The sequence below is a fragment of the Rattus norvegicus genome, chromosome 6 (genome assembly GCF_021556685.1).
Source record: "Rattus norvegicus strain SHRSP/BbbUtx chromosome 6, alternate assembly SHRSP_T2T, whole genome shotgun sequence".
Lineage (NCBI taxonomy): Eukaryota > Metazoa > Chordata > Mammalia > Rodentia > Muridae > Rattus > Rattus norvegicus.
In genome coordinates, this window is record NC_141539.1 from 129672636 (window position 1) to 129930349 (window position 257714).

Sequence of the window (257714 nt, forward strand, 5' to 3'; positions counted from 1 at the left end):
GTACAGAGAGACAGAGAGGCAGGACATTCTTGGTCGCAGACACATATGAGTAAGTTGTGTGTTATCAGTGGTTTGTAGCTTACAGAGTTCCCAGAAGGAACAACCACGTGACCCTTGCAGAAGTTAAACCAATAGATGCAGGGATTTGGACCCCTGGCTTCTGAAGCTGTAGCAGCTGGGTGGAGAACTGAGTTCATAGACACAGCCCAGGGCAAGATGACCGCAGTAATTTGGGCCCCTTCCTGGTTCCCCACAGCTCTGCCTGGCTATGGAGGCCAACTAGGGTACTAATTGGTACCCTAGGCTTAAGCACTTTCCCAGAGACCTGCTCTGCACCTGCCCCATGGCCCCTCACACCCCTAAACACCAGGCTAGCAGGTTGCGCCAAGAGCACATTTGTGCACAGAAACTGATTGGTTTCTGACAAATCCAGCTTGGCCTCTTTTTAGCACCTACTCATCCCCAGGAGGGTGGAAATCTGATACACAGCGATTTGCTGCAGACCCACTGCGGGCAGAGTAAGGGTTTGTGGAAGGAATTCCTCCTGGGGAAGCCTGAAATTGTGATTAGCACCTGAGGATTCCAGGGGCCAGGAAGTCAGGTGCTGTCAGCACCAGAAAGGCCGAGCTGGTGACCCACTTGCAGCCAGGAGACCAGGCAGGGCCCCCAGCAGGAGATGGGATGGGCTTCCTGTCTAGGAGAGGCCTCTTGTGACTTGGAATTAGAAAACCCTCTTCTCTCTACCCAGTGTTTCCTGCATCTTCCTGGTCCCTTTTAGACTCTAGAGGATGGAGGTGCGGGCTTTTTACAGCCTCATCTACTAAATGAAAAAACTGGAATTCAGTGGCTAGGATGGGCTTTCCCGAAGGCCACAGTGAGCCAGCATAACCATTGCCACCACCTCAATTTTCATCTCTAGGCCTCCATCACTACAGCCAACACCACCACCTCCACCGTTACTACCAGTCGGCGCTACCGATGTAATCACCACCATTATAGTTACTTCACTATTTTAATCACCACCACCTTCATTATTGCCACCAACATCATCAACATCACCACCACCGCCGCCGCCACCACCACCACCAGCAGCAGCAGCAGTAGCAGTAGCAGCACCATCATTCCTTCTCTTTACTGTCATCCAACATTATTCCAAAAAGATGTTGGCTATCTTGGTCTCAGGCACCACAAGCCATCAGGTCCCCAGACTCACAGAGCCTTCCTTCTATGTCCTGCCCTCCTCTGTACATCTCTCACTCTCATGCTACCTCTCCTCCCATCATCCCACAGTCTTTACTATACACACACACACACACACACACACACACACACACACACACAGAGCTTCCCCAAGTTCCCTGTGTCGACTCCATCTTGCATAAAGCGTGGTTTTTTGTTTGTTTGTTTTTGTTTTTTCTTTTTGTCCAGAGCTGAGGACCAAACCCAGGGCCTTGCGCTCTACCACTGAGCTAAATCCCCAACCCCTATAAAGCGTGGCTTTAACCGAAAGATCCGCAAAAGAAGTTTCAAAACACAGAGGACCGGGGCCGGCGCTGCTTGTGTGTGGAACGACCACGAGGCAACGATGCTCTCTCTGTCTCTGATGCACAGGGCAGCTACTTTACTTCCTGGCTCCCTGTTCTTGTCAGCTGGAGGTCATAGGTCACACTGGGGATGATCCTCAAGTCCTCGATGGTCCTTTCATCCTGACCCTGCGGTGGCTTCCTGAGTCAGGTGAGAGATTCTTTCCAGCCTCCTACTAATGTGCTGGCTTTGAGCAATAAGCTGTGTCCCATTGAGCGAAGAGGACTCCAGGCCCTCGACAGGTAGTCCTTCTGATTGTCTTCCCTAGTGTCTTGCCAGGGAGGTCAGGCTGGCTCCTACACGGGAGGCAACAGTTCCAGTATCCTCAGGGACAGACGTCGCACAAGGGCACAGGAAAGCCCAGGTCCTCTTTTGGCTCTTCTCGCCCAGATCTCCCGCTGTGCACCTCCCCCACACTGACCTTGGACACTGGGATCCAACTTCAAGGATGGGGTTAGGAACACACGGGAAAACTCCATCCGTGCATAACCTTGGGAGAAGTTTAAAAGCCCACCCCCGTCCTCCGCAAGTTTCCTCCCTGGGGTCAAGAGAGGAGGGATAGAGATGACTTCAAGCCACCCAAGGGCCCCAGGGAGTCTAGAGTGAATGCCTCAGCCAAAGGCTGAATTATGCCCCGCAGAGCAAATCTGACAGCCTGGCCCGACTGCCTTCCCCACAGCTGCCTAATGAGACCCTCTGAGTGACTGCGGCTTCAAGGAGAGCAGCCAAGGTGACGATGATGTTCAGGGGACAATGTGGTCACGGAATGACTGACCCAGCCATCGTGTGTGCCTCATGGAGCAGTCATTCCCCAGCCTGCCTGGCGGCTTGGGTCAGCTTTGGGGCTCACAGTTCCCCAGGGCAGGCCCTTTAGAAAGAACGACTCCAAAGTTGCTCTAGAATAAAAGGAGGCCCCCACTCTGGGGCAGGGGCAGCTGGCCACGATGTCCAGCTGCCTACAGGACATGGTGTAGTAGTCTGTAACAGACCTGGTCATTTCACATCGGCCCTGCACAGGACCCTGGGCATCGTTGTTGCTGGGGCCACCTCTGTAATGAGGAGTGTGAAACTCAGACGAGGTTCCAAAGTCACCTCGTGACCTGGACGACCAAATTCACACCAGCCTGCTTGCTTCCCAAAACCTGTGTTTCACCCTTATGCTGTGTGTACCCCACCTCAAGTCCTCCACCCATTCCGCAGGGGAACAGGAGTCAGAGGTCAAAGCCAGTAGGTAGAGCCCAGCCCTGAATGGGGAAGGCAGATAGAGGGGACAGGGGGGTAAGGAGAAAGGATGTGGCATTGGGACAGCCATTGTAATCGCAATGGTCCGCTGAGGTCCAGAGTGAGGAGAAGGCCCGGCTTGCAATGTAGAGTGGGCGTGGCCTGCATTGTACAGTGGGGGTGGCCCACATTGTACAGTGGGCGTGGCTTGCATTGTAGAGTGAGTGGGTGGGGCTTACATTGTAGAGTGAGGAGTAAGACCCACAGAGCTTTGGCAGGGAAACTCTGGTAGGTACCCACACTAGGACTGGCAGCCCTCCCCCCAAAAAAAGTCTGACAGTGTGTGGCAGGGGCCAGTCAGGTAGAAGGGGCTATTCCCAGAGCAGATGGCAAAGGTGTGGGTTTGCTCCAGTTTGGGTCTGAAGGCATCTTCCAACCTACTTGAAGCCTCGGAAAGAGCAGATGCAGAAAATAAGGCTGACCAGCCGCATCACCCAGTGGACCCACCATCCCGAGGTTGCAGGCCTTGGAGGCATTCCTGCCCCCCTTCCCCAATTGGACTTTCTGAGTCTGGGCTCCAAACCAGACAATCTACCCCGGCCACAGCCCAAGGGCCAGCTACCCAGCCTCAAGGTCAAGCTTCCTTTTAGGGTGACCCCAATTCTGCCTCTCTACTTTCCTCCGCTAGAACTCATCACTCATTTCTCTCAAATTCTTGAGGATTAAGGGACCTCCATGGGGGGGTGTAAACTGTGTTTGTGTGGACACCTAAGTACTGCTTCACCCCTTTGGGGTAGCAGCGATAAAAGTATAGTCTTTGGAGTTACACCGCCTGAAAGAAAATCAAGGAAAGGACACTTCCTGGAAGAGGTGACCAAACTGGGTCTTGAAGGATGAATAGGAGTTTGTAAGATGCAGGAAATAGAAGGAATTGAGAAGGAAAAAGGGAAAGCATTAGGGGTGTGAGAAGACCTGTGTGTCTGGGTGACGGGGCAAGACTTGGAGAACGGAGGATGAGTGACCAGTGTATCGGGAGTCCCCAGGTCTGAGGTCAAGGAGGAAGGAGGGTACAGTTCCTCCGATGCTCTAAGAGGTTCCCAGCAGATGTCAGCTGCCCACCACCTGGATGACGCCATGTGTGTGTGCACCCTGCAAGGTCCTCCAAAGACAAGGGCCTAGGCTAGAGTTCTCTAATAGACCTTGAGAGGGAGGTGTTCCCTGGCTAGCCCGGCTTAGCCCTCCTCCATCCCAGGGCTCCAGCCTGTGGTCCTATCGGCCCTCATCTCTTTCTCCTTCCTTTGCTCACTGATCGTTATCCTCAGACCCTTCCAATGCTTCAGACAGGCCGTCCATTTAATTTCGTAAAACCAAACAGCACGCCGGCTCTCTCAGGATGCACGGTGAGCGTGATACGGTCTGTGGAATGTTTCTCAGAGCAGTGAAAAATTTAATTTTTCCCCCCAGCATCAAGATGTGTCAAACATAATTTATGCCTGGACATAATTCATCCCCAAAGATAAATATTGAAACCCAAGAGAGGAGAAGCAGCTGCAGAATTTGCTGGGGCAGGGGGGCTGCAGAGCAGGTCCCCTTCCCATCCTGCCACTGGCGGGGAGAGGGGGAGGGGAGGACGGGGTAGGGGGGAAGCATGGGGAAAACCAAAGTAAAATATAGCTAACCTGAGGTCTGGCCTTAGTCTCCTGCAAATGCTGCGGGCCTTTCTTTTTTCTTATTTTTTTTTTTTACAAGCCTCTTTTGTGTCTGTCGGACTGTTGCTCTGTCTTGCATAAAATCGCTTGCAATAGAAGTCTTCAATTAAAGTCACCTGCTGGTCTTTGTCAGTTGAACTTGATGCTGTCAAATCAGGCAGAGTCCCTTAAGCCAATACAAGTCATTACAGAGGGACTGAATAAAAGCCCTGGCAGGCAGGAGCTCTCTGTGATCAATTGATATCTTCCTTCGCTTGGGCCGGGGGGTGGGGGTCTCAGAGTCCTGCTCCCCACCACCTCATCCCCTCCACAGGGGCCTGCGCCCCTGGATCCAATTAGACCGCAGCTCGGCGGGTCTGAGGGTGCGCTGAAAGGCCATCGGTAGGCGAGCCCATTAATAACTCGCCGGTGCCCTGCGTATTGTAATTGTCAGTCTGCAATTTACAGTAATCCTCCCATGCAAAAACCCAAGTCGCTGCAGCTGATTGGAAATTCATACGCCTGTTTGAAAGAGAAAAACACAGGCCGCATGGGTTAAAAGGCCACAGCACGCAAGCGCGCGTGTTGAGTGACAGACATTTTAGTACTAGCCTGGGACCGTATTTTAAAAGGTCACTGAAAACTCTTGGCTTGGGCTCTCTGACAAACAATGAACGTCCTGGGTATTTATTCGCCATCTCTTTGTTTTTACAGCATGCAGAATAAATGACTTAAATGACGTTGCGCGGGCCTGCATATTGTCATCACGGGTTACAAGTCACTATTAAACTCCGTCAAATCAAACCAAACCCGGTCAAGGCAACAAGGCTGAGAGTTATTTGCATTCCTTCTGTCATAAAAAATCATATCCCCTTACTCAAGACTTTCAATTCGTTATTAAACGCAGCCACAAGAGTATTTCAGGTCTGGCAATATAAGCCCAGGGAAACCTTCTCCGTATAACTCAGTGTAACGACTCAGACCCGATCCCACTAAAAAGTCCCAGTTGAGCGTATCTGGGCGTTCAATCAAGACATACATATTACTTTTAAATAAGATTAGCCTCTATATTTTGCTGCTTAAGTTAAAACTTTTCATGTCTTTTTCTGCTTTTATATAAACTCCAGCATAATTCCGTTTTAGCAAAAAATACTTCAAACAAATTAAAAACCTCAAGTCAAATGTGTCCTTAACGAAAACACTCTTAATGGCATGGCAACGTGTTTGCTGACGTTAAAAACACTTTCCCATAAGATGGATTTTTCGGCCGTCCCCTCCCCCACCCCTTTGCCTTTGTAATTGCAGCAGTGCTGCGTCCCCCTTAGCTGCATAGGCCTTGACTGGTCCCTCTCCACTCGGTCACAGCATCCATTAAAAAAAAAAAAAAGTCCTGTCCTATCTGCCTGCAAGTGGGCTCTAGGTCAATTGTGAATGGAAAGTGATGAGTAAGGTATTTGGGAAAATATAAGGGGAGATTCAGAGTAGAAGGGGACGGGGGTTGCTGTCCCTACAAAGGACACAGGATGGGACACGTGTCTTACTTTAGTTTCTGTTGATGTGCTAAAATACCATGGCAAAAGCAAGGTAGGGGAAAGGGTTTCTTTTAGCGTATAGTTCCAGGCTGCTGTCCATCACTGAGGGAAAGTCACAGCGGAGGGAACATGAAGCAGCCAGTCTGCTGCATCTGTAGGCAAGAAGCAGAGAACGATGACTTAATTAATGCATGCACGCCAGGGCTCAGCTGACTCACTCCAGTCTTAAAGGTCGGAATTCCATGCCTAGGGAATGGTGCCACCCAGAGTGGGCGAGTGTTCCCTCATTGATTAATGTACTTAAGACAATTCCTTTAAAAAAAAATTCTTAGAAGTCCTTCTCCTGAGTGATTCTAAATTGTGTGAAACTTACAAAACTAATGATCACACATAGGGACCATGGGCTATAGTAGTTCCCTGATCTTAGAAGCGTGGAGTGTGAGGGCTCTGTCTATTCCTAATCCAAAAGGGATGGCGATGTCTGCTGTGAGGCGTGAAGATCAGGACAGATGACAGCCGCTGTGAACTGTGAGCCCCCAGTGATCTCATCCTGGCCGGCGGGCACTTAGATCCAAAGAAAGAAAGCTGGGCACTGGCTGTACCACCTGTGCTGGTTCACTGCATTCAGTCATTTGAGGTAACACAGAACTTCCACATTGCACGCTCTCATCTGGTATCTCCTACTTGCCCAGGGTATGCATTGGAATGCTAAAATTTCTCTGGGAGTGGTCTCCTGAAACAGTTAGCAATCAGGGTCCCTTCAGAAGTGAAGCTCAGAGATCAGCTTCACCCTATGGTACGGCAGGTAGATGGCCGACTTTACCTGAGTAAAGTCTACTGTGAGTGCAGGTGAGGCCTGTGAGTGTGGGTGGGGCCTGCGGGTGGGTGGGGCCTTGTGTGGTGGGACCTGCGAGTGTGGGTGGGGCCTATGAGTGAGGGTGGGGCCTGTGGGTGGGTGGGACCTGTGGGTGAGGGTGGGGCCTGTGGGTGAGGGTGGGGCCTGTGGGTGGGTGGGACCTGTGGGTGAGGGTGGGGCCTGTGGGTGAGGGTGGGGCCTGTGAGTGAGGGTGGGGCCTATTGGTAAGTGGGTATGGGGCCCAGGAAGGTGATGGCTGCCAATGCTACAGCAGGGCTACACTCTAGGGCAAAGATGCAAAGGTTTGCGCCAATAATGAGGGTTTCCCCCTCAATGAACTAGTTCATGGGCATAGAAAGGTCCGAGGTAGGCTGATGGGGCAGACCCTTTCAAAGCCAATCTAGACCTTCCTGAGAGGAAAGCTATGGAGTTTGGGGGCAGCAAGCAGCCAGGTACCTGCATCTAGAAGAGGGTGAAAGCTGCTAGCAGCTATGGAGCACGAGAGAAACCAGAGGCCAGGTGAGCCCTTCTCTACAGGAGAGCCTTGACTACAGCTTTGGAGACTCCAGAAAGACCCTTCCTAGGCTGTACTGGGATGCCAGGTCAGGAAGAATGTAAGCTAATAAACGCGTATTCTCAGCCACTAAGCATGGGGGGCTCATTACGTGGTAACAGAAAGGAAACACTCATGGAGTAATGGAGCCCCTGACCAGCAAGCATCTGAAAGCTGTTCCTCAGCCCTACACAGACTCCCTCATACGGCAATCTGAACATCGCATACTTTAAGGCCTCTTGTTCTTAGAGACATTTATATAAATAATCTACTTCTTTCTTAATTTGGCTGTCACTGTGCTCTCTAAGACAAATATCTTTTCCTTTTTAAAAGCCCCAAACAGGCAGCACCCCTGACATCAGTATAAAATTCTCTTGTTAAGCCCACAAAAATTAACACCTTATGAGAAAAGCTGTACCTTTAAAAAAAAAAAAAAAAAACACCTGACCAAATATTTCACAAAAGCAACACACAGCAAATTCCTAGGGTGGATTCTCTGGATTTACAACCATCAAACTATATTAAACTTAACAATATCAAGATTTATTCCCTATTAAGTAGAGTCTCGTTTGGGTAATAGCTCACATTTGGTCCCAGAGGGTCTCAAATGCCTTCTGCCCTTCACCGTACTTTGTCATAATTCATAGCAAGGTGTTTCAGAGCCTCGTTATGAGGCCGTGCTGCTACATTGGGGCATGGCATACTTACCTGAGAAAAGCGGTGCATACTGCATTTGGAGACACAACACAGAAATGGCCCCTGAGCCATGGAGGAGACACGGAGCACCAAGGGGTAGCCCTCACTGGCTGTGTCCCCTGGGCACCAATAGCCCTCACAAGTTCATGCTCCAGTCATATCAAATGTTAGTGTCTGGCTGGCCTCTGTCTCTAAGCTGTACCATTAAAAAAGCTAAAGGTGACGAACAGACAGAATTGGGGCACCATGGAGACAGGACAGCAAAACACATCTTGTCTCATGTTTGTATCTGCTCATAGCTGTCCCCCCTGTGGGGTCCCCAGGGACATGTCTTCTCAAGGCCGACGCTGAGGCTAACTCAGAGATTCCAATTGTGCTGTGAAACACTGGCCTGGTGACACCCACCTTACATCCTGGGAACCCAGAATTGCAAGAGGGGGAGAATTTCCCATGGCCGTGGAGCTGCTCACACTGAAAATTACAACCTTGGGTCGAAATGTGGAAATCAATTTTGAAGATTTTTTAGTGATCAAGGACTTTTAAGTTATTCTTTTAGAAAGAAAAAGATTTATTTATTCCATGTAGATGAGTACACTGTAGCTGTCTTCAGACACACCAGAAGAGGCCGTTGGATCCCATTACAGATGGTTGTGAGCTACACATGGTAGCTGGGATTTGAACTTAGGACCTCGGAAAAAGCAGTTAATGCTCTTAACCGCCGAGCCATCTCTAAAACACATAGGGTTTGGGGCTGGTGTAGCTGCTCAGTGGCAGAGCTCTTACCTAGCCTACATAAGACCTGAGACTTAGCCCCCTGTCCTGCCTGGAAGAAAAGGAAGTTCTGGTCTTTCATCAGAGCTGGCGACTTCAGAATGCACACAGCCTCTCATCCAAAGAATGAGTGTCTTCATCTCTGTGCTTTCTGCTGTGATAAAATACTCAGAGAAAAGAAGCTCAGGGGCAGAGTCCCTCCTGGTTCACAGTCCAACGGTAATGGTCCGCCATGGCGGGGAGGAGCTTGAAGCAGCTGGGCACATGGCGCTGTAGTCAGCATGAGCTAGTGCTCAACCCATTTCTCCCTTTTTTATTCAGTTGAACCCTATGAGGGAGGAACGGTCCCACCTCCCAGGAGAGTCTACAATCTGTCAAGATGACAGCTAACACTGAGCATAGTGAACAGCCTGTGAGGAGATGCTCATCGCTGCGCCATAACTACAAGCGCGAGGTCCTCTGGAGAACTACTTATCCCTCAAAGGGTAGCATGCCTCACTCCTTATGTGGCGGGTTGAATAGGAATGACCCCCATAGGCTCGCGGATTTGAATGCTCTCATTAGTGAGTGGAGACACTTGACAGGGATTAGGAGGTGTGGCCTTGTTGGAGGAAGTGTGTCATTGAGGGTGGGCTTCAGGGTGGTTTTCATGCTCAAGCCAAGCCCACTGTCTCTCTCTCCATACTGCCTTTGGATCCAGACTCAGGACTCTGAGCTTCTCTCTAGCATGTGTGCCTGCATGCCACCATGCTTCCCGCCATGATGGTAACCTCTGAACTGCAAGCCAGTCTGTTAAATGTTTTCCTTTATGAGAGTTGCTGTGGTCCTGGTGTCTCTGCACAGTAATGGAACATTGACTAAGATGCCTTGCGCCCTTAGGCTCCCGTCTTCTGGTACTGTATTCTTACCGACTTTAAGTGTGCCTCCCAGGCCAACCCTACTGTACAGAGAAGGAGACAGAACCACAAGAGGTCAGGACCTGGCTGAAGAGTGAGGGAGCCCGGTTCACTCAGGCATGACCCTCCATGCTCCCCACTGACTAGCTATATGACTAGGAATATGTGTGGGCCTCAGATAGTCTAGATACCCAGAGATTCTGGCTGGTTATACGCACCTTCCCTTTGTCAACAACAGTTGAGCTAAGTTCTAAGAGCTTCAGTTCTGAAAAGACTCCATCATCTATTTATAAACGAGACCACATTGGCGCATTGGACAGCCTGACTCAGCCCTTCATACGAGAATAGGTGAATATAATTTAAAAACTAAAGGCTATGGAGAAGCCTATCACTGATGTAATAGGCTTCAGATCCCAGGGAGGTGGAGGCAACGGCCTGCTGACCAGACTTCACTACTTAGCGAACTCCAGCCTGTGAGAGAACTTGTCTCAAAATAGGTAGATGGTACCTGAGGAACGACACACCTCAGCTTTCCCTCTGGCCTCCACGCACATGCTCATGCACACACGAGCAAACTGCCACACTCCCACGCAAACCCACCACACATACACAAAAAGTCCAAAGTGACCTTACAGCTTTCAAACAAAACAAAGACAGGAAAAAAAAAAACTAACAGGAACAACGAACCCCAGAAAGTTCAAACTTATCTCCATTAATGCCACTTGTCAACTGCTTGAGGCGGAAGGCAAAGCTGAGAGCACACCTTTGAAGCATAGAGAGCCAGGCCTGCTGTCACACGCTGCACAGAGCAGCGCAGGCTTGAGCTGTACCTGCATCACACAGGCCCCGGCAGGGACAGGCCAGCAGTAGCTGGTTCGAAGCAGAGCTGGAGGATTGCAGCCTGCCCGAGGACTGCTCTACTCACCAGGCAAGCCAGGTCCTGCCCAGCTCAGTAGCTGCTTCGAAACATTGGAGACCAACAGAGGCCTCGGTGCTTGTCTGCCGCCCATACCCACTCCCCAGAGAACTCATAGCAACAGCACAACAGCCCCAATGCAGCTCCAGGACAGGGTGGAAGCAGGAACGGGGACAACGGGAAAACGAGAAGCCGCTACCCATAGAAATGCTTCGTTACCAGATGGCAGTATCTATTTTTGGGGTGTAGCTTGTTTTCCCCGCAGGATGTAACTGCTTATGACCAGGTCAGGAGCCTACGTTCCTTTCTGCTGTGTCTCCAGAGCTCTGAAACAGTGAACTAAGCTGTTTAGCAGCCAGAGTTTAAAGAAGAAACATCGACCACAAGATGCAGTGTTCATCCAGACCAAAGCTTTAAGAGTCAAGATTTTTGAGACAGTTTTCTACGGGCTCCACTCAATACCTATACATCTTGTGTCCCAAGGCCCTGCTTTCTCCGTAAGCCAGCAATGTACTGATACTCAGAAGGGCCCAGCTCCCTCCCACTTCCCTTGGCAAAAATATTGTTTTAAGAGAAAACACAAAACAAACCAACCTAGCAAACAGGAGATTGCCCTGCCCTTTATTCTGCTGCCCATCCTGGTCCTCCTATGACTCATCTTCCCAGTAACTATTCTCACAGAGGCAATGGAGACCGTAAGAATCGAGGACAGCACCGCACTTCAGCTGCACACAGCTTGAAGCAGCAGTGGCCCCAGCTGAGGGGTTGAGCACAGGAGGTGGCATCTAGAGCTACAGCTGGAGGCTAGGGTGGATGGCAGGGGTGGGAAGTTTCAGTTACGCCTGGCAATACAGAGATGGGGTTCTTAGATGCTGCAGAGTGGGCCCTGGGGGGGGAGACACGACCCCTCATTCTGAGCTGGGTCAGGTGCAGTTAGTTCCTCTGAGGGAGACAACCTTCATGGATCATGGCTCCACCCTTCCAGGATTATTAGAGGCTGATATGTAGAAGCAGAGAGACTGGTTTTTATATAAAACATACTCCATAAACCTTCTGCTTCATGCTGGCTCACTGCGCCAGAAATGGGTCCCCTTCTAGCCCAATGGCAGGGCAGCTGGGCACTTACTGGTGTGACAGATCAGGTTGGAGTCCCAAATGCCGTCCGAGCTGTTTGATCGTGCCCACACATATCCTGAAGACATTGCTTGGGGATGTCACTAAGTGCAACCTTGAAGGTGTCTATGGCCAAAGAAGTTGAGAGAAATGCAGTCCTCCCTGAGTTGCACTGCACTCAGGCATACAAAACACGACAAGCCCCGAAAAGGGCACTCGAATTTCACCCACGACTGCCCAACCATCTTTAACAGCACATTTTAAATGTGTTGCCGTATTACATCTCTGGATATCTCCAGAATCCACCCGTCTCCATTCCACAGGGCAGATTTATTTCCACAGGAAGGGAGTGAGGATGAAGGCAAACCCATCCTGAGTGTAAGCAGCTCATGGAAATTAGTTTCTCAGAAATGCCAGAGAATATTCGGAGATGTAAACAACCCTCCCTCACTTCTAGCTAGTGACTTTCTAGTGACTCTGCTCATACGCCAACCACCACCCCCACAACCTCTGCCCAGGGAAGCCGAGTTACCAGACCAGAAACATGCTGACACTCTACAGGGTGAGAGAGCACCTCGGGCTTTGGCTGGGAGGTGCATACATCCCAGTGTAGCTCACTCTGATGGAAAGAACCACTCCTCTCCCAGCTGCCACCAGCCCGGGGCCCTTCTGCTCGCCTTAGTTCTCAGAAGCTTTACTTTGCTCAGATGCAGTCGACAGCGCAATCTCAAGCTCACTGCTCCCTCCCCGTGCTTCATCAGTCTATCCACGGTGTGTGTGTGTGTGTGTGTGTGTGTGTGTGTGTGTGTGTGTGTGTGTGTGTGTACATGTGTACTAATAACTGGCATCTGGCAGGGACTTGAGACTCACCTGGCAAGCTCAATCCAGTCTTTCACAGGACCCCGGTCCTTTCCCCTAAAGTCAGCTAAGCTAGCAGGCCACCCAGCACAGCGGCCAGGCCACCAGAACTACCCTAGCCTGCTCACACCATCTTCTTGGTGCGGCTCTTCTCACGACTGTCAGGAACAGAGCATAAGTGTGAACTTTAGCATAGGCCCTGCCTAGTCCACCCTTCTACCTCTTACTCACCACAGGCCCACAAGCCGTTAGCTGAAGTCCTTGGGGCCAAGGCAGGCTCCGCTGCAGGGCTGACTCAGGCCATTTCCCATCACAGGCCCCTCTGCAGGGAAAGAGGTTTATGGACGCACGTGCCAGTGGGGCGGAGGCTACTCAGTTTGTCAGGCTCTGTACCAACTCTACAAGTTGGCTCTCAGTGCTTTCTAAACTTGAGTATTCAGAACTGGGGAGGTGGGGGGTGGAGGAAGAGGGAGAGGGAAAGGGAGAGGCTGGGGCAGGGAATGTTGGTGCACACATTAGTGATTACTGGTTGTTAACTTTAGGAATTACCGGAAAACAAAACCAAGCAGGCAACCCCGACAGAATTTCTACCAATCTGCTAGTTTTATTAAGAAGTACCATGTGAGTGTGTACTCAGAGTGCTGCCTTGTCAAAGTGAGAAGGGAATGCTCATGGGTGCTAAAATGTACAGAAAAGAAACTACATTCTACCCACTTACCATCTCCTCACAGCCTGGTGACCCTCTCATGTTCCTGACTTTTGGAAATGTTAAAAGTTTAAACTAATAAAATCTTCACTTAAGCAACAATGGTGGAAATGTGTTCCGAGGATCTGGAAGTGAACATTCTGTCCGCTTTGTTTCAAACTAACCTAATTCAATAAGGAACGCATCAAGTAAGTCAGAGACAATCCAAGAGTTGGCACACACCAACCAGCACGGTGGGATTTCAGCAAAGCACAGTGCTATTACAGAGGCCGTCAGAGGACAACTGTTACTGTGTCATCTCTCAGGAACGCAAGCTTACTAAAATATGCAACTCGTGAGCTTTTCTATGGGATGAAAACCTTTGGAGACCACCCTGCTACAACTGAACTGTTTACACTGCACTAAGTAAAAACATTAAAACAAAAACAAAAAAGGAAGATAAAAAGACACAGAGTGAACAGACAATAACTTTATTGGCTACAATTATTAAAAAGAAAAACAAACGGAACGGAAAGCTAAAGGTGACTGTGGTCCGGAGGTGCTGTTGCAGCTCTACAGTGACCGCTGTATGCACAAATACGTTTCTTTAAAAGGCTGCAGCATGTGACGGACGTAGTTCATTGTCAGCGGAACGCTCAGCCTGACTTCGCTAGTGACTCCCCTTTATTTACAGCAGAGAAGGCAGATGCGTTCTTCCGCTATGGAACCAGCAGCCGAGGCAAACTCTGGGGCCATCTATGACACTGAAACTGTCTGTGGTTGTTTAGCAAAGAAAAACAGACAAGAAAATAATGAATAAAGTACTATCTGCAAGTTAGAGGTGATCATTTTCCCTGCCAGTGGACAACACACGGTCTCCATGGCAGACACACCACCTTTACAGTCATTTCAACTATCTTTAAAATGTCTCATATACAGTATAAACTACAGAATTTATTGAAAAATAATTAAATTCCAGAGAAGCGATCAGCAGGTGGGAAGCTATGGGTTCTCGGACGTTGTTAAGCACAGAGGAGACACAGAGCCCGCTGCAGACACAGTTGGCTAAGGATGCGGCTGGCGGCTCAGCTCAGGGGCTGTGAAATAAAGGTGCAAGGCCTCCGTTTGCCAGCGTTACGTTTGTGCAGGAGGACTAGGTGCCTTCACCGAGCAAGGAGTAGTTTTAAATCAATAGGCCCTACAAGCAAACCGGGAGGTTGTGGATTTTTGACTGTTCTCCACGCTCGCAGCCACTGTCTGGTGGCTGCTGGTGAGCGACTGTACACAGGAACTGAACGGCAGAACCAAAACAGCCTCAAGTCCCTGCTAATCACACAGTGTGTCTGCACTGTTCTGAGGACGGACTACTGTCGAGACAATAAAAACATCAGTATTTTAAATGATAATTATAGGAGTGTTAGAGGTTATTCTAAATTTAATCATTTCATATAATATAAATGAAAAAAGAAACGTAACCAAAACATTTAAAAAGCATAATTAAGTGTTCAGTCAACACATTTCTGCCGTGCTTTCACTTTACAGACAGAAGAAAATGCCACAGACAAAGTAATAATAATAGCTAAAGTGTGCAAGTGTGTGACAAGCTGTAGGCATCCCCGTATGTTGTCAAGTCAGAACCACAGGCCTCCCCTCTGGAACACTGGCCAGCCCATGCTTCATGGACACAACCCAACAGAAGACAGGGCCTCCCTCCCTCCCTCTGTACGGCTGGGATTGCCAAGGGGCCACAGGGGGTGTCCCAGTACTGCAGCACCCCAGGAGCTCACGCACAGCCACAGCATCTGTGCAGCGGCCCACCTCGTCCTCACAGCCGCTGGCTGGCTTCTCCTCCTCCTGCTACACTGGCAGGGGAGGCACACGAAGTCATCACGGGAGGGAACAGAACAACTTTTCTCTAAAATGCAGTCTTTCAACCAGTGAGAGCCTGGGGACAACTCCCCAACACAAATGCATTCCTGATCTTCGCGTGTGTCTAACTCGTCATCGTACTTCTGATTCCCCAACTTGGTCTCTGGGTAAATCACAGTATGATTCAAACTGTGGGTCAAATTAATTTTCAGGTACTTTTATCAAACAACAACCAAAAAGAGGCGGGTACGGGGGGATAAAAGGAAAAACAGCCCAAGTTTGCTACTGATACAACATTCTGAATAGTGGCATAAAATTTGAGCCCTGAGAATGGATGATCTAAGCATATCCAATTCTGATCTTTTTAATATTAACAAAAAAATACTCTCCTTATGGTTACAAAATATATTGAGGCATTTTCTTCCACCAGGAATGGAACTGTAAAACAGTCTGATTTTGGTGCCAGGATGCCAGAGCACCCCAGGACATAAATGCACAAATCACAATGCAGAGAATCAGGTAGTTTATAAATTACCAAGAGACGGTAATAGGACAACAAATTCCACCTCCCACAATCCCACCCTACCTTACTATCTCACTGTACAAATTATAGCTACAACATTCAAAAGATCACCTGGTTTGCACATGCTATGATGTCTTGCATTAAGGTTTGTGTGTGTGTGTGGGGGGGTGTGTGTTTGTATGTAGGGGTGTGTGTGTGTGTGTGTGTGTGTGTATGTGTGTGTGTGTGTGTGCATGGGGGAGAGGGATGTTCTAAATCAAATAGACAACTACAATTTCAAGTTAGAATTAAATATTTAAGATGAGTCAGCCAAATTGATTTCACCAAACACTAATTCAGATCCCGATTTTCAGATGGGCAATTACGTAATCCTTGGAGAAGCTCACTCTCCCCCCCTTCACGTGGGGTACCTGACAGCCCGAGTGCTCAGCGCACACGGCGTCTCTCTCGAGCGGATGGTGCAGTGAAGCCAAAGGTGACTGGAACCTAAGTGCAGCATTGCATGAAGCATCAGCCTCAGAAGACGTGTGGGAAGCACGAGCCACCCTGGCTCAGCGTGCTGAAACTTCAAGCGTAATAGGGCTAAATGCAGCAAAACTCTCCTGTATGTCGGTGGGAGGGCATGAGCAACCCATATAGCATTTTAAAATGTAAATTAAGAGGTATTATAGTCACAGTGCAAAAAATTAAACTTCAAGCATGATACATAAACATAGCACCAACGGGAAAATGCACGCAAAGGGAGGGGACTGAGGTGTGTAAGTGAAGAGGGCCCACAAGCCCGGTCCAGGCGCTTCAGCAAATGCCTAAACAGCTTTAGTTTCTCTGATTCTGAGATGAACTAAGGACCTAGTTTATCTAAACTCACGACTTCCACCCCAGACGAGTCAGTCCTGGCAGTCTGCCTCAATGCTGACCCCATGAGACTGACGGCCCAGCATGGGTGACTCTGGCAACACTGCCAGGACGTGCTCCAGTACAAACCTGCGGCATGTCTATCTAGGCGGACTGCATCTCAGGCTCATTTTGTCAATGAACAATGGTCGACTGGGCAAGCACTTCCACCACTGGGACCCCTGGCAGAAAGTTCTGAGGAAAACTGGGCATCTAGCCACATATCCTGTCTATAATGGTGCTTTAAAACTCCATCTACTCACGCCGGGTTTTCGAATGTTTTCAGGACACGCAACAGAAATCCTACTGCAGTAATTCTGGTGCAGGTGCTCTGGTGAGCTGCCACCCATCTCATCCAATGCATAACCCGGGAAGGCAAGATAAGAAAGCAAACTATCAGGCCCGTACTTTTAAGGCAAGAGCCCTCTGCAGCACTACGTGACCTCTGAAAACCTGGCCTCGACTCATCGATGGCCAACACTGACTCCAAGTCTGTCCCTTACTACTATGTGCCACAGCGACAGGGGGCTGCCCCGCCCCTTCCTCCACTGCCCTCCACAACACCAGAGCTTCCTTTGCAAACTGTTCTGCTTTGCTGGGCTTGACAACTGCAGCAAACAGGCACTGGTGTGGAGGAACCGCAGGGTCAGGACCCCCGAGCTCTAGGGACTGTCAGAGGGTTAAGCTCCATGATCTCTAACACCAAGCCAAGTCAAGTCAACAGAAATGAAATGTGAAAACAAAAACAAACAAATAAAAACCCAGAAACCTGTCAAAGTGATTTAAAAACTCGCCAATAAACACCAGCATCAAAGCGCTCCTGTGACTAAACAAAGCAGGGTGGATAAAGAAGACAAGATTGTGTCTGCGCAAAAACTAAAGCTACAATTAGTTCCAAAGAGTTTATACACATATTAAAGGTTTTATTCTGTTATCTATCTCATTATCAAACTTTAAGTTCTGCCGTCAATCTTTCTGCTCTGTGTCGGCTTGAGTCATCCTTTGTGGTGTGCTGCTATGGTTCTGGTCACTGCCTTGCCGCCTGTGAGTCTGGAAGCTTCAGCTGTTAGGAACCAGAGGCTGGTTAGCTTTGAGGCTGCGGAGGGCTCTTCGTGCTGCAGCAGACTTTGCGATCCTGTAGCTCCGGCCGACACCTTTAAACTTCCCCTTTCCCACCACTTCCACGGTGACTCTGACCTTCCCATCGTAAGTTCTCTCCGCTGGGCTGCAAAACCCCAGACAGTTGAGTTAGAAATCACAAGTATTTGTTATTACTGTCAGTCAGCACCTCTAGCCCTCCTGGGCCAAGTCTGGCCTCTGAGCTGACCGTGTACTAGGCCTCATCACACACAGGCCGCTCTCCCCTCCCGCACTCCCATGACTTCACTTTATGAAAACAAAAAGGAAAAGAGCAGTGGTCAGACCAACATGGAGGCTGGGAGGAAGCAGGCCCAGACGCTCTCAGTCAGTAGTTATGGTTTCTTGAGAAGCCTTGTGTAAGGTTCTACAGGCACGCGCCCTGCTTACCTAAACTTGGCAGTTTCTGGTTCCATCTCAAGCAATTCTCTTACCGGAGAACGAGGCACATTTGCAGAAAACTTTTCTATAATCAAAATAAAAGATTATATAAGGTGACTAAAGGCCCCAAAAGCATTTTAAACAGTGGTCTTGTATACACCGGGGGGAAAGAGCCCACACTGTACCTATTAGAGGCCGCATCATCGGATAGTACACCTGCCAGACCACCTCCAGGGACATCCCACTGTCCATATAAATGGCACCAGCAAGAGACTCAAAAATGTCTCCCATGGCCTTGGGGACTTCAATATCCTCTTCTTTCTCCTCATCCTCCTCGGATCTCCTAAGCTATTGAAGAAAAGTGACTTGTCAAATAGGCACCTTCAAAGGCTATCTATCCCCAGACTGGGTTCTCTTAGCTGCCGTTAACAAGAGTAACCAACACCACGTGCGCCTGCTTCACAGCAGTGAGTATTCCAAAACCACATTCCCAAGAACCAAAGTGACAAGTACCTGTGCCCAGCAAAGGGAAAACACTTGTAAATTAGAACAGAACTTAAGTGTAATCCAGAATTACAAGTTAAACACTGTCACAGTCACCTGCAACCAAATAACTGCCTTTCTCAGAAAAGGCCCTCCTTAGCACCTAGCAAGAGCAACAACAGTGTGGGGATGAGGTTAGAGACCACCACTTTCTGGGCAGAGAAATCCTTTCTGAAGCCCTTTCCCTCCAGGCTCCCAATCACTGAAACATGAACTACACTCACTATGACAGCATAGCTGACACAGTGCGTACTCAGACCCACGGGATAAAACAGTAGCTGTGTAGAGCCCACAGTTCTTTAGTGCGCCCGTCCTATCTCTGGCAATAGCTAACTGCATGCGCAAGCCTCTGTATCACACTCACGCTCACTAAGCGTCCTAACTAAAGCTATTGAACCCCTGAGAAGACTCATTGGAGGAAATGAGCCCTCTCAAGATGATCATGGTGGCGGTCAGCCCTCAGCTGCGAGTGCGAGCACAGCATGTGAGGGAGCAGCTGCAGTGGGGAGCTCCAGTCTCTGTATACATGAGGTCTGGACTCATCAGCGACAGTGTATCGCCAAAAGCTAATGCTGACAGCCTGAGGACTGCATAACTAGATAGCTCCAATTCTCTTTTTTTGTTTACTTATATTTTCTAATAACAACAAAGCACAAATTATAGTGAAGGAAAGGGGAAATTTTAACTTGTACACAAATTAGTCAATATATTACAATCTTGATATTCATGACCCATACCCCATGGCTCGAGGATAAACAGGAAATGTCAAACCTGGCAGGTTAGTTCCCTCTTCTTACAGCTAAGGAAGCTGAGACCCAGACAGACAGACTTCTTGAGACAAACTAGCTCAGTTAGAAGAGCCAAGTACTGGCCGCTCGTACGTGATAAAGGGCAGCGAAGACTGGAGAAAACTGACAGAGCTGATAAGCCCTTCGTCGGCACCAAGAGGGCTTGAATTTAGTTTTAGTGAACTCCACAAACTTAGAGCTTAAATATCTGTAAAGAATGAGATAGCAATCGACACAGGACACCCCTCACCGTCGATTGTGGCTGTGACTGCTAACAGACGCAAGGAGGAGCAGGAGCCCTGCTGTTTTACTGCCAGGGCTTCAGCCCCAGACTTACTATTCCAACAGTTTGCAGTGATCGTAGGAGAGATGGCAAAAGTTAAAATAAGGACAGTGACCCGAGAACAAAGCCCTCCACTGAAATGGAAGCTCCTTGGGTCAGGTGCAGGAAGCTGAGCACCATCACTGCCTACAGCCAGCGCCCTGTGCTGCACGCACGCATCCGAGCCAAGCAGCTCGGCCCAGTGGCAGATGCCTCCCAGCACCCAAAGCTTACAAACTTCAGTCTGCTTTTCAATAAGAGTTCCCACTTCAACAATGCAAGTGTACATTTGTGAGGCTTACCTGACCCACTTAGAAAAGACAGGAACAGATTATCCTGTGGTGTCAGGCAAAGGACACTTTGGGGAATGAGACGAGTTGTACTTCTCTAACTGTCTATGCCTGCTGTAGGAGCCTCTCTGGGGTAACTGAAAACCCAGGCTCCTTGCCCCAATGACCACTTGGTCCACGGAGTGGGCAGTCAAGTTTCAAAGGCTTACCCAAGTGAGGCAAGTCATTCCCGGTTGTGCTGGAGATCAGGCAGCATGCGGGCAACCTGGTCTGGCCTGCAACGACCCCTCTGGACAGCCACGAGTCAGCACTCAAACTGCCCAAACTCACAGTCAGCTGCTTCCCTCTGCTCCTCGTTCACGGTTTAAACAGCACTAACCTCAGAGTCCATTCCTTGCATCTCGTTCTTCTCCAGCTGAAACTGCACGAAGTCATCAATGACGTGGAAGAGCTCAGGAGAGACGGCTTTAAAGTACTTGTGGTAGTCATACTTCACAGCCAGCGACGCAAAGATGGTGTTATTGACCAGGGCAGAGCGCAGGTCAGTCAGGACCCCTGGAGAATGCTGCCGTGGGTCTTCATAAAGGTGCTTGGTTATGAGGTAGTCCAAAATCGCATCTCCCAGGAATTCTAAGCGCTGGTAACAATCTGCACAGAGACCCAAAGTGCAATGATGAGCCTGCATGAGCACATGCATTTCTGCACACTGCGTCTGCATGGGGGCTGATGGGAAAGCTGCAGCCCAGGCTCCTTGAGATTTCTCCTGAGGAGCATTTCCATTTCCCTCCTCAGTGAAATTACTGGGCATAGACTCCCTAATGCACTGGACGTGTTAATGGTAATTGAAAGCATATTTATTATACATAAATTGGGCCATATGATCTTCCAGTGGCCAAATGATATGCTTACTTTGGAGGGGAAAAGCCACTTTCCAGATGCAATCCAGGTCCTAGCTCCTCTTTCCTTGGACACTACACTGGCCAGAGAAGCACTAAGCATCACTCCTGAGTCTCTATTACCATGCTGGCCTCTCAGGAAAGCCATACATGGCACACATGCCTTCTGTCCATTGCCATCAAGGCAGTGTGTCACCCATACTCTGCAAGTGTGTTAAGTGAAATAATTCCTTAATACTTTCACATTGTAGGTTACATGGGATAGCAGCAGGGAAAACATGACTCTTCAACTCAAACTAGACATACTGGACTGGACAAACCACGGGACTAAGAAAGAACTGTGTGCTAGGTACAAAGAGGACTGCTTGTCAGAATGAAAAAAGATACCAGTGCTGACCAGCACCTTCAATTCCTCAGAGCCATTAAAAGAATCCACTGAGCCGAGAAAATGAAGCTGGGACAGAAGTGACCTGTTCCAGAGTATCCAGTGGGTGAAGAGGTGAAAAGAAGACAACCCAGGCTAGCACCCAGGTCTCACCATCTCTAGCAATGGGTGGACCACAGGCTAGCACCCAGGCTAGCACCCAGGTCTCACCATCTCTAGCAATGGGTGGACCACAGGCTAGCACCCAGGCTAGCACCCAGGCTAGCACCCAGGTCTCACCATCTCTAGCAATGGGTGACCACAGCATTTCCTCTCTATAAAGAAAAGCAGGCTTTACCCTGGGCTGTCACTGTCAGGGTTAACATTTTGTAAACAGTGTTAACCTACACGGCTTTTACATCCAAACTACAAGCTTTTCATTCTGCTTTGACACCCTGATATTCTCGCACAGAAAGCAAACCATAAGCTTTCTCTGGGCTCACAAGCTGGACTGACTAGTTCTAAAGCCTCTTGGATAGTGAGACACTGTTAATCAGGAGGAAAGGCAAGCACTGTGCAGCAGGCATAATGACCCCTCCTGCAGAGGGTTTGTTTAATTTTCTCATCTTCAGATTTAAAAAGACAGGAAGAGAGGTGCCTTTGTTTAGGAACAACAAAAAGACGTAGAAATGCATCCAGAAAACAGGAGTGAAACCAGAAGCTAAAGCAGTGATGAGCGGTGAGCCTAAGAAAGGCACCAGGCTCCCTTTCTCCACAAGCAGCATGTGAAATGCCTCCTGGAGGATGCAGGAGCCACACCCTGGCAGCCACCTCACCAAGCATTCTGACTCCCCAGCAGATAGGGACGTTACGAGTTCTGCTCTCTTTTACTTCCTCCCACAGCCATGCGTACTGAGCACTAACACTGTGCATGCATAGACCTTATTTGTGTAAGGCCAAAACAATACACAAAGTCTCCTGCTTTGGGACAGGAGTGTGGCCCTGGGGATCCTTACCAGTAATAGTGTTGTAGTGGTAGGAGGCATGTGTAAAAGCCTGCAGAAGGTAAGCCTTATTCTTGAATATGTAGTTGATTTTCTTTTCAAAATTTTCAAACCCAGATATGAGGTGGTTCAGGGTTTTCTCTGCATCTGGATGGTCAAACATACACCTTGGCGGGATCTTCAAGCAGCCATACTCCAAGTCTTTCCCTGCAGAGGAGCGGGGACTGACTGCAGCAGCACAGCTCCCTGAAGGGCTCTTCTGTTGGCTGCTTGAGTTCTCCTGAGCAGGGTACGAGGCCTTGTCCCGGCTGGTCCTTTTGATGACTGGGAGCACCTTCAGCCCCAGCGAGCAGAGGAAGAGCTGAGCAGCCCTCTCACCACAGCTGGTTAAGTAACAGCCCAGCAGGGCCTCCACGCAGTCCGCTATGCTCTTGTCCGCGATGCACTGCTCAGTGTGCAAGTCGTAAGAAATGGACTGCTTCCCTGTGTCCACGCCACAGTTTTCTTCTGATGGATTCCAGAAACCTACCACAAAGTCATCCTCTTCAACGGCTTTGCTAGGATCCAGATAGCACATTGCATCCCAAGAGCTGTAATCAAAATCCTCAAGGTCTGAGGAAAACGGCACACTGCCCAGGGAGGCCTTTTTGGGCATTTTCCATTCATATGCAGAATCAGAGGTGGAAAAGGGGGAAAGAGGGATTTTCTTCACAAAGGCCCCTGAGCCCATTAGCATGCTGTCTATAAACTGAATGTGCTCCTGGTCATACTCCAGGAGGTCGTCTTCATACTCAGCCTCCTCCTTGGGAGCCCTCCACGCCAGCTCCTCCTCCTCCTCCTCCTCACAGTCCTCACCCAGTTTGCCATTAGCCAGCAAGCAGTCTTTTGTCTGAAATGGGGACGGGAAGGAGGAGAGACAGAGCTGCTGTTTTAAAGGGTTTGAAACTCAATAAAAGCAAGGGTCATGGATAATTTCAAATGACAACCACAAATACTAAAAGGCAACTTTAAAAATCATGGCCATTTGTTTTCAATTAACATAAAATAAGTTATTTAATCATATAAACAGAGTCAAACATGCTCTTTGAATGTTCATTTTCTATGTTATAAAATGACCTTTATCCAGTATAAATCTGTAGAGAAGAATTCGGAACAAGGATAAAGTTAAACTTGATGTCCGCCATGCAGAACGTCTGTGAGCAGCCTGACTCTGAGGACAGAAGAGCCCTCTGGTGCCCTCACAGGCCTGCCTTCCACTTGGCTATCGGCATGTGAAAATGTGGTTGCCTGACTTTCAAAGCAACAAAATGAAATCCCAGATGTAGAAAAAGCATTATCTTTTCAATTAAGAACATAATATAAAAGCAGACAAAATTATTTCTAAAAATCTTTACCACTAAAAACTGTAGGAGGGTTTTACAATAGTTTTTCTTTCTACTTCCACACTTCAAACCAAAAAAACATTGGCTACAATGTAAAATTAAACTGCTTTGCTTTAAAAATTAAAAATAAACATGATCACTGAAAGAAGGTACAAATTTGGGAAATTCTTCTTCCACCCTCTGTTCTGAGCCCTGGTACTCAGGATCCTAGCAGGCTGACAGAACAGAAGAAAATTTAGACTAACATGAAACACAATAATCTCAGTTCTGTCAAAAATCTTTGCTAATTCCAACTTTCCTGGCAAAAGCTTGTTTGTGACTGGCAACTTTAATAATGGGCTGTGATTCGCCAGTGAGGTCATCTTCTGCAATGCTAAGAAGTGCAATGTCTGCAGTGCCACCAAGACGACACATGAACGCACAGCACCACCACTCTACTCGGGCAGGCGCAGGACAGCAAGCTTCAACTTTGATTGAAACAACTTTCCAGAATATTGTGACAAAACCCTTTCAAACTATTTTCCATTTGATTGTAAAACAAGGCATACGTTTCATTTTAAACCAGACTCAAAAAAGATAGAAATTGGGTGTTTGTTTGAAAAAAGAATATCTGAGTCTAGCCTTGTAATCATATGCAATCAATAAAAAACAAACAAACAAACAAACAAAAAACCACCAAAAATCCATTTGAAAAATACAAAATACCAAACCATCAACTGGGGTCCAAAGGGTGGCTCAGATATTAATAATACCGACTGCTCTCGCCAGACCATCTGGGTTCAGTTCTCAGCACCAACATAGCAGTTTATAACCACCTCTAATGCCAGATCCAATGCCCTCTTCTGGCCTCTGCAGGTACCAGCATCTACAAGGTGCACAGACATGCAGGCAAAGCACCCAGCTAGTGGCAAATCTCAGAAAACTATATCCTGTCAAAACTTTTCAGTTTTTCCAAGATAACATGAGTGGCCTGGAACTCACTGTGTAAACCAGGCTGGCCTTGAACTCAGAGATCCACCTGCCTCTATATCCCAGGTGATGGGAAAAAAGCACGTGCCACCATATCAGCTTTATTATTTAGGCCTTAAGACAAAATGGCCAAATTTGAATTATTTAGCCTGAGGTTTTAAACTGCAAAGCTTCTGCATAAGTCATGTTTCTGTAACATGGTGCTGCCACCCAGTGATCCTGGGCATTTTATGTCCCTGGCACTGTGCAGACTCTTCATTTTCACAAGGAGGAGTTATACTTCAAAAATGCTGTCCAAAGCACAAGCATTTGAACAGAGTGCGCACGTGTATGTTGTATGTGTGCACGTGCGCTCTGTGTGCCTGTGTGTGTCTCAACAGTACTGTCTACCTGAGCTGCCCTCACTCTCTCTTCTAGGAGGCATTCAGAGACCCAGGTATGACCTAGGGGCAGACACTGGAACTGGAAGGACACAATCCACAACCACTCTGTGACTTGGCAGTAATTGAGTGTGTGGAAGGCAACGGATGAAAGCCTGCACCGTCTGGTAGTGCGTGCTAGGGACCGAAGTGCTGAGTCAGCAGAGAAGGACAGAAAGCAGAAGTGAACGCTGTAACCTGTAAGTCAGGAAAGCCCTGGTGCCCAGGTGTGTCACTGCTACCTAAAGGATCAAATATACAAACAGAAGATGAGGCCTGCTGGACTGTTTTTTGTAGAAAGTACAGACTTTTTCTAAGGTAAAGTCTACACTTTTCTAAGGTATGTGTGTGAATGTGTGTATAGACATATGCAAATGTGTGTATTATAAATTAATAACAGGGCTGGAGAGATGATTCAGTGGTTAAGAGCACTGACTGCTCTTCCAGAGGTCCTGAGTTCAAATCCCAGCAACTATGTGGTGGCTCACAACCATCTGCAAAGAGATCTGATGTCCTCTTCTGGTGTGTCTGAAGACAGCTACAGTGTACTTATATATAATACATAAATCTTTAAACAATAAAAAACTAAAGAATAAAAATAAATTAATTATCAAATATCATCCTCAGACTTAATTTGCATTAAAATATTCTTAATGATCTCCAACTAAACTGAATTTCTGTGGTAAGTCAAATCCTACTTGAGTTACAAATATACTCAGCACACAGGCCTACATCAGTGCGGCCTCAGAGACCACATCACCTACAGACACTCACTGAGACAGAAACATCAGAAACTAAAAGAAATGGTGTTACCATTATCAGCCGGAAGTAAAAATGAAATGATGCAAGCCCATTTATCATCAATACAAAATAAATCTGGCAGGCGGCGATGCCTGAACAGATGGGTACTTCAAAGTACAAGACAACTCTCCCAGCTGCCCCCTGGTGGCTTCAGGACAAGACAAAGGAAGCTGTGGCTACTGAAGAGAAATCTCCAGTCTTTCCGGTACACTGCAGCCTTCCCACATGGCGACTGCTGTCTAGTTGGCAAGTGGACACAGTCCCAGGCTAGCACTGCCCAAGCTAGTCCGTGCTGAACTGAATTCTTCCAGACACAGCCTGGAGATCACAGGTCACTGCAAAGTCACTTCAACAGATGGCTAAGGACACACTGTAACGTGAGAGTGACGGAACCTGAGAGGGCTCTGACTTTATTTTTAAGTGGAAACATAACAGAAGTTTATGCCTCTGGAATGGGGGTGGGGGGGAGCAGAAATCACACTGCACGAAACCAACGCTGTTTCTGAAGCCGTAGATGGCCTGCCAACACACGAAATATCTACTACATGGTAAACACACAGCACAGAGAAAACAAGGACAAAATTCTTCAGTCAACAAAAACAAAAAAGCTGCATGCTGAGAGCTTACCATTTCATCCTTTTCCCATTTCTCTGAGTTACTTTTGTCTTGGTTTACCACATAACCAGGAGGAAGCCAATTCACAGGAGGATCAAATATCGACACCACCATGCGGCTGGGCAGTCCCTGCTTCTTGCCAAGGCGGTACAGGTTACAGTTGCTGACCTGGGCAGAAGAGGCATAAACGCTTACCCATAGACAGCCACGGCGGGAAATACAGCACGCCATACATTTTTGCCAGTGTTCTTTGTATTGCACAAATAAATGGAAACCAATTATAAGGACTACATAGTTAAAACAACAACTCTAAATGTCTAAGTATTGGATATCCTTTGGTGTCAAATAATTATTTAATCCAAAATGGAATTCACAAAACCCCAATGTATATAAACTCCTCTTATGAGTCAAAGAAAGAGTTCAATTTCAAAGTTTAAAATCACGGACTGATGTGATGAAATTCAAGATGGCCAGTGGAACAGGGAGCAGAAGACGTCAAGACCCTGGAACTCAAGACGCCGTGATATTCCTAAGGAGTAAAGGGCAAATGTGCTTCAGGTGAGAACTGTCACTATAGAAAACCATGTTGTGTGTCTGGAGTCTAAGCGCCAACAGGACGCCAGTCCTGAGGCTCTCGAATCCGGCTCTTTTGTTGTAGGTGGACTCAGAGCACTGGGGTAAAAGGTGCTGAAGAGCACCTGTTGTACATACACCACTGAGGTGGCTTCACTATCCTCTCTGTCCTTTTGCTTTTCCTAATGGCTCTACCATGTCCCTAATTTACTCAAAACATGACCTTTCTGTCTAGCTCTGACTTGGAGACTAGGATCTACCACCACCATCAATCCCATTTCCAGTTTCTAAAACTTGCTGGGATACTTCAGGAGCCTCTCCATGAGCTCCAATGCTTGGCTATCGTCTGGCTCCCACACTCAGCACTGGCTCCAGTCTGCTAGGAACCACGCAGGAGCAGAAACGAATGGTGCTCGCAATGTGGCAGCAGCTCTGCTTGGGGCCAGCAGGAGCCAACACACTTCTCAGCTGTTTACCATGGAGCCGACATACATAAATGTACATAAATGCTGGTTTCCTTCCCCATGCTATGTAAGAGCATCCCAAGAGGAAGACAGCAATGGGGGGGAGGGGGAGGAACATTCCAAATTAAGAGAAATGCTCAGTGGAACGGAAAAGATACACTAAGGACTTGTTATGAGGCAAAATTCAAGTAGTAGGTGGCGATGAGGATGATCACATGCAGGGGCTAGCCTGAGCAAAGACACAGGCTGTACAGTGGGCATGAAGCTTGTGTTAAGACTGGCAAGCTGGAGTCTGGGTCAGGGTCTGTCTGGAAGAGGATGCTGAACCTACCTTGATACCAGGCAGAGGACACGATAATTATTTCTACAGACGAATGGATGACGTTTTGAAATAAAGTCGTACCCTTCTTGCTTAATAGGGTCTGCTATTCTTACTTCATCCGTCTTCACTGACTGACCTTCCTCTTGTAAGGAGCCCCAAGAGCTCCCTCCATGTCTTCCTCCTGACACCTGCCACTGTCACTGCCCATCATGGCCACACTGTCACAGTTGTCAGGGCCTCACCAGTGGACTGTCTGAAGAACACTGAGAAGGCAGCCAGCAGGTGTGGCCTCTAGTCTCAGACATACTCAACTAAAGACCTGGGACTAGGAATGACCCAACACAAGCTAACCCACTGTCTGGGGAGCAGTCTGTTCATTTACAAAATGGTGGCATATCTAACTACGAGGAGCTGGCAGAGAAGAACAGTGTTGTTTGTAAAATGTTCACAAGTCTGGTATTCAAAAGCAAGCTGCCATGACGGTGATAGGTAAGAGGCCCACAGCTACACTGTCTGCCACCTACTGCATGTGTTAGCCTCTCCTGCCTCACTGTCCTGGCCTATTAAGTGGGGATATACAAACACACACCTCTCTAGGGTATAAGAAAAGTTTTAAATTAGCCTATGTATTTCTCTCTATACCGTGACATACATGTTCTATATAAAGGGATTAGAAGAGAGTCCAGTAGAACAAGCAGTTAAAGGATCACTTCTTTTTTTGTTCTTTTTTTTTTTCGGAGCTGGGGACCGAACCCAGGGCCTTGCGCTTCCTAGGTAAGCGCTCTACCACTGAGCTAAATCCCCAGCCCCAAAGGATCACCTCTTATGAAATCTCTACTCACTTCAGTCCCCTTCTGCTCTCCTTTTGGCTTGGCTGTGCTCTTCAGCCTACACTACAGCCAGTGGCACGTCAGTCTCTTTAATGATCACTCTATTAACAGTGTTATCTCCTTGCTCAAACTTCAGGTTATAGCATGCATAGCACGCACAACCTCCCCTGCGTACAGCTTGGCCTCATCTCTCCCAGCCTCCCTCAGCTGGTTCCTCAGTCCTCATTGTCACTGCCTTTCTTTACTGAATGCTACCACACTCTTCACATCATTAGCTTTCTTTTGCACTGTAAGGTTTCCCATGAGCACCTTCTTTGAATCACAAGTGACACCCCATCCTTCCAATGCTAGGTCATTAGCAGCTTTGTAAATTGTCAGGGTCCTGCTTTATATTTTCCGACCATTTAAATATCTTACCTTATTGCTATTCTTCTACACTAAGCTTATGAACTGAGGCTCTGCAAACATCAACACCTAAGTCTGGATCTCTGGAACCAAAATAAAAAGCCAGGCACAGCAGTGCTACCTGTAACCCCAGTGCTGGGGGCAGCCACACAGGACAGGCAGGATCCCAGGGGCTTGAGACTAGTCTAGCTCAATCAGTGAACTCCAAGCTCTGAGAGGTCCTGCCTCAAAAAATAAGGTAGAAACTGATAGATGATACCTCAGATAGACCTGCAGCTTGAACACACAGGCGAGCATACTTACATGTGCATGCACATATACACATACATTATGTACATGTAGGAAAATAAAAACAACCTACTCTTCCGTGGGGCTGCAGAGCAACTGCTCAGAACTAAGGGAGCAATACTGGGTATACTGGGTAAAGCCTAATATCCTTCCATTGCCTGGCTCTCTGAAATATGGACGAAGTGCAACTCTTGGAATGACTGCATCTTACTCAAGTGCAAACCCTTGTTCACAGCAATTTCTACCCTCTTAGGGTCTGAAAGTTCCCCCATTTGCACAAAGAGTTTAGTTTAAACTGAACTTTTACCAGTAGAGAAGATCAACCCCACAGCCTGGCTGTACCATTGGTATACCCTCATGTCACCTACTGGGCAATGCCTCCATGGGCATTGCTGGCCCTAACGGACTAGATTGAGAAGCGGCTGTACTGACTCATGAATGAGAACTCCCCATGGGTAACCTGCCCCGTTTTCAGGCACACTGAAGAAGCAACAGCTCAGAATAAGAATTGTGCCTTACCTTTTTGCTTCTCATATATGAAAGGCGGCCCTCATGAGCATCAGGGTATGTGCAAAACAGATACGTGGTGATAGCGTGCTTTAAGAAGGAGTCGCCAAGCATCTCAAGCCGCTCTAGGTTAAACCCATCGCTAGCGTTCGACAGTGTCAAAGCCTGAAGAATCAGTCCTGGGTTGGGGCCGAGAGTCCTTGAGGAGTGCCCCACAGAAGGGCTCTGCTCAGAGTCTGTCCTGCCCTCCAGTGCTTCAACAGCAGTCATCATGGCAGGCCTTGGGGACCCTGCGGGGCTTCCGTCTGAGGTAGATGTGTTAGCGTTCCCATCAAGGTACTTATTACTCAGTAGAGGACATTCATTGCTGGGCGTGGGCTGGTTCTCATAATTGTATAAATTCTGAATGGGATATGAGGTAGTTGGTTGTACAGGTATTTCCTGCTTGAAGTAAGTCAGCTGATTTCCTTGGCAAAAGTCTCTGTTAACTAAATCATAACTGCCATTGGCAAGGCTTTTATTGTAAGAAAGACCATTGATTGCTGTAAGATCCACTGAAACCTCACTTTGGAGCTTAGCAGGTGACTCGGCGGGCAACCTTTTGCAGTTCACAGACATTTGGTCATGGTTTTCTAAGGAGGGTCTAGTAGCACCTTGATGTGCAGCATTTTCAGGGACTACAGTTGTGCTGTGCTTACAGTAATTATCACTCTCAGCCAACGAGGAGTTACAGGTTGAGATGAAAGACTTGCTATCAATAGACTTTTTCCACCCGAAGTCTAAGTTAGGGTATCTGCAAAGACATTTTAATAACTTTCTATCAATCCTCCAAAGGGTAAGCTCAGAAAAGCAACATTTTGAGTTAAAAACAAACAAAGCAAGCAACTCTAAAGGTTATCCTAAGAAGACAATCACACTTCCAGGCTGAACTGACTGCGACGGGACTCTGCAGTCAGTTCCACTGCACGGCACCTTACTGCCTTGACCTCTGCAGAGCTGACTGAGAAGACCCAAGGTGGAGGTCCTGCAGGACCCAGAGCCACTGACTTAGTGGCTCCCCTCCAGATTTCTGCTGAACCAAGAGAGCAGATTCAAGCAACTTACAAACTTTCTCTGTGCCTTAACTTCTGCTCTTGGAAATGAAGTCAGTACATCCTATCTCAGAGTATGTTGTTTAAACTTGTGCTGCAGACTGTATCAAGTACTCAGGTAACGTAACTGTGATTGCTGTTCACAGTACTAGGTTAAGATGCTTTCAACCCCTACAACTACCTATATAACCAAACTCAATGTCAGTGATTACAACGACAATGCCTTTGGTATACAGAACCTCACTAGGGGAAAAAGTGACCTGGATAAGAACGAGCAAAGGCTGCTGCTTAAGAGCATGAGGTTAGTTCTGAGAAGAACGATAGCTGTTCTCACCCTCATCTCAGCATCACCACTAAAAACAATGATTCTGTCTCAGGACTCTCTAACTTGTCAAGAACAAAGGGCTCAATGGTCTAGCCTGCTACTAAAGGGATAAGCAGTGTGGTTTCTTTTCATGTGTTAAATGTCCACATTTTCTTTTTCATCTTTTAGAAACTATAAGAAAAATACAATTTTAACTTAATTCCATTTTGTTGCAAATCAAATTTCTGGCCAGCAACACAGGCATACCTAAAATCGGCCGGAAGTGATCTGACTCCTACGCCAGCATCGCTGGCTGTCTGAGCTCTGAGCTCCTCCGCAGTCAGAAGGCAGTGAAGGCGATACAGTATGCTGGGGAGACAAACTGCTTTTCTCCACAGTGATGCTGGGATTGGATGTATAGCACAGAGTTCCGGAACCAGTATCTTTGAGTAAGAAAAGCACAGGCTGATAAATATAGAGCAAATCAAATAATAAAAAGACCAACTTCACTAAGGAATATTGATGAAAACCATAAATGCTAGTAATATTTAACTTTTAAAACTAATCCTAAATGGGATTTATAAGGGCGATTCCATGATGATCAGTGGCCAGCAAAACTCAATTTTTACCAACAAGGATGTTCAAAATAAATCCAATCACTACCCATGGTGACCTCTCAAAGCTCACCAGTCATTGTTATACTGATAATGTTCTGAGACTTAGGCCATGCTTGACAGGCTGTACTTAAGTACGTACACGTATGGGAGATGGGGGCATGAATGAAAGGGTAAGGAGGGTGCATGGGAGTGCGTGAGGGAGGAAAGAGAAGAGAGGAATGATGTCATTATAACCTCAAAAGTAAGAGAACCAATTCAAAAAATACGAGGTCCTGTTAGCAGCTCTCTCATTACCTGTTTGTTCTGCAGACTTTCCCATTTGGCTTTCCTCTTTTCAGCACTGCTTAGAGGAAGTGCTTTCCCCTTCTGATTCAAATGCCGAGGGGTTAGAAGGTTCAGTCTATAAAAAGTTCAGAACAACGTAATCAAAACTACAAACTAAAGCGCACCCCACATGGCTGGATCTCCACCATTGGCAGGCTACAGACTGCCAAAGGAGCCCATTCAGTACAGCCCTCCACAACACCGACAAGTCTGTGCACAAGGGGACAGTGACCTTCACCACATGCGGCCTGACCCTTAGAAAGCAAGCCTCCTGTGCAACCTAAATGTCACTTCTACAGCTCTTACCTGGAAGATGTGTGGTCAACATCCAGCAGTGGCTGGTTGAGATTGGTCAGGTCAAGGTTATACTTTGTTTTATAATATTCTGCAAAAGTTTCATATTCAGGGGAAGGAAATTTACTGAGTGGGGTAAGATCAGTATACACATCAGCTACATAAAATCGATGAGGCTGATCAAAATTGCGGTATCTAAAAATAAAGAAAATCAATCAAGTTGCCTTTTGTGTAAATCAACTATCTTCAGAGTACAACTATTTTAATATGGAAACACAAATCATTAAGATTTCAAATAATTAAATGTAAATAACATTAATGAAAATTTAAATTCCAAAAAAAATATTTCAGGAGTTTGAGACTAAAAACCATCTTTCTATTAAGTAGAACACGTCCCCCCTTTCCCCTTATTCTTCTTCTCAATGTCTTTCCTTTGACAATATTAAGAGCTAAACAGTTCAAGTGTCTGTTTCATCAATACGATCAAAACAGAAAACAAAACATCCAACAGAGTAAATCCTCTGCAAAGTACTGGTGTGGAATATGAGGTGTCTGATACAACAGATGTGTCTATCTCATTGCCTGTGACAGCGATAGTCTGGTGAAACCTTTAAATTGTGACTCTTGGATAGGGGGTAGAAAGTGAACACAGAGGGCAGGAACATGAATGAATATAAATCAGTCGCTCAACCAGCATTCTAATTCTCTATAAAGTAGTCTGACTTAATTTACTGCCTCAAGATTCCACTCCCCACCTTTCTATAAAGTGGTCCTTTTCCCACCCTCCACAGGCTGAGTGACAAGAATTGTCTTGGAGAGCTTAAGGCACAAACGATATTCTTCCCAATGGAAGTCCCCAGTAAGACTGAATTAAGGCAGTGGAGACATTTTGAATAGGCTGTCAACAGTACTTATGTGAGAAATACTACTTTTCACAAAGTACCTCCTTCCGCCTGCAGAGCTCTGGGACCTGGCCGCACTCTGCACGCTGGTGATGGTGCACCACAGCGCACCACTACAATCACAAGCCTGAAGCAAGCACCACTGAAACACCTACCTTGGAATGATAACTGCATCTTGGTAATCTTCTAACTTAAAAACAAACGGTGTTTCCTTTGAATACTTAGTGCTGGGAATGCCTATACGAGCTTCAGACTTCTCAATATCCTCCATGAATTTAAAGTCAATGTCCAAAGTGCTGGAGTCATTAACTTCAGGAAGAAAAAAACTTTAGCATGTTAAATATAACATAGGTAAGATTTCTATTTGAGGTACACTAATGTGAGTCTACAGCTACCAAAGTTAAGAGGATTCACAGGACACACGAGGGAATCACCAGCAAATCGCTGTGTCCAGCTAGAGCACCCCCGGCGAGCAGGCCCTTCTTACCGACGTTAAGAGGTAGAACACAGTACGCTGACTCAGCGCCCGCGGGTTGAAACTCCAGGGCAGGCTTCTCGAGCCGGAGAATGTGTGAGAATATGTACTGGTGCAGTCTCGTAACCAGCTCAAGCATTTGTTGAGACAGTGTGAAACCAGACTTCTTCAGCTCGATGGATATGGTGACCTCTCCAGAGCGAGTATACACAGGAAAGTGAGGGATCTTAGAAAAGAAAGAACGGGCACCTTCAGTCAACAACCACATTAGTTTACTCAATCTCTGTCCCAACAGGAACTTCCTGCAGTCACGGTGAAGGTTTACCTGAGGTATGGGTTTGGCTGTCAGGATCCCAAAGCATCTGGTGGTGTCCTCAGGAGGGTAGAGCTTCCGCCGCCTGAAGTTGAGCTCATCAGGAAGGGGGGTGGTTAAGACCATTCCTATCACATACAGGTAACAGGGTTGATCGGGTTTGGGGTAACTCTCCCTCAAGCACTCTGGAATCTAGAGTTGGAAAGAAGAATGAAGCATCATGCTCAAACACAATCAGCCTTTGTTCTGGATGCTGGCAACAAAGACCTTATCTCTGGATGTGGATTGAACAAAGCAGCGGCGGCTGGGGAGACACTCGGTGGGGAGAGTTCACAGCGGCCCAAGGTTACTATGCTTCTAGACACTGCTTAGTACAGGTTTATGGAATGTCAAAAGTATTTAAAATGCTCTTCTCAAAAACTTAAACCATTTGATCTATTTCTTTTGATTGAAAGACTTTTATTCCATGGGTTTTCAAACTGTTTACTCAGCACAGAGTATCAGAAAATAAAGGGAGACCTGTTTTTAATATTGTGTTTAATCTTATCACCCGAGATAGCATTCAGATATGCTGTATTTTCCCTAAAACTATTTTATTAAAAAAAAAAATCTTTTTCACTATACAAATCACATGGTGTTTCTTCACCAGTGAGAAGAAAAATTTATACTTTCAGTACAAATGGAATCATATAACATAGACTTACTTGAGGTAAATGTGCAAGAGGGGAAGGAAGGGGGAGAGAGGCCAGGGAGAGGGAGGAAGGGATGGAAAGACAAGCAATCGGTTTTGCCTCAGTTACCACTTTTTGCAAATCAATATCAGTTTTAACACTTATGACAGAGAAAGCATGTATGACGGCACATGTGTTCTGTCGGAGCCAGTGTTCTCCTACCATGTAGGTCCCGAGGACTGAACTCCACCAATCAAGCCTGCTGAACCAGCTCTCTGGCTCTAATGCAGTTCTTAGCAGCTCTCATTACGAGAGTGAGTCAGTGCTGTGATCATTACTTCAGGTTGTCTGAGCTTTCAATTTTAGCAGACCTATAGGTTGGGGTCTGCACTGGTAGTTCAGTTACACTGTTACCCATGGGCTAAGAGGCAGGCAGTACAGAAGACAAGATGGGTTAGTCAAGGAGGCAGCAAGGCAGACCACGTATCTCAGGAGACACCGTTGATGGCATTTATTAGAACTCAAGTGAGTATAAAGGTGAAAGCTTTATATAAAAGTAGGTAAGATTCGGGATTAGGAAAAAAAAAGTATGATATTTAGATCTTGAAAATGCTTAGCTGGGATACAGATATGTAAAGTAAAAACTGTAAAAAACCAAATAACCATGTATTTAGATAAAGACAAAACACAAAGAAAGCTTGCTTCTGTCTGGGCACCTTATGAGTTAAAAATATCAGTGTTTTTAAGATCAACCTCGGTCAAGCTTGAGATGCTGATACTGAGCTCTGCTGGGGCATCAGAGGTCTGGCAGAGGCTGCTCTGAAATGGCCTCTGCCTACTCCCAGCACAGCCTCATTAGACCTGGCCACTGGCTACAGAGCAGCCTTTTCAGGCTAGAGTCACACCACCAAAATAAGTAAGTAAAAGGATGTGTCTTCTTAAATGAAGGAAGCTGCTTTGGTAATTTGGGTAATTTGATAAATGATAGAATCCCCTGAAAAGGCGTGACAAAACCGAACAATAGATCCCAGAAACAGTTACACTCAAATAAAAAGATGGCTCTGGAGACACTGGGATTCAGAGGAAGAAGCACAGAGCCACAGCTGGGTCAGTTACAAGGATCTGAGCAGAGGAATTTAGGATTTGATGCAGCAGGAAATAAAATCAATAAGACTGTTTTCACTCAGTTCTAACCAATACTAACTGCTTTGGGGTAGCACTGCCTTCGTTTTGTGGATCCTGGTCTCCCTGGAACGCTGGTCTCCTCTTCATCATGTAAGTCAAGTTCTTCTTCATACTTAACAGTCTCTTTCCCAACTGGCATCAAATGTTCATCCAGTTCACCTAAGACATTCAAAAGAGCTTATGTCAGCAAACTAAATTTTTCCTAAAGAGTAAATGATCTAAGACAGCACCATCCCGAGGGAACAACTCAAAAGAGTACAGACTGCAGTTAAAGCCCCCCTTGCCTTTCAAACATAAAAGAGATGGCTCAGCAGTTAAGAGCACTGGCTGCTGGTGGAGAGGACCCAGGTTCAGTTCCTAGCACCCACATGTGACTCATAACCATCTGTAATTACAGCTCCAGGTGTCTGATCCCTCCACCTCCTCCAGACAGCAGACAAGCACACTGTGCACATACACAAGTGCAGGCAAACGTGCACACATACATCTTAGAACCGTGTACAGTAACAGCAGGCGAGACTTCAGGAGTGCCATCTTGACTCCTATGTTCAGCCTGAGCAAACCTACAAACCCTAAACCCAAAGGTAAATATCACCAGGCCGGGCCCACACACCCCTTTTAAACACAACCTTTTCATTTTCTAAATGATTAGCTTCTTCACCAACATAGACTAACACATTAAACACACATGTGGCTGGCTCAGAATCCAATAGTTAGAGCTTTCTGGTGTATTTAAAAAGGGTCATTAACGGAAGCAAAAGGTGGGCACTGTTTACAGTGAAGCTATAAAAGCCAACGGTCCTGCCCAGCTCGGTAGGGTCTCTGAGGTACAGAAAATGCATATTGAACCTATGGAGGGGTAGTAAAAGTAGCACGTCTAGGCCCTGACAAGCTCCAGAAACCTGCAGAGGCCTCCATGTGCTTCTGATGTACAGTTTTGCCATCTTTTGTCACTCATACATGTTTTCCAAGCATGTTTACATACCAATTTTGTGCAGTTTTTCACAGCAGATGAGAGCTACCACTCTCTCAGCCAGCCGTACACAGCCCATCGGTGGACCCTGAAAACAACAACAGAGCATTTCCTAGCTAGCTTACCAACCCCACGGGGTAGACGCAGAAGGAACCTCCACCCTAGGACCCTTGACACCCAAGCTGCTTTAGTTTGAAAACACCAACAAGCTTTCAAACCTTCTAGTTGTTTTGTTTTAAACTTTGAAAATGCTGGGATAGACTCCTGGGTCTCAACATGTGAGGCAAGGGTTCTAACACTAAGCTACATCCCAGTCCTGAAATACCCATTGTTTAAAATGAATTTATAACTAATATGTTACAATCTCAAGTAAACATGCATTTTAATAAAATTTCAAAGTATTATTTTCGTTAGCCAACAAATACACAACAAAAAGGTAAAGACATTAGAACTACCTATAATATAAACCACTATGGAACAGCTTTTCTGTGGACTCCAAATTACTCATTTTGGGAAATCTGCAAATCAGTACTGGGAACAAGGAAAGGGCCACAGTTACAGAAGGCAGACCAGCCAGAGCAGCTCACCCTTGTGTGTCTGTGTGCAAAGCTACAGCCAACCGATTTCTCAAAAAGACTCAAATTAGTAAGTCTGAAGGGAACTCCCAGAGGTCATCTGGTCAAGTTCCAACAGTTTATAGGGTATAGTCTATAAAAAACCTGAGCATAGAGCTGAACATGCAACTTAACAAATGATTTTTCAGAGTGCAGATTTAAAACCAAATGTATAACTTAGATGTCTTAGAGAAGCTAGACAATGGCATATAAACTTCAATGCAAGTCACGTCTTTTTTTAACTTACAACAATGGAGGCTCGAAGAGGTGAGTTAATCGGAAGATAAAGAGTTGAATAAAATGTACCATCAGGCAATTCTCGGGTTCTACATTTGGGAGCTAGATGCGTAAACGGATCACTTGGTAATCGAGCACAATATCTGTGAAGACAAGAATTCTGAAGTTGGACCTATAAGAGAAAGATTGCCAGAAAACTGTCTCCACATTCACAAGGGTTCCTGTAGGCTGCCACTTACATGAGAAATGGTCTTTGTTGCTCCTAACTGTGGATACAACACAACTGGGCACTAGAAATGATGTGTGTAACTAGGAAACTACATCATTTAATCTTACTTTGGCTAAAACTGAAGCTTGCATTTCAAAGTTCATCCTGCAGGAGTGCATTAGTTAGCAGTGCTGGTATCTTAAGTTCATCCTGCAGGAGTGCATTAGTTAGCAGTGCTGGTATCTTAAGTATCTTACACTTGACCAGACACGGCACATGTAAGGAAGGTATCAGGACAGCCGAGGGTTGAACCAAGAAGGCACCAGGACCAGAAACTCCATCAGTGTATCACAGTATGGTGACAGAGTAGGAAGCAGGCCCAAGGAAGGAGGATGGTGAGAGAGCAGCAGACCCCCACGGATACACCTGTGCAGCTAGGGTGCTCCCAAGACAAGAGGGGCCAGCAGACTGGCAGGCTGAGCACACGTCACACCCGAGCACAGTAGATCAGACTTCTCATCACATGAAGAGGGAAATGCAAGGAAAACAGAAAATCTAGAATGAGCCATAGTAAAAATGGGGGCAGCAGAGGCAGGGAATGGACAGCAATGCAGATGTGAATGTGTGCATGTGATGTACCTACGTGAACAGATACTTGGCTCTGCCTACTAAGAGGCCTGGGCGGTAGGACAGCCCAGTGGCTGCCCACCAAAGGTATATAACTCATGCCCACAAGTCCAAATTCGAACACCATTATCATTCATTCTCCACCAACTGCAAACAGGACACTACAGTAGACAGTCACAAGTGAAACAGGCACAGAACATATTCCACTATAAATTTTTATATTGTATGGTACTGAATTTTTCCACTAGCAATTAAGTATTATTATTATGAGTTAATTTGGACTTAGGCATAATTAATTTTTTCCTGAGCTCATTACAAAAAACTAAGAAAAACAGTTACAGGCCTAGCTTACATATCAGGATAAATCTCATTTAAGGGTAAAACAATGAAGCAAATGTTTCATGAAAAATAGTCTTTGTAGTCAAAGCATACAGTGCAGGATCAGAGGTCACACCCCACTGTCATATCTTCCTATCTTTGATCTTTCCTTGACCTCAGACCTTGTTCTGCAACCCTTGAAAACCACAGACCTTTTCCTTCAAGCCTGCCTCTCAACTTGAGTTTCCACGAGATTTTTCTCATGGCTAAACCCAGCGTATACATTTTTTGTCTACTATATACTGAAGAGGTTGATACCATGGTCAAGCTATCTCATTGTGGTTCTTGTCCCTTCTTGAGGTAGCCCTCATCACTGGGAACAGTCTTCAGCCTGCAACACTGACAAGCTGCGTCCTCCCTCACCTGTTGATGTGTCCAATGGCAGTGTTGATTGTGACTCGAGGACCCCCATCATCAGGCCTCAGTACATATGGCGGGAAAACATCATCATCATCTACAACAGCATGGACGTCAGCCTCAGCACCATCCACTGACTTTGAACACTTGTTTCTTAAGATCTGAGCATTCACAAACAGGACATAGGGTGAGAACAAGAAATATTCTTTGTCAGATGTCAGTACAGAGAAAACTCTCTACCCAGGCATGACAGCACATGCCTATAACCCCAGCACTCAGGAGGCTGAAGCACAATGATCATGCGTTCTAGACCAGCCTGGGCTACAGGATAACATAGTCTCAAAAATAAATAAACCAACCAACAAGCTTACTAACTGCCTTTTGATGTATGTTGTGTGACGTAACCATTTCTTCATACTTCAAAACTCCAAAGCTATTTGCTGTAGTGCAGCTCTCCAGAGTCCTCCCAGCTCCCACCATATGGAAACACACAAGGACTATCTGACACTGTGCATGCACACACAAAGAACGTTATTGGTCTCTTGTTGGTAAACAGATGTCTCATCACTCTCCTGCCACAACTCAGACCAATCATTGGCCACTACTCTGTCCACACTTGCAGTGCCCTTCCTCAGACACCTCCTCAAATGGCCCCCCAGAACCTTTCCTCCATAGTTTTACTTTATAAAATACTCCCAGCTCTCTGTGCTCACTCTCAATTTCCTTATATGTACGCACCACTAACACTGCACTCTGTAGATCAAACTTTTGCACACAGATAAAAGTGATGATGGTTACCTTTCTGATCTCACCTTTTCTATAGCTTTGTAGGTCTTGAGGTCTTCTTCAAAGCTCTTTATTTTGTCTGTGTCTGCTAACATTACATAATTAGAGATCGGTGCTCGTGCCCGTCCTTTAGACTGAACGTAAGAACGATACTCTGTGGGCAAATCAAAACGAACCACCAAATTGCACTTGGGAATGTCCACACCCTCTTCTACAACACTTGTTGCAATGAGCAGGTTGGTCTCATGTGCTCGAAATTTCCTAAGTACCTGAAAGAAATTCACCAAGAAAAGCAATTCTAAGAAATTTCCCAAAGAAAACATTACAAAATCATTAACAATGGTCATCTATGATCTATTTCCTAGGCACACTACATTTCTAAGGTCAACCTAGGGAAGATGACAGTGTTACAGAACCAACGAGGGCACAGTCACATGCCTATAGAATTAATTGAATGCCTTCAGATGGGCTTCTCTTTGCTGACCATAAATGTATAAGCAGGTGACCCAGGAAGCCCTCCTGGGACCTGTGCTACTGTGGCCTCCACAGTGGCAACCACTGTCCATGAGAACATGCTGTACAGGCCTCTGCCAAGGAACCAAGACTCTCACTGAACTCTCCAGTGCACCTGGAATTAAACCAAAAGGAGAGCTTTGCTTAGTTTTCACACCAGAGAAACTTTCAATGTAAAGAAAATAGGACTGGGCTGGAGAGATGGCTCAGCATTAAGAGCACTGGCTGCTCTTCCAGAGGTCCTGAGTTCAATTCCCAGCAACCACACAGTGGCTCATAATCATCTGTAATGGGATCTGATGCTCTACTCTGGTGTGTCTGAAGACATCTACAGTGTACTCACATACATAAAATAAAAATCTTTTAGAATCTTTAAAAAAATATGAAAACAGAACTGATTAAAACAAAGGACAAGTGTTTTCACACAAACTTTAAAATCACACTATCTCCTATGATGGTTAATCCTGATTGGTCAACTAATGAGATTTAGATCAGATCCTAGGAGACAAACCTTGGGACCTCTTTGTAAAAACATTTCTCAAGAAGTTTACGTGAGGTAGGAAGAGCCGCCTTAAACACAGGCACTATTCCATGTGTTGGAGTACAGGTTGAAACAGAAGGAGACTGTAAGCTAGGCACAGGGATTCAACTCTTTGCTTTCTGACTGTATGTGCAACATGGCCAGGTGCCTCACAATGCAGACACAATAGAGTATATTCTCAAATCGAGAGGCAAAACCAACCATCCCTTCCTTAAGGTGCCTCTGTGAGGGACGTGGTCATAGTTACAAGAAGTAACTAATCTATCCTGCACAGCTAAGTTAAATAGCACATGCTGTTCTTGAACTTCCCAGACCTGGAATCCTCTCAAAATGCTGAAAACCGAATGCCTGTAACGGAAATCACTGCTAACTTTAAGGAACAGAGGGTCCTGTGTGCCAGCCGCAGCACCTAGATGCCAGGCTCTTTATAACGCTCTTCTTATATGAGATTTTCAAGAGCATGGACAATTTTAAGCTACATTTACAAAGAACAGTGGTTTTATGTGTATCACAAAGGCAGGCCTTTAAAAGCATAAAAGGCGTCCTGAAGACTCTAGCTTGTTGCTCGGCAGGCCTGTGGAGACCACAGTAGTTACTGCCTCCAGGTTCATTCTCCTATGAGGTGTAGACATCCCATAGTAATTCCATAAAGGAAATGAACTGTTTAGTGACAATAAATGAAATTAGTTCACCAGAAGCTACTCCAGTTCTGAGTGTATCAGCTACCCTTAGTCACCTCATGAGAACAGCAATATCTTTATAAACAAGTAATCTATTATTAAAAAGCAAGGAGAGGAAGAGGAGGGGAGAGGGAGGAGGAAGAAGAAGAAGAGGAGGAGGAAGAAGAAGAGGAGGAAGAAGAAGAAGAGGAAGTTAATTGCTGGGAACTATGAAGAAAGTTTGTAGCCGAGGTTCTCAGTGTGTGCTATAAAATCCCTGCTGTCACTATTACCTCCTCTTGCTTTCTGAACTCCGCCTCCATCTGCTTGCTGCGAGGCTGGTTCTTTCCAATGCCATGCCCAGTTATAAAGTTGCTGCTGATATAAGCCAGCTCTGGATCTTGTTTGCCAGCTTCCTTTATCAATCTAAGGATGTAAGACACACAATGAGTTAAACACTTCTAAGGGAAACATATTTTAACATTTGGGTTATCTTACTTTTCATTTTTCTACTTTGCACATGCGTGCACGTGCACACGTGCACACGTGCGTGTATAGAGTGCCCAGAGGGCCAGGAGAAAGCATTAGAACTCCTGGAACTGGAGTCACAGACTATTGTTAGCCACCCAATATAGGAGAAAAACACTGGTCCTCTAAATAGTAGTATGTACACTTTTAGCATACTGAGCCATCTCTCCAGATGGTTTAAAATCTAGTCTCCAGTCTCATTTAAGATAGGAATGCACATCCAGCGTTCACACTTCTTGAGTTAGACCAACATTCCTAAAAGCTCTAGTCTCACTTTTGTTGCTTTGATAAAAGACTGAGCAGAAGCAGTGTTGTGGAGGGGTGGGGCTAGTTCAGCTCACAATCCCAGGTCACAGTCCACCTTTCAGGGAGGCTGAGCCAGTGCTCTCTCCCTCCCACAGAAACCTGACAGTAGCTCAGCTTGCTATTCCACCCAGCATTAGCTCTGAGCACACCGCGTATTTCACAACCAACAGAGTACAGCAGGGTCCACAGAGGACAATGCTTGAGGGAGCTCACACATCACCTTACAGTCCAGTTTCCCCTGCCTAGGAGGGCATTGCCCACACTGCACTGGGCCTTCCTACTGGGTCTTCAATTAACAGGGCAATCCCTCCATCGCCAGACCAAATTGATCTGGGCAATTCCTCCTCTTAGATGGCTCTAGGCTGTGTCTAGTTGACAGATAAGGATTAACCAGGACAATATAGTCCTGTCTTTCTACCAAACTTTAGAGAAACCAGTACCATGTTTGACTGCACAGATATGTGGGCTGAACACCTGCTACAACAAATACAGGCTGGTTCACACTGACAAGTAAAAGGGTCACTTTCCTTCCAAGTTTCAATTTCGTGATGCTAATTTAACAGGATGATGTCTGGGATGGCATGGAGCTAGTCAGACCAACACACTGCTGGCATGCCTGGCTTCAACAGCTGCCACACAAAGCTCTCCTGTCTGGAGGCTCTCACACAGCAGTGAGTGCAGAGTCTAGTCAGTCAAGCTCCTCCACAGGTGTGACAGGGCCACTGCTGCTCATCTTAGCCAATACCATGATCTCCAGAAGCAGAATTCCAGGGAAAGAAGGGCCTGCTACCTCCATTCAAATCCTCTTTTGGCCCCCCAGGCCAAGAATGCTAAAGGCATTCCACTGCACTGTCCTGAGAGAACCCCGAGCTGCGGCCCTTCCCCACCTGCTCCTTGGCATTAACCTATACTCCCAGAAACCCAGAGAGGCCTTTGACTAAAACATGGAAAAAGCTACAGCACAGATCGTCTTACACAGAACGAAGGTTAACAGTCGGTGCTGCCATCACAGCTATTTGAAAATACCCACATTTAAAGACTCAGCACAGGATAAACGGTTCCACACCTGACCTAAGTGACTCCACATGGTCCCTCTGAAATCACGCTACATAGTATAAATTCCTAATGGAAAATTGCATTTTTAAGTAAAACCATTCTTTTTTAATAGACACATGAAACAGGCTAATATCAAAGACCTGGCAAAACTAAATGGGCATGTAGAGTATCTTGTGCTCCCAGAACCTGTCCTGGCCAGGTTACCCAGCTTGTTCTAGGGTTCAATGACTCAAACGTTCAGAATCAGAAGCTTCCTGATCTTCCGTTCCAAGGTCTGTTTCATTATTGTGATGAATACACTATGTCAGCGACAAAGAACAGAGCCAAGTGAAAACAAAGAGTGCACCCCAAAGCTGAAACAAATTACCCGAGAAATACCTTGTACTGTTAGTTTGGGTTTACATAAATAAGTATCAACTTGAATGTAATGGGAGGTTTTAAAATGCAATTCAAGTTACTCCTAATTAAGAATATACTTTGCCCAAACTGTCAAGCTGGAGGGTTTCAAGTAGCTGAGAAGTGGAAATACTAACAGGAATTTGTTTCTCCTTAATGATGCTGACATCAAATTGCAGAGCTGAAGAGACAACATGCACAGTAATAAAATTTATCTTGTAAACAATAATTAAATGTTACAAATGTGTGTTAACGGAAAACAGAAAATTATTCCTTAACCAGACTAATGTATAGAATGCCTAACCACATCCCAAACCTAAGCCATAGGCTTGAAGGAAAATAAATGTCCCACTGTCCTCAGGGACTGACAAGTGATTGGCACAAACTGCTATGACTTCTTGCACAACTGAAGAGGTGAGCTGGCCTCGATCCTGTGGACACTGCAAGGGAGCTGGCGCTGTATGCTGCGTTCTCCCTGGGTCTACATCACGAGAGTCAAGAGCCAGGTTTTTCAAAAACCTACTCAATTCCTCAACAACCTGCATTTTTGCAAAATTCCATAAAACAAAAAACAAAACAACAACAACAAAAACTACTAAGAAAATGAAACTTTAAAGGGCATTACAATTCAATTGTACTATATTCAGGAAGCATAAACTTCCTGTCTGTCAAGTTGCTTCTCCGAGCGTCCACACACGTACTTTCAATCTCTTTACGCGCCTCAGAGAAGAGGGAAGACTACAGCATGTGCCACAGGCTGCTTCCCAGCTAGACTGGAAGGGCGTGACCAAACACGACGATACACAGAACTAGATTACTAACTGTTTTATGAATACACATACACTACACTATACAGACAGAGCCAAACGAACATGCTTACACACAAGCATCTGAAATGGCTGTCATGTACCTGAAGTACATTACACTTTCCTAACAGCGCCCTTACTCTTCACGCTAGCTTGACAATGTAAGCAAAGCAAGCACTACTGTTTCATGACAGTCAGAGTTGAGGACAACTGAACACAACAGCACATACACAACCTCCTCCCCAAGTAGGCGTTAACCATTCCCTCCTCCTTAGACCACCTAGACGTGGGAATTTGCTTCCAAAGCATTTATTAAGAAAGAGGAAACGCTTTACAGTAGGGAAGGTTGGGAGACACTAAACAGAAGTTGAACATCACCAAGGATGGTTTTGTTATACCAGCCCCTAATATGATGTGACTAGAAAGAAGTACCAACTCTCCAGTACTCTTTGGAATCCCTAACCCTAGCTTAACCCTGAGAACAACATCTGCCAGCCCAAATGGAGGGGCAATCTACGAAATGCCTGACCAATATTCCTGACCCTCACGGTCATCAGAAACAAGGAAACTAGCAGAGAAGACTGAGAGGACGGTGGTAATGCCCTGGAATGGGAAGCGGCAGTGGGCACACATCTGTAGTTCACCCGTTAGGAGAGAAGCGAGGGCTACAGAGTGAGCTTGAGGCCAACCTGCATTAAGTGAGACCGAGCCCCCTAAAACAAAGAAAAGGAAGGAACAGAGACAAGCGTGCAACCCTAGCAACGGCTAAGGCTGAAGGAAGACTAGTCTGAGGGAATAGAAAACTGGCAAAACTGAGACAAAGCCAGGAGGGCAGGCCTAGTACTGCACTAATGTTGGTTCCCTGGTTGAGACAGACCTTATTCATGGGGAAACTGAGCAGAGAATACAGGGCTCTACTTATCCAACTGCTCTGTAAATCTAAAATTAGTTCATAATAAAAGGTACTAGGCAGGGAGAAGCTGGAGAGAAACAGGATGCGATCTCAGGTCTGCCCAATGCCTGTGCCTCACAATCCTAGTGGCAGAGTGAGAACACTGCACGTAAGCACCAGGGCAGCTCTCGGATCTGTGACACGGTGCACACGTATACCTTTCTCCCACACAGTGCTGTGCGCACGGCTGAGAGGGAGCACAGGGAAGACTGTAAACTCAAGAATAAGCTATGCTTACAGCACACAGCAGCAGCAGCGTGGCTGGAGAGCAGCCTGTGTGAGGAGCTTCCACTCCCTCAGCAAGGAGGGCTTCCTGTTAAATAGATGAGAGGAAAGACTCCAGATTGCAAGTTTTTCTAAGCTTACTTAAAAGCTTATTAGAACAAAACTTCTACTGTACACTTAATTAGACGCCATGAAGTCACCTCAGACTGCTCTTCATTCATCCTAGAACACCAACTCCAGTCACATTTCATGAAAGCTGATCACAGTGAACTTGATCCTTAAGTCAACAGAAAGTGACTGATTTTAGATCAACTTTTTCTGGCTAATAATTCTGGAATGGAAACTGACACATCTCTGCATAGCACACAAGCAGTTCCCAGCATGCATTCTTTATAAGGGAAAGAAAAAGATAAACTCCCCAAGCCACTGCACCCAGGGCAAGCAGCTATCCACAGCAAGACATTGGACTGCACCAGTGCTCAACTTTTTGACCCCTGAAAAGCCTTTTCCCCAGTCTAAGAAATGATACTGCATCTCACCGCACCCCGCCTCTGTCATATGCTTCCTGGTCCTCTGGCTTGATTCCTGCTGTAAGCACTGGGTTCTGCTGCTCAAGGACATGCAGGAGTGTTATGATGGTAGAAAGGAACAGATGCCTACAGCCAGTATATTAGGATTCTAGACCTGTCTCTGCCACTGACTACCAGTGTCACTTGGAGCAGATCACTTTCCCTGCCGCAGCATTTCTTGTGCAACTGAGTGCTTGAATTGGATGTTCAGTGAGGTTCCTTCCAGCCTCAATGTCCTGTTTAATTCAGTACCTCATGTTATTTCACTCCACATCCATCAGGACGCCCAGGCTCAATGACCAGAAAATCACAGGCTGAAAACTGCCAGATGACTGCTCTCCAGTCCAATTTCCCGTTACTCAAAAAAATTTAAAACTCCTAAACATTCAAGACGTAGTTAAGGGAGAAAAAAAAAACCCAATTACCTCAGGAAATAAAGCTTAATTTCTCCGCAGAGAGAACTACTTTCAGAAAAGGCTCTCAGGGATCGAACTTTGGCCAATTAATGGATCTCCCAGAAAAGTACAGCCTTAAGTACAAAAAAATAAGGACCCTCTTTATAATGATAAAGCACCTACCAAGAATAAAAACCAAAGCCAGCATACATTAACTGAACACCTGTCACACAGTTCCTTGTCCAGGAAAACCCAATAATTACTAAGGACTATAAAGAGGGACTAACCATTATCTTTGCTAATAGCCTCGGAACGTTGTAATGCTCTCTTCCAACCCAGAAGACTTTAATATGCAGTCTAATCATCAACTTAAACTGCAAATCTACCTCTAAATTTCCCCTTCGCGGCCTTGACTTTCAACCTGGAGATGGGATCAGATGCCAAAGCCTGAATGGTTCGTTGCCAAGAAAAGCTCCTGCTTTTCAGGCGCCAGTCACAAGCCCCAAGCAGAGTCCTCTTCAGAGCAGCCAAAGGGCCCAGGACACTGTTTACTGGTTTATCATACACATTAATAGAAAGGATACAGATGAATGGATGCTCAAGGCAAGACATGCAAAAAGGAGCACATGACTTCCACCCCTTCTAGGTCCACACCATCCAGGCCATCCAGCGAGCTCCAGCAACCTGGAAGCTCCCTTCCCTCGTGTTCTGGGCTTTATGAAAAGTGCTCTTTTATGGTATGACTGGTTAAACCAGTAGCCACTGGTCATCAGCTCTGCCTTCAGCCCTTCCTTCCCTCCCAAGCACTGGGGAAGGGCTGCCTATCTTCCCAGACCAACCTCAAGCTTCCAAGCGATTCTTCAAGCATATAAATGACAATTTTCACTCCGAAGGTTAGGACCTGCGTACTTCGGAACCAGAATACTTCACACTATCATAATTAAGGGGAAAAATTCTAATATTTAAAAAAAAAATCACCCTCAGTACTCAGATAAAATGTCTCGTAGGAGCATGTGAAGATACAGCTGTGTGAGAGACTCATCACTCACGCCCAAGTCAGTTAAGGGCTGCCTGACACCTGAACCGACTGCAGCAACTACACCCAAAACACGGATGCTCAACCTCAGCTCCTTTTGGTTTGTTTTTGTTTTGTTTTGCATGTTCTCTATTTTGCTATTTTGGATTAATTAGAATGGATTAGCTTCCTTTTAGATGAAAACCTCAGTTGTGTCAAAATTAGCCTTTAGACAAAGTAACTATTTATAGGCCTCCTGTGTTAGTTCAGGATGGCAGGCCACTCGGGCACTGGATGGGACTTTATGAGGGCTCGTCACACTCTTCCCAGCACTGCTTCCCTATAGGGAACAGACACTGACTCCGACAGTTACCTGTTTAGGACAACTGCTGTGTATCTTCTTTCCACAAAAATAATTCCACATAAAATATTGGTAAATGGAGAAGGAAAATTTGTCTCTGGCTTTTCTTTTTCTTCAATTTCTTCATCATCGTCATCGTCCTCAGAATCACTCCAGGACACATAATTATCCTGATTCCTGTTATTGTACCACTCAACACTTTCGAACTGCTGTCGCTCATAGGGCTTGTATTTGCGCAGGATCTCGAGCAGTTTCATGACTTTGGGAGTTACATACTTCAGGTCAAGTGAGGCAGGGGAGAAGTACTCTTCACACAGTGCATGTATTTTCCTTAGCAGAGTGTCTGTAAACAATAAGAACTTCCTGTGTAGCTCCTCTTGCTCATGTTTGATGTACTTCTGAAGTTCTCTTACCATCATCCCCGCTACTTTATCTGCACACCAGGGTCCCAGGACGACCAGCACTGCACGGCAGTCTGAGAGGATCTATGGGAGGAGAGAAGGGACACAAAACTGAGGAGCATCCCACACTTTCCAACACCCGAACTGGAGCTTCAGCATCCTAAAGGGCTTTACCCCAGCAAGAGTGTGGAGATTAATACCCCAACATTAGAGGGCAGCTGGGCGGTCTCCCCAGCCTCTGCTTCACACATCTAGGAGCCATCCCCTTTTTCCTGGCAAACATAACAGATAGCAGCTAAAATATGCATTGTATGAGAGCTTAAAATTGCAGGATTCATCAGCATTGCCATCACACCATCTGGCTGGTCCCTGCCAATCTGTGGAGAGCTACACCATACAGCAGCTCAGGCCAGCCTTCCTCCTCAGCAAAGACCAAAGCCACCTCCTTCACCTGTACTCATGCTAAACAGTCCCATCACTCATATACATATTTTTCTATTATAATGAGTATTAAAATGAAATGGTAAGCCGCATGCGTGAATTCGTCCAGGCCAGCACTTCTGGCTGGACGATTTACACCACTGAGCTGGCTCTCATCTTAGAGCTGACTTACAGAATAATGTGGGGGAATTACCAGTTTCATATGCAGCAAATACAGTGGGTTGAATATGGACTTAGCAAGAATCATAAGGTTAAAAAAACCCAAACAAGGTAAACATGGTGACATACCTTTAGTCCTGGTAACTTAGCAGACAGAGGCAGATGGACCTCTGTGAGTTAAGAGGCCAGACTAGTCTACATTGTGAGTTCCAGGACAACCAGAGATACATAATGAGACTCTCTCAAAAACAAAACAAAAAACAACCTAGACATTGCGGTTAAAAAAATTAAATCACCACAAGATAAATTCTGTGCCCCATTTAAGAGGGTTTTGATATTAAAACCGGCTGCAAGGCCCTAGAGTGGTTATTGGTTGTCCAGTAACAATGCCATCATGATCACTGGAGGGTCTTGTCAGACTCAAGTCTGTTCTGTGGAGGGAGCCCTCCTCACTGACTCGGCAGGCCAGAATGGGTCCCATAATTTCCCTTCCTATAAGCCGAGGCCGCAGAGTACAGTGCTGCTGTGGCACCTGTGGAGCCGACTTCAGATTGTTGTTCTAAAGGCTCTAGCCCTGTTACAAACACTGTAACAGTGTTTCCATCAGGAACGAACTCATCTGACCAAAAGCAACACAAAACAAATCAAACTGGACTCACTTCTTAAACAGGCAAGATCGGAACCCTTAGTCCTGCAAGGAGGGCTATGGCTCACAAATACAAGTGCCTGTCATGAAAACCCAACCTTGACTCTGATGTGGTCAAATGTTCAATGAAAAATGTCCAGTAAAATACGACTTTAAACTAAAATGTGTAGAAAAGAGCCTCCATGGAAGATACCCTTATTCCAAGGCTCACAATGGAGAAAAGCACTCTATCACTTACAAGGCTCTGCACATACTCACTTGTTTGGAAATCAAAGTAGAATCTCTTTCCTTTGAATGTACAGATACATTACAGTCATTGATAAAGTCAAGTGCTTCTTCTAACTCCATCAGCAGTCTTTCATAAAGCCCACTTCTGTCAGTAAATGGTCCGCAATCCACCACAATCTCACAAGGCTGAGAAGTGTATCTTTAAAAATCAGAAACAAGTTGTCAGTATCATCAGAGAAAATTTAAAGCTGCTCTCTAAAGACAAGGAAAAGAAGACACTAAGACATCACCCCCAAATGCTAGCAGTGTGGTAGGAGTTCTGGTTCTTAGCTTATACTTCCTCATATTTCTGAATTTCCCCAGGGCAAATATGCAATCTTTTTTGTTTCTAATAATTTATTTTTATTTTATGTGCTTGGTGTTTGCCTGCATGTATGTCTGTGTAAGGGTGTCCGATCTCCTGGAACTGGAGTTAAGACAGCTGTGAATTGCCATGTGGGTGCTGGGAGTTGAACCCAGATCCTCTAGAAGAGCCGACATTGCTCCAGCCCCCCTTTTTGTTTTTAATAATATATTATTTACAAGAGTTCTTTTTCCTAAAAGAAAAAAAAAAAAAAAGAATGCAAGTTGGATGTTTACTACATCTCGGGCATGCTGGGAACTCTACTCCAACTCAATCTGAATGTCTGGAGGACTGCAAAAGAGACAAGTGTGGATGATATTGGGGAACTCCACAAGAACAAGGTCATGCCTCTGCCTTTGTAGAAGGCTCAGCTACAGTTCTTCGCCTTCCCCAAATGCCCTCTGCTTCATCTTTTAAAAATTCATTTACCTTCTCTATTTAGGTTAGGTCTCTACTAAAGCAACAAGGCGGACTCACGGCTCGCTTCCCAGTGACACTTGGCTTCAGTTAGCGGGAGGCCAGAAGTTCAGAAAACTTTTATGAAAAGATTTCATTGGAGTCCCCAAATTGGGTTTTGTTTGGTAGGTAGACTGGTATCTTTTATTCACTTAGGCAGAATGGAGGGAAAAAAATATTCAAAGTAGCCAGTAATTGTTTTTTGGAAACAGAACTGATCAGTAGAGGTTACCAGGGAATGTTTGATCACTAAATAGGCAGCTTAACGTACTATCTGAAAATTTCTACTTTTAGTTACTTTTAGTTATGTATAGATGTGTGTGTGTGTGTGTGTGCGCGCGCGTGTATGTGTAGATCCTTTAGAACGGCAGCAAGCACTCTTCTTTTTTTTTTTTTTTAATGTAGAGAATACTTTATTAGTTTTTGTAATCAAACCCACGTATATAAGACCTTACATATTTAATACAGTGTGTTACCCCTGTACAAATGGAAAAAACTTAAGTTCAACATTTCTAGACCAATATGGCTGTTAATTTCTGTAGAGTGCCAACTCAACACAGTAAACGGGGATACTTTTTTCGAAAGTTGACAGCACAGGTAAAGTTTCAAAAAATTCAAATTATATATCTGTATATATATATTTATATTTATATAAAAAGACCAATAATAGCAGTGTGTTATGCATCAACAGCAGCAACAGCTTTTCCAGGTTCTGCAATCATCTGAACAAAACTGTAGAGACATCCAGCACACTCCATTAAAAAAAAAAAAAAAGTAAAAAAACAAAACCCGAGAAAACAGCACAGTTCTGTTACTCTTGTGGTACCTGGCACCATTTTTTTTTTAAATTAGCTTCTCAATCATCATCTGGAAAGAAAACATTCTGAGCAACATCATTAAAAACAGCTCTGATAAAGCACGGTCACTACTACGTATCATAAAGCAGGTACAAGCTATTTTACATCCACAGAGGTATGATACAGTACTGTCCTACATCTATAATACTAGAGGATACAATTTAAAAGGCATTATTTGAGACTTGATTCTACTTTTCCAGCAGAGGGCCCAAAGGATGGTGTGACACAGCTTTGTAAAGAAACATACTCTAGACAGGATTTCCTTTCACTAGTGGCACAGTTCTAAGGATTCATTCTCTCCATGAATGTCAGCTAAAACCGTTATTAAAAAAATGAAATATCCCTAGAACAAAACCGTATAACCACCGGATTCACATGAAGATGACCTAGTGGAGACAAGCTGGACCTCACCTTACCAACAAGCTATCAAATCTGTTATGTTTAAACAGTGAGACCTCCAAGGAAGGAGATGCCAAGTAGTGCTTCAAAGCTTCGGACCACAATCAAACACAGCATCCTTTTCAACAGAAGCAGAAGCTCATCTGAATATGCTCATGGATGCTGACATCAACATTTAATCATCTCCTCACTCATCCAGGAAGAGGGGGAGATCAGTTACTACTGTACTTTATTGTGTTCAACCAAATCACCATGTTACAAAAATAGCAAGCTGCCATAATAAAAAATAAGGCTCCTCTATCCAGCACCAGATAGCATCATTTTACTTTCAAGCCTAGAAATTGCACACTTGTATATAAACCAATCGAAGATGAGGATTGAGAGTTCATCTTGGTGGATTTTTCCTTTGATGAATATGAAGTGTCCTTCCTTATCTTTTTTGATGACTTTTAATTGAAAATTGATTTTATTTGATATTAGAATGGCTACTCCAGCAGCAAGCACTCTTCTTAACTGCAGATCCACCTCTCCAACCCCTAATGTGAACTCTTTTAACTTCTACAAATCTCAAACGTTTTGATTTATTTATTCGTCGTGGGGTCTGTATGACGGGGCAGGAATTCTCATACCACAGTGCATGAACAGGAGAGCAACGTTGAAGTCAGTTCCCTCTTTCTACCCTGAAAGAGGGACCCATGTATTTAACTTGGGTCAGGCTTTAACTGCTGAGCCACTCCACTGGCCCTGTTAAGTATTAATCTATGTTTTGTAAGGTAAAGTGGCCACTGCCCACTTTTATTCATTTTTTTATGTCACTCCTTGGGCCCACTGTGCCTTTCACAAATCACAACAACCAGAAAAGTACACACTACCCCAAAAGCACACCAGTGATTTTAGTGAGTGAAAAACAGTAAAAACACTCAATACATAGTTTTCATTTTTCTTAACCCAAATGTCTTATGCTTCTTTTCTCTCTGTGAGAGAAAATGCCTTCACAGGAGAATTTGAGCTCACAGGTCAAAGAGCATCCCTTCTATTGGATCTCATCAAGGCATCAGGAGCTTAAAGCAGCCATGCACTTTACCACAGCAACAGGAAAAGAAACAAAGACAACAGCCTGGAACTTAACACACTCAGAGAGCTGTTTGGAGAACCAGAGAACATACGAGCTAAAAGATTACAGTGTTATTACTACAAAGTTTTATGGTGTTGGACTTCTCCCCAAAGCCTCCCTTAATACAAGCCAAGCAAATAAACTCAACCCAGTTGATGATGGAATGTGATGTGACTTTAAAAGCATATGTTGTGTGCGCACGGACATCACAGCTGTGTTGGCCGAGGGACATAAAGAACAGCCTGTCCCAAAGGTGGGCAGAGTCACTAGTGGTCTGCTAGTAAGGATATTAGACTATTCTGATGGGAACTTACAAACACACTTCCACACTCACACTATGTGTTCCCAGTGGTAGCTCGTCTCCCTACCAATCAGTGTGAGGCTTCCTGACTGAGAGTCAGTGAACCTGTTGTTCTAAATAAATCACCCAGCAAAAGGAACTTCAGGGGGACAGTTATTCTGGCTCATGGTTAGGGACACTGTTCATAGTGAACAGCAGGAAACTGAAGCAACTCCACATCACATCCAGTCAGAGAGCAATGGATGCCTGTCTTAACTTTTTGCTTTTCATTCAGTCTGAACCCAGGGAATGGTGCCACCTGCTTTTAGGCTAGGTCTTCCCACCTTAATTAACTGGATTAAGATAATCTACCAGAGGCTTGTCTCTCTCCCAGGTAATTCTAGATTCTGCCAAAATGGCAATTTTCATTAACCACCACAGCTCCTCTCTAACAGATCAGTCAGGCTGTGTGAATGTGCCTGTTTCCATGTCAATTAAATTACAGAAGCTCAAAATGCTAACTCCTCAAATGAGACAACCCATAAATCACAAACAGCACTTTTCTCAGAAACCTGCAACCAATTTTCAAAATAAGTGTTTCACAAGTATTTTAAAGTATGTTACTGAATTCTCTTGAGAATCCTTCAATGTCTAGGTCAGAATAACAAAGCACAGGCCGGAAATATTCTGATTAAGTCCCCAGTCTAGCAACACCAGGGAACAAAAAGGGCTGTCTTAGGGTGACCATCCTGTGATGAAACTCCGTGACCAAAAGCGACAGGGGGAAGGGTTTATTCTGCTTACACTTCTGTATCACAGCTCATTGTCAAAGGAAGTCAGAACCTGAAGGCAGAGCTGACACGGAGGTCATGGACGAATGCTGCTTATTGGCTTGCTCCTCATGGCTTGCTCAGTCTGCTTTCTTATAGAACTCAGGACATCAGCCCAGGGATGGCCACACCCACAATGGGTTGGGCCCTCCCTCACTGATTACTAACAAAATGCCCTACAGGCGTGTCTATTTATAGGTCAGTCCTCTTTTTGGAAGCATTTTCTCAGTTGAGGTTCCTTTCCCTCAGATGACAACAGCTGTGTCAAGCTGGCATAAGAGGAGAGGGGACAGTGAACCCGAGCGTCACCGTCACAGAAGGTGGGAGTGCCCCACTCAGGCTATCTACAGAAACAAGGGGAGTTGAGATGCCTTTGTACTGGCCGGTCATTCTACTTACAAAGACTTCTCAGTCTCCCTCACTCCTTTCAGCAGCCATATGTCACTGAAATAGGTACCAAATGAGAGATGCTAAAAGGATACCAAAGACTCTCCACAGGTCATAGCTGGAGCTGGTCTTTGCTACTTTGTGGGCTGTTCTTTTCCCCACCCCACCCCACCCCACCCCACCCCAGGTTTCACCCCTAACCCCAGATAGGACAGAAACAAAAATAGAGGGAAAGAGATCCCTGAATCCATTTCTTTCCTTTTGTTTCTTCTTCGACCACTAACAAACTGCAAACAGTGTCCCTTCAAGTCCAACAACCCCACTGCCATCCACCTCTCGGGGCCCTCACATTTATGCACCCTGTGAAAAGTTCCTGGAATTCCAAAGTCACACAATCGCAGAAACTATCTGCAGCTGGCAAACCATTCTTCTGCTAGAGCACGAGGGCAATCATGGTCAGCTGCTCTGACAGCCTGAAGCAGCCCTACATCCCCACACCTGGGATTAAAACAAAGCACATGCTTATAACATTTCTGTAGTTTTTAAAGAAAGAAACTTCCGGCATTCTCAGAGATGCAGGTGCACACGAGCAGCACCCTTAAGCTAAGGGGGCTGTCTCGGGAGCCTACCTGTCCAGGACCACCAGGTCAGTTGCGGTCTCAGCGCCACTCTTGAGAATCTTTTCCAGTTTCTGAATCTTTTCTTCCAATTCGTCTGGGTCACATTTCCCATTTAAAATGGAAGCAGTTAGTCCCAAAATTCGAGGGCATGATGGACAACTGTCACAGAGCTAACATAATAGAAGATACAGGCAGTAAGGACTTCATCATGCAGTACCACAGCGAGGACACTGCCACATCCAAACACAGGAAACCACTAAGACCCATTTCTCTGGAAACAGTAGCACAATACCATAAATTACAGTAGTTTCCACTTAAAGATTTCTCAAAAGGGCATATTTGGATACTTTAAAAATATGTCAGTTGACATCATGATGTTAGAAACATAAGAGATTATATAGATTAAATGAACAATAAGATTCACTCACTTGTAGACTAGAATCAAGTTCCCAATACTGGTAACTATCACCATTACTCTTCGAATCTTTTTTTAATTAATTTTTGTTGTTGTTGTTTTAAATATTGTATGTAAAAGCTGGCTCAGCAATTAAGAGCATTGGCCGCTCTTCTAAAGGACCCATGTTTGATCCCCAGTGCTCATACATTGGCTCACAACCATCTGTAATTCCAGTTCCAGAAGGACCTGACACCCTCTTCTGGCCTCTGGCACAGACATACATGGGTCAAACTCCTATACATGTAAAAATTAGAAAATTTAAAACTGTATGTACTCAATAACTTAATTATATGATCATGAATTATTGAAGTGATAAAGTCTAAAACGTACCTTCATAATTTCACGATAGGGGTGGTCTAGAATTGCAAGATGACACTCATCAAACACCAAAAGGTTAATGTCTGACAGTGATAAGTAACCATTTTTCAAAACATTCAAGGCGACATAGCAAGTCATAATGAGAACCTAAAATAAAACTGACATCAGTACACAAATGCCATTAACCTGCCTGGTTACGCCTCTATGAGAGACCACAAGAGTCAGTGCATGGAAGCGAGGCTTATGAAATTCATGGATAAAAATTAAAGCAAAAGAATTCACATATGTACATCATACATACAAACATTGGGACCAAGATATGAATGATGAAAGCATGGGAAAAGCTGAAAGTCCTTAGACAACAGACCCTGTCCCTATAAGTTCTAAATCATCTTGAGGTTTCCTCAGCCATCCTTGTCAGATGAGCCCTGTCAACCTTGTCAAATCACAAAGAATTCACATTTTTAATTTTTCTCCATTGAGCTGACAGGGTTTTCTGAAAGATTAATACTTTGTATAGTTTGTGGACATGCTCTATTATACAGATTCATTCCAATCCACAGGCTACCGAAGGTCAGGCACAATGCAGCCCTCAGCCACTCTGGACCTCCTAGCACCACACACAAGAAGTCCTTTGCTACATGGAAACATGAAGGCAGAGGGAGCCTCCTTCAAAGACCAGAGGCTTCAACCAGGAAACTTTCCCAACTTGCAACATTATGTAACTCAAAAGTACATTTTCTTCAGGTTCAAAATAAGTCACAGACATTTGTACTTTTTTTTATTTACATTTTAAATGTTATCCCTTTTCCCAGTTTCCACTCCAACTTTTCTAGCAGGTAAATAATGGCAGCTCTCTCTTTTCAACCCACTGAACAACACATTTTAGTAATTTACCTGATCTCAGATGAACCTTCAGAAACAGAGAGTGCAAAGGGATGGGAAGGAGAGGGTCTTAAAGCTCCTTGGCTAGCTAAGGCTGAGGTTAGAGGCAAGTCAGGGGCTTGCAGAACGTGCACAGGGAAGCATCTCTGCAGGTCTCACCTGGTGCTTAGTAAACTCTTGGCTCCATCTCTCTTTTGTCCAAGATGCATTCACTTCGAGGTTTGAGTACTCCCCAACCTTGAGATCTGAGTGAGTTCTGACAGCTGACACTTGTTGAGCAACCTGGTTTGCTAATCACAAAGATAATATGTGACTATGAACATTGTGACATTGGCTTCTGAGCAGTTAAAGATATTATCAGTTGTTCTTATACACAGCCACCAGTTTTTTTTAAATAGCTAACTTAAAAATCACAGTTCCAAAATTACCTTTTAAAAGTCATTGCTAAGCCTAGCCCCTTCCTCTCCCATCACTTCCAGGGCAACCTCATACCCTTCACAGCTGACTTCCAACCTAAGATCTAAGTCCTTGGCAGGCTGGACGGGCAGCAGCTCTACACTCGTCCCTCCTGCCCTCCTCAAGGAAAGGAAGTCAGTCCACCAAGAAGTACTATTCAACTTTCACTCTACGCTAGACTCTACGCTGTCTTTGTAGACAGAGGGGTCAGCTGGCCTCACAGGCTCTGCTTTCACTCTGCCGTCCTAAACTAAACCCAACAGCCTCAAAGGAGCATGGAACGTCTCAAACCGCCTCATCAACAATCACCCACCTAGTCAGCCTCAGCCTGCCTGCTTTATGAAGCTAAAACATCAAGAATGGAAGTGATTTTAACAACTCAGTCATCTCCCCAGAGAAGTCCTCATCTAAGAGAAACAGAGTCTGAACAACTGAAAGGAATTCTACATAGAAATGAAACAGTATTTTGGATAGCAGGGCTTCAGTAAGCACACTCTATGTCAAACTTGTTTTACTTTCAATAATTAATACCCACAGAGATAATCTGTTTAAATATGAAGCCTCATCCAATTTTCTCATCCCATGTGGGAAGTGATGTTTGATTACCAGAGTTGACGAGGAACACAGTCCTTTTTGCATGCGGACTGAGGTCGCCCCTGATCTGGTGGGCCAGCTCTTTGGTGAGCAGGACGGCGATGAACGTCTTCCCTGAGCCAGTGTTCAAGCACACAATGGTGTTGTGGTCCAGAGCTGCTTCTAGCAGCTCAACCTGAAACATGGGAGATCACAGAGTCTTAGCCAGGCACCGCGCTGAAGAACTGGCCTGCTTTAAACAGAACAGTGTCCCTGTTTTCTAAAATCTTCTACAGACAACTCTGCAAAAGGAAAACCACTATCTTCCCATTATTCAAGAGAAACAGGGGAGTAAATGAATGCCACACACAGCTGTGCTGCTGTAAACATACATTAAAACAGCATCAGCAATGTCACTTAAGAATAATTTCTGCGTAGGCCACTTCTCTAGAATGACATGCGTGACTGAACCCTACCCTAGGTATGCTTCTCCCTGACCAGGACTGAACATCTAACCAATCTCCACCCCAACCCAGCTTATTAGGACTGGTATACCCAATGGATATTATTAGGACTGGTGTACCCAATGGATATTATTAGGACTGGAGTACCCAGTGGATATAAAGGGACTAAGAAACAGAACCAACATGACACATCAGTTACCCAGCAGATGTTAGAACAGAGAAGAACAATTAAGAATAAAAGTGTTTTGAACAAGAAAATTAATCAGAAGAGGCAGGCTTGAAAGGGTAAATGAGTTTTATAAGTTGTGTCAACTCTATACTAATGTATTCCATTTTAGTGACAAATGCTCCAGTATTAGTGGTCTCATTAGTACCTGGTATTTTCTTGGCGTATAAATGTTATCATGAATTGCTTCTTGTTGCCATGGCAGTCCAAAGAAAGGACCCATTGGTGAGGAAGCAGGGGTCATGAGCTGCAGGCCTGCCATGCTGAGGGGCTGCAAAGCAGGGCTTTTCATTCATCCAGTGTTTCTTTCATTGCATTTTGTTCTAGCACAGCTTACTATAAAAGGGAAAAAGAATACCATTACACAACCATGCGGGGTTAAAACAAAGGAAAGCACAGGAACAAGGGAGACGCCACACTACCACTCCCTCAAGCCTTTTCAGATTCTTCCCATGGTCGGTTTGGTTTCTCTTGAGATCTAAGAGGATGGTTTTAAAAGTCAAGCAGTCCATACCCAAACTGGCAATCGTATAGCTAGAAGCTTGTCTAAAAAAATGAACCAGACAACTGCACAAATACATATACATTAATTTGTATTGTTACATCAAAGTGTGTGTGTGTATAATTGACAACTATAACTGCACATTAAAACTATCCTTAGACATGCATATTTACACATATACCTACTCCCAATAAATTACGCCCATGACTCTCCTTGTATGGAAAACTGTCCATGTCATCTAAGCACCCTCCCGTTTTCATATACTCTTTCCAGAAGTAAATTTCACTATTAAGTTGGCAAAATAAAAATTGACCTTTTAAGAAAAATTTATGTGTGTGTACATATATGTGTAGGCCACTGTGTTCAAGTGTGGAGGTCAGAGGACAACACTGGATGTCACCATCCAGTTCACTCATTTTTTGAGACAAGAACTCTCACTGAAACTGGAGCTCAGCATCAGTAACACCAGGGGCTGCACAGCACAGCCCTCTAAGCATAGCAGTCACATTCTCACAAGAAAGGCTGGAACTACTTGTAGGGCACCCTGAAGCAAGTCTTGCTCACAGAAGGAGCATGTGAGGAGGGTCAGTGGAACTTACTTACCTGAAGTTTCAGCTGTTACCTGCTCTATACCTCCCACCCTCTGCAGGAGTCCTGCTCCAACTACACAGGGCCTCAAGGCCTCAGGGGCTCTGGAGTAGAAGGCTAACATAGCAGGGATTCCATCTCTGGAGCTATAGGAAGCTGCCATCCATTCAGGGACAAGAATTTCCAATGGTATGTCTGCCATCCAATTGTATGGATGCTTTGTGGTCACCCACTCTCCTGTGAGTGGCCTCTCACTGTTGCTCTGTAAGTGAGCTCAATAAACTCACTGGTTTCCCCCAAGTTGGACTTTAGTGGAGTCAAAGGAACAGGAATCTCAAAACATTTAACAGTCTGCAAGCTCATAATAACTGGCCAGCCACCAAGACCTCAGGATCTGTCCATCTCTACCAGCAAGCATGACATATATACAACACATCAGGTCCCCAGTGTTGGGAATACAGATAATCACCACAGTGCCTAGCTTTTACACAGATGCTTGGGACCAAGAAACCAGTCCCCATGGTCCCACTGCACGCACTACATGGCTATTCATCCCAGCCCAATCTTTATAAAATCTCAACCAGAAAAGAAGGCTAGGATGGATGTCAAGACTCTACGTGAAAGCCTATCAGTAGCTCCCCTGGATGAGCAGAACTCACCAATCCTGCATTTGGAATTGTCACCTTCCTCTGCTTTGTGCTGTTCTCTGCTATTACTCTAGGACACTGGAAGAGAAGTCGCTCCAGTTTCCTGAAAATCAAACAATTACTTTCCAGTCTTTTTCTTATGAAGATATAACACTGCACTTATGTTTGAGAAATCAAGATGGCATAATTGATTGTTCTGTATGTCTTGCATGCCTCCTTCCTTTGAAAAAGGCAGTAAGAATGATAATAAAGGATTAATTCACAGTTCATTCAAGGTACTGTTGTAAGGAAGCAGCACAGGGCATCAAGGACCTCAGCACCACCAAACAACATTATCATTAGGCATGTGTGGGGTGATAGCATTTTTGGAGAAGCTTTCAGGCATTTTTGCTGCTGCTGCTGCTGCTACTACTACTACTACTGGCTAGCTTTTACACAGGTGCTTGGGATCAAAGAAACCATATTCGTCATGGGAAATAATCAACTCACTTTCTGTTGGAAAATCTAAAAGTTGTATCCTTCAGTTGTATGGGAATACCTGACACCCATGGTTCCAAATTCCACAGCACACAGGACTCAAGCATTTTACACAGGAGTGTCAAATGTCAAGTTCATCTAACTTCTAAAGACCAAGAGGCCACCCTGAAGGTCCACCATCTAAGGCAGCAGTTTCCTGAGCTTCCTGGCTTGTCAACACTCTCTGCTGTCTACTTGACAACCATGGATGTTCTGTCTAGGAACCTCATTTTCACATAGCACACATGCTCATCTAGAGTTACCAGGACATTGTGGGAGGTTTCAACAAGACTAAGTCCTAGGGATGGGAATCTAAAAGGGAGGAAAAAAGACAGCAAAAATGCAAACAGCCAATGTTTCGTCTTCCACTTCCAAACACTATGCACATGAGAGCAGCCGCTGCCTCCTGTCTATAAGCCTCCTGCTTTTCTTCTCAGACAACCTTAATAATAATGATCAATCTAGAAAAATGATCTACAAAGGAAATTAAGTTTGCTCCAACTTTTTAAAGAGAAGGAAATTATTCTCCAAAACTCATATAAAATACAAAAGAAACTATGATAATATACTACACCAAAAAAAGGCCTGACAACAAAACACAGCATGTGATTTCAGGACAGACCTCAGACGGACATTTTTTCACAATAAAACCAGCTCTCCTAAGGAGTGTGATGTGAAGCATACACGATGACTGGCTGTTACAGCTCATCCACTGGTACACAGCTCCCAAGTTCAGGTGTGGTGGGAATGTTAACAAGCCACACTTAGCAGATTCAGTTACAACCTAGCCAGTATTACCTATCAACTGTAGCTCACTGGCTATTCCATCTCTAGGCTGGATCCCCATAACTGAAATCTCGGACCAGCCAGTCAACTTCCCTCAGACATCCCACACTCTCACACCTGTCACTCATTGCGCTCTCGTGCTGTCAGAAGAGCTCCGTTTCCTAGGTCCCACATATAGCAGAGACTACGCAGTATTTGTTGTTTTAAGCCTGCCTTGTTGCATTTAGCATAATGGCTTCTGTGGATAGTTAGGTCATCACAATGTCAGCATGTCCTTCTTAATTATAATATGTGTGTGTGTGTGTGTGTGTGTGTGTGTGTGTGTGTGTGTGTGTGTGTGTGCACGCGCGCATTCCCCCATCTGCTGTCAGGCACAGATACAGCTTTAGTGCTGTGACTGTTATGAACAATGATGTAATCCAAGTAAAGTTAAAGTTTTATCATTCAGAGATCTAATTTCATTCACAAAGGATAGTACTGGGTCCTTTTTAAAATTTATATTGTAGTATAATATAAATAAGTACTTGGTTTCCTTTAGGAACAACAGGTAACTGTGACTGTCACTCAGTATCCACTCTGCACTCTCTCCCAAATAAGAGCACTTTGTGTATCTGCAGCAGAGTACATCTGCTTGCCAAAACTGCCAAGGCTGGGTTTCAGACTTTCTACTACCTGCCAGTCACCTAGCCCTCAATCCATGCCACACGCCTCTCCTTGGACTAGGAACTGATTCATGCATGCAATGACAAAAGACCAAGTCACTGGCTGAAAAGCAATTCTTCCCTATGAACATGCTTCAAGCAATGCCAGCCACATCTGCTGCTGAAATCATTTGACAGCCATGAAAGAGATGTACTTCCAACAGTAACAATAAAGAAACTTGGTCCCTGGTAACAATGAGAAGCTCAATCAATCAACCTCAAAGCTCAGTCCTAATATCCTCGCCAAAGTCATGAGCCAACAAATTCCCTTACCATCCAAGTCAGCGTGAGTCGACTTTTTATGCAACTCTGAACAACTGACGACACTGTAAATCACTGTAAATGACACTGTAAATCACTGTCACTGCTTTTATAAAAGATCTGGGGGTCGGGGAGAGAATAGAAATCAAGGAAGGGAGGGAAAAAAGAAAAAGGGAAACTCAGGGACAGAGCTGAAAGAAAAAGCCATCAGACTAGAAGCTTGAGGTCGTCCCAGGGATGCCCTCCGGCTGCCAGAGGACAAGCTAAAACTTTGTTTCCAGCACAACATTCAGGAGTCCAACATGGCTCGCGCAAGAGACAGGAACAAACCCCATCTAGAAGCTTAGAATTCTGAAGTTTAGACATTCTCTCCTTATTTGTCCTTATGAATTTTTTTTAAATTTTTAGCAAATCTTCTTGAGATTACTAATAACCATAAACTATTCTTCTAGAACTTTAAAAAATTCTTAGCTTTGAAATAGCTCCTCTTGCTTTAAAATGGTCAATTAGATTGTGTGACCTTGAGTGCAGGACTGTATGTTTCTCTTCATTCTACCAGCCACTGCCCCAAACCACAGCTGGGACACAACAAACAAACATGCAAGTGTGCAGAAAGCCAAGTCAGCTGAGTGGCACAAGCAGCTTCCCTCTGGCTCCTATAACATAGCCACTTTACACTTAGGCACAGACACACACTCTCCTCCTTTCTCTGTTCTTCCTAGAACATAGGCTCCCTCAGAACAAGATACGGGCTTCATTTTCTGTATATCAAATCTGTTGCTCCCATGTTTGTGTGTGGTGTGTGTGTGTGTGTGTGTGTGTGTGTGTGTGTGTGTGTGTGTGTGTGTGTAAAACTGAGTCAGGAATTCATGCATAGCCAGCCACACAAGAATGTCATCAGGGGCAAGGCAATAGATTTTTTATTTGGTTTGGAAATGAATGTTGCCATCTCTAATGGTAGAAAATAAGATTTTACGAGGTGGAAGACAGCAATTGAACCCTTCCAATTATATTTTCCATAAGAGCATAATATTAATATTCATTTTTATTCATTTTATATATGATGGCTGGCCCCAGTAAAATACTTTCTATTTAAGGAAAGCAAGCCCAATATTAAAACATCACTAGGTAACCTAGTCATGTAATAACAGGAAAATCTATAAAAATTCTGCCAATTTTTGCTTTCTTTGGCATGTGTCAGTTGATTTCATTTTAAACTTAGCCATAAGTGAAAGGCACAGAACCCCTGATGATATATAAGTGTTTGAGCCTTCTAGATGAACCATTATTAACTTCTCTGACAGAGCCAAAGGATTAACCCCAAGTGACTATTTTCAATGGGGTTTTAATTTTTATCAAATAATCGACGCTGGTGGAGCTGTTGGGCACCTTCTGGGGTCTCCTCACTTAGCAATGTTTACGGAGACTGCGGTGCTGTGCAGAGCACTTACCCAGTGCAAAGCAGACCCTGACTCAGTGTCCAACACCACAAAAACAGCAGCAAACAGACAAAAAGAATAAGGTAATAAAACACAAAATGAGCCCTCATCCTCTCCACCGATGCCAACCCAGATTTACCGTTTTAATGTCTGCGAGCGCTGTGTTGCTGCTGTCTGAACTGCATTCTGACATTGTGATAGCTTATTGGAAAATCACAGCATGCCCAAGCTTCAGCTCTAAAATAAATGCACAAACAGTCGAGTGTAAGATTCCTGTAAAGGGAACGCACACGCCAGAGTCCTTCTCAGATGAGGAGCTGGTAACAAGCTGTTATTTTGTATCAACTTTTAAACAGACATTTTAGGATTTGGGGACATGTTAGGATGCCAAGTCTTCTTCTAAAACAAGGAACAGAGAATGCAAGGCAGCACAGGCAAGCCTGACTCCAGAAAGAGAAAGCTGCAGCCAAGCTCAAGGAAAGACTTCTAAAGAATACATACATGCAGCTCAGACATTAAAGATCATGATTACAGAGGACAGAGAAGGAAAGAAGGAATGACATATTACTTCCTAGGTTCACATGTAAAGCAAATGAAAATCATCAGAAGAAGCTCTTGCCAAGAAACCCAAATAAACCTAGAGCTAAGCCTTTAGTGTATGCGCGAAATCCAACAGTAATTCCAAAACCAAATGAAATTAAATAAATACAAGAACTGGTTTTTTTGTTTTTTTTTTTTCGGAGCTAGGGACCGAGCCCAGGGCCTTGTGCTTGCTAGGCAAGCGCTCTACCACTGAGCTAAATCCCCAACCCCAATACAAGAACTGTTAAACCTGTTCGATCCACTTTCACCAAACTGGGTTATAAGTTCAAGACAGATTAACAATGCTAGTGTTGGGGGAAAATTAAATATGGGATGCCTTTCCTAAATGATTATTATGATTTAAAACAAAAGAAAGAAAGAAAGAAAGAAAGAAAGAAAGAAAGGAAGGAAGGAAGGAAGGAAGGAAGGAAGGAAGGAAAGCATAAGGAGTTGATAGGAAAAGCTTGGCGTGCTCAACCCTGACCTTAGCTTTAGCGCCGGCCAGGAGGACTTAGGGTCAGCTCACTGCACCTACACTGTTATCACACAGCAAGGACAGGGCAGTGAGTGGCTGGCTCTTGGCACTCATTTATGCCCAAGCCTTTCACACACCCATGGGCTGGTAAATTCATTTTGTACACGTTAGCTGGCTGTTAATAAATCAGACTGGGACAACTTAACACTACTTTAATAGACACATATTTACCTCGAAATGCTGACTCTAAGTTCTTTCAGTTTCCAAGTCTGTATTTATGCATACCCTAGGTAACCTAAAAGCAATCAGAGAGAGTATTTTAGAAGACACAACTCATTTTTCCAAAAGGAAGTTAAGAAATTGACTTCACAAATTAGCTACTTAATAATCTTTTTATATTTAACATCAAAATAAAATCCTTCATAACAGGATTTTCTACTAAAGACAAGAAAACAGTCCATGACTGAAAGAGCTACCTGTTAAAATTAGTATTCCACTCTAAAACAACGGTGAAAAAGGAGCAAGTTCAGTCAGATAGCACAACAAATTCCCTCCTTACCTGCCTGTAAGTGTACTGAGCACGATGACACTCTACAGCACCACACGCTTCTGACCTCCCAGCCCGCCTGTCCATCTGTCCATCTGACTCCTAGGACAACCTCATCCTTCACTAGACTTTTTTTCCCCAAAACAGGGTTTCTCTGTATAGCCCTAGCTGTCCTGTAACTCGATATGTACACTAGGCTGGTCTCTGCCTCCTGAGCGCTGGAATTAAAGGCATGCACTACCACAGCCTGGCTGTTCACTACATTTTTAATCACACTGTACATGCCACCCAGTAAGATGCAAAGGCCATGCACACCAACATGAGTTGTAGGAACACATACCATGAACAAAGCTGTGTGGAGAAACTTCTGACACCTTATGAGAAAACTCCACGTAAACAAGACAAGCCCATCTCTGTTACTGCCTAACATGGCTGTTCTCAGACTGTTTCATGCCCCTCCCTCCCAGGTGTAGCGGATAGACTGTTTATCACCACAACTGGTTATGGCTATGTGTTTACATGCTTCTATGGGAAAACCATGTCTTTGCCATGTGTGGCTTATCCTTGTGACTGAACACCTTACTCATATGACTGACTCTTCTTAACCCTCAGAGTATAAACTGTCTGATGCTCTGAATAAAGTGCATGAGACTTGGTCCACCTCAGTTACTGGCTTCATCCTCCCAGGTACTACTCTAGAGCAGTAAACAATGGGTGATAGGTCAGCTCCACTCTGTTTATGCCTGCCTGTTTCTAGCAATGTTCTAACCAAAAGTCAACCAGTATAGGATTATCTAGTTTTCTAGTTACACGACTAGACAATCTGTACACAGGTAGAAAGTCCATTTGGCAAGTATAGGATAGTGACTTACGTTGGTAATAAAAAGTTAATAAATCATTATCTAATTTTAATTGATAAAACATTACAAATATATAAAATTCTGACTCGTAGGTCCCTTTAAGATAAGATGCAGGCTGGAGACTGCTTTTCCAGAGGTCCTGAGTTCAATTCCCAGCAACCACATGGTGGCTCATAACCATCTGTAATGAGATCTGATGTCCTCTTCTGGCCTGCAGGCAGAACACTGTATACATAAGAAAGCTTTAAAAAAAAAAAAAAAAGATACAAGTAATACTAGGTTTTAATACAAACAAGAAGCTCCCATCAGCACCCAACTACAGCAGAAAGGCTCTATCGTGTTGGGTGCAAAGAGGGACGGACAGACAGCCCTTGCAGTCCAAAGCTTGCAGCACCTACAAGTTCCTGGTATGAACTTTCAAAGCACACAAACAGACTCTCAGAGGCTCTGCTACTAACTTCAGATTTACTTCCCACTCACTTACTCCTGACTCCTAAGGAACAACTTCCATACAGCCCTAGTAAGCAAGAGAGAAGGTTCAGTATGAACACTATAGCATTAACAGGCAATCAAACTCGTTAACATAACAAGTTCCCGGGCTGGAGAGATGGCTCAGTGGTTAAGAGCACTGTTTGCTCTTCCAGAGGTCCTGAGTTCAAATCCCAGCAACCACATGGTGGCTCACAACCATCTGTAATGAGATCCAATGTCCTCTTCTGGTGTTGTCTGAAGACAGCTACAGTGTACTTATATATAATAAATAAATCTTTAAAAAAAAAAAAAACATAACAAGTTCCCGTAACAGAGGTGCTATGGGAGATCCGAACACTGACAGCAAGCAAGCCTAGATGACCTAGCACCAGCCAGGGCGTCCAAGTGACACCTGGCACAGGGCACAAACAACTACAGATTTTGTAAACTGACCTGTTGAAATCAGAAGAAATCCCTTTTCCTTTGTGTTTCAGAATTCCCTTCTCCTGCTGCAGTGTGTGGAACCTTGAGCCTCCAGTGCACTAACTACAGAAGGTTTCCTCCAGAGCTCCAAGCACGATCTCTGAAATATTACAAAGAAGGGAAGAACTAGCTTCCAGGAGGAGATTCCCATCACCTGATTCCCATTTATAAAACTGTCCTGTAGTCATCCAATCAGAACACTAGAGAGTTTACTTTGAGGGCATAGATGGAATGGACTACAAACCACTATGAAAAGTAAAGAAAAAGAAAGTGCTTTCAACATAAAGCTGACGAGTGCTGAGGAAAGCCTGAACACCACGGGAACTTAATTGGGTTCTCTTGACTGCAGGCCTAGAACAGACAATCATCTACCGTGTGCCAGACATACGATGTACAGCAAGAGGCCAGAGTCGTGTTTATGGATCATTATATACATTCTTTTCTTCCTTTCTATTGGTCACATAGTTCCTGTTGACTAGCACCAGCTTTTAGCTCCAACACAAGTTTCCCTACAAAAGGATTGTAGTGTCCCAGCTGCCTCGCTGTAAATGGTTCGCTCCATACAGTTACCGTTCAGAGCCATCTCACATCAATTCCTAGGACCTTCTTGCTTCCACTTTCTGGGTTTGGATTCACAGACGCCACTTAAGTGTGTAAGGAAAATCATATTCCTGCTGTCTTCAGAGCGGTCCTTGATGCACATCAGCCTAGTTTAATGTCATTCAAAATGAACCTGTTTCCTTTTTCCTCTACCTCTATGCAGAGAATTTCTGTGTTGGAAGACTTAAGTTATATTTCTCCAACATGGCTTTAATATGTTTTAAACACAGTCCACTCCTCAAGCAATACTGACACCAAATAGCAAATCGCATTTCTTGGAACTTACGTACTCATGAAACCCTAAAACATGTTCCCCATCTGCAGAAGGAGGACATTTACAAATAAAGATGGAGCAAAGTAGGCCGATTCCTGGACGTGAGAAAGGGGCCCACACCTCCAATGGTCGGCACTGGTTAACCCTCTCAAACCCCTTCCTCTCTAGTTAGCTGGCCTTAAGAATGCCAAGCCAAGCTGAGGTGCTGACCTCTTCATAGCAGGCACTATGAATGTGAACGATGCAGAAATCAATCTTTCCTTACTTATGATATCTTTATCATGCGAGGGACATATCAGGTAGGTCAAGGTGTGTGCTTATCAAGCATCCACTCCCCCTCTAAAACAGTTTCCTTGCCCGAAAGCAAGAACCTGTGTTAGGATGAAAGATTTTTTTTTTTAAAGATTTATCTATTTATTTTATTATATGAGTACATTGTAACTGTCTTCAGACACACCAGAAGAGGGCATCAGATGCCATTACAGATGGCTGTGAGCCACCATGTGGTTGCTGGGAATTAAACTCAGGACCTCTGGAAGAGCAGCAGTCAGTGTTCTTAACCACTGAGCCATCTCTCTCCAGACCAAAAATGAGCTTGGTAAAGCACACACAGAAACTATATTTCTTAACTTAAATGTTAAAGAATTCTTAAAGGAAAATCTAAAACACAATTTAAGATTCAACACAGAAGGGCTAGAGGGATGGCTCAGTGGTTAAGAACACTGACTGCTCTTCCACAGGTCCTGAGTTCAAATCCCAACAATTACATGATGACTTATAACCATCTGTAATGAGATCTGATGCCCTCTTCTGGTGTGTCTGAAGACAGCTACAGCGTACTCATATATAATAAAAAAATCTTTAAAAAAAATGATTCAACACAGAAAATACAACCTTGTATGTAACATAAAGCATACAAGATTTTACATAGTATTTTCAGTCAGATTAACACGCACATGCGCGCGCACACACACACACACACACACACACACATCAATTCATAAAGGAGAGCAAAACACACATAGCACCTTTAAACATGCCACCGTGGCCCAGTGATTATTTTGAGTTCAAGGCATTAAGGATCAACAGATTCAAGAAAAGGTCTCCACCTTTTCCTCTACCAAAAACTAAAGAATAAATCTCCCCAGCCTGCTCCAGAGGGAAGAGATCCGGCCCTATACTAGCAGGCGAAAATGGCCACATGATTAGTCTGGACGAGCAAACTTTATAAAGCAGCCCTTGGCTCCCACTAGCTCCTTCTCCATACCTCTAGCTACATCCTACAGTCTCCCAGGCCTAAAAGCCCAAGTCTTCTTTCCTGTTATTTCACACTCTGTCACACTTCGCTATGACTGTAATAAACACCCATATACATGAAATGAAAATAAGGGAGAAAAAAAACTTAAGTAATAAATAAAAACCTCAGTGAGGTTGGAGAGATAGCTCCTGGGTAAGAACACTTGATGAGCCTGCATGAGGACCCGAGTTCTGGTCCCCAGCAACCATGTAAAGGCTGGGTTTGGCTGAGCCTGTATGTAACCTCCAGGCTAAAAGGGGCAGAGACAGAACCTCACTAGTGCTCACTGGTCAGCCAGCAGGTCAAGAAAAGGTGTGCTCCCAGCTCCTGGTTCACAAAGGGACAAGGCAGAGAGTGACCAAGCAGGAGACTGGACATCATCTTTTGGCTTCTGCACTTGCACGTCCATGCCCACACTCACAGATAGACAGACAGACAGACAGACAGACAGGCAGGCACACACACACACACACACACACACACACACACAAAGAAATAATCTCCATCAAATGGTAAGTTTTGAAAATTTAAAATATAAAAGATAGGGCATACCCCAAATAACTTCGGAATATAAGATAATTGTACATAAAGGATGGATGACCTATCAACTATTTTTAGTGACTATATTATAGTAAGACTAACCTCAAACTAAAAACCAAAAGATTAAAGAAAGAGGAAAGAAATGGACTAATGAATGCCAGGATCCAAACACTACTCTCTTCTGATTGCTAAAAAGAACACAAGAGCTGTTGACATCTCTACTTGACGTAGCTGCATTATTAAAACCTTGGCGCCTTCTCCAGCCTAGTGTTTCATAAAACTCAGAGCAGAGTAGCTGCTACGCCACAACTATCCCTAACTGCCCAGGATATCCCATAGGCACATGTGTAAGCACAAGACTGAGTGAGGGAACAGTTTAGTAAACTAGGGTCTGGTTTCAAGAGGCAACTCAGTACAACCATTGAGAAGGATAGCAGATTATAACAGACATGTGTATGCTGTGACGGCAAATAAAAAAGCAATCTTTATTAGATGATTATCAAGATCTGCCTAGGTGTTAATTAAAACCTAGAGAAAGGAAAGGGGTAGAGAAGGAAACAGCCTTTTCTTTTCCATTTGTCTACAATTCAAATTCTACAATTTGAGCCGTATTATTTCAGATATAAAGAATAAACTTTCAAGTCAGGAATGATCTATAACAATATAATAGTTAAAGATCTGCAGGATCTATTTCCAAACGACCTTAAACAATCTGAATTATTTAAACAGATTAAATCTTCATCCTTGGCCCTCCAAGGCCCAAAGAACTGCCAGAATTACAGAGGTGTTGTTCTGCACAGCAGTTAGTGTGATATCATCCAATTGCAGCCATTTGAGGCTGTCTCATGGAACTGCTAGCCACTCAAAATTCTATGTCAATAAAAGGTGATCTGGGTCTATCCTTGAAGACAGTGGGTCACTGACATGTATCTCATGAATTTTCCCTGTCCAAAGTGCAAGGCCTGAATCTAGCCATCCAGAAACAAAACCAAATCTTATATTCATTTTGCAAGGCAAGTGGCCTGTAGTCTTCAAGAGTGAGCATCAGAAAAAAAGCTGAGAATTTTCCAGAATAAGAGGAGGAAAAAACAGCCAAGTGAGATCCTGAAATGGATGTATACAAAACCTTACTTCTCTAGTTAAATAAAAAGTGGTGTTTTAACAGAAAGTATTAGCATAAGCTAAGTACACGTACCCTAGAAACCACAAGCCCAAGTCTGAACTCTTCACGTGATGTAGTCAATGCAGGTAAACATCTTATGGGTGCATAAGATGGTACCAAGACTACCACATGTGTCCATATAAGTATAGATTTCTCTTTATATTTATATAATGTATACTTTTTATGTCTCTACATTTATAATACAGTCTTAAAAAAACCAGTATGTCTACAATACACCAGTTGAAAATTCTATTATAAACACCCCAAAGAACAAGTTTAGCAAAGCTTCCAGGTACCTAGCTAGAGAAGAAGGTGGACGCTAAAGTCTATCTTAACAAAAAATTATCCTACAGATCCAAAGAGTTGGGAGATGGCTCCCATAGATTGGAGTATTTGAATGCTTGTGCATAGGGAGTGGCACTATGACTAAACCTCTGAACTGTAAGCCAGCCTCAATTAAATGTTGTCTTTCATAAGAGTTTCCTTGGTCAGGGTGTCACGGCAATGAAACCTTAAGATATATGATATGTTAGTTTTTGCTTTATCTTATTATATTTTATTATTATCTCTTAGAAACCTATTTGTTTTCTAATGAGACAGAAAGGAGGTGGATCTGGATGGGAGGAGGGGTGAGGAAGAGATGGGAGTAGAGGGAGGAAAAATCATAATCAGAATATATTATAAGAGACCAAAAGCAAACAATATTTTCAATAAAAGGGGAAAAAAGAAAATATCCAAAAAATGATGCATCATGTGCCATTCCCTGTCTCCCTCCAGACCCACCCCATGCCCCACTCCTTCTCAGACTGACGACCTCTTTTTCTTTCAAGATTGTTCTTATATATGTAATAAATACATAAATACCAAAAACAGACAACTCATCTACGAAAATGTGCACCAGCCCTGTTTGGAACCATCTTCCATTATGAAACTGGATGTGTAGTTCACTGTTAGTAACATGGACAGTCATGACGTAGCCGAGGTACAAGACCATAACAAATATTCTCTAAAGTACATATCTGAAGAAAATCAGTATCTTCTAAATTTTATCAAAAACAAGAAATAGGCCAGAACAGGCAGCAAACTGTCTTCCTCATAACTTCAAGGAACCAAAAGCCATTAGGGGAGGAAGCAGACACAGAGGCCAGCAGCTACCCAGTGTGCCTCACTGACCAGCCTGAAGAGTCAGTTTTAAGTGGAGGGGTAATGGTGTCACTACGATGCCACAGGCAGAGAGGGCTGTGAGCGAGATGTGGGAAGAAAGGCGGTCACAGGCTTGCCCTGTTCCCAAGCAGAAGACAGAAGTTCTGGCTTCAAAGTTATGTCCAAGTGTTAGCTAAGTCTACTGTCTTCCTTTTTAACCGATAGGTGCACACCTCCTTTAACCCCAGCCCTTAGAAGTCTAAAGCAGGGCATCTCTGCAAGGTAAAGCCAGCCTGGTCTACACCATCAAGGCTGTCTCAAAACAAATGAATGACAGATAGCTACAGATTTAGCTCTTAAGCAAATAACCTTCTTCTACATCTCAAAGGTCAATGTTCAATCATGCTGGGAACTGAAGCCAGGGCCTCATGTATACCAGGCAAACACTCCACCACTGAGCTCCAGCCTCAACCCAAAGATCCCATCCTCCCCCCCCCACCCCACCCCCCCGAGCTGGGGACCGAACCAAGGGCCTTGCGCTTGCTAGGCAAGCGCTCTACCACTGAGCCAAATCCCCAACCCCCAAAGATACAATTTTCAAACTAGCGTTCTGCTCTCATTATTTCGATTAGTGTATTCTGGACCGATTATCCTGTTTTATAATCCCCAAGAGAATTTTTCAAATGTTTTTAAAATCTTTACCACATATACTGATCTGTCACTTAAAAAAATAAGTTGAGGTTAGTCACATCAACAATAAAAATATCTCCAGTACCAATAAAACCCTAGTACTACAGACACTTGGTCATGATTCCAGACTCTCAGTCTGCAATGCTTCCATACAGAGTCATGCATAGATCATAAGCAGAGAAGTAGCCAAAGGCATGATCTGTCCATTATGGAGGAGTCAAGGTCTTTTTCAAAGCCTTAAGATACTAACAGTCCCCACAAGTTAGTTTCTAAAACCTTCAGCAAGTTTTATAAAGATAAAGTAATTTACTCACTTAGCAAAATCAAGTCCCCCTTTACACAAGAGCTGTGTGTAGCAGTGACATCATATGCAGTGCTTGATCCTTGTAATTCTATGAACCTGAGCACAGATAAGAACATTCCATGTCACTATGTGGCTTCCACGTCTCAGAAACAGGACTCAGCAAGCAGTCAGAAGCCCCACGCCTAAAGCTACATGGGCATCCTTCATGACCCACCTGTCATCCTAGTCATTGACTGGTAGCATATAACTGATTATCAGATCAGGAGTACCAACAATTAAACAACCGTTTTAAAGAAATAGGAAAATCACTGTGGCTCTGCAACTCCACAAAGGCTTTCTCACATGGCCACAACTCCCTGTTTCCTAGCTACGCCTCAGACACACACTTTTCTCTGTGTTCCTTTATTTATCAGATACACACTGACCACACAAGCACTCACAATACACACCCCAGAAGGCCAGCATAAACACCACTGTTTGCAAAGACCTGACTGCCTCTACTCCTCAATCAACTGTTATCTGCCCTCAGCCAAGGCCTGCACACTACAAGGGACACTTCAACTCCAGTGGCGATGACATGCCCTGAACCACACATGCCTGGCTTGCTTTCCCTCTCTGCCTGTGCCTCGTGCTTTTGACACACTTTCTTCATAAAGGAAAGGGAGAAATGGTCATCGTCTGTAAGTGTCGACACTGTCTCCATTCAGGAACATCATAATTTTGTTGAAGAATCCAAACAATTTAAGCCCTGTTGATGAATGAAAAATGTCTGCTTCTCCTGGCTGACAGGTACACCTCCCTCATTAATCAATGGTACTATAATTACCCCGTGTTCCTCTTGCACTTTGGCAAGTTAAAACAAAGCAGACAAGTGAACGCTCCACAAGTGCATCTGGGCTGTGAGTTATCTTTGTTGAAGCTCTGCCTACTCCTCCATTCATGGAGCGTCCTACACAGGCACCGCTACACTCAGACCTTAAAAACACCTTCTTATTGTAAGAATGCTCTACATCCCTTCCCAAAGAACACGGAATAAACACACAAATGCTCATCTATGAGTAGATAAAAACCAAAGTCTCTTTAGAAGAAATACTGGTAAGCATCAAAGAATCAGGAAACGGCTAAAAAGACCAAGAGGCACAAACTAGAGAGGTAGAACACTACCAAAGTCATGTTGCCTCCAAAGAAGACAGCCTACTTGGAAGATACTCCAAAGAAAACACACACACACACACACACACACACACACACACACACACACACACACGTTGGCCTTCAGGATGAGCTAAACTCTTGAGTGCTCACACACAAAGCCTAAGGTAAACAAAATAATCACCTGGCTTTGACTTTCTATTTGCACAAAGTACACAGAAACCTTAGTAGCCCCTTCCTCTGGCTCCATTAGGGTATAACAGCCTGCTGATCCATTGAACAAATTCAATGATAAGAATCCCTGTTTGCCATACGGTGATAAGAACCAGAATTCTAAAAATCAGTAACTCCCAGACTTGGAGAAGACTCTAGTCTTTTATTGACCCAGAGGGACTATTCGTAGGAAATTAAGAATCTGGAAGGAACCTAAGCCTAGTGTTTTGATGGTCAACATGCAATGTGACCACTTTGGGGTATATGCCAAGAGAAGGGATGACAGTGGGGTCTGAATGGTGCTATGCATATCTATCCTCACAGCAACTACTCAAAAGTAAAGGATGGCAGCCACAGCCACCATCCACAGATGGCTGGAAAAGCAGAACAAGGCATACAAGGTGCTCCTCCAACTTTAGAGGCCCTAGAAACCCCTTCTAAGTTGAAAATGCAGAACTGAGGAACGGACGTGTGTACTTGGCATGTCAAACTTTCTGGCTGAACAACAAAGCATGATGTAAGGTATCACTGGCTACACCTCATGATCACATGGCTGACTGGGACAGGAAAGAGTCAAAACTTCACAATTAAAGAAGTGTCTGCTGTAAATGGTCTTCTCACAAAGCTTAAGGCTAAAAACTGTCATCAAACCATGATAAGCTAAGGACCATCTGTACATACGAGAGTTTCAGCCTTTCAAAGTGAGGAGAAAGATGCACACTCACATGAAGCCCAAAGGCATATGCTAGGTGTCAGTACACCAGCACCAAAGGACAAATCCTCAATGGCTACCCTTACATGAGGCTCCTAGCACAGCCAAACTCAAAGACAAGGAAAAGAGCAAACAATGGTCGCTTAGTCGTGAAGGGTGGAATGTGGATCAGTGTCCCAATGAGGGAAATCTGGAGGAGGACCGTGTGACACCTGCAAACCCGAATGTGCTGCACTGTACACTTAATGGCTAAAACTGCAATGAGTATCCTGTCACATTTTAAAGCAACTGCAAACGTTTAGACAAGCAGAGGACACCTGACTCTCTCAGTGGGCCAGAGCTTCCCTCACGCCACCTGTACTGAGGACAGATCCCACTTAGTGCAGTCTGCCTAAAATCCACTTGGACAGCACATTTTGAGGAGCAGGCATGCAGGCATTCTGAAACCAAATCATGATTCAAACAGTCAAGACTCAGGTAGACTCACAGTCTGAAGCAATCATCAGAGTCTCACTTCCCTCGTGTGTAAAACCAGGAAGAAGGACGCTGCATGAAGGCACTGAGAATTCAATGAGACTCTGTGAAAAGAGCCTGACACATCTTGGCACAGACTGATGAGTGTTCCCAAATGTCCTCCTTCTCTCCACAGATCAGCCTATGTAGGCTGCAGGGAGGAAATCCTTAAGGAGCACACCCACCCTCTCAACTGACATCTCCAGCTCACAGCATCAGACAGTGGCAAAGAGGAAGATATGGCAATAGTGTGACACAATGCTATAAAGGTTATCCCCCCTGGAAAGCAGAGTTACACCTAGACATACATGCCACCACAAAACCACTCTCCAATCAGAACCAAGAGTGTCAGGCCTGTAATCCCAGTACCCCAGAGGCTGAGGCAGAAACTTCCTGGAGTCAAGAAAGACAAAAATGAACGACACCAAAATACTTCTAAAACCAAAACAAGATAGGTCAACAACAGACAAAACAGCCCAGCTATACAACTCCTACCCAGAAACGCTGCCAAAATGCAGTGCCCAGCGAGGGCCATAAAGACAACCACATTACTAATGTAGTTGCAAGGTCTTTTATCACCCAGTTAAAGCCAACCGAGACATCTTTTGGAACCACGAGTAAATTCACAGACTTAAGCTACCACACTGATCATTAAAAGCTGCCCTTGGTGCTGACAGTTCAGTACACTCCAACCGTAAGCATGTGTGCACTTCTTACACTGCACATTTCACAGGTAGCCTAAAAAGAGAAACAGATTATCCACAACTCAGTCTCCCAAGATATCAAAAAGATTATTTCCAAAAGTGTCCAAACTACCATTTGCTACAAGCCTTACCCAGAATTCCCCTTTTAGTAAAACTTTGGTTACAATGAAAATTTTTACCTAGAAAACAATGTTTATACCAATGAATTTCCAACTCAGTGATCCTATTTTACAGCAGGTTTGAAAAAACATTTCCCAAGTTTCTTAACTCTTGAATTGCATTCTTTTCTACTGGCACACTGTGAGGCTCCTCAGAAAACTGACAACCAAGACTGCAAAGATTCGGAAACTCAGGAAGTCCCAAGTAAGTCTCTTTCAGCAGATGATGTCTTTCAACACTTGAGCATCATAATACTTAGGTCATCATATATCGGTAATTAACCCTTTAGCCACAACTCTACTCATAAAGGCAAGGTCCATATAGATCACAGACTCCCAATCATTCATCCATCCATTTGGGCAAGTCTTCAGAACACTGGCGCTGTCCTGCAGGCAAAGTCATAAGGGCAGCTCAGTTCTGCTAGGCAATCCACACCAATTTGGTTTGTTAACTTGAAATGTACACTGATTTGGCCAAACGAAAGCCCCTTAAAGGCACAGCGACCAGAAAGGGGAGGGGCACGAAACACAGCCTGAGCCACCCACCCCCTAGGGCCAGCTTTGGTCACCTGCCAATAAACACACAACAATCCTTCCCAGGGCTCCAGCCCGCACCTCGCGGAGGCCTTGTCCCCCTCCTGATCCTCTGAGACATCCAGGGGTCCAGCGCCATTTGGCAGGCCCGGGTCGCTCCCGGGACGCCGGCCCGCGTGGATACCTCCTGTCTTCTCCCGGGCTTCGAACGCGGAACGGGACCTGTCAAAGCCCGCTCCTCCCAGGGCTGGGACGTGGAGAGGCCCGCGTGGACCTTCATCTACCCGGGCTCGGCGTCGCGGCCTGCTCCAGGCGCCCGCGCGGGCCTGGCGCAAGAGGCGGGCCGTGCATTGCTGTTCCCCGGGCCCGGACACAAAGCGGCCCAGCGGGAGCCCGCCTCACCTGCAGCACTGGGCGCCGCGGGCCTTCCAGAACCATCGGACCCCGCTCCGGCGCGCGCGTCACAGCCCAGGCCTCCCGGTGCCGCCCGGCGCCGCCGCCGCCGCCGCCATTTCCTGCCGCTCGCCGTCGCCTCGTTCCCGCTGTCAGGTTACTCCATTCACCTGGGCCCGGAGCCGCCCGCACCGCACCGCGCCGCGTCCCGACCCCTCCCGCCCGCGCCTGCGGAGACTGCGCAGCGCCCTGCTCGCCCGCAGCCCGCGCTCGGCCCGCGGCGACGGCGCACAGCGGCTTGGAGAATCCCACCGGCGTCGCGCCGCCGCTCCGCGCCCCCTCGGTTGCTCGCCCTGCGGCCGCATGAAAGCCGTCCTGTGATTGGTCGGGGCGCGGAGGTGAAAGGTTAATCCCGACCCTCCAGCCACTCAGGAGCTGGGAGACAGCGGACTCAGTCCGAGGCGGTGAATGAGGCCCAATGCGAAGACCGAGCTCTGTAACGCAGTCAGCCAGCCGGCGGGCTGGAGTCCTGTACCAAGTCCGGTCCGGGCTTGGTCTAGAGTAGCCTCCCGGCTCTGGCGACTCTCTCTCCTGGATGATGGCACCCTCGCAGACCCATCGCCCCCAGCCGCAAACCCCATCGCAACGTTCTTTGAGTCCTCAGAACTGGGCCCTTTGGCCATTCCTCAAAACCAATTTAAAATGCCCTCGGCGTGCAGATTTGCTAAGGCTGAGCTTGCTGAGTTCAAAGGAATAAAGAGACCGACTTAAAGAAAACCATCTTAGTGTAGCCTCCCCGACCTCCATGCATCTTGGAAAGGACTTCCGGATAGACTGTTGTATTCCAGGTGAAGAATGGACAGTTCTAGCCCTGGGCTTCTCTCCGCCCCTGGAAGCACTTCGCTGTCCATCTGAAGTGTATCCAACTGGATGGCCACCAGTTCCACATAGTGCTTGTTACCTCTCCGAATTAAGGTTAATCTTTAACAAATTGTAGTGGTTTGTTTATTAGAATAAATACTAGTGTCGTTTGTTTCATTTTCTTATTACTATTATTTTGAAAGCTGGTCTCGCTATGTAGACCAGGCTGGCCTCAAACTCAGAGATCCAATTGCCTCCGCCTCTCAGTTGGTGTGTGCCATCATACCCGGCTTTTTATAAAAATTAAGATACGTTCATCTATTTATTTGTGTGTCTGTGATTGTGTGTGAGATGCGCGGCACGGATCCTCATGATTTCACGACAGGAGGCTCCTAACCTCTGAGCCAGCTCCCCAGCCCCGTCTATTCCTGTAAATGCAATGGTTCTCAACATTCCCAATAACGCAATTCCTCAAGTTTTGATGACCGCCCCCAAGTCATAAAATTATTTTCGTTCTACTTCATAACTGCAATTTTGCTACTATAATGAATTGTAATATGTCTTCCAGTGGTCTTAGGTGACCCCGAGGAAAGGGTCGTTTGAACCCTCCCTCAAAAGATCGAGACCAACAGGTTTGAGAACCACTGTGTGAGCACTCGAAATTTTTAAGCTCCGTGGACTAGCGTTGAATTTAAAGCTCATAGGCCTGTACACCTTATATGACTCCCATTTTAAAGAAAAAAATGGTTTAAACTCCACTTACTCTGCAGCTAGGATGTGAACATCTGAGACTTGAATCTTATGCTGTCTCCCAAGCAGGTGTGCTCATTCAGTCCTGTGCTCAAATTCTGGTCATGTATTGATCATGAGTTAGCTTGACCTTCAGCCATGGGTAAATGAGGAAATAAATGTTTTTGGCTGTTCATGTTCACAAGCATCTTTGTGATGTGTTAAAGTACTATGGGCAATAGCTCTTCCTAGTGAAGACATACAGGGTTTTCGAAGTTAGTCCTTGGGCTGGAGAGATGGCTCAGCAGTTAAGAGCACTGACTGATCTTCCCGAGGTCCTGAGTTCAATTCCCAGCAACCACATGGTGGCTCACAACCATCTGTAATGGGATCTGATGCCCTCTCCTGGTGTGTCTGAAGACAGGTACAGTGTACTTACATATAATAAATAAATAAATCTTTTTAAAAATTGAAGAAAGAAATTTAAAACAAAATATACTCACATACATAATATAAATAAATAAATTTTAAAAAGGAGAAATTGGTCCTTTATAAATAAAGCAGCATGGAATCTGGTGAAGGTATAGGGTAATGATGACGGATACTGGCAGCAGAATTATGGGTGGATAAAATTGATGTTCCTTCCTGTTGTCCTTCCATAGTCCCTCAGGACCAGCTCAAAGCCAGCAAGATGGTTCGGTGGGTAAAAGAACTTGCACTGCAAGCCTAAAAACCTAAGATCAAATCCCAGAACCCCACAAAGGTGGAACCAGAACTGGCTCTTCAAAGTTATCCTCTTATCCCCCACCCCCAACCCCCAACACATACACATCACAAAAATAAAGATAGTTTTTAAAAGACCAACCAGGCTTGTCCATTAGCAGATGTTTCTGATTTATTTATCTTTCTCTTTAACTTGAGGGCAATATGGTCCATCTGTTTTGAGCTGTCCTGGAACTTGCTCTGTACACCAACCAGGCTGGCCTTGAACTCATAAAGATCCGACTGCCTCTGCCTCCCAAGTGCTGGAGTTAAAGACGTGCACCACCACCACTCGGCTCTGTCTTTAAAAAAAAAAAAAATGGGCTTGGACTGTCCCGTGTGAGGAGAAGGTTAAGAAGGCAAAATCACAGACCAAGGCCAGCCCCAAGGACGGCTGCCCAGTCACATACTCAGGACTCACGTGATTTCACCAGAACCTTCTCCCCATTTAATTCATAAAATACAGGTGAAGGCCGGTACAGGATAGAACGAGGCCTGTCATTGGGCGAGAAGGAAGGATGGGCGGGAGAAAAGTTTGAGGGAGGGGGAAGAGACAGGAGGAGACTAGGAGAGAAGCCGTGACAGAGAGAACATGGAGGCTGACGTTAAGATTCCACTCTGTATTTACAGGTTGTTATGAATGTTCTTAAGGGATGGATGGTACTGGGCCTTGTATGCTTAGGTGGGCAATTATATCTTATCAATTGGATCAGAGGTTATTGTGTTGTGTGTTCTTTCATGTGGTGATTCGACTTTAGGAGAGTGGGTGGTGGCTAGAGACACTAGATTCCACATTTTATTTATATCTCCAGGAATCTCAGAGCTGGTATCCCAAGCCACATTAAGCAACGGTACGACACCCTGTGCGGTGCATTTTCTGTGAGCTAACTTTGATTTTCCCCTCGTGTCTCCACACTGATCCAAAAAGAGGAGAGAAAGCTCTTCCTTACCACAGAATAAGTTTAGGAGGAGCTGTGTCAGGGCAATGATCTGACATTGAACTAGACACGAGAGATCTTAAAGCGGATTCTCTATGAATTCTTTGGAAAGTAATAACTTTACAAGAGAGCAATCCAGCAGATGCTATCTCACCCAGATGAAGTCAGCTGTCACGGGAGGAGATCACAGGATGCACCCCACTAGAGTCAGCCTCCGTCTTGTCAACGTAATTTTCAAGTTGAAAGTATAGGTATAGCAGGAAATGTTCCTAAGGAAATGTCCCTTCAGAGAGTGGCATGCAGACCCCAGTCTTCATTATTATGCAGTATGGACAGAGCACAGACGGGTGTGCCTCATGGCCAAAGTCCTGGCTGGACAGTGTCTGCTTTGGCCAGCAGCTGGACATGCAGTAAATAGCCACAGCCCAGTGGGGGTGGGATGGGTACCACACAGGGTTCCATGCATGCATTAGCCTGAATGGTTTCCTAGTGTCTCTTAATATAATCTGTCAAATAAAACCCTGTACTGTTTTAGGGACTATGCGGGTCATGTGATCAAACCAGCTCAGTCAGTCAACATGTTCTCAAGGGAGGGTTCGAGGATTAAAAAGGAAAAACACAATTAGACCAACACTGTAGCATGCCCCGGCCAGCTCTGAGGCTGAGACGGGTTTGCTTTTTTTCCAGTCTGCTTTTATACCATTTTAATTACATGCAAATAAAGTCAGTTCTGGGTTAAGGAATGAGCAAGACAATAAACACGAATAGTCAAGGAGCAAGCAAGCAATAAACAAAGTCCGCTGATCACTGTTTCTAGGGGCTGATCAGGATGACCAAGATACCTGAGCCTACTTCCCTGTCCTGGCCCAATGTGGATGCAAAAATCAATCTGTTTTGTCTAAAGCAATCAGAGCTTTAAAAAAAAAGGGGGGGGGTTGGGGATTTAGCTCAGTGGTAGAGTGCTTGTCTAGCAAGCGCAAGGCCCTGGGTTCGGTCCCCAGCTCTGAAAAAAAGAAAAGGAAAAAAAAAAGCACTTCAAAATAAATCTAAAAACTATGCCAGAGCTCTGCAAAATTAAAAAGCATTGATGAGGGCTGGAGAGGTGGCTCAGCAGTTAAGAGCACTGGACTGCTCTTCCAGAGGTCCTGAGTTCAAATCCCAGCAAGCCCATGGTGGCTCAACCGTCTGTAATGAAATCTGAAGCCCTTTTCTGACGTGCCTGAAGACAGCTGCAGTGTACTTCTATATAGTAAATAAATAAATCTTTTTTTAAAAAAAAAGAGGAAACATTGAGGAAAGAAATTTAAGACAAACTGAACAGAGAGGTGTACCATGTTCATGGAGCAGAGACCAATGTTGCAAAACTCTCAGTTCTCCCCAAACTACTGTTAGAATTGTAAGACCCCTGACCCTCGGTCAATGGTACTCACTTCAAGACACCCCCCAGTGAGACACTGAGGTACAGATCAATGCAAAAGCAAGAGATTTATTTTCTGGCCCATTAGGGTTGACCTTCAATTAGTCCCTCAAGGTGAGTGACCAGAAGGTGACCCTGAATGGCTATTACAGGCAGTTTTTTATACTTTTCAGGGGTACAGGTTACCTCAGCAAGGTTACAGTTCAAACTTATTGTCTAAGCATATTGACCTTTAAATCTATTGGCTAGCAAGCATCAGTCAGTACATTCTGAGAATTTTCTACTCAAGAATGTTCTTGTGGGTGGAGAATGGAACTTGGCCTAGCCTCGACCCAGGGTGGGAAGCTGGAAGCTGGCCTAGCCTTGCTCCACGGCCGGTGGGTATAAGGCTGGTGAAAGCCCCTAAGGTCCTTCAGAATCTAAGCCATTCCAACCTCACAACAGCCTGTATGTGCCACCTTTTGCTGACACCAGCTCCTTTAGCCTCCTAAGATAGTCTGACGACCTGCGGCTCCTCAGAAATATTCCTAGACTTCAGAACCAAATCAGGACTTTTGCGGCATCCGGACTCATGGACTGAGCAACTCCTGGGCTCTTAGCCCCTCTGTGTGCAGACAACCATTGCTGGACTACCAACCCTGTATCATTTAAGCCAATCTGATAAAGCCCCTTCTAGTAGATATTCATTTGTACAAGTTTGGTCCTGCTTCTTCTTTCCAGCCCTGTGCTCCCAGAAATAAGAATCAGACCCAAAATATATTTACAAATACCTTGGCCAATAGCTAGGCTCTTCTCTGACTAGACCATAATTTAAAAAACCCGTTTATTCTAATCTACATTCTGCCACACAGCCGGTTATGTTCCTCTGTCTTGTCACATCACTCATACCTGGATCTATCCCAGAATTCTTACTGCTTCCAGGATGTCCTGCCTTATATTCTAGCCTTTCCTAAAGGCCATAGTCTTTTTTAATTGACAGGTGATGCATCCATACAATATATAAGATATTCTCTCGACATTCATTCTATCAGTTCTGTCCTCTGCAGGACTCTAAGACTGGTCTGGCCCCGGTTGTTGAAATCCCTTTGACATCGTTAACAAAAACAACGACCGAGCATTTGAATGGATGTTCCATACCCTTCCAGCCTTCCATATGTTTGTCCTTTATCCAAACCATTCCTGGTCCGTGACTTAATGACGGCAGCAGTTCCACTGCAGGGTAGAGGCCCTCACCAGCAAGGAACAGAGGCTAACTGGTCTACCACTGCCGACTAGGGAAGGGTCATTACCACTTGTCTGTCCTACCAGGCAATACCATCAAAGACCTGCCCAGAGGTTAGTTAATTCTAGAACCAAGTGACAGGATTAACCACCACAGTACCTAATATGCAATTAACCAATCAATCAATAAAATATTTTAAAAGCCTATATACAAAAACCAACTGAATGCATTACAGACAAAAATACAAAAATATAAAACCATCTCTAACTAAGACGGGAAGGCAAAATAGTTACAGACTTGGATTAGACAAATACTTCTTGGATAGGAAAAAAAAAGTATAAGCCAAAAAAAAATTTAATAGATCCCATATCTCCCAATGTAAAACTTCCATTATCTGTAAAAGACACTGCTAAGAAAGTCAAAAGAGAAGCCACAAACTTGGAAAGGATGTTTTCCAAATGCCCATCTGAGAACGACGAGTGTCTGTAAATTATATTTTTTTATGGTTTAAAAGGCTTCCCAATATAAACAGCCCGTGTGACAGAATGTGAGCAGGTGAACAGTGAGTGAGTATAGGCAGCAAATAAGCGTAAAGTTGCTCAAATGGCCGGAGAGGTGGCTCAGCGGGTAAAGCATTGACTGCTCGCGTAGAGGACCTGGGTTTGATTCCCAGCACCACATGGTGGCTCAGAACCATATGTAACTACCATCCCAGGGACTTGACAACTTTTTTTTTGCCTCTGAGGAAACCAGGCATGCATATGGTACACACAGACTTGCACACAGGCCAAACACTCACATACTTAGAAATATTAATAACTGGATCAAAATTGCTCAATTGACAGGAGGCGGGGCTGGAGAGATAGCTCAGTGGTTAAGAGTACTGACTGCTCTTCCAGAGGTCCTGAGTTCAAATCCCAGCGACAACATGGTGGCTCACAACCATCTGTAATGAGATCTGATGCCCTCTTCTGGTGTGTCTGAAGACAGCTATAGTGTTCTTATAAATAAATAAATCTTTTTTTTTTAATTGGCAGGAGGCTTTTGAAACCATAAAGCTCATCAGGAGAAACTACAAACCCGGGCTTCCCAGTCTACGTGGTGTTGAGGGGCTTGATGAAAAAGGGTACGTCCGTTTGTCATAGCAGCAAAACCCCATTTTAGGAGACATTTTCTGGACCAATATACACTTGCCACCTTCCAAAGGGAAAGGCAACCAGAGTGATTATTAATTAGACTCAATATGATGGCCAAGTGACTTCTCCAAGTCCATGCCCCAGCTGCCCGTTTCATGGTTTCATGGAGTCATCTTTAGTTTGCTCTCAGTGGGGGCAAGATACTTGCAGGCAGCCTGGTTTGTTTGACACATGGCCCTGTAGGGTTCAGAGAGCTGGGCTGTCTCTTCTCTGACTGACGGAGCAGCTGTTTAACAGTCATTTGCTACTCCTGCTGCTGCTGCTCCTGGGCCCAGTGAAGGAGCAGGAGAGGAGGCAGCACACATCTGCCACAGCACATACTCGAGGAGGAGGCAGAAGGCCAGACAGGCCTGTGCCCACCTTGCTGGGCCTCACCGTTTCTTTAGGAAATTGTAGTCAGAAAGTCTGTAGGAGACCAGACCAGGACAATGCGAGCCCTCGTCTGGCCACAGCCCTAGACAGTAGGTTTACTCAATCCTTGAAGAATCCTTTCTGCCAGGGAGAGATGCTTGTGCCAAGGCTTCCAAGCACGTGGAGATTTTTGTCTAGCTGTCACACTGGGTAGGGTGAACATATCACTTCAGTAGGATGGCCTCTCCCGCCATCATCAGGGTACCAGACGGGGCTGAGACAAATACCTCAAACACTGCAGGAGCCCTGAATACATTGTCCTGCATGTGTGGTGTAAGACCCTGACCCTTGGTACTTACTTCAAGATGCCCCCAAGTGAGACACCGGGATGCAGATCAATGCAAAAGCAGGAGGTTTATTTTTCCAGTCTTGGGGTCAACTTTCAATTAGTCCTTCAAGGAGAGTGACGAGAAGGTGACCCTGAATGGCTATTACAGTCAGTTTTTATACTTTTTAGGGGCCCACGTTACCTCAGCAAGGTGACAGTTCAAATTTATTGGCTAAGCATATTGACCTTTAAGTCTGTTGGTTAGCAAGCATCAGTCAGTACATTCTGAAAATTTTCTACTCAAGAATGTTCCTGTGGGTGGAGAATGGAACCTGGCCTAGCCTTGGCCCGAGGTGGGTGGGTATAAGGCTGTTGAAAGCCCCTAGGGTCCTTCAGTGACCGGGAATGGGAACGGCATGGCATTGAAGGACCAATATGTCAAGTGCTTTGTGGCTGGTCACAATATGGTTTGAATGAAAATGGTTCCATAGGCTCCTATCCATTGGGAGATTTTTTCCTCCAGATCCAGCCCAGGCTCCCAGCTACGCTCTCTCCTCAGATGGTGATGGTCATCTCCTCACACGCATATCCGGAATCTTCCCTCAGTCTCCAGGAACAGAGTAGACAGTTTAAGCAAACAACTATGAACAACACAGCACCTACAATGACACTATTTCCCCACGTGCGCGCGCGCACACACAACACACACACACACACACACACACACACACACACACAGAGGTGCATGCACACCCCCACACCCTACATAGAAGGTCCATTCTTCAGCCCAGCAAGCCTGGACGACCTGAAGCAAGGGCTCTTAAACTGCTGGCCTGTGGCTTCCTGGCTGTCTTTTTGCAGCCTTTTGTGCTATGCCATGGTAGAGACTAGGGGTTGGCACAGGAGAAAAGCTACTGTCAGTCTAGGAAACCCGAGGCATGTTTCCCTGGTCTGCGGTGGGAGCGGCATAGTAAAGTCCAGGAAGGAAGACTCGTGGGTGGGGGAAGGATTGAGCTCCAGGGGAAAAGGAGCTTTAATGTGGACAGACAGAATGGTGCCATTTTACTGGCTTTTCAGTCACGCTCATGCTGCTCATCCTCACTCACACAGTGGGGCTGTGGCAAGGCTGACAGGAACTGGGCTTGCTTGGGAAAGCTGAAGTCGGTCGGTTGGAGGCCTCTGAAATTCAGAGCTGACCGCTGAGCTGGGACGCCGGAGGCTCCTGTGGTCTCCTTCTCTCGGGAGAACAGAAATTCAGATCTGCACCTCATAGCCAGATTTCTTCATGGGACCATCTACGAGGCCTTCCCGGGATCGGCCTCAACCCCTTGGGTTGTTTTGGGACCACCTGAAGGAGCTCCAGGAGCCCATGAACAGGCCAGGAAATTCTTGGAGTCTCAGTGTCCCTCCAGTTCAACTCCTTCATCTCCACTCCTTGGTTTCTTCAATCCTTGCCCCTTGTGGGAGGACACGGTGTGTGCCATTCCTAGTGTCAGGTTTACGCACTGCATACACTGGCACCTGGGAGAATACCCAACACACGGCAGGTATACCCTCATGTTTCTGTCCCCTGCCCAGACCCTTGGTGTGCCCCATCTGAGGGAGCGGGCTCTTGGCGTGCTTCCTTCTGACTTCTGTCACCAAAACCCAACCAGAAGGCCTTGAGTGCTGTGGGAGCCAGCTGCCACAGCTGGCACAACCCCTGACCATTAGAACCTAGGCAAAAGCCACTCACTTGCTTGCTGCTGTTGCAAACTGAACTAGTTACTATGGTTGAAGTATCCGTTCTCCCAAGAGTTCACATACGGAAGGCACGGTCCCCTGACAAATAGTGATCACAGAGGTAGCTTTTGGAACGCGATGGGATCCTGAGGGCTCTGACTCCATCAATAGACTATTGATGGTGCTACTAACCTATTGATTGGTGATATTTCTAGGAGGGATGGAAATGTGAGGAGGCGGGGCCTCACTGGAGGAAGTAGGTCACTGGGGCTGTGCCTCTGAGGAACGTCTGTGCCCTGCCCCTCCTCCCATCTCTCTGCCACTTATTCGCCATGAACTGAACCGCTGTGCCCTATCACATGGTCTCTCCCACAATGCCGTTCAGGTCACGGCAATGGAGGAGCCCACCAGCTAGAGACAGAACAGAGGCTGACACTTCTGAGAGTATGAGTGAAAATAAATGCCCCAACCTTGTGATGGTTTGAATGACAACAGCCCCATAGGCTCATGTGTTTGAACTCTTGGTCTTCAGATGGTGGAAGTGTTTGGCGAGGATCAAGAGGCGTGGCCCTGTTGGAGGAACTGTATCACTGGGAGTGGCGGGCTTTGAGCTCTCCCTATCCGGTGCTTGTGGATCAAGTCAGGATGTAAATTCTCAGCTACTGCTTCAGCGCCTTCGCTACCTGAGGCCATGCTTCCCACCGTGATGGTCATGGACTCACCCTCTGAACTGTAGGCACCAAATGTACTTTTCCTCCAAGTTGCCTTGACCATGGTGTGAAGCGGAAACTTCCAGTTCGTTTGGAAAGTCCATTACGTCAAATGATGTTTTGCTGGGGCACACAGGTGAAAGGATGTTTTGATATAGCAGACACTCGAAAGGACTCTTGGTGACGGAGTATAAGTATGAGCCCACAGACAGTGGGAGACAAGCACTGAGCCTTGGTTTGCTCCACCTCGCCGTTCTTCATTTATAATCACGTGTGTATTGGTTCGCCTTACGTAGTCTCGTTGAGCTCACTAGTGCCATTGATAGAAACTCGCCAAAGAACTGCTTGTGAGGTTCCTGCGGCAACTTACTGCTTCAGTGGTGTTACCTCAAGTCTTTCGGTTTCCTCAGGATTGAATGGCAACTGCTGGTTCATGCCTAGTGTCTGCCTGCCTCCAAAGAGCACTGGTCTGTAGCTGCCAGTTCATGTGTGGTGTCTGGCTGCCTAGAGGACGGATCTAAAGTTACTGAGTTGTATTTGATGTTTGCCATGGGACTGAGCCACTGCCAAAGAAGATTGAGCTCGCCCCCAAAGAACTATTGCTGAACAGGTCCACTTCCCTCACATCCTAATAACTTTTCTCTTCCACGACCTCTGCTGGGTGGTGGGCTAGAGGAGAGGTTGACCCCATATTAAAAGGAGGTTGCAAAAATATCTATGCCTACAATGGTGACTTCACAGCAATGGAAAGGTAGTTAAGGCCCACCTTTAGGTTGATCCCACAGGCATTTGTAAAGCAAGGAGAAGCTGACTAACACACCCATCTTCCATGCGATTCACTCAACCTCCATGAGCGGCCAGAGCACAGTTGCTTTACCCATGGTAGCTGTGGCCATTGGCAAGATATGCTGTGTGGTCCTACTGAGACACCTGCACTCCCAGCACTCTGCAGCATGGGACAGGGGTGAGTGTCTAATACACAGCTTCCATTCTGTACCATGGGGATGGGAACCACATTAGAGGGATGACACAGCCACAAGATATCAGCTACTAGATGACTCAAGCCTGAAGGCCTCTCCAGACGGAGGTGAGAATAAACTTTTCCTATTTTTTTTCTCTCTATCTGTCTGTGCAGTGCATGTACATGTGCACATGTGTGTGCCTGCACTGTGGAGGCCAGAAGTTGACCTCGGGTATCTTCTGCTATTTCCCTTCATCTTATCTTTTGAGGTAAGTCTCTCAGCTGAACCCAGAGCTCACTGATCCACTGCAGTGGCTGGGCTATTGAACTCCAAGGACACAGAAATCTCTGCCCATGCCTGCAACCCACAGTGCTAGGATTACAAACGCGTGGGTCGTCCTGCAAACCTAGCTGGGAGCCATCATCCCAGCTCCTCTTTTCTTTTCTTTTTTCTTTTTCTTTTTTTTTTTTTGGAGCTGAGGACCAAACCCAGGGCCTTGCGCTTCCTAGGCAAGCGCTCTACCACTGAGCTAAATCCCCAACCCCCAGTTCCTCTTTTCTTATTCTAAGAGAAAGTCTCATGTAGCCCAGGCTGGCCTTGAACATCTGATCTTCCTGTCTGTACCTCTCAAGGGCTGGAATAATAGGCACGACCACTGTGCTTGTTTACGCAGTGCTGGGGATCGAACCCAGGGCCTTGTGTGTAAGCACTGTCAACAGAGCTGTATCTCCAGCCCTTTTCTGAATTTTCCAACAGTTGAGCCATTGATATTCGAGTTGCCAGTCACATGCGGCTGAAATCAATCCTAAAGACAACCGCAGTTACTAGAGAGAAAAAAAATGTCACCCTATCTTTACATTCGCAGCTTCCTGAGGCATGACCTTCTTGTCCACAGCAAGACTAACTGCCATGTAGAAGGATCCTGGCTCTGGTGCCCTGCATGCAGGATTGTCTAAGGTGTTTCCCACCCATCCCTTGCCTTCACATAGCCCCATGGGTTGTGGTTTCTCCCTTTCTCCAGTTAAACAGGGAGCAGGCTCTGTGCAACATTAAGGAGGCTGGTGAAGGGCTTTGGCATGTGGGGCTGATGAGAAGCTTCAGCAGCTAAAGTGCTTGTTGCTGAGTCTAAGGCCCCGAGTTCGATTCCCAGCACCCATGTGGTGGGAAGAGAGAATTGCCTCCGTAAATTGACCTCTGACCTCCTGTCTCTGTGTCTCTGCCTCTGTTTCTCTTTCACTCCCTGTGCATATATGTGTGTACGTGTCTGTGTGTGTCTATGCATGCACGCACGCACACACACACACACACACACACACACACACGCATGCATGCACATCACCCCCTACAATAATAAATGTAAACAAAAAGCCTTAAAAAACAAAGATTAAAAATGCAAAGAGGACAGGACGGTGGGAGGAGAGATGGACCGCCTTGAGTGTGCACCTTGAGTATACGGAGATCAGCAGGTGTGCACACACATTGTTCACACTTTCCATCTGCTTCCCTCCTCCCCTCCCTGTTGCCTCCCGCCACCCTTTGCCTGAAGATGGAGCCTTATCACACAGGCTTGGACTCAGGCTCTGTGTCCTGGAAAACCAGGCTAGTCTTTGCTCTTGTTCTAGAGACAGATCTTCAACTTACTAAGTTAGACCGGGTTGGCCTTGAACTCACAGAGATCTCCCTGCCTCTGCCTCCTGAGTGCTGAGAATAAAGGCTACACTACCGGACTGGCAAACTAGCTTATCGCAGCTTACTATAGATCATAAAGCTGGTTTAAGGGGTTGGGGATTTAGCTCAGTGGTAGAGTGCTTGCCTAGGAAGCGCAAGGCCCTGGGTTCGGTCCCCAGCTCCGAAAAAAAGAACCAAAAAAAAAAAAAAAGCTGGTTTAAAATGAGGTCGGGAGGAAGGAATGAAGGCCCAGCAGTCTACTCCTGAGCCATAGGGCTTATCACTGTGCCAGTCCCCTTGGGTCAAGGGTTCCAAATCTGAGGGGTTTACCGATGGGATTGCGTGCGCGCGCGCACACACACACACACACACACACACACACACACACACACATAGCACGGGCAGACTATCTCCCTGACATTATTCCCCAAACCACATGACAACTGTTGACATAAGCACACTCGTTGCAACAAGGATCGTGAGTAATTCTGATGTGATTTAAGTATAAGGAGGACCTGTATAGTTGACATGCAAATATCACACCACTTATTTTCAACCTGTGCATCCAAGGACTATGGTGTTTCCCAGAAGTCCGAGAACCAGCCTTCTGCAGACACTCGGGGGTGACATAACTGTTATCATTCCGTCTTGGAACTTTGCTCAAAAAGACTCAAGACAAGTTGGACATAGCCCAGGAAGAGCTTGTGCACACGCATGCACATGCACATATGTGCGTGCACACACATACACACATTCACACTCTCACACATGCGCACACACACATGCGCAGGCACACACGCACACATGAAGAAGTTAGCAGAGAGGTAGCCAGTTCAAGAAATTTATATTGAAATTTTTTCTTAAGAATACACGTGATTTTACAAGGTCATTCATCATAGCACCAGGCCCAATGTTCCATGATAGAAAACAGTCAAGTAACAAACGCTCCAGGGAGTTTCCTATAGATATAAATTATGCAAATATCCATTTATATCTTCATTTACAATAATCAATAAATAAGAGCGCACATTCGTACATTTTTTTTACAAAGATCCCTTTGTTTTTTTTTATAAAGCTATAACTATGCACAGCTAAATAGACAAAATAAGCCTTGTACCACAAAATAACATTTTGCTTTTGTCTCCAATCGTTCTGCAACTTTCAGGCACAAGCCACGAGGTCCTCCCACTGTGCCATTAAGAAAACATCAAGTCTGTCAACTATATCCCAGGCCAAAAGACAATGAGACACCGGTCAGTCTTCCAGGGGTGTACTCTGAACAGCGTCCTGTATCCAGGCCTAACAACCTGCCTCAACAGGGCGTGGGAGAGAGGAACGTTTTCCTGTTTATCTTTGGCTCACGTTATCGGCACAAGTCAATAATACAGGTAGGTCTTGGGATCCAGTTTCAAGGGCAGAAGGCAGGTGCACCCTTCATTGCAGACCCTACCTTCCTACTGCACCTCCCCCAGGGATGCTCAATACAGCTCTCTTTGCTAAGGGCAAGAGGAAAAGTCTGGAAGGGAGGGAAAGATATAGGCCATTGCCTATGGCTAACTAGTCCTATAGCTGAATTCTTGAATTAAAAAACAAAAACCACAAAACTTCACCTGGGAATCTGTCTGGGGTACAGGTGTAGAGCCCCCAGGTCCTACTCCAAACCCTGTAACAATCAGGCTACCCTGGGCTGACTAAACTTCTCCCCAAGTCCCCCCTCCCCAAAATCAAACCAGACAAAGGTTTGGCAATTTGGCAGTCCATTCATTTACACAAGTGCATGTGTGATGCAGACACTCACTGAGGTAAAAAGACAGATGCCTGGCTGAGCCTGGAGGACTTTCGTCTGTGGCCCTTCAGCTTCCAGCCAGAGGGCTGAGTGCATTCTCCAGGTGCCTCAGCACCAGGGTACGATTCCTAGGTCAGAGACTGTCTTAAACTTGGGAACTCCCCACATTTCCTTTAAATAAAACACACCTCAACCCCCACATGGCACTTAAGAACACAGGCATTTTATGGCTACCCTTCCCACACAGCCTTGCAGTCTTAGTTCCTATTGACTTTTGAGGTCACTGAAACAAGTAAGGTTTTTCCTTCCTTCCTTCCTTCCTTCCTTCTTTCCTCCCTCCCTTCCTTCTCTTTAAATGATAATGCATAATTCTTGACTTTTAAACTTAAAGAAAAAATGGACCCCCATGATTATAACTCCATCCAAGGGGTTCATGGTCTTCTACCGTCTTAATGCTTTAGAAGGTTTATTTGCGGGGCTTGAAAATGACTCCGTAACTAAGAGCATTCGCTGGCTTCTCTCGAAGACAACCTGGGTTTGGCTCTCAGCACCTGCAGGGTGGCTCAAAACCACCTGTAACTCCAGTCTCAGGGGTTCCAACACCCTATTCTAGAATCCCAGGGCACCACACACACAATATACATACACATGCAGGCCAAGTACTCACACACATGAAAAACAAAGCCTTTCTTAAGGTTTATTTTTGTGGGTTTTCTTTTTCTCTGTTTTCTTTTTCTCTGGTTTCTGGCTTTTGTTTTGTTTTGAAATAGGATTTCACTTTTTTTTTTGGAGCTGGGGACCAAACCCAGGGCCTTGCGCTCGCTAGACAAGCGCTCTACCACTGAGCTAAATCCCCAACCCCAGGATTTCACTTCTTTTTTTTTTTTTTTTTTTTTTTTTGGTTCTTTTTTTTTTTGGAGCTGGGGACCGAACCCAGGGCCTTGCGCTTCCTAGGTAATCGCTCTACCACTGAGCTAAATCCCCAGCCCCCAGGATTTCACTTCTTAATCCTGGCTGGCAACCTTCCTGCCCCAGCCTCCTTAGTGCAAGGATTTTAGGTGTGCATCACCGGTGGCTGGCTTTCAAACCTTGTTTTTCCTGTGTGTTTTTTTAAACCCACGCTTTCTCTAGGTTTGTGTTCAAAGGAGAGAGCCTGAATTCTTTCTCTGATGGAGGTGGAGGGGGGGGGAGCAGCTGGGGACAGGACCCCTGTATTGACTAAAGCTACCAAGGGGGCATGTGTTCGATTTTGGATACAGATTTTTCTGCTACAAGCTGGAGGCTAAGATTTTGTTGTTGTTTGTTGTGCATTTACATTTGCAAGTTAAACCATGGACTCCATGTGCTCCTGAGGGATTTAAGCGGTTATGACACAGGTTGGATGAAAGCACATAGAAACTTGGTGGGAAGACAGAGGGGTGGGGACAGGGTAGGAGGGTAAGAAAGGGCTGGCTCAGAGAATCCCACCCACACTTCCCAAATGGACAGGTACCCCAGAATCGGAGTCTCCTCCCCATATTGCCTTGTCTTTCTAGGCAGTAAAGCCCGTCATGAAAGTCAGAGTTAGTTGGCTCTGGGCCATGACCCCCCTTATCTTTCTGTCCAGTTTTTTCAATCCTTCCTGAAGGAAACACTTCCCTGGACTGTTGGCAGGGCCAAGTGAGTTTACAAGTAGACAATGGCTTAACACTTCCTCTTGTAAAAGTTGCCAGATTGAAGACAGGGCAGCTGACTCTAAGTCTGGGAGTGTGGGACTAGAGAGAAGCTGGCAGAAGCCATGGCCGAGTGAATGTGTCAGGGAATGGCTGTTCCTTCTCAATCTGGGCTAATGGGTAAGGGGAAACCCTGCAATTTTCAGCCAATGAGAAAAAGACACCAGCAGCAACTCTCCAGCTACTTGACCTAGATCCCAGATGTGCTCATGGGAACAGCTGCCTCACTGTGGGGAAAGGCTAGAAGACTTGGCTGCTTCTGAGCTGCAGACCCTGGATGCTGCATCTGTTTCACTGTGAGTCTAGACAGGAAAGCCAGTGGCGATCCCCAGGGGCAGTGTCTCTATGCAAGAAGACGGAGAGGGAGGCTCGGCCTCAGACGACTCTTAGCCCTCTGGAGTCTGAGAAAAAAGATGAACTCACTGAAAGGGGTTGACACCAGCAAGCCAATGACATCCACAGAAGGCAACAGTTCTCACCATGGAAGCCAGGTTCGTTACGTTCTTCCAGGGATCCCTCCCACTCACCGGCTGACTCCTGGGGAAATGTGCTCCAGTGGTGTTCAGAGGCCTGACTGAGGGTGGCTGGAGTTTCATACTCCCTGAATTGTCTGGACTGGCACTGCAGCTGAAGACTCACTCGCTCCTCCACACTTTCATCTTTCTAAAGACGGTGCTGGACCTCCACATGGCCCCCAGTGCCAACAGACAGACTGTGACTTAGAGGATTCTTGCCTTCTCAGTGCTTACAGTGCAGGCGAGTTCTCCTGGATCTGGGCTGCGCCCAGCAGTGGAAAAACATGGTCTGGATTCTGAGAGTGTGTTGGAGCGCCTTTCTCCTCCAAAGTTACACCTTACCAGTAGCCCTAGGGGCTGTCATCAACAGCTAGGGAAAGTCAAAAGCCTTTAGGGGGAAATTCTGCCCAAACTCCAGACATCGACTGATAGAGAACCTTATCTGCTGTCTGGCAAGTGCTAGTGTGGACGAGCTGTTCCTTACATGAGAGTCTCAGCTGGGGTGGACAGTACGGCATGATGGCTGAAACCATGTGACCACAGAGACTGCATCTTGGGAGGATTTTGGAGCTCCAAGTGTTCCATGGGAGCAGCTGGCAAAACTTTAAAGGAAGGAGAAAGTGGAATGCCCTGAGGCATGACTTGCAAAACGCAGCATCCTTGTGCTCCAGCGGATTCCCTCAAGACAAGTTCGCATGAGGTTATCAGGGTAACAAGCCACCTAACCCACCAACCAAAGAACCCAAAGGCATTTACGGATCAAGATGGCACACAGGAGCAGAGCATGGCGGTGCATGCCTGTAACCTAGCACTTGGGAGAATGGGGAAGGAGGATCAAGAGTTCGAGGCCAGCCTGGACACAAAAAAACAAAACTGAAAATCAACGGAGCCAAACAAAAGATGGGGAACAGAACATCTGTGCTTAGTCATTTCGCCTGTCAGAAGAAGTGCAAAGGAAGAGAAAGTTCCAAAGTTAGGAAAAGATAGGCCAAAGGTCACGGGCACCACCCGTTCAAAACCGAAAGATGCCACTGAGAAAGAAGCGGGGAAGGGTCCTCCCACCATGTGCCTGCAGAGGGCAGCACTGAGGAGCCTCCCACTTTGGCACCCAAGAAGAGCTTGTGGGTTGGGATGGTGACTGTAAGGTGAGATACAGGGCTGATTCCTGGGTCTCCTGCCCTCCCATGCAGCCAGAATGACTGTCTTGCCTCCTATTCATAGAGAACTAGCAGTCCGGAGACAGAAGACCAAGCAAGGCAGGAGCAGCTTCAGGTGGTTACACGGTGATTCCCGAGACTGCCAGCTTTAAGGCTAGAAAACAGTACTGGGTCCCATCCAATGGCTTGTGCTCGACGCTAAGGCGCCTAGCCAAGGGAGCACATGGGGTTAAAACCCAAGCTCTGTCTTATCTGTGGACTGTGTCTGCTCAGAGAGAGAGAGAGAAAACAGCTGTCCTTCACCAACTAAACCCAATATGGATGGTGCGGTGGCTTCTGCTCAGAGCGGGTACCATTACTGGTACTGCACAAGTCTACTGCGTGGGCTAACAGCAGCCCTGTGTGTCCCTCTTTTCCAGGCAGAGGAGTGGCGGGAAGCTCTGTAAGGAAATGGAGTAAATCCCAGAAGAAACATTTTACTACTGACATGGCAGTCTCTCAGAGCTAAGCCAGCCCGCTGGGCGACACTGGACAGAACCTTACCAGATGGTTGTCAGAACATCCTGCCGGTTTCTGGGTGCATCACTCTGAAACATGAGTAGATGCAGGTATCTATGCACAATGTGAGAGACGGACACCCAGCCCAACCGAGAAAAGGGAACCTAGAGGACCCAAAGGCACCTCTGGGGGCAGACGACGCCCCTCACCCCCCAACACCTGCATCAGACACAAAGAAGACTCCTGAAGCAAGGGCAGGAGGCTACACAACGAAACTCAGAGAACAGGGAGGAAGCTTTAGAAGCTAAAGATAAAGTGTTCATGTTGGAAAGAGAAGATGGGATAAATCCCCTCGGAAGCAGATAAAGACAGAGGTGAGGGGTTTAAGAGACAAAAATATTAGAAGACTAAGTCAGGGAGGCCCCACACTGGGGCAGCCAGGGGCTCAGAAAGAGAAAGAAATTGCAAGAGAATTTAAGGAATTTCCTGTGAGGACTCAGCACAGATGCCACAGCAAGGACAGAACACCCTCAGCCAAAGAGAGGAGAGTGGGGATGTCACCAGGGATGGGGAGAGTCCTTGTCTCGCATGAAGGCTTGGGGGCAGGAATGGCATCAGTATCTTAAGTGTGTCATTGGAAAGCAGCAGCAAGAACTCCATTTCCACTGGTAGCTCTAGGACCCGCCACAGAGGAAGGACAGGAGACAGACGTTTTAAGTCAGGAGAAAAAAAAAAACTAAGGTATTTGCATCTATTCCTCAGGTTCCATTTCTCGAGAAGTTAGTGAAGCATGGACAGAAGGGGAACGGAGGGGACACAGAAGGAAGAGGAAGAAAGGAGGGGAGGAGATACTGACAGGCAGAAATGCCTGACCACAGCTGCTTCTTAGCTCAGAAGTACGGTCTCCACATGCTAAGGAGCGATGCATTGGTCACGTGATCTAAGTACAAACCCTGTATGGTACTTGTGGAAGAGGAACTCCCATCTGAGGTATTAGCAAAAAATAAAAAATAAAACACACACACACACATTCACACATGCACACATGCGCGCACACAGGCACACACACATACACACATTCACATACAGCACACACACAAATGCACACACACACATACACGCATACACATACAGCACACACACATGCATGCACATAAGCACACACACACACTTTAAAAATTAATTTTTTAAAGATGTCAAGTGACCGACAGCTTGCCTAGCGGCTTTCATACGGGTCTCTCCTATGTATCCTTACACTCAAGTGAGATTATTTTTCCCTTTAAACTAGCTAACTTCCTGCCAGCTTGAACTGAATGGTTCTTGGGCATCTTGCCTACATTAGTTTTAAAGGCTGTTCTAAGCTGTAGGAGGTGAGAGAAGCAGCATACGCAGACTTCGGACCAGGGTCTAGACCCATAAAATAAACGATTCACATCTGGGTCACCTCCTCTTTGGTACCTCATCTGGGCAAGGACTGTGCCGAGTGCAAGGTCATAAAACATCACACATAAAACCTTTATCATCTGTACTTTTGAACTTCCAATGAGACCAGGGAGCCCATTAAGTCGTTCGTTCACTTTGGAGCTTCGGGCCTTCAACCTGGAACTGTTCCAAGCTTCCAACCGCTCTCTCTTTAGAAAGCCTCGATTCTTTTTGGGGAGGGGGAGTCAGACACCAATCAAAATGGTTGAGAAGCCAGGATTTTGACTGTCACGACTCAGTGTGCTATGTAAATTGTCTGAGTTGTGTTTGAAAACTAGTGAGTCCTTGGCTCGATTAAGGAGAATGACTCCTGGACTAAGAAACAGTGCCCATTGTCAAACACAGGATGTGATGCTCCTCTCCATGGTCAATTTGACTACATTTGGTATCCATAGAAACGCCTCTGGGAGTGACTCTGAGAGTCTTTCCAGAAGGAGTCAAGGCTTGCCCTGAATATGGGCAGCACCAACCCCTGGACTGGGGGTCCCAACCTGAACTAACTCTCTCTCTCTCTCTCTCTCTCTCTCTCTCTCTCTCTCTCTCCCCCCCCCACCTCCCCACACAACATGACTAACCGCCTCACGTTCCTGCTGCCATGACCCCCCCCCTTTATGATGGATCATATCTAGGAGCTGTGAGCCCCCGAACCCACTCCCTTTATTAAGTTGTTTTCTCAGTCACTTTGTCACAGCAACAAGAGTGGTAACCAACACATAAGCCTTCACAGCCACCATCAAGAACATTCCAGAAGGAGCCCAGGCTAAGCTTAGAGGTTAATATAGGTCTAAAAAGGATGGCTTTGTTTGAGTGAGGCCATTTATGTACCTGGCTGTAAGTTTTCTAGAAAGAAAAAATCAATCGTTCCAGGCTGGGGGAGATGGGAAGGGGGCAAGTGGCCTCGGGGCTTGTGGCCAATCTGTTGCTGGTGGGCTGTGTGACCTTGGCCAGCCTGTTCTGCCTCTCTGAGTTCAGCTGAACGAGATGCTCCCTGAGGCCTACTCTGGACTCTGTGGTTTTATAAGGGCCACCTAGTGTGTGCTTTTTGAGAGGGATAACAAGGGGAAGGAGAACCCAGAGCTTTCCTAGAGTTAAGACTTTTTCAGAGAGGGGGAAGACAGGAGGGTGAGGAAAGAAACCTTTCTCCTTTCTGCAAGCTGCCTGCCCCAACCTACACCCTGGCCCTTTCCAGAAAGCCTTTTCAAGATCTGTCATGGCTGAGCGCAAAGGATGCTGGTGCCAAGGTATGCATGCATTTTGAGCCCAGAAACCTGCAGAAACCCTCCCAGCTGCACCATTTGTGGGAGCTTATTCTGACCTGGCCACTTCCAGGCCCCTGGGTTACCCCATGCGGCCCTGTAGGGAGTTCAGGTTCCCTACAGAAAACTCAGCAGAGGAAGGGAGAGCCCGGGCTAGGCCAGTCAGCCAGGGCCTAGTTTTTCATGCAAATCTAGACTGGCCCCCCTCTGGCTTTCATCTGATAGAAGACCCTACTGATGGGAAGGGTTGAAACTACAGCTGTATTTCAATTCAATCAATAAAAAAGTGAATTAAAAACCCAACCCTCCAAGAACACCAAGGTGAAAGACATAACGGGCTGTAGCTCACAAGGAACCTGGCAGAGCACCCTCTTCGGAGTCTGCCAATGCCCAGGTGTCCTTTCTGGTGAACAGGCAGAATGTGCTGTTTAACTACCCCAGCGACAGATGATCAGGCCCGGGCAGATATGGGGAGTAGGCTCTTCACTCGAACACTCACACTTGGAGGCAAACAGGCTACCTTTCTTCCTACCGTGGACTCCGTCCTTTCTCGGAGTCAGGCAGACCCTCCCCTGAGATAAAAGTAAATAACTCAAGCTCCTCCAGGACCTTAGGAACTTGCATGTGGACATGCTAAGACCCAGCTTCAGGGTGCACATTAATAAGGACTCGCATCTGACCAAACAAGGCACATAAGGAGGAATCCCGTCCACAGATCCAGCCTCAAACCTGAGCTGGGAGCACACAGTCTGGGAAGAAAGCACACTCTCGGGTCTGAGAGAATCAGAGGAAATGTGAGCAAAGACTGAACCAGACAGCAACAGGGGGTGGGGCCTGCGCTCCTTCTGAGGGCTCCCGTCTCTGCACAGGAGGCTCAACCCTGAACAGACAGTAAGATGCGGTAGAAAGACTCCGCCCTGGCCAGGGTCCTGTCTTTTTATTCTCCAGACGAGTGTTTCAGAGCCGGCTGACATCGAGCTGGGGGAAGAGTAGTAAGCAGTAAACCAGGAGCCAGAGGAAGAGAATGAAATATATCACGTCGGGCTGCTGTACAAACTGCGTCAGAGAGTCGTTGGGCGGGCTCTGGCTCCCCAGGGGCACGGCTTCTCCAGAGGAGTTGGTGCCAGTCCTGCAGAGGGAAAGAAAGGGACAGGATGGTTACTGGTGGGGTGCCTACGATAGAGGAAGGAGTGAAGCGTCTCAAACCTCCACCCTGCCGCCACCCACCAGCAGTTAAAGGTTTCCATGATACATCAGGGAGGTCCCCATCTGTGTGTGCCCTCCAGGAGGAGGGGACAGCACTTGGAGCACCCATACAGACCCCAGCCATCTCCTTCACCCCTCCCTAACTGAAGGAGCCTTGCAGGCCATTCTCAGATGGCCACGGTGACAGTCCTGGGGCAGCCATTGTCACAGGCCACACAATTACTTTATGACAGAGATGGGCTGGGTCTCCTGGGACAGCCCAGGAGGAGGTAGGACTGCCAGTTCTCACCTATGCCTCTGTTACTAAAGCAACTTTGGGTGATAATTTCAAAGCAGCTACCAGAAACAAACAAGTCACCCCAAGTTTTGCCTTTGACGGGCTGCCTTCAGAAGAACTGCCAGCTCCTATATGAGTTAGAGTTACCTTTCTTTTATGCAGTGGGAGGGAGTGTTTAACAAGCCATGTTGCTCTTGCCTGGCAGGTAATGGGCAGGGTATGGGTGGTGGTAAAAAACCAAACGTCCCGAGGAAAGGTAGGAAGGGGTGTGGGAGGGACTGATACACAGAAGCCTAAAGTATGAGATGCCATTTTCATGTCATAGCCCATGGGCGGTATGGGTGGGCTGTGACATCCTCAATAGAGTGGTTTATGGCTGAATATCAGACACGGGGCATAATTTCCCTAGCTTGCATAGAAAAAAATATAAACTCTATTTGTCGCTGGAGGTAGGAAAGACTCTGGCATATGTCAAGTTCTCACTGCTAAAACTCTATAGGATTAAAGCTAAAAGCATTTTCTCCCTAGCTGTGGACTCCCTTTGGCAGAAAACTGAAATTAGCATTTTCGTTTTAGGCCCAGGAAGGAAGCAGGGCACCCTGCTCGTATTTGTTTTGAGGACACCAAAGAGTGGAAGTCTAAAGAGCCTGCTCCTGAGGCACTGGGCAGAGACCACCACCGCCATCTTCCAAGCCCTTGCAACCCCTCAGGGGTGAGACAGTAAGATCGAGTACTTCTGTGACTTTAACAGGGGTTGGGCGGGGTCAGAACTAGAGAGATTCCGTTCTGCTCTGGACTCTCGGGTTTTAGGTGGACCAGCTTACTACCGTAACTCGAGAACTATCGACTAGACAACTGAGCTCTCCACCAGTAACGAATACTTTCATAGACAGCCTGGTGTGTTTGTACTCTCGCTTCATGTCTGCTCTGATGCCGTAAAACTGTAAAATCAGCTCAGTGAGCTTCTGAGAATTGTACCTGCGGTGGGACAGAAAGGGACACAGAGTCAGGTGCTACAGGATGGGATGCAATGCGTACAACTCCACCTCCGACCACTGCCTTCTGCCCCTAAGGTTTTCAGCCACAGACTCAAAACCCAGACCCATCTTGTCTCGCACGCATTCTGAGCTGTGCTCTGCGCCTCTCTGCCCGGACTCAAGAATCGCTAACTTGTCCCTTATCTGTTTACATCCACTTCATTTGCAATAGCTATTCTCTGGAATTTTCCCAAATTATTTACAGCATGATCGATAAGCCATAGCTGAAAAATAGTGGCCCTTGTGAGTTAGGACACACACACACACACACACACACACACACACACACACACACACGAATATGTATTAAAATAAACATATTTTTATAATATATTTAAACATATAAAATATATTTATAATATATTTATATATAATACTTGTAAAGAGAAATGTAAACACATAATAATGAAATAGGAATATATAAAATATTTATAAATATAAATATATATATATAAATATATTTAAATCCCACAAACTGATGGAATGAAGCCACCAACCTGTTTAACAGTCTGTTTCTCCTGTCATCCACATCGGCTGCGTTCCTCAATTGAACATAGCTAAAATGGTCCTACAGTGAAATTTATAAACAAAACCCCGCAACCCAATTAGTAAAGATGAAATCTCTGAAACAAAAAAACAAGGTGATTTTAAGCTCACAAGGGTGACCACGCAACGCTTTCTCCATACTGCAGACATCTAGTTTCAAAAATCAAATCGCTAAACAGTAGATACCCAAGGGTGACCGGGAGGAGGCCCACCCACCACCTAGCCTGAGTCTAGAGGGCCTCTGCAGGTCTCAGCCCTGGCAGATGTCACAGGGAATCCTCTAGTGATCGGGTACCCTGGCTCTGACTTTGATCTTTCCAGACGTGGGTGCAGGGTTAGGGAGGTGTCTTGGATTTGTCTGTTGTTTGTTTGTTTTGACAAAGAGGCCTTCCGGGCTTTGAAACCAATGCTTTATTTACACTCTTTCTTGCTCCAACTGGACATCCAATTGGACTGTGCTTAACAAGATTTCAAGTGTGTCTGTCTTCTATCCCAGAGTTAGGGTTGGTGCAGGTCAGTAATCTCAGAGCTCAGGGCTGGGAGGGGGAGGAGGAAGGAGGAAGGGTACTGATTAGCAGGGGCCATAGGGAAGAAGAAATTCACATACTAACCAATTCCAAAGACCTATTAGTGTGTCGCCGAATGTAAATGCTGGAGTCACTGTGACTATTCCTGAAAAGCAAAGACAGGTCGTGAATGGGCACCACCCAGGGGACAAATGGCCCAATCACACAGTCACCCAAGTCACTCGGCCTGGGGCCTTCCACAGCTAGGTTAAGCACAGTCGTGGCTTCAGACCAGGGGACACTTCCTTCCTATGAGTCCATCTTGTTGAAACACACAGCTAGGTGTGGCCACAGACTCTGGGCCCTCATCTATACTAAAATTCAAATCAAGGTTTTTAATAGAAAGCAGGCCACCTATTTCTAGACCTCTGACGGTTTAGAAACCGTTTAGAGACTGCAGGAATGGGGCCTTTAGGGGTTGGGGATTTAGCTCAGTGGTAGCTCGCTTGCCTAGCAAGCACAAGGCCCCGGGTTCGGTCCTCAGCTCCGGAAAAAAAAAAAAAAAAAGAAAGAAAGAAAGGAAGGAAGAAAGAAAGGAATGGGACCTTTATATCCAAGCGTCCTGAGGTTTTAGGGTTCACCTGCAGTCCCCTGCATGTTAAGGACAGGGCTGGGCCCAAGGCCTGGAGGCTGGCCTTCCTCTCTCATGCTCCTTGCTCTGCCATTACATTCTGCCAATCTAGCCCTAGGGGATACCACTATCTTTCCTTTCATACATAAGGAGGCTGATTTTATGCCCAAATCTTTGAGGTTGACCTGGAATGTCCTTCTGACTTTTGACACCCCCAAGGTGGAGGCAGAAGAATCCTGAGCCTTCAACTGCGGCTCCTGTCTGGGAGCTGCCAATGCTACTTGGAAACCAACATTTCTATTCAGTTGTCTTCCCCTGGTCACCTCGCTTGCTTCAGAAGTCCTGGGGCCTAGCAGAGCTAGGTATCTAGTGGGTGCCACGCACCCCAACACAGTATCATCTCAGTTTCCTTTAAGCCAGCTCACTCCATGGCCTCCAGGAGCCTGGCACTTGGCCTGAGTGCATAGTCTCAGAAAGTCCCTGTAAGGCAACTTCAGTGTCTCTCAAACTAGGTTTTAGTACCCTACATTGCCAACGCAGCAGAGGAATGAAGCAAAATGGAACCTCAGAGTCAAAAGGGACCCTGGGGCCTCCAGCTCAGGAGCATCCAGAGTGACTTGATCCTCCATGGTGCAGTGCTGGGAGCTGAGGAGCCCCCCTTTCTTGCCCTTCTGTGTAAGTAATACTTCCTAATTTAAAAGGGCATTCCTGGTGGGAGGGAATAATCTCTCTGTACCCTTCCCTGTAGCAAACTTCCTCTTCTGTGGGTTTATGTTACATTGTATCAACATGAACCTTCTAACGAGTGTGAACCCTGACGCCCGCTCTCTCAGTTACCAAGTGTGGAGTGAGGATCCACCTCCTGACACCCAGAACACAGGGGGTGGGGAACACTGTCAACCATACATTCATACCCAAAGAATTGAGTGCTCCGGCCAAGACAGGACCGTGCTAAATGATCAACTCCATGCCCTGCCTTTGCTTGGCTATGGAGTGAGTTCAAAGCCAGCCTCCACTTAGTGAGACACATCCTCAAAATAAAAAGTTAAAAGGGAGCTGGATAAGTATCTCTGGCTGGTAGTCTAGCTAGCTCACCTGCCTAGCATCATGAGGCTGTGAGTTCAAGCCCCAGGACTACCAAACACTTTAAAGGAAAAAAAAATGACAGTTCTGTGAAGAAAAAAAAATCATGATAAAGTACAAGAATGTATCAAAAATAACCCCTGGGAGGGCTGGAGAGATGCCTCAGCAGTTAAGAGCACTGACTGCTCTTCTCCAGGTCCTAAGTTCAATTCCCAGAGAGTGACTGTGTACGCTTATATATTAAATAAATCTTCAAAAAAAAAAAAAAAGGAAATCCAAGACACCTCCTTGGAGGAGGTATAATGGAGTCTTCCCTTCTTCCCTCTCTACTGGAAGTCCTCTCAGGTGTCAACCTCGTGGATGCTTGGTTTACCAGAGGCCAGCAGGCTCCAGGACTCACCTCACATAAATGACCTCATCTTGGTGCTGCCTGCTTATAGCAGGGCTGAAGACTCCCATTGTGCTAACTAGGTCTACCTGTACCACAGCATCCTTAAGTCGCACTGTGCCTGAGCAAGACAGGAAGCAGGAGCTGGGAGGTGACCACTTCCTGTTCTGTGACTAGTGACCAGACATGGCGAACGACACCTCATGCCCACGGACACAGACATTACCTCGCCTGTCCTCAGATGATCTCCATGGCTGGGTTTTGCTTGCCCCTCCACTGATGCTATCTTTCTAAGATGTTTACTCATCCCTAGAGATCAAGCCCCGCCTCTGTCTCTAAAGTGAAAAGAGACCTTAGGAACATACCTGGAAGGGACCTTGTGTTCGCAGGGGTTTTCTTCAAGGTCATCTGAGGAGCGGACCGTCCCAGGAGCTATAAATAATGAACTTTCTACGTGGTCCATGTGTTTCCTTTTTTCCTTCTTTTTACTGCTAGTTGGGACTTCCGTTAACTTTTCTTCTAATGGCTTTGTGGACAGTTCTGGGGTTGGGGGTTCTTGGGACTAGAACACAAAATAACCAAAATATAGATCATTGTCTGGGCCCTACGCCAATCCGGCCAGTGTCCCTTCCAATTCTGCTCATCTTATGAATTCCTTCCAGGCTGGGTGGCCCAGGGAAGAAGCTCGCTTCCACTTCCCACTCTCATGTGCAGAAATCAAAAAAGTGAATCGATGGAGGAAAGGCAGCCAGAGTTTCGGAGTCAGGAAGCTCTGACACATAATCCTGCCTGAGCCACCTACTTGACCTCGAGCTACACACTCTCCATGTTTGAGCCTTGCTTTCCCAGAAGTCAGTTGGGTGCAACCGCCATCAACCTCTTCCCTGTGTGTCACAGGGTTCCTCTGAGGGGGGCCCTCACAACAGGCAGTGGCTGAACTTTCAGTACACTCGGCTACCTCAACAGAGGGACGTATCCTGAGAGCCAGGTGGCTAGGTACAGAGGTGGTCATGGGTCTGGAGAGGGACACACACAGGCCAATGCAGTCTATGGGAGGATGCTGACTGGCGCTGTGCCTTTGCTGGAAGGGGTCACATCTCTAGTATTTACTGGAAAGGAAAAAAGCTAGCCGCTATGGCACGTAGCACCCTATAGCTGTCAGCAATGCCCCCACTGAAATCTCAAGTGTGGAACCAGCAGGGAGAACCTGCTCAACAGGGGCCAGTCAAGGGATTTGGAGACCAGGCCAGCTACCCCTGAACAAAGCTCTAAGTGCTCTTAGTCACGTGGTACCATTGTTCTTGATGGCTGAGCAAAGAGACCTTTCCTAAAGGGGAAATGAGGAGGGGATTTTATTTTAATGGTCAGAACAATACAAACTTGCCATTTTCTAGTCTTTGCTTGCTCAGCCTTTCCTTTTTGAAAGGAGGAGCCGGTAGAAGACAGACCCAGGGTTCTCCACACCACCAGCTCTCCTTAGCCTCAGGGTGAAGCAGGGAGTACACTTGGGGACCAAGAACAAGGTCGGGTTGGGAGAAGCAGACAAGGGGGGCCAAAGGGTCAGAGCCATAATGCAAGCTGTGCCCATATTACATCCCCCGGATGATAGGGAGGATGTGCTCAGAGCTGGGGAAGGAAGCTTGATCTGCCCCTACCCCAGTAAGACTTGGGGTAGGATGGGATTCCAAAGCTAACTGACCACATGATTCCGACCCAGGGCTGCCCCAACCACCCCTAGCTATCCACCTAACACTCTCGGCAAAGCGGGTGCTCAGTCTGATCTTGGCAATTCCTGGCATTCGGGATCCGGCACTGAGCGTGTGGCTCTGTTAACAGAGGGCTTGCCTGGCATGAAAGCAGCCCTGGGTTCGAATCCCCAGCCCTGCACAAGTCTGACATAGTGCTACTTAGAAGAGGATCAGACATTGAGGGTCATTCTTGGCTTCTTAGCAAGCTTGAGACTAGCCTGGGGTACACAAGAGCCGACCACAGCCAATCAAACAAGAGAATGAAGGGTCAGACTGTATCTCCACAGGCTGCCCACCCAAGGACAGGAGCCTGGACCCTCTCATCCACCTACTGCTCCCACATAGCTTTTTGCCTCCTTGTAATCTGGGGAACCATTCCAATTGTCCTCCACGTCTTCAGCTAAAACATTAGATCTGATCTCCCTGACGTCTATGCCCACCAAGCTGGCTTCTGCCAGTTCCCTACAGGAGGTACCGCAGGGGAGAACTGGTAGCCCACATTGGGTGTGAAGAAGTGTGTGGGTAGAGTGGCTCTCAGTAACAGGGCAAGGAGCCAGGCGTGTCTCTGGCATCTCTGGAGCCACCAGCCCCCTTCTCCAATGTGGCCCACGACTGTTGAACCCATGCCTGCCCTGCCCCCAAATAATCACTCAGGGCTGAGCACTGAGAATTCTCCCCATTGACCTGGATTGGCCAACAGAACCAGAGTGAGCGCTGATGAAGGCAGCGTGCTATCTCAGATCCTAAGCATGGCTGCAGGCTTCTTTGCCTTCAGTCCTCCGAGTGTAAAGGCTTTCTTTGCCCTTCCGGTTCCACTCATGAGCCCACCCGTGTCACTCCCCATTTATCTTCTTGTTTTAAGCTCAGAGAAATATGCACTTGACCCCTGAATTTGGAAGACCCTGCCAGGCACCACACTGGTCTCTAGGGTCCAAGGATGAATACACGGATGCCCACGTACTACTCTTGGGAAGGAAAAGCAAACCCCATGGACCTGGTGAAGAACTGCCAGGGTGTGGTGGGTCCCCACTAAGGCAGCAAGAATTCTGGTAGGGCAGGAACCAGGAGGAGCTTTGAACACAGAGCTTTGAAAGGTGAATGTCCACTTGCCACATTCTGGGTGGGGAAGGACTACCCAAGAGGATGAGTATCTAGAAACCAAGAGAAGCCAGTTTTGCTGGAGGGAGGCCGGGAGGGATGGACAGTCAGTGGGGAGAGGAAAGAGTGTCAGAGGCCATGTTAATGAGGTAAGAGTGTGGGATGGGGGGCTGTGAAGTGAGACTTGGGCTTTAGGGTCACCCTTCTGTGGGCTGCTCAGGACTGAACTAGGAGGGATGAGAGGTGTAACACCCAGGATGAGGCGGGAAACAGCGACAGAGCCAATCTGGAATAAGCTGGCTCCATTCCTAGCCTCCTTCTGGCACTTGGGAGCATTCTCCACTGGGTAGCTCTCTCATACCCTGTGGCCCGAGTCTGAGGAATCTCTCTTTGCAGGGCCATCTCCATGCCTAACACCACACCCTCGTGTCCACTGTATAAGAAGTTGGCACACTTCCCTTCTCCTAGATTTGCTATGATGTTGTAATAATGCTTCTTCCAAAGGGCTGAACTGGTGGTTCTCAACCTTCCTAATGCTGTGGCCCTTTAATACAGTTCTTTATGTTGTGGTGACCCCTGCCCCCAACCATAAAATCATCTCGTTGTTACTTTATAACTGTAATTTTGCTACTGCTACGAATAGTAATAAAGATATCTGACATGTGACCCTAAGGGGGTCGCAACCCAACGCTGCTGAGTTGACAGGCAAGTGACCTGCTGGAGTTGAGCCCAGGCCCCACCCCTCTCACCTGTCTCTGTACCAGCAGGGCTTTGATACCCTCTCCAGGATTCCCAGGGCTGCAAGGTAGTTCTTTCTTGAAAGATCTTGCCTGCTCCCCAGGGCATTGGGGCGGGGCTCTGTGTACCTGCCCCTGATATACACGAAGCCACTGGCTAGACACAGTGGAAACATAACTGGCTGACAAGTGTGTGCTCAGCTGCTTGACTGTTCCCCTCCCTGTCTACACAATCCATAGCCAATCACAGGAACTGCAGAACAGGGTTGAGGATTTAGCTCAGTGGTAGAGCGCTTGCCTAGCAAGCTCAAGGCCCTGGGTTTGGTCCCCAGCTCAAAAAAAAAAAAAAAAGAAAGAAAGAAAAGGAACCGAAGAACAGGGCCTGACCCAGCCAAGGCCTCCAAGAATCAAGCTGGAGTCCAATTTGAGTTTGCCCTGTTCCCCAGGTGGCCATAGGAGATGACCTGGTAGTTCACTGTTAATGGCTGCTTTTAAATGAGCATTCCTTACCCTGCTGGCCCCTCATACACAATCTCATTTGTTCTCTTAGAAGCCCTCTGAGTAGGACCTGGACTGATCAGCGGGGTGGGTGTCTGGGTGCAAAATTTTAGGAGGAACTCCCTTCTAGGTATCAAGCCGGAATTTGCTGGAGCCTCCTGTAAGGACCTTAAATTCTATGCCTTAGCAGTTTCTTAAGGGAAGCTTCACAGAGGGAAAAGCTCTGGGTTCCCAAACCTCGAGTACCTGCTGGCTTTCCACAGGGCCATTCTCTTTGGTTTCCATTGGCTGGTGGTCCTCATGGGAGGGCGGAGAACCAGGTTCCGAGGCTGATGTGGGTCCCTCAGAACTCCCGTCAACATGGGACACATGGTCATTGACCCTGGGGTAGCTGTTGTCAACAGGCAAGGAGAAATTGCAGCTGCTGTGGGAGCTGTGGGCCTCCTCCTCCTCCTCCTCGTCCTCCTCCTCCTCCTCCTCCCTGGAGTCCTGCAGATAGCTCCCATCTGGATGTTCTAGGTCTGCATCTTCACTTTTCAAATCCTCGCCCCCTTCCGCATAGGCCTCTAGCACTGCGGCCAGGGGCACCTCGTAATGTGGGTAGTAGAACAGGTCATGGGGGATGACGGAGATCTTTGAGAGGGGTGGCGAAGGTTTGAAATCCAAACCTTCTTCGCTGTGGCTTCTGAGGGTTTCCAGGCTGACGCTGGTACTTGGAGGATTGGATGGCATTTCTCCGCCGACTGCAGAGAGCCCGCCTTCTGCTTCTCCTTCTTCCTCGCTGTGATGACGAGTGGATTTCCTCTTGGCCTTTTCATACACTTCGGGCTTTTTGTCTGCGGCTGTTTCTGGGGGCAAAGTGTGGCCTTGGTCTTCTTGCTCAGGATCCTTAGGAGGAGTCTCGAGCTTGATGGGCTCCAATCTGGACTCGGTGGACTCTGTTTCTGCATGGGGAGACTTTGATTTCCTTTTTCCTGGTTTCTCGGTGTAATTTTCAGAACCCTCTTCCTCCCCAGGTGTCTTCTTGTGGGACGAAGGATCCTCAACAAAAGCCTGGCTGGTGGAGGCGAAATCTACTAGGTCCCTGTTAAACTTGGAAGCTTTTAGCGGGATACATTCAAAGTAGTCGTCTTTGTCCATAGGCTCAACGGTCAGCAGCGGAACCTTGAGCTCCACGGAGTTGGCCAGGATAGTATTATCTCTAGGGGATGGTGGCGAAGGGCCTTTCTCACCTAGACTGGCTGGATTCTCTACATTGCCATTACAGAATGAGGAGTCCTGGGGAAGCTGAGCATCTTGGGACATAGCATCTGTGTCAACAATAGTATCTTCAGGGGCCTTGTCTGAGGCAGCTTCCAGCACTAGCCTGGCTTCCTGTTCTGGTTTCTTTTCCTTGGAAACCTCAGCCAATGAGGCATGGCCATCCTGCTTTGACAGCTCCTTGGTTGCCTTGGGGCTCCCCTCAAAGCGGAACTCGGAGCTGTAGAAAGGGTCCTTGCTGCACGAGGCATCCTTGTGCAAGTCAGTCTCGAAGTGGACGCTTTTCTTGACAGGCAAAGAGTTGGACCTCCTCCCATCCTTTCTGGTTGACAAGATGGATGACTCTGGAGTTGGCTCTGTGGTGGATTCAGTGTTCCCCATGCTCGCCTGGAAGACTTGGTCAATAATCTGGTGCATAAAGTCTGTGGGGCTGTCTGGCAGTTTGTGGCTGGGAGCACTACCCAGACTAAAGCCCGTGGGGCTCTCAAGCTGGTCACAGACGAAGACCTTGTCAGGCGGTGGGTGGCTGGTCTCATGGCTGACAGTGTAGGGCTGCTCTCCATTCTGGCTAAGGAGGAGGACTCGGCTCTCTTGCTCAGAGGGGCTTTCTTTGATTCGGACAAAGGTGGACTCGATAGGGGCTTCTTTGTCTGGATTCACAAAATCCTCCTGCAGAGAAGAGACACAAGACAACATAATACCGCAGGTTCTGCCTTCAAGTACAACTTCCATCCCCTTCTGGAAACCCAAATGCAAAAGTCACTTTAACATGACCATGTGGCTCGCTGTGAAAGCCTGAAGCTAGAAGGGTCATAAGCAAGTTCCATTACCAACTCTCATCAGAGCCTTGTGATTCTACTCAGGGCCATCCTCAGTGCAAGAACCAAGGCAGGGCTGAGAGGCTGAGAGCAAGTCAATGGGGCTGCAGGGGGTGGGCTGACTTCAGGGGGTGGGCTGACTTTAGGGGGTGGACTGACTGCAGGGGGTTGGGTTGGCATGGAGCCATTTTGTTTCAGGATGTGGTACAGACATGAACTAGTACTGAGCTGCCTCTAGGTTCCTGAATTGATCAGAATAAGCAACTTCTGTCTTAGGGTTGTATATAGGTGTGTGTGTGTGTGTGTGTGTGTGTGTGTGTGTGTGTGTGTGTGTGTGTTCAGTGAAACCATGACAACTTCCATCCATGCCTAAAACCCATCTTCAAGTGTAATCTGGGATTATAAACGGTAAGTGTGATCAGAGTGTAGTGGCACATATGGTATCACTGGAGGAGGCTGAGGCAGAGAGACTGCTGAATGTTCAAGGCCAGCTAGGGCCATAACAGTGAGATCCTATCTCAAAAATGCAGACAAATAAACCAAAAACAAAAAACCAAACAACAGAACACACACACACACACACACACACACACACACACACTCAAACACATACAGAGACAGGGACACACACAAATGGATATAGACACACACACACACATACAAGAACACACACACAAACCCGGACATACACGGACACAGACAGACACACACAAATGGACATGGACACACATACCCCACAAGCACGCTGGTCACAAATGGTCGGTATCTTTTATAATTTTGAGTGTCCTATAAGATTTGGTGACTTGTTGGACTATGCCACTGAGTATCTAAAGAGTGATGCCTGGGTGACAGGTGAATGTTGTCATCTTAATGGAGTCAGCCTGGGAAGAGGCTGTGTGAGATGTGACTGGCTTTCTGTTCCACTTGCGACCTTGATGTATTATGTCACAGACAGTTTAGAAATTAAAATAGGAGAAGCAAGCAACTTGAGGGTCGCTTCGTTGCCATCAACAACAGAACCACACCACCCTAGCCATAGCTGGGTTGTTGTGTCTGTCCCTTGAGTACCCAGGAAAAATGTCCATTTTGTGAATTGAAGGGAAGGGGGACAGACGTACGGGATCCAACTCCGGAAAGCGCTCTAGAAACTGGGCCACATAAGTCACAATGGACTGCTCATCCGGCATGTCAACCATGATGTCTGTTGAGAGAGACAAAGGTATTAGCAAAGACACGCTTTCTCCTTAGGATCATGGGGCACTGATGAGGAAGGGACACACACTCCAGCAAAGGTTTTCCCTTTTCTTTTCCCCTGAAGAAAGTATAGACTCTGAGAGGGAGCAACCCCCTTGGCTAACGCTGGCTGCCGGACAAAGAAGCCAGGATGGGGAACTTTGGGGCTCTCATGCACAGGACTGTGCCCCTCCTTCCTTGGTTCCCTTCACTGTAATCAGTCAGCTCACTGCTGGTCCCATGAGCACATCTGGCAACCGTGACATTGAGGGTCTCAAATTAGACACCGCAGCATGGAAAGCAATGTGACGAAACGGAGTTACACATCTTACTGTGTAGCTGTTTGTATTCTAGTTCTAATTATGTTCCCCTCCAAAAAAATGTTTACATGAGAATATCTGCATGTAGTTTCTGGGAACCTGCCCCCAGTTGGTTCTGATTGTTAATGAAGATATCAACAACCAGACAGAGGCAGGACTTGGATTGGGACCGGGAGTGAAGGGAGAGAAAAATTGGACATGCTGGGAGAGTGTGGATGAGAGGAGAGACTCCATGCTTGAGAATAGTGTGGGACAGAGAGGCATGGCTTCCTTGTGAAGGAGCCGGGAGAGCGAGGCCCAGTTGGGCAGTCCTCTGGGCTCAGAGCAGCCAAGATAGAACATAGAATTAGTAAGTAATAACTCAGGACTAACTGAGTGGAGGTTAGGCCATGGCCCAGCTTTTGAGATGTTTCAGGCATATTAAAATATAAAGGCTGGGGGCTGGGGATTTAGCTCAGTGGTAGAGCGCTTGCCTAGCAAGCACAAGGCCCTGGGTTCGGTCCCCAGCTCTGAAAAAAAAGAAAAAAAAATATAAAGGCTGTGGGTGTGTCTTTCATTCGGGAACGTAAAGCACTGAGGCGGGTAAAGGACCCACTGCCGGGATTTATTAATAGATAATTGGTACTACATTAATGTGCTCCTGTAACTTTGTCATTCTGCAATGGGAAGTTGGTCCTTGAGGGAGAGTCAAAGGCATGCTGGGTAAGTAAGATGTTTATGGTCATGTTGTGTGCAAAAAGTACCCTTCCTTTTTTTCTCTTCCTCTCTCTCTCTCTCTCTCTCTCTCTCTCTCTCTCTCTCTCTCTCTCTCTCCCCCTTCCTTCTCCCATCTACAGAACTGGGGATCTAACCCAGGGCCTCACACTTGCCACGAAGCTATATGTCCAACCCCTGAAGTGATCATTTCTGACGTAACCTCAATGGCTCAAGCACAGAAACGCCAGGTAAATTTAGTATGCCTATAGGTGGAACTGTGATGCAGTCAATATAAATAAATATACAAGATTATAGAAATATACTAGCCAAACACTGATATCATCTACCAGTGAAATAGAGACAAAATTATACATATACCAAATGATGTCAATTATGTGGAAATTAGATGCACAAAGAAGACGATAGCATAGGAAATAGAATTTTTTTCTTCACTAGACTTTTATCTTGCTTTCCTTAGTTTCCTACCTGAAAGGACAGATGGCGTATTTGTAATAATCATTAAAAAGACAGAGAGGGGGGTTGGGGATTTAGCTCAGTGGTAGAGCGCTTGCCTAGCAAGCGCAAGGCCCTGGGTTCGGTCCCCAGCTCCGGAAAAAAAAAAAAAAAAAAGACAGAGAAGGAGAGTCACCATACCTTCCGGCTCGAGGAGCCTGGGGATATGCAGGGAATCATGTGCAATGCGGAATGCCTTCTCTAGATTTTCCCGGGTAGAATCTTCCAGAGCCTGCTTCATGTCTACGAGGCTGGGGTCAATAGCTTTGATGACAGCCAGGAAAGCTAGCCCACTCCTCCAACTGCCAGCGAAGTCTTGGACCGCCACACCATACCTGATGAGAAGCAGGAATACAACCCAGGCGAGTAAAGGAACCCAAAGAGGAGGTCTGTGTGCAGTAGCCTCTCTGGTCGGAGGGGGCTGCGTGCTGTTCCCCTGTCCTACTGTTAGAGACCCCCTGGCTCTGACCACTATGTGGGCTGCCCTGAGAATTTTCAAACTGGAGCCAAAAATGCAAGCCACACCCTCGGTTCCCAAGTCCCTAAACACACAAAGAAGAGATGTTTACAGTGCACACATCATCAATGACATTGGAAAGGAGACACACGGGATATGCCCTGTTAGAGACAGAGCCAGGAAGATCCAAGTTTTCTCAGCTGCTCTTCTGTGCTTCTGGCTGTATGGCCTAGGGCCAGGCACTTTAGTTATAAAACAGGGCGAATATATATTGGATGACCTTGTGGGGTACTGTTACAGCGAAGGGCAAGGTTCCCACAAGAATGGTCACGTCTAAGGGTCAACCTAGCATGTGATGCAGAGAACTGGAGCCAAAGGATGACTGTCGGCTACCAGCATCATCAATACACATAAAATCACTTCTTCTTCTCCTCATGGGTATGTGTGTGCTGTACACATGTGTGTTTGCATGTTGCATGTGTAGAAGCTGGAGACCCATATCAGGAATCTTCCTTAATTGTTCTCATTGTATTCAGTAACACGTGGTCTCTTGCTTACACCCAGAGCACACTGACATGGCTGCCTGGCTAGCTAGCTTGCTCTGGGAATCCCACTATGGCTACTCAGCCTTCTGAGCTCTGATATTACAGATGAGCCACCAAGCCTGCGGGTGATGGAAATAAAAACTTTGGTCTTCATGCTTATCCAGTGTCCTAGTTAGGGTTTTACTGCTGTGAACAGCACCATGACCAAGGCAACTCTTATAAAGGACAACATTTGATTGGGGCTGGCTTACAGGTTTAGAGGTTCAGTAGATAATCAAGGTGGAAACATGGCAGCATCCAGGCAGGTGTGGTACAGGAGGAGCTGAGAGTTCTACATCTTCATCTGAAGTTGGCTAGTGGAAGACTGACTACCAGATAGCTAGGATGAGGGTCTTATAGCCAAAAGACCCAAAGTGACACACCCACTCCAACAAGGCCACACCTACACCAACAAGGCCACACCCCCAAATAGTGCTACTGCCTGGGCCAGCCATATTCAAACCACTACTTTCCACTCCCTAACCCCCATAGGCTTGTTCAAACAAATGAGTCTATGGAGGCCATATATAAACTTAACATAATGCAAAAATACATTTAATCCAACTTCAAAAGTCCCCACGTCTGTAGCAGTCTCAATAATGTTAAAAGTCCAAAGTTCAAAGTGTCTTCTGAGATTCATCTAATCACTTAACTGTAATCCCAAAACCAAGACAGGAAGCCAGCTGGGCAGACTCCAAACTCTGCATCTCCATGTCTGACGTCAAAGTGGTCTTCAGATCTCCAGCTCCCTTTTCATCTTTGTTGACTGCACCAGACTCCTTTCTCTTAAGCTGGTTCTACTCCCTGCTAGCAGCTTTCCTCGGCAGGTATCCCATGGTTCTGGCATCTCAGACAGCTTGGGGATTCCAAGGCAACTTCTTTTTCCAATGTCTGAGATCCAGACATGATCTTCTGGGTTCCTCCAAAGGGCTGGCCTCACTTTTCCAGCTCTGCCCTCTGTAGCACTCAAGGCTCCGGCTGACTCCACTCCACTGCTGCTGCTGTTCTTGGTGATCATCCTATGGTACTGGCATCTCCAGTGCATTGGTGTCCTCTGAAGGACCCTAATTCTTACTGAAGTGTAAGAGCTATTAAGAGGCTTGGCCTGGTAGAAGGTAGCTAGGTTATGGAGTTCCTGTGAAGGACCGTAAGGGCTGTCACCAGCTTTACACCCACCGCCTCAGGTCAAGATTAGGCCAAGTACCAGCTTCCTACCTCGGGTCAAGGCTAGGCCAAGTTCCATTCTCCACCCACAGTTCTAGGGAGGAGCAGGGACATTCTTGAAAAACCAGAGAATGTACTGACAGTCAGCTGACTCTCCGGGTCCCAGATAGAGTTCGAATGCATGTCATATGCCTGCTACCCAATAGATCCGAAGGTCAATATGCTTAGCCAATAAATTTAAACTGTAACCTTGCTGATGTAACCTGTACCCCTAAAAAGTATAAAAACTGCTTGTTATAGCCATTTGGGGTTGCCTTCCAGTCACTCACCGTGAGGGGCTGATTGAAGGTTAACCCAACGCGCCGGAAAATAAACCTCTTGCATTTGCATCGAACTCCTCGAACTCTGTTCTCCTGTCTCGCTTGGGGGATCTCCCTGTAGTTAAGACTCAGTCCGAGCCTTACACTCCACTGCACCAAGGCTTCACCAAGAGCCTCTCATAAGCTCTCTTCATGGTGCCAAGCCTCAACTTCTTTGCATGACCCCTTCAGTCCTGGGCCTTCAACTGCAACTGAGGTTGTGCCTTTAACAATAGCCTTCCCTGGCCTCTCACAGTGCCAAACCTCAGCTGCTCTTCATGACCCCTTCACACCTTCAAAACCAGTACCACCTGGGTGAGTCTTACACATTACCAAGTACAACTGCAGCACAAGGTACAACCTTGGCTATCTCTAGAACCCAGCTTCTTTGTGCTCTCAGAAAATACTTCCCAGAAATTTTCACCTCAGTGATGCTGGTCTCTTCTTAATCACCACTAATTTCTTAGCTCCAGCTGACCAGTATCAATTGTCCCAGTAGTCTCCTTCTCCTCTTGACTCTAAAGCCAGAGCCCCATGGCCGAAGCTGTGTAGTTCTGCTGCTTGCTGGAACTGGAACATGGCCCCTTTGTTCTATTACATTATCTCCAGCTTTCTGTTTTCCAACTTCTTCCCTGCATAAGCTTAGCTCTCCCGGAACTTGCTCTGTAGACTGACTTTGAACTCAGAGATCTGCATACCTGTCTCCTAAACACTGGAATTAAAGATGTGGTCCACAAGCCTGGATTTAAGTTTTTTCTTACTTGGAACTTGCTCTGTACCAGGCTGCCCTTGAACTCAGAGATTTGCTTGTTTTGTCTCCTGGGATTAAAAGTTTAAACTACCATGCCCATTCCTAAACTTAGCTCCGTAGGATCTTGCCCCAACATTATCACTCCCTTAATTCAATTTAATATCCTTGAACACAGGATTCAGCTCCAGTTCACTTTCTGGAGCTCCTTTAATACTTGAACCACATATTTTATATTTTTCCTTTCTAACCTTGCTACGCTTGGTCAGAATGCTCTTCATGAGACTTAACCAGAGAACAAAGTCTCTGTTGGGCTTTTTTGAGATTTCCTTTGTCAATGCAATTAATGCCAATCTCTTACCTCAGCCCCAGGTAGGCTCTTCAGACAAGGGCAAAAATCAGTCATATTCTTCACCAAAATATCACAAAAAAAGTCTCTAAGTCACATATTGAAATTCTGCACTGAAACATCTAGGGCCAGGTCTGCACAATTCAAATCACTCTCAGTAGCAAAGACTTCTATATTCCTACTAGGATAGCCCATTAAGCTCCATTCCATTGTTTTCCAAATCCAAACTCCCAAGATCTACATTCTTCCAAACAAAAGCATGATCAGGCCTACCACAACAATACCCCAGTCCCTGATACCAACTTCTGCCTTAGGTAGGGTTTTACTACTGTGAACAGACACCATGACCAAGGCAACTCTTATATGGACAACATTTAATTGGGAATGGCGTAAAGGTTCAGAAGTTCAGTCCATTATCACCAAGGCAGGAGCATGGCAGCATTCAGGCAGGGATGGTGCAGGAGGAACTGAGAGTTCTACATCTTCATCTGAAGGCTGCTAGCAGAATCCTGACTTCCAAGGCAGCTAGGATGAGGGTCTTAAAGTCCACATCCATGGTGACACACCTACTCCAACAAGGCCACACCTACTCTAACAGGGCCGTACCTTCAAATAGTGCCACTCTCTGCGCCAACCATATTCAAACCACTACACCGAGTAGGTATTTCAGCCACTTAGCCTTCTCCCTGGCCCTAAAACCACAACGTTCACAGTGAGGGGCAAAGAGAGTCATGCCGGAAGGTGTGGGCTCTCTGTAGACTCTTATTATGCTCACAGAATAAATAGAATCTGACACCTTTTAATGTAGACATAGCGTCAGACTCCCACCAGGTTACAAACCCACCAGGCAGAGCTCCTGCAAGCCTTGAACCCTGTGACCTACTCAGAGACATTCTCAAAACCAGGGACCCTAACAGTCATCCAGACGATTCTTAGTAAGGCTGTAAAACAAGCCATCGGCAGCTGTCACATGCACTTGTCCAAGTGCATAGTCATATGGGTACGCCATGAGGGGAGCAAGGATGCACAGTGGCTCCTAACAACAAACTCTCTGGCTTGATTCGGTCTTAAACCTTTGCTGTTTTATTCTAGTCATTTACTTGAATTCAACTCCCTCTATCACCCTCACACACGCAAAGGTCTAGCCTTTGCTCCATCTCTTCTTCCCCGGGAGGTGTGAAGAAATAGATTAAGCAACTTTTAGGTGAGGTGCAAGCTGCTCTCCACGATTGTGTCACAACTGTCTTGGAAGGCAGTGAATGGTGTCACAAATTTAATAGAGGATACTTACACAGGGAAGTGAGACACCGGCCCTAGTACCCCCCTAAGCTGTACACAGAGGAGCTGGGATGTCCCCAAGTAAGTGTGGCTTCCTCTACACTAGCCTGACACCTCTGACTAAGGCCCAGGATCAGTCAGGAGACTGTTATAACTGGGCTTAGGAAATGGTAAGAGTGCTTGCTTCACAAATACGGGGGCCAGAATTTGAACCCCCCAGCACCCCTACAAAAAGCCAGGCATGGCTGCCCGTGTGTATGAGTGAGCCTATCATTGGGGAGCAGAGACAGGAGGATGGCAGAAGCTTTCTGAGCAGCCTAGCCGAAATGGCAAGCTTTTGATTCAGTGAGAGACTTTGTCTTGTAAGAATAAGATGGAGAGCAATAAAGGAAGATGCCTGATGCTTGCTCTCGCCTCTACGGGTGCAGCATGGGCACGTGCCACACGCTCACAGACACATACCACACGCAAACTGGACACCCACATCACATTCCTGTTCTGATGGTTTGTGCAAAGCATAGGACCCATGGTCACCTGGCACCTTAGCAGATGGAATTTGATCTACCTTGCCCACCCAGGTCTGTGTGTACTACTCCCTGGGCCTGGAGACAACCTTGTAGGGTATGGTCCGCCCATGGTGGACACCAGTGAGCCTAAAGCAGATCTTAGGTTGGGGGAAGGAGAAGACTACAGCTTACTTCCTGGTTTTCCTCTGCACCCATGACAGCAGGGTCTTGATGGCCTTCCTCTGGTCTTTCACTGCCACTGCCACACTCCTCTCTGTGGTGGGGGTTGGTGGGTAGGAAGAATCTGAGTCGGTGCCCCCGGAGCCAGGTGACAAGCTGGAAGATGGAGAACTCCTGCTGAGGTTGCCCGTGAGCTCCTTTATCTAGAGAGAAAAGGGCATATCAGACCCAGTGATCCACAGGAACTCCTGGCCAGTGGCTCCCTTAGACCTGCCACAAGACCCTGGTTGGAAAGTCCAGCTTATATAGTCTTGGTCCTCAGTATGTGGGAAGCTTCTTCTGAGATTCCTGTAGCTCTCATCAGTCTAGGCATACATATTCTTCCTGACCAGACTATCTGTTCTGTTCCACTATAGCCTGGCACTCCCAGAATGCATCATGCCCCTGTTCTGTTCCACTATAGCCTGGCACTCCCAGAATGCATCATGCTTCTGTTCTGTTCCACTATAGCCTGGCACTCCCAGAATGCAGCATGCTCCTGTCAAGCTTCCCTGGCTCATTCTGGGCCTGCTGGCTCATTCCTCCACCATTGAACTATTACCATGGGGTGCATGTGAGAAATGCAGAAGCCCAGGCCTGTCCCAGAGCCACCTACAGATTTAGGAGGCATCTTAGCATCAAGCCCTTGTAATTCATATGCATAATAAATCTGAGAAGCACACTCTTACCCACCTTTCAAACCCCTGCTCAGGTCACTCCCTTGGTTATGGTTTTCCTCATTCTGCTCATTTTGGTAGTAAAGTTGTCCCCGCTTAGAGCTCTTGCAAAGACTTGCTCACACCCCATTTGTGACCTGCATCCTATAGTAACATGGAATCCGTGTGTCTTTGCGGTTCCCCTCCAAGGAGAGTCCCACCTCCCTCACATCTGCGATACTGAAGAAACAACAGACCTCTGTCGAAGGAGTGAAGAAGGCTCTGAAGCCTATTTAAGGCATTCAACTCCTTTCCTGGTGTTCCCAGCATCCCTCAGGAAGTCGGGCTACAGAGTGACCAAGTCCCATGTAAACTTGGCACAGTGGGTGGAGCCCTCACCCACGGCATATCTTGTGGGAACTGAGGCTCAAGTTCACGGCTGATGATGAAAGGGATCCACAGTGCATGTGCCTCTCTGGACAACGACAGCTCCAAAGACCCGGAGAACCTCCCCCTACTGGATCGCTTTTGTAACTAAACAATAAGCCCCGGTCTTCACTTCCCAGTTCTCACCAGAAAGCGGAGGAATGCGAATCAATGGAAACTAAGTCTCAGGGTGTCCCTTGATGTGAGCGTGCCGCTCTGTGGTTAGACTGCTCAAGATGATGCCCGAGTGTCACGGAGAGGGAGCGGCAGGCTTACCTGGAAGAAGAGGATGATATTCCATATCAGCCCGAGAACCAGCGAGGGGTTGCCGTCAGCTATCTCTGCCGCGTCGATGCTAACCAGCTTGACCTGGAAAGAAACCGCTAATGAGCACGAAGCTCTGAGAAGTCTGACTGACCACCATCCCTGCCCTCTGAAGCCTGATGCTGCTCGCTGCTTGGTGTTGTGTGTCGTGACCAAAAGCCACCTCTCGGGGACACCTATGTACAAAACTGTATTTGACCGAAACATGTAGTACTTACAATGCGCGGACGCCACCCTAAAGTCTTATAAGTACTTGTGAGTATTGGCTCGGTTTACCCCAACCACAGGCCTATCGTGCAGGCACCTCTTTTACAGACACTCAGTGTTAGCAGAGTATCCAGAGAGCTCCTAATAGCTAAAACCTGCTTTAAAAAATACAGGTGCACAACTCCAATGTGCCTTAAGTCTGCAGTTCCTGCCATTCCGTTCCATAAAGGGAGAGCAAGAGCCCCAGGAAGATCATCTGCACGCCGCATGAACTCCATTGAACCTCCTGATTTAGCACACCCTTGACTGACAGAACACAGACATCAGCCATCAGAAAAATGAACAGTGAGCCCATCACAGCCAGGGACTCCACATTTACACAAACTGTCCTATGGCGCAGCTATGTAGTGTGTCAACCTGAGAAACGGCACTGACGATACTGTGTTTCACCTGTGTCTGACCAGGCAAAGATGTTCCCAGTGAACCCTAAAACTGCTTGGAGCCCCTGGACCTGCAGCATCCCAGAACCTAGTTAGGGAGCTATGTTTCCCTGATACCCACAGTCTGCCTTTCATGACTGTGCATGGGGAAGCCAGAGAAGTTGATGTCAGGTGTCCCACTCTATCAGGCTCCACCTTAATTTTAATTAACTATTTTTTTATTTACTTATTTTATTTATCCTTGGGACAGGGTCTCACTACTTTGTCTTGGCCAACCTAGAACTTGCTATGTAAACCAGGCTGCCATTAAACTCAGAGATCTGTCTGCCTCTACCTCCCAAGTACTGGGACTAAAGGTTTGCCGTTGCAGGTAATGTCTACACCCGAGTTTTTTGTTGTTGTTGTTTTTGAGACAGGGTCTCTTAATGGACTTGGAACTCACTGATTTGGCTACACCGACTGCCCGACAAGCTCTGGGTGTCCTCCTGTCTCTGTTCCTACCTTGCCTGGGGAGGGACGCTGGGATTACAGCACCCGTGTTTTTTGTTTTTTGTTTTTTTTTAATGCAGGTTTAGCTATCTAGTATCATAACTCAGGTCCTTTTAAGCAGCAAGTACTTAACCCACCCTGCGAAGCCCATTCTGCACTTCAAAGCACACGGAGTGTCCCATGCAGGCTCAGGACTGAGGGTCAGCGCTTACAGCCATTAGTGTGTTCTCAGTCCAGCGGTCACCCTCCTGCCAACCTCTCTGAAAGGGCCGTGGAGTGAGAGGTTGAGCAGGACTGTGCAAGCTCTGGTCTCTGTCCTATTTCCTCTCCTTGTTGGACAGCACTCCATACATGTGCAGAGCCGTCGTCAGGGGATGTAATGGGGATAAAGTGAGCTCACCAGAGCAACCTTTAAAACCCACCCTGCAAACCTTATCCCGGGACACTTGGGGAAGGAAAGTCTTAGAGAGGTTGTCTGTCATACAGCAGTTTCTCGCTCCACTCTCCCTTTCTTGTCATGAGCCTTTAAATTGCCTTGGCTCACATCTCTGATCTTATCGGTTTATTGGGGGCTCTGACAACATCGGTTAGGCCCGGGGTAGCCTAATTGAGACTGACTACCCAGCTCCCTGGTTGACGGGCCGTTCACGGCCGCTGCCAAGAAGGTAATTGAGACAACACGGGCTCATCGCCGGCAGACTGGAAGCCAGGAAGGAAGTTGTCAATACTGCGAGGGATACAACCCATCAAACTCAGAGCCAATCTTCCGTCCAAGCTCCCCCAGCCGCACTCAGCGCACATGACCAATCACTTGTTGAAACTCTCCTGCCTTTCTACTCCCAGGTCCTTCCTGGAAGCATCCTCGGGCCTGCAGTTTATAGAGTGTGGTAGCCTAGTGAACTACAAGTACTTAAGGGGCTCTGTCATCCTCATCTTCAGAGCGCAGTCCTCCCCGGAGGTCAGAGCCTTCTACTGTCCTTGGCGATGAACAGACGATAATGATAATAAGCTCCGTGCTTCAGTTCTTTGGGGACGGCGTGTCCCCCCCCCCCCCAGCTAACCCAGCTTGCTCTGCCACCCTCAATACAAATGAGCCCGCTGGGTTATGGACCAGCCTTGGTCTTCTCTGAGCTGACAGGTTTAGAGGAGCGACTCGGGAGCCTTCCTGACAACGGTTTCCCCTACAGGGCACCGACTATTGCAGGTGGCTTCCTGAGTTAGTCTCTCCAATGCTCTCCAGGTACCCATTTCAAAGGTGACAAAGCCAAGGTTCAGCCCGAGTGGCTTACTGAGGTCCCAGAGCTGGTCTCATGTGGCGGGCTCTCCGTAACCCACAGTTGGAGAGAGAAGGGCGCACACTGGCTGGTCCCAGGACCCCAGAACAACAGGGTGGGTTGCTTTTTGTACCTACTTCCCAGCTCTGGGCACTGCCACCAGCAGAGCCGCTGAGGCCGGTCCTCCTAGGAATCCAGGCAGTGGCACAAAGAGGGACAGATAAGGCTCCCTAAGTCACATTGTGGATTCTCGGAATGGGACACAGCTTGCCTCTGGGGGCTTACCATCTCTCCATCATCACCTTCCTCCCGGATCATCACACCCCTGGACCACTTCACACTTGTCCTACCCGCCTGGGAAATGGACCCAAATGAGCCCTGAACTACCACGCACCCGCGCTGGGACGTTTCGAAATATTTTATGAAGAATAACTAACTGAAGGGAAGGCGGGCTCAGTGGTCTGTGGCGCTGCACGGTCACTAGAGCAGACGGCCTGGGAAAGGCTCACACTCAAAGGTCGGGAGGCCGGACCTCAGCCTTGGCCGTGCTTTTCTGTGGTACCATAAATGTTCAGTTCGTCCCTGGCAGGAGCACCTCGCATGCAGACTCCGCAGGCCATACGTTCTCCTCTCTGTGGGACCGAGGCTCCTCCTCATGCCCTGGAGTGCCAAGCAGCGTGTTGCCTACAAGAGTGTTGTTCTTTCCTCTGGACCCCAAGCATCCTCAAGGCTCATGCGCATCTTAGGTAACTCATTCTCCCCAATGCTAGCCACAGCCCAGATCCACGACGACGCTCCGAGGCAAGCCTATGACCTGCCTGAGTAACTGTGACCAGAGTCACCCACATGGGCATTACTAGTGGGAGATGATGTCAGGGTGAACGAGGGTGTGAATGAAGCCACACCTCTTCTCCTAAGTAGGGCTCCTTTGGAATTCAGAGGCGACGCCGCTTCCTCAGATTTATGCTAATGATGGAACACGGGTGGGTGGTGCCACAAGGGAGTTCAGTCAGTCAAGTCAGTGAAGTGGCAGAAATGGGGCCACATAGCCCTTGGCAGGGGTGGGCACACAGCCTCCTCCTCGAAAGTGCTCTGAGGAAGGTTCTGTCTCTGATCCCTTTTATTTAGAGAAGTATGATTTCCCCATAGTCCCTAGAAGTGAGTGGGGAGGCCAGGATTGAAAACCCGGGACCTAGTCATCCTAAGGCAAAGTGGATCCTTGCTCAAGAGAGGCTGACGTGTTCCTGAGCCCACAGAGTGAATTTGGGGAGTGCTCGTATTTTAAACTTCACTGTGTTTAAAGCTTCACTGAGCTGCAGTTGACGGGCTGTTTAAGCCTCCCATTTAGAGCATTCGGTTCAGCGGGTTTGGTGTATTTGCAGACATGTGTAAAGACCACTGCAGCAGATTGCAGAACACAGTCACCATTTGTAAGAGCAGCCCTGGACCCACTAGCTGTCAGCTAGCATCCCTCCGCCTCCTCTTAGGTCCAAACCATCACTAATCTAGCTTTCTCTAAAGCCATTTCTCCATCCCAGAAATTTCACACGGATGGGATCACATAAGAAGCATCCTTTATATCTGCCCGCCTTTGTCACTGGGTATACTGCGCTTGGGGCCCCATGCCTTAACACACACCAGCACCAACTTATTTTCCACAACCAATATTCCCCAAGAGTGCCGATCCATCTGTCAGCTGTTAAGTTCCTGGTCTGTTTGCACCTTTGGACTCTGGTATCCAATACGCACTGGGGTGTTCAGTGGTCACCGTCACCTAAAGCTCTTACATCCAGGTCTTTCTCTACTGTGTGGCAATTGGGAGACAGATCCCACTTCCCCTGTGGTGGTAAATGCGCTCCCCACAGCTCTTGCTTCTGGACTGTGGCTCAGCCTCAGGGTTGACATCCACATTAATTCAGCTTGAGGACATTACAGTGGTGAGCGCTTTCCCCAGGCTCCATCATCGACTGTCCAGGTCCCTTCATGAGCTACTGGACATCCTCACCTGTGATGGTTTACATATGCTTGGCCCAGGGAGTGGTACTATTAGAAGGTGTGGCCCTGTTGGAGGAAGTGTGTCACTGAGGGGGTGGACGTGGAGACCCTCCTCCTAGCTGCCTGAGGATGCTCAGTCTGTTCCTGGCTTCCTTCAGATGAAGATGTAGAACTCTCAGCTCCTCCTGCACCATGCCTGCCTGGATGCTGCCCTGCTCCCACCTTGATGATAATGGACTGAACCTCTGAACCTGTAAGCCAGCCCCAATTAAATGTTGTCCTTTATAAGACTTACATCGGTCACGGTATCTGTTCACAGCAATGAGACCCTAACTAAGACATTACCCAATACTCTCTCTGCTGAGGTAGCACACACGCATCTGCTTGGCTTGCACACACGACCTCAAAGGACCCGTGCTTTAGGGTAATAATTTACTCTGCAGATAGCCCAGACAAGCTGAACACTGTCTTGAAACAAACCTAGTGAACTGGGGCTTTAGGGATGCCTCCTGTGAAAGACAAGAAAGAGTTCCAAATGCAGATCTGGAAATCTCTATGACAGAGAGGCCTTTGCCTCTGCCACACTGAGCGCCCTGTCCTTAAGTTCTAAGAGAGAGAGAGATACATTCTAGTGATCAGTCCCAAATGTCTGAGAACCGACTAGCCACTGGCCTTCTCCCATACCGCCTATTCACAGGCTCAAACATGGTGGGCAGGGTGTGGGGGCCACATCTTAAAATGTAGCTTCTCCGGGTGACTTCCCTTCACCCTAAGCTTGGGAGAGCTTGGCTATGCCCCCTAGAGACCAGCACCAGAGTCCAATCCCACTCTTTCTTTCCAAGGCAAGCTTGTGTTGCCCAGACAGGCTTCAAACACTTACATTGCTATCTTCCAGAAACTTGAGTGCTTTCGCTATGTTGTTCAACCGAAAAATACGATGTGATGAGGATTTGTATTCATGTAGCTGAAAAACAAAAGACCAAAAGACCAGCTAAGCCAGCACCAATGCAGTAGCGTTCCATGACCACAGGGGGCGCATTTCCTTTATCTTTATCACTCACTTTTGGAGGTTAGGGACAGCGTTGAAAAGAGTCACCAACCAAAGAGCACGCAGGGGCTGGACCTAGGCCCCCTACACATTTGTAGCAGATGTGCAGCTTGGTCTTCATGTGGGCCCCCTAACAACTGGAGCTGGGGCTGTCTCTGACTCTGTTGTCTGCCATTGGATCCCTTTCCCCTAGCTGGACTGCCTGGTTGGGCCTCAATGGGAGAGGATGTGCTTAGTGCTACTGCAGACTTAATGTCCCAGGGCAGGCTGGTACTCATGGGGGCTTCCCCTTCTCTGAGAAGTGGAGTAGGTAATTGGGGGGGGGGGGGCGGTATTTGTGAGGATGGTACTGGAAGTGGGGGCGGTCTTCGACCAGGATGTAAATTGAATAAGTATAAGTGAATGAATAAATGAATGAGTGAATGAATGAAAAAGACTCATAATGGAGGCATGCAAATGTCACTATGATCCTAGGGGAGGCTTGGCTCGCTGGAGCTGGTAGATGGGGAATCTTGACATGGGACAACTGTGTCTAGTTTTCTCTCCAACCAGCTCCTGCTTGTTCACCCCACCCCCACAACCCCGCCCCCACTCCGGAACCGCAGTAACATGGCCTCATAGCACAAGTGACTATTGGCTCAGGGGATCCAGCTTGCCCTCCGAGTCATCACTTAGCTCAGCCTCCCCTACAGCAGCGGATGTGGCTGGGTTTTCAGACGGAGCATTGGGGGAGGACACACAAAACGCCAGCTGCAGACTGCAGGCTGCAGCTCAGTGTGGGCTCTGCTCCGAGTACCAACCGCGAGTTTATCTTACACACACACGCCAATCCCACTGGGGAAGACCTGGCGTGTTCTCCTAATGCGCTGTGGAGGAGGACTGTTCTCTGCTGAGCTGCGGGATCAAAGGTGAAGGCCGTGAAGGCTGTTGCCAACGTGTCCTGGCTTCAAAGTGGGAGCCTGTCTCCAGAGAACACTGAACAAGGAGTGGATGCTTTCTTACAAAGCCTTGTGGGAACCCTGCGGCTTGCTCACCGAGACCTGCTGGGAATGCCTCGTGCAGCTTTGCACAGCTTTCTCCCCCTTGAGTGACCTCACGGGCATCTTCTACTTTGTGGGAGAGAAAGCCCAGGTGAGAATGAGTGTGGCAGGTCTCACAGGAATCTGACAAGTCATGGTTTTGTTGGTTTGTTTGTTTTGCTTTCAAGTGAGGGTTTCTCTGGGTCACCCAGGCTGTCCTGGAACTGCTTCTGTAGACCAGGCTGGCCTTGAACTCAGAGAGTCATCTGCCTTTGCCTCCTGAGTGCGGGGATTAAAGGTGTGCACCATGAGGCTGGGTGGGAAGTAGTGCTTTTAAAGCCAGATCCAGAGCAAACGGCACTCTGTCACTCACACACGGGCATAACGGGACCACCAAGGCCAAATCAAACACTCACCCCCAGAGCCAGTTTCTCAATGTAAACATCTGGCACTTAAATAAAATATTTTACTTTTGTGTGTGTGCATGTAGATGCCAATGGAAGAGGAGGCCTGAACAGTGCGTTGGACCCTCTGAGGTTGGAGTTACAGGGGGTCGGGAGTCACTTGCTGGGGATGCTGTGACTCAAACTCTGCAAATGCCACAAACACGCTTAACCACTAAGCCATTTCTCCAGCCCCTATGACTGGCATCTTGGACTGGATCAACTTGCCACCTGGGGTGGGGGACATCTGACTATGCTTGGGGACATTTGTGGTTACTATAGGGACAGTTGCTGCATTGAGAGGTTATCTACTCTTCTCCGGCAGACACAGGAAGGTCTTCCCTGACTCTCAGTTGTCACTCTGGATAGCAGAGTGCTCGGCCAGCTAACTTGAATGGTCCAGGTTCAGGTCTTAGCCGTCACAGGCTCACTGAAAACACTGGCCATTCATTTACTAATCTACCTACCAAAATACGTTTGCTTTTACTTTTTTTTAAGATTTATTTATTTATTATATAGAAGTACACTGTAGCTGTCTTCAGACACACCAGAAGAGGGCATCAGATCTCATTACAGATGGTTGTGAGCCACCATGTGGTTGCTGGGATTTGAACTCAGGACCTCTGAGCCATTTCTCCAGCCCATACATTTGCTTTTAAAAAAGACAAACAACAAACTGAAATAGATATAGGCCAGCAAGATGGCTCAGTAGCTAAAAGCCCTTGTCACACATGCCTGATGACCCGAGCTTGATTCCAGGAACCTACAGTGGAAGGAGAGAACTAACTTCCTCAGGATGTCCTCTGACCTCTCTCTGTATACCCTATGGCATGCGTATGATGCCCCCACACGTGTGCATGCCAACGCACAATAATGAAATAATAATAATAAAAGAAAAACAGAAATCACTCAGCTACCATCATTCATAGCATTCATTTTCTTTAAGAGTCACATATCTTTATTTTATGGGCGTGAGTTCATGTGTGTACTGTGCCATGTACATGCAGTGCCCACAAAGGCCAGAAGAGGGCGCCAGAAGAGGGCACCATCAGATCCCCTGGAATTGGAGTTGAGAACAGTTGTGGGCTGCCATGTGTGTGCCGAGAACTGAACCTGGGTCCTCTGCAAGAGCAGCCAGTGCTCTTAACCGCTGAGCCATCTCTCCAGCCCTTGACTGTGTTTTTAGTTCTTTATATATGTTACTATTTATGTTAAATGTCTTTATGTAGATGTGTCTGTCCCGTGTGTCTGTCTCAGAGGACAGAAAAAGTACTGGATTCTCCAGAGCTGCAGATAAAGGCCACTGTGAGCCATTGGGTGCTGGACACAGAGCTCAGGTCCACTGAAAGAGTAGGAAGTGGTCATAGCTGCTGAGCCATCTCCCCCGCCCCCACCTTATGTGAGCGAGGAACGTCATCCTCTAGCATTTCCCGATACCTATTGAGCTACACTGTCTGGGTGTGTGTATCCATTTATGTCCATATCATGGCTGCATTGGGGATGCTAAGTCCCTTCCTCCTTAACGTTTTTTGTTTGTTTGTTTTGTTTTGTTTTGTTTTCTGTTTGTTTTATCCGCGGTGTTTAGTCACAGGGACAGAATCTGATGCCCGAATGGGAATGGAGCACCTCAGTAGTGCTTCCTTCTGTAATGTCCCCAACCCTATTGTAACAACATACCAGATTTCGCCCAGAGAGAACTTCTAACAAAGCCATTAGGATTTTGCCATCTTGGATATCAACAAACAGGTCCGTAACTTCTAGAGGTGGGTCGCACTGTGGGACAGGAGGAAAAGAAGAAGCCAATTAACGACCTGGGGGATCTCCATGGTTCTTGCTCAAGAGCAAAATGTGCAGGCCAAGGGTCATCCGAGGAGGCAGAAGCCTATCGCCCTGGAAGGGACCTCTGGCCGGCAGGGGTAGCGCGGCCTGGCAGGAGAGCCATACAAGAGATTCGGCAACCAGGGGCTGATTAGCTGACTCTAGTAGCTCACCTGCCATGAGATCTCAGACTCAAAGACTGGATGGCATTCAGGTTTCTGTTGAAAAGAAATGTCATGCCTTTATAGGATTCCAAAGCCTAAAAATATCCTAGGTCTGGGTGATGCCTCAGTTGATAAAGCATCTGCAACACGAGCGTGAGGACCTGGGTTCGATCCCTTGGTGCCCACATAAAAAGCTGGGCATGACGGTACATATTTATTATCCCAATGGAGGGGGGTGTGCAGACCAGAGGGTCCCTGAAACTTGTTAACCAACCAGCTTTGCCCAATCAGAAAGTCCCAGTTCCAAGAAACTCTGTGTCAAAAAACAAGGTGGGTTGCTACGGAGAAACAACCCTGGAGGCTGACCTCTGTCTGGCATTCACTTGCACCCATATTCTACCCATAGACACACACGACAATAAACCACATGTAAAGTCTGTTAGGCTCACGGGAAAGGATCCAGTGCAAGCCTTCACTTTGGATTTGGAGAAACCGAGGCTCAGAGAGGCTGGATGGCCATCACAGGGCTATTTGATGAAATCCTGTTTCCTTCATCTGTCCTTCAATGGTTGGAATGAATGTGACAGAGAGAACCATGCATTTGTGAGCTTCTGTAGCCTCGATCTGAATCCTTCCTTCCCTTTGTCCAGGATTACTCATTACATATAAGTACACTGTAGCTGTCTTCAGACACACCAGAAGAGGGCATCAGATCTCATTACAGATGGTTGTGAGCCACCATGTGGTTGCTGGGATTTGAACTCAGGACTTCTGGAAGAGCAGTCAGTGCTCTTAACCGCTGAGCCATCTCTCCGGCCCGACTGGGTGCTTCTTAAACCCCAAGGTCAATGAGAAACAGGATGCAGTGGCCCTGGCTAACTGGGGCAGTGGCAGCTCTCCCCCAGCACACACCCAGTGGTAAGGAAAATCTCAATACAGTGTTAGCTTCAATACCTTCTCCTCTGGGAAAGCCTCCTTCCTTCTCTGGCCCCTTGGTGGGTCTGTGTTCTACTGTTTATTAAGGAAGGTGGCATTTCCTCACCCTTTATATGAGTCCCAGTCCCCTGCCCCTGTTAGTCAAAATACAGGATGAGGCTACTACCTACAGGTGTACGAAAAAGGGCACTGCCCCCACAGTGCCTGGTGAGTTTGAGCCAAATGGCCAGATATTTTCTTTGCAAGCTTTGCAGCCTCGGGCACATTCCAGGCCTGGCAGACTGCTTCCTTTTAAAAGACCCCAACACCCTTGATGAATGGGCTAACAAAATTTCCAGTTACCCGCCTGACAGAGCTAGAGTCTGGCTTGGGATTTAAACCCAAAGGCTAATTTCCATTGGCTGTTTCTGGAAGGCCTCTGCAGCAGCATCAAACACGACCTTGGCTAGAGTCCACAGCTGGATGGCAGGGGGTAAGAACCCACTCCAGCCCAAACACTCCCTGGACCAACATTCCCCAGGCTTCAGGAGTCTGCTATGGCTGGAACCCCAGCACACCCCACCTCCCCAAGGGCTTTCTGCATGATTGAACTCCTTCTGTAAATTAAGGGATTTTTCCAGAAGCCAGAGACTCAGTAAATATTCCTGACAGCCTTCAAATTGTAGTTAAGCCCAACTCACCAAGGACTTCCTAGGTTTCTTCGGCTTAAAGGGTGTTTTTTAAAGTCTCGGGGCTAGAAATGGGGCTGTTAATTTCTCTCTGCTAGCAAGAGGGCCGCATCACTCTCAGGTGCTGTCTGATTTATCCTAAGAACGGGTGCTACCTGCTACCTACCCGCCCCTCCCCCCCCCAAGAAAAGGGGACAAGGGCAGGCCCGGCCATGGAGAATGCCTTTGACATGGCAAATACTTGCTCAAAGGGGTTCACACTGGGTGGTTGGTGAGTGTGGAGTTACACGACTCTCTGCTCTTTTTGGTATTTATTTATTTTTACTACAAAAAGAAAGAAAGACCTCCTGCCTCTACCCAGTCTCCTGCTAGGAATTCTCAGCCAGGCTGACCTGCATCAGGCATTAATTTAGGGGCCTCACTAAGCTCAGGTCTGGAGACTGGTTTTCCCTTTTTGTCATCTCCAACGCCCCCTACCCCTACCCCCGGTAATGCTTCAATTTATGAGCGATGCATCCGCGGCCAAAATAACCAGCAAAGGTTTTATCATGCACCAAGTGTGAGTCCTCATCACTCTCCATCCAGTCTCCAAGATGCTCTTGGGCGACATGGCAGCACCATGCTATCCATTACAAAGGCTCAGGAAAGATGGGCGCTCTGAACATAGTCAAGGGTTAAAGTGAGCCACTTCAGCCAGCAGCCCTGCATCCCTGCTTTCTGACTTAGGACAATTACATTCCCAGGGCTCCAGCCCCATGTGCAAGGGAGCTCACATTTCTGCTGCTTCCCCTCCCTCCTTTACCTGCTCACCCCTTCTCTCCTCTCCTCCTCAGCTCTGCCTTTTGTCTGGGGTTGCCGTCATCAGCTGCCTGGGAGCTACATGTGCCGGAGCAGAAGCTCGCAGACACAATGTTACTCAAAGTTGCATGGCCAAAGAACATGAGAAATAAAGGGGGAGAGAGTTGGGGCTGGAGAGATGGCTCAGGGGTTAAGAGCACTGGCTGTTCCTCCAGAGGACCTGGGTTCAATGCCCAGCACTCACATGGCAGTTCACACCCGTCTGTAACTCCACACCTGTCTGTAACTCCAGTTTCAAGACTTCCGATGCTCTCACACAGACATGCATGCCGTGGCGGGGTGGGGCACACCTTATCCTAACTGCAACATTATTACTGTGGGAAGATTCAAGGGAAACCTGCACGGGTATATGGGTATATCCTAGGCTGACTGATGCAGGGCACGGTGCTTCAACAGCAATGTTAAAGTGGCTTTGCTAACCTTGCCTAAGTCAGTTCAAATGGCTATGAATGGCTACTGACAGCCCCAGAGCAGGCAGCTGGATGGACAGTGTCTGAGCTGGAGGAAACTCGGGGTCTTCTGTCCATGGAAACACTGCAATTACTCATGGAATGCCTTCTGCTGCTCACGCATGGATTTCCCTCGCCAGCTAAGCCAGTGATTGCAGAACAGCTGTGTCTGCTCCCCGTGCTCCCCATACTGAGAATGGATAGCTGTGAGTCTTTATGACACCCATAAAGACTCAAAGGCACAGAGCCATTGGGGCACAAAGCCCCTGCCAAATTAGTTTGGGGACCAGAGTTCCAACAGCCAGAACCCAGATGTGGTAGTGTGTACCTAATTCCCAGTGCCCTGAAGCTCCTAAGTCGAGATGGGAGGCAGACATAGGCAAATCCACAAAGGCTCATGGGATGGCTAGTCTGGTGTGTAGCAGTGAACAAGAGACCCTATCTCTCAAGGTGGAAGGGAAGGGTTGACTCCGAGGTCCTCTGAGAGGCTCACTCCTGTATGCCTATGTACATGAACATTTACATACGTGAACATTTACACATATAAACATTTACATACATGAACACTTACATACATGAACAGTTACATGCATGAACACTTACATACATGAGCAGTTACATATATGAACACAGATATATCCACATACATACACAATATACACTATAGAAAGTCACATATACACACAGAGATGTCTCCTCCCTGCCACCATACAGAACCATCCATGTAGGTAAATGTATGACCCACCAGTCCCCAGACCCCCACTTGCCTTTTCGAGGTGTAGGTTTATCCATCGTGTGAAAGTCCTCTTCTGCACATTTTCCCTCTCCACTGTAAACAAAGAAATGCCATTAACCAGAGCACAGAAAAAATACGGGCAAAATCCTACCCTCCCTTCCCAGGGAAATTCCATGTAAAAAGATGGCAGACTAAACCCCGAAGGGTCCCCAGCGTCCCCAGCGTGAGAAGGCAGAACTCTTCTCAGAAGAGGACCACCAGAGGCTTATGTAGCACCATCCCAGTGTTCCAGCCCAAACGTGGGCTTCTAAGCACCTCATGAATTTAGAGTGACTGTGAGTGGCCGATCGCCTGGCTGGCAGTAAGACAAATATGCTCTGGTGGGAAGTACAAAGGTCACACAAGGCAGTGGGTCTCACAGCTGCCTAAGGCAGAGGTACAGGGCCATGGGATGGTGAGATGGTTCTGTGGCTAAAGCCCTGGCCACAACAGCATTAGGATGCCTAGAACCCAGGTAAGGCCGCACATCGTAGAGTGCATCAGTAATCCTGAGTACCTCCAGAGAGGCAGGACAGGCGGGATGGAGCCGATGTCAGGAATTGGGATGGGAGCTTTGAGATGTGCAGGGTATTGGAGAAATAATCTCCCAGTCTTAGGGTCAGCCTTCCGGTTACTTTCCAGCTCCTGTATTCAGGCCTTTCTCCTACTCCCACTTGTGCTCAGCAAGCTGAGAACGAGGGGCCCACTCCCAGGTTGGCAGAGGGAACCTGGGGTCCTGCACATCATGGGCAATACAGTCGTTTCTCTTGGCAGGTGTTTTTGAGTGAGGGTCTTGCTACATTGTCTAGGACGGCTTCCAACCCAGGATCCTCCTGCCTCGGCCTCCACAGCTCTGGGGTTGATTGTATGGATGGGTCTCCATGCCCAGCTTTGTAGCTCTCATCTTTAAAGTCAAGAATGAAAGATTCTGCAGGCTCCTGCTGCCTAGCTGTGGTGAGTGGACAGCCCTAAACCATGGGTCTCTTCTTGCAGAGGACAGCACTCCCCACTGAGCTTCTTAGTAAGAGGAGCCCATTGAACAGGGCACCGACATCTATCAGTTACGTTCTGGGCTGGCTCTGTTCACGCGTTTATAAAAGCTGTAAGCTAGCCAACACCCTTGCTAAGGAGAAACTGTGCTAAATATAAACAGAACAGGATTCAGAAGGCACCCAGGGGCCTTTCCAGTGGAAAAGAAGGAGAGCAGGGACTCCCCTGTGGTCTATCCCACTGAAGATGGCTATCACCCTGGAGATGGGAAGTGTAGGTTCGATTCCAGCTCTCCCAACGATAACCTGTAACTGCAACAGGGACTTGGAAGAAATTCACGGAGCAGGGCCTGGAGAGATGGCTTAGTGTGTAAAATATGTCCTCTGTAAGCAAGAAGACCTGAGTTCAATTCCCCGGTGCCCGTGTCAAAACTAGGTGCAACAGTGTATGTTTGTGATGCTGGCCTGGGGAATCAGGGGAAGGCAGATCCTAGGGGCTCCCAGCGGGCCAGTCTAGAGGACACAGCAAGCCTCAAGTTCAATGACAGACCTTGCTTCGAACAATAGGGTAGACATCAAAAGAGGAAGACAGCTGACCGCCGCTGGCCTCCACATGTGCACAGCTGGGTAGGAACATATCTATACACACACACACACACACACACACACACACACACACACACACACACACACACACATATACTGGGAGCTAAATCCCCAAGCTTCCTTCCCCTCCCTCCTAAGCACTGTGGTCTTAGCTCTCCCAGGCCCATCAAAGACTAGATGGTGTTCCTCTGAGGGCTATACCGTCAGAGTCTATATCTTGATGCCACCTCTGTGTCCAGCCACCATGCCTCTCAGGAAACTTCCCTGAGGTGCTGAGGCAGACCACTCCTAAGTTATTCCTAGATTACTAAGTTCTGGGTTTCGTTACAGTGGAAGACCATGCTGTAGAGGCCAACAGAAGTTTCATTTGTTGTCCTTTAGCAAGGAGAAAACGAGAGCCAATTTGTCTGCTGCCGGAGAAAGAAGGCTTTGCTTTTCCATAATGACTACAGTGCTTTCTTGGCTCCTGGCCACACTGTTAGGCAGATAGTGGCACCTATAAATCAGATTTTAATATTGTGCCTTTTGTGCTGTTTAATTGAAGAGGTAGCAGACAGTAATTATGCTTGTAACTGCTTCCTCCCACCCTGCCTTCGTCTCCTTTCCTAAGGAAGGTCACTGACAAGCAGGCATGAGATTGAAAGATGTAATCCCAGCAGGCTGTGCTTCCTGGAGAGAGATGGGAAATGTTGACTGAAGAGTTAGGACAAGGAGACACTTGCTGAGATGGTTGAGTCCCAGGGACTCCTGGATGCTGGAGTGTCCCATCTCAAGTGCCACCTCTGGACACAGATCTACCATGTTCCCTTTGGTGGCTGAGAGTTTCCCCTGCTCAGTGGACGCTGTGACGACTTTAAGTCTGCCACCATTAGGAGTGACACACCAATGAGCAGCCTTGCACTAGCACCCCAGCACACAGCGCTATGCACAAGCCCGTGGAGGCATTTCTCATCCTTGACAGCTCAGAGAGGGGCTGCTGGGTCTTACTGGTAGGCACATTTAAAATTTTAATAGCCACTTCCAAACTGCCCTCCCCAAAGGCTACCCGAGTTTATACTTTCACCCCTACCTGTCTTTAAACAAGTTTATGGGGGTTGTAAAGTATTTACACACACACACACACACACACACAGAGAGAGAGAGAGAGAGAGAGAGAGAGAGAGAGAGAGAGAGAGGATTGCTGGCCTCAGAAAGAGCAAAGTCTAGCTCCTGAAACAGAAAAGCATTTAGTAAGGAGGCTGAGAGGGAACTCACAGCTTAACTGCCCACGGTGGTGCAAATATGGATGTGAGTATCTGTTGGTCTACACCTGCTCTACACATCTACCCATCCACCCATCCACCCAGCAATCCATACCGTCCTCAACTCCTCAGCCAGCCATTCAATGTATTTCCTACCATCGACTATACCATTCCTCCACCTGTCTATCCACCTTCCACCCACCTGCCACACATGGCATCCACTTACCCATTCAACCATCTATGTGCCCATCCATCAATCCATCCATCCATCCATCCATCCATCCATCCATCCATCCATCCGCTCACCCATCCACACTCCCAGCTGATATTTATATAAGGATTACTAGACACTGGAGTGATGCCAGGCTCTGTGGGCAAAACCAGCAATGAAGAATTAAGCATTAACAGAATCTGCGCTCCAAGAATTCACAGACAAGTAGGAAGGAGAAACAAAGCTACCACGAGGTACAAATGAAAGGGATAATGGATTAAAAGTGCCCAGGATGACAGAGATGGGGACAGCTGACTTTGTACTCCGTTCAGTACTCTTCTAGGGTCCTATGGCACAACCAGGACACTGGACTCCTGGCAGCAAAGGTTGCATATTCAAATCCTGATCTGATTCAGAAAATACCCACTAACGCCTCTGGGAAAACCTGAGGGTAAATCATCCTTTACAGGAGGGGTACGGTACAGTGATGGTTAGTTAGCAGGGGATGGTCAGACATGATCCCAAATATCAGACAAGCTCCAAACTGAAAAAGGTAAGTAGAGCTTCTTGTCAGTGCTTTAAGCTGGACACATCATTCAATGCACGGAAGAGTCTTAGGGAAGCTCAGCACAACTGCTTTGTGTCACCTCACAACCTTCAAGCAATGAGGTTCGCACTCTACAGAATGAGGCCAGCCCTGTCCACCCCAGAAGCACGCTATGGGAGTGCATGAGGTCACCCCGAGACCGCGCCGACCCTGACAGCTTCTGTCTCCAGGCCAGGTTCCCCGGCCCCAGGCTCACACGGCACACCCTGAACTCAGAGATTTTTGTCTAGTGTCTCGACAGAGGCTCATTGCCCCGCATGGCTGTCTCAATTTCCAAATGTGCCCCCCCGCCCCTTCTGCAAGCATTCCTACTTCTGGCCTGCCAAGACTCCATAAACTTTATATAGTTTCCATAAATCCAACGGCCCCTTTTTTCCTCTCACGTTGTAAAGGTGTAGGAAACAGTTTCCCTGGTGAGGTCTGGCCAGCTCACAGAGTGGCTGTGAGGCCCCGTGCGGGCAGCAACGAAGTAATAACAACACTGTAAAATTGCCATCCCAGCTCTACCTGGCCAGTGGGGGTACAGGAAAACCAGGCAGGGGTGGTGGTGGTGGTGGTGGAGGGAGAACACCAGGCCCAGGACCCCAAAGATTGGGCAAAGGAGGGTCAGGAGACAGGGGAGGCCCTGCTGTCTAGCTCAAGGCCACAGGCCCCAATTCCCAGGTGCATTTCTGCCTCTGGCTTTAAGGTGGGTCATTTCCCATTTCTTCAGGCCCCTAGGGATAGGCAGTCGTACGAGCTGGAAGCCTCTGAGAAAGGGACACATTCTGGGAGTTAAAACAGATTCCTTCAGATATCAGTGCAGTCCTTACCCTAACCAAGGAAACCCCTCTTGGCCATTGATGGAGATCATTGCAGAAAGCCACAACCAATCAAAATGCAGAGCTGTGGTGCCAGTTCCAATGGTTCATCTCCAAAACACTCCTGCACCTAGGGCTCAGGGGCTCACTGCTGAAGAAGGGGCAGGAAGGTTGTAGGAGCCTGAGGATCCCAGGATCAGGGAGTTTGCTGTTACATTGTGTCTCCTAGGAATGGAGAAGCTACACTCATTGAGTCTCATCTCATGGGGCAGGGGCCGGGGCTGGGGTGGGGAATAAGAGGAACACAGAAGGCCTGAACCCTACACAAAGAATTACAGACACTCAAAGAAAAGCCCAGAAGGGGAGAAATAGTTTTCCTCAGGGAAGAGAACAGCAGTCGGTTGTCCAATGCTAAATGTTCAACCCTGAACACACACGGGAGTAAAATTATATAGACCGAAGGACAGTTGTTTTATGTATTTAGAAACATCTTCCCCCCCACCTACCTCCCTGTGTGTGTGTGTGTGTGTGTGTGTGTGTGTGTGTGTGTGTGTGTGTAAATATATGTATACAACAACAATTAATGAGAAAAAAGGCTATGAACTTGAAAGAAAGCAAGAAGGGTATATGAGAAGGCTCGGAGGGGGAAGGGAAGGGAAAACGATGTAATTTCATTAATCTCAAAAAATAAAAGAAATAATTAAAACAAAGGGGTTCCTTCAAACTTGTGGTCTACTCCAAATTTTACTTCAAATCTGGTATTTTCTCTGCAATATTTCTGCTCTTCCCAGCCCAGGGGTGAAGTCTGATGGCTTTGGTGCTTACTTTAAAATTTATATGATTGAAATTATACCATCATCACAAAGCTTAAAAAGTACAGAGGAAATTAAAATCTCTTCAAACTTCATCGTGCCCAGAGAAAACATGCATGGAAGCATGCCGTGTGCACACACAGGTGACACAAATCCTCACTCAAATAATTCCCACGTGATCCGTGTGATCAGGCATGACTCAGTTGCTCAAAATACCGCCTATGCTCAGTGACAGATCCCCCAGAATGATGGCCAAGATGTTCGTTTCTGAGCTCCATTCAAAACTTTTTTAAAAGACATCATTTTTTTAAATGCATAGTACACGTGGGTGCTTGTGGAGCTCAGAAGAGGGTACCCTGGAGTCAGAGTTGGCCATGGAGTCACCTGACTTGGGTATTGGAAACCAGTCTGTAAGAGCAGCAGGTACTCATAAAGGCCATTTCTCTAGCCTAAGACCTTTTTTCTTTTTGAGACAGGATTCTTACAGATCCCCAATTGCCCTCGACCTCCTTATGTAGCTCAGGATAACCTTGAACTGAGGAACAGGGCTTTCACTGCTTCACCTGATATCCGTGATGCTAGAGACGGGACCCAGGATTTCATGCATGCTTGGCAGGCAGTCTGTCAACTGAGTTACGTCCCCAAACCCTGTTCGAGACCTTCGGGCTTGTGCTTTGAAGAAGGGACATGGGAATCTGCACCTTACCCGCTCCGTGGTGAGAGACCCTGCATCTTGGGGGGGGGGAGATTTCTTGGTCTTTAGGGGATGCAGAGAATGCTAACAGGTATGCTAGGCTGGTGGAGAAGTCCCGGAAGTTTAGAGCCTGGTAAGTTTTACCACGGCCCCTAAGGTAGTGGTTCTCAACCATCCTAATGCTGCTACCCTTCAATACTGTTCCTCGTGTTGCGGCAACCCCCCAACCACAAAATTATTTTCGTTGCCCCTTCATACCTATAATTTTGCTACTATTACGGATGGTCGTGCAAATATTTTTGGAGATAGAAGTTTGCCGGAGGGGTCATGGCCGGCAGCCCCCTGTGGCTCCTCGGGTCCATAAACTCAGGGTTAATTATCATTTAAGCCAACTCAATGAGAGAAAAGCAGCAGAGAGGGCTTGGAAGCACCGGGCAAGGGTCACTTTCTCATTCTGGGTCACTTTCTCATTCTGCCCTGAGCTCTCCTGATGATGCACTGTCTTTATTGTTTAATTCCCGTGACAGGGAGGAGTCACAGTCCCTGAGAGGTTTCTGGGCTGGAGACGAGGGCACTGGCTATAAAGTCCTTGCTCCACCCTATGTCCTGAGCGGCCTAAATGGAGGTAGCTGAGGGAACTGGATGGAGCTGGCGCAGGACAGAATCCAGAGGGAGGACCTTAGCACCACTTGGAAGATTCGAACCAGTTTTCCCCCTGTCACAGAGGCTGCTACAGAGGACCAGAGACGTGATTGTGGAGCCTGCCCTGTCACTAGTATTGGGGAAATTTTTTGTTAAAGGTAGCTGGTGATGGAGGCCGTGACTCCTGGATGGTAGCATTCTCATCTACAAGTCCACATGTTCTATAAATCTAGCCTGGAACTACCCAGGTCACAGACAAGGACTGGGAGGCCGAGGCAGCTGATGTGCCATGACTACTTTGCCAATTCAATGAGAAAAGCAGCGGAGAGGGCTTAGAATCACCTCACTCACCTCTGCCTCCACACTTCTGGAAGGTCTGGTACACACAAAACCGACAGGGCACCAGCTCCTCACCAAGCTTGGTCCCAGTGCCCCAGCTCTCCCCTCTGACGGTGCCCCTCAGCCATGCCCACGGGGGGAGAGGGGAGCATCCGATAAGGTTTAGAATCCTTCGGGTGTGTCACTATGATCAACCAAGGTGACTACACCTAGGAACACATGGCAATGTCTGGGGGTCATTTTGATTCTCACAACTGAGAGCACACTGCTGGCATCTCTCAGGGCCAAGGGCTGCTCAGTATCCCATGATGCCCAGGACAACCTCCCCAACATACACTTGCTGGGCCCATAATGTCAGCAGTGCTGAAGGAGCAAGCCCTGGATGGGGTAGTGGTCTGAGGGGACATCTCAGATTGACTCCTTTGCAGCACAGATGCATTTCAGTGAGTGTGGAAAGAGACCAAATGACCTTGCATGAAGTCAGATCAGTCCCATGGCCTCTGTTTCCCAGTCAGTGCAATAGGACCATAAAACTTACTTCACGAAGTTGGAAGCATCAAATGCCTTAGCGCTGTGTGTCCTTACAACACCACTGCGGGCTTCACAGGATCCTGGCAATGAAGCCCCTTGTTACGTAAGGAGGGGGAGGGTTGCAAGCAAGCAGGGATAGACCAGTTAGGGCAAAACCTGAATGGGATCCCAGACTCCCAGACCTTAGTAAAAGGCCTGGCACACCATAAGTGTTGCAAACATACAATGTTGCTGCTGTGGGCCACCTTGGACAATTAGAGGCTGTTGTCTATAGTGACAATGTTTCCTTCCTAGGGCTGCTGGGAAATGATACTTCTAGGCATGTCAGGTGCACCAACACATTCAAGTAAATGGACTCGTCAGTACCCCGCCTGGCAGCATCAGGCTAAGACCGGAGCAGTCGTTAGGGTTGGCCTTCCTTCAGCTATCCTCATGAGTCCACAGTCATTTTTATAAACTGAGTTGGCAGCTAGGGGTAGAGTGTTGGAGAGCTTGTGGGAGGGTGATTTGGGAGTCGAGATCTCTGGTCATCTTCAGTGTCTGAAAGGTCAGGGAAGGCAGGGTGATGGGATGTGGCTGTGCCTACTAATGCACCTAGCCACAGTTTGCCACAAATCGCTTTATCCAGTGCAGAAAGCTGGCTCAGACAGAGATTTTCCCTGTCAGAGACAATCACCACGTTTTCTCTGATGCTCCCTGGACTAGAAATCTCTTACCTAAATGTACACACAGTCAGTTTTCTGTTTCTGCATTCTTGAATTCAATCACATTTGAAAAATAGATATTTTTTTTAAATCCCATCCACCCTTTTTCGTGTCTCCGCGACAATACAGCAAAACGACTGCAGATATAAACCCCTCGTATAAGGTGCTAAGTTCTAGAAGCCAGCTAGAGATGATCAAAGAACAAAGGATGCATTTATCCTGTGGGAACACTAGACCACCTCACACAAGGGACTTGGGTGTCTAAGTACTTTGATACCCATGGGGCTCCTGGAACCAACTCCCCTAGATACCGATGCACGATTGCATCAGAGACCTGAGATGCTCACACCCTCTTGTCCCCAGGGCTATTCCTGATTCACTCCAAACACAATTTCTTGGCTCCAGTTTGCTTCCCTCTCTTGGGCCCCTTGCCTGGTTTCCTGAGGACCGCAGTTTCGCACAATGCTAGCTCGTGTCCATTGCAGCACGAGAGCATCAGCCCTGATGAGTAGCTCTACCTCCTTTCCTGTTCTCTACTTGCCGGCTCCTCGAGAGCCCATACCAGCTCCAGATGAGACCCGGCCTCGGCCTCGCTCGGTGGTTTCCCTCCTCTTTCCCGTCTTTCAACACCTCCCAGAAACACAACCTCATTACAGGGCCCCATGCTGGTTCACTTGAGAAATAAAACTCAGAAACAAATTAAACGGCAATTTCTTTTTAAACAGGAGAGAGGCCAGGCTTTGGGAATACCAGGCCAACGTCCTTCGGTTCCGACGCTTGGGGACCACTTCCTCCAATGTCTCTGGCAGTATTAAAGCCGGGCCTCTGTGTGGTTACTCGCCAGTCATGATTTTTCGTTTAATTTCCTTTGTTTTTTCCTCCATGAATATTTGCTTTGACCCAAGTCCCTTTTATCGAGACTGGTAATAAAATGTGAAACCCTCCTTGGGACCACAGGCCAAGCAGCACAGAAACACTACAGGCAGGGGTGCAGGCAAGCCCTTACAGGCAAGCTCACATGCCCTCTCTCAGGATGCCCACTACCTTCTATCTTCCGTCCCTCCGGCATGCCGGGGACCGTGTCCACAAGCAACAGAGCAGAGAATAGCCTGCTCCGGCTGGTGCAAACCAGTGGTCTCTGTGTACATGCGCCCTCAGACTCAAATAAAACTGCCAAGCTCATTCTAACTGGGGACTTAGATCCTGTTCTCTCTCAGGTCCCAGAGGCCACCAATTAACATACCATGTCCTGCCCTGCCTCGCCCCTGTTTCTCAGCTGCTCCAAAACACATAACCCAGGGCTCCAAAGAGCTAGTCCCAATTACACACCAAATTAAATTTTAAGCTATATATGTATATAGGACCAGTGCCTGTGACTCAAAAAAAAAAAAAAAAAAAAAAAACCTGCTCCAGTTTTCCCTGAGAGTGATTCTGTCTAAGCTCAACATTAACCCTCAAACCACCTTGATTTATGGCCAGTGCCGCCAGCCAGCCATAAAACTGTAAGCAGACAAACAAGGATTTTACATTCAGCCAGATGGGCAGGCCTGGGCGACAGGCCCAGGACAGGCAGGCTGCCCCAAAGTGTCCAGCTATGACCCAGGAAGACACTTATGGTACGGTACAGTCTTTTATAGACTCGTGTAGGGAGCAGACGCTGGAGGCTACGCTCGACCTTACACAAGAAGATGTGGACCCCACCCATCCTCATAGGCTCTCTTTGCCAGGTTTAAAAAGAGAGACTGGCTGGGAACATCGGCTCACTTTTGTGAGGCCGGCACCCGGGATGCTGAGGCAGGAGGGTCACAGATGGAAGGCCACAGGGTGAGAGAGACCCTTTCTCAAAAGAGTGAATGAAGAGGGGGAGGAAGAAGAGGAGGGGGAGGAGAGAGGGGGAGGAGGGGGAAGAGGAGAGGGAGGAGGAGGGGGAGGAGGGAGAGGAAGGAGGGAGAGGGAGGAGGAGGGGGAGGAGGGAGAGGGAGGAGGGAGAGGGAGGAGGGGGAGGAGTGGGAGGAGGGGGAGGAGGGAGAGGGAGGAGGGGGAGAGAGAGGGAGGAGGAGGGGGAGGAGGGGGAGGAGGGAGAGGGAGGAGGGAGAGGGAGGAGGGGGGAGGGAAGCATATGGGGTGGAAGGTGCAAGGAAGGAAAGAGGGAAGAGACAGGGAACACTATGGTTTGGTTTTCTTTGTCCACCCAAAACACGTGTGTTGAAAGCTTGGTGTCAGCTGATGATGCCACTGAGGGGAGGCGGGCCCTTTAGAAGGAAGCGGGGCCTGCTTGGCCAGGTTCTTGAGAAGTAATCTAGAACCTCAACCCTCTTCTCTTTCCTTTTGCTTTCTGGCCATCACAGGGTGGGTGGCTTTTCTCTATCATATTATCCTGCTGTGAAATTCTGCCTCCCGACGGGTACAAAGAAAGCATCATGACGGACCCACACCATGGACCTCTGTGGATCCCGGCTTCACTTTTCGGATGATTTTTTTCAGGTATTCTGCCACAGCAACAGGTTCCTCATTCACCTCCCATGAAGACTCATCTTTGGGCCTCTGGCACCATGATCCACCAAAGGACTAAACTTGGTGAAACCACAAACTTAGGCAAAAAATTTTTTTCAAACCAATGTTCCCATAAAAATGAGAAACTTCTAGATTGGTGTTTTCCAAACTATATTCTACAGAGTAGGAAACTCCTCTTAGTAAGTTCAGGACACATGGAGTAGCCCCCTGCCGGTGTGTGTTTATAACCAGTACATTTAAAGTCCTGATAAACCTTGCGAAAAATTATAGGGCAGACGAAATGGCTTAGTGGCAAAGTGCATGCCACACATACATGAGGGCCTGAGTTCAAATCCCCAGCTCCTATGTAAGGCCAGTTACGAGTCTGTAACCCCAGTGCTCCCAAAAGGAGATGAGAGGCAAAGTAGATTTCCTAGAAGTCTACAGGCCTGCTAATCTGCCACAGGCAGCAGGAAACAGGAAAACCCTGCCTCAAACAAGGTACAGAGAAAGCCCAATGCCTGAAGCTGCCCTCTAACTTTCATACATGTGCTATTCACATGTGCTCATTCACACACACATGCATACACATGTGTGTGCTCAAGCACACACACATACATACACATACACACACATAGCCACATGCATGTACACATATGTGTCTCCACACAGTCACATACATGTACACATACACATGTGTGTGCCCAAACATACACCCAAATGTGTACACATACATTCACACTGACACTCAAACACGTACTCACATACACACACATAGCTACATACATGTACACACATGTGTGTCCACAGTCACATGCATGTGCACACACACATACACATAAGCACACACACATACATACACATTCACACAGACACTCAAACACATACACACATGTACACACAGCTACATACATGTACACACATGTGTGTCCACACACAGTCAGTCATATGCATGTGCATACACACACACACACAAACACACACACACACACACACACACACACACTTCTGTAACTCCACTCACACCAAGTTCATTTGAGGCCAGATATTTCTATATAAAACACAGCGTCCTTACAGAATCTTGCTTTGGAAATTGGAGAGAGGTTCACTGATTGGGGAGTCGCTTGCACTGGATCCTTAAGAGTGCAAAGTGGATGACTGATAGCCTATGTGGTGACAAAGGCTACTCTGTGAGCTATTCTCCCTTTCCCTGTGGGACACATCCCACTTCCCAGCCTCCTGTACAGGTGGGTGGAGTCACATGGTTGAGTTCTGGCCAACAGGATGGAGTCAGGCAGAAAGCACGCCGTTTCTAGACACCACTACCCCGCCCTACAAGATTGAGAGAGAGCAGACCCACAAAGGGCAGTGAGCTCTGGAACCCTCTGGGAAGAGGAGAGCTATGGTCCCACATGGGGTGAAAAAGGATGTTCATGCTCATCCTTTTTGGTGTGAGGAAGACAGGAGCCATACCTGTGCAACCTCGGATAAGTTCCCCTGTGAGCAGGGTCACCGAGTCTCAGCTGGAAGGATGGCAGTCTAGTCTGTCACCCTCTCTAGGAAGGGTACCGCGCCCAGACTGCTTGAGCCCCTGTTCAGAACGAGTATGTCAGTATGGGATCTTCCAGAAGGGCCTGCATCACCCCAGGGTTAGTGCAGTCCTAGAAGAAAGGCTGTCCTGAGCTGTCAATCAGGAGCAGAGCTCCAAGACCCAAGGGCGAGAATCAGTGTGACCTCTGCGTGCCAGTCACACTTCAAAATGGAGATTAAACACACAACCTGCGTTTACATGAACATACACATGCCCTTGATTTGCATTTTAAAGCCCATCTGTCTTTAATGAGATCCACAAGTCCCTCTCAAATACCAAGGTTCTTGCACAGGCACGAGGGTGACCTGCTGTGCCCGTCCCCCGCACAGGACTAAGGGTATCCCAGCAGGGTGTTAGGTGCTAAAACTGGGGAAGTGCCAGGCACACTGGGACAAGTTTGTATCTAGGACAGCAGGTCTGGAGGGGGAGGGGAGGGGGCGGTGCAGGCAGCACAGACGAGGATGGTAAGCTGTCTATATTCACTTCAAAGAGAAGAACACAGTTCTTCCCATTTACAGTTTCTGCCCACAAGGAGAGAAGTGTGAACATAAAGACCACAAACTGCGACGGGAAGGGGGGGCAGCTTCACATTCTCCTCCAGCTGGGACGACAAGATTTTACATTAATTAGCACAAGACAGGGCTGCCCCACTAGAGGCGGCCCCGAAACAGAAGCCAAGGTCCACAGGCCATAGCGCCTTCCTTTCTGGAAAGAGGTCTTCTCAGGTTCTGTTCCCTGGGCGGAGGCGCACAGCTCACACCGCTTCTAGGTGGTTCGGGTAACAATCTCAGGGAGAGCCCAAGGAAGACAGGAGCTGGTGCTGGGCCTGGCTCGGTAGCTGCTGTGACTCCCCGGTCCCTCCTCCTCCCCGTCTTCCTCTACTGCTACATATTGATATCTTGAGACAGTCATACTCTATAACCAAAGCCAGCCTTGATTACACTACGTAGCCCAGGCTGGCCTCAAACTCACGACAGTCTTGCTGTCTTAACCCCCAGGGTGTTAGAATGGTAGGTGTGAGCCACCACACGCCTCACGTGGCCCAAGTCGGTGGGCGTCTGAAGATCCTCAACTGACCTAGCACTGAGGGCCTCTATGGTGCTATCCTAGTTGCTGAGCTACCGTGAAGGGATTCTTCCTCACCCAGCCTGAGGGAGGGCTGGCACAGAATCCCTCTGCAACAGCAGCCAGGCTCTAGAGTCTGTGCACAGATCACCAATAGATGGCTGTCCTCCTGTGGAAAGGATGCCCTGCCTTGAAGCAGTGTTGTACTTGAAGCAGCTTCCTACGCTAGCATTTGTTTTTGGCAGTGGGTTGCTGAGGCTCTGGTGTACTTTGGGCTCATTTCTGGGATCCCCACTGCGTTCTTCTTCACTAAGCTGGCTAATCCAGGAGACAGGTGTCATCACGACCAAGATTAAGCCTGAGACCACCTAGGGAATTCAGACAGAATGGTAGTTTCAGTCTGGTTCAATCTGGCTGATCCCTGGGCTAAACAGGTGGGGTGGAGGCCACTTACCGTCCTATGGGCTACAGAGCAGAAGGACCAAGACGGATGCAAGGAGGGGAAAGGAAGAGGGAAGGGACCATGAGAAGCCTGCAAACAGATCCTGTTTCTGTTCTATTGCCCCTACCCTGTTCCTCCTTCCCCACTCCCCCCACCACCACCACCGTGACCTCATCCTCCCCCGCCCTCGGGTTCGAAGGGACCCTAGTATGAGAGTAACGGCAGCTTTTTAGCTTGACTATGCCATCCACTATAGGGTTTTGGCAGATTACGATGAGAACCATTCTAGTCTTCAACCAGTAAACTTCATGCGGCTGGGATAGGAATAACAAAGAGGCCTGCAGTGTGTGGTCCTTACCAGATCCCCACTCAAGTCAACCCAAAATGAGCAATTGTCTGCAAAGGCTTGAAGCTAAAACAAATACCTAGGATATGCAGTGTCAACATTAGGGAATTTAAATCAAGCAACAAAAGTTAAAGCCACAGTAAAGAGCCCTTAACAGGACTATTCTGGTCACCACTTTAAAAACTGTGCTAGCCGAGGCAGGGAGAAACAAGGTCACCCATTTAGTGAATGACAGAACCGGCTTCTGAAACCAGTTGGGCCCCAAAGCTCACATCTTTAACCATTCATTATGCAACACTTCCTGCCTCACAGCCCCTCTCCAGCTCCACTGAGTCAAAACTATCCAAGTCCTTCCAAACTAGGTCATCACACCCAGCAGAGAGCTACCTGCCAGTCAGGTTGATAGGTCCCTCTGCAAGAGGTGTTGGTTTCCAGTTCCCCATGTTACCAGCTATTCCAACTATTTCAGCCAATTCTGCAAGGCAAGAGTCACAGGTCCAAGGCTCAGATGCTGTCATAGGTCAGATGTTTTCCTTAGAGATTTTTATGGGAGAGAGGCCTGGGGGAGGGACACTTGACTTTTGTTGCAAGCTTGCTGCCTGAGTACTTCATTTTGTGTGTGTGTGTGTGTGTGTGTGTGTGTGTGTGTGTGTGTGTGTGTGTGTATCTATTTGGTATAAATTTCAATTTGTATTTAAAAGTAATTACTGAGCCAGGCCTGGTAGACAGGTTTCTCGTCTCAGCTACTAGGAGAGCCTGCCCGAGCAATTTAGGAGACCCAAACTCAAAATATGACATAAGGGGGAGCCTGGGGATGAAGCTTGCTAGTACAGCACTTGTCTTGCATGCATGAGGCAGCAAATAAATGAATAATTAATAGTTTCTATTCGCTCACCCTTGTGTAAATAATTGGTTTGTCCCCGAGACCAGACCACCCGTGGAGAAATATTATTCATATATACATCTGACAGGAAGAATCTTTCTGTTTGTAAAATTGTTAGATATCTACACTAGAAAACTTCAGGAAAAAAAATTGGGGGAATTACAGGCCAACTTAACCCCTTCCATACTTCCCTTGATCTGTTCCTTATTTTTACTACTCTGTTGTCACATATCACATGTCACATATGCAGAGAGCGGGATCCTCCACCCCAGGTCTTTCTCTTACCCTTCCTGAACGGTTGGTCTTGGTGCCTCTTTGTGACTGTGTTATGGTTGCCCTGGAACTTTCTTTGACCTTGAAGCTCGGCAAATGACCTCAGCTTTTAATCAAGTGTGTAATCCTGAAAAACCAGGCACATTCCAACGTAGCAGGAAGCTGGCGCGTGCTCTCTAGTGAGCTGTGCTTAGCCCTGGCTGCAACCCCAGAGAGAAACCTTCTGTTGTTCTCTCCGGGGAGAAACAATCAGGTCTGAGCAGAGGGGAAAGAGGGTTACCCAAGATGCTGGGGAGCTGATGGGGTGGGCTGTGGCTGTCCTAATACCCGTGGCCATCTCCTTCCTGTTCCTAACAGAATTCCAACTTTGCGTCTGCAATCTTCTCAGTTTTTAAAGCATTTCCCAGCCTCCCTTGCAGGACTGAACACAGGACAAAGTTCGGCCGATAAAGTGAAAGTGCAAATGGAGGCATGGAGCTTCCGGAATGTTCTTTACCGAGAGCGCTGAGAAAACTGCACGTCTTTCCATCTAGCCCTGGCCTTCCTAGAGTAGAACTCAGAAGACAGAAAACCCAGCAGCGATGGCTAAGGATGACCAAGAAGAAAGCAGCTAGCCCCTCTGCAGCCCTACTATGTGCCAGCACTGGCCCCAGGCTGTTCATCTGTGGGCTCTGCCCCACGAGATCATCACTCTCTGAAGAAGCCGCTGGGCTTTGTAACTTGACAACTGGACGCCATCCTGACACAAGAGAGACTCCTGCCGACATTACAAGTTCATCATTTGTGTCTAAGAACAGAGCCCAAATCAACCGTGTGTCCTTATGGCTGGATATTTACACCAGTGTACCTTGTTGCTACTAATGGTCCAGTCATAAGCATTTTGATGCATATATGCCCACGGGCCCTTACATTTCTCCAACCCTTTATCGTTTGTGAAATTCTCACACCGGCTATTTTTCTCCTCTCACAAAGTAAGAGTGAAGCAAAGCAAGACACGATGACTCAGCAGGTCAGGCACAGGCAACAGGCTGTCAGGAATGTTGTTTCTCTTTTTAAGTGCCCACAACTACATTCTGCTCAAAATGTCAGCAGCTTTGGCAAATATTGAGCTGAAAACCACATACAAACAATGACAAATCCTGGACAGCCCAGGGGTGGGGAGCCACCCAGGTTCTAAAATGCTACAGATCACCTCTTACACCAGATAGCTTGTCTCCAGCCTTGAAAGCAAAGGAAGGAAGGAAGGAAGGAAGGAAGGAAGGAAGGAAGGAAGGAAGGAAGGGTCCCTCATATACAGCACTCATAAATCCTGGATATTGCTTGGGGCCTCAAGAAACAGGGGGCTAAGCCAGCAACTCTCAGCCATGACCAAGGTTTGTACAGGGATAAGCAGGTGGCGGTGGAATAGCAAGAACAGGCACCAGGAGAGGTGGCAAGGACTGGGAGACCTTGAAAAGGCATTAGAGGCTATTCCTCAGAGACAGCACAGGAAATCTGTTCAAGGGACCCCCTGAAACCAAACGTCACCCTGACCTCTAGATTCCTGAGTGTTACTTGCTGCTTGCCATGTGGGGAGGCTTGTGCATTCGGTATACACAATGAGCTGATCTCATGTCAGGAAAGGAGGCGAAGGCCACAGACAATGTCATCTTAGCTTTCAGAGGGTATAATAAAACACTTCCGCCATCTTGCATTTTTAAAAACTTTACAACTGCGTTTGATGGTCATTTTGTAGATGAAAGCTCATTGCTCCATTGAGGAAATGACTCGAGTATTCTCACAGTCACCCCAGTAAAATAGAGTAAAACGGGACTTGCTCAAGGAGGCTTTTCAATCTTTTTAAAAATGAGTATATATGTATATGTATGTATACATGTGTGTGCATTGGTGCATATGTGTATGTCTGTATACGTGTGTGCATTTGTACATGAGCATATATATATATATATATGTTTTTGCATTGGTACATATGAATTGTGTATGTGGGTATACATGTTTGTGCATGATACACGTGTATTTATCTATGTGTGTAATATGTGTTTATGTGTATGTGTGTATATATTTGTGCATTGATGCACATGCATATGTATATATGTGTGTGTGTATAATATGTGCGCATTGGTACATGTGTTTATGTGTGTATACACGCTTGTGCATTGTTGTACATGCATCTGTGCACATGTGTGGCAGCCAGGGGTCAACATCAAGTGTTGTGCCTCAGATGATTATTTACCTTGTTTTTGGTGGGGTTGTTTTTTTTTGTTTGTTTTGTTTTGTTTTGTTGTTTTTTTTAAGACAAGTCTCTCACTTTTTTAAAAAGAATTATTTATTTATATGAGTACACTCTTGCGGTCTTCAGACACACCAGAAGAGGGCGCCAAATCCTATTACAGATGGTTTGAGCTACCATGTGGTTGCCAGGATTTGAACTCAGGTCCTCTGGAAGATCAGTCAGTGCTCTTAACTTCTGAGCCATCTCTCCAGCCCAGTCTCTTACTTTCTATCTTGGACTCACCAATATGGTCAGGCTGGCTGGCCAGTGAGGACCCGAGGATAGCCTTTCTCCACCCTAACACAGGGACGACAACCACACTATCATACCTGTTGTTTTTTATAAAATGTGCGTTCTGATGGATTGAGCTTAGGTTCTCATACTGACAGTATCAAGGACTTTGCCCCCGAGCCAATCCCTGCTCAGTCTTTACACTCTAAAGCACATTTGCTCCAGGCTTCTTTGGTTTGGAATATCTTCATTTTCATAAACAGAACTCATCTATAATAAAGAGGACCTTGAATGTAAACTTCAAATTCTTTAAGAGCCTCAGATATGGAACCCAGACGTGTATTTAAGCTGTGTGTACTGTGAAGGCATGTGTGGGTATTTTAAGCACACCATATGCACATGTATTTCTTTGTTCTATAGTGATGGGAATTGAACCTAGAGCCTCACACATATTAGGCAAACACTTTACCACTAAGCTATATCCCCAGCCCTGAGGTGTGTGTTACGATCCCCACATCACGTATGAAGAAACTGAGGCTCGGACCTGGAAACGGGATTTAGCACTTAGGCCCACACAGGGAAGAATTCTATTCGAAAGGTCTTGGACAGATTCCCAGTTGTTGGAGGGATTGGTGTCGCCCAGAGGATCCTGTGCTTTTCCTGGCTGACAGTTTCTCTCTCCACTTTTCAGCCCTTAGTTTCATTAGGAGCAGCTGGGTGTCTTTTGAGACACATTCTTCTGTTTATTGTCAGATTGTTGGGGGGGGGGAGGTCCCAATCTCAGGGCCAAGGCTGTCCCCATGCTGGGAAGAGCTGTCTGCCCTTGGTCCCAGCAGAGGAGAAGGATTAGCAAAGCAAAGCCCAACTTGATTGAAAAATAACTTCCCTCCAGCCTGTTCTCTGGCAACATTTCTCTTCCTTCAAGCTCTGGCCTACGGTGGCCATGAGACCCAAGACCTGTGGACTGAGGGTGGTCCCTCCTTCTCGGAGGGACCGGAAATTACCAAAGGAACTCCAGGGGTGCTGAGCAGGCCATCTGACGTACAGCGGCTACTAATTAATGTTTTTTAAAGTTTAACAAGCAAATCAGGCAGGTGTGAGAAAGGGGTCAAAAGAGCGGGCATTCTGGAACCGGGTGGCCTGGCTACCACCCCTGGCTGGCTCTGTGATGGTTGGCAGGTTGCTTCCCCTCATAGTCCCTGAAGGGCTAATGATAGCCCTGAGCATCAGGGAATAGTCATAGGGACAGAATGAAAAATGGTGCCTACAAAAGGGCTCATAACAGCAAACAGCTGAATATGGAGAGCGACTGGCCCAGCTCTGGGCCTAGCCATTGCCTGTGTAGCCACCATCCAACCAAAGGCTGTGCCTTCAACATATCTCGGTGGTGAAGAAGTGGGTATTTCTCAAAGAGAAGCTGGGACTCCACCCTGGCTGATCTGAGTCGCATCCAATGAGAAGTCCCTGCTTTGGGTGGCTAATCACACTGGATGCTACAAGGCCACTGGCCATTCCAGAAAGATCAACTATGTGACGGAGGATGGAGGCTTTGCGTCATAGTCCTGGTGGGCTTGGAGTGGCTGTCAGTCCGTCTGTCAAGCAAGCCTTAGAGGCAATGCCCTGATAATAACCTCCAGTGAGCCTCCCCGGCTGCTGGTACTCTGTGCTAAGGGCGGAAGTGCAGTGCACCTGCCTCATTAGGAAGACACTGCAGACCTCTCTTGGGATCCTCCCTGCCTCTGCTCCATGCAATCGCTTTGACTGGATGGAATTCTCTCTCCCTTTCCTAAGACGAATCACGGCAGTGAGAGATGGAACTTTCAGTCATTCTAAAAGCGTTAGTTGAGGCTGATGCCAGGAACCTCTCAGTTGGGTCAAAAATGAGGGTCGTGTGTGGAGATTGTTCTGAAGCAGAACAGACTGCTAACTCCAGCCCAATCCCTGGACACAAACCTTCCCAGGTAGCACACCTACAGGAGCCACAACCACTAGAGAGAAGAAAGGAGCTGAGGAAGGGGCTCGCCGCTGCCCTGACTGACGTGCTTTCCATGTGGGACCTCATGGGTGCCTTGGAACATCTGAAAAATGGAAGCCACAGTTTCCACCTCTCCAGGCTGGGACCTACCCAAGACTTGCCACTAGGGAGCAAGAGTGCACACAGTTTAACTCCACGGCCTGAACACTCTGTCCAATCCCTGCGACTCAGTCTGTGGGCTGAGGTCAGCTTGGAGGTGACAGCTCTTCCTTCAGAAATGTCATTTCAGGGGCTGGGGATTTAGCTCAGTGGTAGAGCGCTTACCTAGGAAGCGCAAGGCCCTGGGTTCGGTCCCCAGCTCCGAAAAAAAGAACCAAAAAAAAAAAAAAAAAAGAAATGTCATTTCATATATTTCGCCCACCACCATGACAAGGGTGGATGGGATGCTCACTGGTAGCTGGGAACCAGAGGACAGTTCTCACCTAGCCTTGCCTTGCTACATCTGAGAATGACCTGGCTGAGAATTAATACAGCTACCCGAGGCCCAGGCCTGGGCAAGACCCGAAGCCATACTACGAGATGAACCTGGGAATCTGCATGATGACATCATACCTCTGGCTCAGTGTCATAAGAGGGCCTGGAAACCCCCTTCCCAGTACCACTGTCACATAAGTCTTGGGCCGGAGCTTTTGTGCCCATCCATGTGACGGGTGACTGTCACAACTGTCCTTTCCTTCTCAGAGTGAAACACATGGGCGTGACTCCTGGTCTCCTGAAGTCTGAGCAGTGCCCAGCACACACTGTGTAGCTCTAACAGTCGACCGAGACAGGTTCATCAGAAACAAGTTTGCCTCCAGTGTCCCAGAGGCACTGACTTCAGCACAGCACACACTAGGCACTGGTGAAAGCACATTTCTGCCTATAAGAAGCATTTAGGAGATACAGTCAATTCCTGACTTTGTTCTGTTAGGATGAGGTTCAGATTCAGTTATGGGTGCATTTCCTGTTCAGACCAGTGATGCTCTTGAAAGCGTGCTGCTCTGGCTTTAGGTATTTCTACACACTTGGCCATTGTCAATGAGTTTCGTTTCAGTGTGGATGCCTTTCATCTTCCTTTAGTTCTCACCATGTAAATTTAAATCTGCTAGTAATACATTAAAAGTAAAACATTGGGTGTGTTCAGAAAGCTGCACTTGGCTGGCTGCAGCTCACACACACACACACACACACGCAAACACATACACACACAGAGACACACGCGCATACACACACATATACACACAGAGACACACACACATGAACATACACACACAGAGACACACATGCATACACACACATACACAGAGACACATACACACACAGACACATACACAGACAGACAGACAGACAGACAGACAGACACACACACACACACACACACACGAGTGCGCTACCTCAAACACCCATCAGCCACCTTGGGGTTCGCTGTGTATTATGATCCCTATGCATCAACATCTGAGAAGAACAAGTCTAGAAGCTGAAGCCTCAGACAGAACTGTATGTGGATACAGGGCCTTGAACAAGGTGGTTAAAGACAGAAAAGTCTACAGGTGACTTGAAGCCAATGTGACTAGTGACCTAAAATGGGGAACATGGTCACAGAGAGATGTCAGGCCATACAGGACCCCTGTACAGAGAGGAGGCGAGGACACAGCCGTCAGAGAGAGAGAGAGAGAGAAAGAAAGAGAGAGGGAGAAAGAAAGAAAGAGAGAGAGAGAGAGAGAGAGAGAGAGAGCGAGCGAGCTCAGCAGATCCTGACAACATCTTTATCTCAGACTTGCAGCCTCCAGGGCTGGGAGCCTGCCGTGCCCGTTTCTAGTGCAGAGGTCCCCTGGCTCTGTGCCACACCTTCCAGGCCCACAGCCAAAGCTCTTTTATGGCCAAGTGTCCTGTTTATCTTAGTATTTATAGATTCCTTAACCACTTAGCAGGTGTAAAACTGGGTGGCTTTCTCTTTCCTTTTCTATCCTTCCTTCCTCCTTCCCTTTCTCTCTCTCTCTCTCTCTCTCTCTCTCTCCCTCTCTCTCTCCCTCTCTCTCTCTCTCTCTCTTTCTTTCAGAATTGTACCACTGTCAGAGGGCCTAGTTCTACAGATCCAAAACTACAGGATCTCTACGACACAGGGCAACAACAGGCTATCTGAGAGGAGTCCCAGCAAGGCTCCTGTGTTGATAGTGCAACAGAAGCCAGAGGCCTTGCACCCGACCAAGAACTCATTGCATGAAGATTTGCAAGCGAAGAAGTGTGCACAAAGGGATAGACTGTGGACACTGACGCACTACAGCTCCCACGACGAGATTTTTTTCTTTTGCTCTGTTGGGTGCATTGCAAGGGTGGAGGGTGGGTTCAAGGGGAGACAATTGGGGTGCATGGTGTGAAATTCACAAAGACCCAATAAAAAAGTTAAAAAAAAAAAAAAGAAAACCTCATACCACTGAGGACATTTTTGAGTGTTCTGCCCCAGCTGTTCTGGCCATTCTCATCTCTCTGCGGTAACTTTTAGATGCAAATGTCATATCACAGCAGAAGTGGGGGTCTTTTGCTAAGTGTCACCAAGCCAATTCCTTTAACACTAACTCTTAACCTTATAAGGCATTATGACCCTGGCCTCTCTTTACACAAATCTTACCTGTGGACGTACAGCTACAGGTGGGCAGAACAGAGACTAGAGCAATATTCTGTATGTGCATGCGCTCATGTGTGTGCACATCTGTACACGTGTGTGGAGGACAGAGGTCAGTGTCCTGTGTCATTTCCAATTGCTTTCTACCTTACATGTCTAAATCAGGAGTTCCCACTAACTTACCCATTCACCTAGACTGGCTGGCCACTGAGCCCCAGGAAGCCTCCTGTCTCTGCCCCGACAATCCACAAAATCAGGATTACAGGTATACGCCATACCTGTATTGGTTGCTTAATTTTTTTTTAATTAACATGAGTTTTAGGGGATCAAACTCAGGTCTTTAAGCACTTTAATGACTGAGTTATCTCCCTAGTCTTGAGGAATATACATATATACATATATATATATATATATATATATATATATATACACATACACACATATATCTGTGTGTGCGCCTATATTTATGTGTACCACATGCTTGCAGGTGCCTGAGGGGGCCAGAAGAGGGCGCAAGATCCCATGGAGCTGGAGTTAGCAGAGGTTGTGAGCCTCTTGATATGGACGCTGAGAACCAAGCTTGGCTCCTCTGCAAGAGCAGAAAGTGCTCTTAAACCCTGAGCCATCTCCCTGACCCCTCAGCAATATTCTTCATCATTAGGACACACAGTGACCACATAGGCAATGGTTAGCAGGTATGGTCAACCCACAAGCCACGGGCCACATGTGCTCTGGAATAGCTGTGAGTGTAGCACAACACAAAACTATAAATCTATTTAAAATATTGAGGTTGGTTTTGCTTTGTTTGTTTTGCAACAAAAGTCACACAGCTCCTTAAGTAAGAACACTGAAAATGCCAACCAAGGCCACTTCCAACATCATAAAGTTGGGCATACCTGCTAAAGGAAGTGACATCCCTCCATTTGTGCTCCCCATGGATAGCCTCCAACCAAGACCCCAAGAACCCGCTTGGACCCAGTCAGGAAGAGCATCATAGAGCTGCTGGCTCCACCAGAAACCCCGCTCTATTCTCAAAAGCCCACAGCTGGGTCGGGTTTATGAAGGCTTGGAGGGCCCCAGTGATCTGTTTCGTTAGCAACAAAGACTCTCAGAGGAGGCAACAGCAGCAGATGGCTTTGGCAGGATAGCACTAAACACTCAGACTCACTCCCAGCACCTCTGTGCGCACTGTGGCACATGGTGTCCCCATGGGGGAATGAGTCTGCTGGGACAGTCCTCCTGCTCCTGCCACACCCGTGAGGGAGGGCCTCCTGTTCTACCTCCGACTCTCTCAGACCCACTGAGCCTAGAACTATACAAGCAATGATCAGAAGGAGCCCCAGGCGACTCCCAGCAGGAGGCCCCTCAATCTACTCACTTAAAAACCAGGCTGAGGGGCTGGGGATTTAGCTCAGTGGTAGAGCGCTTACCTAGGAAGCGCAAGGCCCTGGGTTCGGTCCCCAGCTCCGAAAAAAAGAACCAAAAAAAAAAAAAAAAAAAAAAAAAAACCAGGCTGAGTCACACATGGGCCACGCTAGGCAGGGAAATTTGCAGATGGGGGAGGGATGTCAATGGACACAAGAGGAATCGCACACAGGAGCCTCTGGTGCTTCCAAGGTGAGGTGGGAGCAGGGGTTTGAAGCCTAGAGGGGGTCCAAAGGTCCCCTTGGGGACGAGGAAGCCTCCCCAAAGACTGTGCCATCTCCAGAGAGAGCAGGAAGTGTGGTGGCATGTACGTCCTCCGTTAGCCTATATTCCTGGTAGGTGTGGGGAAGGAGGGACAGACACAGCTGGATGGGGACACTGGTGAGAGAGCCTTGCATGCCACCCAGTGGATTCTTTTTGGACCACATACAACACAGGGCTGGCTGCTGCAAAGATTCCATCCGTTTCACATTGAGATGAAGCTACTCTAGAATTAGGGAAGTAACAGAGCTACAGCTAGAACAACCAGATGGTTCGCGCATGCTCGGTCCATCCAAGTCTAACGATCGCCCAGGCACCTGCTCGAAAGGGGGATCTCCATTGCCGCTTGGTTCCTTCTCCCATTTTCTCCCGTATGAAGAACGGATTTGGGGCTGGTGATGTGGCTTAGCGGTAGAGCACCTTCTAGCATTTACAAGACCCTGTGTCTATCCCCAGTACAAAAAACCACCACCACCACCACCACCACCACCACCACCACCACCACCACCACAAACAGGTTTCAAGCGTTCTCTGAGAGGTGGGTGAAGGACACAGATGGAGAAAGACAGTTTGTTCTTTGCCACGGGTCCAGCAGGTGCCATGGGAAACACAGGGTTCGGAGAATAATTGCCTGCTCAAGTCTTCATAATATTTTAACAAGACCTCATTAATTCAAATTAGTCTTCACTTTCAAATAGCTTGCAGTACTTAAAGGGGAGCGGGAAGTGAGGAGGGGAGCTGGGCAGCTGGCCAAACGCTCTCATCAGCTCTGTCTCCAACTTTAACCGAGACGGCGTGTGTTCACAGTCCCTTCCTTGGGTCTCCTGTTTGCTCCCTGCCTACTAGGCTGCCCAGGCTGTAGGGTGCCTTACGGGCACTCTGGTGCCACATTCTAGGCCACACACTAGCTCTGAGGACACTCGACCCAGGAGGGGTTAATGAGCTGCTTCCCTGGGAGCCTTGAACCCAGAAGCCTCTGCCACAGCTGAAGCAGTGATAGCTGAACTTGGGGGGCAAATCCATACACCAAATGAGGTGTCAGATCAAACACAGAGAAAGTCAAGTGCAGGCCCCAGCTGTCCTGTCTCCACAGTCAGCAGCTGCCCCAGCCAGTACCACCATCCCTCCTCTCTTCCTTGAAGTCTAAGTAGTTCCTTCGGACTCTGTGCTTCTGTGACTTGTTACCTAAAATTCGAGCACACAGCACAGTCCTCATCTCGTTAATGAGAAAAACGGGACTTGGGGCAGTCACAACTCCAGAAGGTCTAATATTAACCCTCGAATCTCACTTCCCTATTCTCAGCTCCCATCTTTTGGGGCACATGGTTCTTCTGTTGGGAGCGAGGACCGTGGAACATTCCTGGGGTTAGGAACATCATCTGCAAACCTGGGAAACTTACTCCATTCCCTCCATCAGGCCCCTTCTTCCTCACCACCCCTAATGGGAGCAGAGGACCCTGCGCTTGGGTACTAGGGCCAGGGATGAGAGCCACAGAGGGGATTCTCTGACAGCCCTGAGAACTAGGTAGAGCCAATGATGCAGTCAGCGCGTGCGTGCGTGCGTGCGTGCGTGCGTGCGTGCGTGCGGTGGGATAAGGCAGGACGTGAAATCTGGAACAACAAGCTAGGCCAGCACACAGAGCTTGGGAAAGGAAGCTGACCCCTTTGTTAATGACATAGACAGGTTTCTTTTCACCCTAAGCCAGAGGCAAAGTAGGTGAAGTTTGTCTGAGACCTCCACAAGGCTAGCAATTCCTGCTGTGGCCAACTCCTTCTGCAAGCATCTGAAGGCCTGACCTCAAACACCAGGGCAGAGGAAGACAGGCAGCCAAACCCTCTAGTGGTCAGAACGCTGCACCTTACAAAGAACCTGCCCCTCCTTGCTCCCTGGTAGCTCACCTAAGGCTTTAAGACACAGGGAGGAGGGGTTGGGGATTTAGCTCAGCGGTAGAGCACTTGCCTAGCAAGCGGAAGGCCCTGGGTTCGGTCCCCAGCTCCGAAAAAAAGAAAAAAAAAAAGACATAGGGAGGAAACAGGTCAGACCAGCGGTTCCCACAGAAAGGACTGGCTGGCTAGGAGCCAGGAAACAAGATCTCAATCTGCAGAGACTCCTGTCTTTGTGCCTGGCTGGGGCCCGGAAAGGAGTTGCCTTCTAAGCAGCCCACCTGACCCCTGGACAGAGAGCTCCTGAGGACACAAACTGCTCACCCTGCCTTCTTCCTGGGCGTCTCCCTCCCCTAATGGAGAACACTGAGCCTGTACCTGCTCCCAACCAAGGGCACCTGCTGTCACAGAAACATCAGCACAGACACACACACTTCACACACGCCACCATGCTCCCTGCACACCACTGCCCTGATACACTCCCTAACATCACAGTGGCCTCACTACGACAGCCTCTTGCTGTCCAAAGTCGTGCGGTACACAGCAGGGGTCCAATGATACCTCATTCACTCATTTATTCGGCTCCGGCTCCGAGGCTATTTGGTCATGAGAAAGTAACGAGGCAAATCATTGAATCCAGTATTTGCTGAAAGATGGCTGATGTGGTCTACTCTGAGCACAGACATTCTCTGAGCCCATTCCCAGCCCGAGGGAGCTCAGGCCACTGTCATGTATAAGAGACCCACACGGCAGACAGACTAATGTCTTGTAGATGTGCAGTCAGGCAAAACGAGACAGGAAAGATCCTTGGAGGTAGCTGTGACCCTGGGAGACTTCCCAGAGGAGGTGGCTTTCAGTCGGGTGTTGAGTGACTATGAGCCCCAGCTGATGTTCTTAGCTGAACTAGCCTATAAGAACCACTACTGACCCTAGAGGGGACTGGAGCTGCTGTGAACTGCTGGGCACACATCTACATGAAAGGACCCTGCTCTATGTGTTTGCTTTAAGGATGCCTCTAATACGCTCAGCTCTAAAATACTGAACTCACGCTCACCACCCTGACAGCTCTACAGAGCGCCCAAGAATACCCTGCCTAGCATACGCATGCCCTCACCGAAGCCTTCATGCACGTCTGCACTATGCTTGGGACCACCTCCCAGCAACTGCCTCAAGAATATGCTCAGACCTGGAGAGGGTGAGGCCGAACCAACTGGACTCAGAGAGGGAGGGCACTGCTGGTGACTGAAGCAAGGGCTGAGCCATCGCTATGACCAGTGTTAGCTGGGACTGCGTCAGGTGTTCGTGTTTTAATTTAATAAACTAAGTGCGTTTACTTCTTCCTGAGAGTAGAGCGTGTGCCACGGCAAACACGTGGAGGCCAGAGGACAGCTTGAGGGAGTCAGTTTTCTCCTTCCTCCATGTAATTCCCAGACTCAACTCAGGCTGTCCGACTAGGAGCCATCACCTTGAAGGACTGAGCCATTTTTCCAAGTCAGTCAGTCAGTCTGCCTGTCTGTCTCTGTCTGTTTCTCTCGCCTCTTTCCCTCCTTTCCTCCCTTTCTCTTTCCTCACTCTACCCTCTTCTCCTCTTTCCCTCCTTACCCATCCATCCCCCTCCTTCTCTCTTTCCCCTTCCCTCCCCCTCTATCCCTCCTTCCCCTCCCCTTTTCCCTTTTTCTCTCCCTCCCTCCCCCCTTCATCTGTCTTCTACTTCTCTTTTCTTCTCCCTCACCCACATACCACCATCATGAAAGAACTGTGGTCACAGACTTTGGAGTTACAGATAAAACATCTGGGAGCTGGTGAGTTCTTAAGTACAGTATCTTGGAACAATAAGAACTGACTGAAGGGCTGGAGGGAATGGCCCAGGGGTTAAGAGTACATATGCTCTTCCTGAGGACCTGAGTTCGATCCCCAAGCCCCCAGATTAGATGGCTTACAACCTCCTGTAACCTTAGCTCCTAGGGTATCTGATGCCTCAGACTTCTGTGAATACTTGCACATACCTACACACATACACATAATAAAAATAATAAAAATGGATATACTTTTTAAAGAGAACAGAATGTGACTGACAACATCCCTGCCAGTCTTGAGAATCTGGGGGTCACTGAGGTTTCTGGGGGTCATGGAGGTCTCTGGGGGTCGTGGAGGTCTCTGGGGGTCACCAAGACCTCAGTAGTACCCAACAGAGAACATAAGTAATATTGAGTGGGCCAACTCTTCCAACCCAAACCATCCTGTGCTAAGAGTCTAGCTCCTTCACTTGTCACAAGGGCTATGTGCTAGCATCCCCTGGAACTGGGCTAGCAGTCCCTGGAGCTGGGCTAGCATCCCCTGGAGCTGGGCTAGCATCCCCTGGAGTTGAGCTAGCATCTCTTGGAGCTGGGCTAGCATCCCCTGGAGCTGGGCTAGCATCCCCTGGAGCTGGGCTAGCATCCCCTGGAGCTGGGCTAGCATCCCCTGGAGCTGGGCTAGCATCCCCTGGAGCTGGGCTAGCATCCCCTGGAGCTGGGCTAGCATCCCCTGGAGCTGGGCTAGCATCCCTTGGAGTCAGGCAGCATCTATGTCCATGTTCTCCAATTCCCCTAAACACTGCATATCAATGTGACTGTTCCATGCATCTCCCACAGTGTGAGGAGTCATTGAACAAGTTGGTCCTTGCCCGGTCAAATGCATTAAAGCTCATCTCAGAGACAGACTCCACAGACACGGAGCCACTTTTGTCTCAGATGCTGGTATATGTTCTGAGGCTGGTTAGCTGCTGTTCTGCTGTGGAAATTTCACCTTTGCCCAGCTGCTCTGCTCCACAAAAGTCAGCCTACCATCGCCCCAAAGTGAAGTCAAGCACCTAAACCCATGCCAACCACTAGAGTGCCATGCAGCAAGAGCTGGGCTGGAGAACAACCTAGAATGAACAGAGTGCACCGAAAGGTCTTTCTAGCATCTACCGCCTGCCTAAGGAAAGAAGATGCCACTTCACCAGCACAGAGCCTGTGCCACGCAGGGCTGGCGCTGAGGACTTCAGAGATGTCATCGTATCCACCGTGAAGCAGGGATTACTGTCTTTCTGCAGTAGCAGGGCAGGTAATGGATCTAAAATCACACGGCACGGTGGTTAGTGTTAACTGTCAACTTGACAGAAGTTAGAATCACCTGGGAGAAGGGCCTCTGAGAATGTCTGCAGGAATTATCTCCATTTCAGTAATGGAGGTGGGAAGACCCATTGGATGTGGGTAGTGGCACCATTCCCTAGGCAAAGGGATCCTGGGTGTGTAAACGAAGAGAAGGGAGGTGAGCCCTGGTCTGCCTGCACCATTACTCTCTCCTGACTGGGGATACAATGTGACCAGCTGCTTTAAGCTCCTGACTTCCCACCGGAACTACTGAGTTAAAAAAATATGCTGCTTTTGTCAGGATATTTTGTTACAGCAATAAAGAGAAACTAGAACATTCAGTTTGTCCTTCTGGGATTCCAAGGAATCCCCTTAGAGTTCAGCTTGAGTCTGTAATTGTGTGGTGTTGACAGGCACCCCAGGGCTCTTCCTGCAGGGCCCCATCCTGCTGTTCAATGATCATATGGCCTACTGGAGCCTGGCACCTGACAAGCCTATGTGACCCAGAAGGGAGAGGCCAAGTAGCCATACCCACTCAAGAAGAGGCTGGGAGGAGAGGGAGCTATCTCTACAACACTGACTTCAACCTGCTTTTGGGGGTGAAGGTCCTCGTGGACTTGCACTATAAACAGACTTAGAATGGACTTGTTAGATGGAAAAGGTGAGCTGGGCGAGCCAAGAGATGCTGCAAGAAAGGACCACGAAGGAGTCAGGACACCTGGAGGAGGGGGTCAGGACACCTGGAGGAGGAGTCAGGACACCTGGAGGAGGGGGCAGGACACCTGGGGGAGGAGTCAGAACACCTGGAGGAGGGGTCAGGACACCTGGAGGAGGGATCAGGACACCTGGAGGAGGGGGTCAGGACACCTGGAGGAGGGGGTCAGGACACCTGGAGCTGTGTGTCTAATCAGTCTGCAGACCAACTCTGCAGAGTTTGGACCTGCATACCTCCACCAACGCATAAGCTAATTCTTACGTGTGTGTGCACACAAACACAGCCAATCTGGACTCCTCAGAATAGGTGTGACCCCTGGCACTCGAGAGCCTGAGAAGGAGAGGAGAAAGCCCTGCCTATATGTCACATTTTCTGTAATGTCTGTGGGTAATGACTTGTTATTGCCCCCACTGGATCAATTTCTCATTTTTGCTTGCTGATGAATCATTTTCCTGCGGCTGGCTGGAATGAGATGGAGCAAGCCGCTCTCTCTCTTCATGCCCAGACAGAGCTCTGTTTAACATTTACCTTCAGCCAGCTTGAGGGCTGGCTGTGTGTGCCTATGTGCGTTCGTGCGCGCATGTCCCAGCTTTGGGAAGAACAGACTGTTTTAATGCGCTAACTCTGAGTGTCATCAGAGTTCTCCATAGCAACAGCCCACCCCTGCCTCCGGCCCCACACAGGCCTCTGGGATCTCCAGCAAGCTTCCTCACAGAAACTGGACGTGCCATAGGCTGCCACTGCAGAAACTGCTCGCCGCCATTCAGGAACCACATTGGGTTCTCTGCTTGCTTGCTTGCTTTTTCTTTTTTAAATTCTTCTTCATGCAGTACCCTAGCTCTCTGCCCATCCAACTTGATACCTCTCTCTCTCTCTCTCTCTCTCTCTCTCTCTCTCTCTCTCTCTCTCTCTCATTCTTCTCCCTCTCCAAAAGGAAAGAAGAAAAGAAAATCAAAACAAATATAAAAACAAACAAATGAAACACCAGGGAGTCCAGCTTCTGGCACCCCACCCCCTGGGAGCACACACCTTTCATCCTAGCACTCAAGAAGCAGAAGCAGGTGGATCTCTGTGAATTCAAGGCCAGACTGATTTACACAACCAGTTCTATGCAGCCATAGCCAGACAAGGCAAGACTTTGTCCAGAAACAAACAAACAATAGGAAAACCAAAAAACAAGATCCCCAAGTATGCAGTGAGTTCAATATCAGTCTGTCTCAAAAGATTAAAATCCTCTGTATCTCATTGCTAGCTGGCCTTCCCCAAATATGGTCCTGCTTCATGAGTAGGAAGCAGATCCCAGGGAGGTAGGATGACCTGGCCAGTACCAAACAGTGTAGGAATAGCAGAGCCAAACCAGGACCTAGGAACCTGGAGAGGACTCTCCTCCCGATACCTGCTCACCATCCTGCATTGGCTACCCACCCACGTGCACCTCTAATCAATTCTTCACTAGCAAGTACCTTATTTCCCATTAGACCTGTTGGGTGTCTCTCGGTTTTTAGATATTAAGATATGGACCAGAATGTCTGCTTGAGTACATAGTTCAGAGGTTTCTAGCCTGTGCCTGAAAATGTCCACCCATCTCCACGATCTAATTTGAAAACACTTCTTCCAGAGCTAGAGATGGCTCAGTGGTTAAGAGCACTGGCTGCCCTTCCAGCGGACCCAGGTTCTATTCCCAGCACCCACATGATGGCTCACAATCATGTGTAACTCCAGTTCTAGGGACCTGGTGCCCTTTTCTGGTCTCGGTGGGCACTGTACATGCCTGGGGCACATAAACGCATACAGGCAAACATTCATATAAAATAAAATAATTTTTTAAACACTTTGTCCAAAGGCGATGCTATATTTGCTAGCAAACCTATTTCTTCTTGTGGACATCTCCACCCCAAGCAATCACAGATACACCCTCTGTCTCTAAAGACTTGGGCCATTTCATATCAATGGACCTATACAACATGTGGCCTTTGTGACTGACTTCCTTCACTTCCCGTAATGTTGTAACACCCACCAACACGTCATTGCTGTTTATAGTATTCCACAGCATGTAAGTAGTAGGCATCTATTAGTGTTCTATCCCTTTTGATTGCTGAGTAATATTCCATAACATGGACATACCACAGTTTATAGGTGTGGCATGACCTACAGTTACTATGATGGACTTGGGATTCTGGCGGGCATTTGAGGCTGTGATTTTGCTATGAACACTTGTGGTATAAAACATGTTTTAAGACACAGGCCACTGTGGTAACTTGTCGATGTGATTACTGTCTGTTCCCCTCTCTTGGAGCACCCCTCGCCGCACCCCTGAGTCCTCAAATCCTGATTTTTTTCCTCCACTGATCTGCTTTGCAGTGCTCAGTCTTCCTCTTTCCTCTTCCAGCAGCCCCACACTACAGATTCTTCCCAGGCTCCCACAGGCTGCCTGGTATCCCCAATCCTGGAGCCAGTCAGCATGTGTGTCCATTCTGACCAGACATGGTGTCTCCAGTCAGTGATGAGTTGGCGTGTGTTCAAGCAACAAACATACCATCCTGTCAGGGGCCTGAGCACCCTCCCCCAGGTCCCCATCTGGCCATAGGTGGGCGGGAAGCAGCCCCTGAGTGTCACAATGCTGGTCCCTCCTGCTGCGCTATCCCTGAGAGCTTTTATTCTGGAAACCCCACATGGGAAGGAGACTTCTCCCATACCTCCTCTCTGGTCTAGTGTGTGTCCTCTGGGGCTTTTGTGCAACAATCTCTCAGCCTTTCAATAAACACTGACTGAGCTCAGTGAGCAATCAGCCGGGTGCTGGCTCTGGGGACACAGCAAGGATCCACCCTCACAGGCAAAGCTGAGGAGTCTGGTAGAGAGAAGGCCACCAGGCAGAGAGAGAAATATGTGCGAGGCACAGATTGTACCAGGGACAGCAGCCAGTGAGCTGGGAGACCAGCTGAGAGGGAGAGGAGGAGGGATAGGGAGGGGAATGGCTGTAATGATACCCCAGCCTGTAAGGCTTCCCCCTACCCCCCCCCACACACACACACACATACACACACACACACACATACGACATCTAGCGGTTGCTGGAGACGTTGCACGTTTTACCTTGGATGCTAATGGCATCTAAGTTTCAGAGGCCAGCACACAACTGTCCAGCTGCAAAGCACAGAGCAAACCCCAAAGAGTGTGGCCCTTAGCACAAGAGCCACAGTGCTGAGGCAAAAGAGCCTGACCCAAAGGAAGAGGCCACTGGATCTAGAGTCAGGGGAGCCAGAGGTGATAGTGATGTGCTCTCTCTCTGTCTCTCTCTCTCTCTCTCTCTCTCTCTCTCTCTCTCTCTCTCTCTCTCTCACACACACACACACACACACACACTTACTTCACATGCAGATGGTCATCAACCCGTGACCACTCAATATCCAGCTTCTCACTGTTAATCATGCAGTAGAAACCCCTGTTTGCATGTGAACTTGGCTCCTTCCCCGGGCCAGCCATGTGCAGCCATGTGCAGCCATGTATCACCCCTGGATGCTGAACTGTACTAACCCCCAAGCTGTAGGAATGCATGTGGCCTCTGCAGGCTAGAGATAGCAAAGTACGTGTTGGCTAATGCCTCGAATGCCACCCGTGACCGTGACAGACTCTGGCCTGCAGAACTGAAAGATAAGAGTCGTGACAATCTGTCCTGGTGGCCAGCGGTATCCTGCACTGCACCTCGTGGTGCTGAGGCACAGACTGTCAGGGCAGCTGTCAATCTGGGCGCTTGCCATCCCGCTGCCCTTTTGCTTCAGAGTGCAGCAGGCACACCATGCAGCTGGCTCTGTCATAGAAGTGGCATGGAGTTAGGGGTGCAGAGAAAGCGAGGACTTTCGGAGCAGGGGGCCTGGATGCCAGAGCAGACACCCCGTGAAAATGTGCCCAATCTCTCACTGAGATCACAGTCACCATCCTCACGAACACTTCCCATACTTGCCTGGCTTCCACCAGATAGTATCAAATCCTGTTTCTTCTCAAGAACTATAATTTTAAAAAAGCATCTTGGGGAAAAAAAGTGTTGGTTAGCTAGAGTGGACCACGGGGGCTGTGATCATCTCTGGTCCCTAGTGATAACACCCACTCTGGGCTAAGCACAAGTGGGTGCTTCCTGTCCATCTGGGGCTTGGCTCCCATGAAGGAAACCACCTGTCAGCTCCTGGGTGCCAGATGCCTCACAAGCCTGCCAATGGCTCCTTCCAGACTCCTCCACCCACCCGGTTCTGCACATAGACGGCTCCTGTCTTATTACCACTAAGCACCTTGACAGCCACAGCCTGACTCAGAAAGAAAATAAAACCCAAACAGCAGCACGCTCCATGGAAATGTCCCTGGCCACAGAAGCTGCCTCCTCCTCTCCCTGGGGGCTCCTATTTGCAGGAACAAATGCTTCTTCAGCAGAAATCCACCAAAGGGACCAGCTCACGGGGAGGCTGCACCTGCCTCTCGCAAAGTTGCTCCCTCGTTAAAAAAACAAAACAAAAACAAAATAAAAAACAACAAAAAACCCCAACAAAACAATTCAGCCATGGTTCAGAGCCCCAGAACTCAATTCCTGTCTCCTGTGACCCAGTGTCTCTCCAGATAGGCACATGTTCTAGGATGATGTCCTCAGACATGGGTGTGAGGGAGAAGATGCCAAGACCTCACCAGAGCGGGAGGGACAAACCAAGCTGCCAAGAGCCGAGGAGCCACCACACGGGGGCACTGTCATAGCACAGGGCACCATGAGCCAGCACTGGGCACAGGAGAAGTGGGGGCACAAAGAGGGTAAAGTGACATTAACGGTATATTATACAGATGTCCTAAAAGCCAGGACAGAATGCATAGGGTGCCTGCTGTGCTCCTGGCATCAGCCAGGGTGTGTATGTCTACCCATGACTGCAGTCCACATTGTTATAGTGTTCAGGGCCTAGGGGATAGAGCTGAGGAGCCAGTGTGGTCACTGAGAGGGTCTGAGCTCAGCACAACTGCAGAAAGGCCCAGAAGGAACAATGCATCCATGTGAACTCTGAGTCACACGGAGCGGCTGCAGGGAGATGATTTGATTTCTCCCCTGTGTTTTTGATATCATCCGTAGACAGTGGACATGTACCACTTTGCAAACCAGAAATGATGCTATTTTTACAAGTCTCTAGAGAGTTCACCGCCTCTCCTAGAATGACTTAAAATAACAGCCCTAACTTCGCTAGAGCCATTTCCAACCAGCTCTGTGACAAGAGGCTCTCTGTCCCCAGGAAGGCAGAGAGAACGCTGACAAAAACAGAGGTGGAGGATGGGAGAGGAAAGGGCCCCGTCTGTGGCAGCGAGGAAGGGGCACAGGCTAGGGAATGCAAAGAGGCCTCTACAAGCTACTGACAGCGAGAAACCAGCTCACCAACACCTTGACTGTCACCAGTGACTGTCATACTCTGATCCACAGAAATGATGCTGCTGTGGGATGCAGTTGTGACAATATGGATGTATGACTGTGTGTGTGTGTATGTATGTATGTATGTATGTATGTATGTATGTATATACACACACATATACATACCAGGGCACTGGGAGTTCTTGGCTCTCAGGGCAGCTGCTGATCTCAGTATGCAGCAGATGCTCTGTGAGTCTGTCCTACTCCACCAGCAGTGCAGGGCTAAAGATGTAGAGAACATGAGGACACTCAGAGCAAGAAGCTTAGGTGCTTGAGTCCCGAGACCCAAGACACAGGCTCCTCAACTTCCAAGAAGGGACTGTTTCCTGCACAGACTGTCCCTTTGTCATCAGACCACACGTTGACTTTAAATAGGCTCAGGTGTAAGCCTCAGAACACCGTGCCCTCCCTCACACAGTCTCAAGGGGCACCAAGCACCCGCTAAGCTCACCTGCTCTCAGATCCCCTGGCTGGCACCTGCAAGGTTCTCTCAGGAGCTGGGACTGGCTAACAGGGAGGCCAAGGGCACTGGGAGAGGCAGGAGCTCAGAACACCAGGTACCAGAGAGCCATGACATAGGCAAGAGCCTGACTGCTCTGGTCCCCCCACCCCCGACCCCCCCCGCACAGGACACCAGCTGTGTGCCAAGACCAGGTAGCAGGAAGTGGGCAGCAAGCCAAAAGCAGGCTGAAGTTAGAGAATAGAGAGGAACACACGTGAGGAAAAGGAGCCAGAAAAATGAGGATCTTAACAGGAACAGAGGGGAATGAAGATACTCTCCCTCCTCCTCTCCTTCTCTTCCTCCCTCCCTCTCTTCCTTCCTTCTTCCTCCCTCCATCTCTCCTTCCCCCACCCCTTCCTCTTTTTCAAACCTTCTCTGATTTGTCGTTTAGTCAAATCAAATGCCCCTCTCCCCATCCCATTCCTGGTCTACTAGGATGTGGTCTTCATCAGAGATCTCTCTGGATACAAGCTCACCCTGACTCTGGTGAGCGAGCTGCAGGGTGTACAGGAAGCTCAGGGGTCAGAGGCACCCACCCCTACCCTGTGAGCTCCTCTGCTTGGAAAAGGAAAGAACACTATGAACTGTACAAGGTTCCGCCCCTGCCCAGTTGTCCCTAGTTGAAGATGGGGCCACGGCTTCTGGTTCCCTCCCTCCTTGGGGACCCAGAGGTCTGGGGATGTCCACAAGCCTACAGTCTCCAGGGTACTCCACAGGAGGAGGGCAGAGAAAAGTGAGCCCAGTGCCTCCTAATCCTGCCAGCCCTCAGCGTGCGAATGAGAGCCTGCTGGATGCAGGCAAGAGGTACCAGTCTCATTGTGTGGCTGGAACGCTGAGGACGGGGGGGGGGGGGGGTGAGGGAGGGTGGGGCTGGAAGTCTCCTGCAAGCTGCTTTCTCCCCAGTACCCTCACCCCCCTGTCCAAGCAGCCAGAGTCCTTAGCATCCTTAGCCCGGTCATAGTCCAAAGTGAGGTGAATGTGTCCACACTTCTGGCAGAGGCAGCATTCACTTAACAAATATTTTGCCTCTTGTGCCTCAGGCAGTGGCAAGACAGAGGTGGAGGAGAGCCAGGTTTCACCCTGAGCAGCTGCCCAGCAGAGGCCACAGGTGTATCAGCAAGTGGTACCACAGGACAAGCCAGGCAGGAGCTGGGAGCAGCAGGGGACAGAGAGGGCTCTCAAAGAAATGACAGTGGACCTGCCTTGAGATACGAGCAGTTCTCTGAGCTGAAAGAGCCCTTGGCACAAAAGGAAAACCAGGAAGATGGCCGACGGACAGTCCACTGGGACGAAGGTCAGCAGTCTCACATTGACCAAAGGACTTGGCCACCTACACTGAGCAGTCAAGTGCTTCCTGGCCTCGGGAACCTTTGTACTTCATGCTTCTGCCCAGGGAACTTTTCTCTCAAAAATTTGCCTGGTTTGTTACCCTGGTTTCATCTCCTTGGCCACAGAGAAACCCTCCTGTCTTTTTCACTGGTTACTGTAACAAGTTACCCCAAATATGGTAGCCTAAAACGTTACAAATGTATCGTGTAACTGGGAAACAAGCCTTACCAGGCTAAGTTCCAGGCTCCCTTCTGTGTATTTCAAGGGACATTCAAGCATTCTGTTTTTCTCTTTTCAGCCCCCCCCCCGCCCCACTTTTGTTATAGTTGCTAAGACAGGGTCTCTCACAGTGCACAGTCCTAGAGGCTTCAACCATACCTGTCAGACCCATAGCAGGAGGCAGGGATGCAGGGGGAGGGGGGTAGCGGGGATTGGGGGGAGGGAGAGTGGGAAGGGGGGTCAGGAGTTTGGAGAATGGTTTGGATATGAAATGTCCCCTGCAGGCTTCCATGCTGAACACTTTATTCCCAGCCATGGTGCTATTTCACGGGGCTCTGACAACATGAAGGCCTGAGACCTAGATAAAGGAAGCAGGTCACTAGGGATGTACCCTTGAGGGTTATACCTGTCCCCAGTCCCTTTCCATCTCTGCCTCCTGCCTACACGCCAATTTCCTGATGTTCCGCCTGAGCACAAAAGGTCAAGGGGTCACAGGTTACGCTCTCTGAGACTGCAAAGTCAGTCAGTCCTTCCTCCTTTCAAGCTGCTCCCTCGAGTACAGTGGTCACAGTAACACAAAGATAAGTAATGAGGGAAATGGCTCAGTGCGGAAGAACGCTATTGCACAAGCCTTCAGACCCAGGTTCAAATCCCCAGAACTGATCTAAGGACCTGGAGTGGCCATGCACCCAATGCTGGGGTGGGGCAGGGGGGCAGGGGCTTTCTGGAGCTTGCTGACCACCAGCCTAGGCTCTAGGTTCAGTGTGAGACCGTGTGACATGGGAATAAGGCAAAGCAGATAGAACAGGACACCCAACATCCTCCTCGGCCCTCAGCGCACATGCGTTCACACACGCATACTTTTTAAAATGCAGATGGTGGGTGTACAACTGAAGCCCTGGAAGCCATCATCTGGAAGGTGACAGCTGGCACACACATCCCCAAATTCACTCATGACTCTGAAAAATTCTGTTCTGATGGGAGGTGGAATAAGTCTCCATAACCTCGGCAAGACCATCCCAGTAAGTACGATGCACCTTTGCCAATTCCTCCCATCATCCCTAAAATGGACACAGAGCATGGAGTCACCAGCACATGGCTTCACGGAAGCCTTGATCTTGCTACCTGGGTATCTTCTCACTCTCCACATCCCTTGTCCCTTGCATACACAGGCTCCCTAGGCCCCAGGGGACAAAGAGCTGACAGCCCGGGGAGCACTCACAGCACTATGCCACACACGCTACACAGAGAGAACGAGGTCACCACCATGTCCTGGTCACCCACATGGTGTAGGTTGAATACTGGAGTTACCTGTGTGCCAACCACTTCAGGCTTTCCATGCCAGTGTCAGGATTTGAACCCAGGTCCTTGGGCTTATAGAGAAGCCTCTTACCCCCTGAGCCATCTCCTCAGTCCCTGTGTGAGTTACTTTCACTTTGCTGTTACCATGGCACCTGAGAGAGGGACACAAAGGAGGCTTAAAATGTGGGGACCCCCAGTGTGTCTTCAGCTCACCCGGCTCTCTGTGGCGCCCGCCCCAGAATATCCACAGTCAGTGACGGAACACAGCGGACATGACTGCTGGTTCCCACGATGTGTCAGGCCGGGTCAGGACTGAGAGCTGTCAACCCTAGTTCCGGGCAGCCGGAGAAAATTAAGATGTAATGAGGCCAGGACTGGACTGAGGCCCTGCTGTTGGAGCTGCTGGGAGTTGTAGGAGAGAGATGGGTTGACAGAGTCACCTCACAGTTCCATTCTCCATTTCCTCTGCAACCGAGAAGCCCTTGATTTCAGGGGAACTCCATTAACCAATCTCCTTTGCAGTTTCCTGTAACTGTATGTCAGCCAATGGGATCTGAGCAAACATGCCTTAAGGTTGTTCTAGAAACTTCACAGGACACGGGCATCTACTCCAATCCTTCCTCTTCCTTTCTTCCAACCTGCTTCCTCAGACACTAACGTAACAGCTGCAGTCCTGGCTGTCACTTTAGACCATAAGATCAAGATCCACACAGGAGATGGCAGAGCTGTGAGCCACAAAGACCCTGATCCCGAATGACCCGGGGTCTGTCTGAGACCAAAGCCTATGTCCTTGAACCGCATGTCAGCCAGTGATAAAAGAATGTGTTCTCTGTGAGTAAAACGCGTCAGCTGGAGCTTCCTGGGTAGCTCTGGGCTGGGGGGCAGGGGGACAAGGGGGCCCACAGGAGTGGAAGAGAAAGGCAGGCCAGCAGACCCCTCCCTGCCACTCTCCTTGAAGGTCTGGCTTTACCAGTCTTGAAAGATCCTGGTAAAGTCTCCTCGACAAGGAAGCTTTGTGTCGTGGGAGTTTATGAGGAGTGAGAGATTTCAAAGGTCAGCTTACTTATGACATCATCTACCACAGAACCCAAGCAGAGTGGCCACCCTTGTCTAGTCTGGTCTAAGACATGCAGGGAAACAGGTCTTTTAAGGAGCCAGGCAGCCATCCGCCACAGCCCCCAAACTCAAGAGCCAGTCATACAGAAATGAGCCTTTAGTGACAGGGATGTGACACCCCCACATACAACTTGTGATGACCCCAAATGCTCGTTTTTTTGGGGGGGGGGGTAGTTCCTTGAGCTAGGGACTTTATATAGTCCTGGCTGTCCTGGAACTTACTCCCTAGACCAGGTTGGCCTTGAACTCAAAGAGACTCTCCTACCTCTGCCTCTCCAGTGCTGGTGTTGAAGGTGTGTGCGCCACCACACCCAGCTTCCTTATAAAGAAGTAACGTAGTAGGATGGGTGTGAGGCAGGAGCCTGCAGAAGGGGGTCTGTTTTACAGACCGGTGTCTCAGGCAGGAGTAGGGAACAGTAGCCATGGCTGCATGTCAAGTTGACACCAGGCTGTCACACCATCTGTCTTACTGTAGAAGCATACAGTAACCTGCTCAGGTCGCAGTGCCACTCAAGCCCTGAATCTCTCCTGCCTGCAAGTCTAGAGAGTGAGACTAGGGTACCTGAATAACTCCTTGCACTGGGTTTCACAGCCCGGCAATTCCTGGGACCTGCTGGGCACATCTAGCCACTGACAGAGTGACAGCTCAGCTCTGTGGGATGTAGGGAGGCTGCTGAGGTGAGGGGTTGGTGCTTCCATATGCCTCACAGGAAAAACACCCCTTGCTTTCAGTTTACCCATAAGGAAACGGTGGGGGGGGGGAGATAAAGCACCCACTCCTGATTGGTCATAAAATGGTCACAGGACCCTTCCCACAGCACAAAGCCTACTCAGTACCCCAGGAACAATGGTGGCCATGACTCTGGCCCTGTTATGATCTTAGGAGAGCATAGAGCAGGGACAGAAGGCACACCTGGGGCACCCTGTTAGATATGCTTGTTCTCAGCCCCAACCAGATCTCCCAGCCAGAGTCTCTAAGGAGGCTCAGACACCTGTAGTCTAAATGCCCAGAATGGGGCAGGGTTCCTCCTCCCACTCCAACTGGGGGTTGATCTGTGCCTGGGTACTAAGTGGTACTGGGGCCTCTACTCCACCCCCACCTCCTGAAAAAATAGCACCCTTGCAGTCTTGAAACCCCAAACCTCCCCAGAGGCTACCAAGTCCTCCTTAGAGACTGAGGTAGGCACTGGCCTGAAGTCTGAGGACTCAGCTGCACAGTACACAAGACAGGGTCCCTCCCTGAGAACTCAAAGATTCCCACTGGGGAGGGAAGCCCCGTAGGGAACCGGGAGACCATAGACTTGTCTCAGGGCACTCTGTTGACTAGCAAAGAGGGCTGGAAGGCATCTGGCTACCAAGAGGGGAGGAGCCAGGACCGGAGCTCCAAGGGGAGGAGTCAGAACCTGAGCCCAGACATCAAGTCCTTCTGGACAGAAGATCGGGCGAGTCCCAGACCCCACCCCCTACCCCCACCCCCCACCTCGTCCTTGTTTCTCTAGGCAGCTACTCTTACCCTGCAGTCCCTCTCGTCCAGAAGTTCAGTGCAGTGGCTACTCCCTCCAGCCGGCCTACCCTGGGGCCCCACCACGTCTTAGGTAGTGGCCCAAGCCAGTGGAGGAGAAGCTGAGAAGCCTGCGATGCAGTGACTGCTCCTTTAGATTTGATTCCCAGGTTTTCACCTCCTCTCACATTCAGTGGGCTAAGAGGTCAGGGTTTTTTATTGCCCGAGGGCAGAATAAAAATAGTATTCTAGGCCAGAAACCTAGTCCCCAAAGGTGGTGAATAGAAACTCCAACTTTAAAATCCATCTCAGGGCTTGGCTAGAAGGCTCAACAGGTAAGGACGCTTGCCACCCTGGCAACCTGAGGGAGACCCTACCACGCACATGGTGAGAAGGGAAAGGGGAGAACGGACTGCTACAAGTTGACCTCTGACCTCCATGCTTCATGACATGTGCCTATCACCCCACGCCCATGCCACATGCAGAAAGTCAATAAATTTTAATTAAAATCTACCCAAATGTTGACCAAGAGCCTGGGCCACCACTTTTCTCAGAACCTACCCTGAGAAAATACTACCCCATGGCAAGTTACCCTTTTAGGGCGAGCCTCACCTGGGGCAGCCCTGTCTAGGAAAAGGCTTCTGTGTCCCTAGGAAAGGTACAAGGAAGTCAAAGCCCACTGTTCCCAGGGCCTGGTGTGCCCACTCCACAGGTGCTCCTAGGCCAACTCTGGGCCAGCTGGGACCAGCCAGTCCCCAACAGGCATGGAGTAAGAACAGAGAGTAGGCCAGGGAAGTGACAAGGTTACTGCCAAGAGAAGAGAGCTCTCTCTCACCAGAGGCCAGGAAGGACCGCCCAACATGTATAGGAAGACACTGGGCAAGTCAGATGCCAGTCTCTGACAGTGAGGTCACGGGTACCTGTGAGGTATAATGATAGCCAGGCCTGTAAGGGAAAGGGAACAGAAGACAAGGCTGGTGATCCAGAAAAGAGGCCACATGACGTGATGGCCACGTTGTATAGACATATGGATGAGCAGTAGATAGATATAGTAACTCCTCTGCAGGCTGCATGCCACACCCACCAAGTGCTGTCCAAACTGGGTGCAGCTCCCCAGCATGTCCAGAGAGCAAGGTCCCTGGGAAGACCTCGGGACCAGCTGCCAAACCAGAGCTGTCTTCCATGTGTGACTGGTCACGTCATTTTAAGACAAGACAGTATTGTCCCTCCTCTCAGTCTTCCCCTTCAGCGCCCCCATCCCTACCCGCTTCCAACTCCTATGCCCTAACCCCCATCGGTAGCCAGCCCCACTCCAGGAAAACTGTTCAGGTAACTTTTAACTCTTTGACCTTGTGTCAAAGCCCTGAGTCCACTGGAAGGCCCACAGACAGGTGGAAGGTATCTATGGCTACCAAGGTAAAAGTCTAAAATTCCCAACCCCTTTGCATAACCACAGAGATTTACTTGTGGCAGCTGCGTAGTCAAATCCAGACACACACACACACACACACACACACACACACACACACACACACACACACGCCCTGCCTCCAGAATAGGTCAGCTGACAGCATCTACCTGATTTTGCCAGCCGGACCATTGATGGAGGCTCATTTGACTCAATGGCACATTATCCCTTGTAGCTTTGGTTAAAGAAATTGCACGGCTTTGGGAATGGTGCCAAACACATACGCTGGGGTTAGGGGGATGGTTCAGTCAGTAACCTGCTCCCACAGGTCCTAAATCAACTAGAACGAAGCAGAAGAAACAAACTGAAAAGTCTGAAGGCCCCATTATCAATCCCTCATCTTTTAGGACTCGGAGTTCAACAACAGATCAGATTGACCTATATGAGGATGTGTTGACGGCTGCCTCACAGCCCTCAGATGACAGAAGAAGCCGTAGCACTGACCACCCCCTCCTGTTCACCAGGAGCCGGCTCTCAAACCAAAAAGACCCCTGCAATTCTGTACACATACAGTGGCCTGCGAGGTCGGCAAGCAGCTGTCTATGTAGGCAGTTTCTCCTGGGTGAACAAGGATAACCAAAAGTCTTAAAGATGGACTGGAGGGAGGGCACTGGGAGATGATAGCATTTTCAGAAACCACTGTGCACAGTTCTGTCCTCTGACGGGGATTGGATTTCTTTTGCCTGGGATCAGGTTGGATTGATCTCTGACAGAGAACTATCTTGAGGACGTACTGGTGCCAAAGAAAGCATTAAGTGGGTAGTTGCCTTTTCCGCCATCTTATTACTGCCCCTGAATGTGCTGCCACAAGGCAGATATCAGTGAACACGTGTGCTATAATAAAGTCACTTCAAGAGCAGGAGGGCTCTAGCTGGCTCGACTTGAAAACAGTCTGTGTTTTGAAAAGCAAATAAAGCTTGCATCATGTGCATCTGATGCATTACATAATGTTCCACGGTGTCATCCAAGGAGGAGGCGACATCATGCCCCTCTCTTGGATCCTTCCCATGACTGGAGAACACTGAGCTATAATGGACCTGATTGATGGTATATATGACATCATCTGTTGACTTACCATGGACCTCAAAGCTGGACCTTTGCATCAAAGGGCCCTTTGAACGAGGGGCACAAAGACGCAGCTCCTTCATTTGAGCTTTCAAGCAGATGATCCCCTCTCCACTGGGATGCTCAAGGGGACTCTGATGGTAACATGACTGTTATGTCATAGATTCCATTAAGGGCACTAAGCCTCCCGTGTATCACTCCCGGAAACCCTCCCTGTTCTGGTGAGCTGGTAGCACCCCGATTGGCTTTACACATGGAGGGATGCTGGCCTCCAGCCAGGCAAATGGCTGTAGGAGAGACAGTGGCCAAAAGTCTAGTCTTCTTCACAATCGCATCCTTGGACTCCCTCCTTTCCTGGACTGGCCGCCTCTTCCTCATCTCTGGGGCACACTCCTACACCGGCATCCTACCGTCTCACGGCCCCCATTCATCTGGCAGCCACCTCTGCCCATGCCCACCTGACAAAGGGTCCCGTCACAGGGCACCTTCCCCATGCTTCAGCCCTACTCTCTCCTCCCCCAGATGACTCAGGTTTCAATTGGACATTTGGTTCTAGTCATCTCTCATCAAGCGGCCTAAATCTGAGGTGATACAGCACAAACCCCACACACTGCCTGAGTGCCTAAGGCCCTCAGCTCATCCAGCTGCGCTCCAGTGAAAAGACTGACCACCACGCCAAAACGAAGGAACACCCCTTTATTTTTACATGCATGTGTGTATACATGTTCGTATGGGTGCAGGTACATATGTATGTGTGTGTGGAGACCAAAGACAATCTCAGCTATTCCTCAAATGGCTCAACAAGCAGACAAACAGGATCTCTCACTGACCTGGCATTCACCACGTAGGCTCAGTTGGCTAGCCAATGTGCCCTATAGATCCAACGTGCCCTATAGATGCAATATATGATCCCTATATAGATGCCCTATAGATCCAATGAGCCCTATAGATCCAACATGCCCTATAGATCCAACACACAATATAGATCCAATGAGCTCTATAGATCCAACATGCCCTATAGATGATATGATCCCTATATAGATGCCCTATAGATTCAACACACCATATAGATCCAATGAGCTCTATAGATCCAAGGAGCCTTATAGATCCAATAGGCCCTATAGATCCAATGCACTGTGCTTTTTTTGTTTTGTTTTGTTTTGTTTGTTTTAAAACCATGGCCTCTGAGGTCCTCTGCAAGTATTTTCCCAACTAAGCTGTCTCCCCAGTGCCTACCACTGTACACAATTTACTTTAAATAAACCGTAAAGGTCAAATATCAGTATTTGTCCAAAGGCCCAGTGACCTCACTGCACTCCCTAACAGTTGCAGATGGACACAAGTGTCCACACCTTAATCACCACACATCACAGTTAGAAGAGACCAGCACACGAGGAGGGCAGCTACCCCCAGAAGGAAACTCAAACCTCAGGCTGTCTTCAGGCCCAACTCAGCAGGCACAGGCTGCCCTTCCTTGTTTGTTTCTTGTTGCCGGATTTTGTTTTGATTTTTTCCCCCCTGGATTGATCAACCGTGTTTAAGCAGCCAGGGCTGCAAAATAAAAGGCCTCATTCGAGCACTGCAGGACCACACGTTGATTTGTTCTTTCCTGGAACCTCCAAAGGTCGCTTCCATGGTACTCCCTGCAGCTGGCCTGAACCCCTCAAGCATCTATCGAACAAGTTAAGGTCAACCTGGTGGCCAGAGGCTGGTGAAGGCCAAGCAATTAGCTATCATCTCACCAGAAGCGAAGTGTTTAAAAGCTTGGCACCAGAAAGCCTATGGCTTCAGGCTAGGGCAAATCTGTAAACACGGGCAGGGAGTCAGCATCTGACAACATAGAATCTGAACAAGGGTCCTGCTATCTGCATGCTCTCTCTCAGATCCCACTGTGCTCAGGCTCCTTGTTAAAACAGCAACTAGCCTATATCATTGTCCAATCAAAGGCTGACTGCCAAGCTGGGCGGGGCTTGCAGCCCACCAATGGGTGAGTGGAAGCCTTGGAGAGGGAGGACCCAGGCAGTAAGTCCTCAGGTTTGGTCGCTAAAGCTGACTCTTCCTGACCTGGGCCTTGGGACACCGGTGACCTATAGTATGACTGAGGAAAGCCTTTAGAAGTGACCAACCTGCTCCCAGCAATCCTGCCAAAACCCTTGGGCTGCAGGTGCAGCATGCCTGCAGGCCCTTTGCCTCCAGGACTCAGCCCGCAATCGTCCGGGCCCTTGAGGCAGGTACACGTCTGGTGCAACGCTTCCCATTTTACCCGAGGTGACTGGAGAACAAAGATGGCATCCAAAGAACTTTCCCCAAACCAACAGTGTGTGTGTGTGTGTGTGTGTGTGTGTGTGTGTGTGTGTGTGTGTGTGTGTGTGTGCGGCCCCCAGTGTGGGAGAGCAGGATTCGCCTCTACAACAGCTCCTGCTAATAATTAAAAGTGCAACAGATAAAATACAGAGTTAGAAGTGGATGAACTCTCTCAGAATACAGGGATGGGAAATAGAAAAGATAAGAAAATTAAAGATGGGGGTTGGGGATTTAGCTCAGTGGTAGAGCGCTTGCTAGCGCAAGACCCTGGGTTTGGTCCCCAGCTCCGAAAAAAAGAAAAAAAAATTAAAGATGGAAGAAGGCTCCCTGGGCCACTGTCTAAATAGAGTTCTAGAAGGTCAGAGAAAAACCGAAGAACGGAAATCATAATGGTGGAGTCAGAGAGAATGTTCCAGAACTGAAAGACAGTCTCAGATGAGAAGGATTCCATAACTGTGCAACAAGAGAGACAGAAAAAAAGTCAGCATCAAGGAGGAGGGAGCCCCCCTGGGTTCGATCCCCAGCTCCGAAAAAAAGAACCAAAAAAAAAAAAAAAAAAAAAAAAAAAAAAGGAGGAGGGAGCCCTTGAAGACTCAGTGGGGTGGGGCGGAGAAGACAGTGAGGGGATCTGGCATGGCTTAACAGATCCTGACTGCAGCCTTCGGAGCCCTTCGGGGCCCCAGAGGAAGCGATTGCCAGTCTTGAACAAGATGTTCAGCTAATGTGGCAATCAAGAATTAGAGGAGACCTATTCCCCCAGTTCAAGTTCTCAGACAACACACCGCCCAGGTACCCGTTCTCAGCAAGGATGTGTGCCAGTATCCCCAAGTTGGCACCATTGGAAGTCAGGGAGGCAGTGGAAGGTGGCAGGAGGCATGGTGATATAACCGACAGCCCAGGAGACGGCCAGATCCCAGTCGTGGAGGGTGACAAGTCCAGAGTGGAGCAGACTGAGGCCTTGTATTTACTCAGGCAGTCGGAACCAGGAGACAGAATTTACCCCATGTCCCCACCACAAAAAAAAAGTCATCCAATGCCAAAAGCATTTGTTATTAAATACATAAACCCTTAAGTTAGCACCAAGATTAACATTATTCAAACTCCCAAGAATGCAAAAGGCAGAACAGGCGATCAAGTCCTCTGACAGACTAAGCTTTGAGCTGCACAGACTTACTAGAACACTGAGATCCCACAAAGTGTGTTGGAACTCGATCAGGAAGTAGGAGGTCGAGGACCACAGAACAGGAGCAGAGCCACCCATGCCTACATTTCTTAGGAATCGGAGCTTAAGACTGAGGGAGTCAAGATGAAGTCGTGCACGCATTTGATTCAGCGACAGAGGGAAATATCAAAACCACCAGCTTAAAAAAGAATGTCAAAATGAATTGTCCAAGGAGAGGGCAGTGGGGGAGGGGCTGAGGGGAGAGAGAACAGGGCGAAGGCGTGAGACCTCAGGATGTTCTAACAGGCAGGAGACCTGGGGATGTGTCCCCTTTCACCAAGCATCAATAGGCTCATCTGTTCATATGTTCAGACACAAATACAGCACTCTAGTGCCAAGCCTGACACAGATTCTAGTCAAGCCAACAAACTGAAAGCCACCACCGCCAAGACAGATCCAAGGGCAGCAGTGCTGACCTGGGCCATCTCACCCATGACCTTTATCTGATCCCCTCTGCTCCTCTTCATTTTTTTAGCAGAGTTGAGATATCTCATGGTACATGTGCTCCTGAGAACCCCTGTGAGGTCATTACCAGGTGACAGTGGGTGGGCTAGGTGGGCTGTCTGTGCCCAAGGCCCTCGGCTCGGATTTGGAAAGTGTGTGGGTTTGTTTCGGATCAAGTTCCAATTAGACAGGCGTTCCCTCCTGCACGGGCCTCAGTCTATGTGTCTGTAGAGTGGGGCCATAAGACCAACCTCAGAAGGTGACATCAGAATGAAATGGCATAAATAGGAGACACTGCAGGCTTTACAATCTGTCATCACTACACAGAGTAAAAGACAGTCCCCGTGGCCACCTCAAGTCACTCTAACCGTCTTTCAGAGTATAAGAATCATATTCTCCAGCTTCTTAAACTGGGAGCCCTGTCCCCACACTTCTCAGCTGCCCCGCGATTACCATCCAGGAACTATGGACTGAGAGCTTGGCCTTCTGTCTTGTTAGTTGGAGTTACTGGTGTATAAGTGACAATGAGCTTTGTCCAGTCCTAAGAGGCAGGTGGCGAGCCCACCTGAGGCGGTGACTTCTTGCCCAGTATCATTTGCTATTTGATCAACTCATCCTTGATACGTGGCCAAGTCTCCATACTTCCTCCCAGCCTCCTCTTAGAGCGTCCGCCCTAGCCCCATCTTTGCAGACTTCACTCTGATTTCTGATTTGTGCTCTCAAAAGCCCAGCAGCCAACACTCTGGGTCTTGCTTGGCCCTTCAGTGGTGCCATCTACACTTTTCAGGTACAAATACCATCATGGGGCAGAGCATCCCATGGAGGAATGCCACTTGCTGACTCACCCCAGCTCATGCTTAGCTTTCTTACACAGCCCAGGACCACCTGCCTAGGGATGGTGCCGCCCACAGTGGACTGGACCCTCACACATCAGATTATCAGTCAAAATGATTCTCCACAGACTTGCCCAGAGGCCAATCTGACCCAGGCAATTCCTCCAAGGAGGCTTTCCTCTCAGATGACTCTAGGCTATGTGATCTTGTCAAGTTGACAAAGCTAATTAGGACACCACCCTGCACACAACCTGCATGGAACATCAAACATATTACAACAGAGCCCCAAGCTGTCTTCTCTAACTCTGGCTGGACAGTCCCTAAGCCAGCCTGACAACCAAAGAGTCGTCCTAACACATGCTTTTCTGGTATCTTATCATCTCCATGTACATCCCTGCTTAAGCAAACACCACGGAGACAAAAGCAAAGTGTGCTTAGCAATGTTCGTGAACAGCGCCATAAACTCTCCATGGAGACGACTGTAAAACAAGCTGACCTCTGCTCTAACCAAGGGGAGGAGGCACAGAGACAGGGAGGTGAGCCTGGGAATACTCATGTGGCCATGGCTAGGCTCCCACACAAGACAGGGTCAGATGTCATTTTCTGGGAATGGAAATCCCTGGAAACTAGGGACGGTACTGTCTAGACTGGGGACTGGGAATGTTTTTTGGTTTTTTTTTTTTTTTTTTTGGTTCTTTTTTTCGGAGCTGGGGACCAAACCCAGGGCCTTGCACTTCCAAGGCAAGCGCTCTACCACTGAGCTAAATCCCCAACCCCAGGGATGTTTTAAAATAGTATATATTCATTGCCTAAAATGCTGGGTTTCATCACATTTCTATATATGTTTACCAAGTACTTTGATGCTATTCATACCTACTTCCTTCTCTTGCCCCCACTCCCCCCATCTTGCTAGTTACCTTCCTCTTCCTGGGTAGACTCTCTCCTACTTTCATGGTGTGTGGGTGTGTGTGCATGTGTGCATGTGTGTATATGTATGTATGTGAGTGTGTGTGGTGTATATGTGTGAGTGTGCGTGCATGTGTGTGGTATGTATGCATGTGTGCATGTGTTTGACTATGTATGTGAGCGTGTATGTGTGTGTGTGCATGTGTATGTCTAGTATGTGTGAGTGTATAGTGTGTGTATATGTGATGTGTGTATGTGACTATATGTGAGAGTATGTGTGTGAATGTCTGGTGTGTGTATGTGAGTGTGTATATGTGAGTGTGTGTATGGTGTGTATGTGAATATGTGTTTTGTGTGATGTATGTGAGTGTGTGTGTGTGTGTGTGTGTGTGTGTGTGAAATACATTTTTAATTCTAGATTGCACAGATGACAGAACAGTCAATGTTTGCCCTTCTGAGTCAGGCTTACTTTGTCCAACATGATCTCCAGTTACAACAGTTTTTCTACACATTCTAGCACTTCACTATGGGAAGGGTGAGCATGAGAAACACTGGGGTTCAGTTTATCCAAAGAAGGAGCTTTTCCTTGGGGACAAGAGTGGCTGGTAGAGCAGAGAGATATCCAGAGGGTAAGGTTGAAGGACTGAATCTGCAACAAGTCACAGTCATTCTTCTGGTGGCCGAACTAATCATACAAGGTGCACAGAGGTGTGGCCCACATAGGTTTGGCTCCAGACCCAGGGCCGGCCTGCTCTAGGTGAAGGAGGAAGCAGGAATAATGTCATCTAAATTCAGGTCCCTCCCCATCAAACCAGATCATCTCCACCTGCTGCCCCAGATCCTAACTGGAGTGCTCAGAACTCTGCCTTTTAAGTATGTCATAGCATAGGAGATTAAAAATAGTCTGAAAAGGAGATGAATATAAAGTGGCAAGTGCTCCAGCTGCATGAGAACCCCCCCCCCCAGGAGGGAACAGCAGGAGTGGGTGTGATGTCACCGGGGCTCTATCCAATTCCACCTAGCGCTCTGCAGAAGATGAAGTGGCTTTTGAATGCCCCCAAATCCTCTTTCAGCTTTTCCTCATCCTCAAGCACTCTGGATAATAATCTCCAAGAAGCACCGGGTTGCAGGGCAAACATACAAGGAGGATATGAAGTGCATGGGCCCCTGAGTCCACTGCCCAGCTCCTTGCCTTTCAACCGCAGCTCTTGACTTGACTCAAGTGGGTAAACCCACTTGAATGCACTCCAGACATGCAGTCAGCCCTGTGGTAAGAATGGACAGACAGCCTTACCCACGAGCACTCTATGCTCATCTGGCTGGGAAAACTCTTTCCCTGGGGAGATGTACACAAGCGGCTATCCCTCCTTATGAAGTCCCAAGATCAAACCAAAGGACAATCTCAACCCAAGTCCAATCTGAGGAACCAATGGCTTTATTTCTTTTTTTTTTTTTTTGGTTCTTTTTTTTTTTTTCGGAGCTGGGGACCGAACCCAGGGCCTTGCGCTTCCTAGGTAAGCGCTCTACCACTGAGCTAAATCCCCAGCCCCTTTATTTCTTAACCATAAAGCATACGTGGGTGGTTACCTAGAGGAGCCTGAATCACCCCAAAGCTGCAGGACGGAGGAGCTAGAACCTCAGGTGAGTGTCCAGGAACCACCCCCCCTTCCTATGAAGGAATGTCAACAGTCATTCTTGGGGTCTCCTGCAACAAGTCACAGCCATTCTGAGGAAGATGACAGTTGTTAAGCGCAGAGGAAGCCCTCTAGAACATGGTCCTACGAGTGACGCCCACTTGTCACGCCGAGCCTGGCTTTCAGAAATACAGTCCACACCATCCTACAGAAAGTTCTCCAGGTTGCCATGGTACTGACAGGAAGACTTCGACTCATGCCAATGCTGGACACGAGCTTCCTGTTTTTGTCTCCCCAGGGAAGGCTAGATACCTCACACAGGTGATCAGCTTCCTTGGAGCCCTCAGCGTGCAGCCTGCTTTGGAAGAAAGGTGACTGCGTGTGCCATGGGTGTTAGCATGACATCAAGGCCTCACCTAGAACTGCTTCTAGAGAAAATCTGCTGTGCGGCAGGGAGGAGAAGGCAGGTGTGGCTAGCATGTACCTCAAATCAGAGTCCCTGGGACAACTTGGTGGGTCATGTCCAGGGTAGAGCAATGAAATGACTTGGAAAAACATTTATCTAACAATTGTCATGACTAGCATCTAAATTGGATATATATACATATATATATATGTGTGTGTGTATATATGTGTGTGTGTATATATATGTGTGTGTATATATATACATATATATATATATATAATCGTGAGCGTGTACACACCTTGTTTCTCTTGAATTTTACTGTTTCTACATTCCCCAACTGTACTCTTTTTCTCCACCTGACCAGTGGTAAATATGACCTTCTGGGCGCCTTCATCTTCCCTACTCAGCCATGGATAATATTCCAAATGAATAGCTACATGCAAAACAAAAACAAAACAACAACAACAAAAAAAAAAAACTTTATTTATAAAGCGAGCAGCAGGCCAAATGTAACCTATAGCTAAAGTCATGGAACGCCTGCAGAGCAAGGAGAAAATTGAGCAAACAAAAGGCAAACATACCAGTAAGGAAGAAAAACCCTCAGACTCCCCAAAGGCTGCTTCTACTTCCTCCTATGACAGACATAATCTACCAGGTTTTTTGGTTTTTTTTTTTTTTTTTCAAGACACACCAAGGGACGTGAAAGTAGGTTTCTATGGGAACGGGAGTTCACTTTTAATGGCTCAACCATTATAAAGACAATCGCTTTATTTTTCTTCTTCCCTTCAGACACAGGGTAGGCGTAACCTATGACCTGTTAGGCAGGATTTTGCCCAGAGCTCTGCTGTTCCAATAAAATATGAAACGCCACAGTGTTCTGCAGGCCAACAGGGCACTTCATGCAAGCCAAGCCTCTTGGGTAAGAGGCACTTCCCTAGAATGGCTGATCTGGTCCCATGTTCTGCCTTCCCCAGGAGGCTATGGTGCCATCGGCAGCTTGGCTGTTCTGAGAACAGGCCCCTCTGACCGCCAGCTTCCTGTGTTCAGTCCTCTACATCTCTCCATTACCAACCCCCCCTCCAGGGGAGGGCTTGCCTCTAGCCATAAGCACTCCATTTTCAAAATGGGTTCTGCCTCCTCCCCCAGCACTCTGGTTCTGGGTGCACACGTTAGACCGGGGTCTCCGTTTGCCTGAATTACTAACCTCCCAGTCAGGGCAAACCAAGAATGCCCACCATTTACTGATGTGTGCCTTATCTATAGAAAACCTGTGAACTGCAGCCTTTTCTGCTGGGCCCCGGGGGTGGAAATGCATCTCTGGCATTTGAATGTGAAAAGAATCCAGGAACACAGCCAGCAGAGCTGCGTGGAGCCCAGAGCCACACGTGGGCAGCCCACGGCCAGTGTGCCACAGGCTAGAATGCAAATGGCTTCAGGCAGATAAACAATGCCTGGACCCAGCCTCTCTTGACACCACCTTCCAGGGGTAACTTAGAGCCCCCAGTAAAGCAACTCCTACTTTACCAAGGAGAAAACTAAGGAAGTGCAGGCAAAAGATTTATTTCCCTGGGCCCTGCAGTCAGTTAGCCACAATATCAGAGCCTCGACTCTGACCGTCAGCCTCCCAGGCCAGGCTGTGTCCCCTAACCACACAAGAAAATGCCCCAAGAAAGACCTTTCCCAGACCAGGAGCTGCAAACCAAGGATGGCTCATAACCTAGGGTCCAACTGAAGAAGAAAAAGACCCATGCCAAGAATCGTGCCTGGGAAACAAGCACACGGGCCCAGGGCCAGGGACCTTGCCAGGCAGCTCTCTAGGGACAAAACTCCACATCTGATTTCCTCCTGGTTTTTAAATGGAACCTTCCAGGGTACTAACTGTGCTGACAGACAGGAGGGGGAGGGGAGTCAGGGGATGGGGTTAGAGGAAGGCTCTTTCCTGGTCTCTTCCCTCTCTGACTTGACCCCAGAACGCAGAACATGGAGAGGTGGGGAGATGAACAGACCACAGCAGATGGCCTCATACCAGACCATCTGTGGTCTGCTGGGGGGCGCCACACCAGCATGCTGGGCCACTCCAGCCTTTTCCTCATCCATAGACTTTGACACTACCCTTCCAGGGCTAGACCTAGCAGCTACCCATGTTGTGGAATGTTGTCCTCTATGCATACTATGACCGCTATGATCTTAATCAGAGCATCATGACCATGCTTCACAAGACAGGGCCTGCGGGTGTTCTCCTGCGGCCATCCCCAACATGCCGGCCACCCTTCTCCCATGTCCTACCTCTGATCCCAACGAGCACACGGTCTCAGGAAGTGCTAGAGAAAATAGGAGGTACAATGTCAACTGAATGGGGACTCCAGCCTTCATGAGCTGCCACCCATGTAAATGGGGGGCAGCTTTGTAGTGATGCAGCTATTTTAGGGTGACCCCTAGTCCTGTACCAGCTCACCCGTGCTTCGGAGAATGAACCCAAGAAACTCACTGTCCCGCCAAGCTCCTTTCAGATGGAATTGTTCCTTCGGCCTGTTGTGAGCATCCTACGTGGGGTGAAGACATGTTGCCTCATGTCTCCTCAGGAAAATTTACAACAACATTAGGTCCCTGCTGCCACTACCAGGTTCAGGAAGCTCTGCCTTAGTCCAGGAACTCCCTGGTGGGCTTAGCAGGGTGGCTGGATGGCAGGTGGTTCAGAGGAGGGAAAGCTAAGCCAAAGCCTAAAAAAGTCACTGGAAAGCCCAAGCAAGCTTGGGAGAGCCTGAGCCCAGGCCCAGGCCACCGAGGAGGAGGAGGAGGAGGAAGAGGGAGGAGGACGAAGAAGCAGTAACAGAGACAAGCATGAATCCTTGAACATACAAACGATGCCCTTTAGACGTCAAACCAAGTAAAGTCTACGGTCATCCTTCAAAGTCCAAATTCAAAGACCCACTTGGGACCTTCACAGTCACCACCAATGAGATTAACCTCTCTACCTGTGTGCTTATACCCAGAGGATGCTTGCCCTCAATGGTCTCACCTGAGTTCAAATACCATCTAGACTTGCAAGTCACATGACCTTGGGGGAGGGGGGGGTTTCTGAGTAAAGGTGGCAATGCCTGTCAGAGAGCACAGCCAGCAGAGCCCAGACAATGGCAGTGATGCTACTGAGCGCCCCTCACAGGAGGGGTGGGACAGCCTGCTGTGTGTCCCAGCCACCTCACCTAGCCCCCTCGGATGGGTGAGTCTAAGACAAGCTGTTTTAGAAAAATCAGGCTAGAAATGATGGCATCGAGTCCTTAAGGTAGCAGAACAGGAGACAGCCCCCCACACAGAAATGACCTACACGCAGCCGCATCAGGGGACTGAGCCCTGACTGTCCTGGTGCCTGAGATGGCATTCACATGGACAAGCAACACAGAAAAACCCGGGGATTGAGAGATATTTACCAGGCTCCTAATGAGCAGGAGCCCACTCAAAGCCTGGCTCCACAGCCCTTGTCCAGAGTGGGTCACTCCTCATCTGGACTCTGAAGCAAAGAGGAAAGGCCGGCAGCACTGTCCTCAGGACAGCAGTCAGCTGAGAGGAGGCACCTGGCCACCTCTAACCTCTATGCCACCTACCATGGCTCTGTAGACTCGAGGGACCAGCAGACCTAGGCTTGGAAGTTCCTCCCATGGATCATTTTCTCCTCTGTGAAAAGGTCAACAGCCCAAGCCACCCCCAATTCCTTGTAAGGGATCCTGTAAGCTTTCACAGGCAGTCTGTGCCAAGGGATGCCATGCTGCACCAGGGAGCCTTGGTGACAAACACCTCGATGGCCATCGTGTGCTTCTGTCTGACAACCTCATCTGCTGCGTGGCTGTTAAGGGAGGAATGGGCCCCTGAGGGAGGCTGGGTTTTCCACATGGCCCACCTGACCTCCCTCCACCCCAGTGTTCCTCTGGGGAAGGTTTTCCATATCACAATCACATTCTGGATTCTAGAATCCCACAGGCCAGGGGGACAGAGACAGAGGTGGAATGTACGGACAGTGTGAGTCAAAGTGCTTCCTGGTAAACATTTGGACACACAGGGAGGAAGGAGCTGACTCCAAGCTGTTCTCTGAAAGGCAGCACACAGGGCCTAACCTCAGTCTGCCTTCATGGCTGACCCCAGAACCACCCGGTGCCAGGGACGGAAGACTCCAATCAGGCTCGATAAACCCAACAGTAGCAGCTGCCTGGGAATGGGTACCAGGAGCCTCCATCCCTCAGATTACAGACCCTTGAAATCCCACTGTCTCCAACTGTGATCCCCTAGACACTGTGACCACCTGTACTGGGAGCAGTCGCAAGCTTATCAAACCCTGAGCCAGGTTCTGCTGGCTTCTCCCACCCACAGCCCACCTAAGCTCAGGCGAGCCAGGGCCTCTGTACACCCCCCCATCTGCTCATCCAGACACATCTGGGCCTCTGACATCCACCAACTGGTTCAGCAGATGCTCTGAGATCAATGTAGAATGCTTTCTGGACTTGAACCTTTAGTTGAGACGTTCTAAGTAGCACAGGAGCAAAACAAGAGCATGTCTGTTAGGCCCCTAATCCAGACAGAGAAACAGAGGGGGGATAGAAAATAAGATCCTTGGCCTGAACTCCATTCTTGCTTTATCTCAGCAACACCAGGCAAAGCAGACAAGTCCTACTCAACAACTGCACAGAACTAATGTTCAAAAATACAGCTGACTTCGCCCAAAGCTGCAAATAACCCAAAGATGAATGGAGATTAGAATGGTGGTATATCCATTCAGTGGAATAGTACTCAGCAGTTAAAAGGAATTGTAGCCACAGTAAAGACGGTGTGGATGGATCTAACATCAAGTTGATGAAAAACGGGCCCTATCAAGAGGACACATTGAACTGCACCATTCAACTTCGTCGGGGTCCAGAGACAAGTTGAACCTACGCGAATTAGAAACAAAGATCAGGATAAAGGTTGCCTTGGAGATGGGTGGGTGAGGTTACTGACTGGGAAGGAAGGTGAGGTAACCATTGAGGGATCTGGGAATCTTTACATAGGTAGCAATTACCTGAGGTGTACCCACAACTAAAAGCATGGTGAGCTTACACTAAATTAGTCTACATTATACATGTGTGTAATACATATGACATTTGAGATACATGATTTGAAGTTTGCCTCTTACTAACAGAATCCATTGCTGTTCAAATTATAACTGACATTTTGCCTAAAAAGTGTGGTAGTCTTGAAGGGAGGAGCTGAGACACCCCCTAAACCTTCAGGACCCATCACAAATCATGCTGGGTAATCCTGTCTCTCTGCCTCACTTCGCTGCATGTTCCTTTGCAAAACTGATCTCTGCAAGAGGGACCTGATCCTACAAGAATAATTGGCTGTGACAAATAGTACATGCTCATTAAAATGCCTAGGGATTGCCTAAGGGACATGAGACACACCAGATCTGACAGCCCCAACTAGATACCATCTCAGCAATGGTATGCTGCCCACCCCAAACCAGATCCGACCTCTCTCCATCACTGAGGCAACAGCCTCCTCCTCCTTTGACACAAATCACAGCAGCTGCACAGGAGCAGAGCCCAGAGCCCAGGGCTGCCCAGAGCTGCTAGTGCCCACTCCCTGAGCCACCCGCTGGCTTCATTTCAGGTCACCTCTGCAGACCTGCACTGTCCTTGCCAAACCTCAGTTGGAGAGGGCCACGTGAGCTCCAAGAAAACATTCTCTCAGGTGTAATGTTTAATCTAGACTCTTCCCCCACCCCCAGCAGGGGCTCCCTGCCCTACTGGCAAAAGGGACACCCACAATCCTCCTGCCCCACCCACTTATGTCCAAACCTCCCAGCTGGATCCTTGCAAATTCAACCTTGGACTCTTCTTCACCCCCAAGTCAGTAGGGGAAGTGGTTAACTCAACCTCACCTGTGCACAGGTCCAGGTGGGTGAGGAAGCCGGAAGTGGACTTATGCCCAATTCTGCAAAGCTCCCATAGGAGAGAGAGGGCAGGAAACACACTCCACCCACAGAGCTTGTGGGCAATGCCTTTTGGGAGCGGGAGGGATGGGTTTCTTTTCCTTAGATCCACCCCCCGCCCCGTCAATGTTTGCTGTTTCCCTACCCAATACTTCCTTTTGAAAGATACTTTCATACTCATAGGTGGCAGAACCATAAAGCCCGTCTGACACACGGGCCACCAGGAGTTTCTTTCATCTTGTCAACCGCCTCAGGCAAGGGGGTTTGGTCCCAGCCCCTCCCCAGTATGTGGGGGGTGGAGAAGGTCTACTGAACCGCAGTTCACTGGGGTACTCAGAGTGCCCCCATCATCCAGAGCCTCTGGGGACGGACGCTATGCCCCACTCCAGGTCCCCAGCCCCATAGGTACTTCGGAAACTGCTTCAAGTCTGGCTTGAGCGCCCAGAACACACAGTGGCACTTTCTCCTAGCCCTGACCTGGGCAACCGCCCCCAAGACTCCACGTACAAACTTCTCTAACTACCGGAGGCAGGAGGAGGGGGTGAGGGTCCACTGCTGGGAATGGGGTGCACACGCGCGCGTGCACACACGCACTCGCGTGCACACACACACACGCCCACGCACCGCCCCACCCCCTGAGCTCTGCAAGCCCGGCGCAGGCCAGCCACATCGGCTCCGGGGCGCACCCGGGACGCAGCGGGGCCCACGCTTGGTGAAGACTGCCCCTCCGGGGAGGCCGGGGCCGCCGTACCTTGCAGGTTCTGCACACGGATGTCGCTGATCTGCCCGATGAGCTCCTCGCGCTGGAACCAGTCCCACTCCTGAGCAGCCATGGAGCGCGCGCGGCGGGCCGGGGCGGCGGGCGGCGGGCGACGAGCGGTGGGCGGCGAGCGCGGGGCTGGTGGGAGGGAGAAGGGCCGGCCCCGCCGCGGGCGGACGGGCTGGCGGGCGGGCGCGGGCGGCGGAGCGGGGCGCCCGGCGCGCGCTCACTGCCCAGCGGGGGCGGGGGCCCCGGGCGGGAGGGAAGAGGGCGGGGCAGGGCGGGAGGAGCCGGCCTCAGGACAGTCCTTTTTTTTTTTTCCTTTTTTTTCCTCCCCCCACAAGCAGGGTGGGTGTTGGTTGGATTGTTTGGTCGCAAACGCACAGTGATGAGGCGCGGGGGGGTCGCCTCATCATAGATTGTGATGTCTTGAGGTGCGGTGGGCCTGGTGACGCAAGCCAGGGTGCCCCAGGAGCTGGTCCAGGATGTCTGCCTCTTTCCCATCCTGCCCCTCTGAGACCCTTCTCAGTCACAGTAGGAACCCCTCCTATGCGTGGATCACCTCCCTGCTAAAGGGATCGAAACCCTGTCCAGCTCTGATCCCAGAACCACGGAAAGTGAGTGATGATGGGTTAAGTGATCTGGAGAAGAAGTTTCAATAGCACAAGAGTTGGGATCGGCAGGGGGTAAGGGGGTGAGGGGGTGGTGGGAGGGGGATTCCTTCCTCGGTTTAGGTTAGAGGCCACTTCCGGTTCTCTCCAGCTGTTGGGAGAAACAGCTCCCCTTCCAGAAATGGGTACCTTTGGGATCTTGGCCACAAGAAATCTGGTATTTTATTGAAACCCTAAGGACAGGCTGGGCAGTGGCTCAGATGGTACCGTTTGCCTCGCATTCAGGAAGCCTTGAGTTCGATCCCATGCCCAACATAAACGGGGTGTTCGCACAATCGGTGGTCCTAGCACTCTGGAGATGGAGGCAGCAGGGGAAACTCAAGGTCATTCACAGCTACCTGGATGAGTTTGAGGTCATCCTGGGATACCTGAGACAGAACAGGCCTTTGTGGCTCCCACTCTGGGCCCCTGTGTCTTTTAACCTGAGAATTTAATCTTGTTTGGGGCTCCATGGGGCCTCTGTACTTGCAGCCGGGACTCCTTTATCCATTTGCCAGCAGAAAATCTGGGAGTTTGTCTAAAGTGAGGAATGACTTAGAGGGTACACAAGTCCCAGTGTCTTGCTCCTGGTTCAGGTACTACCTACCAGGAAATAAAGTATGCCATTTGTAGAATGAGTGTCAGGAGAAGTGCACAGAGCTCTCTAAGTATGGAGACTCCCCTAGGCTGCCCATTGCCCTGTCTGTGGAAAACCTAGCAACGTGCAAACAAAGATGAAGGCCACAGGCCTGTGTCTCCTGGATGAAGCCGGCCCTGGGGAGGGATGAGAGACCTTTAAGTCATCTATGTTTAACCCAATAAGCAGCTGAGATGACAATCACAGATCAAAGTGCGCTCCAGAAAGGAGGATAATGTCAGCTTGGGGCAAGGAGCCAGGGTGAAGGTGACATCACCAAGGACCCCCTAAAGCCTGACCCTGAAGCTGAGCCTAAAGGGAAAAGAGGCCCATCTCCCCAATCCCCCAGACCCCAAAGGCTGGGGCCAGGCATCCACTCAGCAGAGTAGCCTGAGGGGAGATCATGGGTGCCTGAGGCTCTGACTAGACCACCTTGTCCCTTCCTAGATTCATAGTCACTTTATTGAATCAGGTCAAGTTAACACACATGGTTTCACCTCTCCTCCACAAAGCACCACACTTAAACTTGTTTTCTCTCATTGCTGTGGGCTGAAAATGGTTGCCTTCACAAAGCAAAGTACTGAGAAAGCCAGCTTTGTCTCCATCATGAGATGGATGACAGAGGACATGTCTTGAAACAGCTTGTGGTTGAAAGTAACCTGAAAAGAATAAGCTATCTGTCGCGAAACTATGAACTATGAAGCCTATTCTCAGGGATGACGGGGAGGGGCCTGAGTCACCACTGATTAAGCACCAACCATAGGTCAGATGTTCCTTTGAATCAAAATGGAAGGAAATTTAGGTGGTTTTCCAAATGGCCTGGGAGCCAGAACTGACTGTGAGGCTGGCCCCTAAGAGCACTTAAATTGTCACTAAATGAATAGGACCAATTCAGGACTTCTGCAGGCATCAGGAGCTCACCTGGTCTCTCTGATTGGTCCTTGGACTTATACCTTCACCTGTCAATCATAGTTCTCCACTTTGATCTAATGCTATGAGTTCTGCAGGTTCTGGCTACTCCCAGTGCTTGTGGTCTAGTGTGCTCTGTCCCTCTTGGGTTCGTGTTTTGGAAACCTGGTCCCAGCATGGTGATCCGAGAGGTTATGTGGGCCCTAAGAGGTGTGACCTCATGAGAGGTCTTAGGTCTCGATTGATAAATTCCCCTCAGAAGGAATTAAGGTCATTCTCGTAGGACCCCGGCTGTCCTCACAAGACCCAGTTACCACAGACCAAATAAGCTAAGGGTAGCTGAGTGTTGGTACACTCACCAGCTATGCACAAGGTCCTAGATTCCAAACCCAGCAGCACTAAGGGCGATCCCTCCAGCTCCCTAGCTTCCTGGTTTATGGGCCATCCCTCCCTGACACTCAGTCCCACCATGATGTCATCACCATAGTGAGTACACATCACCTCCAGGCCTTTACCTAACTCGTCCCCTATGAAACCATCTGGGCTCCTCCCTTTCCCAGCTTATGTCCCCTGAATCTCACTCACCCCAAGAGCACCTTCTCCACCACCCTGGCCTGCCTGGTGCCAACCTGGGCTTATTTGGTATAACCTCATGAAGCCTGCAGTCCCAAGTCTACACAGTGGCTTTTCCTCCATCAACCGTGAGGTCCTGAAGAACACAACTGAGTCTTAGCCTTTTCTCCACTTGAACATGAAGCACGGTGCCTGGCACAGAGGAAGGCCGCAAGTACCGTGAATGAATGGCCCTGATTGTAGTCCAGAGCTTGGAGAGCAGGGGGGCTGGTATGACCAACGGCTGGCCTTCATGACCGGGCTCAGGCAAACTTCTCAGAAGGCAATCGAGACATGTTTGCATAGCTCTCATGACAAAGCACACCCCGTGGAGAAGCAGGCACAAGCGCCAAGAAAGGGTATCCCTTTCTCAGGCATGTCCAGCCTTCTGGAGGGTGTGGACTTCTGGGGGAAACTGGGCATTTGGCCTCTTGCATGACTGAACAGTACTCTCTCTCTTTTAGACATTTTTGGGAAAGGAAAAGTACTCTGTCTACAGGCTTGACTTCCTGAATGTTCCCAACAAGTGATCTTTCTAGATGTTTTCCAGTTCTTCCAGAATCTTGGTCACTGTTTAAAACTGACGTCTCCTGAAGGGAAAGACTTGGAGAACTACAGAGTGCTTAGACAGCACTGAATCCAGCCTCCTTCCCTGGCCCACACAAGGATTTCTAGTTGATCTGGCCCAGTGAGTGACCTTCGTGACCCCTGCTTCTGGGGACTGCTGAATGCAGGCAGGAAGGTCAGATACAGGTTTCTGTCTGTGTTCCAGCCTACATGACTGGCATGTGGATTCAACCCCACTGGGAGGGGTGGGAGGGGCCCAACTGAAGGGAAGCTGCCCCCTCTGGAAACAGCCACTCCCCTGTGTGTTCATTGCTATGACAAAATACCTGAGCAAAACTTGGGGGAAGGATTTACTTAGGCTCACGGGTTTGCAGGTTTCCATGGTCATCTGGCTCTGTGGCAGTGAGCCTTAGAACATCACAGTTGTAGAAAGCTAGCCACATAGTGATACGTAGGAAGAGGAAGGGCTTCCAGGAAGGAGGCCACATCCTTGGTGACTCACTTCCTCCAGGCCTGTCTTCTATTCCTACCACCTCCAATGAGGCCACCATATTGTGAATCCTTCAAGGGACCAGTTGCATCAAGGGATCAATTGATTGATTAGATCAGAGCCCTCAAGATCCAATCGCCTCACCAAAGCCCACCAGACAGGAACCATGCCTTTAACACTTCTCACCCAAACCACAACAGCCTGTATGTGTAGAGACAGCCTTCATCAGTCTCAGAAGGGATGCTAGAGGTCAAAGAGGTAGGAATCCTTGTCAGAAGAACTTAAGTCTATTAACAGCCTGCTCTAGGTTCGAAACTGAACCCTTTGTCCTGTATTACTCACTCCTGACTGACAGTGTCTTCCAGTATGACTAGAGAAAGACTTGAGTCATAGGCTACACTAACACTTGGTGATACTGTATTAATATTAATATATAAAATATATGTGTGTGCATGTGTGTACGTGTGTGTGTGTGTGTGTTTATATAGTTTAAAATTCTTACCTCAATCAAAATCACTATACTAATCAGAATGCTAGAAACCTTTGGGAGCCCAGACGAGTAATTAGAGCCTGTAATCCCAGAATTCCAGAGACTCAGACAGAAGGACTGAGTTTGAGGCCAGCCTTGGCTACATAGCAGCATATGGCAATCATGGCATGCTTGCATAGATCCCATGGCAAAGCACACCCCATGGAGAAGCAGGCACAAGCGCCAAGGTAGAGTATCCCTTCCTCAGGAACGTCCAGCCTGAACGCTGGCAGAAACATATTTCAAAAAAAAATCCGAATAAAACTTTACAAATTTCAAATGACAAAAGTTTCAAAGTCAGCAGATCGTAGCCACTCGGCTAGTGATTATTGTTTTAAAAAAGAAGACCAAGAGATTTCCTAGCCAGGGGTCTGCATTGATGTCACCAGGCTGTACTGTGCCATAAATACCCTTGGCCTCATTCATTCAATGCACCTTGGTCGAGTGTCTCCCCTGGCTAGGCCCTGTATATGGTATGGCCGTCTCCTCGGTGTGACCTCAGCACTGAGATAGGAGCCTTGGGTACTAACCAAGGCTCTTCCTGGCTCCAGTAACCGTGCTGTGGAAGATGGCAGATACGAAGCAGGCAACCTAGCGAGTGGGTGGCAGCCTCCATAAAACAGAGGAAATAGTTTCTTGAACTACTTAGATGGAAGATTTGACAGCCCCAGATGCCTGGCTAGGGACTCCTATAGCTCCACGTCTATATACCTCTGCTTCTAGCATTCTCTGTCTGTCATCCCCACCATGTTAGCCAACTTTCTGTTACCCTACCAACTACCTGAGTTCATCAGCTTAGGAAGAGAAAGGGTGGGTTTGGGCTCATGGTTTGGAGGTCTCAGTCTCTGGTTGGCCCTGCTGCTTTGGGCAAAGCAATGCATCATGGTAGATGTACAGGGCCAAGCAAAACCAATTAAAACGGATCACCACTTGAGCTAGAGTGAGGGGAAGAGCAAGCAGCTGGGGTCCCTAGCCCTTCCAAGGACAGGCTCTCAGTGACCTGAATACTCCTCACCACTGCTTAAAGATTAGCCACCTCTGGGTAGCGCTACACTTTTACTCAAACACCTCTGGGAGACACTTAGATCCTAACGTAGCACCCGCTTTACTACAAACTCCTGGAAAAATGCCTTGAACGTTGGGCTATTTTGTATCGGCTAATGTAGCTGATTGGTAGACAGTTGATGCTCAAGAGATAACAGTTGCAAGCATTCACAAACAAGTGATGCTTAAACTTTATTAATGACTGACTCCTGATCCTCACAGAGTCCAGGAGCCTAAGGCGAGGCGGGGTCTCTTCCATGGGCAAGCAACAGGCCAGAGGGCACAGGAGAATGCAACAGGAAACAGGTTTCTCCTGGCCTGGCTCTGTGTTGGCTGTGTGATCCCAAGCAAGTTAATAGCCTCTCTGGACTCCTGCCCTCTGTTCACGCTCTCTGCCTGCTGAGGTATGAGCTCAGAAACGTTTATCCTCAGAAAGATCTTCACTGAGACCCAGGTTGTTTCAACGGCTCAAAGCAAACCATATCTGGAAGATGAAGTGCCCGTGCATTGGGAGATTGCCTATAATGTTCAAGATTAATGTGTTCCCTGAGATTTTATTAATTTTTTTTGGTGTGCAGAGGTGTGGGTGGGTGGTTTAAAAAAAAATTGTGCTTCCCTAGGTAGATGGTACCGGATGCTCCACTTTCCACAAATAAAACCCTTCATTCCTCCCAGTTTTGAATAGTCAAAGGCTGCTTCCCTGGGGACAGAGCAGCTCATTTTTTTTTTAGATATAAAAACTCCATTTAAGGAGTGTACATTTTCCAGAAAAACTAATGATCACCCTCACCCTCACCACCAGAAAGAGGGACATACTGGTTACATGTACTGTGGAGAACGGGGGCTTAAAAAACTGCACAGAGAGAAACGTCCCCACCACCAGGTGTTTGCAATGACATTGCAGCAATGGACATTTTTTGGGGGGGAAGGCATTTTGAAATCTGAAGCAAGGTTTTCTGCTGAGAATCCCAGGAAAGATAGTTCAGAAGTCAGAACCAGTACCCATAAACCTCCTGGGCTCATCCTTGGAGTTCACGTTCTCTGACAGGAGAAGCCATTTCTAGTTGTATTGAATGTCTATTGTTTACCTGTGCAGCTGGCGTTTAGGCTTCCCTGCTGCCAAGCATCCAGTATAGGGCATTTATAACGTCATTCACCCTCCCCAGCAACTTCTCTGGAGAGGTGCAGTTACTGTTTTGATGTTAGAGATGAGGACACTAAGGCCAGAGAAGTTTAACAGTGTCCCCAAGGTCACTGGATAGCTTTAACCAGGAAGAGACTCAAGCCTAGCATCTGGGTATAGAAGCTCCCCCATCATCATGTGCTGTCTATGGTAGCTTTGAACTAGGCAGCTCCCACTTGGGCTGTCTAAGGCAGAGTCCTCTCTAGGGAGCACTTTTGCTGATTTCTGACCTTAGCTCACTAGAGCAAGTTCATCTCCAGGTCAGGAACAGAGGGCTCTGCATAGATCCAAGGGAGATCCCCAAATCAGATGCCCAAGGACCCCAAATAGCTTCACATTGTTAAACAGGGTCTTTGTGGACAATGACTTTGTACATGGCATAAGGAAGGGATACTGCCTGCATCCTGGCGAGTACCTTGTTGGCACATTTGTCTTAACGTGCATCTGCACAGACTAAATCAGCTGTGACGTTCCCAGGGCTAGATTCCTAAGGGACCATCAATGAACATGTAGTTGTGTGTCCTATGACTACAATGTTCCTTGCAGTATAAATGGATTTGCCTGGAGATTCCTTAGGGCAAAGGAAGTTAAGCCAGTATCAAGCCACTTGATGTGATGACTTCTCTGCCCCATTATCTGTCCTACGCCAACCTGACTGGTTAACTTTCCCTCCTGGCTCTTCACCCTGACCCTCCTGGGATGTGGGAGTCCCTGCATTCCCTTGGACCTGGGCTGGATTTCATGGTTTGCCTGAGAAGAACATGGCATCCGTGATGCTCATCTGAGGCGGGTCAGAAGAAGCCTGGCAGCTTCTGCCTGAATTCCAAATGCCGCCAAGTCAGCTACCATTCATTCATCATTCATTCATTCATTCATTCATTCATTCATTCATTCATTCACAGTGTGAGCCTACTTACTGGGTAGAAATACAAGCATATGGAGAAAGTCCCACCCCACCACCGAGCTGCTACAGCAACTGAGTTGGGAGACAGACAGACAGACACAAGAGAAGTCTAGTTCCAGGGCCCATGTCCAGGCCAATGGAACTGTGGAGGGTGGGCTTCAAACTCAGCAATCACTGGAACTGTATAAGAGATACTTAATATACAGTGGAAAACATATGTATGCTTTAAAGTGCTAGATACCATTATGGAGTCCTAGAACCCAGAACCCAGCACTGTCCTGTGTCTCCAGAGTCCCCTGTCCTAGCTGCTGGGACCCCTTCCCTCTCCCTCCACTGACTATCAGGGTTCCTTCTCCCATGGTCTCCAACCTCCTCCCCAGCAAGGGATCTTAAATCATCATTAGAGAAGGTAGCTTCCAGTCCACATTGGTATGCCTACAGTCCCTGCCATGTATGACCCTCCCCCTCCTTCACCCACTTTGTTCTCCCAGGTTATCTGCTCTGCTGGTTCCTCAAAAGAGCTGCTTACGTACAACTCTTCAAAGCCTCCCTCAAATGTTTGAGAGGGCCGGGGATATGGTTTATGCTATAGGGTACTGGCCAAGTGTGCATGAAGCCCTGGGTTCCCATCCTAGCAAACATATGAGCTGGCATGGTGGTAGGTTTCTAGTCTCAGCATTTGAGGGTGGAGGCAAGAGAATCTGATGTTCAAGGCCATCCTCAACTACATAGGGAGTTTGAGGATAGCCTTACGTCTTAGGGTCTTATTGCTGTGAGCAGACACCATGACCAAAGCAACTCTTATAAGGACAATATTTAATTGGGGCTGGCTCACAGGTTCAGAGGTTCAGTCCATTATCATCAGGGTGGGAGCACGACAGCATCCAGGCAGGCATGGTGCAGGAGGAGCTGAGGATTCTACATCTTCATCTGAAGGCTGCTAGCAGAATCCTGGCTTCCTGGCAGCTAGGATGAGAGTCTTAAAGCCCACACCCACTGTGACACACCTACTCCAGCAAGGCCACACCTTCAAATAGTGCCACTCCCTGGGCCAAGGACATACAAACCATGACACCTTGGCTATATGAGACCCTGCCAGAGTGGGAGGAGGGAGGGTATGAAACATGTGAAACATATCTGAGAAAGTGCCCATCCCGTCATCCTTGGTTGCCTGAATACCTTGACTCCCACTGGGAGGAGAACGGACACATCACAGAGTCCTAGTTATTGAGGAGGCAGGAAGACACGATCAGTCACGACCATACCATGAAGCAAAGAGAATCCAGACACAGCAGTGTGAGCTGTGGGATTCTGTTGGCTAAAATGTCCCGATTCTTGGTGACGGGACATAACAGAGGCCAAGGTGAAGATCTGCCTTGGAGGCAGAGAGGAAGGGGAAGGCGCGTAAGGTGCAGCCCTTGAAGACTGGGTGTGTTTGGTTTCTGACTGGAGTCTGGTCACACACTTTGGAGTGGGTCGTTCTAACAGACCAACTTATCCATTTTGTGGGTGGATAAAGAAGGGAGTCCCGTGTCACAGGATATTGGAACCCCAAGATCGTGTGCCCATCCCAAGCACACACTTTTAGTCAAAGAGCTTTGCGTTTATCATAAGCAGTCTTAAATAAAATCAACCACAGATCAAGAAGTGGAACAAAGCAACCAGCTGACGGGGTGGACATTGAAGTAAATGGACAGAGTGGGAGGAAGTCAGGAGGAGGGATAGTGAGGCACACAGGAAGGAGAAGGGAGGGATGCTCAGTTGGAAGGTTTATTGGGCTAGTGTGGAGAAGGAGAGCTTTTTCCTTTTGGGATGCTGGCTGAGCAGCAAGGTCAGCTGGGTGCTTTCTCTGCCCCTCTGAGGCTTTCACCCCAGCATCTGGCTCCTGACTCTTCACTGGTAAATGGAATGTTTAAGACTCTGTTAAGAACAACAGTGGGGGTCCACCTACTGATTGGCTTTCACAGTCGCTCGCTCCTTCCTCCACAGGGGAGTTCATCTTCTCTTGACTTTCTTTGGTGAACTCCTATAGATTGATCTCATCTAGACCAGGCTTCTTCTTCTTAAGGAAGCCTTTTTCCTATTGTATCAGTCAGCGGTGGCTGCAAAACAAACACGACCATGAAGAGAGTGAGAACAGTGATTGTTAGCTCACATTTCTTTATTTGGGACGTACGTGATACCCATGAGCTGGGGTGTCAGACAGGAGGGCTCCATCCAGACAGAGTACCCAGGGAGGAAGCCAGCAGCAGGATATGACATAGGCCCGCTGTCTAGGCCCCTCAGTGGCAGAGTGGAGACCAGACCGAGTGTGGAACTCAGGCGGTGACCGCTAGCCTGTACAGATTCGGACCCCAGCCCCGGCACCTCCTTCCTGTGCAGCTTTGGGTGGGCGTGGACTTCTGTCCTGGTGAAAGGGAGTCACAGTGAGTTTTAGAGGCAATGATCACACATAATGTGCAGAGCTGCTCCCTATACATAGTAGGTACACAGCAAGGACCCTGTAGTCTGCTTGCTCTGGCAGACTAATGTCACTCAGAGATCCCTGGTGGCAGGGGATCCTGACTCATTCAGTGACCTTGGTATCCTCAGTTCTGCAGTGACTATGGCCTGGAGCAGCTGTGACTGGGTGGCCCCTCTCCAGGTGCAGGTGCTGGACCTGCAGGATCCTCCAGTGTGTCTCAGAGCCAGCCCCATGTTTAAGGTATTGCTGAACCCACTGACAGAAAGTCCTATGACAGTGTCTCCTTTGTTAATCAGCCAAACCTTCCCGGTGCCAGGTTAGCAGGGCCATATTTGCCTCACTTTAGGGCTTGCCCTAGGATGCAGGTCAAAGGTAACCAGGCCCCTCCACCACCAGCAGTGTGGACCGCAACGTGGCGTGGCGTTAATGTTGGAGTAAGTTGGCACTAGTCGCTGCGGGCTGTGTGGGAGCCCTGCCTCCTCTCCCTCTCTTTCTAACTTGGGAACTGACTCTCTTTCTAACCAGTTCCTCTACCCTTGGGGTCATTCACTGGCCTTAGCAGGAAGCTGGAAGAGAGGATGGGAGGGAGGAGGGGCTTGGGGAGATCCATCCACAGCAGAGATAGCAGGACTCTGGTACTTCACTGGGATCCTAAGCTGCCTGCCTGGTTTCTTGTGCCCTGTTTTAAGAACAGGTTTCTTTTTGATACCAACCTTTCTGGAAAGAACTGCCCACGCGAACATCACCTGCCCTGCGACCCAATCATTGCAGAACTCCTTCAGCAAAGCAGGAGGCTGGCTCCTGACAGACCTCTGGTCCTGAGGTCAGGCTCCCCTCTCCAGCATCCCCATCCACGAGAGGCACCGTGGGTGGCATGTCCCTAGTAGCAGGGCCCTTTCGCCATCACAAAGAGAACCCACTTCTCCCAAATGAATGGAACCCCAACTTCAGGAACACATGGTCTCACTGCAGTGTGCGGACAGGTGGGGGATTCTCGGCTCTACTTGATCCTGACAGGATATGGGACAACTGTGGCCACTAAGCATCTAGACCTCATGGCTCATGGATTTCATAGCAGAATCCATGCCCCAATCCTGTGCATTCTCAGGGGGCTGCTGGGTGCTCAGTGGTGATATAAGGGGACACACACACACGCTCAGGACAATGAGGCAGCAAATAGGGGTGTAGCGTCTGGGTCACAGTGACACTGGGAGGGAGGGAGAGGCGCCTGTGGTAGGAAGGAAGTTAGAGATGTGCGTAGAAGGAACCAAGAGCTGAGAATCAGGAAGGTGGAAGAGTATCTAGCTGTGGGCAGAAGAGTCCATTGTGGTGTCAGACTAGCTTTCCAGGAATGGGGAGGGTGCACAGGACACCCAGACTTCCCCACATGTCCCTGTCAGAGAATGTCTCCATCTTCTCAGGGTTTCTTGCAGTCTCCCTCATTTACTTCCTTCCCTGGCCACTTCTTTCACCAGGACTCGCTGGTACTCACCGTCAGCCGTCAGCCGCTGTGCAGGGCACAGGTGGTCCCATGCCAGTCCCTGCCTCTGCCACCAGGGACATAAAGAAAGGGCAGTTTGATGTGGAAGGACTCAGTAATAGCAGTGTCGTGCCACAGTGAGAAAGTGTGTCTCTGCTAGAGGTGCTCCCGGTGAGTGGGGACAGACACAGCTGTAGGAACTCTGTCACCTGGATGAGGCCTTCCCTCATGTCTCCATTGGGAGGACTTGCTTTGGTCTATGGTCATTGGCTAGTGTGACCCACACAAAGACACAAATAGCACTCACACGTATAGACTTTTGTTCACCTTGGGTGCTTGGAATGCTGAGACCAAATTGTGAAGAGCCCAAGTAAGCCAACCACGGAGGCCACGTGGAGGTGCCCCAGCACTGGTAGGCCATCCCATGCTCCCATGTGTGTTCCAGAGCCTGGCACATTCAGATAGGAGAGGCTCTGTCTCCCTCCCAGGCAGCACCCAGCACCCTGCTGATGGCTGATGCAGATCTGCCACTGGGGAAACCGAGCTTCATTCACGACCTCATTCTTGCTCTTACCACTTGCCGTTTGCCCTGAGATAGCCCTCGAGAATTTTATCACAGGGGAGTATGTGGTTGAGGAAGAAAGGGACTATCCTGGGTCTGAGCTTTGTTTTAGGAGCCTCAGTTGCAAAATAACAGCTTGTTCCTGGCCTAAGGTTCCATATCCATGAGTGAGCTATGCTTGACACTCGTGGCAAAGGCTGATGTATATTCTCTGTCTCTGTCTCCCTCCCTCCCCTTCTTTCTCCCTCCTTCTCACAAAGCAGACACTGCATTAGGAGGGAGGCAAGGTTTGGCCACTTGGCTTCACTAGAAGAGATCGCTGCCTGCTCTTTCTTGAACTGTTAATTGCTAACTACAGTGAAGGGTCCCAGGCAGATGACAGGCGTCTCGTTAGTTCTCTGGGAGGTTACTTGGCATAGGTTTCCAGCAATGGCTACCTGGGAGGATTCCTGAGATGGGATGATCACACATCGCCTTATTTCTCTTTGGTTTAATTTGTGCTCCAGCCCCCAGAACCATTCTCTTCCAAGCAAAGCAAAGTTACATTGTTATACCTGTCAGATGGCTTGAGGGAAGGCCATGTGCCAGCATCTAGTGCCCTGGAACACCTCAAATGGATCCTGGTAAGACTCCCTTAAAGGGAAGGTAGAAACACGTGTGGGGTATAGAGGTCACGGGGGTGTTTCGTGAGGACCACAGGGACCTGGTGCCCCCATTAGCTAATGACTCAGACTGTCACCATGACTTCAGGACACCTGTAGTAAGAAGGATCCCCTGAACTTCTCTGAGTCACCCCCAAATGGACAGCAGACCAAAGTGAAGGGGAGAGAATGATATAAATATTGAGATGTCCACCTCTCTCCTTCATGGAAGGAAACACCTTCTGAGCTCAGAGATGCCTGTAAGCATCCAGTCCCAAAAGCAAGAGTACACAGCCGGTGTAACAGCCACAGACCCAGGGAGGCTGTCACCACACTATATGACACGTGACAGCAGCGGTTCTCAACCTGTGGGTCATAACCCCCTGGAGGTCAAACGATCCTTTCACAGGACTCACATATTCAGATATCCTGTGTATCAGAAATTTACATGATGACTTGTTAACACTCACAAAATTAGTTCTGAAGCAGCAACAGAACAATTTTATGACTGAGAGAGTCACCACAATGTATAGAACTGTTAAAGTGTGGCAGCATCCAGAACCATGGCCAGGCCCATGGCTGCTCATACCTTTGTACCCTGCTTTTGAGAGAGAGGCATTGTCTCTGTTGTGTAGAGAGAAATGGCTGATAGGCTGATGTTGATTCTGCCTGTCAGACATTCATACCCACTCCCGCTGATACAAGCGTCCTGACTTCTGTAGGGAAGTGAGTGACTTCTGGGAATGGACCAGCTGATGGGATTCTCCACAAAGAGGCTTGTTTTAGTTACTTTTTTATTGCTGTGGAACACACGTAACCAAGGCAACTGGTAGTGAAGTTTAACTACCAGTTAAACTAACACTTTCAGAGGTTGGTTCCATAACCACCATGGTTAAGGAACATGGCGATACCCAGACAAGCAGGCCTCTAGAGCAGTAGCTACAAGCTTAGGTCTCGATCCACAAATACATACAGGGAAGAAAGAGCTAACAGGAAATAGCACAGGCCTTTGAACCCTCAAAGCCTTCAACAAGGCCACACCCCCTAATCCTTCCCAAATAGTTCTACCAACTGGGGACCAAGTTTTAAACATATGACCCTATGGGGGTCATCCTTTAAACTACCACAGAATCCATGTTCTATAGCCACAGAGTGAACTAAGACCAGCTCAGCCCATCCTGGGCAGTCCCTCACTTCCTGCTGTTTCAGTTTTGAACAAAGGGAGGCAGTATTAAAAACGCAAGAAGCTGACTTGTCCATTAAGAGGGCAGAGCAGTGATCCAGGAACAATCCCAAGGGTTCCCACTGCCTGTTCTGTTCTGCTCCATCCCTCTACCCAAGAATCCATAAGCCTAACAGGAGCCTCTTGGGTCTGCCATAATCTGAACAGCAGGAAGTGATTCTTTAGCATCATCCTGCTAATGAGTAACTGAGTCAAAACAAGGGCCCCCATATATCATCAGGCTCCCGGGCAGACACTGTTCTCCAGTGCCCAGGGTGGTCTGGAGGTGGCTTTGCCACAGCGAAAGCCTTTGAAGAGGGGTAAAAGCACCAGCAAAGGCCTTTGATGGGATGTTGCCCGTCACCATGGAGCAGCCCCAGAGGTCCATGCTCCACGAAGGCATCCAGTGGAAGCACAGGCACAGGCCCCTTCCACCCAGAGCTAATGGGATATCTCGATTGTTCCTGTCAGCAAATGACTCTGCTATTCAAGCCTTCAATTCATCATGCACTTTTAAAAGCAAATTCTGAGGCCTCGCTTAAATAAGCTTCCTGGTTTAGTTAATAATGGTGCCATACTGATGGAGCAGGGACATTCTGTGAGGAACATTCCCTTCACAGCAGACGCTTTCAGGATCTGAGGTAGCAGATGGGGAGGTGGGGGTTGGGAGGGGTAGGTGAGAGCAGCCCCAGGCTGATTTGGAGTCTTGGAGCCTGAGTGCTGACCTGAAAGTCACTATCAGGCTGTCTGAGTTCTTTAGCACTGGTCCGCCAGATCCCATCCTAGAAAGGCAGGAGTAGTCTCTCATACCAGCGGGGCCTCAGAGTCTGATTTCCTTTCCTTTCATGGCCCTTTGGCCAGTGGTTTTCTCAGGCATGATGTTCATGCTGTGACCCTCTGGTCAGGCTCCTGGGGCAGAGAACCAACATGCACCTCTACTGAGAGGCAATTACAGCCACCATGACAGCCAGTTTCTGGAACTCACTTCCTCCAGGGCTTGCAGGTTTCAAGGCCCTCTGATTCCTCTCTACCCCAAGAAGGCTCCAGACTCCATTTTAGTCATTTCTAGACCTGTAATCCATTCTGAAGTCTGACCCACGGTCAGCATGAGCTTCCATCAGGCCCGCCATGGTCCCCTCTGGCCCCGCTGTCAGACCCTCATCCCTCCACAGTGTCGGGGAGCCAGCAGTGTTCATGGAAACAGCAACTGTGGCCAATTTCAGTAATTTCAGAATTGCCAGGGAATTCCAGCCTGTCGCAGCAGCTCCTTCATGCTGCCTTTGATCTCCACTCGTCCTCGTGAGACACAAAATACTGTTGTCAGCCTCAATTACTCCAAGGGACAGGGTGGCCTTGACCTTGCCACCAGGCTTCCTCAGCCCACAGGAGGCAGCAGCTGTCATGGAGGGAGGGCGGGCTCTGGACAAGGGGACTTCCTCAGGCCCACTCTGGAAGCTGCAGCCTCTAGAGCAGATAGGACCACAGAGCCTGGTGCATGCTGGGCCACTCCCTTATCATTTAGCCATATCCGAACTCTAGGTTTTGCTTTTCTTTACTTTTTATTGTGAGCCAGACCCTTACCAAGTTGCCCAGGCAGGCCTTGAACTGGTCTCAGCCTCCGCAAACACCAGAACAACAGGCTTAATACCACTAAGTGCAACTGGGCCGACTTCTCTCCACTCTTCACAGCCCCGAATCTGGCTGCATAACAAAAGCCCACCTTTCCTACCAGGTCTCCCCTTCCACAGCCCTGTCCCAATGGGGCACGGTGTTAGTGCACCTCAGCCAAGCTCAGGGGTTTAATGGCCTTGCCACACACTGATGTGTCCTCTTACTACAACATGGCTGCCTCAAACGGCAGCTGTCCTCAGGACTCCTAGCCAGCTTGTCCAGTCCCCAAGACCTCCTCTTGCTGGGTTTTTCCTCCAGAGCAGTGGTTCTCAACCTGTGGGTTGTGACCATTGGAAAACACAGATATCTATGTCACGATTCATGACAAGAGCAGCAGTTATGAAGTAGCAATGAAATAATCTTATGGTTGGGGGTCTCCACAACATGGGGAACTGTATTAATGGGTCATGGCGTTAGGAGGATTGAGACCCACTGCTCTAAGTTTCCTTCTTTATAGTCTTCTACCCCTCAAGTGGGCTTGCAGTCCTGGCCAGCCCAGTTGAAGCCTTTGTCCCCTTAGCTCTCTCTTAACTTCCCACTTCCCTCACATCAAGCTGCCATATTTACATAAACATAAAATAAAAGCCATAGCCCACCATGACCTCCTGACTGTGCTGCCCCCATCTCTCCTAGAACAATGGTAGCCACCCCTTGCTGGCCTCCGCACATCTACCTGGCTCCTCATTTGATCTCCTTCGTCACCATGGATTCACACCCCCACCCCCTGCCAGGCTAGACAGTAGCAACCTGAATGACTTGTGCTGTGTTTTGGTCTAGCCCTTCCCCCACCACACTGCCTCTGCCACTCTGGGGAACCTAGGTGAGCTAGGCACACACCCCGAGACCTTTGTACCGTGTGAGGTTATTTGACACAAGACCCTCATCTTTCTCGCCCTACCAGAAGCTTCTGTGTACGCTGTGCTGTAAACCACATCTCTACTTCCTTGTAGAAGCCAGGGCTGTTTTTAATTCTCTTCCTTCTATGTAAATTCCCTTGAAATATTTCTGTGGCCATGTCCTCCGTCCCCTTTAAAAGTGACACGCCCTTTACCACAGTGGTCACACCTACATTTTGTTGACACAAGGACCAGACAGTCTCCATCCGTATTTAAGCATTTCAGGAAGACCTGGGGTCAGAAGTGCCTTTCAGGATGAGAAAAATGGAAGTTGTAGCTCAGTCAGTTACTTTGGGCAAGCCCCACACTGCTTAGCCTGCAGTTTCTTCCACAAACAGTAATGATGGTGTTTACCTGGCTGCCCCTGCAAGGACTGATGGCACGAGGCCTCACAAAGGCCAGTGGCCAGTTAGACCTCACCAGTGCAAGTAGCACTGAGGAAAGGGCTCTGTGAGGCTCTGAAAGGTGGCTCCCCTTCCCCCAGGAGCTTGGTCGTCATGGGAGAGGATGTGACTTTGGGGACAGTTTCTTCATGTGGGCATGTAGGAAGGCGAGGACAGGTGGGTTTGCTCAAACACAGGGAGAGTCTTAAAAATGCCTGCGGTCAGGGGCTGGGGATTTAGCTCAGTGGTAGAGCGCTTACCTAGGAAGCGCAAGGCCCTGGGTTCGGTCCCCAGCTCTGAAAAAAAGAACCAAAAAAAAAAAAAAAATGCCTGTGGTTGTACTAGGCACAGGGCATGGGGTAAGTAAACAGGAGGAGGCTGCCCTAGGTGAGTTGTAACCCTGTACGGAAGGCTGAGTAGGCGAAGACACAGTAATAAAAGGGCATGTGACCATGGGTTATGGGGTCAGTGTCCCATTGCTGTGCTAAATGCCTGGAAGAGTCAACTCAAAGTTTACCGTCTGTGATCAGCTGACTCCACTGTTTCTGGTCTGCAGGAAGGACTTCATGGTGACCGGGCTTGGTGGGGTGCAACTGCTCATTTTGACAGGCTGGAAGAGAGGACCAGGAGAGCAAGCAAAAGGAGGCAGTGGAGACAAGTAATACCCTTCCAAAGCATGTCCCCCATAGTGGCCTCTTCCCTTAAACTCTCCCTCTGCCTCCCAACTTCCCATTGCCTCCCAACACCACTGCCAGTTATAACTCTATCGAGGGACTTTCCATTGATGAAGACAGCACCTGTTTGCTGGTTCATCTAATCTGTGTCTGGATTCATCTATACTGTCATTGCTATAGGCAGTGTGTGTGTGTGTGTGTGTGTGTGTGTGTGTGTGTGTGTGTGGCTATAGCTAGTGTGTGTGTGTCTGTGTGTGTATGTGTATATGTCTGGTGTCCATGTGTTTATATCTGTGTCTGTGTCTCTGTGTGTGTGTGTGTGTGTGGCTATAGCTAATGTATATGTGTCTGTGTGCGTGTCTGTGTGTGTGTCTATATGTGTATATGTCTGTGTGTCCATGTGTTTATATCTGTGTGTGTCACTGCATTTATATCTATGTCTCTCTGTGTGTTTATATCTTGTTTGTATGTTTGTGTATGTGTCTGTGTGTGTGTCTATGTGTATATATCTGTGTATCCACATGATTATATCTATGTCTGTGTGTGTCTCTCTGTATGTGTCCTGTGTTTATATCTATGTGTGTATTTATGTCTGTGTTTGTGTGTCTGTATGTGTGTATCTGTGTATGTGTAAATGCCTGTGTGTTCCTGTGCTTATATGTGTGTGTCTCTCTGTGTGTTTATATCTGTATGTATGTGTGTGTGTTTGTGTGTATTGTGATGCTGATGGGTATCACTGTGTGTGTTAGCCAAGTATTCTACCACTGAGCTACATCCTGAGATGTTTACTCGATGAGAGTTGTGAGCAGAAGAAAGGCATAATGTAATCTGCTGTCTTGAAGGATCACACTGGCTGCTGTGTGGAGGAAAATGCAGCAGGGTGAAGCCATGAGGAGGCCGGTGAAGAAATAAACCCAGGCAAGGACTGAGAGTGACTTGGGCCAGGGTCGGGGTAGGGAAAAGAATGCAGATTCCAGAGACACCTTAAAGTTACTGCCTGTGGGATCTGCTGATGTAGGAGAGGGATGGGAGAGAGGCGAGAAAGAAAGTGGCCTGGATATTTGGATCGACACTGAGGCAGGCCAGGCCAGTGGCTGGGGTGGATAAATCAGGAGGTGAGCAAAAGTGGTCTTGCTTTCAGTTTGTTGACACTTCCAACCAGAGGTGGCAGTGGGGCAGGCTCTGAAGAGAGTTGGAGAGTGGTGTTAATCAAATGCTTTGAGGGTGGATAGGTCACTGAGGGAGAAGAGAGGAAGGAGGAGGGAGAGAAAAGGAGGGGAAGGAAACAAAGGAGACTGAGAGGTGAGGGAGTTATTGGGAAGGTGTTAGGTTTTCTGGTTTTGTTTATGTTCTTGCTGTGACCGAACATTCGAAACAACTTGAGGTAGAGATCTTGTATTTCAGCTCCCAGTTTCAAATGGATTGGTCAGCTATTGGCTCCATGATTCACGCCTGCTGTGAGGCAGAGATCAGGTCAGTAGGAGAAAGGCAGGAGTTTCTTCTTGTACTCAGAGATCAGACAGGAGAGGCAACAGCCAGAAGTTAGGCGTCCCTTTGTTTTCCCCTTTCTTTTCTTACTACATCTGGAGACCACCCACACTTGGGACAGGTCTTCCCCACCATCCGTAGGCAGTCAGGTAAGGGCTTCTGAATCCATTTAGATTGATCATGAATATCCTCAGAAGGGGGAGGGGAGAGGAGTAGGGGGAGTGATAAACTAAGGAGGGAGAGGGCAGAATGCAAGTGAAGGGTGTGCTTGAAGACAAAGGAAATGTCCATTAAGTGTGTCAGCTGCTCTGGAAAGAGGAGATGAACATCGGCCATCGAATACTGTAGACCAGGAAGTCTGACGATTATTGATTATAGAGAAGTGGCAATGCACCCGACTCATGACCATGTGTAAGGCATGCACACTGCCCTACAGGACCTGTACCACAGCCACTGTGGCCTCACCAGCTGGACTTCAGGAATCACAAGAATGGCAACCCAAGGAGAGAAGGAAGGATAGCCACCACACCCAGAGCACTGGCTTCTGCTGAGAGCAGAGGCTCTGGGATGCTGTGCTGTGCTGACCTAATGTGAGCCCCACATCTTCTATTATACATCTTGTCCACTGCTCAGGGTGAATGGGGTAGAACAGTCTAGATTAAATTTTTATGCTGACAAATTCCCTGGCTTAGTTTAATCGCCAAGACCCCCACTAAAATTGCTCAGCTGAGGTAGCCGTAAAGGGCCAAGTAGTCTGGGGAAGATTTACTTCTCACAACCCATTGAGCATTTGTGATCAATGAGTTGATTAACTGACTGATGCACGCATCCACTTATTATTCAGGCAAAAGCCTGGAGAATCCCCAAACACAGAACTGGGGTGGGAGGGTGGTGGTGGAATGGTGTGTGGAGAGCACTTCTCTCTCATCCGAAAGTGACGAGGTCTCAGATGGTGGGACACATGCTTTCTCCAGCTTTAGGGACAGCAGGATAATTTCACTCACCCAGAAGAAATCTCCAGGGAAATCACAAAGCCGATACTCTAGCACTCGGGAGACAGAAGCAGGGGCATTGCAGACTTGAGTTCAGCTGGGGTACGTGATCTTGTCAAGAAGGAAGGGTGGGTTGCGCTGGCAGCTTATTGAGTAAAGTGAGGGTTATGCAAGCATGAGGCCCAGAGTTCAATCCCCAGGACATCTGTGAAAAAGCAGGGTGTGGTGGTTTATGCTTGTAACACTGGTGCTGTGGAAATTGCTGGCCAACCGGACAGCCTAGCCTAGTTCGAAAGTCCCAGGACACGAAGAGACGCTGACTCAAAAGAACAGATAGATGGTACCTGACATGCACTCCACAGACGTATACACACAGGAAAAAGATGTCAATCTTTTCCATTCTTTTCAAAGATTTATTTACTTTATGTATGTGAGTACGCTGTCTTCAGACACACCAGATCCCATTACAGATGGTTGTGGGCCACCATGTGCTTGCTGGGAATTGAACTTAGGACCTCTGGAAGAGCAGTCAGTGTTCTTAACCACTGAACCATCTCTCCAGCCCCCACATGTCACTTTTTAAGAGGCTTTTTGAAGTGATTGTGGAACCAGAGGATGACAGGCCATGTACTCTTGTGATAACCGGACTCCAGCTAGAGAGTTCCCAGAATCCTTTGTGCCCTCTGCATCAGGCCATCACCAAAGAGGAAGAGGTACTTCAGCTGCGACTGAAGTTGGTAGGAGTTTGACTACTACAATGAATGAACATATTTACTAATCTGAGTTCGGGGACCACTGGCCTCAGAGACATATTTAAGATTGAGAAAGAGGCTCCCCCACATGCCTCGTCCAACCTTTTTACCCAGCCAAATCCCACACACCCTTCTCCAGAGTCTAGCCTAATAAGTGTCCTCACCCCACATCAAGGAAACTTCTCTTTATAACAGATAGAGACCATTACAGAGAACCTCAGACAATGAAAATGCAGAATTGTGGAGCTCAGTCCCAATGGCTACATCTACGTAACAACACTGGCACCTAAGACTCAAGGAACATTGAAGAAGGGGGTCCCAAAGATTGTAGAAGCCAGGGGAACATTAAAGTAGGGGGTCCCAAAGATTACAGAAGCCAGGGGAACATTAAAGAAGGGAGTCAGGGATTTGGCTTTGAGACTGGGTCTCCTACAAATACCAAGAGCTACATCCATAAAAAGTCTCACCCACAAGACTTCCTAAACATGAGCTGAGCAAGACAGCAACAAGAAACATGCTAAAGTGAATGGGAAAGACTAAGAGGCCTCAACCCTACACAGAGAACTATAGGTCACTACCCAGAGGACTATAGTCACTATCCAGAGAACTATAGGTCAGTACAAGGAGAACTATAGGTCGCTACACAGAACTATACGTCAGTACAAGAAGAACTATAGGTCACTACATAGAGAACTATAGGTCACTACATAGAGTACTATAGGTCACTAAGGAATGCTGAGAGTGGAGGAAATTCTCTTCCCCTGGGAAGAAATACCAAATGGTCAGCCCTGAAAACAGGAGATATGTATGTGTGTGTATGAAAGTGAAAATATGAGACCACGAATTTAAGAGAGAGCAAGGAGTAGCATATAGGAGGGTTTGGAGGGACAAAAAGAAGAGAGGAATGATGTAATTATAATCTTAAAAAAATAAAGGAAATCATTATAAAAAAAATAAGAGTGAGCAGGAGACTTCATGGGGACTGCCTAGGATTCCTTCCTGGGGCAGGCAGCACAGTCCTCAGGAGCAGGATTGAGCAAGTGACAGAAGGGACATATGTCTGCTGGGGCGGGGTGGAATGTTTCTGATTACACTTGTAAGCCCTGATTGATCTATTGATACAAGCCCGGTCCCTCCCCTCATGTCCGTGAGTCTTTCTGATCAGCCTTGTTATCATCGTAGTCTAGCAGATGAGGAATGTGGTGGAAGGTCTTGGAGTGGATGCTAGAATGGGATGCTCTGGGAGTGAGGCGAGGTAAAGACTCGAACAGTGGTCACTCCCATCGGAAGTTTACTACTTATCTGCTAGTCTGGACTCCATGTGGCACGTCTCAGAATGGAGGAGACAAGCAGAGTTGGGGGTGGAAGTGGCTATGGTGCCTTCCCCAGCTGGTTTGGGGGCTCCCACAGGAGGAGTCTGGCGACACAGAAAATGTTTTCTTGCTGTTTTACACACGGAGTTGAGATTAGTTCTAGGCATGTGCTGGGCAAGCGTTCATTTTCACTTTGAGACAGATCTTACTAAGTTGCCTCAAATCTGTGCTCCTCCTGCCTCTCAGCCCTTTGACTGGCTGGGATTTTACAGCTTTTGAGTCTGGGATGGGGTCAGGTGCCGAGTCCAGATCTGTTCAATAGAGCAGGAGGAGGAACTCCAGAGGGACAGAGAAAAGGTGAGGTTGGAAGAAGAGAGTGGCAGAAAAGGCACATGCAGCTGCTTCCAAAGCAGCAGGTCTCACGCAGGTGTGAGGGAAAGCCAAAGGCCATGAGCAAGGCAGGCTCAAAGGTGCAGGGGAACAAGGGAGCCAGGAATAGGGGTCCCTGGGGGAGGAGGCCAGGGAGCCTTGGTTGTTTGCACAGTCCTGGAAAGGAACTCTCTGGCAGATAGGACAGGGCAGGAAAACCCTAGCAGGCTCTCCTGCTGCCCTTCTCATCCAAGGGGAGGCCTGCTTCACCACTGCCCCCAAGTTGCCCCTTCCCAGCTTCCTTACTATGTTTGGCACCCCCAGAAACACCTATCTTTGAGACATCCTTGAAAAAGGTGAGTTCTCAGGGGCTACCATGGGCTTTCCTACATCAGGAGAGAGCATCTTACCCAACTCCAGCTCAACCTGCCTCCCGGAGATGGCCTGCACAGTCCGAGAGCCAGCTCTTGTTTACAACGTTAGTGGCCTCATTTGACCCCAGAAGTATGTTAATTAATAGGCGGTAATAATTAGTGTGTCATTACATAAAATCCCTGGCACCTACCTTCAGCATCTACTGCAGAGTTGTATGTCGACAGGAGTGGGAGGGAATTTGGGTACCACTTCAGACCCAGGCGCGTTGACTGCTGTGGAAGAAAAGTAAGAATCCATCCACCCTGCTCTTCCAGGATGGATAGAGATTCCATCTGCAAAACGATCCAGCAATTCCGCACCCTGGGGGTAACTACAGAGGCCAAGTGAAAGGAAAGATGCCCTTAGGTGGGTGCAGAAGAAAAACACGGGTGTAATTTAACCTACAGACAGCCTCTCCTCCTCTGCATGGGTGGCCATGCTCTTTAGTGATTAGGGGATCCCACCCTGCTTGTGGGTAAGAAGACAGTGTAGGCAGAGAGGGATCCTGAGGCTGGCCAGCTGTCCTGTCAGGGCAGCTCCCTGATACCCAAGGGCAGGGCAGTTTCTGCCACACTTGCTTATCATGGTGTTTCATGTAAGATCTATGGTCCCCGTGAGGGGATCTGTGCTCCCTTCTGCCATGTTTGGATGCCCCTCCCCCAGTTTTCCAGTACCAGCAGCACTCCTTCTCCTATATGAGCAAGGATACCAAACAAGTCAGGCATCCACAGATCTCTTTTTCAGACTCTATCAAGAATCGTGGTCTAAGACTGGGGAGATGGCTCAGTGGTTTGAGTGTCTGTTTTATAACTCTTGAGTTCCTAGGTTTGATTCCCCAGGACCCATGTAAAAGCTAGACATGACTCGATGGCTCATGTTTGACATCCCAGAGGTGACAAGATGGGAAGAGGAGACAGGTAGACCCCTGGAGACTGATGGCCAGTGTAGCCTGCCTGGCAAAATGTCCTGCTAATAAGAGAGCCTGCCTTAAACAGAAAGGTGCAGGTGATCTGAGGAACACACCCAAGGTCTTTCTATCTCTGTCTCTCTATCTCCTATCTCTGTCTCTGTCTGTCTCTCTCTTTCTCTCTCTCTCTCACACACACACTCACACAGAGGCACACTCACACAGAGGCACACACACACACACACAGGGGCACACACACAGAGGCACACACACACAGAGGCACACTCACACAGAGGCACACACACACACACACAGAGGCACACAGAGGCACACACAGACACAATTTTAAAAAAGAATCCTGGTATATATTTCTCTGGCAACAGACACTAATTTGGAAACCTCTGCCCTTTTATAGTCTGTTTTGTTTTGAATATCCCTAAATTATATCTTACCTGATCCTGTCTCCTCCAAAGACTATAAATAACTCCCAAGTTTCTGACACAAAGTTACTGCATGAAAGTAACATCAACAAATCTTTGAGTCTCTTTATGAGCCGGATCCTTCACCAGGGCTCCAGATCCCAATTGTTAACCAACGCAGAACACGCTGAATTGACTCTACTTATGAAAACTGCCATTGTGTATCTCACACCTAGTAAAGTGCCTGAAACTCCGGAGATACTCAGTACACCTTTGTGAAATTGATAAAGGGACAAAGACACAGCGGGCAGTCTACTAAGTAAGCATAGCCACCAGTAACTCCCGTTGGAGATCCAGGAGGAAAGCAAGGCATTCGAGTTTTACACTTTCTATTTCCTCTTGAGTCAACTCTCACGGGCAGTGCTGACTCAGTTTGCCATCTATTCAGACTTCATCTAAGCTGCCAGAAGTCCCACCAGAAGCTGTCCACCAGCGTCAGCAGCAGCTGGTCACTTCTTTGGGAGGTTTGCTGGAAACTGAACACGGCTTCCCATGTAATTTTGGTATGCCGTACTAATATCCAATCTAAGGTGCTTCCTAATTCCTTTTGCAGTTTCTTCTTTGACTCTGAATTACTAAACAAGCAGCGAAATTTTAAAGAAGAGACTGTAAGTCTGTAATGAGGTTGCGTTGACTGATGCTGTTGTGAAGAGTTGATGCCGGGCCAGGAGTACTGATCTTGGCTTTTTTTTTAGTTTGCTGTTGTTTTTATGCATTAAGTTTTATTGTATGTGTATGGATATTTTGCCTGGGTGTTTATCTGTGCCGCATGTGTGTCCCTGGTGCCTGTGGAAGGCAGAAGAGGACATCAGATCCTCTGGGACTGGAGTTATAGACTGGTTGTGAGTCACTATCTGGGTGCTGGGAACTGAACTCAATCCTCTGGAAGAGCAATCAATGTTCTAACCACTGGGCAATCTCTTTTGGTTTTTTGCTTTTTTTTTTTTTTAATAATAGTGCTTGTCTTGGGCTGAGGTGAAAACTCCATCAATAAAGTGCTTGCCTTGCACAAGCGTGAGGACCCAAGTTCATCTCCAGAACATGCAGAGAGAAGCCAAGCAATCGCATATGCTTGTAATTTCAGTGCAAGGGCTCGCTGGCCAGGCCAGCTGTTTCCAGTTCAAACATTTCCTGTTCAGTGAGAGGTCTTGTCTCAAAAAGTAAGTTGGAAAACCTCTGTGTAAGCACGCTTGCACAGACGTGTGCACGAATTCCTGTGTCACACGCACGCACGCACGCACGCACGCACGCACCTCTCCAGTCAGGCAGCATGAGGTAATGTTTTGGTCAGTGACAGACCTAAGATGCGGTTGCCTAGTGGCACAGTGTGTATCTGAGTTTATATGGCTCAGTGTTCAAATGACAAACCCTGCAACAGCATGCACCTCAGAGAATATCTGTTAGTAAGCAGCACGGGACTGGATTCCATTGTCTAATCTTCTGTTTCTATTGAGGAGGCTGCTGCCACCCTCATCATGGGTCTCTCTTCTTTTTTAAAATTCTGGATACTTAAAAAAAAGTGGGTTTTCTTCCTCCCTTCACCCCTCCCTTTCTTTCCTCCCTCCCTCCTTCCTTCTTCCCTCTCTCCCTCCCTCCTTCTCTCCCTCCTCCTTTCCTCTCTGCCTCCCTCCTTCCCTTCCTCCCTCCTTCCCTCTCTCCTTCCCTCTCTTTCCTTCCTTTCCTCTCTGCCTCCCTCCTTCCCTTCCTCCCTCCTTCGTTCTTTCCCTCCCTCCTTTCTCCTTCCCTCTCTCCCTCCCTCTTTCCCTCTCTCTTTCCTTCCTTTCCTCCCTCCCTTTTTCTCTTACTCTTTCTTCCTCCTCTTTTTCTTTATTCTCTCTGTCTTTTCTTTGCCCTCCTCCTCCTGTTTCTTCTTTCTCCCTTCTTTTCTGCCACCTGAGGACCTAACTGCTGACCTCCACCCTCACACCACCCCCCCCTCTGGATTGTTGGCTAATTCTAATGACCCTCTATAGTTTTGCTTTTTGAGAATTTGATCCTTGTGTCAACTCCTTTATATTTTAATCCCTGGGGTTGAGCTTTTGCTAAAGCTTTGGGAAAACTGTGCCCATTATCTCTCTGTACGTGATTTCTGTCCCCTTGTCTCTTCTTAGGAATTCCTTGGTGTGCTTGTGCTATCTTGCTAGATGATCCACAGCAGGCTTATATTTTCTCTCCTGTTTTCCCAATATTATTTTCTCAGTTTGGATCATGTTGTTTGGATCCGGTTATCAAGTTCACTGACCACTAGGCCACTCACAATCTGCTTTAAGCAGATAAATGTTTATGGTTTTATTGATGTCTGATTGACCCGCAATAAATCACACATATTTAAAATGCAAGCTTTGAGTTTGGGGCTCAGGCATTGCCATAGGAACGCCGCTATAGTGAGACACTGGATTTACCCACAACCCACGACGTGGCCTGTGCTGCTTTGCGATTCCTTCTCCCGCTCTCCATCCTGAAACAGGGCTGGCTGGTTGCTGAGTTTGCATTTTCCTGGGACACCAGGGGATTGACAGTGCGCAGTAGCACGTATCTGCCCTCTGGCTCCCTCCAGCAGTATGATAATTACATCCTGCGCAGGCGTCAAAGCTGTGCTCCCTGTCTTACAGTGTTCTGTTAAATGGATGTGCCAGTCCCCGAGGCCATTAACCTGTGTGGAATGATGGGATGGTAGGCAGGGCTTCAGAAACTGCCCAGTCATCTTCCAAAATGGTTGCCCCTTTTTACATTCCCATCGGCTTGCTCCTATAGCAGACCAAAAAGGCACTGTACGGGCTGGTTTTGTGTGTCAACTTGACACAAGCTGGAGCTATCACAGAAAGAAGCCTCCGTTGAGGAAATGCCTCCATGAGATCCAGCTGTAAGGCATTTTCTCAATTAGTAATCAAGGTGGGGAGGGCCCAGTGTGGGTGGTGCCGTCAAGCAGCATCCCTCCACGGCCTCTGCATTGGCTCCAGATTCTTGTCCTATGTGAGTTCCTGTCCTGACTTCCTTTGGTGATGAACAGCAATGTGGATATGAGTTGAATAAACCCTTTCCTCCCCAGTTTGCTTCTTGGTCATGATGTGCAAGAATAGAAACCCTGACTAAGACAGTTACTGACTGAGATGCTTAAAGAAAAGTGCTGGCGATATACTGTGACACGTGTAACTTGTCCGTTAGGATGTATACTAAACTAGTGCAAAGGTCAGAGAAGAGGACAGCGGAAGGTCATCGCTCTAAAGCTCCAGTAACAATAAGAGCGACACATCACCGTACGAAGTGTGCGCCATGATACAACTGCTGCCAACAGATAGAAAGAGGCCTGGCTCTTTTTCTCTCTTCTCTCTTTCCCCTCTTGTCTCCGTCATCCTCAGTAAACCTCTTCCACGTGGGAAAAAAAGAGGCCTGGCTAAAAGGACAAGGTGAAATCCTAAAATATTCTTCATCTTTAAAAAAAAAAAAAAAAAAGAGGAAAGGGGAGAACCAAGGAGAGAGAGGGCACAGCTCCTCAACCAGTTCGTGTGAACAGAACTGTTTCCAAAACACAAGAACCACGCAGCAAGGCAAGCATCTACTGTGCAGGAGAACAAACCTTGGTGAGAGAAAGAAAAAAATTAACAACTGTGTAGAGAATTCAGTTACAAACTAGCATCATGCTAAAGGTGTTCAGAAAAAGCCATCTTGGGTGGAGTGCAAGTGCTCACAGAGGCCAGTAGGGGGCGTCGGAGCCCCGATGTGGTGCTGGGAACCAAACTCAGGTTCTCTGCAAGAGCCATTGTGCTGTTAACCACTGAACCATCTCTCTCCAACCCTTTTTTATTTAGTTGTGTCCCCACCAGACTGCAGTTGATTTTTAGTGCGCGCGCACACACACACACACACACACACACACACACACACACACACGATTGTGACTCTACTTGGAGCCATAACCGGAGCCCTGTCCTCCACGGCTGCTGCCCTCCCCCACACCTCTCTCCTGCCTCTTTGTCTACTGTTCTCTGACCATCCAAGAATGAGATAATCCTGGGTTTACTTTCCTCCGGAACTCCTAGAACTGGTTCTAGTGGACTCATGGACAAAGTTGCTGAGTTTCTCTTCAAAGGCTTCCTTTGTTTATGGCCAGCAGTGGGATGCAATGATGGCCCTCACCCCATGCCCCTCCCGCCCTCTCCCCCATTCTCGGTCTAACTGGACTGTCCTACAGACCCTGCCTCAGTCACTCAGGGTCACAACCTTGGAAATGTAAAACAGCCAGCACTGGTTGTAGCTGGTGCTTAGCAAAATGGCCTTCCCCCTCCCTCTCTCCTTTCCTCCCGGTTCTGAAAGCTGCCCTCAATTTACTCCAGATAAACTAAGACCGGTTCAAGACACAAATACACAGATGAGCTCAGGGTATCCTTGAACTTCCTGCTTTGGTCTCCTAAATGCTGGAATCACAAGCACGGGCTACTACATTCCGCTTGAATTTTTCTTCAGCTGCGTGCATGTGTGCATTCTAACAAATAGGGGAGCATCAAAGATCCCGCTCAGCACAGCAAGCCCCCTGCCGGCGCTTGTGTTGCCTTGGTTGCACTCCCGAGAGTACAGAGAAAGCAGAAGGGTGTGTTCTGTGCAGGGAGCATTGACAGCCTGACTCCGACGCTCTCAGTGAGTCAGGTCATGGCTAAGAAGTATGGCGTCCATGCTTGGGAGTTTGGGGGCAGCATGGATGACTTACCTGCCCTGGGTGCACTTTACTCTGCCACTGACTCAACCCTGCCTGAAGGATGCCTTCTGCTGAACAGCTAGTGATGAAGCAAAGAGACACCAGATTCACGGCACTCTCACCAGTGGCCCCTGCTCACACTGTCAGTCTCTGGAACACTTCAGTGACAACCAGGCTTCTCAAGGGGCAGAGGATCCTTCTCCGAGCTGTTTGCAGGAAAACTGCAGACTCTGTTTCCTCACTGACAAGAATAGGGAGTCACCATCCTAGACAGCCTAGAACTCAGGTTGGAAACCTCTCCACGCGTTTCCTGCTGTTTGCGGTTAGAATTTAGACATGAGTGTTACTCGAAGGCCTGACCATACGTAGTGTCCAGGATAGCTCATTCAGTTGTGAGACATGCTAGTTATTATAACTGGGAGCTTGGTCAGACATTGTGGAAACAGTCATGACTTCCCACAGCACAGTGGCCGACACCTGAGGGATATCCCAATATTCGCATGAGACTGACCCAAGGTTCCTACTGCGTACTTCTGCGCCTCTTAAATCTTTGCCCATGTCACCGCTGTGACAAAACATCCAAGAAAAACAATTTCAGAAAAGAAGTGTTCATTTGCCTCTCATGTGGAGAGATGCAGTCTGTTCCCGGGGAGGCGGGCATGGCAGCAGGAGGTCGAGGCGGCTGGCCCAGGGCTTGCACCATCAGGAAGCAGAGAGACATGAGTGCCAATTCTCTGCTTGCTTTCCTCTTTATATGCAACCCAGGATCCAGGCCCTGGAATGGTGCTTTTCACATTCAGTGTGCATCTTCCCTCCAGTTAAACCTTCCCGGAAGCACACAGATGTGCCCTGAGGTGTGTTTCCATGGTGACTCTAATCCAGCCAAGTTGACAATGAAGGTGAACCATCACACCTTAGAAGGCTTGAAACATCGCTAACATCACTTTGATTGGTGGAGTGAGTCACTAAAGCCAGTCCAGATTTGGAGTGTGTGTGTGTGTGGGGGGGGAAGGGAGTGCTGATATCAAAGTCTACATACATGGAAAATCACACAGGACAGGTTGTCCAAGCTATCTTTGTAAAACACAATTGGTCTCACCAAACATTCACCATAGAACGTTCTTGGACTAGCATGTTCCTCACAGGAGACACATGCTTGGTGTTTGTCCCCGGGATTCTCAGGATGGTGCACGTGACTAACTAGAGATATCCACCCCACAGTCCCTCAGCATCAGTTCACCGCATCTGGCCAGAGCTTTAGAGTATACTCTGGGTTCATGCCTTGCTTCTATATCAGAGGTGGGCACACTTGGTGTATTGACTTCACCCCTACCCCCAACTCACTTTCTCCTCCTATTCCCTTAATTTTACCTTATTGCAACCCCAGAAGTTGTTATGGAGGTCTAAAGGCATTCTGGAAGTGAAGACTTTGTAAATTGTATACAGGCCAAGGATATTGTTGATGGAGCAGTCACCCCATGCTTGGAAATCCTCCTCTGAACCTCAAAATCCCAGTCTTGCTAAAGCAGGAGGGATCGGTTCAAGCTAGACATCCTCAAGCCTCTTGCTGGGGCTCAATGCAATTAAACATTCTCCTTATAAGAGTTGCCTTGGTCACCGTGTCTGTTCACAGCAGTAAAACCCTAACTGAGACAGTGCCTAAGAGCACGTCCCTGGGGATGCTTTTCTGTTGCTATGGAAGCTGAAAGTTCAAAGGGAATGGTTGAGACTCCCAGGATTCTGGCTTAGGCAGGGGTTCCATAAAGGCTGGTCCATGGATGATGTAATGATGAATGATGTAATGATGAATGATGTAATGATGAATGGATGGTTGGATGCTTAACCAGGCATTTTGCTCAGAACACCTTACAGACCTTTGAAAGCACAACTGCATCTCTAAATACTCTTGACTTACTTAATTCCCTTTAGTTAAAATCAGACAGCGAGGCGGGGAAAATATAGGTTTATCTCTTCCTCAGACTTCTGAGACCATAAGCAGGCCCTACCTGGTTTCTGGGGTACCTACTGACACTTCTGTTAGGACCCCTTCCTGTCTCCAAGCTGCCTGCCCCTCCCTACTCTTTCTTCAGTCTTGAGCACATTACTGTGACCACTCGTGTAGCAGAAACTGGTGAGCACTGAGGACACAGGCTGGCCATTTCTTCCTTGTGGCACCTTCTCAGTGGCTGCCCTCCCTTCTTCCTTCCCAGCATCCACCGGCCTTGAACTGCTCCAACCCAGAGGACGCCAGTCGGCCGGTGAGGAAAGATTACATGAATAAACAATGCACCAATGTTCCAAGTGAATGACTTTGGAAAGCACTCCGGCTTGTTCCGGTTCAATGAAAAATGAGCGTTTGGCCTCAGCCAGGGATGCATTCCATTCTGGGTTCGAGGGTTGTCTCTGTCCAAGACTCTGCAGAAAAATCTGGGACTCCCCATGAGTCAGGGCTACTCAGAAGTTCTGAGAGCTGTTATGGGACCCTTCATCCAGACTAGAGAGGCACCTGAACCATTTACCTTGTCAAAGTCCTCCGGGACCCTGAGACAAAAGCCCTGAGGCTACAGTGGGGGCAGTAGGCACAGCCTGACATTCTCTCCTGCTCTAAATCTGGCCTTGAGCTGTGCCCCTTGACTGAAAGGGTGAGCCTCGGACAAAGCATAGTGTGTAGGACCCAGGCAACACGGGGCTGGTCTCAAGTACAGCACTCAGCTGCAGTGCAGTCCGGGGAGGGGCTCTGAGGTCTCTTTGTCTTAGGGCTCACATGGTGCGGTTGCTTGGCTGTCCAAACAAGCATGCAAAGACTCTGTGACCCTGGAGGTGGAAAATACCTGCTCGGGCCAATCAGCGCAAGGATTAAGTGTAAGGCCAAAGAGGTGAGCGCAGGAACAGAGCTGAGCCTGTCCTTTGGTGTGCACCTGCAGGCAGGCACAGCCTGTCATTCCTAACCTGCAGCCCCCGCCACAGCACAGACCTTGAGATTGCTATTAGGTGGGGGATGGGGAGGAGTGAGGCTTAGGCTCAAGTGGGGTTGGTGAACCGAGAACCGGAAAACGCTGGTCTCACAGGAGCACAGAGGACACACTCGTGAAAGAATGGAGTCTACAGAATGCTCGTGTTTGTTTTGGAAAGTGAGGGGCCTGTGTGTTATGTGGGAACTCTGCAGGGGGTGGCCAAGTATGGAAAGAATGTAGGCTTCGGATCCTATCGCTTCTAGGTTTAAACCTGGGCTCTGCCTGCTAGGGCTGTGTGATCTTGGACAGGCTGTCCGGCTGTTCTGTGCCTCTACTGAACACATTACACTTATTAGAGGTTTGTAAGAGAGTCCGCCAGCCACCCCTCCCGTGTGCAGAGTCAGGCCCGTGAGATGTCTCAACTGGGGTTGTCATTACTGTTTCGAGACCTTCAAACAGGGTCCCTCCGGGCTGTGATATGTAACCTTCCAAACCAGATCAGGCAGCTCCCAGTCTGAGCTCCAAGGTGCCTCAGTGAATGATCCAGGCAAAAATGACAGGACTAAGTCAGGGGTCTTCAACGCTTACCCTGTGTTTGTGGGAGTCACCGGTCTTGTCTCCTAGGACCGTCCTGGACATCACAGGAGGTGTGGCAGCCTCCCTGACCGATACCCACCAGATCACAGACGTTCTACCCTTCCTACACGTGACCATCAAAACGGTGTGCAGACACTGTCACCTGTCCCCTGGTGCAGGTAAAAAGAAAACAGGACCTGCTCTCTGTCTTCTGCTTTCTGGGCTCTTTAGATCGCAAGCAACCCAGCTCACTGGGCCTTCCATTTCAGATACGAAGCGTCCTGTTCGGAAATGCTCATCTAACCCCGCCTCCAGGCCAGACCCTTGCCCATCTGAAGTTGGAGTGGTACCCCGTCCCGGAAGCTGATAGATTTCCCTCAGGCGAGGAAAGGGATTGGATTCTACTTGGTCCCGCAATACTCCGTCCTGATTTGGGGCTCAGTAAGAGAAGGTGAGGCTATTTCAAGTGCTCTGGATGACACATTGAAGAATAGCTAGCCAAGGGTATCCTTGAGGCCAGGGGTGGTCATCTCCATGCAAGGATAGCAGCTGAGGCAGGAGCATGGACTGGAAGGACACGACAACAGAGAGAAGCCCTATGGGCAGCTGCTTACTGCCTAAGTGGCCTGAGACTTGTTGCCCTTCACACCTGTAAAACGGGAATAATCACTCCCCCACCCCACCCAGAGGACTCCGGTGGGTTTGTGTAAAGTCCGAAGTACCTGACACATTCAGTAAATGGTCTCTGTGACAGTGATGGCTAGACTCAGCCCTAAGGAGGCAAGAGGTCACTGGGCTGTGCCAGGGAGGCTGATGTGAGCAGCCTGCAAGCCGCTGGGAATTCTGGGACTGTGCTACTGCAGCGCCCCAGCAGCCTTCACTAAAACAACAGCCCGCACGGAATAGGTCTTGAGCTAGCCCATGTGGGGTTAACAGCACCTCCTCCTGGAGAGTCTATGGAGTGTGGGTTGCAGAGGCTGGGCTTTATGGGATTGCCACGAGGCACCTCCATCAGCGGGTTTGACAGAACCTTCCAGGCGAAAAACACGTTGTGAAGATGAACTGCGGGTTCTCTCTTGGCCAGAAAAGCCGCTTTCCCGCACCTTGCCATCGCCTGCCTTTCTTGGTCCAGCCAGGTTCATCCTTCTGTCTCTCTGACTTAAATCTAGTATCTTCCTCTGGGGAAACAAAAGCGGCTGAGCTAGTGGTGACTGGACACCCACCCACCTTTCAGGTTTTGAGGAGGCGGGCCCTGTGCCTGTGAACATGCTCAGTCAGCCCTCTTCTTCTTCTCCAAGGAGCCAGCACTTTCTCTCAGAAAGGATTTACTGAGCTTGCCATGGGCAGAGGTAGGCAAGCACACCGGGTACACAGAGAAGCCCTGAGCCAGCTGACTCTCCCTGGGTGGCTCTACTGTGGTTCACTAGGACAGAATGACCATTGACTTCCTTGTCCCTTTTCTTGTCCCTAGCATTTCTGCAGAGGGCAGGGGTTATCTATCAACCTGTGTGTGTGAGAGATGCCCAGATAGAAAGTCACCCTGAATCATCCTCTTGAAAGACAGGAAACTATCCTGGCACTGGGAACTAAACATTATCACGAAGGCAGGCCCAAAAGTGATTAAATGGATTTTCCTGGTGCCAGGATGACCTGTGTGTCTTTATCTAGGGGTTGGAAGCTGACCTCCAACACTAGCCCCTGCCTGTCATGAAGCACAGGTTTGCCACACTGAAGGAAAGAGCTGCAGATCATGGGTGCTCCAGTGACCCCGCCCATCCCCTACTAGGTCTGTAGCATCTCCCACTGGGGCCCTAGGGTGTATCCCTGGAGGCCTCACTCATCCTCTGGGTGCCTTGTCTGTGCATGAATGAAAGGCTAGTCAGGAAGCTGCGGGCAAGCCACAGGCACCGTCGAGGGCCAGGGCACAGACTGTCCAGATGGCCAATGGCTTGGCCGCTACACTAACATCCATCAAGAGAGTCTCATGGCTCTCTTCCAGGTGACAGACTGGATTCTATCCCAGCCTGCCGATGGCCTCAAGGAATTTATGTCACAGTTAGCTGGGAGCTTCACTCACACCTCTGTAAGGACAACTTTGTGTTCCGGAGTGTGTGTAGGGGGAGTGTGTGTCACTCTTTTTTTCAGACTAAATATAATAAACAAAACTGATTTGAATTCATTTCTGCCCGTAAACTAACAGAGATACATTCTAGTATATTATTATGAAATGTTGGGGGATATTTCTGTTTAAAACCTATTTGTGTGTGTGTGTGTGTGTGTGTGTGTGTGTGTGTGTGTGTGTGTGTGTATGCCTAAACCCAAATTTAGTTATGCATCTCTTGTTTGACTTATTAAGCTTGGGAACTCTACAGACACATAAACATACATACGCATGTGTGCATGTGCCCTCTCCATAGCCACGCCTATCACACAGTTCCCCTTGGTACCCAAGGAGCATTGGGGGTAAAATCCACTCAGATATGCAAACCCACAGATATGAATGTCCTGTATGTAAATGACCTGGCCTTTGTATTTCACCTGTACACACCCTCCCATGCACCAAACGCTATATAAATATGCTGTCTTTCTCAGGAAACCATGAGAGTGTGCAGATGCAAATATTAAAGGCCTAACTACATTGTTTTCCAAATGGCTGTGACAGCAGGTGGCCGACTCTACAGCCAGTTCCACGATCCCACAAATAAAGAGGCCCAGCTGTACACACGAAGAGAGTAATGCACACGTGACTCGTATGTATGTCCAGTGACCGTGGATTCTTAGTCACATATATGCAAGCGTGCGCCCGCACACGCGCACGCGCGCGCACGCACACACACACACACACACACACACACACACACATACACACACACACACTTCTCCCTCTCTGCGGACTACACACTGTGTCTCAAGACTGAGTCCCTCAAAGTTCAGCTTACAGCCCCCTAGTCTGCAGTTGTTTCCTGAGGCCGCTTCCACCTAGACTCCTCTAGGAGACTGTTTGCTGGCGGCCATTGCTCCTTCCTGAAGCTCCTATGGAATTAACAGCTTGGGCTTGGTATTGGAGCAGAGGCTTGGAGAGGTGACAGACTCCTCCCAACCCCATCTAGCTACCTTCACCTTCTTCTTCTCCCTAATGGCTTCTCCATTACTTTCTGGCCTGTGGGCTGCTGGCTGGTGGGTCTTGTAAGGAGCAGGCCTCTTCCTGCCCACTCCCCAGCTGCTCATAGCTGGTTTACGTCTGTCCGGGCAGTGCCTACGGGGCCTGTGGCCTGCGGCCTGGATGTTCTGAGAATTTTATTGGCACCTCCATCAAGATGAGAGCCAAGGGGGTCCTTTGGGCCTTTCAGAGCTGCTTTATTGGAGCAGGCCTTTCAGACACAGCAGGGAGCCGCCATTTCAGGGGAATCTGGTTTCTCCGCAGGATTGGGCTTGTTTCCTCTCTGTTTGATTTGGCAGAGGCACGGCCTGGCCTGTTTTGATCCGCACCTCATGTTTGGGCTTTTTGTGGCCTGTTGGTGGATGAGGTGGCGCAGAGGGTTAGCCATTTCTCCACAGCCACAGGGACACAAACAGAGAGCTTTGTGTTAGACTGCAGCAGGTGGAAAGGAAAGAGTTCAGGCCCCTCCAGGGCTGGGGGTGGGGGGACGCTCTGGAGTTCGAAGCCCTTAAAAAGCAAATAAAAGCCCTCCGCAGCACCTACACCTCGGGAACCCAAGCTGGCCTGTGTGAAGACTGTTTGGCTGGGTCTCCATTACCATCAACTCCTTTGGGATCTGGGATAGGAAAGAGGCGGGCAGAATTAATACTCTGCGAGGTGATTTAAATTCTAAAACTACTCTGGGGGTTGAGTTCTCAGCCAGGCCTGAGCAACAGATGGCCAGCACCTTCCTGGCATTCGAAAACAGGGAAGGGCTTAGGGAGAAAGTGTCTGGCTAAGAGAGCCCTGTCCCATCCACAGGACGGCTAAGGCAAGCCATTCTGCGTTTGATCAGTCCCCAGACCAAACGAATAGCCACCCTATTTGAAATAAAAGCTCTATGGGGAACACGGCTGGTGTGTCTGCCATTCATACCTCAGAATCTGACCATCAGATTGTGACTATTCCGAGATGGGGCCTTCAGTGAGGTACCTGGCTAACTGAGGGTATTAGGGGACATCTAATTCACTACAATTCTGTCTTCCTTTTTTCTGGTGTGGATGTGGACGTGTGTGTGCACGTGCTCGAAGATGTCTGTGGAAGCCAGAGGTTGGCATCAGGACGTCTTTCTCAATCACATCTCCACCTGAGTTTTTTGAGACAGGGTCTCTCACTAAGTCTTTGAGCTACATTGGCTGTCCAGTGAGCCCCACCCCCACCCCACCCTGTGCACTTGTCTCTGCCCTGGAGTTAGAAGTGCGTACCTCCACCCCTGGTTTGGTATATGGGTACTGGAGATTCAAACTCAGTTCTTTATGTCTACTTACTTAGCAGTGCTGTTCTGTAAGGGGGTTCCATTTAGAAACAGCCCAGCAAGGACTCTATTGACTGAGCATCTCCTCAGCCCATGACTGTGTATAGGAAGACATTCGAATATAGCCACACACACACACACAGAGGACCACATGAGGGACAGGGAGAAACATGTAGAAGCCAGAAGAGAAGCCTCATCAGAAACGAGCTCCATTGGTCCTTGGTTCCCAGAACTGTGAAAAAAAAAAAAAAGTTCTCATCGTTGACCCTCCCAACCTTCGGTACTTTACCAGCCATTGCTAGGGAGCTCAGAGAGTCAGCAGCAGGAAGGGAAGAGGCCTAGCCTGCGTCTCTGCTGTTGTGATAAACACTGACTGAATGCACAGGGTGTATTAGATCTCATACTTCCCAGGCCACAGTCTGAGGGACTTGGGCACAGGAACTAAATAAAGCAGAAACTGGGGGAGTCCTGCCTACTGTCTCCTCACCCACTCCTGGTTCCTGCTCAAACAGCTTCCTTATATAACCCTGGAACCCTGCCCGGGAACTGCACTAGCAGAGTGAGCTGGGCTCTCCCACATCAATCAATAATCAATTCCCCACAGACACAGAGAGCTACCGGCCGATCTGACCTGGGCAATCCCTTAAATGAAACAGACTCCTTCCCTCTAAATGGCTCCTCTATTTTTAAAACCCATTGTTGTTATTTCTGTCGTCGTTGTTATAAACATGGGTGTTTTGGCTCCACATCTGTCTGGGCACCACGTGTGTGCAGTGCCCACAGAAGTCAGAAGAGGACATTGAGTTCCCTGGAACTGGAGCTACACGTGTTTGTGAAGCACCAAGTTGGTGCTGGCAATCAAACCCGGGTCCCCTGAAAGAGCAGCCAGCGCTTTAACCTGCTGAGCCCTCTCTCCGTCTCTGTCTAAATGATTCTCTGTGTCAAGTTAACATAAAAAGAAACTAAGGATGATAAAAGTTTTCAAGCAGAACTGTAACTTTGTTTCTTGCTCTGTAGATTTGGGGGTGTGAGCTCACGCAGTAAGACTGGTGAGTAGAGCTGAGGATGCTCGGCCCACCCTGAGCAAGCCAGTACAGCCTTTCAGTCACCCTAGCTGTCCTTGGATCTCATGAACCATCTGCTGGCAACTCATCCTTCCTAAGGCTGCAACCCTTTAATACAGTTGTTCCTCATGCTGTGGTGACTCCCAACCATAAAATTATTTTGTTGCTACTTCATAAATTGTAATTTTGTTACTGTTATAAACTGTAATGTAAGGATCTGACATGCAGGACTTTTGACACACAACCCCCTAAAGGGATGGGGACCCACGGGTTGAGAACTGCTTCTATTCCGGATTCTTTGGGGTCCCCTTCATAGTTGTCCTACAATAAGACAGGAAGCTGGAGTACTCTCTTAGCCACCCTACCCCTCTCTCATGAAGCGTTTTGGCCAACCATAGGGACATAGTAGATGACAGAAAGGAGCAGGGGTGTCCTGAGGAGGGAGCAGGGGTCACATGCCTGCCTCTCCATTGCCTCAATGGGTCTCCCAGGATCTGACTAAGCACAGGGCTGGACAGCAGTGATGATCCCGGCTCCGGGGTCCCTGTGTCCCTTTAGTCACTTCAGACACTTCTCTTTTCTTGCAAAAATCTTTGCTCTGAACTCGCCTGCCCTGTCAGGGGCGAGTCCATTTTCTGTCATCGCACAGCTTCTCACAGGATCTTTGGCATTAGACATGTGTTTGTGTGTGTGGTTTCCCACACACGGGCCTTGAGCAGACACCAGCTGGGCACTTCAGAAACCCAACTCTTTACACAGCTACTCGGGGAGTGTCGCATTACCACAGGGGGAGTGTTTAGTCCCCAGAGACCGCCCCTTTTTCTGAGGACTGCCAGGAGCCTGGGTTGTTTTACCTGTGGCTCCCGACTGACTGAATGGCTGTAAGGAGATTTGATTTGATCTGAGCTGATTACTTCTCTGAAGGAGCCACAGAGCTCAGGAAAAACCATTTAGCCATGGGTCATAAAGGAAGTAACACCAGACACAAGTGGTTGGGTGGGTGGAAGAGACACACAGGGCCAGGCACAGGGAAGGGACCAAGTTCCCTGCCTTCTTTAGATGGGCTACTCTCCAGGAACCTCCGAGTATCTAACTAAACAAAGCTCTTGAGAACCTGAACACCATCCTGTTTGGGGTCTCCTATCCCCAGTCATCTTGCTAATGTGCAGGCTCTCCTCACTCCAGAGTCTCGGGGGCTCGTGGAGCCGTGTGTAAACATCAGATATACCTCTGATTATCTCACAGCACCACACACACTTAACCCCAGATCTGTGCATACATTCTCAACACCCTACCTGTGCTCTCATGCTGGAATTTTCCAAGTGTGAACCACCCTCACCCCATTCCCTCCTGGGACACTGGTATCTCTCTTCAGGATGCAGAATGGTCCCTAGCCCTGCCCTGTCATCAAAGTAAAGCTTTTGCTTGCCTTAGTTTCCCCCTTCCTTCCTTGCCTTCTGTGGGACACTATAGGGAGTTGGGGAGTTTAAGAGATGGACACAGTCGGAGGTTCTGGTCTTTGGAGACATGTCCATGAAGAGAATTGTGGGACTCTGCTTCCCTCTCCCTCTTCTTCCCCTCCCTCCCTCTCTCCCTCCCTCCTTCACCCACCTCTCTCTCCCCTTCCTGGCCTCCACAATGAGCAGTTTCATGCCATCACAAGGTCCCCACCATGATGGGCTGCTTGCCATAGGCTCCAGAGCAATCCGTTCACCAACAAGGAGCTGGATCCTCTGCTACTGAGCCCTTTTCCTTGCTAGTTGATTTATCCCAGGCATTTGTTACAGTAACAACAGACAGACAGACAGACACATTCCTGTCCCACGGAGTGTCTCCATAAGGTTTTGCATTCCCATTTCTCTTTGGGAAGAGCCTGAGAGTGGAATTGTAGGGAGCTACCTCAGCTATAAGTTTCTAAGAACTTTCCAAGGTGTCTGTTGCTTTCCACCCGACACCACCAGCGCCCGAGTGAGCCAGCCAGCCCTACCATATGCTGTCTGCTCTCGGTGTCCAGCATAGCAGCTGTTTCTACTGGGTTTGCAGAAGTGTCTGCTCTAGTCGCACGCCTTCCTTTGGTCAAGTCTTCTGCTCGTTCTTTCAAAACCTTTTCTTTATTACTGGATGGTGGACGCCGGGTTTTAGAGCATCTTCTTCACGCTGTGCTTGGAGTTCACAAGTCTTTTTATATTTTTCAGTTTCCTAATTTATTTAAACAGTAAGGAAGCTACTTTTCAGTAATATCACTTTATCATGTTTTTAAATTTATAGCACCGTTATTGAGGCATAATTCAAATTCCATAAAAATCCACTTATTTTAAGTGAACATTAGTGGTAACTTTAATTTTTTTTTAAGTATGAATTTTTTTTTACATTTTATTTTTTTTATTAACTTGAGTATTTCTTATATACATTTCGAGTGTTATTCCCTTTCCCGGTATCCGGGCAAACATCCCCCTCCCCCCTCCCCTTCCTTATGGGTGTTCCCCTCCCAACCCTCCCCCCATTGCCGCCCTCCCCCCACCAGTCTGGTTCACTGGGGGTTCAGTCTTAGCAGGACCCAGGGCTTCCCCTTCCACTGGTGCTCTTACTAGGATATTCATTGCTACCTATGAGGTCAGAGTCCAGGGTCAGTCCATGTATAGACTTTAGGTAGTGGCTTAGTCCCTGGAAGCTCTGGTTGCTTGGCATTGTTGTACATATGGTGTCTCGAGCCCCTTCAAGCTCTTCCAGTTCTTTCTCTGATTCCTTCAACGGGGGTCCTATTCTCAGTTCAGTGGTTTGCTGCTGGCATTCGCCTCTGTATTTGCTGTATTCTGGCTGTGTCTCTCAGGAGCGATCTGCATCTGGCTCCTGTCGGTCTGCACTTCTTTGCTTCATCCATCTTGTCTAATTGGGTGGCTGTATATGTATGGGCCACATGTGGGGCAGGCTCTGAATGGGTGTTCCTTCAGTCTCTGTTTTAATCTTTGCCTCTCTCTTCCCTGCCAAGGGTATTCTTGTTCCCCTTTTAAAGAAGGAGTGAAGCATTCACATTTTGATCATCCATCTTGAGTTTCATGTGTTCTAGGCATCTAGGGTAATTCAAGCATTTGGGCTAATAGCCACTTATCAATGAGTGCATACCATGTATGTCTTTCTGTGATTGGGTTAGCTCACTCAGGATGATATTTTGCAGTTCCAACCATTTGCCTACGAATTTCATAAAGTCGTTGTTTTTGATAGCTGAGTAATATTTCATTGTGTAGATGTACCACATTTTCTGTATCCATTCCTCTGTTGAAGGGCATCTGGGTTCTTTCCAGCTTCTGGCTATTATAAATAAGGCTGTGATGAACATAGTGGAGCATGTGTCTTTTTTATATGTTGGGGCATCTTTTGGGCATATGCCCAAGAGAGGTATAGCTGGATCCTCAGGCAGTTCAATGTCCAATTTTCTGAGGATCCTCCAGGCTGATTTCCAGAATGGTTGTACCAGTCTGCAATCCCACCAACAATGGAGGAGTGTTCCTCTTTCTCCACATCCTTGCCAGCATCTGCTGTCACCTGAGTTTTTGATCTTAGCCATTCTCACTGGTGTGAGGTGAAATCTCAGGGTTGTTTTGATTTGCATTTCCCTTATGACTAAAGATGTTGAACATTTCTTTAGGTGTTTCTCAGCCATTCGGCATTCCTCAGCTGTGAATTCTTTGTTTAGCTCTGAACCCCATTTTTAATAGGGTTATTTGTTTCCCTGCGGTCTAACTTCTTGAGTTCTTTGTATATTTTGGATATAAGGCCTCTATCTGTTGTAGGATTGGTAAAGATCTTTTCCCAATCTGTTGGTTGCCGTTTTGTCCTAACCACAGTGTCCTTTGCCTTACAGAAGCTTTGCAGTTTTATGAGACCCCATTTGTCGATTCTTGATCTTAGAGCGTAAGCCATTGGTGTTTTGTTTAGGAAATTTTTTCCAGTGCCCATGTGTTCCAGATGCTTCCCTAGTTTTTCTTCTATTAGTTTGAGTGTGTCTGGTTTGGTGTGGAGGTCCTTGATCCACTTGGACTTAAGCTTTGTACAGGGTGATAAGCATGGATCGATCTGCATTCTTCTACATGCTGACCTCCAGTTGAACCAGCACCATTTGCTGAAAATGCTATCTTTTTCCCATTGGATGGTTTTGGCTCCTTTGTCAAAAATCAAGTGACCATAGGTGTGTGGGTTCATTTCTGGGTCTTCAATTCTATTCCATTGGTCTATCTGTCTGTCTCTGTACCAATACCATGCAGTTTTTATCACTATTGCTCTGTAATACTGCTTGAGTTCAGGGATAGTGATTCCCCCTGAAGTCCTTTTATTGTTGAGGATAGCTTTAGCTATCCTGGGTTTTTTGTTATTCCAGATGAATTTGCAAATTGTTCTGTCTAACTCTTTGAAGAATTGGATTGGTATTTTGATGGGGATTGCATTGAATCTGTAGATTGCTTTTGGTAAAATGGCCATTTTTACTATATTAATCCTGCCAATCCATGAGCATGGGAGATCTTTCCATCTTCTGAGGTCTTCTTCAATTTCCTTCTTCAGTGTCTTGAAGTTCTTATTGTACAGATCTTTTACTTGCTTTGTTAAAGTCACACCGAGGTACTTTATATTATTTGGGTCTATTATGAAGGGTGTCGTTTCCCTAATTTCTTTCTCGGCTTGTTTCTCTTTTGTATAGAGGAAGGCAACTGATTTATTTGAGATAATTTTGTACCCAGCCACTTTTCTGAAGTTGTTTATCAGCTTTAGTAGTTCTCTGGTGGAACTTTTGGGATCACTTAAATATACTATCATATCATCTGCAAATAGTGATATTTTGACTTCTTCTTTTCCGATCTGTATCTCCTTGACCTCCTTTTGTTGTCTGATTGCTCTGGCTAGAACTTCAAGAACTATATTGAATAAGTAGGGAGAGAGTGGGCAGCCTTGTCTAGTCCCTGATTTTAGTGGGATTGCTTCAAGTTTCTCTCCATTTAGTTTAATGCTAGCTACTGGTTTGCTGTATATGGCTTTTACTATGTTCAGGTATGGGCCTTGAATTCCTATTCTTTCCAGGACTTTTATCATGAAGGGGTGTTGAATTTTGTCAAATGCTTTCTCAGCGTCTAATGAAATGATCATGTGGTTTTGTTCTTTCAGTTTGTTTATATAATGGATCACGTTGACGGTTTTCCGTATATTAAACCATCCCTGCATGCCTGGGATGAAGCCTACTTGGTCATGGTGGATGATTGTTCTGATGTGCTCTTGGATTCGGTTTGCCAGAATTTTGTTGAGTATTTTTGCGTCGATATTCATAAGGGGAATTGGTCTGAAGTTCTCTTTCTTTGTTGTGTCTTTGTGTGGTTTAGGTAAAAGAGTAATTGTGGCTTCGTAGAAGGTATTCGGTAGTGATCCATCTGTTTCAATTTTGTGGAATAGTTTGGATAATATTGGTATGAGGTCTTCTATGAAGGTTTGATAGAATTCTGCACTAAACCCGTCTGGACCTGGGCTCTTTTTGGTTGGGAGACCTTTAATGACTGCTTCTATTTCCTTAGGAGTTATGGGGTTGTTTAACTGGTTTATCTGTTCCTGATTTAACTTCGGTACCTGTTATCTGTCTAGGAAATTGTCCATTTCCTGAAGATTTTCAAGTTTTGTTGAATAAAGGTTTTTATAGTAAGATCTGATGATTTTTTGAATTTCCTCTGAATCTGTTGTTATGTCTCCCTTTTCATTTCTGATTTTGTTAATTTGGACGCACTCTCTGTGTCCTCTCGTTAGTCTGGCTAAGGGTTTATCTATCTTGTTGATTTTCTCAAAGAACCAACTTTTGGTTCTGTTGATTCTTTCTATGGTCCTTTTTGTTTCTACTTGGTTGATTTCAGCTCTGAGTTTGATTATTTCCTGCCTTCTACTCCTCCTGGGTGTATTTGCTTCTTTTTGTTCTAGAGCTTTTAGGTGTGCTGTCAAGCTGCTGACATATGCTCTTTCCTGTTTCTTTCTGCAGGCACTCAGCGCTATGAGTTTTCCTCTTAGCACAGCTTTCATTGTGTCCCATAAGTTTGGGTATGTTGTACCTTCATTTTCATTAAATTCTAAAAAGTTTTTAATTTCTTTCTTTATTTCTTCCTTGACCAGGTTATCATTGAGTAGAGCATTGTTCAATTTCCAAGTATATGTGGGCATTCTTCCTTGATTGTTATTGAAGACCAGTTTTAGGCCGTGGTGGTCCGATAGCACGCATGGGATTATTTCTATCTTTCTGTACCTGTTGAGGCCCGTTTTTTGACCAATTATATGGTCGATTTTGGAGAAAGTACCATGAGGAGCTGAGAAGAAGGTATATCCTTTTGCTTTAGGATAGAATGTTCTATAAATATCCGTTAAGTCCATTTGGCTCATGACTTCTCTTAGTCTGTCTACATCTCTGTTTAATTTCTGTTTCCATGATCTGTCCATTGATGAGAGTGGGGTGTTGAAATCTCACACTATTATTGTGTGAGGTGCAATGTATGTTTTGAGCTTTAGTAAGGTTTCTTTTACATATGTAGGTGCCCTTGTATTTGGGGCATAGATATTTAGGATTGAAAGTTCATCTTGGTGGATTTTTCCTTTGATGAATATGAAGTGTCCTTCCTTATCTTTTTTGATGACTTTTAGTTGAAAATTGATTTTATTTGATATTAGAATGGCTACTCCAGCTTGCTTCTTCTGACCATTTGCTTGGAAAATTGTTTTCCAGCCTTTCACTCTGAGGTAATGTCTGTCTTTGTCTCTGAGGTGTGTTTCCTGTAGGCAGCAGAATGCAGGGTCCTCGTTGCGTATCCAGTTTGTTAATCTATGTCTTTTTATTGGGGAGTTGAGGCCATTGATGTTGAGAGATATTAAGGAATAGTGGTTATTGCTTCCCGTTATATTCATATTTGGATGTGAGGTTATGTTTGTGTGCTTTCATTCTCTTTGTTTTGTTGCCAAGACGATTAGTTTCTTGCTTCTTCTAGGGTATAGCTTGCCTCCTTATGTTGGGCTTTACCATTTATTATCCTTTGTAGTGCTGGATTTGTAGAAAGATATTGTGTAAATTTGGTTTTGTCATGGAATATCTTGGTTTCTCCATCTATGTTAATTGAGAGTTTTGCAGGATACAGTTACCTGGGCTGGCATTTGTGTTCTCTTAGGGTCTGTATGACATCAGTCCCAGGATCTTCTGGCCTTCATAGTTTCTGGCGAGAAGTCTGGTGTGATTCTGATAGGTCTGCCTTTATATGTTACTTGACCTTTTTCCCTTACTGCTTTTAATATTCTTTCTTTATTTTGTGCGTTTGGTGTTTTGACTGTTATGTGATGGGAGGTGTTTCTTTTCTGGTCCAATCTATTTGGAGTTCTGTAGGCTTCTTGTATGCCTATGGGTATCTCTTTTTTTTAGGTTAGGGAAGTTTTCTTCTATGATTTTGTTGAAGATATTTACTGGTCCTTTGAGCTGGGAGTCTTCACTCTCTTCTATACCTATTATCCTTAGGTTTGATCTTCTCATTGAGTCCTGGATTTCCTGTATGTTTTGGACCAGTAGCTTTTTCTGCTTTACATTATCTTTGACAGTTGAGTCAATGATTTCTATGGAATCTTCTGCTCCTGAGATTCTCTCTTCCATCTCTTGTATTCTGTTGGTGAAGCTTGTATCTACAGCTCCTTGTCTCTTCTTTTGGTTTTCTATATCCAGGGTTGTTTCCATGTGTTCTTTCTTGATTGCTTCTATTTCCATTTTTAATTCCTTCAACTGTTTGATTGTGTTTTCCTGGAATTCTTTCAGGGATTTTTGTGACTCCTCTCTATGGGCTTCTACTTGTTTATTTATGATTTCCTGATATTCTTTCAGGGATTTTTGTGTCTCCTCTCTATGGGCTTCTACTTGTTTATTTATGTTTTCCTGGAATTCTTTCAGGCATTTTTGCGATTCCTCTCTGTAGGCTTCTACTTGTTTATTAATGTTTTCCTGTGTTTCTCTAAGGGAGTTCTTCACGTCTTTCTTGAAGTCCTCCAGCATCACGATCAAATATGATTTTGAAACTAGATCTTGCTTTTCTGGTGTGTTTGGACATTCCATGTTTGTTTTGGTGGGAGAATTGGGCTCCGATGATGCCATGTAGTCTTGGTTTCTGTTGCTTGGGTTCCTGCGCTTGCCTCTCGCCATCAGATTATCTCTAGTGTTACTTTGTTCTGCTATTTCTGACAGTGGCTAGACTGTCCTATAAGCCTGTGTGTCAGGAGTGCTGTAGACCTGTTTTACTGTTTTCTTTCAGCCAGTTATGGGGACAGAGTGTTCTGCTTTCGTGCGTGTAGTTTTTCCTCTGTACAGGTCTTCAGCTGTTCCTGTGGGCCTGTGTCTTGAGTTCACCAGGCAGGTCACTTGCAGCATACAAGTTGGTCTTACCTGTGGTCCCGAGGCTCAAGTTCGCTCGCGGGGTGCTGCCCACGGGCTCTTTGCGGCGGCAGCAACCAGGAAGACCTGTGCCGCCCCTTCTGGGAGCTTCAGTGCACCAGGGTTCCAGATGGCCTTTGGTGTTTTCCTCTGGCGTCCGAGATGTGTGTGCAGGGAGCAGTCTCTTCTGGTTTCCCAGGCTTGTCCGCCTCTCTGAAGGTTTAGCTCTCCCTCCCACGGGATTTGGGTGCAGAGAACTGTTTATCCGGTCTGTTTCCTTCAGGTTCCGGCGGCGTCTCAGGCAGGGGTCCTGCCGCTCCTGGCGTAACTTTAATTTTTAATGCAGGAAGTGGTTAGCTTAATGAAGTCCAATTGATCTCTTTTTTTTTTTTCTTTGCTGGTTGATAGTCTCTTCATCCTAAGCCTTTTCTTTTTCTATCTCAAGCTCATGAAGATTTTTGCATTCTTCGTTCTCTCCTGCGGGTTTTCCGGTGTGAGCCCTTCCTTTCAAGCCTCTGAGTTAACCTCTGTTGGCCTCTCGGCAGGCCTGTCAGTGTGCGGAGTTAGAGCATCTGTAGTATGCAAAAGCAAACGGCTCCAACAATTCAAACTGAACTCGTTAGTTTAGATTTTTTTGCTACAGCCATTTTTACTTCTGTTACCTTTTATCTATTTTCCTCATGTCAGTCATCCTCATGGTCAGGGGCTTAAGGAGGTTACAGTTGCAACCCTCCACTGTTACCCAATCCTGTGACATCCATAAAACCATCACCACTGAGTCCGTGGCCCAGTTGTCAGTGTACCTTCGACTCAATGGTTGCGGGGAATTTTTTTTTTTTTGATACTTGAGATTAAATCCAGGACCTCATAATGCTGCCTGAAGACTGTACCACTGAGCTGCATCCCCCAGTTGTAGCTCAATCCTTAGAGAGTACTTGTCTAGTATGTGTGAATCCCTCTGTTTGGCCCCAAGCAACCACATATGACTGAGTGTGGTGGCTCACACCCATAATGTCAGCACTTGGGATCGAAAGGTCAAAGGGTCAGAAGTTCCAGGTCATCCTCGGGTGCATACTGGTATCAGGATTATCGTGGGGTACATCAGACCCCATTTCTCAAAAAGTGACGGTGATGGTGATGTTGGTAGTGGTGATACCGATTTCAGTCTGTGATTTTTTTTTCTTGAGACAAGGTATTGCTATGTAACCCAACCTGGGGTTGAACTCACCATCCCCCTGCCTTAGCCTCCTGAGTGCTGGAATTGCAGACACTTATCAATGCTTTTCCTTTCTATCTCTCTCTTCAGCTTTCTCTGTCTTCACTGTTGCCACGCCTTGCTGGTGCATATGGTCAGCAATCCTCTCCTTGTGTGCTCTGTTGTGTGACCACATGGCCCTGTGTTGGGTCACTGGTCACCTTCCCTCTGCACCCTCCTGTCTGTCAGATTCCCCAGGAGGACTCTGTGGCAATGGCTTCTGGAAACTACAGGTTGGTGACTTTGTTTAATCTTTACACGCTTCCCCTTCTGGAAACCCATTTTCTCAGACACAACTTCCTCTGCTTGCCTTGTGCATGTCGACTAAGGCATTACATTTCTGCCATAAATTGTTCTACTGAAAAAAGAAATCTGGCAGCAACACCATTCTCTTTATGTGATCTGTGGTGCTAAGTACTCAAAGGAACTCCTTCCTTCCTTCCTTCCTTCCTTCCTTCCTTCCTTCCTTCCTCCCTCCCTCCCTCCCTCCCTCCCATCCTTGTCCTTCCTTCCTTCCTTCTCTTCTTTTCTTTCTTTGATTGGTTTTAGTTTTCCAGAACAAGGTCTTTCAATGTATCTCTGGTTGTCCTGGAACTTTGTAGACCAGGCTGGTCTTGAACCCACACAGAGATCCTCCTGCCTCTGACTCCCGAGTGCTGGGATTAAACTGCTACATCCAGCTAGTACATTTTCTCTTGAAGGTGATGTTTTAGAAAGATCGTGTTTAGTTGCTGGTTCTGTTTGGTCAGTAACCTTTGGTATACAGGGCACTGTTTCACCAAAGAGTTTGTTCTCTTCTTTTAAAAAGTGTCTTTGGACGCTGGAGAGCAGTGGAGAGCTCTGACTGCTCTTCCTGAGAACCTGGATTGGGTTCCCAGCACCCACGGAGCAGCTCACGACCATCTGTAGCTCCCTCACACAGCCATGCAGGTGGGCAAAACGTCATTGCACATAAAATGAAAATAAATGATTTTAACAAGTGTTCTTGTGTGGTGGTCTTTCCACTTCCTTGCTGTGGCATTTTTTGCACAGTCCTCTCCACGCACGGTCAACTTGAGCAAGGGCTCTCATTACTCATGGATCTTCACCTCTCTCCTTCTAACCTTACAAGTCTCAGCAGGCAGGCACTCGCCACTGAGCTCATGACCTCAGTTCCTTCCTGGGACCACACGAACACATACAATGTACACACACACACACACACACACACAAATAAATATCATTTTAAAAATTCTAAAAAACAAAGTCTACCTGCTATTCACCCATCCTCTTTCCAGATATTTTCTGCTGGCTCTGTGGAGCATCTCTTGTGGTCTGGTCTGGTTTATGAGCATGTGCAGGTCTGCTTTCATTGACAGTTGGGGTCACCACCGTCCTCCTTACTCTCTTTCCCCTGGTTTATTTATTTACTTATTTGAGACAAAATTTTTCATAGCCTGGGCTACAACCTCAGTCTGGTCATGTAGCTGAGGATAACGTTGAGCATCTCACCTTCCTGCCTCTACCTCCCTAGCGTTGGGACGGCAGGCATGCGTCCCAACCGCACTGGTTTATCCTTTGCTGGGAGTTGAACACAAGGCTCAACCAAGCCACATCCTGGCCTTCCCTGATGACTTCCCATGTATTTTAGTGCTAATTTAGTCTACCCGAGTGTTTCCAGAAAGACCCGGTTTCAGACGGTCCCTCCATTTTTCACAGCCCCTTTCTTCTGTTATTTTCTTGGAATGTTAAAAAGCTGTTTGGTCATCAGCTTCCCACCCCCACTAGCTCCCCTATGACCTTCATGGACCCATTGGTGCCCCGTTTGAACCGCCTTCGAGCAGCATCTGTGGTGAAGAGCTGGTGCCTGTGTGTGTTGGGAATGAACGGAAGGACACCCCACCCCCATGTGACACATTCTTCAGTCAGAAGAGAGCAGATGGCCAACCCATGAGAGGAGACAGATTCCTCAGGGATGCAAGGCTGGGCCCGGTTTGACCAGGGAACTTTGGATGAAGGTCTGTTCTGAAGTTTGGAAATAACAGCAGTTCGGGACTTCCCATTGGAAAGAGAGAAGATTTGGGTTGGCTCCCAGTTTTGAAGGACTCGGTCCACGATTGATTGGTGCCATTGCTCTGAGCCTGTGGTGGAGGAAGTCTGGCCACTCCAAGGCTGGGTGCGAAAAAGAGGAAAAGGAAAGGCCAGTGTCTCATGGCATGCTCACAATGTGCACAAGACCTCCCACTGGGCCCTACTTCTAAAAATTCCCTCAGTCTTTCTAAAATCACCAAGCTGTGGACTAAGCTTATAAATGTGGCCTCTGGGACACTCTGGGTACAAACTGTCACAGAGGTGGATGGGATTACGTCATGGGGTAGTGCCTCAAAGAGTTGTCAAGAGCAGACTCTTAACTCCTTCCATGTGAGCTCAGAGTAAGGAAACAGGTTCTCCCCAGAAATCAATCTGTTAGGGACCTTGGAGTTCCAGGCTCCATAACTATGAAAAAGAAACTTCTGTTGTTTATAAACCACTCCGTCTATGGTGTTTTGCTATAGTAACTTACTGTAACTCTAAAATGTTTGTCCTACGGATAATAATCTTACAGGTACTGTCTTAGTGTTCTATTGCTGTGAAGAGACACCATGACCATAGCAATTCTTGTACAAGAAACCATTTAATTGGGACTGGCTTACAGTTTCATAGGTTTAGTCCATTATCATCATGGCGGGGAGTATGGTGGCCTGCAGGCAGACATGGTGCTGGAGATATTGAGAGTTCTACATATAAATCCACAGGCAGCAGGAAGAGAGACACTGAGACTGGCTTGGGCTTCTGAAACCCCAAAGCCCACTTCCAGTGACGCACTTCCTCCAGCAAGGCCACACCCACCCCAGCTAGGCCACACCTCCTATTGGCCACACCCCCTAATCCTCCTAAGCAGTGCCATTCCTTGATGACTAAACATTCAAATACATGAGACAATGGGGGCCCATTCTTATTCAACCCACCACAGAAATGTTTGAACTGAATATGAGTTAATTCATTTATTAGACAGATGTTGGGTGGACATCTGCCCGCTAGGTGTTATATTGGTGCTGATGACCAGGGAGGGGATGGTGAACAAGATTGTCCTTGTTCATAGAATCTGGGGCCTCGGGGCTGGAGATGTAGGTCTGCGGTTGATAACAGTGCTTCCTGGCATGCCGAGTTCCATCTCCATCACAGCATAAACTGGTGTTGGCATACACTTGTAATCCCAGCACTGGGAAGGTTGAAACAGGCTGATCAGAAGTTCAAAGTCATCCTTGGCTAAGTAGGGAGATGGAAGATATGTGAAGACCAAGAAAAGGAGGGAAGGAAGAACCAAAGGAAGACGGGAAGAGGGGGGAGGGGAAGGAGGGGAGGGGGAAGAAGGGGGAGGGAAGGAGGGAGGAGAGGGAGGGGGAGGGAAGACGAAGGAGGGGGAGGTGCGAGGTGGGATGGGGAGGAAGGGAAGGAGGTAGGAAGAGAGGGAAGGAGGGAAGGAACAAGGGAGGGAGGGAAGGAGAAAGAGAATGGGGAGAGAAGGTAGGAGGGAGGTAGAGAGGGGGAGGGGAGGGAGGGCAGGTGATGATGAAAGAATCCATCCCAGGCCTCTTCTGCTTACAGAATGGAAACTTTGTGCCCCTCAGCAAAATATTCCCGCCAAATGACTGTACGCGCTGCTGGGAGCCACGGCTCCCTGAAGCTTCACCTTGTTGAAAGCAGAATCCTCTCAGGAACACATTCTTATTTCTTGTTGTGAAAAGGCTCACACACGAACACACACACACACACACACACACACACACACACACACCCAACGGAACACAGCCTTTCATGTCGGTGTCTGGTTTTAATTTTCCCCTTTGGTGCCCAAATCAGATTTGTGTTGCTAAGGAAGTTAATCTGGGGCTGTGACGGAGCTGGGATCCTACATGGAGTCCAGGTCGTTTGAAGCTCTCCTCTCCAGTGCCCGTTATCTTCTGCCTTCCAGCAGCTGTTCCTATGATCTGCCCTGCACTGAGGCCTGGCTTTATCAGGAGATGAGGTGAGGGGGCCAACGGGTTGCCTTTATTGTCTAAGAGGACGTTAAAACTTCACAAGAAAACGTTTTTTATCTGATCACCAGTTGGCAGGATTTACAGCCTCCTGGGAGGAGAAAGGTCAGGAGAGTTCAGCATCCTACTTTGCCTGTAATCAGGGAAGCAGAAGGCTTCAAAATAGGATTAGTTATCCACCAGGTCCTTTGGGTGGTTGGCCTCCCAGGGGTCGGATCAGCCCTCAGGGCATCTTTTGAGCTCCATCTGGTCTCCAGGTACCATGCTGTGTTCTTCAGAGTCAAGTCAGACCAGCTTTGAACGCAGGCCAGGGGAAGAGGGAACCCGAGGTTATCGCTCGCCCTCTATAGGGCTCCCACAGGGTTTCAGGGTGTCCTTTTAGCAACTCCAGAATCAGAGGCCAGTGGTGAGACCAACCTACTGAGGCCAAATGTGGTAAAACAGGTTCAAACACAGAGCCTGCTGAGCCTATGTCTCCTACCTAGGAAAGACCTTGTGTGTTGTGGTGGTGGTAAGGGGGGGAGTGGAGTGGGGGAGGGGACAGAAGCTTCAACTCCAGCCCCAGGTCCATGACAACGTGGAGATAAGATAGCAGAACACTGTCCATGCTCAGAAGATGCTAAGCAGTCCAGTAGTTTCCGGATGATAAAATACACTGTGGGTGGGGCTGCAGAGAGAATTCAGTGGGTCAAGAACTTACCTGGCTGGTGTGAGCACCGGGGCTCAATCCCGGGAACCTGCATTGGGGGAAAAGGCAATGGTGACTGCCTGTGCTTGTAATCCCAGCAAGTGGGAGGGAAGCATGAAGATCCCTGGGGTTTGGTGGTCAGCCAGGCTACCCTAGTCAGTGAGCTCCAGGCCCAGTGAGAGACTCTGTCTCAGAAAACAAGCTCCTGAGGAATGACAGCTGAGATTGTCCTCTGGCCTGTACACATGCGTGCGTGCATGTGCACGCTCTCGCGAGTGCGCGCGCGCGCGCACACACACACACACACGAGACTCACACATTCACACATGCACTCATATGCACTCACACACACATATGTGTGCACACACATATGCACACTCACACAAACACACACATGAACACACACTCACACGCATGCACATACACATACACACAGGCATACACACTCACACTCACACCCACACCCACACAGTCACACACGCGCTCATACGCACTCACATGCACACGCACATATTCGTGCACATACACATAAGTGCACTCACACGAACACATATGTGCACAAACACTCACACACATGCACATGAACACACACTCACATGCATGCATACTCACACACACATGCACATACACACACGAACATGTATATGTATGTACCGATTATTTATCAGTGTGTATATCTATCAATGTTTGTATCTATATCTATCTATATATTATTTATCTACCCTCATATAATTCTTGTCTATCATATATGATAGATATATATGGCATAATCATATATGTATGATGTAAATATATGAATGTATAAATGCATATTTATATATTATATACTATATAATATGTATTTTATACATACATATTTTATATAATATGTATAATATATATTATGTATATACATAAAACTCTTGATGCCTCTCTAATTCTAATACCTTCCTGAAGTCTAACAGCCTCTGGGACTCAGTTTGGTCTGGAGCAATGATGACTTCTTCCAATCTTCTATCCTGTCTATAACAGCAGCTGTGGCAGAGTGTCACTCAAGTCTAAGTTATTGTCTGGTCAACATGCCACTCGTCCCATGGGTTCATTAAGTGCTACCTCCTTTGGGAAGCCTGGCTGATCTCCCATGCCCCGCACCGATGGCCAGCCTGGGGCTTGCAGGGCTCGGGCATTTGTATTTGCTAGTTCAGCACTTATCGAAATAGAGGTGAAAGGTCATCGATGCCCTGATCTAAGAGAGCTTGGGAAAGAGGCAATGTCACAGTCAGTTGTCATAGAAGTGAAAGGGTTGAGGGCCACAGGGGGCCAGATACAGGCATGATCTGTGGAGGGAAGACCCCGAGAGCTCTTAGGAGATGCTGGTCTGGAGACCTTCCAGGCTCAGAGCCTGGGGGACGGTGACAGTGTGAACCCATCCACGGTTAGGATGCTTAACTGGTCTCCAGGGCTAGCATCTATTTTCCTGTAAGTGTAACTGCCCAAACAAATGTGGCCTCCGGAAGGTCACGGGTGGGCGAGGTGTGAGCCGGTATACTGTGAGCTTGGTGGATTCTGTTTCCACCATGAAGCTGAATGTCCCAGGGATCCAAGGACAGAAGAATTAGTAACAAATCCTGGGTCTGACACTGGCTGAGCGTGGGCTGCCATCTGATTCCGGCAGCCTGGCTCCCCAGCTTGCACTGGGTGGAGGTAGGGACACAGCGAGAAGTGTTGCTTGGTGCTCAGCATGGCCTACCCAATAGCAAAAGGCTGAAGGTAACTTACTATTTTCAAAGTGATCTCCGACTCTCTTTCCCTCTCCCAGAAAACCTGCATCTCCCTCCACTTGCCCCACCCCCAGCGAGGCCTTCCATGGAGGGGGCTCCTTACCCCCACCCTGCACCTCTCGTAGCTTCTTTGGGTTTACCTCAGTTGGCCCACCTCTCACACTGGAGCTCAGGGCGACCGTCCCAGGAGAGAGTGCTTGCTGGGAGCTGCAAGCCCTTCAGCTGGTCTGAAAGAAGTCCATTTTGGTCTTTTTGGCTGCCTTCAGGACCGGCTTCCCTAGAGTCCTTCCTGCTTTTGCCAACACAACTACAGTCCTCATGGTATCTGGCTGAAGTACAAAAGCTCATACTGTATGTACCCTGCTCAGTTCCTCCAGAGGCCCAGGCCTCCTACAACCAAAAGGCCTACCTTTCTCCCTCTATCCCTACCATGGCAAATTCCAGAGACATCTATGTGCTAGCTGCTGCTGGAAACTCTGTTATTATGTGTTAAGTTCAACACGCTATCTAGAAACAAAAATTCCTCACTTGGGATCTACGGTGGGTCCCTTTAGCTGGTGTTGTGTATTTCCCAACTCTGTGATCCTTTCTCTGAAGATTCCTTGAATTTCAGGCTTCAGTGAAGTTAGACGCCCACTGCTCTATCTGCACCGTCCCTCGGTCCCTGGACACACTGAAGGATCCCACAGTTGGGACACGTGTGCTTCCTTTACTAAGACTGGCATTAACCAATGGAATTGGCCAGTTTCCAGCAATGAGGGTTAATTCTTGTGTAGGTTGAGGGGTGAGAGTCCAAACCAAGGCATCGATGGACCTCGATTCTCCCGAGGGCCTCTAAAGAATCCATTCCACAACTCTCACCAAACCTTGGCAAGTAGCTCACAGTCCCTGGTCGTACACAGGATTCTAACATGTGCCTCCATTGAAACGTGGCCATCTCCTTGTAGATATCAGGAATAATAGATTCAGGGACCAGCCTACTCTCCAAATATTGTCACCTTCTGAAGAACTGGGTTAGGATGTCAGTGCTTTGGGATTTTGGGGGTGGGGCGGGCAGGGGACGCAGAGCAGCCTCTAAGCCCTGCTAGCAATGGAGTCGGACCTCAGACTCAGGTCTGATGGCATAGCCTCACTTTTTGGGTCTGAAGCTTATGACAGCAGCACCCAGCATTACAGGTGGCTGCAGTAGTGTTGTTCTTGGCATTTACCAATCACGTGAGCCCCATAAGCCAGGTGTCGAGATGCCCCCACTTTAGGGTCTCTCTGTGTAGCCCAGGCTGTCCCCAAATTCAAAATCCCGAGTGCTGGGATTGCAGGTCTGTGCCATCATGTCAGGATCAAGTTCTTTTTAAAGGTGAGGAATTGGGCTTTGGGGGGATTCAGACTCAAGGCCACAGGACCTCATAGGAGCAGAGCTGGGACTTGAGCTGCTGTCTTTGATACCCCACTGGATTTCCCCAAGACCTGCCTGGCTAAGGACACTGTACAATGGGCATAAATGTTGCTGAAGGACCCCTAGGAGCCGCTTAGACAGGCCACTGGGCCAGTGGTGGTTATTGCAAGCCCCAGCAGAAAGGGAAAACTTGGGAAAATCCTTTGTGGAAGAAAGAACTTCTCAAGGCCTAGAGCAGGGCTCTGTTTAGCAGGGCAGAGACAGGGCTGGGGTGGTAGGGTTCTGTCTGATTCAGAGCCCTCTTCTCGAATAGATGAGATAGGGAGAGGCTGTTTTTTACTGAGAACCCAAGCTGGGGTGAGTCTGTGTGGACTTAACCTTCTGGCCCCTGCTCCAGCAGAAATGTACTTTGAAAGCTTCACTCCACTCACAGGAGGAGGGACATCTCCCTAGGGGGTGGAAGCCTGAAGAAAGGGGACCAGCTCAGCAGGCCCAGTGCCTTTCATTCTCCTTCCCACGGGTCCGGAGCCAGCTTGTGCCCCAGCTCAGAGCCTAGAACACTGAGTGGGGAAGCAGGCCGGCCTAGATCCATCCTAATATCCAGAGTGAAAGACACCCAGGGAGCCAGTCCCGTTGCCAGGGGCCTGTTGTCTGCGTCAGGCAGTCAGCTGTCACTGCTGAATGATAGTTGACAATTGGATAATACTTGTATTTTTAGGCATGGGTCACAGAATCCTTTTCTCTATTGCCAGATCTGCCCCCACACTGGGACTCTAAGGAACAGAACCTCTGGGTGCCCGAAACTAATGCCTTGGTAAAAGTGGACGGGTGGTGTCTGACAGGTTAGACATTGTGTCCTAGGGTGAGGAGACCTCTACCTAGTAGATGGGGGTCTCTTTGGTGTCTTGGCAGAGCATGGACACTTTGGCTGGTGCTAGCCCACAAACTAAGTCCATGCCCTTGTGCAGGAAGGAGGGCATACAGGTTGGTTCCTCTGCCCAGAGTGAGAGGTGGGCTGTGTGGCATGGTGACAGGAAACAGGTGTCCATCCAGCCAAGCTAACAGGATCAGCAAGAACCGCGAATGCCACAGGTGGGCGGCTGGCATGAGGTGGGGAGAGAAATGAGCTCTGGGTGTTCTAGTCAAGGAGGCGTTCAGAAATAGAAGATACATATTAGAGACAAAGCTGGGCCCCAGGCCTCAAGCAGGGCAACTCAACTCTGGCCCTGGACCTACAGAGCTGGCTACTTCTTTGTTCTGTGTCGTAGAATGTCTTCTCCATTGTTGGGCATTTAATAGCATCCCCAGCCTCTGCCCAGCAGATGCCAGCAACAGCCCTTCCCGGCTGTGACAATAAATAATGTCCCCAGACATTTCAAAGTGTTTCTAGGACCGTGGCATAACACTGTCCCCTGTAGAGTCTTAGAAGAATTTGGGGAGAGAAGGGCAGACTACAAACAATGGCCTAAGCTGTGAGACCAGGGACCCACTCTCTGCTCACCCTTTGTGCTTTAGTTAGGGCCCCAGGGGAAGGGTAGGGCATCTCAGGCCCCTGTTCCCACAGAGAACACACGGAAAGGTGTCACAGGTAAAGGGGAAGGCTGGAGGATCTGGCTTAGAAATAGCAAGAGTAAAGGCATCCTTGGTTTCCCCTTCTGTATAATGGGTATAAGAACAGCTGCTTTCTCATAGAGACCCCGCAGGGCTTAGCAGCACTTCTGTGCCCGGTGTAGAGGGAGTCAGCCACACCAAGGCTGCTACTGCCATAGTTGGTCCTCATGTCTTCCACTGAGATCTGGACACGGTGCCTCCCACCCCTAAGTGTAGACACCTTCCCTTGTTCCCCTAAACTCTAACTACCATGGGCAACTGCAGTGTGTCTCCTACACTAAACCAGTATGCATTTCTGTTCTGTTCAAGAGACTTTCTCAGAGTTTGTCTCAAAGCTCTGGTGAGAGAATGAGCCTGACTTTGAAGTAGCAGGTCCCAGAGGTACTTCTCGTGGGATGCTGTGAAGTGCTTCTACCATAGGCCTTTCCCAAGAAGCGGTCTGCTGTCTCTGCTTATTTGATGAGCAAGACATGGGCTGCAGGGAAGGGGTCTGGGTTGGACCAGAACAGGAGTCAGGCAGCATCCAGGAGGGCAAGGTGTAGACATGACTGCACATGACCTGTTTTGAGCTCCAAAGAGGGAAACAAAATCTCAGCAAAAGCCCACCATGGGGACCTCCATGGTTAATAGACTGTCAGCTTGACAAGATCTAGACTATGGAGGAGACAAGGCTCTGAGCACACCTATGAAGAAATCTCTAGATTGGGTTAGCCTCTGGGGACACATGTGAGGAACTTTCTAGAATAGGTTGAGGAGAGAGATCTGCGCTGAATGCAGGCGGCACCGATTCGAGGGCTGAGGTCCTGAGCTGCACAGAAATGAGATGGTGAGCTGAGCACAGCATCCGTTGTTCTCTGCTTCCTGACTGTGGATGAGATGTGACCAGCTGCCTCACATTTCTACTGACTGCCTTCCCGCCATGACGGACTGCGCCCTCCGACTATGAGTCAAGACAGACCCTCCTCCCTCACATTGCTTCTCAGGTGTTTGTCACAGAAACATAGGAGAAATCAACACCATGAAAAAGTAGTAGCCATCAGTGTCTCAAAGAAAGTCCGAGGTGAGGTATTCCATGGGAGCCACCAGTGCGAGAGGGCCACAAACAAACAGGCACTCTGTCTCCTACTTTCATGCTCTGAAAACACTGCCAAGGTAGAAGATTATGTAAATGTAACTCCTCTGAGGCACGGGGTGGGATCTAGTCTTGAAGGGGGTGCAGGACCAGGCTGGCTCCAGAAAGAAGGCATGAGGCCTGGGCCCGGTGGTTATGTTTATTTTGCATATGCTGGACTTGAAATTGTTATTCAGAGAGTGGTCACTGCAGGCCATTAAATATTTATGCTCTCATTTAACAATTTCCATTCTAACAGAGAAAGCACAGTTGATCGGTCCCTCTTCCTGGTTCACCTAAGGCTACCTCTTCTCACCTCTGTCTGGAGCAGCCTCAGGCAAGCCTGGGACAAACCATGGACACTGGGAGTGGGGGGAGGGAGCTGTCTCTAGAATGCAAAGCAGAGAGGAGACTTGTGGAGCCCAACCTCACTCACGTTAGGCCCCAAAATGGCCACTGACAGAGGCAGGGGAATTGCAGCCCTTGGCTTCCTCTTTAAGTTAGCAAGCTTTGTTTTCTGAGCCTCATTGTCTTGTATGTAAATGGGCAGGGACTGGCTGCTCATTCCCGGTGAGTCCTAGAAGAAGTGCCAGAAATGTGAAATACAATGGCTGAGGGAGGGGTTTAAACTACAAGGGTTCAAGTCCCTTCCCAGGCTGGGTGCTAGCAGGGGACTCTGAGACATTCCTACAAGCTTCCAAAGGTTCTCACCCACGCACTTTGGGAGGAGAGCATGCACAGATGCCTGAGAAAGCTGGGCTCCCTTCTCTCAGTTTCTGTTGTGAACAGACCAGCAGTGAACATGGGGTGCAAGCATCTATATAATGAGTGTCAGAGTTCTGGGGTTCCCAGGAATGTATGTGATATGTATGTATGATATGCATGTGTGTGTATATGTGTGTGTGTGTGTGTGCTTGTGTGTATGCATGTACATGAAGAGAGAGAGAGAAGAGACAGAGACACAGAGACAGAGAGACTCACCATATCACCATGTACCTTCAACTAGCCTGGAACTCACTCTGTAGACCAGGCTGACCTCGAACTCACAGAGCTGTGCCTGCCTCTGCTTCCTAAGTGCTGGGATTAAAGAGGTGCACTGGGCGGTAGTTCTATTTAACCAATCATTAGTAATGAATGGGTGATGTATAAAAATCATGGAATTAAAGTGGGGATATTTTTTTTTAAATTTCTGAGACAATCTCGACACTTAGTCCTGGCCAACCTAGAACAGGAAATCTAATTAGATGTGGAAATCTAATACTGTGCTGATAATTTTGAAAAAGGAAATAAAAGAATGAAAGTAGAAGGAACACATTTGTAAAGAGAGAGCAGAAGTGGGAGTGGCAAGAGAGATAAAGAGATGTGACAATTATATACGTAAAAGGGTCATGATGAGAGCCGGAACTTTTATAACTTTTATAACTAATATACACTAGTAAAAAGTTAGTCAAAACCATAAATTTGTCAATAAAGGATTTTATACCAAGCCCACCACATGGTAAGTGTGGCCTATGTCATTGTAATTTTAACTGCTATAAGAACAACATGGGCTTCAGATGAGATTCCTTTTACCCTAGAATGGTGTGAGTCAGGGATCCAGGCTGAACTGAGCTGGATGGCTCTTGAGTCTTGGCTGAGTTCACACAAGGGTGCAGTGTCAACTGGTGTAGTTTGCTAGCACACACCATGTGTTAGCCATGCACTGGGCTAACCCGTGAGGCGGTGGGTTGGTTTCTGATTGTGGCCACTTACCTGGAGGCTTAACAATCACATGAAATTCTTGTCTCACAATCCTAGAAATGAGCGTCCAAACGAGGAGCTAAAGTCACCATACCAGAAGAGCATATTCCTTCTGGAGGATCAGGAGGCCACCAACTCCTTGATATTTTTTAGAATTGTTTTTCTATGCGTGGATGCTTTGCCTACATGTGTGTGCACCATGTGTGTGCCTAGTGCCTGTGGAGGTCAGGAGAGGCTAATAGATCTACTGAAACTAGAATCATGGATGGTTGCTAGGAACAGATCCCAGGTCCTCTGCAAGAAGACCTTCAGCAAGTCCCTGAACCACCACCATCTCTCCAGCTCCATTTCCTTGACATTTTAAGCTTCTGGAGTCCATGCACATCCTATGGCTTGTGGGTCCTTGCAGCAATGAGGCTAAGTGATAAGACTGGACACATGCATGCATGCATGCATGAATGGGTGGGTTGGTAGACTGATGGGTAGACAGCCAATGATTGGGTGATGGAACAAATGGGTAGGTTGGTCCATTTATGGGTGAATGAATGGGCTGATGGGTGAATGAATAAATGGATGGATGTATGGGTGAGTGGATGAGTTGGTGAGTAGACAGATAGATGAATATATGAATGGATGAGATGGTGGGTAGATGAATAAGTGTGTGGATAGGTAGGTGGATAAATGGATAGACTGACAGCTAGATGAATGCGTTGGTGGATAGATGAGTGGATGGGTAGATAAATGGGTTGGCTGGTACGTGCGTGCATGTGTGTGTATGTGTGTGTATGTGTGTGTGTATGAGTTGGCTGGTGTTTGTGTATTATGTATGTATGTATATATGTATGTGTGTGTTTATGTATGTATGTATAGATGGTTGGATGGATGAATAGATGGTTGGCTGGCACTTGTATAGTGTGTGTGTGTGTGTATGTATGTATGTATGGGTTGGCTTGTATTTGTGTATTATGTATGTATGTATGTGTGTGTATTTATATATGTATGGATGGATGGTTGGATAGATGGGTTGACTGTGTGTGTATGTGTGTTTAATGAGTTGGGTAGTATGTATGTTATTTGTGTATATATGTTGTATTATGAATGGATGGATGGGTTAGTTTGTATGTATGTTTTTTGTATATATGTGTGTATATATGTATGTGTGTGTGTATATATATATATATATATATATATATATATATGGGTGGGTGGGTTCGCTGTTGGATTTGTGTATGAATGGATTAATAGATAGGCTATTGAGTAGATGACAAATGTATATATGTATATAATGTATGGATACTCAGAAAGCTTTCTGCCATCTCCAGAGCTGAGACCATTGAGGAATATCTTCTTCCAACCCCAACCCTTAGAACTACAATTCTCACCCCCACCCCCTCCTCCATCAATCTCAGAATGCTTCCAACCCGGCTTCATGGTGGGAACCTGTTCTCTTTCCAAACCTCCCACAGAACTGGTTGGCTCTGGTTATGAGAAAATAAGTCTGCCACTTAATCACCAGTGATGTCAGTCGGGGACCCTTCAACAAAGAGATTCGTTCTGCTTTTATTTGTTGCTACAATGAAAAGCATGAAAAATTTAACAGCACCCTAATGAGGACCAGATGGGAGAGACACCGGCTCTCGAGCCTCCTGTCTCTCCCGCCTTCCAATGGCCCTTAGGACACTTGATGGGGTGGCCAGAGGACTGCTCTTACAGGGCTGCAGGTTCAGGTCCAGCTCAAGAATGCCTGCTTGTTGGGGTTGGGGATTAGGCTCAGGGTAGAGCGCTTGCCTAGCAAGCACAAGGCCCTGGGTTCGGTCCCCAGCTCTGAAAAAAAGAAAAGGGGGAAAAAAAAAAGAAAAAAAAAAAGAATGCCTGCTTGGTTACTTGTCACAGTGGATCAAATAGCACTGTTCTGGAACCCTGGTAACGTCACACTGGAGCTAGATAGGAACCTGGGCTTCCCCCTTACTGTTTTTTTCTACCCATAAAACCCCAAAGCTTTGAAAATCACAAAGGATGATGCTTGATTTGGGTATGTGCTGTGCAACCTTGAACAAGTCAGCTGTGTCTCTGAGCCTACATTCTCAGCTCAGCAAAGGAGAGCCAAGGGAAGACTTGTAAGGCTTGAACAACATCATGCCTATCAGATTCTAATAGACTCATACTTGTGACCCTCTGGCTACATGGGGGAAGGGGCTGAAAGTTGACTGAGAGACAGACTAACCAGGTGCGTGGCCTGTAGGTCTTGCATGGAATCTTACACCTGAGAGGAATCTTTTGGATTATAGGAAACAAAGCTTGGATGAGCCTTGAAGATAATGCTGTATGGGCCACAGCCTAGAGACACACACGCATAGAGTAGACAATTTAAGTATTTGAATTTGTCACCACTGGGCTGGGGAGACGCCCAGCATGTAAAACTGCTTGTTGCACAAGTCTCATGAGCTGAATTCCACCCACGAATAACCGATGTGATTGTGGGCATCTGTAATTCCTGTGGGGAGAGGTGGGGCAGAGACGTGGAGAGCAGAGACACGTGAAGAGCTAGCCTGGAGAACTCAGATGTAGAAACGACAAGGGAACCCTGCCTCAGAAATAAGACAGAAGGAAAGAGCCCAGCCCTCGAAGCTGACCTCCGAGTTCCACGTGCCTATTGTGACACACACGCACCCAGAGTCACCCAGTAAACAAAATAAGTCACCACAAGAAATGGTTCTTACATTGAGCCCTGCAGCCTTGAAGGACTGGGAAACCATCAATCTCACACCCCAAAACTCCACACACCCTCATGGGAGCAACTGGAAGGCCCCAACTCCCTGTGATGGCTTCTCCCACCGAATCTAGCCTGCTCTCTGGTGTTTTCTGTTTAGAGTCTATAAGCGCGTGAACTTACAGATCCAGACTTAGAGCAAAGCTCATCAGAAAGAAATTAGGGACCAGACAAAGAGCAGACAACTCCTCCTCCATGTTCAAAACAGCTCCCAGCTCCTTCCTCTAGCACAACGCCAGAGTCTTTAGCCCTGTGCGCTGGACCACCAGGTGATCTTAGTCCCTGAGGGGTCAGAAACCTTGCCCAAGATCCCCCGGCTCTGATCCCCACCCTTAAGGTCTTGCTGTTCCACGGGTAGCTGTGGTCTGGGGGTTAAGATGGACGAGACATGAACAGTGGGTTTGCTTCACTTCTTCTTGCAAACTGTTGGTCTCACAAGAGGTCACTAGAAGGCAGAGTTGGAGGGCTGCTAAGCCATCTTCAGATCATGACCTTGAGGTAGCCTTTCTGTAGCCCAGGCTAGCCTAACACTCCTAGCAAGACGTGGGATTCTGAGAATGAGCCTTCGTGCCTAGTTCTTAGCTATTTCTCTCTTTAGTGGCCTAGACAATAAAACTCTTGACAGCCGTGGCAAGAATCGGGCACAGTACCACACCAGCGTGGGTGGAAGTGCCCCGCAGCTGTGGATCCTGCCTTGTCATCTAATTAAGGCTGATATGCGTCACCACGGAGAACAGAGCTCCATCCTTCCTGTCCCCATTTCCAGGACACATTCAGATCTTAATACATGTCAAAACGCTTTCGGTTCGGCCTCTGGGGTTTCACTGGGGTGGAACAGGCCTTTCAGCAAAATTGTGATGGCCAGGAGCTGGCTGATCTGTGGATGCTTTCTCTTCGTTTATAGTCCACAGATCGCTGTACCCCCAAACACTGCCTTTGGCTGTTCAGAGGCTTGTTCTGTTTGCACGGAGCCCCTGCTGAGGGCCTCCTAACTCCTCTCCCAGGGTTCAGAGCGATCATTAAATTATAACAATGTCTGGAACAGAGCAATGACTCCAACTTCAGTTTGTGGCTTCTGAAGGACTGACTGACCCAGCACTAAAGCAGGGTCTCCGGGGGATGTGGGACCAGAGCCCTGTGAGGCTCCCAGGCAGAGTGGGTAAGGTATGTGCACACATCTGTGCATGCCTCTGTGGGTATATACATGATGGTTGCGTGTGGTGTGTTCTACTCTATAACCATCTGTAGTTCTGTATACAGTGTGAGATGTGGTATGGACATGTTGCATGTATTGCACACGTGGTTTGTGTGGTGAAAGGATGCTCAGACCTTCAGGTATGTATGTAATCACGTGTGTATGTCTGTGGCTATGCTTGTGTGTTGTATATGCAGGTTTGCCTTTGTGAAGAGCGTGTGTTTGCACGATGCAGGTTATGACATCTGTGTGCACATGTCTATGGGGTTTGGTGTGTGTGTGTGTCTATCTGTGACTCTGTGAGGTATGTACATATGTGTGTAGTTCGTATGCGTGCAGGTGAGTGTGTGACTGCCTACAGTGCATATGTGCATATCTGCCAATGTGCATGTGTGCCTGCTGGGATTCCGTTTTCCCACCCTTATGTAAAGCTTAGTCATGAGTTTAGTTGCAGGGCTCCCTGATACACCTGACCTTGATCTCTCCATGTGACCCACAATGATACAGAAAAGCGTTGAGGCAGACTGATGCTGCCGTGTGTCTTGTCTACCTTCATCATCATCATCATCATCATCATCATCGTTGTCATCATCATCATCATCATCGTCACCACCACTCACCTCATCTTCACTCCTGACGTACAATAGAAGCTCATTAATCTCTTATTATTATTACTTTCTGCAGTGCTAGAGACTGAATTTAGGATCCTGCCCATAATTAGGCAAGCACTCTGCCAGAGCTGCCCCTCCCACTCCCAGCCCTCCAAGCCTGTGAACCCTCTAGAAATGTTCTCAGCAGTCACCCAAGGTGGAGGGCCCATGACAGCTGAACAAAAGAGTTCACCCTGTGCACACCAGTCTGCCTCTACCTCCAGCCTCCCCCATACTAGCTCAAGAACAAAGAGGCATGGTGGCGAGGCTGGTGGCAATCTCACTGACTTAGTACATAGGCTTCTGGACATCGAGATCAGATGAAAATTAGCCAGGCACAGAGATGCATAGGTTGCCAAGGAGACGGTCCAGTGAGCAGCCATTTGTGTAGGAAGAGGGTACACTGGAGAGGATTGTCCTGCTGGTGGTTTTATTTGGAAGAGGCCATGGGGAAATAGGGGGTGCATGGATATTGGGCACCCAGAGGCGTGGCCCGGCCAGGTACTGTGGACTCCTTGCCGAGTGCTCTTCCGTGGTGCAGAAAGGGTCGATTGAGGCTGCCCTTTGCCCTTTGTCTGAATATGATGAGGCTTTTTCAGATCAGATTCTCCGTAAGGAAGAGACAACAAGGTCAAGAGCCATCAAATGCTGCTGTGAGTGACCATGGAAACCAGGAGACCCTGCCATTGGCTACCACCAAGGTTCAGCAACATGCCCCTGATGGCAACAACAGGCTCTCGGTCAGGAGGGGCCAGCGTGGGGCCGGTGTAGGGCCAGCGTGGACCCGGCGTGGACCCGGGGGAGGGTCTGGGGTAGGAGGGCTGTTCCTGGAACCTTGGCATCCACTCTACTCCTGAGATAGTTCTGGGAGCCGTTT

The 257714-nt window shown here is 48.0% G+C and overlaps 2 protein-coding genes and 2 long non-coding RNA genes across 17 annotated transcripts; 2 read left to right on the plus strand and 2 right to left on the minus strand.

Annotated features, from left to right (window-relative positions):
* Positions 1 to 13844: 13844 nt before the first annotated feature.
* On the minus strand, positions 13845 to 78835 carry Dicer1 (dicer 1 ribonuclease III). 6 transcript variants are annotated; one of them, XM_087552905.1, is made up of 31 exons: positions 78490 to 78835; positions 68062 to 68191; positions 65962 to 66025; positions 64813 to 64910; positions 60983 to 61073; positions 59382 to 59569; positions 58577 to 58739; positions 57674 to 57804; positions 56642 to 56776; positions 55864 to 56024; positions 50539 to 50707; positions 48646 to 49118; positions 42318 to 42450; positions 40338 to 40580; positions 39532 to 39686; positions 37966 to 38098; positions 37117 to 37192; positions 36151 to 36290; positions 34288 to 34467; positions 33975 to 34188; positions 33643 to 33796; positions 32598 to 32780; positions 32262 to 32367; positions 31618 to 31793; positions 29968 to 30748; positions 26579 to 26734; positions 22393 to 23269; positions 20496 to 20764; positions 18359 to 18521; positions 18183 to 18258; positions 13845 to 17880 (listed from the first exon to the last, which is right to left on the minus strand). In XM_087552905.1, the coding sequence occupies exons 6-31, from the start codon at positions 59523 to 59525 to the stop codon at positions 17715 to 17717; spliced, it is 5757 nt and encodes a 1918-aa protein (XP_087409031.1). In that variant the 5' UTR covers positions 59526 to 59569; positions 60983 to 61073; positions 64813 to 64910; positions 65962 to 66025; positions 68062 to 68191; positions 78490 to 78835; the 3' UTR covers positions 13845 to 17714.
* Positions 78836 to 92173: 13338 nt separating this feature from the next.
* Positions 92174 to 192445, minus strand: Clmn (calmin). Of its 4 annotated transcripts, none has more exons than XM_087552908.1 (14): positions 192206 to 192445; positions 133993 to 134054; positions 130010 to 130105; positions 126703 to 126786; positions 121370 to 121462; positions 119985 to 120175; positions 114489 to 114682; positions 112704 to 112786; positions 109754 to 111436; positions 105792 to 105988; positions 103430 to 103490; positions 102770 to 102840; positions 102119 to 102213; positions 99551 to 100879 (listed from the first exon to the last, which is right to left on the minus strand). In XM_087552908.1, the coding sequence occupies exons 1-14, from the start codon at positions 192285 to 192287 to the stop codon at positions 100710 to 100712; spliced, it is 3162 nt and encodes a 1053-aa protein (XP_087409034.1). In that variant the 5' UTR covers positions 192288 to 192445; the 3' UTR covers positions 99551 to 100709.
* A 108-nt stretch (positions 192446 to 192553) lies between these two features.
* Positions 192554 to 211900, plus strand: LOC102555497 (uncharacterized). 5 transcript variants are annotated; one of them, XR_015622555.1, is made up of 10 exons: positions 192687 to 192831; positions 202332 to 202443; positions 202550 to 202637; positions 202898 to 203026; positions 203679 to 203854; positions 204752 to 204868; positions 209615 to 209716; positions 210575 to 210650; positions 211137 to 211205; positions 211657 to 211900. It is a non-coding gene; the product is annotated as an uncharacterized LOC102555497 (long non-coding RNA). The 5 variants fall into 5 exon arrangements; XR_015622552.1 differs by lacking the exon at positions 211137 to 211205; XR_015622554.1 differs by lacking the exons at positions 202550 to 202637; positions 211137 to 211205 and having other exon boundaries at positions 192686 to 192831.
* Positions 211901 to 223908: 12008 nt separating this feature from the next.
* Positions 223909 to 226848, plus strand: LOC148005446 (uncharacterized). Of its 2 annotated transcripts, none has more exons than XR_015622558.1 (3): positions 223909 to 224015; positions 224718 to 224848; positions 224939 to 226848. It is a non-coding gene; the product is annotated as an uncharacterized LOC148005446 (long non-coding RNA). The 2 variants fall into 2 exon arrangements; XR_015622557.1 differs by lacking the exon at positions 223909 to 224015 and adding an exon at positions 224031 to 224270.
* Positions 226849 to 257714: the final 30866 nt, after the last annotated feature.

Coding starts and splice junctions, on each gene's coding strand:
- Dicer1 (XM_087552903.1), bottom strand. CDS start 59,525: ATGAAAAGCCCTGCTTTGCAGCCCCTCAGCATGGCAGGCCTGCAGCTC. Junction 31,794..32,261: donor AAAGTCTGCAGAACAAACAG/GTAATGAGAGAG, acceptor TCTTACTCAAAG/ATACTGGTTCCGGAACTCTG. Junction 30,749..31,617: donor TCACTTCCGGCCGATTTTAG/GTATGCCTGTGT, acceptor ATGTCTTTGCAG/ATACCCTAACTTAGACTTCG.
- Clmn (XM_087552908.1), bottom strand. CDS start 192,287: ATGGCTGCTCAGGAGTGGGACTGGTTCCAGCGCGAGGAGCTCATCGGG. Junction 126,787..130,009: donor TTCTCTCTGGGCGAAATCTG/GTATGTTGTTAC, acceptor TTTGTTTTTCAG/CTACATGAATACAAATCCTC. Junction 112,787..114,488: donor CAGGCTCCTCGAGCCGGAAG/GTATGGTGACTC, acceptor CTCTCTCAACAG/ACATCATGGTTGACATGCCG.